The sequence below is a fragment of the Sarcophilus harrisii genome, chromosome 3 (assembly GCF_902635505.1).
Source record: "Sarcophilus harrisii chromosome 3, mSarHar1.11, whole genome shotgun sequence".
Classification (NCBI taxonomy): Eukaryota; Metazoa; Chordata; class Mammalia; order Dasyuromorphia; family Dasyuridae; genus Sarcophilus; species Sarcophilus harrisii.
In genome coordinates this window covers 394928115-395216472 of record NC_045428.1, presented here as the reverse complement: position 1 = coordinate 395216472, position 288358 = coordinate 394928115, and the positions used below count along the sequence as shown (strand labels likewise).

The following is a 288358-nucleotide window of genomic DNA, read 5'->3' as shown; positions in this document are numbered from 1 at the left end:
CTTCCTTTGCTTCTGTGGTGAGATGCTGACAAAAAGGTGTGGAGTGAAGAATATATTGTTAGATATTATCAGTGTGTTGTTTGATTTTGCTGAATTGTACTTTGTTGCAGAAGAGAATTATTTTTGGAGAAGGAATATAAAGAAGTGACAGCATTTTTAAAAGAAAAAGACATTTCTTTTAATTTATAGAAAAAACAAGGACTTTTCCTATAAGGGATGAAGCTAGAACCCTTACTTCTAATAAGGGGATCAGCCCAGGGAACAATTCTCTTTTTTACATACTATAAATTTTCACTTGAATTTGCTGACTCCTGAGTCTATTCATCAAGTACTTCTAGAGTCAGGCTAGGTTGATAAAGACAATTCCATGATTCTAGACCACACTGGGCAGTTTTTAGGAGTGGGGTGGAACCAGTCATGCAGGGCAGTAACTACATGATCAGCAGCATGATGATATGGGCAGTATCATTGTTATTGTGTCTCTGAGCCTAGACAGTTGGACACATTGACCTGAGCTATCTCCTACTCAGTGTTACCTCTTCCTCTTCACTATCCTCCTTGACACTAAGACCTTGTACCATCTCTGTGATATGGGTGAGAGTTTCTTAAAGTGTCTGAATGTCTGTCTTTCTATCTCTGTCTCTGTTTCTTTAGATATGTATATATATATTTCTCTTAAATTCTTAATTTAAATTTCTCTGCTGCTGCCTTATGCATTTGCTGAGATATATATCCTTAATTTTAGCCTCCTCAAAGACTATGTAGATGTCTGAAGACATTTGTTGATGCTTTCTACTCCATAACTCCTGAAAGTATCAAAATTTCAAGTTAATCTGATAGGTAAGTGGGACAAACACCCAATAATCCTTTGGAGATCTTGTGAGTATTTAGTTATATTGAAGCACAGATTAATCATGGGTGTGCTGCTTGCTACTTGACACTATCCAAAGACAGTTTCTTGGAAACACTCTAAAATAAGATAACTAAGAAAAATTTTAAACTGCTACAGATGGTATTTTCTAAGTTTATCTCAAATTCTAGAAAAAAAATCAAGCATATTTTTAGGCAGATATCATGATTTTGAGTACCTTATGATTTTATGGTATATGTGACTTGTTTGTTTTATTGAACCTATGATTTTATTGGTTGAGCGATCTCCTGGTAAGGTTCTTAGTACCTTTCATGTAACTTACGGTCTTTATAACACTTTAGATAATGCATAATAAGTAAGAGGGTGGGGAAATGAGCATCCAAGTAATTATTTGCAAAGCACTTCTTTTTTCATGATAAATATATATGCATATTTATATATCAGAGTTGCTTCAGTACCTTGATGTTTGAGTAGACATGGCATTATACAACTCTCCTTCAAGACCAATTTCATCATTTAAAAAGACTACCCATTTGGGAAAGCAAAGTGGGACCACAAGGAATTGAGTAATGGCATGAAATTCTGTTGTTATTGGAAAAGAAAAAGGAATCATTGTACCCCTTCAACCAGTTATCTTCATGGCAAAAGGTGAGATAAAGTAAGAACCTGCATGGTGCAGCTATTTTTTTCCCCCTAATCCTGAAGTTGGAGAATGAAAGATACCAATGGTTTTAACTTATGACCCAACCATCTTAGGGTGGAACACTGCTGCAAACTGACTTCATGTCAAGATCTGCCTAATCTCTTAAAGTGGATGTTGCCAACCTTCTCCTCAAAGAGTCAGATTTGTGGGGGAGGAAACACATCTTACTCTTTCCAAAAAAATTGAAGTGAGTCATCTGCAGTTTCTTTCTCTAATTTCCCCACCCTTACTAAGCCCATACATATCCCTGTTCTTGTTTTTTTTTTTTTTTTTCCCAAGAGGTAGAATCAAGTCCATCAGTAGTTTCATTGAAATGGTCTTCTAGAGGTGGCATTTCTATTGTCAGATAGAAATCTCCTGGATGGATTTATTTTATTTTTTACTCAGTTCATACAAGAGAACAAAATCTTCATCCAGCTTAGGAAAATTTCACTAGCTCAGTTCCGGGTCATGTAAAAATGGGAGTTACTTAGGTGATTTCCCCTGGGTTTCCATTTGTTTCCCATGTTCTATCTGAGGGAATCTTGTACATCCTCTGCACCATAGATAGTTTGTACTTAGAGACCGTGTACACAAAAACTTGTGTGCTAATTATTCTATCACAAGATCAGCAATATCTTCACATCTTTTAGAAGAAGGACTTAGTCCCTTCCCAGTTTTATCAGATGTTCAAAGGTGTCAGAGGTGAGGAAACTGGAAGCAAAATACTGTGAGATCTTGTAGAGGGCCATTTATGGGTTCTGTGAAAACCTGAGGAGACCACAAATACCCACTTGTAGGCAGGCAGATGTCACAACCCAGATGTGTATATTCACTTATGTACAAGCAGAGAGATACATGAAAGTAAGAAAGTACAGATCTATGTTCCATGTAGACACCAACATTTGCAAATACTTAAAAGATTTGTAATTTCGTCAATGGAAGGAACTCCTAGTATGGGAATCCTTTCTACCAATGCATATTGCAAACTATTTATGACAAAGTATGTAAGACCAACATATAAAGCGATAACTAAGTATAAAGACATGGGAACCAAAATCATGGTTATACTTTGTTTCTGTTGCTATTGTTACCCCCATGACACTAATATTCTCTCTGAAAAATGTTCTACAAGAATTCATCTTGGCCCAAAGCAAAATCACAAAACAGATAGGATGTCCCTTTGCCTTCTCTTTCTATTTCTTTTAGTAGTCTCTTTCTCATATGTACCTAGTATCACAGCAAAAAGTGTGTACCATTTTGATTGATTTAGTTATAAATAGCACTTTAAAGGTTGTAAAAAACTTTATATAAATTATTTCATTTGAAATTCAGCCCAAGACTGGGTGGTAGATACTATGAACATTATTTTCCCCATTTTATAGAAGAAACTTTGTCACATAGCTAGTATGTTTAAAAGTAAGATTTCAGTACAGGTCTTCATACTCCATTCCTGCATTCTAATCCCCATGCCCTGCCTCTTCTGTCCCAAAGGAAAGTAATTTGATAAATTCATACATTTAATTATATTAATTTAGATATTTAATAGGCTATATCTCTCGCAGTGGCATTTGCATTTAAAGATAATATTTCCCTAAGAATTGCTCTCTCACAATCTGGAATTATGCCCAAAAAGTTATCAAACTGTGCATACCCTTTGATCCAGCAGTGCTACTACTGGGCTTATACCCCAAAGAGATCATAAAGAAGGGAAAGGGACCAGTATGTGCCAAAATGTTTGTGGCAGCCCTGTTTGTAGTGGCTAGAAACTGGAAAATGAATGGATGCCCATCAATTGGAGAATGGTTGGGTAAATTGTGGTATATGAATGTTATGGAATATTATTGTTCTGTAAGAAATGACCAGCAAGATGAATACAGAGAGGACTGGAGAGACTTATATGAACTGATGCTAAGTGAAGTGAGCAGAACCAGGAGATCATTGTATACTTCAACAATGATACTGTATGAGGATGTATTCTGATGGAAGTGGATTTCTTCGACAAAGAGTAGATCTAACTCAGTTTCAATTGATCAATGATGGACAGAAGTAGCTCCACCCAAAGAAAGAACACTGGGAAATCAATGTAAACTGTTTGCATTTTTGTTTTTCTTCCCGGGTTATTTTTACCTTTTGAATCCAATTCTTCCTGTGCAACAAGAGAACTGTTCTATTCTGCACACATACATTGTATCTAGGATATACTGTGACATATTTAACATGTATAGGACTGCTTGCCATCTAGGGGAGGGGGTGGAGGGAGGGAGGGGAAAAATCGGAACAGAAGTGAGTGCAAGGGATAATATTGTAAAAAAATTACCCAGGCATGGGTTCTGTCAATAAAAAGTTATTAAAAAAATAAAAATAAATAAAAGCCACTCTAAAACCCATCAGAAGAATCAACCAAAAAAAAAAAAAAACCTGCTCTCTCTAAAGGAATAACTCTCTACTGGTAGAATTTCTTATTTTTTATTTTCCTGAAATCATAATAGAGTACAAAAGACAAAGGCTGCTTCATTTTGTCTCCCCAGCACCTTGTATATGTTAAATACTTAATACATTCAGAGCTAGAAGGTAACTTAGAAGTCACATAGTCCAGAGATGTAAAACTCAAATAAAAATTGGCACCACTTAACCACAAAAATCCCTGAGGGCTATGTATTGGCTTAGTTTTAAAATTGAACATTATTTATATTTTCTTGTTTTTTATTTTTAATTTTATTTTGTTAAATATTTCCCAATCACATTTTAACCTAATTTAAGTTGGATTTGACAATGTGGGCTGTGGGGTTTGACACCTTTGATCTATTTCACAGATGAGGAAACTGAGGCCCAAGGAAGAAAAATGATTTGTCTAAGGCAGTAATTTTTAAACTTTTTCCCTGAAGACCTCTTGAAACTCTTAAAAATGATTAAGGATCTTTAATTCATGTAGGTTATATCTAATCAATGTTTAATGTATTAGGAATTTTAAGAAATCTTAGTATTATTCTGAAAATAGTTTTGACCTCATGATCACCCAATAGAGTCTTAGAAGTCTAGAAGTCTATAAATCACACTTTGAGAAGCACTGATCAAAAGTTACATAAGAAATAAATGTCAGAGCCAGGATTTGAATACAGCTCAGCTACGCCCCACTGACAATACTTTCCTGGTATTGCTTCAATAACGCTAGTTTTTGTCAACTTGTAAACCCAATTCAGATGCCAGCTCCAACTTTTTTGAGTGACTTGGCTCCCTACTTTCCTCCCCTTTCTCCCAGTGGCCACTTCCATCATTTTAAAAGATACACAGAAGTGATTACAGATGACCTCCACCTAGTGGTAGGTATTGATTTTTGCAGCCATGAAGCTCCATTTTCCCAACAGAAAAGGTTTCTTTCAAGATAGGCTTCCTTGAAAGATAAAGCAAGCAGAGGAAATGATGAGTTGGTGGATTTAGAAAAATATGGAAGGACTTGAGTCTAAGGATAATAAGCATAGTACAATATTACATAGATATATATGAATGTATATGTATATATACATACATATGTATGATTATAGGCATCTATGTGTATATGTATATATATAAATGTGTGTGTATATATATATATATATATACACACACACACACACATACATACATAAATATATCTATGCTTAACTGTAGCCAGCTTGAGGGACATGGAGGAGAGGAAAGGGAAAAAAAGAATAAAGTAATATTACATAGCAGAGAACAAAAGAAAATCTCACAAAGTAAGGAAAAGATAGCTATGAATACAATATACTCATTATTATTATGTATACTTTATTGAAATGGAAATGTGTGGTTCAGACAGCATTTAATAAAAAAAAGCTGGAGAGATCTCTAGAAGCAAAGCAAAATTTATTATACGATCTCATGAGAATCGGGCGTCCCACACGTCGAGCAGACAATCGAAGGGAGGAAGCACCATAGGGGACAGGGTCAGCACTTTTTATCCCTAACGCAAATACCCCCTCCCACCACTGACCCTCATCCTTATTGGCTGAGGATCTTACATTCTAAACGCGAGAACTACCCAAGAAATTGAACTTGACCAACTATGTAGTTGCCCATATTTGACCTAAACAGAAAGACACTGATGTCATAGAAGGATAACAAGGGGACTTAAGTATGCCTTTAGGGGATAGCAGGAAGAGAACTCAAGTATGCCCTTGACTTGATGCTTAAACTCCTTCAGGCCTACTTAAACTTTGAAACAGATGAAGCCTTACTTGATTTTCACAACTGTCTTGAAAGATCTCACCTCATCTCGTTCAGAAATTTATTGTTAATATTTTGAATTCTCTTTTACATTCTGCTGTGCAAATGACAGTTTTTTCTTTTTCTATTTTTCTTTCCATTTTGTATTTGTTTTCAATAAATAAATACATTTTAAAAACCTCAATAATCTAGAAGCATTTGCATTAAGATCAAGGATGAAACAAAACTATTTTTTTTTTTGCAAATGATATGATGGTATATTTAAAGAATCCTAGAGAATCAATTAAAAACTACTAGAAACAATAACTTTAGAAAAGTTGTAAGATATAAAATAAATCACATAAATCACTGGTATTCCTATATGTTACCAATAAAATCCAAAAGCAAGAGATAGAAAGAGAAATTTTATTTAAAATAACTATAAATAATATAAAATATTTGGGAGTTTACCTGACAAAATAAAGCCAGGAACTATATGAACACAATTATAAAACACTTTTCACACAAATAAAGTTAGATGTAAACAACTGGAAGAATATCAAGTGCTTATGGGTAGGCTGAACAAATATAATAAAAATGGCAATTCTACCTAAATTAATCTATTTATTCAGTGCCATACAAGAAATTACTTTATAGAGCTAGAAAAAAATAATAACAAGATTCATTTGGAAGAACAAAAGGTCAAGAATTTCAAGGAAATCAAAAAAGCAAAGGAAGGTGGCCTAGCTGTACCAAACCTAAAACTCTATTACAAAACAGTGCTCATCAAAATCATTTGGTACTGGTTAAGAAATAGAGTAGTGGATCAGTAGAATAGTAAACCTAATCAATGGTTAGTGATTATAGTAATCTAGTGTTTGATAATCCCAAAGATTTCAGCTTCTGGGATAAGAACTCACTATTTGACAAAAATTGTCGGGAAAACTGGAAAATAATATGGCAGAAATTAGACACTGACCAAAATCTTACACCCTGTACCAAGATAAGGTTGAAATGGGTTCGTGACTTAGATGTAAAGGGTGATAGTATAAGCAAATTAAGAGAACAAGGGATAATATACCTCTCAGATCTGTAGAGAAGGGAATTATGTATGTCCAAAGACGAGCTAGAGAACATTATGAAATGCAAAATGGAAAATTTTAATTACATTAAATTAGAAAGGGGTTGCACAAACAAAACCAATGCAGCCAAGATTAGAAGGGAAGCAAAAATGGGGGGGGGGGGGGGGGAGGAATTCACAGCAAATGTTTCTGAAAGAGGGTCCATTCCTAAAATATATAGAGAACTGACTCAAATTTATAAGAATACAAGCCGTTATCCAATTGATAAATGGTCAAAGGATATGAACAGACAATTTTCAGATGAAGAAATTGAAGCCATTCCTAGTCATATGAAAAGATGCTCTAAATCACTATTGATTAGAGAAATGCAAATTAAGAAAATCCTGAGATATCATTTCACAAGTCTCAGATTGACTAATATGACAAGAAAAGATAATGATAAATGTTAGAGGGTGTTTAGAGGGGACACTAATGTATTATTGGTGAAGTTGTGAAATGATCCCCCTTTTGATCTGATTTTTCTTGCATAGCATGATGAATATGGAAACATGTTTAGAAGTGCACATGTTTAACTTATATAGAGTTACTTGCTCTCTAGAGGTGGAGAGAGAGAGAAACACAGAAAGAAAAATATGGAACACAAAATTTTGCAAAGGTGAATGTTCTAAACTATCTTTGTATGTATTTGAAAAAAATAAGATACTCTTTAAAAACCCACATAGATTTTTTTTAAAGATAAAGGAAAATTATTTGAAAGGACATTACTTTCCTTATTTTGAACTAAATATTCTCACTAAGAAAAATAGAATAACATACTACAGTAAATTCCTTCCAAGATTCAAGTAATCAGGGATGTACTGTCTTATAATCTGTATATGTTTTGATGAGTTTTAGACAGTCACTCAACCTTAATGGATTTTGAGGTGACTGGCTCTCAGCAACATTGTAAACAGGGTTAATCACTTATTGGCTTATGAAAAGTCATTTTAAAACTTCAGATTTCTCTCTGCCAAAGAATTCTATTTGTGTTGCCTATTAGCAAAATGCTAATTTGCTTAGTATCTATAAGCAATCTGGAAAATTTTAGTTCCACTTTGTGTAAACCACGACCAGGAAGAAACATGTATCTTTCAGAGGAGTAAAAGAAAACAGAAATTTCCCCAAAAATCTACTACAAAATGCTAGAGGTAAGGAATTACAAAGGTACCCAAGGTAATAGGTAAACAATAAAATGTCTAAACAAGCATTGCAGTGTAGTTTAGTGCTGAGTGTATTTCAAGAATTCTTTGAAGCCACCTTGGTGAAACACCACTGCATTTTCCCATAGAAACAATGTTGTGAAGATTAGGTTATCAAGTCAGCCCTTTCACAAGTTGATTTGACCCATTCCTGAGCTAAAATAGTTAGTCTGAATCCCCGAGACACTAGGTCTCTGGGTCTAGATTCCCCTAAATCCTTTGATAAGTCATACTCTGAGGCTGGGGGAGAAGTAGACTGAATAGGGGTTTGTGACTCAGCCAGAAGAAAGGAAAACAAGTGCAGACATCATTGACCAGTAATGCCTCAGAATGGAAAGGGAAGTGATATGCAGGGGCAGAGGCAATGAAAACAGTGGGTCAGAGGCTGTTAGGAAGGTCCTTCCTTCCTTTTTTTTTTTTTTTTTTTTTAAACAAATGTGTATAGTTAAGCAAAATAAATTCCCCACATAAGGTCATGCCCAAATAAAATAAGTTTCAATCTATACTCTGAGTTAGGGGCTTTTCCTAAATCAAATATTAATATGTCAAGATTTGCCTCTATTTAATTAAGCCTCATTAATTTAGATTTCATGAATAAAGGTTTGCAATGAAGATAAAATGAGATCATGCCTTAAGAGGACCTTATTTCTATAAAGTGCCATTTTGATATAAACTGTTATTATTGTTTGGTATTGAAGATATATTGAAACAGGGATAGGCATATTTTATGTTAAAAATTATTTATGGAGAAAATTCTGGGAAGAGGGCAGAGTAGATTAAAAAACAAACAAACAAATTTTTGGTTTTCCAAAATTCCTCCCTAGAAAAAGAAAAAAACATCACCTCAGAGGGAATGTAGAGTTGCAGAAATAAGTAAAAGTTAAGGTAAAGCAGTTGTTTTCCTAAGGTTACCTAAAAAGATCCCAGGAAAGACCTGACCTCAAGCGGCGAGGTTTGACCTGGAGTACAAACTTCTCTAGGACAAGCCTTAGGGGCAGCTGGGGTGGGAAGGTAGCCTCGGTCTCAGAAACTTTCATTTTATGGACAGTGTTGGGGTCTGACAGATAAGTAGGAGAAGACTGAAGGACCTTCTGCTATAAAGAGACTGCAAGCACAGTTTTGCTAACCAGACTCTTCCAGAGTTGCGCTGTCATTTCAGAGGAGGAGGAACTAACACACACCCTGCAAGTCAGAGTCCCTGTTTTCAGTCCCAAAGAAGAGAAGACAATTGTAGTTTGCAGACTTTGGAGGGACTACGGGGAATAACATCATTCTTGGGACAATGGGATGGGGGGCTTTAGCCATGGCATAGGAGTACAGAGGAGAGCCTTGGGACAGATCTCAGAAAATAACAATAAGAAGGACCTAAAGCTTGGGATATTTTCAGACTAGAAAGCTGCTACACTAATAGTTGCTAAAGAATAAAATAAAACAAAAAATAAAATAAAAATGAGCAAGCTAAGGAGAAAGAATCCAACTATAGACAGCTACTATAGGGATAGAGGAGTGTTCATAGTTAGAGGAAGGTAATAGAACTAAAAAAGCCAATCAGAAAGCATGAAGAGATTTCTTAGAAGAACTTTAAAAATGAATAAGAGAGATTAGGGGAAAATTAGGAGAAAAAATAAGAGCAATCCAAGAAAATCAAGAAAATTGTGAAAAGAAAGTCAAACAAATTGAAATAGAGCACCAAAAACTTAAGAAAATAATTCCTTGAAAGTTAGAATTGGGCAAAGAAATAATAAAACAAAAAGGATAAAAAAAAAGTAGAAGAGAATGTAAAATATCTGATCAGAAGAACAATTGATCTGGAAAACAAGTCAAAGAGAAATAATATAAGAATAGTCAGACTACCTGACAATTGTGATAAAAAGTTTCTTTTTACATTATTATAAGAAATTTAAAGGAAAATTTTCTGAAGTTCTAGAACAAGAAAGGAAAGCAGAAATAGAAAAAAAAAAATCCACTGATCATTACCTGAAAGAGATCTCAGGAGGAAAATTTCCAGACATATCATAGCCAAGTTTCAAAGTGCTTAGGTTAAGGAGAAAATATTGGAAGCAACAAGAAAAAAAAAAAAAACAATTTCAATATTATAGCGCTACATACAATAAGGATTATATAAGACCTAGCAGGTACTATGTTGAAGGGCCATAGGTCTTGGAATAATATATTTTGTAGAGCAAAAGAAGTAGGATTATGATCAAAGACAATTTATCCAGCAAAGTTAAGTGAAATCCTGAATAGAAAAAAAAAAAAAAAAAAAGGATATTTAACAAACTGAAAACTTTCAGATGTGACAGAAACAATAGAACTTAAAGAGAAATTCATCATATCACATCCAGGAGAAATGTAGGGTAAACATTAAGGATCAATTATTAGAGATTCAATTAGGTCAAATGGTTTACTTCTTATATACAAGAAGATTGCCATTTTTATTAAGGTAGTTTGAAGGAAAGGTTTGGGCTGAGTATGATGGGGTGATTAAAAAAATATAAAACTATATAAAGGGAGAAATAAATAGGAGCAATTATTTCACAAAAATAAGGCAAAAAAGGGAAAATAGATGCAAAAGAAGCTAGTATGGGGAAGGCAGATAGTACTGAAATCTAACTTTCATGAGGTGTAGGAGATATGAATGTATGTATATGTGTATGTATGAAAGTCTAAATTCAGAAAGAAATAAGAAGGCAAGGGGATAAGGTGTGTGTGTGTGAGGAAACAATAAGGGAAAGATTCTTGGAGAGGTGGATAAGTTAAGGAATAGAAGGCAAGGTAGTGGATAGAAGTAAAGCAGAGGAGTGAGGAGGTATAGATAGGAATAGGGTAAAAAAAAAATAGAAAGGGAAAAAAGGAAGGAGGAAAATATACAAGTAATTATAGTTTAGAATAAGAATGAAATGAGTTTACATATAAAATGATGATAGCAAATTAAAAATTTGAATTCAATAGTATGTTGGCTTAATGAAATGCTATAAGAATGAGAGATACACACAAACATAAAATAGAATTTTATTAGTAAAATTTATTATATATTAAAAAATCAGGGGTAGCAATCGTGATTATAGACAAAGCTAAAGCTTTTTAAAATAGATTTACTCAAAAGAGAAAAAACTGGGGAAAATATATTATGTGTCAACCATATTATTTAATATTGTTTTAGACCATTTATAATAATAATGTAATATAATAACTAGACATCATAAAATACCTGAGAGTATACCTGCCAAAACAGATATAGAAACTATAAGAATATAAACATAAATTTCTTTTTATACAAATAAAGTTAGATCTAAATAGTTGGAACAATATTTATTGTAAATAAAAAATTGGTAAGGCCAACATAATTTTACCTAAGTAATCTATTTATCTAATGCCATCCCAATTAAATTACTAAAAATCATCTTTTTTGAATTAGAAAAAAAAAATTCATTTAGAAGAACAAAAGGTCAGGAACTTCAAAGAAAGCAGGATAGGAAAGATATAAAGGAAGCAGATTCAGTGGTATCAGAGCTTAAATCATATAAGGTGAAAGCATTGTTAAAGTATAAAGTATAATTTTGATTTAAATTAAAATTTTCTTATATAAGTAAAATCTATGCATCCAAGAATAGAAGGAATGCAGAAAAAAGTTTCATAGACAATCTCTTAGACAATGTGTTTGGGGTGGAATATTGCTATGGTCTAGGAAATGATAAGCTAGTTGATTTTGAAAAACATGAAAAGACTTGGACTTAAGAAAGAAGATGCCATTCACTTCCAGAGAAATAGATGACAAGTGGAAATAAGCATAGTCTGGTCTCTTCATATATGTGTATATATGCATTTTATAGATATCAATGTATGTGTATATATATATATATATATATATATATATATGTATGTGTGTACATATACATAAACATATACATGTATTCATGCCTAACTGTAGTCTTCATTGGGGCAGTGGGGAAGAAAGGGGAAAAAAATAAAAAGCACACAGCAGAGAACAAAAGAAAATCTATAAGGAAGCAAAGATAAGTTGGACAGCTTTGAAAATAATGTGTAATATCTATTATATTGATTTTTTTGAAATGAAAATTCATTGCTTTATATCAAATCCTCTCATCTTCCATGTTGTATGTGGCAATTTTTTCTTTTCTTATTTTGTACTTGTTCAAAATAAATTTAAAAACAAAAAAGCACAGAATAAAATAAAATGAATTATTATAAACAAAGGTACTAAGTCTCATAGTTATCATATATTCCCTATAGTGCCTAACATGGTACTAAAATAAATGCTAACATTGATTAAAGCAAATTTATAATATAAACAAGTCTATGGAGGCATTCTATTGAACTTACTTAGGAGGTAGAACACTTTTAAAATATCCACTTTCATATATGGATAATCTTCTGGATATATCTACCCCAAACCTACTCGCAAGCTGGATCCAGAGAGGGGAAGTTGCTCTTGTCAGGATCCTAGGAGTAATTTTGATGTTGGCTACCTCCTAACTTTGTGGCTTGTAAATTCCCACAAGGATGCTTCCCTTAACATTAAGTAAGTATAGTTAAATGCATAGTCAGAACAGTAGATACAAAGGATATTCCCCCAAACCTGGGGTATATTCTCCCATAGCTAACCATAGAATCTATGGAAGGAAGGATAGTCATAAATTTATGCATAATAGTAGTGATCTCATATGGGCAGCTAGGTGGCACAGGGGGTAAGTGCCAGGACTGAAATCAGGAAGACCTGAGTTCAAGTCCAACCTTAGACACTTATTAGCTATGTGACTATGGGCAAGTCATTTAACCCTGTCTGCCTCCGTTTCTTCATCTGTCAAATGAGTTAGAAAAGGAAATGACAAATTATTCCAGTATCTGCCAAGAAAATTGAAAATGGGATCATGAAGAGTCAGTCACAATGGAACAATAGCAATAAAATGAGATTTACATTTAAGGAACACACATAGACAAGTTTCATAACTCCAGAAATCTATGTAATGCCAAAGGTCACTTTTAATGGGGTGACCAGTTCCTCCATTTGTCCTATTTCGTATTCTTCCTTAAGGTTATGACCGTCCCCTCTTAATGGTTGAGATAAAGGTGTTATAGATATTCCTTAATGTCATTATAATATCAGTAACCTTCCTCTATTCCCCATCTAGGTCTCTCCATTCTGTCATTGTTCTTCTATTCCATAAAAGGCTTGCTGTCCTGATACTCGGGGCTAGACTCTTTGAGATGACAGTCTCATCTAGCCCTGGGATCCATTGGTCCCAGTATTTCTCTCCATTTAATAAACTATTGAATTGGTCTTGCTCTGTCTTGCTCAGTTTCTTTTGGCATTACATCCAAAGCCTTCAAATCCTTTCTTTTTCTAGAAGATCTTCACAAAGTTCACTGTCAGGTGTGGTACTGGTGGTGGATGAATCCCTCTACTGTAAAGGGATGCTGGATCCTCCCCTGAGACAGTTCCTAGAAGGGCCTGGATGTCTCAGCTGGATAGGTCAATCTTTTACAAGGCAAAATCAAGCAAATCTCCTAGGTACAGATCTGGCTCTTCACCAGGCTCACCCGACTGGCTGGTACAGGTAGATTTATAAGTGATTTTGTGCAATTGCCTCCGGGCTGGGCTAAGCTTGGCAGATTGCTTTCCCACTGGGCTGCAGCTGCCCAGACTGATTGCTGAAATAGTAAACTAGTCGCAGGACATAGTATCTCTGCTGGATGAACTCCCAGGAATTTCCTCAATGGTCAGCTACAGACTTCTACAACTTGTCTTGACTCAGCTCTTTTCAGGAAGAACAATGATTATTAATTAACCCAATGTTTACAGAAGTCTTTTCCCTTTGACTCTCTCAGAGCTTCATTCCCAAAGCTTGTCTCCTTTAGGAAAGGAAGTAGGTGGGGGGTCTAGCCTCTTCAATTTGACAGTTCTTCCTTATTCTGAGCAAATTTCCTCAGCAGAGACCCTTCCCAGATTCTGCTAGGAATTTACTACTTCTAAGATGTGGAATATTTCCTCTATCCCTGAAAGGGCTTCTATCTTTATATTTGAATGCCTCCATTTTTGGCCTTCAGAATTTCAATCTTATCTAAATGGGATGCTTCAATCCATAATGTTACCTATTGGGTTCTCCCTCCTTCACTGAATATGGCAGCCTATTCATATCTCATTCTTTACAATCCATGTTCTTTTGTAGATTTTTTCACAGACCATCAACCCAAAGTGTTGGACTTCTTCTAGGCCTTTTAACATTTTGTGGGCTTCAACACACCCAAACCATAAACTATTATGACTAATTTGTCTTCTTTTCCTGGAATATATTTCAATCAGTCAACATATCTAAACCCAATTTATCTTTATCTTTTCCCATAAGCTCTACCTCTTCCAAACTTCACAATTTCAGTGGAACACACCACCATTCCCCCATTCTCCAGTGTTTATAATGTTAGTTTTATTTTGTAGTCCTCACTTCCTTTTACCTCAGATATGCAATCAGTTACTGAATCTTATCATTTTTACCTTTATTTCTCTCAAATTCTCTCAAATCTGACCCTTTTTCCCTCCACCCAAACAGCTATCATCTTAGTTCAGTCCCTCATCACCTCCTACTTAGAAGAATAAAACAACTTACTACTTGGTCTCTCTCTTTCAAGTCTTTTCCCATTATCCATCTTACCCTACAGCCATAGTCATTTCCTGAATTGCTGATCTGGCCATGTGACTTCAGTGGTTTCCTATATAAAATATAAACTTTTCTTTTAAAATCCTATACAATGTGGTCCCAATCTGTCTTGCCCACCTCTTTGGCCATTCTTTCCCTCTCCCACACTGCAAATTAGTCAAACTGGCTTTCTCTCTTCCTTATGAATACCTCTCCAGCTTTTGCTATGCTTTTGGCAGGGCCATCCCACCTGCCTAGAATGCAATTCCTTCTTATCTCTGCCTTTAAGAGTCTCTCCTCCCTTAAGGTGAAGTTCAAGTGCCAAATAACTCCTCTCTTGACCTTCTCAGCTGCTAATGACCTTCCTCCCAAACTACCTTGGAGTACATTGTATAATAATCATAATCTTAAACATAATAACTGCTATATAGTTGTTCAAAGCATACAATGTGCCTTGCAAATATTTTCTCATTACAACAGTTCTGCCAAGTAGATGCTATCAACACCCCCATTTTATAGATGAGATTGCCCACGGTCACACAGTTAGTGTTTGAGGTCATATTTGAACTCCTAACTCCATTTTTAACATGCTATCCACTGTTCCAACTCGGTACTGTATTTATATTTGTTAATTTTATATTTATGTTGCATATATTTTAAAATGTAATTGTGTATTCATTAGAATGTAAGCTTCTTGAGAATAGGAATTGTTTTATTCTTTGTGCTTATATTCCCAACACCTAGCACAATGTTTGGGATTCATTTTAAGTAGTTACTGAGTTATTGAATAATTTTTAAATACCTATTTTGTGTAAGGCACTGAAGATTCAAAGAAAATCTTTAGCCTGCAGGAACTTGCCTTCTATTAAAGAAGACTGCATGTAAATACATAAGTCTACACAAAATTAAAACGAGGCAATTTTAGAGTGAGGAGAGCTATTAACTTCTGGGGAGATTAGAAAAGGTTTCATGGAGAATCTGGTCCTTGAGTTGAGTTTAGTAGAAAACTATTGACTTTAAAAGGTGGAGGTGAAGAAGAAAGAAAACAAGTATTTATTAAACTCCTCAAGGCTAAAGAGGTCTACTTACCCAACTAGGTGGGGTTGGCAGAGAAAGCCAGAAGTACTGATAAGATTATAAGACACTCTGAGGCAAAAAGAAAGCACTGATTGGGATCAGTTTAGTCTTACAGTCTCACCCTTGTGGAGGTCTTAGGAAACCCCAGCTTACTGTATCCAATCTGAAAGCCATGTTACATGTCAAATCCCCAGGTTAAATTTTCCCTTATAAATTTGCCCATGGTTTATGCCATCTTTGATGAATTGGGGTTAGCCCACCTCTGCATTCTGCCTAGTGGTATCTTTCTCCTCACCCCCATCCCATGCCTTGTAATGTCTTTCTCCTTGTTATAGCTAGCTAGCTCTTTTAGGGTGCTAAACTTCTTTATGGATTTGACTTAGCCTGCCACTTACTCTCACCTTATAGCAGATTCCCTTTCTCCTGGTTAATTATGAGTTCCATTGAGGAATTTGTCTTTTCCCTTGTTAATTGTTAAAATTCCTTTCCTTGCTAATTATATGTTCTCCAGATATAATTTCATATTTACCACTTTTGATGTCTAAATTATCTTTTCATGTTGTCCATAACCTTTTTTCATAAAGAAAGATACCTTTTGGTAACGAGAATGTCATTGTGAATTCTTCACATCAGCCTTGTGCCTTATATTCTAAGTAGGAATTGCTACTCCAACCTCATTATTTGATGCCAAACCTCATCAAGGCACCATGGTAAGTATTTTACAAAAATTATCTCAACAACTCTGGGAAGATAGATACTATTATTAGTCCTATTTTACAATTGAAGAAACTGAGGCAGAAAAAGTGACTTGTCAGGGTCCTAAAACTTGTAAAGATCTGAATATAAATTTGAACTCAGGTCTTCCTAACTCCAGGTTTAGTATTCAATTTATTATACCATCTAGTTCTTTCTCAAAAAATATATTTTAGGTTCGGGAAATATTTCTTGGATAATAGCTTTTATACTACTTCTTTCATGAAGATCATCCCTGAAAACAGGTTTAGCCTTACTTGTAGCCATAATATATATATATATATATATATATATATATATATATATACTACTCATTATCCTTTTGGACACAATTGTGATTCTTTAAGATGGTGATGTTTTAGAATTTCCTTTAAAACTCAACTCAACTTCCTCCATTGAGAAAAAGAGTTTTCATATAATTAACAATAAATTTATTAATTAGGCTAGCTAAAAATCAATACATTGATGTTTAGTGGTTTCTCTCCTTAACCAAAGACACAGAAGGAGACTCTGAAAATCTTTAAATCCCTTTCGAAAGGGAACTCCCTGAAAATGAAAACTCAACCTTGATTGGTGAACATTTAATGAGGATATAGACTAAGTCTTTAGTTCTTCCTGCTGAAAATATGTCTTGATCATGAGACTCAGCAGTTTAAGGCATCTGGGCAGGGGAATCCATTTTCATCTAGACCTTCTCTAGCTAGTTTTGTCCTTCATGACCTGGGTTCTCCTAAATTCTAATGGAGGGGGATCAAGGACAGGGGGTTCCTATGCCAAGCAAAGGCTTGTTCAGATTAGATTCTATTTATACGCTAAATAGAAATTAGGTTCCCCATCAATTCAATTTGTTAAGGAGCAAGTGCTTTGGGGGATAGGAGTAATTTCATCACTCAGTCATGCCCTTCCTTAACTAACTGTTTTAGGAGTAGGGCCTTAAGTGAAGTAGGAGGGAAAGGGTGGGTCCCAAATTAATAATTAGTTGTTAATATAATAATATAATATTAATTTCTCTTACTTAACCCCCCCTTACTTAAGTAAGATGATTCTTTAAGATAAATTAGATAGCTATTTGGGGACTATAGGAAGATTATATTAGGACTATTGGCTTCCTACATAACAAAAAAGATTGATTTCTTGAATTTTAAATCAAGATAAAGATTAATCATTGACTCCTAGAATATTCTGATTTGAGACAATAAAAAATAGGGGAAACCAAAGAGAAATTTTGAGAAACTACAGAAAGATCTATAAGAATAAGCAGGAGGGCAAGGTGAACTCATGAGAAGTCACAAGGAACTAGGAATAGAAAATAGCAGGCAGAGAAATTGATTCCAGTTGAGACAGCTGAATCTCCAGATGCTTTTTGGGGAGCCTTCTGATTGGAAAAGAGACATCACTTTGCTGATTGGAAGAGATACATTACTCTTTTGATTGGCTGGACAAAGCTGGGAGGAGCTTAAAGAATAATCTAGCTGTTCTGTTAATTGGAGGAGAGCTAAATCCTTCTACTGAACACAGATTTATCAAATTTACTGCTTGCTCTCTGTTGCTATCTGTTGGTCAAGAGAGAGAATTTTCCAAGATATCTTCTACTGCTTTTAATGATTTGAGGAGAAACAAGAATGTCCCATTCATGAAAGCTAGTTTTAATCCTATGAGACCTGCCAATTTGGTGGAATAAAGGTAGGAACTCCCTGTGCTCTTCCCCCGAATGCCCCAAATTCCTTTAAATAATGACTCCAAACAAATTTTAGAGTATCAGAACATATAAAAAAGAATAGAACAAATTTCCAGCTGAAGAAACTTAGAAGGTCCCCAGGAAAGGGCTGTGGCACCAGGATGGGAGTCTTTCCTTAAACCATCATCCATATCCCTATATCTTTCTCCCATGCCCTCTACTTATCTCAGATGACCAGTCTGCTGGCTTACTAAGAGATCCTTCAGTTCCCCCTCCTTCTTTATTTAAAACTTCTGTGATCTCTCCCTCCCTTCCTCCTTCCCTCCATCCTTCCGTCATTCTCTCCCTCTCTCTTCCCCTCACAAAGACTCAGATACAGTTAAATAACATCTCAATTCTCCCTCTTCCAAACCATTCTTCACAATGCTACTAGTGTCCTATGCACAGTGATTTCTTGGCTCACAAATCTTCAACGACTCTCTAGTACTTGCCAAATTAAAATTCTTTCTTGATATGTTAGGGGCTCCATAATCTGGCACCATACTAGCTTTTTAACCTCATATTATTATATCCTTTAGTTCGCTCTCTATTCTAGCCCAAATGGATTACTATGACCATAGGCCAATCATCTAATCTCTTCAAGCTTCATTTGTAATGTGAGTGGCTTGGACTAGACCGCCTGTTAGGTGATTTCTAACTCTAATCTAGCATCCTGTAATTTACCTTCTGAACTCCAAGGACTCCTTATATTTTCTTTCCCTTCTTTGTGACTTTGCTCATATTGTCCTCTCTCCTATTTATTGAATTCCTAGAAATCTTAAAAAACAAACACAAATCTCAAATGTCAACTCCTCCATCAATCCCATCTAGATCTTCTCCTTATCCCATTTTATTAATCACCTTTCCCATTCAGATCTCCCATAGCATTTAATTTTGTACCTTTTTAATATAATTATCTCATATTACATTTGTGTGTGTGTTTGTGTATGTGTATTTTCATCTTATTTTGGAGAACAGGTACTTTGTTTATGAGAATTAGTACCCTGCCTGTCTCTAAACTATGTATTTTTCCCAGTGTCTAACCTAGCATATTTTTCTATACATCGAAAGTATTTAAAAAATGCTCCCTGAATTGAATTGGATGGGATCTTAGATATTATCTAATCTTACTGTCTCATTTTACAGATGAGAGAACAGAAAGAAATGGTGATTTGCAAAAATTCACAGACCTCTTTATTTGAGGATCCTATACTAAGAACCAAGTGTGCTTTTCTAATGGTCTTTCTATTACACCATGATGTTTTAAAATGTTGCCAAACTTATATTATTTCAACAGTCTAATCTCTTGTAAGCAAGATCTAAATTCTTTCAATTCCTGCGTCTATGGATCTATGTTAATTTGAATAGTTGGCTAAGAGATAACATATATGTATATGTAGGTATATATGTATATATACAGGTATATATAATATGTAGGTATATGTATATATTTGATGAGGTCTTCAGGGATAGGTGTGGTTAGTAGAGGAATTGATCTCTGGGGGAAGCCGGAAGCAGGCAGACGGTTTAGATAGAGATCAGTTTAGCTCCATGGTCCCACCCTTTGGGGAGCTGGTCCAGTCTGAAATCAAGTTATGTCAAATTCCTAAGACCCACCCTCGGTAGAACTCTCAAGCAGTCTCACCTTGTCATGCCCTGTTAGGAATCCCAATTATGTCCCTGAGGTTAAATTTTCCCTATAAAATCTACTTATGGGCAATCCCATGGCTGCTGACCTTCTTTGGGTCATCCTGCCATATCATTCTGTCTTATGGCTTCTTTCTCCTTGCACTTCCCTTCCCATGCCATATGGTATCTTTCCTAACTCCACTATGCTTCTCCTTACAGCTAATTCTTTTGGGGTGCTGAGTCCCTTTCAGGATTTAGCCTGCTCAGCTGAGAGCATGTCCCAATTTCATGGGGTACTCCCTTTCTACTGGATAATTGAAAGTTACACTGAGGAACTTGTCTTTCATATGCTCTCTCCTTCTATTTCATATTTATCATTCCTGATGTCTGTTGTATCCCTTCATTCTGTCTATAACGTCTTCCCTAAATAAATCTACCTTTTGCCAAAGAGAATGGCCATTGTGAATTCTTCACATGATGGAATCCCAACTTTAGTTGCCTACATCATTTGGTTTCAAATCACACATCATGGATCATATAATCTATATGTATATATACTACATATAGTACCTAAACATATACTAATATATACTATATTAGCTTTTATATATGTGTGTGTATATATATATATACACACACATATATATACATGTACACTTAATATCACCTGGGAAATTATAAAAGACATCCATTTGAATTGTACTTGTTTTTAATGTGCCCATTCAAATTCTAATCTAATAAAAAAATTAATAACCTATTTGGTGAAATCATGTCCTGAAAAAATAAGTGCAATAAAATGAAAGTATTTTAATAGATATTTAAACTGTACAGTCATTAGTGATTTAGTTTTCAATTATAGAGAGATAATTACACCTCATTCAACTTTCTGTGAGAAAATGCTGCAGTGTTGTAAGAAGCTGGTATTTTCAGGAAATGACTTATCACCACTCTTTGTTAGTGAGAATCTGAATTACTTTACTTAAAGCAGTTTAGGGTGTATGCTTGGAATATGCTGATGAAAAACATTTTTCTTTTTTGACCTTTTACACAAAAGCAATTGTCTAGAAACTGTGCCAGAAATTCCTATAAAAGTTGCATCAAACCATTTAAACAAACATTATTAATGTATGTGTAGAACACTGTTCTAAAAGCTGGGAGGGGAAAATCCCCCAGTGAGGGGGGGGGGCACAATTCTTGTTATTAAAAGCTTAAATTCTACTGGGAGGATACAATTTGATCAAGTAAGTTTAAAATAATAGAAATTAATTTCAACAAGGAGATAATACCAGAAACTGGGAGAAAAAGGGTAGGGTAGGATTAGGAACGACTAAGGTGCTGTTCCTCACCCCACTCCAACAAGGAATTAGGCAGTTAGAATTAGAAGTGGTCCTATATATCATCTAGAGTAATCTTTCAATTTAACAAAGGAAGAAACTGAAGCCCAGAGAAGTTGTTAGTCCGTCAACAAGCATTGTGATTTGCCTGAGTTAGTTAATGGCAAAGTTAGTGATGCGGAAAAGATTCCAATCTTTGATTCCCAACCCCCCTAGCTAATGTAAATTACCCTTTGACTCACAAATCCTGGTCCCTTTGAATTCCAATAGAAGGTCCGGACCTGTCCCAGCCCCACCCGGATCTGAGCCAACTCTGGGGCTACACCCCAAAGCCCCTCGAGCTAAGTCTCCGACTTAAAAGGACCACACTGGGAACCTCTCTTTGCAGAGATTCCAAACATGGTTGCCATGTGAGGACCCTCTGTCCACTGGACCCTCTGTCCACTGGACCCTCTGTCCACTGGACCCTCTGTCCACTGGACCCTCTGTCCACTGGACCCTCTGTCCACTGGACCCTTTGTCCAGTGCCCTCCTTATCTCTACCTTCACCTATCTCCTACTTCTAAACTCAATAATAAACCTCTTTTATTAATCTAGCTCTCTGGGCCAATAAATGCTTTTATTGGGAATCCGTGCGCTTCTAGACCTCATATACCCGTATCCTTGCACGAATCTAAGGGGTTGCAGGGGAACTCTGTTTGACTCCCTGTACCCCAAACCTGCCACTAGACCTTAACTAAACCCTAATTTCATTTAGGTACCCCAAATGTAGACCTCAACATGTGGTCTACATCTCAACATTCGGTTCCTAACCTCAACATTAGGACCATAATTTAGATCTGATTCTCACTACAGTTATTCTCCACTCTTCTCATTAGAGATCAGAAGATTCTTTGTGAAAATAAAATAAGAGCAAAAGATTTGTACTTTCTTGAGAAATTTCCTTCAAGGTAGGATAATCTTATGAATTGCCATGTTAGGAATATTTCTCTCTAGCTAATTGATACCCATTCTTAGAGTGAGATCATTCTCTTTCTTTGGCAAATCTAAAGAGACATTGAGAAAGACTATTCCTTTTCTCTTTCTCTTTTGATTCCATTATCAAAACCACCACTTTTCTGATGCTAATAATATCTCATTACAGACATTAATTATGCTAATTTTATCTCCCTATGAGGAGTTTAATCCCCTAATATTCTGATGATTTATTTGGGAGATTCTTTGATCTTAACTGGATTTGGGAGATTTCCTACCATCCTCAAAGGCACATTTACAAATCTTTAAGGTAACTTAACTGTAACTATCTAATCTCTTTTTATGTTGATTCTTATTAGTTGAAGCACACTTTCACATTTTCTAATCTTGTCCCCCAATTCTGGAAATGAATCTTCTTGTGATGTAGGATATCCCTTATGGTCAGACTACATATCTGTCAGTACCAGACTGCCTCAAGGAGTCACTGAATACTGGTAATGCAGTGTACTATTTTCAAAGTTCTGATCGAGATCTTAGAGGTTCTATAGCTATAACTCTGACTAACTGAAAGATGTAGCTGATAGACTGACTATGCAAACAGCTCATCACAAGGCAACATGTTGGCAGCCCTTTTTCTTTCTCTCTCTCTTTTTTGTAAATACAAAACTTTTTATTTAAAGGCTTATTTTTATCCGTATTTTTTTAACTGAGGCAATTGGGGTTAAGTGAATTGCCCAGGGTCACACAGCTAGGAAATGTTATGTGTCTGAGACCAGATTTGAACTTGGGTCCTCCTGACTTTAGGGCTGGTGTTCTATCTACTTTCCCCCTGTCTCTTTTCTTTTTACATCATCTTTGCTTCCTATTCTATTACTCTCCAATTTCTTTTTAGTGAACCATTCAAAGTAACAAAGATTAAAAAAAAAGAAAGAGAAAAAAAAGCAGCTAAGTAAAACTAACACATCAGCCCTTTCTTTAAATATATGTAATATTCCACACATATAGACCTCTGCAAGTATTTTCTGTGGCCACTTAATTATGTAATTACATTACATATTATTAAGCCAATTAATTACATAGCATTCAGTTTCTTTCTTTTTCTCTTCTTTCCATTTATTTAGTTATAATAATGGTATATATCCCTTATGAGGGCTATCTCATTTTCTGTTAGTTCAAGTAATTCTCCAAAATCTTTATATGTGGCCTCTTTCTTAAAAGAGAAGCTAAACAGAATGATTTTAATTGGATGCAAAGTGAATCAAAGTTAGGGGGCTCAACGATAGAATGTTGGGCCTTCAGTCAGGAAAATCAGACTCCAGCCCCAAATCTGGCCTCTAATACTTAATAATCATGTGACCCTGGACAAGTCACTTAACTTGTTTGCCTTAATCCATTAAAGAAAGAAATGGTAAGCCATTCCAGTGTCTTTGCCAAGAAAATTCCATAGACAATATTGGAGTGCCATGGTCCACAGGGTTACAAAGAGTTGGACAGGACTGAACAACAATAAGGTTGATTAAACATAACAGAATAAAAGGAGAGTCAACCAATTACAATGAAAGTTGAAGCTTTGTAGGAATTTCAAGAAAGAACTACAAACCAAAAATTTCCTTATTGTGTTGCAATTATTACTTTTACTTGATTTTTTTTTATCTTTTTTACAAGATAAGCATATATTTTTTTCTTTTTTAAAAGTAAATGAAAACAAGCTATAATTGTTTGAGTAGTTTAATGTCTTAGGGCTCCGCCTGAATTTAAAAAAAAAGCTAAGGTAGTTTCAAGTTCAAAAGTTTTTGAAATGGTATCATTGGGAAGGTGGACTTTGCAAAGTGGCTTAACCTACTTAAAGGAGATAATGTTGCAACAGACAGTTGGTGCCAAGGACACTCCCTTTAATCTGAGCTGGTTTATTCTGGATTTAAACTATGACCTCAAAAAGCCTAGACTTCAATTCCCCTGTGATATTTTATTAGGTGAAAGTACAGAGGGGAGTGTGCAGTCTATAACTCCCATAATCTGGTATGACAACAAAAGCAAACAACAAAAACTGATAGATGAAAGAAAGTTATGCTTTACTTGATGGTGAAAGCCTCTATCTAAGTGGACTTTAAGAATGCTAGGTCTTTTTAGCAACTGTCTTGTGGATTTGATTTTAATCATTGTCAAATTTAATACCTGGTCAAAAGGAAAACACAAGATCAAAGCACCAAAACTCAAAGAAACAGTAATTAATTATTACATTGTTCTTCAAAGTAAGAAGAATTTTAAAAGAGCTACCGAAAATTGGTTTATATAAACCACTTAGAACTTTTATGATCTGGGAAAGTCATTAAATGTCTCTGCATCTCAGTTTCCTTGCCTGTAAAATAAGAATGTTGGACTGCATGACCTCCAAGACCTCTTCCTTCTCTAACTCTATGAACTTATAATTCTATGAGGAAAAAGAAATAGAAACTCTCTTTTCCCCACGCCTACTGGCCATGACAATCAATTAGGAGATATTTATCCAACTGTTCAAAATTTCTTAAGTTCAAGTGAATTCAAGACACAATTGAAGAAGCAGAAATCTGCCTCAGATAAATGTATGTATAAAAGCAATAATTTAAGAAAAGAAGTAGTTTTGAGAAATAAGATCCTTGGCAGCAGAGAAAAGAGTTGGCTATGGACTCAAAAGAGTGCTACCTTGGCAACTATAGAGTTGATAGAAAGGAAGAATTCTTGGGTAAGCAGGTGAGCAACCTACTCATCAAAAATACTGCATGAAAAGGGGAACTGTGTAAGAACACAATGAAAACAGAATACATTTTTAAGTTTTGTAATAACAGGATATGTGAATTATATTTGTCACACATGTATCCTTTAGATGTTCCTCATTACTATTATACTCTGACTACATTTTTCCTATGCTAGGTGTATTTGTGGGAAAGTACATCTCAGCTTTATGGGGGGAATGTTTTGTTGCCAACTGTTTATATTATCTTATCTTAGGAAGAGACTTTGCTAAGAGCTAAATTGTGCCTATTGTTTACCAGCTGATGGTTCACAAGAACTGTATTGTGGAGGATTTTAATAAAATTTCAATTCCCCAGAGTTCCTTATAAAATCTGAGATAGCAGCTTTCTTCTGGGGCTCCAAACCTCCTAGTGCAGGAGTTCTTAACCTTTTCATGTGTCATAGACCCCTTTGGCATTCTGGTGAAGCCGATGGACTTATTTCTTTGAATAATGTTTTTAAATGCATAAAATAAAATACATTAAGATTACAAAGGAAATCTAGAGTAAATTACAGGATCAAGGTCAGTATGCTATAGGATAGCGGTATCAATCAGTGCAATGAATCAGGAAAAATATAATTGTGAATTGATCATTTAATTCATTTTTACATTTTTTCAATAGTATTTTATTTTTTCAAATACATGGAAAGATAGTTTTCACCATTTATTTTTGTAAGACTTTGTGGTTTAAATTTTTCTCCCTTCCTCCCTTACCTCCCTCCTCCCCAAGACAGCAAGTAATCTGATATAATCTGATATATATGTGTAATCTGTTAAACATATTTCCATATTTGTCATGTAGTACAAAAAAATTAGACCAAAAGAGAAAAGAACTATAAGAAAGAAAGAAAGAAAGAAAGAAAGAAAGAAAGAAAGAAAGAAAGAGAAAGAAAGAAGAAAATAAAAAAGAAGAAAGAAAAAAGAAAAAGAAGGAAAGAAAGAAAAAGAAAGAAAGAAAGAAAGAAAGAAGCAAACAAAAATTGAAAATACTATGCTTTGATCCATAGTTCTCTTTCTGGATATGGATGGCATTTTCCATCTCAAGTCTATTGGAATTTCCTTGAATCACCACATAGTTGAGAAGAGCCAAGTCCATCACAATTGATCATAACATAATCTTATTTCTGTGTATAATGTTCTCTTGTTTCTGTTCATTTCATTCAGCTTGCTCATTAATTTATAAAGTTATGAAATGGAGGAAGGTACATCTGGTTCTTTGAATACTTTCTTGGAAAATCCACAATTGGCAGCAGAAAATGGGGAAGTTATAATGTCTTAATAATAAAGGGTATAAAGGCAAACAGCACAAGAAAATACAGAAACAAGCAGTAAAAAAGTGGGAAGGCATACAGAGATAAGTGGTGTGGGAATGGGGAATGGCATGGTAAAGAGAGGAAGAGAATGGAGAAGGGACAAAGCACTTAAATAACTGTGAGCATTTGAGCATCATGAACCTGATGGAAATGGAGGAATGCTGAGCACTTTGAGATCTCATTTTTAATATTTATCTGGGGGGGGGGGAACAGACTAGATCTGTGCCATTTGGGGGTTATTTCATTAACATATCCAAATCATCTCAAAGTTAGCTATAAAATATCAAAGTAGTCATCTCAAGATTATCTTTTTGCTATTCTGTTGATCTAGAGCTGTGAGGATCTGGATTTTATTTGGAATTTACCTATTATAGGACTAGAACCCTAACAGCTGTATGTATCAACTTTCTGCTGATTCTTCACATATTACTTGTAAGGGAATTGCTTACATGATATAACTTGTAAATTAGACTCCTTTGATCTTTGGGACAGTTTGTAGATGACTTCCAGATTTCCCTTTGCAATCTTATTTTCTGCTATTGCCCCTTTATACTGGCTATTTATAAATTTATTATGCTAATTATAAGGAGAGGGTGGTCAAGGGGACTAGAACAAGATATAATTTCAGCATGATTTGAAAAAATATTTAACAAAATAAAAATACAATAAAAAGCAGATAATGTTAAAATGTGGTGTCCTAAGTCAACTTGTGGCTTTCAGGGATCCTTATGTATGGTTTAGTAGACTTTTGTTTCTATTTCAGTTTGGCTAGAATACTTCTCAATGAAAATGTCTCTGGAGAACAAATTGAAGATCACCCAAAGGACAATGGAGAGGTACATGATAGTTGTGAGTAGTCTCAGGAATTCCTCAGGAAAAGACCATAAAAGGATGTCATCAGAAAAATCTATGCTTGAAAAAATGGGTCAGTTTCTTGGAAAGAAAAAGAGAAAACTCTTGTACTTCCTTGGTATCCATACAATGTCAAGAAAACTTAAAGAAGGCCCCCAGTATGTTGGGTAGACCCTCTATAACAGATTTACAGTACATGAAAAAAGGTACACAAACTGGCTAGGTATATATAATATCTGCTGAAAACTGAAGATTGTGGATGATTAGATTCCAGAGATATAGGCTTGCTCCAAGTCATTGGTCATGATCATTCTCTCTTTAGTTTTTATTGTTACTTATCCCAATACTTCAATGTTTCATGATCTATCAGTGGGGGCTCTCTCCAATGGTGCAGGTTATGACATGCACATTTTCCCATCCTCCCTGATTTTTGTCCACATCTTCTCATTCTTGTCTATATCTATGGAGAGTAAACACGATGTACCAATGGCCTCTGAAGAAACATTACAGTAGCCAGTGTGTCCATCTGATTCCTCACTTGTACTGCATAAGCAACCTAATTCCTTTTTATGTTACATAGTTCCTGAATATTTTTATGCTATTTCTTTCCTGCAAATCATCAAACTTATTACCAAGAGAAAGAATTTCAGTGATATAGAGTGGAAGCATCTGTTATTCTCTATAGTTTAAAAGTAAGAATTTTCATCCCAGTTTTTTACAGTATCAAGATTTCTTTATATATGATATTTAGAGATAAGAGAGGCACTTTCCTCCCATGGTAATCCACCTTAGAATAAAGATATTTTCCTGGGAGAAAAAAAAACAACCATCCAGGTGCAGAGAGAAATAAAACATGGGAAAATACTTATTCATTTGATACAATAGAATTGTTCCCAAAAATGAGTCAAAGCTTTAGAATGGGAAAGAATCTGTTTTGTAAATTCAAACAAAGTTTTGAATAATTATTTTAACTCCTGTATCAACATATACACCTGGGGTTGAATTTGGGCAAAATTATTATATCACTTAAATTTTGATTAAGACTTAATCCATTTCAAAATACCTGTATTTTTAAGAAGAAAAAAGACATTCATACATTATGGAGCCATAAATTCTTTACCAAATATACTAATGAATCTATGACAGAGAACATTGGCAAATACTTCGGGCTTGCTCCAACAGGAAAAGAGAGGCCTGACAGGACTTGCAAAGATGGAAAAATATGATTATGTCTCACTTGCCTTAGGTTTCACAGAAGCTGATCAATTCTTGAAGTCTTTTGGCATAGTAGAATAACCTAACATACACATGTCTGTTCAGAAGTGGGAGGGATTTGAGCCATGTGCCTGAATAACACCACAATTTAACAGTTTAAAGGGTGTGTTCACTCATTCCCTTTATGGGATAAATGTTTGATTAATTCTGGAGCTAAGCCAAGGCAAGTCTCACAAGTAAGCGGCTACCTGCATGGTAGAATTTAATTGTATCACATGAAGCAACAGCTCTCGTGTGGACCCCAGAAGTGCTACCCCCAAGTTAAAGAAACTCTTTTGGTTAATATACTCACACAAACCTTAGCTCCCAAGCCCCTACCAATCAGACAGAAAATATACATATGAAAGGTATTGAATACGATAGCATAGCAAATAACATGACAATAAAAGAATCCCCTGCAAGCACATATGGAGCGTACCCTCCTTCAGGTTATTATAGTCTAACTGGGGAAGAAACATGTACAGAAAACATATATGAGAGTGGAGGGCATACAGATAGGGAAAATATGTGACCACGGTACAGATACAGAGAGGCAAATTCAAATACATGGAAGGCACACATACTGCTCATATACCTGGTGAGGTTATGTCCTGCAAGATTCCTTAAGCCCTTGGTGATACCATCATGCTGTTCTTTGCTGGGTACCCCATCTCCATAGTCTACTGTGTACCTAACATCATCTTGGTGGTACAGGGACAGTGAGAAAAGTATATACATATATAAATGTAACAATACCTGATGAAGAGAAGAGACCTGTACATATGTTGGTCATGTACCACACATACATATGTACCAAAAAAGGATGTACCAAAGGTGAGGGGAGAGCACCATGAACTGGGAGGAATCAGGAAAGGCTTCATGAAGAAAGGGACACAAGCTGAACCTTGAAGGAAATTAGGGATTATAAGTGGTAGAGGTAAGACGTGCATTGTAGGCATGGGGGATGCAGAGTCATATGTGAAGAACAGAAAAGAGTTTGCTATGTTTGGATCATAGTGTGAATGTAGGGTACTGTGTAATAAAGCTGGATAGGTAGTCTGGAGGCAAACTGGAAAGGGCTTTAAGTGCCAAAAGAGGCATTTTATTTGATTCTAAAATTAATAGGAAGCCAGTAGAATTTATTAAATAGGGTAGTGTCGTGTTAAACTTGCATTTAAAGAAAATTATTTTGGCAACTGTCTGGAGGATTGGAGCTGGAAAAGACTTGAAAAAAGAACAGCTAGGAGACTATTATAATGGTCCAGTAAAAGCCTAAATTGGGGTGATAAAGATATGAGGGAAGAAGAAATAATGTTCCTGATAATGAACAATAATTAGCAATCTGAGTTCATTTCATGAATACTTACAGGTTCCATGAGCCAATGCATTCTGCTAAGGACAATTAGAGGATTGTCTATTCTTTTGACTACTTATGTCTGTTGCCCCAAATAATTTTGAGATTTAGGATTTAAAAATTACTTGTAGCTTCTATTTAATGCTCAATAAGATTCCTCTACTTGCTCAAGCAAAAATATTTTGGGATCTCTGCTCCTCCTAAACCCCTGTTTTGAAAGGAAAATGAGACTGTTGTTGAGAAGACCAGCTCATTCTCCCTGGATTGGCAGACAAATGAATATAAACAAAAACAATAGTTTAGCAAAGAAGGCAAGGTTATTTTCTTTTACTACATTAGTCCATGTATATTATGTCTACCTGCCAGTAATTGACTGTTGGTCTGTAGTTTGACAGATGCAAATTTCAATATTTCCTTATGTAAGAGATTTTAGGAAGACTACTCCCCTGCAATGTGCAAAATGTCTCCTCTCTAAAATTTCAACACTGATGATTCATTCTTTTGAGTCCTTTCCCACAATAAAGGACCCAAAGAGAGCTCAAGAGAACTCTAGAGAACCTTGTTAAACTGAAATTTTCTTGTGGTGGGAGGTGAGGTAATACTATAGTAAACACATTAGGATGTAGACGAAAATAAAAAGATGCCCCTGTGTCAGGAACCTCCTGGTGTCCTATCTCCCCACCCTGCTTCCTTGCTTCTCTTTCTGTGTTGTTTCATCCTTAAAACTAAACACCTTGAGGGCAGGGACCCTCTTTCTTTCTGTTAATTGTATCCTTAGCATTTAGCAGAGTACTTAAAAATGTTTCTTGGACCAGGATTTCGAATACCCAGCTGATGTCCCAGCTTTATCCCCTATCTGAGTGTTTTGACTATGGAAAAATAATCTCTGGAGTTGTGCAATGCCTCTCTGAGGTTAAGCATTTTTATTCATAAATCAATCAAGCTTTTATTAAGAAAAAGGAAAAGATTTAATCAATCATTCTATTTCTTTGTTTTGGTGTGTCCAAATCTCTTTGTTTCTTTCTTTCCCTATATCCCTGTCTCTTTGACTTACTTCTCTTTCTCCTTTTCTCTCTTCTCTCTTTTTCCTTTTCTCTCTTCTCTCTTTTTCCTTTTTATCCTTCCTTCCTATTTTCCTCCTCCTCCTTCTCCTTCTCCTTCTCCTTCTCCTTCTCCTTCTCCTTCTCCTTCTCCTTCTCCTTCTCCTTCTCCTTCTCCTTCTCCTTCTCCTTCTCCTTCTCCTTCTCCTTCTCCTTCTCCTTCTCCTTCTCCTTCTCCTTCTCCTTCTCCTTCTCCTTCTCCTCCTCCTCCTCCTCCTCCTCCTCCTTCTTCTTCTTCTTCTTCTCTCTCCTCCTCCTCCTCCTCTGGAGGATTTGGTTCCTCTGGAATTGGTTCCAAATGAGCATCGCCCCCTAGTAAAATACTTTATATATATATATACAGACACACACACACACACACACACACATATATATATATCACACATACATACACAGAGCAATTAATTCAACTAAGGAAAAGTTGGGGATTTTAAAATGAATTTATAATTAAGAAACTCTAAAAATCAAAGAGCAAAAGTCTAAAGAAACAAAAGGAGAATAATTTAGAAAGGAAAGATTTTTGTAGCCAAATTTCTTTACAATCCAGCTTTAAATTACACTGGATGATACTGCTTATGAGATACCCTAACCCCTGACTCTTTTTGTTCATCTTAGTCTTGTCTAGGGAAAGGCTAGACTTAAAGGTTTAAATAGGATTACAGTTAGGAGGGACAATATTTAGCCATTCTTGTTAGGAAAAAAAATAAACTCTTATATTGACTAAAAAAGCTATATTTTATAGGCAAAACAATATTCCTATACCAAGGGTCTTCCTCTTTGGTTCTAATAAAGAATAATTCTCTCATATACCCTAAAAATAAATAATTGTTTAGTAAATGTCTTCAAAACCTAGACCAAGGCTCTTGCTGTGGGAATGGGCACAAACCCTGGGGGGAAGGCAGGGGAAAATGGCAAGAGAATTAAAAGATAGTGCAAAGGTGTGTCCAAAACAAAGTTCATATAGTGCAAAATTTTGCCAAAGCCTATCCCTGAGATTGACATTTCATATTTACCATTTTAATCAACAACTTGGAAAAAGCTACAGATTGCATGGTTCTCCAATCTCCAGATAACATGAAGCTGGGAAGGAAAGCTAATACATGGAATGATTAATTTGGTGTTTAAACGATCTCTGAATAGACACAGAGGTTCATAACCTTTTTTTATTATTTTTTTTTTTTTTTTGTATTGTGGATTCCTTTGTCAGTCTGGTAAAACCTATGGACTCCTCAGAAATGTGTAAAATGAAATATATAGTTAGAAAATAATTGTAATGAAATAAAGATATAGTTTTTTTTTTCCTATTCAAGTTCAAAGACTCCTTAAAATCTATTCTCAGAGTGTTTAAATCTCAGTTTGATGCAGAGGAAGTGAATGGGAGAACCCTGGTCAAAATGGGAAAGGTTGAAGTGTGAAGTATTTGTTGAAGATAGCTCTCTATTCAAAATTCTGATTGGCCAATTGATTCCAAATTGAGGATGGTTGATTAAGTCATGGAATTTGGAAATGGTTGAGTCTGGTTAGTTGTACACCTGGACCACGTGTTTAAGGTTGACCTATGAAAGGGAAAGTAGACACATATCTGAAGAGACCTAGAGCTGAGACAGGTGAAAAGAAGCCAAGCTAAATGCACACAGACTCTGGTTTTCTATAAGAAAACCTGAAGGTTCCTTCAAGTAACCACATGATCCAAGAAGGAAGGTGCCTTGTGGACCTGGAGATGGCAATAACCAATGGCAACGACAGAAGAGTTGTGAGAATTCTTGGACCAAATCTCTCCAGAAGAGGAAGAGATATTGGAAAATGCCAAATTCCTGGGTCCAAGCTTCCAAAAAAGAAGATGTTGTGGATAATGCTTCATTCCCAGAGCAAGTGGAGAAGTTCCAGGTAAAAATAGAAGTTGGAATTGAGGAGCAGCAAGAGATGGAGCCATGATGTGATGGAACAAATTCAGATCTTGAGTTCCTCTAGTATTGTGAGTTATGCCAACTGTGTAAGAGAAAGCATTGACTCTCTAGCAACCCCAAATGTTCTTCTTGTCAGGGAAATCTTTATTTATTTATTTAATAGCCTTTTATTTACAGGATATATACATGGGTAACTTTACAGCATTAACAACTGCCAAACCTCTTGTTCCAATTTTTCACCCCTTACCCCCCCACCCCCTCCCCTAGATGGCAGGATGACCAGTAGATGTTAAATATATTAAAATATAAATTAGATACACAATAAGTATACATGACTAAAACATTATTTTGCTGTACAAAAAGAATCAGACTCTGAAATATTGTACAATTAGCTTGTGAAGGAAATCAAAAATGCAGGTGGGCATAAATATAGGGATTGGGAATTCAATGTAATGGTTTTAGTCATCTCCCAGAGTTCTTTTTCTGGGCATAGCTAGTTCAGTTCATTACTGCTCCATTAGAAATGATTTGGTTGATCTCGTTGCTGAGGATGGCCTGGTCCATCAGAACTGGTCATCATATAGTATTGTTGTTGAAGTATATAATGATCTCCTGGTCCTGCTCATTTCACTCAGCATCAGTTGTGTAAGTCTCTCCAGGCCTTTCTGAAATCATCCTGTTGGTCATTTCTTACAGAACAGTAATATTCCATAATATTCATATACCACAATTTATTCAGCCATTCTCCAACTGATGGACATCCATTCAGTTTCCAGTTTCTAGCCACTCAAAGAGGGCTGCCACAAACATTTGTGCACATACAGGTCCCTTTCCTTCTTTATAATCTCTTTGGGATATAATCCCAGTAGTAACACTGCTGGATCAAAGGATATGCACAGTTTGATAACTTTTGAGCATAGTTCCAAACTACTCTCCAAAATGGTTGGATTCGTTCACAACTCCACCAACAATGCATCAATGTCCCAGTTTTCCCGCATCCCCTCCAACAATCATCATTATTTTTTCCTGTCATCTTAGCCAATCTTGTCAGGGAAATCTTAATCAAAAGGTTGTATTATAAGTCTGGAGTATAGGTTTCTGGAAAAAGTGAGACCCATCAAAAAGGAACTAAAAGTTGTTTTTTATCTGTTTATGGGTTTGAGTGTGAGTCCCTTGTGCTTTGAATTATTTTTGTCAGGTTAAATAAAGTCTGCCTTATTTTTGATATTTTGTCAGTCTTGTATGGGACCTGAGCTTTTTCTTTAGAAACCCAGACAAGACCTAGATTTTGTTGTTCCTAAGGCAAAAGTTAATTGAAGGGAAAATGAACCAAATTCCAGTATTTCCTGGGGAAATCTTAATTTGGGTATGAATGAAAAAGACTGATTTGGAAGAATTACCCCAAGATTGAAGTTAATCCGTGTAAATCCAGAGTTTCAGTTTGGGGTCATGGGTTACATCTACAAAGTAGAATGATGGGCCAAAACTAATAAATAAAATAAAATGTAAATAAAAAATAAAATAAAATTTAACAAAGATAAATATAAAGTTCAAACAGGTTTAAAAAAGTCAATTGCACAAGTACAAGTTGAGGGAGAACTGGCTTAACAAAAGTTCCTTGGGGAGGGGGAAGGTGGGGGAGAGGGTGAGGGGGTAGTTGGAATCTAGTTGAATATAATCTCAGTATGGGTCAACATTATGTTGTAGCTACCTGAAAATTTAAATTAGTCTTAGGCTAAAACAATAGAAGTTTCATGTCCAAAACATAAGAGAGATTAGTTGCATTGTGTTTTGTGCTGCTCAGACCATGTCTGGAGCATTGTGATCAAATCTGAGTAAGACATGTGAAGGATAATAGAGACATTACAGTATAATGGGAAATACAGTGGACTTAGAATAAGTTAAGATCTGGTCTAAATTACACTTCTGATATTTGCTAACTGCATGACCATAGGCTAGTCAATTTTTGGAAAGATGCCAAAGCTTTTTGGCTAGGGGAAAATGTTCTTTAAGATTCTTGCTCAATAGTTGTCAGAGGTCTTTCACATGTTTGTTTTTTTTTAAATTTATACACATTTTTAATTTTTTGTTTATCTGTTAAATTTGTCTAAAATTAAAAGAGGCATTGTAAAAATAACCTACCATTATCTTATATCTTATAATTTGGCTAGTTTTTCCTTTAAGTATTTAGTAGATATACATGTGACATTTACATTCTTTCATTTTCTGTGGTACTTTTAATTATAAAGTAGTTTCCTAACTTGTTTCTTTTGACTATATTAATTATTATTATTATTGTGTCTGGGATTAAAATTGCCATTCTTGCTTTTTATTTTATTTATTTATTTAGCCCATTTAAACCATTCCTGATGTGAGTAGGTTTTTCAAAACTACAAGCCCTCCTTCCCTTTGTGTCTATTTTTTAAATAAATTTTTATAAATCTTTCTTTTGAACTACCCAATTCCTGATGTCAATACATTTCCATGTTAAAAAAAAATAAACAATTTGTCCATGTTGAGTTCCTCAAAATTAATCTTGGACATTGACTCTTATATGTTAATTTTCTATGGAGTTCTGGTTTGGTTGATAGAAAGTTCTAAAAAATCTGCAAGTTCGTTGAATGTCCATTTTTTTTCATTAAACATTATAGATAGTTTTGCTGAATGTAATATTTTTTTAGCTGTAGTCCTAGGTCTTTGATTGCTGGCATACATGATTCCAGGATCTGCGATCTTTTATTATAGCTGCTGTTAAATCCTGTATAATTCTAACTAGCATATTTGAATTGCTATTTTTCTTGTTCTTGCAATTTTTTCTCTTTGATCTGGGGGTTTCAAAATTTGACAATAATATTCCTATATATTTTTCACAAAGAATCTCTTTGAGGTAATGGTTGGTGGATTTTTTCCCCTTATTTTTCTTTTTCCCTCATGATCTATCACTCCAGGGCAAATTTCTTGGATTATTTCTTGCATTATTATGTCAAGGTTCTTTTTTTTGGTCACAGCTTTCAGGTAGTCCAATTATTCTTATATTTTCTCTTCTTGATCTGTTCTCCAGACCTGTAGTTTTTCTTAAAGTTCACATTGTGTTTTTTTCACTTTTGTTATTTCTTGGTCTTTTATAGCTTCACTGACTTCCTCTTGCTCAATTCTAGTTTCCAAAGAGTTAGTTTTGTCTTTAAGATTCTGTATCTCCATTTCTAGTTGGATAACTTTTTTTTTTTCATAATCTTGTTTTTCTTAGATGGTTTTTATTTATTTTTTATTTTTTCCTCAATATCTCTCATTTGATTTTTAAATTTTCTTTTGAGTTCTTTTATAAATTCTCTTTGGTTAGGATCCTGTTTCCCATTACTTTTTGGAGTAGAAAAAGCTCTTTTTACTTTGGTATTCTCCTCTGAAGATGAACCCCAGTCTTCCCTATTCCCATAGTAAGTTTCTATAGTTAGGTTCTTTATTCTTAGCCAATTCATTTTTTTAATGAGGAATATTAGTGTAAGCACTTCTAATCATGGGGTGGAAACATGGTGCCTCTGCCTTCACTTCAGCTTCCCCTCTGATCTGGAACCCCAAACCAAGAGGTCCATCCTTCAGCAAGTACCCTCTAACATCATCCCTGCCCCACTGCTTCTGCACTCACAGTGTACTGGTTCCCCTTTACAGCACAGCTGGGTCTGGCATTCCTAATCAGCAGAGGTTCACTTAGTGTTCCTGAATTTAGACCCTTGACTCCTAAAGCAGTTCAGAAAGTGAAAGTTTCTGTGGTTCCTGCTGAGGCTCCAGCCAAACGTAGCTAGCCTCACTTGGTGTTTCTGCAGAGCTAACCTGGAAGTATTTGTATATCACATGGGTTAAGCCCAGACTGAAGTCTCTCTTCCTATCTTCTTGAGTTGTACCAGGAAGACCTTGTTTTGTCTCAAGTCTTTTTGATCTTTCATTAGTCTATGTTTGCCCTGAGGCATAAATTTGTTCTGTTTGTGGGGGATATCTGGAGAGTTTTAATTTACCAACCTATTCTGTCATCTTCCCAGAATTCTCCCCCATTCTTGCTTTAAAAAAAAAAAAAATTCAGATCAAATCTACTCAGTTATAGTCCCACTACTCATTCTAACTTTGTATGGATATTTATGCTATGTGCAAATGCATCCAGTTAATTCGTTATTATTATTGGTTTTTCCCTCCATAAAGTCTTGGGATGATATATTTTTTTCCCTTTCCTAAGTATCTTCTCTGCTACTCTCATATTTAAAAGATTTTTCCCACCTCTTTCCCCTAGACAGAGAAAAAGTAGTCAAACAAGTAGGAGGGAACCAGGAGAGACTGGTGTTCAGAAAAGCTAGGAGAAGACAGTGATTGACAATGTCAAGGCTTCAGAGAGGTCAAAAGGGATGAGGAACCAAACCAGTTATAGAATATCTGCAAATGCTCAAAATTGGAGATTCATTACATGGCAACTCACCTTCCTGGAGGCAGACTTTCTAGTTTCTTCCAATCAAGCTAGAAGCTGGCAGAGTGTGTTGGGTATGCGCTTAGGATGGAGTTCCCATTGACTAGACCCTATTACATCCACATGAAGTTTATCAATTCTTGTGGGCAACTAGATGACACAGTAGATAGAGTACTGAGCCTGGAGTCAGGAAGACTCATCTTCATGAGTTCAAATCTAGTCTCAGATATTTACTAACTGTGTGATGCTGGGCAAGTCACTTAACTCTGCCTCAGTTTCCTCATCTATAAAATGAGCTGGAGAAGGAAATGATGAACCAGGCTAGTGTCTTTACCAAGAAAATCCTAAATGGGATCACAATGAGTTGGACACAACTGAAAAACTACTAAAAATAAATAAATTCCCATCTCTGGATTATTTCACTGGGAAATTTTCATGTCTGGAATGTTATCTCCCTCTTCACTTCATGCGCCACCTTATATGTGAAGCCTTTCCTGATCACTCCAAATGTTGGTGTCATCCCCCCAACCATATTTGTTTGGATTTATTCTCCTCATATTTATTTTGCATTTACTTATATAGGTACATGTTGTCTCTTCTGATATAATATATGCTTCCTGAGGAAGGGATTGTTTTATTCTTTATATTTGTATTCCAGTGTCTATCAAAGTACCTGGTACAAGTTAGATACTCAATAAGTAGAAATGTGGCTTGTTTTTCTTATTCCTTTATTAACTTTTTTAGTTTATTTTAAACATTTTGTTTTTTGAAATGCGTATTCCCTCTTTGGTTTGTAAGCCTGGTGCAAAATGAGCTTGGATTATTTTAGGCTTTCCAACTAAAAGGAGGAAGAGATTTGAGCCAGATATATTTCTCATCCAGTAAAAGCCACAGTGAACCCAGGAGTGCACGTGAGTCCAATTCTGAGTAAAATTTGTGGTACCCTATTAAGATCTACACTCTGAACTTTCAACAAAACAAAGGAAAAAATATATCTTGGGGTCATTTCACCAAATGTTTGACTTCAAATATAAAAGGAGAATAGTATTCAGGAAAGATGTTACTGGAGATACAAATTACAATATTTCTAATGTAGATACAAGACTATTTGTTCATAGTCATTGTTTAAGTTTAGATGTATTGGTTTGTTTATATTCACTCTTTTCAAGCAGCTATACCAAAAAGGTGCTTACTATAGATGTTAAGAGCCAAACCCCAGATGAAAAGATTTTAAGGATTCTTGGAAGTCCTGACTTCTTGAGATCCTATTGTCCTACAATTTTTATATTCTCCTTAGCAGCAGCTTTTAATGGAAGCTTGACATAGTATCTAGACTGCTGAATTTTGATTCAGGAAGACCAGGGTTCAAATAATACCTTAGACACTATCTGCTTTTCAGGGCTAGTTATTTAACTCTCTCCCCATCTCAGTTTCTTCATCTGTGAAAAAAAAATGATGATAATAATAGTACCTGCTTCACAGGATTGTTGTGAGGATCAATGAGAAAAAAAAAACAAATCAATAGATATATAAAACCCTTTGCAGACCTTAAAATGTATATGTTATATTTTTATTATAATTTTACTCTTCAATAAAAAGATTTAACGGACTCCTAAGGTGAGGAAGGCCTATGATGGACTTTTTTTTATATCATGTCTATTCCCTTTTTCTTGAAATATTACTATGATGATAGATCATGTTTTAAACAAAAATAAAAACCTTCTTACTAATTCCCAAGCTGGGATTAAAGATCAGAAAAAGGGATATTAGCATTAGAATGCATTCCCAGAGCTTTATTCAGTATTAAAATGTCAATATATATTGATATTATAAATCTTGTGCAACAGAAAGAACAGAGGACCTGGGTTCAAATATAGGGGCAAGTTCAATTTAATTCAGTGCAATAAGTATTTATAAAGTCCCTACTAAGTAAGAGCTAAGTACTGTCCAAAGCATTAGGGATATCAAAAGAGATAAAAGACAGTTTCTGCCCTCAAGGAACTTTTTAAAATAAAATTTTGTGTCCTGAATTTTCTCCCTCCTTCCCTATGCTCTCCTTTCCCTAAGACAGTAAGCAATATGATCTGAGTTATATATGGTCACTTTTGTAAAACCTAGTTCCATATTAGTCATGTTGTGAAAGAAGAAAAGATTTGCAAAACAATTACAGTTTGCAAAAGGAAAAACCATGGAAAAATAAATTAAGTGAAAAGAATATGCTTCACTCTGCACACAGACTCTATCAATTCTTTCTCTGGGTGTATATAGCATTTTCGATCATAAGTCGTGGAACTGTCACAGGAATTTACAAAACAATGGTCAGTTAAATTCCCCAAATTTTAGCTTCTTAATCTGAAAAATAAAAAATTTGGACCGGATGTTCTCTGAGGTCTCTTCCAGCCCTAGATCTAAGAAGCTCTGACCATCACAATGTTAATAGAATGTCAATCACCCTTGGAGTCTTTAGAACAGTCAGAAGGCCCATGTAATTATGCAGATGAATATGCTTTATCTGGAACTGTCTGAAATAGGAATCACTCAGCATGTTTCTATAAAACACCATTTAGTACAACTCATGTTATATTCTGTCAATAGTTTGTCTGTGACAAACTGTCAGAGTTTAGTTGCCTGTTCACCCCTGTCTCTATAGCATTGATTCTTTCTTACTTCATGCATCCAATATGTTCAGTTGAAATTGCGTGAGAATAAAAATGTGCTGACCATTGTAGCTGAGGAAGAACCACACCCTCAAGAGGTGTCCATTTGCCCAAATTGTTAGGGTTAAAGTGTGCAGAGCTATCAAGACTGTTTTTCTCCCTGTTCCACATTTTTCTTTCATCTATGCTGCCACCTAATGAGAAGTTTGAACATAGCAAAGATGGGAGCTACAAGATGCGGTGAAAATAATATTTAAACTGTATTTTTATTTATAGAAAAAAATAGAAGCAGGAAGAAACATTGGTGAAAATTGCTATTTTTCTCCTTTCCCACAATTAAAGAGGGCTAAATAGGTTCATGAGTCTATATATCAAAAAGTGTAAGTATATTACCCCAGAGATCCCTGAGAACCTAGTTAGTAGATTTAAGCATGAACATCCTTGTACCAGAGAGGAATGGATACAGAGATCATCTGGAAGCCAAGAAAATTTGTGTTCAGATCCTGCTTCTGAGATATAATGACAGTATCAATATTGGTATCATAGGCAACTCTCAAATTTAAGACTATATAACGCAGAAAGTGTTCTGATCTGTTTTTGATGGAGGGACTTTCCTTAGCTGATAGTCCAATATATCAATGAAATCACAGATTTATTTCCTATCTTTAATCATGAATCATGCCAAACAAATCATATTTTTTTAATTCAGGAAAATAATTGGAATTAAAGTTCACCATAAGAATCTCAAATTAGTCCAGAAAATTATTATACGATAATAAGTCTTAGAACTGGAGGGAACTTTAGTTAGAGATCTAGTCTAGTCACCTCAGTTAACAGATGAAGAAATGTCCTGAGAGGGTACAAAATTTGACCACAGTCACACAAGTCATATTCCCAGTTCTACAGAACCTAAGGATAAAAAAGGATGTCTCTTCAATGAAAATCAACAAATGAAAAGAAATACTTTGAGAAATGAAAACTTCCCTCTAAAATAAGTTTGTCAAAGAATATAAACATTTTTCAAATGAAAAAATTCGAGCAATTGCTGGCCAATGAAACAATGTTCCAAATTGCTAATAATAAGAAAAATGAAAATTAAAACTCTGAGGGTTCATCTCATACACATTGGATTGGAAAAAAAGAAACAAAAATAGCATTTGTTGGAGGGTCTATAGGAAGACAGGCACCCTAATGCATTATTCATAAAGCTCTGAATTGGTTCAATCTTATTTTTAAAAATATACTTATAGTCTAGAAATCACTAAATTGTACATACCTTTTAATACAAGTATAGTAGAATTAAGTATATATATCCCCAAAGATGTCAAAGACAGAGGGAAAGGACCTATATTTACAAAACTATTCATAGTAGTACTTTTCAGTCTAACAAAGAACTAGGGAGAAAAAAAGAAAGTGTCCATCAATTAGAAAATGACTAAATAAATTATGGTTGGAATATTATGCCATAAGAAATGACATATATGAAGGAGTCAGAAAAAAGCATGAAATATGCATGAACTGATACAGAATGAAATAAACAGAACCAAAGAAGCAATTTACACAATTATTACAATTATGAGAAGGAAAACAATTTTGGAAGACTTTAGTCAGCCAATAATTTAGGGCCATCTCCAGTTGTCCTGATCTATATCTGGCCACTGGATTCAGATGGCTCAGGAGGAGAAACTGAGGCAAGACAGCCCTTTTCAAGAACAAAGGACAAAATAACAACAACAACAAGTACTTACTAAATATCTACTATCTTCCAGGCACTGTCCCAGGAACTGAGAATGGCAAGACAAGGAAAAGGAAGGAGACTTTTAAGGTGGTATGTGATATCAGAAAAAGTTTCTGAGTTAGAAGTTTCTTATTCAGTTGTTTTTTATTATTATAAAAGATAGTCAATCTTGATACAAGAATGGGAAATTACTGTGATGTAAAGACAAAAGGCATCAAGAAAACATATTTGCAAATAAATAAAGTCTAAGTTGTTTTTTTTTTAAGAAGTCCTTTGAAATCAGAGGGAAGAAGGGAACTAAGATATATGAAGTATCCCTCTATCTCATACTCTTCTTTTTAATGAATGGATTATTTTGTCTGTTACTCTGATTTGATTAATTATATAGGAATTTAAGTGAGTTTTTCTGGCAGGTATATTTTGGATATTTATTATGATATGACTGAGGGAACTTGAAGATCAATTGTCACTTGAGAGGACAAAAGAAAGACAAAGAATTCAGCTATAACTAAATTAGCTCTACTTTTCTAAGCTGTATTGAAAATAATCAAGTGTGTTCATTTTGAAGAATAAATTTCAGATGAACAGATACCACCATTTAATCACTTCCTATTTCTTTTTTTCTTTTCTGAAAAAAAAATCAATTTTATTTATTTTTCAATTCCAAATTTTCTCCTTTCTCCTGTTTCTCCCACATCCACTGAAAAGGAATGAAAAATAAAATCCATAACAAATATGTATAGCCATTCAAAGTAAGTTCCTTTAGTAGCCTTTCCTTCAAAGAAAGAAAAAAAAGAAACAAAGATATGCATCAATCTGTACTCTGAGTCCATCTACTCTCTGTCTAGAGATGGACAGCATGTTTCATTACGAGCTCTTTGGAATTGCGATTGTTCATTGTGTTGATCAATCACTAATTCTTTCAAAATTGATTATATATTTTTTCCCTTATAGTTCATTTATCTTTTTTTTAACATACATTGCTTTGTGAATCATTTTGGGAGAGGAAAAATCAGAGTAAAAGGGAAAAACCTTAGGAGAGATAAAAAAAAAAAACAGAAAAAAGAAGTGAATACAGCATGTGTTGATTTACATTCAGTCTTCTTCATTCTTTTTCTGGATGCAGAATCCAAAATCTATTGGATTGCTTTGAAAAAAATTATCTTTACAGCATTGTTATTGTATTATTTGTTCTCCTGGTTCTGCTAACTTCACTTTTTAGTCTTCACAAGTTTTCCTGAAATTCTTTTCATTATTTCTTATAGCACAATAATATTCTATCACATTAATATACCATAACTTGTCTAGTCATTCCTCAATTGATTGGTATGCCATAAATTTCTAATTCTTTGTCACTAGGGAAAAAAAAACTACCATAAATATATATTTATATATAAAATAAACATTTTTGCATATATGGGTCCTTTCAATTGTCTTTGAGGGTACAGATCTAATGCAGCATCTCTGGGTTAAAGGATATGTATGGTTAAATAGCTTTGTGGGGTAGAGTTTCATATTGCTTTCAAGAATTGGACTACACAATTCCACCAAAAGTACATTAGTGTATCTGTTTTCCCATAGCCTCTCTAGTATTTGTTAATTTCCTCATTTGTCAACCTAGCCCACTTTGAGCATATCTTAGAATACTCTCTCTAGGTCAGAAGTTTTTCAACCATTTTAGGTGATCTCATCTGCTTCTATATATTCAATTATCATCTCAATACAGATGACTCAAATCTAATTAGGTACTGATATTTATGTTAGTATCTAAATAGATTATAGCCCTGATCTCTGTTCTGAACTGGTGTTTCCATGGAAGAGAGATCCCACAGGAATTTCAAACTCTACCTGTCCAAAATAGACATCATACTTTCATCTAAATTCATCCTTACTCTAAGTTTCCACCACCTTTTCAGTTTTTCAGGTTTACAACCTGAGTCATTGGTTTTTCAGTCTTTTTCACCCTACCATATCCAATCAGTTGCCAGTTCTCATTAATTCTACTCCCATAACATGTCTCTCACTGATCACTTTATTTCCTTTCAGATGACTATGATTCTAGTTCATTTCCTTGACTCTCTTTCTCTAGATATAGAGAGAGCTTCCATTTCTTCTCTTTCTAATACATTCTCCACACAGCTGCCAAATTAATATTCTTAAAATATGGGTCTATGCATGTCACTCTATTGCTCAAAAATCTTTAATTGCTTATTGTTACCTGTAGGATGAATATAACTCCTCTTGGCATTTAGAGTCCTACTACCACTACTCTGGCTCTCACTGGTCTTTCAAGACTTAGTTCATATTATTCCCCTTTATATGCCCTCTATTCCAGTTTACCTGGCATGCTAGATGGCTCATCAAGATATTCTATCTTTCATCTCTGTGCCTTTGCACAGATTGTTCCCCATGTCTAGAATGTGCCTGCCATTTGAATCTACCTCTTGAAAGTGTCTTTTCTATTGAGCAGGTAGATGGGACAGTGGATAGAGCATGAATCCTAGAATCAGGAGGACTTGAGTTAAGATACTGACTCTTAACTAGCTGTGTTATCCGACACAAACCATTTACTCCTGATTGTCTCAGGGGACAGGGAAATCACAGCTCAGGTATGACCCCTCAAGATGAAGACTTTCCCAATCCCCTAATCCTTAGTGATCCCTCTTTCTTAAAATTATTTTGCCCTTGGACTCATCATTTTACCTGCTATATCCTCTCAATAAAATATAATTTCCTTAAAGACAGGAACTGTTTTATTTTGTCTCTATGGAACTTAGACTTATGTGGCACCTAACAGGGTGACTTGCACATAGGAGGCATTTAACAAGTGTTTGTTCAATTGAATTGACAAGAATCAGAGAAATTATAGATTAGACTGGATTAGTCATTGTAACAAGTTAACAAAATCTTTTTTCATGTATCTCCCTACTGTTGCAAGCAAAAGCTTGCAATTACAGGACAAATAATTTGCTATAATGGTGTTTATTGTAATGGAATTCTACTTTAAAAATATAAATTCTTTTTGTATTAAAGCTTTTTATTTTTCAAAACATATGCATGGACAATTCTTCAACATTAGCCCTTGCAAAACCTTGTGTTTCAAATTTCCCTCCCCTTCCTCCCATCCCTTCCCCTAGATGGCAAGTAATCCAATACATGTTAAGCATGGTAGAAATATATATGTTAAATCCAATAGATGCATAAATATTTATACAATTATCTTGATGCACAAGAAAAATCAAATCAAACAGGAAAAAATGAGAAAGAAAATAAATACAAGCAAACAACAACAAAAAGAGTGAAAATACTATGTTGTGAACCATAGTCAGTTCCTGCACTCCTCTCTCTGGGTACAGATGGCTCTCTTCATCACAGAATCATTGGAACTGGTCTGAATCATCTCATTGTTGAAGAGAGCCATGTCCATCACAGTTGATCATTAGTTGATCATTGTATAATATTGATGTTGCTGCGTACAATGATCTGGTTCTGCTCACTTCCCTTAGCATCAGTTCATGTAAATCTCTCCAAGCTTCTTTGAAATCATCCTGCTGATTGTTTCATATAGAACTATAAGATTCCATAACATTCATATGCCATAAGTTATTCAGCCATTCTCCAACTGATGGGCATCCATGTTATGCCAAAGTCCCAATTGTCCTATTTCATAATTCTGCCTTAGGTTATGACCGTCCCCTCTTAATGGTTGAGATAAAGGTTTTATAGACATTCCTTAAAGTCATTAGAATATCAGTAACCTCCCTCCATTAGATATCCCCACCTAGGTCCCTCCATTGTTCTTGTTATTCCATAAAAGGCTCGCTGCCCCAATTTGGGGCTAGACTCTTTGAGATGATAGTCTCCTCTAGCCCTGGGATCAACTGGTCCCAGTATTTCTCTCCATTTAATAAACTATTGAATTGGTCTCTAATCTCTGTCTTGTTCAGTTTCTTCGGCATTACATCCACTCAGTTTCCAGTTTTTTGCCACTACAAAAAGGGCTGCCACAAACAAAAAATGTAAATTCTTAATAAAATGTTACCACTCTGTGCCTAAAAAAGATAGTAGAAGATCTTTTCCCTGCCACACAACTCCATTGCAGGGATGAGAGATCCACAAGAGTGGAACATTCCATAGATTTTTCAGATTCTTGCAATATATTCATTGGCCTTGTTGCTTTTCCTCCCTCCCCCCCCCCCCCCTTTTTTTTTTTAAAAGAATCTTTGTTGTAAGGGATATCTTTCTGGAAGATGGAGAAGACAAACATAAGTTGGAGTGGGGACAGAGAATATAAGCAATATAAAACAAATGAAAAAAGAAAAGAAATCAAAATTTTATTTTAAAAATATCAATGAAAGTGAAAAAAAAAATCCTTGATAGCTCCAGAGACAAATATCCTTGCCTGGACAATCCACCTAAATGGCATTATGGTACATTATGGTAGATATGAAAGAATTCTGGATATGGGAGTAAAAATACCTACATTCAATTCCTGTCTCTGACACTGGCTATATGATCATGAATAACCTCCCAATCTCAGTCTTCTCATATATAAAATGGGTTAAAAAAAGGTGTTCTTACTTAGCTGAAATAGTTGTTCTGAGGAAGGTACTCTATAAATGTGAACTCTTATTTTTACCCTTTCAGTATTATCCAGGACATTTTCCAGTGGAATATCAGCTTTGCCACATCCTTCCAAGCTGGAAATATTTTGGATGTGGGCTCAGTGACCTGGAGGATTGTGTCATTCAAAATCAGTTTTTGAGAGTTCCTTGATATGGTTTTTGGTAGCTCAGGAAACCAACTACTAAAGTATGGATGAATTTCAGTCTACCGTAATAGAGGTAATACAGTCTAATAAAATCTTTTGGACTATTGTTACTATTGGTTGAGTGACCTTGGACAAGTCATAATTCTTTTAAATCTGTCTTCTCATATGTGAAATTGGAAGCTGAATTGGTAGACAGGATATACCTGTCCAGGTCTATTATTATGAGATTTTCAATACTATTGCTTGTTTTCTAGTCTAGAGGATTTTTTGCTCTTTAAAGCTAGAGCTAAAACATTACAAAGCATAAAACACTATGTAACTATTAGTTGTTCTCCTCATCATTATTAGGTTTTTGGATACCATATCATCATAATAGGAATAGACTGATCTCAGAAAATGAACCTAAGCATTCCCTGTTTTTTATGATCTAAAACATCAGCCATGTAATTGAAATTGGATAGCTAATCATGTTTGAGAGACCTAGGGCTGGGAGAGAGCAAGGAAAATCTTTATATCATCAAGTTCAGTCCCTTGTTTCTTATAGGACCAGTGCTTTTGGCCAGCAGGGGGTACTGTAGTACCAAGGAGTTGTGATCATATTCCGATCCTGGGACTGGGTAATTTTCTTGGTTGTGAGTTCACTTTCTGAGTTTTGCTCAATGAATGAATAAAAAAAAAATGTCTTTACTAAATAAAATTCAGTTTATAAATATCAAATGGGTTTTATATACATTTCTGACTTGTTGTCAAAAGAAAGATTTTATGGTTGTTTTAAAGTAGTTTGTTTTTCTTGAGTTGCTTGAAAACAGTTTGTTGATCATCAGACATTTCTTTAAAAATGGCTCATAGAATCTCAGAAGTGAAATGAACTTCAGAGGTCATTCAGTCCAATTTATACTTAAGCAAGAATCCCTGCTATAGTAATGCTTATTGGTATTTATTCAGCCCCCTGATTGAAGACTCACAATGACAGGGAACTCATGAAGCAGTCTAATAAATTTTTGAACATTTTTATTAAGGTACTTTGACTTATACTTATACATATATATACATACATATACATCATTTCCCCATTAATGTAATTTCATTACAAGCAAAAAGCATACTTCATCTTAATAATAATAATTTCAGAATCCCTGAAAATGTTGGAATCAAGGACCTAGTTATATGGATTAAAGATAGTGTTGTGATTTTGAGGCTCAATAACCAGGCATATTAGGGATTCAGGCAATTCTTAGGGTTTTAAAGTGAGGCATCCATAAGAATAGGAAGGAAATCTGGAGAGATACCTAGCATCATCTCCAAGGTCCACCATAGTATCTGTCACATAGTATGTGCCTAATAAATATTTCTTGATTGATTGACTGTCTCCATTGGACTAGGGCAGAAGTTCTTTTTTTAGCATATTTTTTTTATTATAGTAACTTTTTAATGACAGAATCCATGCCAGGGTAATTTTTTTACAACATTATCCCTTGCACTCACTTCTGTTCCGATTTTTCCCTCCCACCCTCCACCCCCTCCCCTAGATGGCAAGCAGTCCTATATATGTTGAATATGTCCTAGTATATCCTAGATACAATGTATGTGTGCAGAACCAAACAGTTTTCTTGTTGTACAGGGAGAATTGGATTCAGAAGGTAGAAATAACCCGGGAAGAAAAACAAAAAGGGCAGAGGTTCTTAATCTGGACTCTATAAATTATATGTCTATATATTACTCTATTTCAAATTGTTTTGCTTTGTAATCGTATTTTGTTTTATTCATTTTAAATCATTACTCTGAGAAGTGGTCCATAGGTTTCATCAAAGTCTAAAGGGGATCTATGACCCTCCCCCCTCCAAAAAAAAAAAAAGATTAAGAACCGTAATAAGGGAAAATGAAATTCTTGCCAGGACATGGGGTAAAGGGGAAAAGTCTTTGTTCCCATTAAAACTGCCATTAGAGAGACCTTATGACTACTCTCCAGTTGAAGTGAGCATATAAGACTCTCAGAAATGGTATTTAGCTTATTCTTTTAGTCTCCTTGACATTCTGGAACATTTCCTTTTAGTTCCTTCTCCAAAATTTGAGTTCCTTTCTTCCCTTTTACTTCTCTCTTTTCAGGGACCCCATATCTCAGGACTACTGAACCTCTAATGAACCTCTAAAAATTTTCCACACCTCTCAAAGAATTGCTTTAAAAACACTCCCTCCTAGGAATGCCCTCCAAAGCCCTCACCTTGTTCCTACAGACATTGAGTTTAAAGCCTCACCAAAATACTCTTGGAGACATCTCCCCACTAAATTTCCCACTTCTCCACTTCAGAATCCTTGGGAGTTGCCTAGATCCTCAATGGTCACCAGGCACCAAGTTCAAACATAGTGTCTAGAGCCCAGGTTACATGACTGTACCCTTGGACCCAAGGTTCTAAGGTTTTTTCCCCCCTCTTCCATACTAGTAATAAATGCTTATTGATTTACTGATTCATGAGAAGAGGGAAAGAAACAACATTTATTAAATACCTATCATGTACCAGGCACTGTATTAAGCACTTTACAAATATTACTTCATTTGATCCTCAAAACATCCCTGAAAGGTAGGTGCTATTGGTATCTCCATTTTTCAACTGGGGAAACTGAGGCAAACAGATTAAATAACTTGTCCTAAAATAACACAGCTAATAAGTATCTGAGGAGAGATTTGAACTCGGATACTCCTGATTCCAGGGTGAGCACTCTATCTACTGCACCTGCTAGCTGCAGACTTTTATACCTTTTAAGTTTTGCCTAAAATTTTTCTACTATACAAATAAATCTAAATCAATGGTAGCTTCATGGATATAATGCAATAGGCTTAGGCCACCCTTTATGGGTAGCTGTAGATGTCCATAGAGAAGAGGCAAGGGAGTAGCTCTTTAGTATGACTAATATAGACAGTCTTATAATGAAGTATGGGACTTTTGTCAAGGGACATGAACTTTAAAAAGAGACAAGGGGGAATATGGAAAGGGGATGTTCGTTCATAAGCATCTATGAGAAAGGAGGTACTTTGGGGAGGAAGCAAAGAAAAGTAACATTCTAGAGACATGGAATCAGAGACAGTGGGAAATTAGTTTCCTCTGGAAGCTTTCTATCTTATCTATTACCTTGGGAGGTCCTGGCATATAGTAGGTATTTTATAAATGATTGGTTGATTGTATAGAAGATTTTACCACATTAGTATAATGGAAGACCAAGAATGATTTAACTATTTACTTTCTTCTTGTTATTTAAATTGCTTTTATGGCTCAAATGCTTGGTGATCTGGTAATAGAGAATATTATCTTGATGAGAGCTCAGGCTGTGATTTGCAAAACTGTTACATCCAAAATAGTTAAACTGAATCTGGAAAAATGAGGATGCTACTTGGTAGAACTATAATTCTCAGAACTTTTGGAGCCTAGTTGTTAGTGTGGTACTTCTTGCTTCAAATCCTTTATTTTACAAGCACTGAAAAAAAAAATTGGGGGGGGCGGGGGTAAATTGGGGTTAAGTGACTTGCCCAGGGTCACACAGCTAGTAAGTATCTGAAATTGGGATTTAAGCTTCTACCTCCTGACTCTAAGGCCAATGCTTTATCCACTGGGCACCAAGCACTGACAATTTATGTGCCCATCTTCCATATACAACTTGGAGTGAAGGGAATGCATAAAAGAGATAAGAGCAGAGAAAATAGCAGGACATATACATACTACAGTTAGGCCAAATTTGTGAATTCTTCAAAATAGTTGCATGAATTTGGATTCACACAAAATTATAATTATGTGAAATATGGTAATTAGTTCCAGCCCAATGGAGATTGACATGATCAACACAAATAATGCTACCACTTCAGGGGATTTAATTAATACCATTAATTGAAATCTATTTCTTGTCACTCATCTCCTATACTTTATTATTGAATCTTTCTCTCAGGTTAGTATTTGCTGTAGACCAAATTATAAGTGAAGACAGTGTCTCAGGGAAATTGTAAAACTTTATGCTCCGGGATGAAATTCAATTAAATACTGGATAGGGAGGGAGGAAAGCAAACTATTGACAGGTATAGACAACTGCTTCCAGCTGGGCTTAAAATGGTAGAAGAGAATTTGGCTGAATACTTCATGGAGCTAGAAAAACCATGGAGAAATAATATTCCCTCTATAAATAGATAATCAACTTTTTCCTTTATGTAAATTTTATTAAAATTATTATGTTTTATTAATATTATGTTATATATTTAATATATGATTAATATAAATATTATATAAAGACAAGTTTCTGAAATAATATTAATAAAGCATTCGATTCTCCAACAAGCCTACTATGTGTAGTCTATTTAATTTCTTCTTATTATTTAAATTGTTTTTATGGCTTAAATGCTTTTCTAAATAGACAAAAACAAAACAGCCCTTTCACATAAAGAATGTATATATTATTGCAAAAAATAATGTATGTACAGATAAATCACTACTAAATATGTGCAAAGTAAATGCAAAGTAATTTGGGGAGTGGAGAGGAAATACTAACTATGGAGGAAATCAGGAAAAGCCTCTTTGAAGTGACGTAAGAGTGAGCTTAGAAGGGAGTTAGGGATCACAAATATTAGAAGTGAAGAAATAGGGCCTTCTAGGTATAAGGAAATATCTTTTTTATTGAAGATTTTTATTTTCAAAACATATGCAAGGATATTTTTTCAACACTGAAATCTTGTGTTCCAATTCCGCCCCCCCCTCCTCCTTCCCTAAATGGCAAGTAATCCAATATATGTTAAACATGGTAAAAAATATATGTAAATCAAATATAGGCACTCATATTTATACAATTAACTTGCTATACAAGAAAAATCTGAACAAAAAGAAAGAAAAATAAGAAAGAAAATAAAATTCAAGCAAAAAAACAAGCCACAAAAGAAGCAAAAATTTTATGTTGTGATCCATATTCAGTTCCCACAGTCCTCTATCTGGGTGTAGATGGCTCTCTTCATCACAAAACCATTGGAACTGGCCTGAATCATCTCATTGTTGAGGAGAGCCATATCCATCAGAAGTGATCAATCACATAATCTTCATGTTGCCACATACCATGATCTCCTGGTTCTGCTCATTTCACTCAGCATCAGTTCATGTCAGTCTCTCTGAGCCTCTCTGAAATCATCCTGCCCATTGTTTCCTACAGAACAATAATATTCCATAACACTCATATACCATAATTTATTCAGCCATTCCCCAACTGATGGGCATCTACTCAGTTTCCAGTTTCTGGCCACTACAAAAAGGGCTGCTACCATAGGGAAATATCTTTCAAAGATATGGAAGAAGGAGATGGAATTTTATGTTTGGAAAACCACAAATAGGGCATGTTGGCTACAACATAAACTCTACAAGAAAGAATAGTATGGGATCATCTGAAAAGAAAATGAAGGGCTCTTTAAGTTAACAGAGGAGTTTTCATTTTATCCCAGAAGCAAAGTCAATGAAACTTCTTGAGTGAGGGAATGTGGTCTGGCCAGATGTCATTGAAACCCCTTGAACAAGGGAATGTGGTCTGGCCAGATCTGTGTTTTAGGAAGATCAAGGTTGGAGAATGGAGCGATAGATGAGGAAAATGGATTAAGAAGCTACTGAAACAATGCAGTCAAGAGGTGAATGAAGGCAGTAAATAATATGATCATGACTGTGGTTTGTTGTTTTTCAGTCATTTTTCAGTTGTGTGAACTCTTCATAAACTCATGTGGGTTTTTTTTTTTGGTCAAAGATACTGAAGGGGTTTACCATTTTCTTCTCCAGCTCATTTTACAGATGAGGAAATTGAGGCAAACAGGGTTAAGTGATTTGCCCAGAATCACAGATAATACATGTCTGAGGCCAAATTTGAAGTTAAGAAAATAGAGCTTCCAAATTCCAGGACAGATTGTGGTTTAGCAGTTCTATGTAAATATGCTCAGAGGGATGACTCCAACCAATCAAATGTCCATTTGATTTAAAAATAGGGCCAAAAATGGTAGAATTAAATGCTATTGTGGTTGTCAGAACCAGGAATTGTTATATTTGGTTTTGGGTAATGGGTTGGCATTGTAATGTTATGCCACAGTTCTCTTTTATTGTCCTGACTCCATTTCCCTAATTATCCTGACTCAGTTTCCTTAATTGTTCTGCTTCAGTTTATAATTGTCTGTCCTGTGGAAATCACCCCTCCCTCTTAATCAGAATATTTGATAAGGATAAAAGTTCTTATGTTTTAGAATATCAGAATGCCTCTCCCCATCCCAAGATATCAGAATAGCAGATACCTTCTTATCAAGATGCCTCTCCCCATGTCCAGGGTGTCTCTCCTATTATGTGATCCCCTTCTCCCGAGGCTCACCCCATCCTGTCAGAGTCCTGTTCCTGCTCTCAGCACCCTGACTCTGCCCCTGCCTCAGTCTATCCTCTGTGTCTGAGCCATGTGTATATAGATCATTGAGAACTCACATTGTTTTCTGGATTCTTTGAGATGATAATCTCATTCAGTCCTGGGACCAAACCATGGATCCATTTAGTCCCAGTAAATCTCTCCCTTTTAAATAAATTTTTAAATACTCTCTAATCTCTATCTTGCCTCAGTTTCTCTGGAATTATAGTACAATAAGGATTATACAACTATTCACACTCTTTGACATAGAAATGCCACACCTTGGATAATACCCTAAGGATTTTATTAATGGGGAAAGAAAAGAACTATCTAAACAAACCAACCAACCAACCAAACAAACAAAATAAAACCCAAGGATATATTATTTGTAATAAGTAAAAACCTAGAAAAATTCATTTATCTAAGGATTGAATCAGGTAGATGGTAGTACAGTGGAGAGCGTGCTCAACTTAGTTCCAAGAAGATCTGAGTTCAAATTCTATTCTTAAAAATTAAGTCACTTAACATCTCTCAGTCTCAGTTTTTTTAACTGTAAAATGGAAATAATAATAGCATCTCCTCCAAAGAGCTGTTGTAAGGATCAAATATAATTGCATTTGTAAAATGTTCTGTGAACTTTAAAGAGCTATGACTGGGAACTGATTGAACAAACTATAGTACATAAATGAGATGGAATACTTGTGAACCATAAGAAGTGACAAATATAAAAAATACAAAGAAATACATAGTATGTAAATATAAAAGGATGTAATATTATATAAATACATATTTATATTATAATATATTACATTTTAATATATCACAATTATTATATTATATAAATATAAAAATACAAAATATATATGAAATAATATTCATATATATGATATATGAAGTACAGGTATGGGGTGGGGTGGACCCAAAACTCTCTCCAATTTTGATCCTAAGTGATATAAACTGAAAAAAGGCAGAAATTAAATAGCAATATGTATACAAATTAGACATGAAACATTTTTGCAAAGCATTTTAAGTGCCTATTGTATTCATGAGATAGAATGACATGGTTATAGAGGGATAGGCCCTGGAAGGCTTTGGCTTTTTAAATGCTCTGACACATTACAATCATTCTCTAAGTCTTTATGTTACAGAAGAACACCCTTTCCTTGGAAAAAAAAAAAGTTTTGAGAAATTCCCTCTAGGAAGGAGTTTCCAAAACCAAAGAAATCACAGACCTAGTCCCTATTCCCTATTCTTCAGACCTAATGTGATGTTGCTGCTGGTGATGGACCAATGACCTACTGTGTATAATATCACTGAAGGAAAATGCAAAGTTTAAGTATTACCCTTTTATTCTTATAGAGGAATAAGAAATCAACAGAGATAGCTATAATATCTCTTAAGTGCATTGGAGGCAGCTAGACAACACTATAGTGCATAGAGTACTGGGTTTGGAATCAGGAAGACCCATTTTCATGAGTTCAAATTTAGCTTCAGATACTAGCCATATGATTCTGGGCAACCTACTTTATCCTGTTTGCCTCAGTTTATTCATTTGTAAAATGAGCAGAAAACATTACAGTATCTTTGCCAAGAAAATCCCAAATGGGGCCACATAGTCAGACATGAAGAACAAAAAGTGCATTAGAGAGTTGAATGTGAAGTCTGAGACAAATAGTCACTACTTATCAGTAATTTTAGGAAAGGATTCCTGAAGGAAGCACATTGGAATTTGATTTCTAAAATCAAGAATTCAGTGGATAAAATTGGGGAGAAGAAAGATGCTAAGCAAAAGCAAAGAGAGCAATAAAATGTTTTAAATGACAGAGAGGTCCAGTTTGGTTAATGTAAAAAATGTATAGAGGAGAAAAATAAGAAAAAGCTGAAATAAGCAGGAGTACACAAGATTGTCTATTCTTTTCAATGCCATGCAGACAAGTTTTAATGTTTTTCTTTAAGAAATAAGGAACCCGGAGTGTAATATTTTTTTTTTGGGGGGGGGAGGGTTTTCCTTTTTGTCTTTCTTTTTTCATAATAAGACAAATGAGAAAACATATTTTGGAAACATGAATGCAGAATATCAGATTGCTTGCTATCTTAAAGATGTGAGAGGTGGGAGAGGGAGAAAAAATGGGAACTTAAAAATCTTATAAAAATGAATATCAAAACTATCTTTACATATAATTGGAAAAAATAAGATGCTTTTTAAAAAGCATATGGGTAAATCTGTCTTAAGGAGGGTGGAGGGAAAAATTTGTAATTCAAATCTCTCAAAAACTGAATGTTGAAAATTGTTTTTACATGTAATTTGAAAAAATTAAAAATAAAATACTATTAAATAAAGAAAAAATAAACCACGAACCCCTGAAGATATGTGAGCAAGACAAGACATAATCAGCTCTATGTATAATATGGATTACTCTGATAATCCTCTAAGAGGAACATCCAAGAAGATTACTAAAGAGATTTTAAAATAATCTGGGCAGGCAGTGAGGAAGGTCTACAGTAGGGTTATGGTAATAAAAATAAGAAGGGAATGGATGCAAGAGATACAGTAGTAATGGAATCACTAACACTTTTTGATTCACCGGCAAAGGGAAGATAAATTAAAGAAAACTCTGAGGTAATTAACATGAAAAGCTCTATAAATGGTGGTGCCATTGACAGAAATAGTAAAGTCAAAAGAAAGAACAGATTTATAAGGAAAGACAAGAGAATAAGTTTTAGGTAGGTTGAATTTAAGGTACCAGTTGATACCCAGGTATCCAACAGAAAGATAATTGGGAACAAGTCTGGAACTCCAAAGACAAATCAGGGCTAAAGAATCTGCCAAGATACAGTAATATGCCTTTCTCCAACAATAAAGTCAGCTTTGAAGCCAGATTTATTTGTTACATTTTATAATTAAGAAGAGATGTTTAATTCAACCATATCTGAAAGAAGTGTCTTCAAATTACAGATTAATAATTATTACAAATTGTAAATACAAGTATTTATATGGCACTTTATTTTATACTCACAATAACCTTGGGAGGTTGGTGCTACTTGTATCCCCATTTTTCATATGAGAAAACTGACAAGAGTTTGTGTAGCTGACAGAGTTTGTAACTTGTCCAGGGTCATACAACTAATGTTTGAAGCCACATCCAGTACTCTGTGCCACCTGGCTTTCAACATGCTAGGAACCCATGTTAGATCCTATGATCTCTAACCATAGTTAGGTAGAGGACAGAAATTCTTAAAAAGACATCCTATAAAAAGTAGGATTTGAACTAAATTTTTTTTCATTTTTCAATTTTATTTTTTGATGAATGGAAATCTAGCTTCTCTCCTTTCTACCCCCCTCTCTCACATTACAAAAGAAATAAAAACCAAACTCTTTTCAGCAAATAGGTATAGTTAAGCAAAACAAATTCCCATATTAATCATGCCTAAAAATAGATAAATAGATAGATGAGCAAATAAATATAGAATGGATTTATCTTTCTTGATATGTATATATGTATACTTGTATACATATATGTATATGTGTGTATATATATATATATATATATATACACACACACACACATGCATATGTGTATATTAGTATGTATTTGGGGGTTATCTACCCCCCACATATATACATGCACATGCACCTTGAGTAGGATAACAAGTTTCATCATGAGTCCTTTGGAATCATGGTTGATCATTTCATTGATTAGGGTTCTTAAGCCTTTCAGAGTTAATTGTCTTTACAATATTGTTATTATATAGGTGGTTCTCCTGGTTCTGCTTACTTAACTCAGCGTCATTTTATACAGATCTTCCCAGGTTTCTCTGAAATTATCCTTTCATCATTTCTTAGAGCACAATAATATTCAACACATTTATGTATCATTTGTTCAGCCATTCTTAATTAATGAATACCATTGCCTCCCTCAACTTAGTTTCCAGTTCTTTTTGAGTTTGACTTAAAGGAAACCAAACAGGCAGAGGTGAGGGAACATTCTAGGAACAAAAACACTTTTCTTGACATCCTTGTTTTTCCTCCTTCCAACACACAGTTAAATCAGTGCAGTACACAGTCCAAACAAAGCTCAGAGATCTGGGCCCTCCCTGCTTTTACATATTGCCTATATGGAAACTCAAAATAGGAGAAAGGTTGAAATCTTTATTAGGAGCAATGGCACAGCTCTCTCACTCTATCTTGTCTCATTAAATTTGTAACAATACAATTGTATAAGTGAATATGAATCGATTAGTCACATTATCAATACTCTCATGTCCTAACATTGGTTTACCACTTCCCAACAATTTGATCTGTTTCAAAATGGTTTGTATTCTCATGGTCTCCATAATGATTTTGATCTGGTCTTTCATAAAAGCTGACCTTTTTTTACTGCTGAAAATTCCTCCCTTAATTTGTTCTTTGTAAAATCCTGCAGAAAAATAAATCATAAAATATTCATTTAATAAGCATTTACTAAATATTCACCATGTGCCAATTACCGTTCTTGGTTCTGGGAATAGAAAAACACCAAGAAACAATCATTGTCTTAAAGAATCTTATATTCTCCTTACCTTCTAAATTTTATTGCATATTCTTTGGCAGATAGATACTTTCTGATTTCTTGTTTGAAAAATATGACCATTGCATCCATAGTTTACACTAATTCTAGTATCAGGGTCTCAGTTCTTTGGTAACTATTTAGCCAGGATGGTTGCCACCATTTTCACTGTCCTCCTTGTCACAAAAATTACCTTTTAGTTCTTCCATTTCACAACTACAATTTGACCCCAGTTTTTCCCAAATCTCTATACACACAGATAAGTCCATAAAATGTGAACGGGGTAAGTACAAAATGATTTGGCAAACAGTAGAAATTACATGATCAAGAGAGACCTAGTATAGGAAGTAGCACTTGAATTAACTCTTGAATCTAGAGATTCTAAGAATCAGAGGTGAGGACAAAATGTACTCCAAGCATGAAAAAGGTACTTTGCAAAAACAAAAATACATATAAGAGAATGGAATGAAGTATCAGATACAAGGAGGAGCAAAGAAGCCTACTTGGTTGGAATGTAGGATGTGTGAAGGAACATAATGTGTAATAAAGGTAGACTGCAGCCAAATTATAAAGAACTTTTAATGCCAAATATAGGATGCTAAATGCCAAATATATTTTAAATTTTGTCTTAGAAACAACAGGCTGACACTGGAGCTTTTTGATCAGGGGAATAGTGTGTCCAGATGTATAAAGTTGGCAGTTGTGTAATCTGGAGAGGAAAGAGACAGAATGTGGGCAGATCAGTTTGGAAGATTCTGTAATAGGCTAGTTAAAGATAATAGGGGCTTGAACTAAGGTCGTGTCTGAGTGGAGAAAAAGGGATGGCTCTGAAAGAGTTGTGAGAGAAGAATTGATAAGAGACTCATCAACTTATATACAGAACATATGGGAAAGAGAATTGCTGCATGATGATCCTGAGATTACAAACTTGGATAACTGGCAGGAAGGAGATGCCTCCAAAAGAAAAATGAAGAGAAAAAGATTTTGAAGAGAAGGGAAATTAGTTCACTTTAAATATAGAATAATAGTTTTATATATTAGAGCTGGAAAAATCTGAAAGGCGTTTTATAGATGAGAACATTCAGTTCCAGAAAAGTTAAGCCACTTTCCCAAGATCATATAAGTAGTAATAGGAAGAGCATTTGAACTGAGGCCCTCTAACTTCAAAGTCAAACACTTTGCATTGTACCAGGCTGCCTCTCCTATCAAGTTTGAGATGCCTCTGGATGATAATTAGGGACTGAAGCTCATCAGAAAGAAAGGAGGGATCTAGGGAAGGGAATAAGCATCTATTATCTCATTACTATTCCACAAGAAAATCAAAATACAGTTCATAATTAAATGAAACTTTGGCCTGCTGTGACCCTCAAGTCATCTCAGTATTAGAGTAAGATGGAGCAGGAAGTGACTGGGCTGGCCAAACTAGCCAATGGTTTCAGGTTCTACAAGGAAGGAGAGGATGACTAACTACCACAACAATTTGTTAGCCTTGCAGGGAAAGTTGCAGGGGTTGGAAGAACTGACCATCTAGCACATCAGCACACACTTACATTAGCAGTAATCAAGGGGAGGGGAGGGGATGGTAATCTGAGGAAGACAACTCCCAACTGACGTGGGACAGTTAGCACTGGGTTAACTCCAGGTGAAGAGTGGATCTGTACTGTTGAAGCCCAGGTATTTTGTTGCCTTATAGGGGCTTATCAGCAGCCACAAAGATCCTGCCATTAGAGCCAGGCTTTTCTTTTCTTTTTTTTTCAATTACATGTAAAAACAAATTTTAACCTACAATTTTTAATGTTTTGAGTTCCAAATTCTCTCCCTCCATTTTACCTCTCCCCCTTCCTGAGATAGCAAGCAATTTGATGTAGCTTATAAATGTGTAATCACACAAAATATATTTCCATATTCGTCTTGTAGAGAACCCCCCCCCCGAAAAAAAAAACCCTCAAAATAAAGAAAGTGAAAAATAATATGCTTCAATCTGCATTCAGACCCCATCAGTGCTTTCTCTGGAAGTAAATAGTAGTTTTCATTATGACTCCTTTGGAATTGTCTTAGATCATAGTACTGATAAGAATGGTTAAGTCATTAAAATTGATTATCCTACAATATCGCTATTATTGTGTACAATGCTCCACTTATTCTCCTCACTTCACTTTGCACCAGTTTTTCCAGTTTTTTTCTGAAAACACCTTTCTCATCATTTCTTATAGCACAATAGTATTATTTCATTACATCCCACAACTTGTTCAAACATTTCTCTATTGATGGGCATCCCCTCAATTTCCAATTCTTTGTCACCACAAAAAATTATTATAAATATTTGTGTACATATAGGTCCTTTTTCCTTTTAAAAAAATTTGGGGGGGATATGGACCTAGTAGTGGTATTACTGGATCAAAGGGTAATATACAGTTTTATAGCCCTTGGGTATAGGTCCAAATTGCTCTCCAGATTGGTTGGATTAGCTCACAACTTCACCACCAGTGCATTAGTGTCTCAGTTTTTTCACATCCCCTCCCACATTTACCATTTTCCTCTTCTGTCATATTAGTCAAGCTGATAGATGTAAGATGGTATTTCAGAGTTGTTTTGATTCGCATTTCTCTAATCAATCATTTGAGTATTTTTATATGACTATTGATAGTTTTGATTATCTGAAAACTGCTTATTCATATCCTTTGACTATTTATCAATTGGGGAATGACTTATATTCTTATAAATTTGACTATATATTTAAGAAATAAAGCCTTTACCAGAGACACTTGATGTAAAATAAATTTTTCCCCAATTTCCTACTTCCCTTTTAATCTTGGTTAATCTTTGTGCAAAACCTTTTAAATTCAGTATAATCAAAAGAATCCATTTTTCATCTTGCAATGTTCTCTCTCTCTCTCTCTCTCTCTCTCTCTTTCATGCTCTTCCCTTATCCATCTATTTGAAAAGCACACTATTTCATGACTTTCTAATTTTCCTATAATATCACTATGCATAAATTATGTACTCATTTTGACCTTATCTTGATATATAGAGTGTGAGATATTGATACCAAACTCTTTTCCAAGCAGTTTTTGTCAGACAGTGAGTCCCAAAACTTGGATCTTTGGGTTTATCAAACACTATCTTCATTTACTACAGTATATTGTATACCTCTCTATTCCACAAAACCACAGCTCTATTTCTTAGTGACTACCAGATTGTTTTGATGATTACTTCTTTATAATATAGTTTGAGATCCAGTAATGCTAGGCTACTTTCCTTCAAATTTTAAAAAATCAATTTCTTTGATATTCTTGATCTTTTGTCCTTCCAAAGGAAATTTATGAATTTTCTGGCTCTATAATTGTTTGGTAGTTTACTTAGTATGGCATTAACTAAGTAAATTAATCTGGGTACAATTGATATTTTTATATTACCTTGGCCTACCATAAGCAATTAATATTTTTCCAATTATTTAGAATTTATTTTATTTGTCTGAAAAGTGTTTTGTAATTGTGTTAATATAGTTCCTAAATCTTGGTAGATAGACTCCCCAATATTTTATATTGTCTACAGTTATTTTAAAGGGAATTTCTCTTTTTCTCTCTTACTGCTGAACTTTGTTGGTAATATATAGAAAAGCTGATGATTTATGTGAGTTTATTTTATATCCTGCAACTTTGCTGAAGTTGTTTATTATTTCAACTAGTTTTTTAGTTGATTTTCTAGGATTCTCTATGTATATCATTATTTCATCAGCAAACATAGTTTTATTTACTCATAGCCTATTCTAGTTTCTTCAAATTATTTTTCTTTTGTTGCAATAGCTAGCATTTTTAGTACAATAGGACTAATATTACAATAGGATGATAAGTTAGCATTGTTGCTTTGTCCCTAGCCTTTTTGGGCAGGCTTCTAACTTACCCCTGTGACAGATAATACTTGCTGATGGTTTTAAATGAAATATTTATCATTTTAAGGAAAGTCCCACTTATTGGTATGTTTTCTAGTGCTTTTTCTAGTAATGAATGTTGTGTTTTGGCAAAAGCTTATTTGCATCTATTAAGAAAATCATGTGATTTCTGTTAATTTTGTTATTGATATGGCTAATTATGCTGATAGTTTTCCTAATATTGAACCAGCCCTGCATTTCTGCTATAAATCCCACCTGGTCTTAGCATAGAATCCTTGTGATATATTGCTGTAATCTCCTTGTTAGTATTTCTTTTAAAATTTTGGCATCTAAATTTATTAGGAAAATTGGGTTATAGTTTTTTTCCCCTTTGTATTACCTCTTCTTGATTTAGGTATCAATATCATTTTTTTGTCCAAAAAAAAAAAAAAAAGAATTTGGTAGGACTCTTTTAACTATTTACCCAAATAGATTACATAGTATTGGAATTCATTACTCTTTAACTGTTTGGTAGAATTAACCATCAGGCCCTGGGAAATCTTTTCTTGATTAATGACTTGTTCAATTTTTTTTCCTAAATGGGACTATTTAAGTATTCTATTATTTTCTTCTGTCAGTCTGGGAAATATTCATCCACTTCACTGAAATTGTCAAATTTATTGGCATACAGTTAGGCAAAATAGCTCCTAATTATTGATTTAATTTCCTCTTTATTTTTGGTGAATTTACCCTTTTCATTTTTGATACTAGTAATTTGGTTTTCTTTCATTTAAAAATCAAATTAACTAATAGTTTATTTATTTTATTCTTTTCCCCCATAAAAACAACTTCTTGTTTTATTTATTAATTCAATAGTTTTCTTACTTTCAGTTTTATTACTCTTTCTTTTAATTTTCAAAATTCCGAATTTGGTGTTTAATTAGGTTTTTAAAATTTGTTCTTTTTCCTCTAAGTACTCTTTGCCTGCATTCCATAAATTTGACATGTTGTCTTGTGATTCTCCTTAATGAAATTGATTGTTTCTATGGTTTCTCCTTTGACCCACAAATACTTTAAGATTTGATTGTCTAGTTTTCAATTAATTTCTCTCCTTACTCCATCTCTCCTTACTGATTTATTGCATGTTTTTTTTAGTATGACCTGAAAAAAGATGCATTTAACATTTCTGCTTTTATACATTTGGTTGTGAAATTTTTATGGTCTAATACAAGGTCAATTATTGTGTAGGTGCCATCTGCCACTGAGAAAAAACCATATGTCTTTCTATTCCCATTCAATTTTCTCTAGAAGTCTATCATATCTAACTTTTCTAAAATTCTTTTCACTTCCTTAACTTCTCTCTTGTTTATTTATTTATTTATTTATTGGTTAGATTTATCTAGTTTTGAGAGGGGAAAGTTGAAGTCCTCCATTTGGTATAGTTTTACTGCCTATTTCCTCCTGTAACATTTAATTTCTTTAAAAATCTGGTAGCTTTACTATTTGGTGCATATGTGTTTAATATTGATATTACTTCATTGTCTAAGGTACCTTTTGGCAAGATATAGTTTCCTTCCTTATCTCTTTTCATCAGATCCATTTTTATTTTTGTTTCATCTGAGATCATGATTGCTCCCCTTGCTTTTAATTTTTTTTTTTTACTTTAACTGAAGCATATCAAATTCTGCTTCAGCCTCTTACTTTTACTCTCTGTGTGTCTCTCTGCTTCAAATGTTTCTTTTTTTTTTTTTTTTTAGTTTCCTACTTTTATTTATACAAATACCAAATATGTTTCTTGTAACTATTGTAGAATTCTGGTTTTTAATCCATTCTATTATACATTTCCGTTTTATGGGTGAGTTCATCCTATTCACATTTATAGTTGAGTAACTATTTCCCTCCATCCTCTTTTTACCTTGTTTATCCTCTGTCTTGTCTTTTTTTCACACTGTCTTTCCTCAAAAGTATTTTGCTTCTGACTGCTGCTTCCCTCAATCTGCCCTCCCTTCTATTAATCCCCTTCCTGTTTTCTTTTCCCCTTCCCCTCTTACTTTGCTATAAGGTAAGGTAGATTTCTATATCCAACTGTGTGTGTATGTTATTCCCTCTTTGAGTCAATTTCACTGAACATAAAGTTCAAGCATCATCTGTTTCCCTCCCACAATTGTAACAGCTCTTTTGTGCCTCTTTTATGTGAAAGAATTTACCCCATTCCACTTCTTACTTCCCCTTCTCTCAGTGCATTCCTCTTTCTCACCTCTTTTTTTTTTTTTTTTTGGATATCATCACATCATTATCAACTTATACCTGCACTCTCTCTTTATGCATACTCCTTTTAACTGCCCCAGTGACAAAGTTCTTAAGTATCATTTTCCCTAAGTAGGAATACAAACAATTAAATCATCTTGAATCCCTTATGTTTTTTCTTTCCTGTTTATCTTTTTATGCTTCTCTTGAATCTTGTATTTGAAAACCAAATGTTCTATTCTTGTCCTTTTTTTCCCCAGAAATGTTGAAAGTTCTTTATTCCATTAAATATCCACATTTTCTCTTTTTAAAAATTTATTATTATTATTATTATTATTTTTAACAGCCTTTTATTTATAGGTTATATGTATGGGTAACTTTACAGCATTGACAATTGCCAAACCTCTCGTTCCAATTCTTCCCCTCCTTCCCCTCACCCCGTCCCTCAGATGGCAGGATGACCAGTAGATGTTAAATATATTAAAGTACAAATTAGATACACAATAAGTATACATGACCAAACTGTTATTTTGCTGTACAAAAAGAATCGGACTCTGAAATGTTGTACAATTAGCCTGTGAAGGAAATCAAAAATGCAGGTGGGCAAAAATATTGGGATTGGGAATTCAATGTAATGGTTCTTAGTCATCTCCCAGAGTTCTTTTGCTGGGCGTTGCTGGTTCAGTTCATTACTGCTCCATTGGAACTGATCTGGTTCATCTCATTGCTGAAGATGGCCAGGTCCATCAGAATTGGTCATCATATAGTATTGTTGTTGAAGTATATAATGATCTCCTGGCCCTGCTCGTTTCATTCAGCATCAGTTCGTGTAAGTCTCTCCAGGCCTTTCTGAAATCATCCTGTTGGTCATTTCTTACAGAACAATAATATTCCATAATATTCATATACCACAATTTATTCAGCCATTCTCCAATTGATGGGCATCCACTCAATTTCCAGTTTCTGGCCACTACAAAGAGGGCTGCCACAAACATTCGTGCACATACAGATTCCTTTCCCTTCTTTATGGTCTCTTTGGGATATAAGCCCAGTAGTAACACTGCTGGATCAAAAGATATACACAGTTTGATAACTTTTTGAGCATAGTTCCAAATTGCTCTCCAGAATGGTTGGATGTATTCACAATTCCACAACAATCTATTAGTGTCCCTGTTTTCCCACATCCCCTCCAACATTCTGTATTATCTTTCCCTGTCATTCTAGTCAGTCTGACAGGTGTGTAGTGGTATCTCAGAGTTGTCTTAATATGCATTTCTCTGATTAATAATGACTTGGAGCATCTTTTCATATGGCTAGAAATAGTTTCAATTTCTTCATCTGAAAATTGTCTGTTTATATCCGTCCTTTGACCACTTATCAATTGGAGAATGGCTTGATTTCTTATAAATTAGAGTCAATTCTCTATATATTTTGGAAATGAGTCCTTTTTCAGAACCCAGTTTATTGCTTCCCTTCTAATCTTGTCTGCATTAGTTTTGTGTGTACAAAAACTTTTCAGTTTGATATAATCAACATTTTCTATTTTATGATCAGTAATGATCTTTAGTTCTTCTTTGGTCATAAATTCCTTCCTCTTCCACAGGTCTGAGAGGTAAACTATCCTGTGTTCCTCTAATTTATTTATAATCTCATTCTTTATGCCTAGGTCATGAACCCATTTTGACCTTATCTTGGTGTACGGTGTTAAGTGTGGGTTGATGCCTAGTTTCTGCCATAGTAGTTTCCAATTTTCCCAACAATTTTTGTCAAACAGTAAGTTCTTATCCCAAAAGCTGGGGTCTTTAGATTTGTCAAACACTAGGTTGCTGTAGTTATTGACCGTTTTGTCCTTTGAACCTAACCTATTCCACTGATCAACTAATTTATTCCTTAGCCAATACCAAATAGTTTTGGTAACTGCTGCTCTATAATATAATTTTAGATCTGGTACAGCTAAGCCACCTTCTAAATATCCATATTTTCCCCTGTGGGCTTCTTGTTTTCTTGGTAGGTAATTCTTGGTTGTAAACCAAGCTCCTTTGACCTCTGAAATGTCATAGTCTAAGCCTTTAATTTGGAAGCTGCTAAATCCTGCATAATCCTGACTATGGCTTCATGATATTTTAATTGTTTCTTTCTAGATGCATGCAGTATTTTTTCTTTGACAAAGGAGCTCTGAAATTTGGCTATAATATGCCTAGGAATTTTCTTTTGGGGATCTTTTTCAGGAGATGATATATGGATTCATTTAATGACTATTTTACCCTCTGGTTTTAGAATTGCTGCAGTTTTTCTTGATAATTTCTTGAAAGATTGTGTTTAGGCTCTTTTTCTGATCATGGATTTCAGCTAGTCCAATAATTCTGGAATTGATCTACCTTCCCAGTCAGTTACTTTTCCAATGAGATATTTCACATTTTCTTATTTTTTTTTATTCTTTTGATTTTGTTTTATTGTTTCTTGGTTCCTCATGGAGATTTTATTTACCCAATTTTAATTCTAAGGAATTATTGTTTCAGGAGCTTTTGTACATCCTTTTCCATTTGCCAATTCTATTTTTAAAGGCGTTTTCTTCAGTGAATTTTCATGCTTCTCCCCTCATTGTCTTGGCTTCCTTCAGTAAGCTGTTCATGCCTTTTTTCATGATTCTCTTGCATCCTCTCATTTCATTTCCCGATTTTTCTTCTACCTCTGTTATTTGATCTTTAAAATTCTTTTTGAGCTCTTCCAGATCAATTCACATTTTTCTTTGACATGTAGACTTTTTACAATGTTGTCCTCTTCCAAGTTCATGTTTTGATCTTCTCTGTCACCATAGTAACTTTCTGTGGTCAGATTCTTTTCTGTTCTTTTTAATTCATTTTCCAACCTATTTCTTGACTTTTAACTTTACATTATGTAGTGGGTCACAGTCAGTGGGGAAACTCTGGATAAGGTATAAGACCTTTCAGCCCAGAGGGAACCTGCTAACAATATCTGGTTCAGCCCCCATCTCTCCTAAGAGCTTTCTGTCTTCCTGAGAAGTCTGGGCGAGGTGACAAACTGTGTTGAGATTGAAGCAGTGGGATAGCAAGTGGCAAACTATGTACAATAGCAAGTTGTTTATGTGGTTCCATGTGCTCAGTGTTGTTTTTGTTACATTATATAAAAGGGATAGTCCTTGAAATAAACGGACTCCATTTTTCCACCCTCCTCAGGAGTCCTGCCTCATCACTTCTCCACTAGGAAGAAAAATTTAATCACCTCAGTGTGGGGGCTCTAGGAAGCAGGAAACAACATTTGGTCCCCAAACTTGGGGCTCTAGGTGAGGTCCTATACAAATCAGCTCGATTGACGGAATTGGCTGAGTTCAGTGGAGAAGTTTCCGTGACCCAGAAGGGTAAATATAGAAATAGCGAAGCAGGAAGAATCAGTAAGGGCTAGTCTAGTCACTTTTGTTTTTCAACTGAAATGAGGCAAATATTAAGAAAAGAGCCCTCCTCCCAAGGGAAATAAGAAGCAGGCTTAATTAGGAAAGATTTTTAACTTGGGCAGCCAGACAAGGAAGTATGAGGAGAAAAACAAGCAGAGTGTTAGTGCCTGTAGCCCCAGAAGGTACAGCACCTGGAACAGAGTTAAGGAAGCTTTTTTTTTTTTTTTTTTTTTTTTTTAACATTTTACTGATTTATTTTGCTTGTTACTACTCTAGGAGATCTGCAGGGCATCACCATTTGGGAGAAAAGAGAGTTAAGTATCTTAAGTACTATTGCCTGTTGGGCACAAAGGGAATTAAGTACCTTAAGTACCTTGCTGAGAAGCTGACTTTTCACCTTCAAAGCTCATTTTCAATTCTGCCTACACCTGAGCATACTCCTCCAGCCTCAATTCCACCTTCATGGGAGAGAGAGCAGCTGAACTTGGTGCTGCACTGTTGGGGTGCAAATTTGGGGATGGAGCAGGGGATTTTGCTCCTTTTTTAGTGTATTAAAAAAAAAGGTTCCCCATCAATCTATGGGGAAGAGACATTTTACAACAGTTGGGAAACAATTTAAGTACTTCAGCTTTTTAGGGAGGGCTGCTGTAGAAGGCCTGCCAGCATTCTTACCTGCTCCCAATCAATAGAAAATTAATACACTGTGTGGGTGGAACAGGGTTCCTTAATCGAGTGAAAAAATTCAAACCTACTGATACACACTCTTGAAATGCAATTTGGTGATATTTATTCAGATTTTGACTCCCAACAATGGAATCCAGAATCAAGACGCTCCTCCAAAAATAAAAGAGAGGGGGAGCCACAGATAATCCTAGAGAACTTCTAAATTTAACTTTATGTATTAAATTTTTTTTTGATTTTTGATGAATCTGTACTGGCTCCGGCAGACAGGTTTTATAACCTGTTGGAAGCATAGTGTTCAGTGAAAGCAACTCCACAATTAGATAATTGCCAGGTGATGTGGAGAGATGCAGAAAGTGGTGAGTGGAAGGGACCAGAAAGGTTAACTGCTTGGGGGAGAGAGTCTGCTTGTATCTCAACAGATGTAGAAGGAACCCAATGTTTGCCTTGACTATCAGAGAGAGACAGAAAGGGAAAGGACCCTCAGGGTGAAGGAGAGGACCTGGGAGGCATTGGACGGTTCCATTGCTGACTGTGCCTACCACTGAAAGAGCCTGACATTTATTTAGTGTACTCATGAACATCAAAAATAATTCTCAATAAGACTGATGCAGGACTTCAACTTCAAAACCTGCAGGAATCATTGGATTCCCTGACATTTGAAGTGATGGACAATAGATTGGTTTTGGACTATCTCTTGGCTGCTGAAGGAGGTGTATGTGATTGTGAATTGATAGTTATTTTTAACACCTTCCTTCTGGAACTCTTGGAAATCTTTATAGTATTTTGTTTATTCATATTGTTTGTTATGTTACTACTTGCTTGTATGGAATTACAGCTTGCCTGTGTGATTCCTTCCATAGTAACGGATTTAACCACTGGTATATATCTGCTTCAATTAAAACAGGCTCTCGGCCTTCCTGAGAAGTCAGGGGGTGGTGACAACCTGTGTTTAATGGAAGCAGAGTGATACCAGGTGGAAGAATGATACCAGGTAGCAAACTACATATAATACCAAGTTGTTTATGTGGTCCCACATGCACAGTGTTGTTTTTGTTACATTATATAAAGGGGAAAGCCCTTGAAATAAACGGACTCCATTTTTCCACCGTCCTTGGGAATCCCACCTCATCATTTCTCCACTAGGAAGGTATATTTAATCATCCCAGTGTGGGGGCTCTAGAAAGCAAGGGTACATTTTGTCACCCCAACTTGGGGATTCTAGAATGCAGGACACAACAACATTGAAGTTGGGTTCTGCCCCAGGGTGAAGGCACTGTCTCAAACTTCAGTTTTTTTCATGCTGCTGTTTTCAGAAATAATTCTGGGGACCTGCAGCTTTTCAGTTCTTACAAGGTAGTAAAAGTTAAGGAAAGATGTGGTTATTGCTATCCTGGCTTATGTTTTGATCTGTGAGTAATCACAAGCCTTTTTTTTTCCTGTTCCCCTGAGACCATATGCTCTAGTATGCTAGTGCTTTTCCTCACTCTGGAACTGTGATCTGGGTCTGTCACTTGGATCCTCATTTGGGCAATGCAACAGAGTCCTGTATCCAATGCCAGAAAAATATCTCATGAAATCTCCTTCTAACCAGTTGTATAATCCCCTTAACATCTGTAGGCTGAGGGCTCTGGAAGTTATTGCTGCTGATTGAGTTGCCCCCAAAGCCTGCATTGGTTTATTGGGACAGGGCTTGCTTCTGGTTCAGAGTATGAGACTGGGTTACATGCACTATGCATGGCTTACTACTTACATTCCTCACTACTAACTCATGCCAGGGATGAGGCCTCACTGCCAGCTTCAGTAGGTGTTTAAGGCTTCGTTTTTATCTTATTGGGGCAAAGCCCGCTGTTGGCTTGCTTGAGCTTCCTATGCTGGACTGCTTTAGTTCCATGTCAATAAGAGATCTCCTGTCAATCTTCTAAGTTGTCTTTGGCTAGAAAATTATTTCACTTCAGCCTTTTGTTGGTCCTGCTGCTCCAAAATTCATTTTAGGGTGTTATTTTAAAGTTGTTTGGAGGAGAATTTGGGAAAGCATAGGCAAGTCCTTGCTATACTCTACCATCTTGGCTCTGCCTTACTCACAGGTGACTTTATTCAGATAATGTTAGTGTTCCTTCCAGGCTCTTTATTGTTAGTGATGGGAGCCCAAACCATTAATTTAAGGCTTGTTCCCTGTTCTGGGACCTCAAAGATTCTCAATCTAAGCCTTTTGTTTTAAAGATGAGGACAACTAAATTTGGTTATTAAATGTCTTCTATGTGCTAGGTCCTGTACTAGTACTGTGTTTAAAAATACAATTGTGAGACAGATTGTATCCACAAGGAACTCATATTTTGATAGGAGGTGACAATATATTAAAAAAGAATGTCAATGACTTTCCCTATTTTATGCAATAAAACAGTGGCTAAGCCAGAATGGGAGCTCACAAATTAGTTTAGTTTTTCAAAATTTATTGCTCACTATGCAAATACAGGAACAAACAAGAGATTAAATGAAATAGGAAAATATAAAAAGGTCAAGTTATTCCCACATATCTCTATTTTAAGTGGACTGCAAATTGAGCTACTTTCTGTTGTCATTTGGAATTTGCTTATAGCTTTTATACTTGAGCTCTTTATACCTTCCTTTCTGAGCTAAAGTGCCCATGTCAAACTCTGAGATATTCCTCAGATCATCTCTTCTAAAGGCTTTTGAATTCTGATCTTTGGAAGTCAAATTTAATCTTGCCATGGTTCCTTCTTTAAGCATATTTGATCTAGTCATCTCTTCAGCTTCAGTTTTCCCCCTGCTCTCTTAAAAATAAAAAAAAAAAAAGTATTTTTCCTGTATCTCCCCTTAATCCTTCTTTGATTTCAGGCTTTCTTTTTAGTATATTCATTGCCTTGCTCCTTTCCTTGACATGTTTTTATAGCTCCTAGCTTTTAGAAATCATATTGCCCCTACTGAGTGGACCCTTTTTGGTCCTAACAATGACTCTGTTTTCTATCTTGTATGTCTTACCTCTATCCTGATACTTGCTTTTTGGGATGTTCATTAGTTTATTGTTAAAGCTAGTCTATTCTTAGGTGAAGTAATAATTGATCCTATATCTTTAGGATGAGTATAGGACAATCCTAATTTGTTTTTCTTTTTTTTTTCTTCTTGATAAGCAATTGAGTTTAAGTGACTTGCCCAAGTCACACAGCTAATAAGTGTCTGAGGCCAGAATTTGTATTCAGGTCAGAATAGAGCACCGGTGCTCTATCTACTGCATCATTTATTTGCTCCTACTGCTTTAATTTCAAAAGAAAGAAGGGAGAGAGGGAGGGAGGGAAAAAGAGAGAAAGGGGAAGGAAGAAGGGAAGGAAGAAAGGAAAAAAGGAATAGAAGAAGCAAAGGAGGGAAGAAAGGAAGAAAGGAAGGAAGGGAGAAATGGAGAGAGGAAGGAAGGAAGGAAGGAAGGAAGGAAGGAAGGAAGGAAGGAAGGAAGGAAGGAAGGAAGGAAGGAAGGAAGGAAGGAAGGAAGGAAGGAAGGAAAAAGAAAAGGAAGGAGAAATGGAGGTAGGAAAGGAAGAAAGGAAGGAAGAAAGGAGGAAATATTAAAGCTTTAGAAAAGGCTTTATTTTGTTTTGTGGTGAAACTTTCTGTACTTTTTCCTACTAATGCACTATCTTGGCTCCATCTCAAGGAATATCCTTCTATACTAGCATCTAGGCCTCATTTCTTTGGGTGGTTATATGATCAGGATGAATGCTATCATCTTCACTGTCTTCTATGTTGCAAAGGTGACCTTTTAGTATTCCCATTTCAAATCTACAATTCAACATCAGTTGCAATTCTCCAGATCTACAAAATCACTTTTTTGATTTTGAAATTATGATCTATACCTAATGAATGCAAATCATGATAATCTTTTTAGCTCTACACTTTCTCAAGCTTCCTCACCTCTTTTGTCTTTCCCAGTGACCTTTGTACAACATTAAGAGAGGGGGGCAAGTGAAGAAATTGGAGAAGATCCAATGCCTCATCATTCACTACTATATAAAAGAAATCCTTAGGTTTAAGAGAAAAGTGGTTTCAAGGCTGTAATTTCAATGAAGAGCCCTATATTTCTATTCCTTTTAGGAATAAAACTTGTTCATGAAGAGGACACAACAGAAAGCACCATGGGATAGCTTTCCTATGCTCCACATGGCTACTGGGCAAACACTTTAGTTCCTGGGCTTCGCCAAAGTCCAGCAAGAACTGTTGTTTCCCAGACAGGGTGGTGTGTGACTGGGAGGAAAAGGATTCATTACATTCAGAACATTTAAAAGGGGCCAGAGACAAGAACAGATCTTTGTGAAACAAGATATTCTTGGTGTTCTGTACCAGAAGGAATAAAGCAGATTTCTATGTTTTCTTTTTTTTTTTCTGTAGACATCAAATCATTCTGGATTTTTGTTGAATTCCCTATCTTTCACATTCCTAAATACCACCCACCCCAAATCAGGCCTAGAGCCAGACCTGGGCCCCAACAGGCAGCCCTTCTTTTAGTATAATAAACATGCAGGAATTCGAATATGATTTGGCTTGCTGGACCATACGCTTCTTTCGCAGGATTTCATGCCTAATTGTGAGTAAGGTAGGTGTGAGTGTCCTCAATGGCATTCCTTCCCCTTGTGCATGCCCTTGTTAATGCCCACACTGCCTGCCAGTCTCTCCTAATTCTGAGGCCCTCAGAGAAACCTCCAGTCACTGTCTTTTGCGGTGCTTAAACCAGTTTTCCCAAGCTTGCCTCTGTCTGAGGTCTTCCAAGATCTCTGGCCACCATTTCATAGAATAATGGTTTAAATGCACGATAGAGCCCTTGAGAATAGCCATGTGCAAGCTGAAGGTCTTTTATTCACATGTCCACATCCTGCCCTTAGCTGACCTCCAGCTGACTCCTAGTGAAACTCCTGATGAACTTCCAGTCAAAGAGAGCTACTTCCTCGTCCCCACAGCTTAAATAGGGTCTAGGAGGTCACACGCACAGCCAATCAGAGAAGGAGACGCCTCCCGTTATAGATGTGGATCTCAAGGTGACCAGAGTTCCCGCCCACAAGGCTATCCCTGCTGGTTCATGGAAAACTGCTTCTGGGGTCTCAAGCAAAGCCTCTTTACTTCCTGTTGCACTGTACATGACTCCTCCCCTGACCCTTACAGGTAGGCAGGAAAAGAAGGGGCCAATGTCCTCAGCCTGGCAGAAAGAAGAAGGAAAGTCAAAGCAAAGAGAAACTGATACAAACAGCAGATACATTTCTCGGCTCTTCCAAAAATAGGAAGACTACTAAGGAGTAGTCTAAAGAATACTAAACATGATGTAAAAGGACTTCCATGTGAAATTCCACCTGAAGCTCTTTTTCTTTGAAACCAAGGATTTTAAAAAGAATAGTTGCTCACTTTTTTTGTTTTATTGCCACTATTATCATCCCCTTTTTACAGTTGTGAAAATTGTTTCAGAGAGGTAAAATAATTAAACCAGCATAGGAAGGGTTACTTCAAGGTTCTGGTGGTTTTAGGGTCTCAGCACAGATCCTGCAATTTTCCTGGAATATGAGAACTATACTTAGGAATGGAGTGGATTGTGAATAGGGGGAAGAGTGGGTAAAATGGGAATAGCCTATTCTATACATACAGAAAGTCTCGCAGGGGTCTTCAAATTACGGCCGTGGGCCAGATGCAGCAGCTGAGGACGATTATCCCCCTCACCCAGGGCTATGAAGTTTCTTTATTTAAAGGCCCACAAAATAAAGTTTTTGTTTTTACTATAGTCCGGCCCTCCAACAGTCTGAGGGACAGTGAACTGGCCCCCTATTTAAAAATTTTGAGGACCCCTGTGACCTAGGTAATCCTAATTGTAGCTCCTCAGTATTTAAATTGTTTCTTTCTGGCTGCTTGCAATATCTTTTCCTTAGTGTGATAGTTCTAAAATTTAGCCACAATATTCCTTGGGCATTTAGTTTTGGGATGTCTTTCAGGAGGTGATTAGTGAATGTTTTCAATGGCTATTTTACCTTCCAATTCTAAAACATCAGGACAGTTTTCCTTTATGATTTCCTGTAAGATAATGTCTAGGTTCTTTTTTGCATCATGGCTTTTAGGAAGTCCAATAATCCTTAAAAATTGTCTCTCCTAGATCTATTTTCCAGATCAGTTGTTTTTCCTAGGAAGTATTTCATATTTTCTTCTTTTTTTTTTTCATTTTTTTGTTTTTGTTTGACTGATTCTTGAAGTCTTATAGAATCATTAACTTCCATTTGTTCAATTCTAATTTTTAGTGTATTATTTTCTTCAGTTACCCTTTTTAGCTCCTTTTGTATTTGGCCAATTGAATTGTTTTGTTCATTGCATTTTTCCATTTTATAAAGTTTGTTTTTCAATGAATAGGTATCTTTTTCATATCTATTTTGTAGGACATTATAGGCTTTTTTTTATCCCTTTTTGCAATGATCTCATTTCCTTTCCCCATTTTTCTTCTAATTCTCTTTTAAAAGCCTTTATGCAATCTTCCAAAAAAGCCTTGTGAAATGGGGACCAGTTTATATCTCCCTTTGGGGCTTCATCTGGAGCTGCTTTGCCTTTAGGAACCTTAAGGTTTAAGGTCTGTTCTCTCTCTCCATAAAAGCTCTCTATGGTGAGAGTTCTTTTTATTTTATTGGTCATCATTTTTTTAAGGCTTAAGATCTGCTCAATACAAAGAAATAACAGCTGATTTAGTTTGCCCTGGAACAGTTTTGCTGATTGACTTTTGGTGCTGAGTAATAGGTCCCACATTTTTCTGGGGCTCAGTGGTTTATAATTTGCCTTTTGTAGCAAATCTGCCAAACCACCTGCTTGCAACTAGGACAGAGTAGCCTAAAAGGCTCACAGAAGATTCCCAGGTACATGGAAGCTGCAAAGCTCTGACTCCCCGTCCCAGCTTCTTACCCTAGTTTCCCTGTGCTGTGGTCTGGGCTTGGCAGACTGTCCCCCTGCCTGTATGAAACAGGCCTGTTCTGAAATTCTTCTAAGGTATCTTCTTCTGGGAATATTTGTGGGTTCTTTGACTCCAAAATCAGTTTAGAGGCTTAATTTTCTGTTGGTTGAGAGAAGGTCAGAGTAGGTCACAGAAAGTGTTGTCTGCTCTCCAGCATTTTGGCTCAGCGTCCCTCTTGATTCTAATTTTTAAGAAATGATTTTCTACAGTGAATGTTTGTACCTCTTTTTCCATTTGATCCTTTCTCCTTTTTAAGGTATTCTTTTCCTTATTGGCTTTTTGTACCTCTTTTTTCATTTGGCCTACTCTGTTTTTTAAGATGTTATTTTCTGAACACTGGGAAATGAATGTAAACTGTTTGCATTTTTGTTTTTCTTCCCGGGTTATTTTTACCTTCTGAATCTAATTCTCTCTGTGCAACAAGAAAACTGTTTGCTTCTGCACACATATATTGTACCTAGGATATACTGCGACATATTCAACATATATAGGACTGCTTGGCCATCTAGGGGAGGGGGGTGGAGGGAGAAAGGGGAAAAATCAGAACAGAAATGAGTGCAAGGGATAATGTTGTAAAAAATTACCCTGGCATGGGTTCTGTCAATAAAAAGTTATTATAATAAAAAAAAATCTTAAAAAAAAGGGGTCAATGATAAAAAAAAAAAGATGTTATTTTCTTCACTATTTTTTAATCTCCTTTAAAAAGCTTTTGACTTGTTTTTCATTATTTTCTAGCATCACTGTCATTTCTCTCCCCAATTTTTTCTCTATTTCTCTTTCTTGATTTTCAAAATCCTTTTTGAGCTCTTCCATAAACTGAGAGCAATACATATTTTTCTTGAAGGCTTTGGATGTAGAAGCTTTGACTTTGTTATCTTCTTCTGAGTGTGTGTTTTCATCTTCCTCATCACCATAATAACTTTCTAAGGTCAGAATTTTTTCCCTACTATTCCTTCACTTTTAACTCTTTGTTAAAGTAGGGATTGCTTTCAGGGTAAAGGGAGCATCGTCCCAAGCTTCAAGGGTTTTGTATAGCTGCTTTCAGAGATACTTCTAGAATCCTGCAAATTTTCAGTTCTTCCAAAGTGGTTGATCTAAGGAAAGGTATATATACTACTATCCTGGCCTGTACTCTGGTCTGTGAATAACCACAGTATTCTTTTTTGCCCTGGGACTGTGATGAGAGTCCCCACTCCACTGCAGCTTCAAGTTTTGAAGTGTTAGTGCTTCTCCTTACCCAGTTACCCAGGCCAGTGACTTGGTTCTGAGTATAAACAAAGCAATACAGTCATGCCTTAGTGCTAGCAAAGAGATCTCTGTAATCTTCTGACCAGATGTTTCATCTCCTTACCATCTGAAGCTAAAAGCTTCAGACACAGTAGCTGCTGTATTAATTCAGTAGGTCCCAACTCCTGGTTTGTTGGCTCTGGGTCTGTGCTGGCATGGCCTCCACAGGACTGTGCTCTACTCTCACCTAGGTGTGACAGACCTTTCCTGCTGACCTAAATTGTCTTAGCTGGAAAATTCTCTCACCCCAATCCTTTTGTTGGTTCCACTACTCCAGGAATTGTTTTATGGCATTATTTAAAGGTTTTTTGGGGGGATAACTAAAGTAAATCTCTGCCTTTTCTCTGCCATCTTGGCTCTGTTCTCCTTTTTGCCCATTGTTCTTAAGGAGAGAGTAATCCTTAGTTTACACTTGACAGTGTAGTCCTTTTCACCAAAACACTATATATTCAAAAGACAATCATAAACAATGAACAATGAGTAAATCCATTTGTTCAAGAAAAGCAAGAAAGAGAAATTTTGAGTTCATTATATTAAGATATATCAGAGAGAATATGACAGAGTAATAAGAAGCAGAGCGAGCTCCCTCAACCAAACAACAAACAGAACCATGCAAAACTCTACCAGAGAAATCTAGAAAATATACTAGATCAAATCCTAATCAGGATATCCAAGAAACAATCCCAGTAATTTTTTCAGCCCAAGTTAGTATAGAGACATACAAGAGAAGTCTGTGGACACTGGAAACAAAGTGTAGCCAGGAACACAATATTCAAAATGTTTTAGCTCGGGGAGAGTCTGTGCCCCAGAAGAAGAAGAAACCCTAGATACAGCATTGAGGATCATAAACTTATACATGGTATAGAAACAGATCCCAACTGGCAGTTCTGTCACTTATTACCTATTTTTTAGGTAAAAGATATTGAGTAGACCAAAGAAAGGACATATTTCTATGGGTAGCATTCCAAGGTAAAAGTTAGTTGTGGGTTCTAGACTGTTTACTAAGCAAGAAGCAAATTCAGAAGCAAGCAAATGCTGTGTTGTTTAGATAACTATAAGTGGAGAAGGATCTCAGTTCTAGCCTCCAACACTGTCTGAAGTCTACAGAGGAATAATCAAAAAAGAGTCTCAGACCAAAGTGAAAGCTACAATTTGGTCACTCTGAAACTTTAAAGCTTGAGTGCAGCATCACTCTACTAAAACTTCAAATGGGCAAGCCCCAAAGACATGTTGCTCAGATGCAAGCCAATGTCAGGAATTTTAAGAATTTATATTGAGAAAAGTGATCAGACTTTGCCCTAGATCAGATTGCTTTAGAAGGATTAAAAGCTTGCAGCTCCCTAGCCTGAGTTGTTCTTGAAACCCTGAAACAACATAATACTTAAAACCCATGAAACTAATAGAAGGATCACCTCAGGCAGTTCTCTTCACAAGTGCAGAGAGCATGGTCCTAAGATAAACTCTGAAGTCAGGATATAATTTGAAAGAATGAGCAACCAAAAAAGAATCCCACCATAAAAAGCCATTATGATGACAGGGATGCTCAAACCCAGGTACAACCCAGAAGGAAGGAATGACTCTAAAACATTTAGAAGCATAGCTTCATAGTATTTTCATCTTTTTTTTTTTTTTTTTTTGCTTGTTTGTTTTTTTCTTTCCCTTGATTTTTCTCCTTTTGGTCTGATTTTTTCTTGCACAACCTGCCAAATAGGAGTATATGTTTAAAAGGATTACACATATTTAACCTATATAAGATAGGGGAGGGAGAAGAAATTTTGGAACAGAAAGTCTCACAAAAATGAAAGTTGGACTTCTGGCCAAGATGGTGGAAAGGATACATGCATCTATCTAAGCTCTTCCTTGCCCTCAGAATTATTTTTTTCATGATATGGCCTCAGAATTAGTGCTTGACTGAAAAAAACCACAAATACATTACCAACAGAAGATATCCTTGAAATTCACCAGAAACGGTCTGTTTTTGCTCACAGGCAGGGACAGTTAGACTAGGTGCAGACTGCAGGCGAGCAGCAAGAGCACAGAAGGCACCTCACACAGAGCACACTGGAGGGGGCGAGGTGTAATCACAGCCATCCAAAAACTTGAGGGGAAAACTTGACCCAGTGTGAACTTCTTTGCCCTGGTAGCAAGCTAGTAGATCAGCAGAGAAGCTACAAACACAGGGGGGTAAAGACTTCAATCCCAAAACACTGGGGTCTCTCAGGACCTGACCACACCCACCCAGCACCCAGAGTGACTCAGTACACTTTCAAAGTCTCAGAGAGTAACCGCTGTGCAGGCAGCATAGCCATTGCTGTTCCACTGCTGCCTCACTGCTACCTCCTGTAGTTTGTAGAGGAAGCTTGGTAACACCACACTGCCCAAAAAGCAGGCTGCATTTGCTTTTTTTGTTTGTTTTCTTTGATTCTTTTTTGTCAAAATGAGCAAAAAATTAAAGCGCACACTAACTACGCTAACTATAGATAGATTCTATACCAATAGAGAGCAGACTTCAAACCCTAAGGAGATTAAAAACATATTGTCTCCAGATGAATCCAGATGAATGCCCACCACACAAGACTCTCGTAAAAGAAATTTAAAAGGCTCTTACAGGAAAGCTAGAAGAAAAATGGGGAAAGGGAAGGGAAGCTTGGCAAGAGGGTCTGGATAAGTCATCCCACTCATTTAAAGATAAAGTGGATAAAGAAATCAAATCCCTGAAAAACAGAATTAGTGAATGGGAAAAGGTAAACAATTTCAATGAAGACAGAATTAGTGAATTGGAAAAAGAAAATAGCTCTCTAAAAAATAAAATTGGTGAAATGGAAAAAAATTCCATAGAACAAAATAACCCACTTAAAGACTCAATTGGACAATTACAAAAAGAAATAAAAAATTAAGTGAAGAAAATAATTCATTAAAAATCAGAATTGAACAAATGGAAATAAATGACTTGAGGAGACACCAAGAATCAGTCAAGCAAAACCAAAAAAATGAAACAATGGAAAAAAATGTTAAATACCTACTTGGGAAAACAACAGACCTAGAAAATAGATCTAGGAGAGATAATCTGAGAATTATTGGACTTTCTAAAAATTATCATGAAAAAAAAGAGCCTAGACACTATTTTCCAGGAAATCATCAAAGAAAACTGCCGAGATGTTATAAAAACAGAGAGTAAAATAGACAGTGAAAAAATTCATTGATCACCTACTGAAAGAGACCCCAAAATCAAAACTCCAAGAAATATTGTGGCTAAATTCCAGAATTATCAGACCAAGGAAAAAATACTACAAGAAGCTAGAAAAAAACAATTCAAATATAGAAGAGCCACAATAAGGATTACTCAGGATCTAGCAACATTTACATTAAAGGATTAAAGAGCTTGGAATCTGACATTCTGAAAGGCTAAGGAATTTGGTATGTAGCCAAGAATAATTTACCCAGCCAAAATGAGCATTTTTTTTCCCAGGGAAGAAGATGGACATTCAATGAAATAGGTGAATTTCATCTATTTCTGACAAAAAAATCAGAACTAAACAAAAAGTTTGATCTCTAAATATAGGACTCAAGAGAAACATAAAAAGGTAAAAAGAAATCTTGGAAACTATATTTCTACATAAAGAACACATGTATAATTTGGTTTTACAGTTATAATATAAAAAAAGAAATTAGAGGTGGAAAGGAAATTGTACCAGAAAAAACGTAAAGTGGAGGTACTACATCTCATGAAGAGGGAAAGGAAACCTATTATACCTGAGGGAAAGAAGGGAGGGGGATGAACACAATGTGTATCTTACTCTCATCAGAATTGGCTTAAAGAGAAAAATATTAGACATATTAGATTTACAGAGAAACTTCTCCCACCTCATTGAAAAGTGGGAGGGGAAAAGTGAAAAGAGAAGGAGTAAGCTAAGTGGAAGGGAATACAGAAATTGTGAGGGAAAGGGGAGGAATTCTAAGGTGGGGGGAAAGATCCTAAAAAAGGGAGGGCTGTGAGAGGCAAGTGGTGCTCACAAGTTTAATAATGGGAAAGGGGGATAAAGGAAAAGGACAGGAGAAAAGCATAAGCAGGGGTTAACAAGATGACAAGAAATACAGAATTAGTAATTTTAACCATAAATGTGAATGGGATAAACTCCCCCATAAAGAGGAAGTGATTAGCAGACTGGATTAAAAGCCAGAATCCTACAATGTGTTGTTTACAGGAAACATACTTGAAGCAGGGCGATACACACAGAGTAAAGGTAAAAGACTGGAGCAGAATCTACTATGCTTCAAGTGAAGTAAAAAGAAGCAGGAGTAGCCATCCTGATCTCAGATTAAGCAAAAACAAAAATTGATCTAATTAAAAGAGATAAGGAAGGGCACTATATCTTACTAACAGGTAGCATAGATAATGAAGCAATATCAGTATTAAACATATATGCAACTGTTTGTGGCAGCCCTGTTGGTAGTGGCTAGAAACTGGAAAATGAATGGATGCCCATCAATTGGAGAATGGTTGGGTAAATTGTAGTATATGAATGGTTATGGAATATTATTTTTCTGTAAGAAATGACCAACAGGATGAATACGGAGAGGCTTGGAGAAACCTACATGAACTGATGCTAAGTGAAATGAGCAGAACCAGAAGATCATTATATACTTCAAGAATGATACTGTATGAGGATGTATTCTGATGGGAGGGGATTTCTTTGACAAAGAGTAGATCTAACTTAGTTTCAATTGATCAGTGATGGACAGAAGCAGCTCCACCCAAAGAAAGAACACTGGAAAATCAATGTAAACTGTTTGCATTTTTGTTTTTCTTCCCGGGTTATTTTTACCTTCTGAATCCTATTCTACCTGTGCAACAAGAAAACTGTTCAGTTCTGCACCCATATATTGTATGTAGGATATACTGTGACATATTTAACATGTATAGGACTGCTTGCCACCTGGGGGAGGAGGTGGAGGTTGGGAGGGGAAAAGTCAGAACAGGAGTGAGTGCAAGGGATAATGTTGTAAAAAATTACCCAGGCATGGGTTCTGTCAATAAAAAGTTATAATTATTAAAAAAAAGGAAGAAAAAAACCATATATGCACCAAGTGGTATAGCATTAAATTCTTAAAAGAGAAATTAAGAGAGCTGCAAGAATATAGTGGGAGATCTCAACCTTGCACTTAAATCAAACCACAAAATAAATAAGAAAAAAGTCAGAGGTAAATAGAATACTAGAAAAGTTAGGTATGATAGATATTTGGAGAAAACTAAATGGAGACAGAAAGGAGTACACTTTCTTCTCAGCAGTTCATGGAACCTATACAAAAATTGACCAATATATTAGGACATAAAAACCTCAAATTCAATTGGAGAAAGATAGAAATAGTAAATCCATCCTTTTCAGATCACGATGCAATGAAAATGACATTCAATAAAAAGCCAGGGGAAAATAAACCAAAAAATAATTGGAAACTAAATAATCTCATCCTAAAGAATGATTGGGTGAAATAGCAAATCATAGACATAATTAACAATTTCACCCAAGAAAATGACAATGATGAGACATCATACCAAAATGTGTGGGATGCAGCCAAAGCAGTAATAAGGGGAAATTCTATATCTGTAGAGGCCTACTTGCATAAAATAGAGAAAGAGAAGGTCAATGAATTGAGCTTGCAACTAAAAAAGCTAGAAAAGGAACAAATTAAAAATCCCCAGTCAAAGACTAAACTTGACATTCTAAAAATAAAAGGAGAGATTAATAAAATAGAAAGTAAAAAATCTATTGAATTAATAATAAAACTAAGTGTTGGTTCTATGAAAAAACCAACAAAATAGATAAACCCTTAGTAAATCTGATTTTAAAAAAAAGGAAAGAGGAAAATCAAATTGTTAGTCTTAAAAATGAAAAGGGAGAACTCGCCACTAATGAAGAGGAAATTAGAGCCATAATTAGGAGTTACTTTGCCCAACTTTATGCCAATAACTTCGATAACTTAAATGAAATGGAAGAATACCTTCAAAAATATAGCTTGCCCAGATTAACAGAAGAAGAAGTAAATTGATTAAACAGTCACATTTTAGAAAAAGAAATAGGACAAGCTATTAATCAACTCCTTAAGAAAAAATCCCCAGGACCCGATGGATTTACATGTGAATTCTACCAAACATTTAAAGGACAATTAACTCCAATGCTATATAAACTATTTGAAAATAATAGGGATTAAAGGAGTCCTACCAAATTCCTTTTAAGACACAGACATGGTACTGATACCTGTTAGGATTTCTTATAAGGTACTAAGTCAGTGGAATTGATAGAGACAATAATTATCTAATTTAGCATGGTTCAGTATGATTGATCTGATCCTACAAGGAAATGTTATGGGCCAGACTTGAAACAAGGGGAATTGAAGAGACAATGGTTAAATCTAGTTTAGCATTGATTTAATCCTACAACAAATAATGGTTTCCTAGTGATATAATGATTGGTGTATACTCACTGTGGGATATATAAGGAGGAGGTCTCAGGGCCAGGAAGGACGAGCCCCAGGAAGGAGACAAGACTTTGAAGGAGACAATAAAGGATTTGGACTTTAATCCCGCCTGCACTTGTGATTACTGAACTGGAAGGAAGGCTTCTCCCAGAAACTTGCTCCCAGAGAACATTATATTTTAGTGACCTAAACAGATACCTAAACCAGGTAAGGTGAAAACAGAGAAAGAAAATTGTAGACCAATTTCCCTAATGAATATTGATACAAAAGTCTTAAATAAAATGTTAGCAAAAAGTTTACAGAAAATCATCCCCAGGATAATATACCATGAACAAGTAGGATTTATATCAGGAATGCAGGGCTGAGTCAATATTAGGAAAACTATTAGCCTAATTGACAATATCAATAACCAAGTTAACAAAAACCATATGATCATCTCAACAGATGTAGAAAAAGCATTTAATAAAATCCATTCCTAATAAGAACACTTGAGAATATAGGAATAAATGGACTTTTCCTTAAAATAGTCAGGAGCATCTATTTAAAACCATCAATGAGCATCATATGTAATGGGAATAAATTGGAACCATTCCCAATAAGATCAGGAGTGAAACAAGGTTGCCCACTATCACCATTACTATTCAATATTGTATTATAAACGCTAGCTTCGGCAATAAGAGTTGAGAAAGAGATTAAAGGAATTAGAGTAGTTAATGAGGAAACCAAATTATCACTCTTAGCAGATGATATGATGGTATACTTAGAGAACTCCAGAGATTCTACTAAAAAGCTATTAGAAATAATCCACAAATTTAGCAAAGTTGCAGGATACAAAATAAATCCACATAAATCCTCAGTATTTTTATACATCACCAACAAAATCCAACAGCAAGTGATACAAAGACAAATTTCATTAAAAATAACTGTCGATAGCATAAAATATTTGGGAATCTATATGTCGAAGGAAAGTCAGGAATTATATGAGCAAAACTACAAAACACTATTCATACAAATAAAGTCAGATTTAACCAATTGGAAAAATATTAAGTGCTCTTGGATAGGCTGAGTGACTATAATAAAGATGACAATACTACCTAAACTAATCTATTTATTTAGTGCAATACCAATTAGACTCCCAAGAAACTATTTTGATGACCTAGAAAAATAACAATAAAATTCATATGGAAGAACAAAATGTCAAGAATTTCAATGAAAAACAAAATCAAATGAAGGTAGCCTAGCTGTACCTGATCTAAAACTATATTATAAAGCAGCAGTCACCAAAACCATTTGGTTTTAGCTAAGAAACAGACTAGTTGATCAGTGGAATAGATTAGGTTCACAGGAAAAAATAGTCAATAACTATAGTAATATAGTGTTTGACAAACCCAAAGATCCCTTTTGGGATAAGAATTCAGTATTTGACAAAAACTGCTGGGAAAACTGGAAATTGGTAATGGCAGAAACTAGTCATTGACCCATACTTAACACTCTACACCAAGATAAGGTCAAAATGGGTTCATGATCTAGGTATAAAGAATGAGATTATAAATAAATTAGAACAGAAGAAAGTGGATATCTTTGACAAAGAGAAGATCTAATTCAGTTTCAATTGATCAATGATGGACAGAATCAGCTACACCCAGAGAAGGAACACTGGGAAATGAATGTGGACTACTTGCATTTTTGTTTTTCTTCCCAGGTTATTTTTAATTTCTGAATCCAATTTTTCTTGTGCAACAAGAGAAATGTACAGATCTGTACACATATATTGTATCTAAGGTATACTTTAACATGTTTAACATGTATGAGACTGCCTGCCATCTAGGGAAGGGGGTAGAGAGAGGGAAGGGGAAAGTTGGAACAGAAGTGAACTCCAATTGATAAATAGTCAAAGGATATGAACAGACAATTCTCAGATGAAGAAATTGAAACTATTTCTAGCCATATGAAAAGATGCTCCAAGTCATTATTAATCAGAGAAATGAAAATTAAGAAACTCTGAGATACTTCAACAACAATACTATGTGATGATCAATTCTGATGGATGTGGCCATCTCCAGCAATGAGATGACCCAAATCAGTTCCAATAAAGGAGTAATGAATTGAACTAGCTACATCTAGCAAAAGAACTCTGGGAGATGACTATGAACCTTTACATAGAATTCCCAATCCCTACATTTTTTCCACCTGCATTTTTTTATTTCTTTCACAGGCTAATAGTACACTATTTCAAAATCCTATTCTTTTTGTACAGCAAAATAACTGTTAGGACATGTATACTTATATTGTATTTAATTTATACTTAAACATATTTAACACGTTTTGGTCAACCTGCCATTGGAGGAGGGAATGGGGGGAAGGAGGGGAAAAATTGGAACAAAAGGTTTGGCAATTGTCAATGCTGTAAAATACCCATGCATATAACTTGTAAATAAAAAGCTATTTAAAAAATAAAATAAAATAAAATAAAATGTAATGTTCTCTGTTGAGGAAAAAAAAGAAATGAATGCAAGGTACAATGTTGTAAAAATTATCCATGCATATGCTCTGTCATAAAAAGCATAATAAAAAATGAATGTTAAAAAACTATCTTTACATGTATTTGGAAAAATAAAACACTATTGAAAGAGAAAAAAACATACCTTCAAAGAAAAACACAGCTTGGGTAAAATTCATCTAGAATTCCTTGAAGACATAAAGCAAAAGTTAAAAAAAAAAAGACTTAAAAATGGGTAGCTAAGTGGCACAATAGATAGAGCACCATCCCTGAAGTCAGGAGGACTCAAGTTCAAATCCAGGGGTCCTCAAATTGCAGCTCACAGGCCAGATGTGGCAGCTGAGGGCAATTATCCCCCTTACTCAGGGCTATGAAGTTTCTTTATTTAAAGGCCCACAAAACAAAGTTTTTGTTTTTACTACAGTCCGGCCCTCCAACAGTCTGAGGGACAGTGGGGGCCCCCTTTAAAATAGGGAGCCCCCTATTTTAAAAATTTGAGGACCCCAGTATTTGACCTCAGACACTTAACACTTCCAAGCTGTGTGACCCTGGGCAAGTCACTTAATCCCAATTGCTTCAGGGGGAAAAAAAAACTTTAAAAAGTTCTTATCAATGAAATTAGTTCACTAGAGGAAGAAATTAGAAAAGAATTGAGAACTATGGGAGAAAGAATTGGAAAGGGAATTAACAGCTTTCAATAGATATAAAACCTTGTCTAAATAATAAAATCCTTGAAATTTAGAATAGACCAAATAGAAGCTAATGACTTCCTAAAATAAAGTAAAACAGGAGAAAATATAAGGAATTTCATAGCGAAAACAACTGACCTGGAAAACAAATCTAGAAGAAATTTTAAAAGTATATATTGAAAGCCAAAAATAATGTTATATATCATATTATAAGAAATCACAAAAACAAGTAGTTCAGGCTGTAATGTTAAAGGTCACTTTTAATGGGGTGATCAGTTTCTCCATTTGTCCTATTTCCTATTCTGCCTTAAGGTTATGACCTTCCCCTCTTAATGGTTGAGATAAAGGTGTTATAGACATTCCTTAATGTCATTAGAATATCAGTAACTTCCATCTATGGGGCTATCCCCACCTAGGTCTCTGCATTATGTCATTGTTAATGTTATTCCATAAAAGGCTTGCTGTCCCTCGGGGCTAGACCCTTTGAGATGATAGTCTAGCCCTGGGATCCATTGGTCCCAGTATTTCTCTCCATTCAATAAACTATTGAATTGGTCTCTAATCTCTGTCTTGCTCAGTTTCTTTTAACATTACATTTGGAGATCCCCAGCAAGATGATTAGAAAATGAGCAGGATGAGAGATGAGACTTTCGCCTTGGGCCAGGGTGACTGCGAATCTGAACTCTTGGCCTGGAGAGGTCAGGCCCTCCTGGATTTCCTTCCACAGCCTCAGGGAAAGAGAGCAGTTTCCCAGCCACAATAGCCTGATAGTAGACAACCCCATTTCAGCCACAGGAGAGTAAGTTTGTCTGGGTACCTGTTGGGGTACCATGTGGTTTTGTTTGTTTGGTTTGGTTGATGAATAACCGGATTCACCGGGTTGCACGGTTGCACGGTTGTCACTTTTGGGGTGCCCTTTTCTTGGGGTAGCGGTTGGTTTGGTTGATTAGTGAATTACCGGATGCGGATGTCACTTTTGGGGTGCCCTTTTCTTGGGGTACCTGTTGGTTTGGTTGATTAGTGAATTACCGGACGCGGATGTCACTTGGGGTGCCCTTTTTGGGGGTGCCATTTGCTTGGTTGATGAGTGGCCTACTGGACGCAGGAGGTCGCTACTGGAGTGATGGAATTTTGGACAAGGTAAAAGACTTTTTCTTTCCTTATCTTGTGGTGTACACTGCAGTCATCAAGACTGCAGTCGTTGTTTGGAGCTCTTGGGAGCTCTGCCACAATTCTTTAGGAATTGTTGCAGCTCTATCTCTAAAAAGAGATACGAGGGAGGCTGCAAAGGTTGGGAAAACTAAGTTTTTACTTGTCTGCAATCTAGACACTCCGCCGCCTCAAAACTCTTTTCCTGGAGCAGATGCTTTGCTTGAGGAAACTCTTTCTGTCCCAACTCTTTGCCAGAGACAAAGGCCCGTCCTTTGCATTTCTAAGAGAGGTCCTCCCACTTCTTCCATCGAGTGGGAAGTATATACATTTGAAAATGGGACTCAGTTTCCCTGTTTGGGTCTTCCTGTGTTAGAGTAATGCCAGCCCCTCCCGCTTTTGCATGCTCAGGGGGCTATCTACAAAGTTTTTAAAAAAACGCCATTTGGTTTGGCTTTAATGTTAGTGTCCTACTGAATGTTGTAATTGTACGGTCTAAGTGTGATCAGTGTTCTGTATGTCTTGTATGTTATTGTGCAGTCTAAGTGTGATCAGTGCTCTGTATGTCTTGTATGTTATTGGGCAGTCTAGTTGTGCTCTGTGCTCTATGTGATTTTTGTGAAATTGTTTGTAATTTGTTTGTCTGTTTTGGTAACTTAAGAGCTCTGTTAAATTTAAGAACAATGATCAAATTTGGGAATTGGTTATTTCAATACTGAACTCCAGCTGGTGAAAACATTTGATTAGGAATTTAAAGATGATTCTATATTTGGGAAATGAATTGGTTTTCCTTAAGTATAAGATCTTAAAGGAACAATAGCTTGTTAAAGAAGTTCCATTAACGGGCCTGAAAGGGGTCATGTGCCTCTAATTTTACCTTAAGTATGTAACAAGGACTTTTCTGAAAGCTTCATCCCTGGCCAGGCTGGGCTTAGGAGAAGTCCATTGGGAATAATGGCCACATGGGGCCAGAAGGAGAGAAAGAAACTATATTGTCTTATTATTTGAAATGAGATAGAAATGGATTATATGCTTTAAATCCAGCTCTGCTGGACATGTAGGTTTTATGGGATTCCCCCACCCACCCACTGATTTTTGCTACTTTAAATGTTGGGTGGGGTAAGGATCTTTTGCAAAGATTTAAACTCGCCCCCCACTGCTGCTACTTCAGCTATAGGAGCCATTTAGTTAGCCTGGAGTGATTTCGTTCCCCACCCTTGTGGAGTTGGGGGAAGGGGAGTCACATGGAATTCTATTCTCCCCCCCTTCCTCTAAACTGTTCCAGATATTTTAAAAGCAGCAAACTGATAAGGTTATGGTACCTTGCTGTTTCCAATCTGGTTATGTGTAATCACTATATCCTGAATACTTGAGCAAATAAGTATTTAGTCTGGTAATCTATTGGTTACCAGATATTGTATCTGGATATTCAAGTTTTTTTTAAGGTTTTTAACTAATGAGAGGCCACATCTTGTAGCAGTCCTTGTGGACCAGTCTTTCTATCTCAGACCGTTCTAACTTTTCTTTGTTAGATTTGTTTTTATTTCTAGATTTGGTCAAATTGCAGATATATTGACTTGCTTCTGGGACCTCGATCAAACCTTTGTTTGTCAGCTAGCCACACTACAGACCCATCCCCCTCGCGGACTGAACATCATCCCTAGCATCGTCCCTGTCCAGCTTGAAGAAGCAAATGACAGCCATCGCCCACTTTTCCTGATGTAATTTGGACTGATGGGGGGGAGTGGAAAAGTGGTTGACTTGTTAGAATTTTTACTGTATTACTGTGCTGTGTTTAAGACTTGGAATGGAAATTGTTAAACTTGTGTAACTATTGCTATTATGTTTGAGGGACTTTTAGTCTGTTATGTATATGCATATGGGTATGATTTGTATGTGGGATGGTCATTTGATAATTCCTTTCCAAAAGAAAAAAAAAAGGGAGGAGAAGAAATAGGAAACTGGGAAAACTGGTATCTTGCTAGTTAAGATTTAACTGGAAGTCCTTTACTCCTTGCTTAAATTTACTAGACTACGATTTGCTGGTTGTGCTTTAACTTGGATAAATTTACTAGACTACGATTTGCTGGTTGTGCTTTAACTTGGAAATCCCTTATTCTGTTGGAATTGCCCTGGCAGACCCCAGTTTTGGGGGATTATTTTTTAGAAACAACCAGAAATTGGATACCTGTCTTGGAACTGGCAGTCTCTCTGAGCTGTTTCTCCACTCCTGTTACCCCAGATCCTTAATTAGTAGTTCAGCTTACTTAAAAGGACCTTGTTGATACCTACGCCTCTAAAAGTTTGGGGTTTGCCTGCCTTGGTCTAAGTGTGCATAATCTGCTCAGAAATCTGCATTCTAGTAGCAGCCCTGTTTGTTCCTCTGGGCGGGACAGGTGGAGCCGCTCCAAGCCTCACCCTTCTCTCCTGGAGCTGGCTGCCCCTCTGAATGAGCAACACAACTGCCTTGAGCCTGCTGCTCTCCTTAAGCAGAGGCCGAGTCATGCACAAATGACTTTGTGTATGTATAGCTGATTAATTCTGGGGTTATCAGGGAGAGACTTGCCCTTGCATTGGTCTAGCTTCATTTTGATTTTTATTGACTTCACATAGGGTTGTTCAAATTATAGTGCTAAGGCCTTCTAGAGGAAGGTAATTCAAAGATTTGAATAGTTCCAAGAGAAAAAGGAGGGAATGTAATGTTAAAGGTCACTTTTAATGGGGTGATCAGTTCCTCCATGTGTCCTATTTCCTATTCTGCCTTAAGGTTATGACCGTCCCCTCTTAATGGTTAAGATAAAGGTGTTATAGACATTCCTTAATGTCATTAGAATATCAGTAACTTCCATCTATGGGGCTATCCCCACCTAGGTCTCTGCATTATGTCATTGTTAATGTTATTCCATAAAAGGCTTGCTGTCCCTCTGGGCTAGACCCTTTGAGATGATAGTCTCGTCTAGCCCTGGGATCCATTGGTCCCAGTATTTCTCTCCATTTAATAAACTATTGAATTGGTCTCTAATCTCTTTCTTGCTCAGTTTCTTTTAACATTACATAGCCAATGTTAAAATATGTTTTGTTTCAAATATACATATATATTTGCAAGGAAGATTTTGGTTTTCTTTCTCAATTGGGTGAGAAAGGGAGAGAGTGAAAGGGAGATAAGGTAGATTTTTGCTAAATAAAGAAAATTAACCAAAAATGAATTTAAAAGAATATACCAAAGATTGAATACTAAATGAGCTCTTTGGCTGTGAGTCAAATAAATTCTAGGCTTAAAGCAGAGAGAAGAGGATGATCTCAGCCAGACATGAGCTTCTGACAACAGTCTAGAATTTTAGGACCTAGAGATCAGCAACATAATGGTATGAGCTCCCAAACATTTCCTTTTTCCACAGAGCTCTAATCCACCATTCGAAGTCTTTCTTTATCCACCATTTCTCAGGAGGTCCTTTTTCTTCCTGTTCCTAAAGAGTGTCTCTGGAACCAACTGAAGTAAGTCTCTAAAGGCAGGTCCACAATATCACACCTCACATTCTCTCAACTAATCATGAGTCACCTTTTTTTTTCAGTCCATAGTTCAAAAAACTGCTTCAGACTTGAATTGAAGTGGGTTTACCTAAGGCTATTATAAATACTTTATCTGTCTGTTTAGTTGACTAATCTTGGTTCAACAGAATAACAATAAGCTTGTTCCAAAAACCCTACCTCCTAGGTTACTCAAAAAAGTATCCATTCAGTCAGGGCAAACCAAAATTTCTAGGGCATATCATGGCAAAACAGTGAGATAGGATGAAATCCTCCTAGGCCAATAGTTTTACACTGGGACCTGCCACGTTAAAGAAGAACCTCCAGAAGATCCTGGGATGTGTACATTTAAGGTTATCAGATTTAGAGCCAGAAAAAAACCTTAGAGTTCATCTAGTCCAATCCCTTCATTTTCATATGAAGAAACTAAGGCCCAAGGATTTATATTGAATTTCTCTCTTACCATTTCCTTTATGGAAGTCTTAAAATCCCTTAAGAGAGTAGATAAAGGATATACACAAAATAAAGCGCAACAGGACTAACAACTGAGGAGGTTGTTGAAGGAGTTGGCATTTGAGCTGAGGGAACCAGGGGTATAAGAAGCAAAGGAGAGGGAAGAAAGCATTCCTTGCGAGGAGGATAATTTCTCCAAAAGCTAGAGGGAAATACATGGAGTAAAGCAAGTAGGCCCGTTCATTTAAGTATAAAGAACTTGTATGTGCAATGAAGAATAAGGTGCAATGAGCTTGAAAACATAGACTAGAGATATAGTGTATCCCCTAGGAGCATACCTCTCATTTCTTCCTTGGCCTAGATACCAAACAGAAGAGTTTATATTTTTCATAAGTCAATGGAGAACCCTTAAAATTTCTCAAACAGGGGTATGACATAGTCAGATTTTGTATTTAAGAGGATGTTTGCTATGTGTAGAATGAATTAGAAAAACAGAGGAAAGATCAACTATAGGAACACTGGAAAGGGAGAAGTCAAAAAGGTTGAGGATTGAGTAAAGATCCTTGGATTTAGCAATAGATTATTGGTTAACTTGAAGAAAGCAGTTTCCATTGAGCAATGGAGATGGAAGGAGATTGCAAAGAATTATGAATTGTGGGAGGTTAGATATAAATCCAAGTTTTTAAAGAAAAAATTTGGATGGGAAAAGGAAAAAGATATACGATAATAGTCTGAGGAAATGATGAATGTCAAGTGAAGATTTTTCCTCCCTAAAAATGGTGAGAAAGCTGAGCATGTTTGTAGGCAGCAGAGAAATAGCCAATGGAAAAGGAGATGTTGAAAATTAAGGGCAGATAGTTAAAGGGGTAAATTTTTGAAATACACAAGAGAGGATCAAGGGCACAAAGTGAGGGGTTTGTATTGGTAAGAAGTAGGATATTTCATAGCCTGAGACTGGAAAATGACAAAGGTGGGGGGGATGATTTAAAATGTGGATTGATGGAGGACAAATAATTGAATGGATGATCCCAGGTTTTTCAATGAACTATGAGGAAAGGTCCTCTGTTCATCAGAGGTCAGACGTAGTGGCATAGGTGACTTGAGGGATCTGGGATAAAATCTATCCACTTTTCTCAGAAGATTTTTTTTTTTCTGTTCCCCATGTAATCCATTTCTAAGAATCTACCTACCAGGTTGCTCAAAATCTTGCCCTGCTATTTTCACCTGATCATTCTATGAATGATCTGATATTCCTACATTTTTAAATACTGAATTATATTTCTCAGGGTATTCAGTTAATGTAAAAACAACTACTTTAGACTTCTAGAGAGATGGGAAGGAAAATCTGTCCAAATAGCTGCTACAGTTAGTATACATCCTCAATGGTTCGGCTGAGAATTGGATTTAAAAAAAAGATTTGTAGTGGACTCAGTAGGCCTTTGTGTCTTCTCCCAGCATTGTATCAGTAGAAGCAGAGAAAACAAACGATGAGAATAATTTAGGATTGGGATCTGGAAAAGGATTAGTAAAGAAAGGAATTGGAGATAAAATTCTCAAGATTGGAAGATGGTGTAAAATTAAGTTGGTTAACTGAAAGGTTTCAGCTTTGAAGGGAGGAAGTGGTATTAGAGTAGAGTGTAAGTAAGAAAGTGAGGACATTTGAAGTAAAAGAATGTTGAAGTGAGACAGGGAAATCCTAATTATCTGCCCTTCTTTTTGACTGGCCTTATCTCTAGGTACTACTTCTAGCATCTGACTTGCTTCCCTTTTACCCACTCCAGGCCACAATTCATTTTCTAGGAATTAGTCATGATTAAATATGTACAAAAAACTTCAGAAATGATACTCTCAGTTTAGATTTAAGAGAATGCAATGACATGAAATAATATTTAAACCTTAAAACCTGTATAATGTCATCAAGTTTTATTTTCAGGGAACCAGCATCCACTGATACTCTGCAAAACTTTTCATCACAAATCTCCCTGCTAGTATGAACATGCCCCTTCCCTGCCAGAGGCAACAAGAGAGCTTTGCCTTAGAGGTACAGCCCACAGCTTCCCTGGCATGATTCCCATATTAAAGGTAGTATGAGAAGGTAAGTCAACAGAGAGCAGGCCAAGTAAGTCCAATGACTTGGGCACTGATACTAGTTAGGCTGGAAAACCATATCCATAAATCTTCTCACTGCTCTTTCCTCATTTTGTCCTCAAATACAAACCTTTTGCAAACCCAGAGATTAGAACAGAACAATCAGTTTTGTCCAAGAAACAAACTGTATTCTCTCAGTACTTCTTTTCAGTTCTCTGGTTGCAACAGCCCTGGGAGGAAATGTCCATCAAACTATCTGGCTTTACCACAGCTGTTCTCAGTAGCCTCACAATGGAAACTTCTAAAGCCAAGAACAGTAGCTTCCAGCAGCCTCCTTTGCTTTGGTCTCCATACTACACTTCACAGAATGTCAGGGTCCAAACATAAAAAAGAATAGTTTGGGAAGAATAATTTTCATTTATAGCTAATCTATATGAAAAATCTCTCACTTGTAGTTGTAACAATTATTAACTAGTAATGTTAAACTGAAGCATACTTCCATTCTCTGTCTTACCTCTTCTTACAAGGAAAAAATAAACAAAAAAAACCTTATTTCTAGAAGTGGCAGTTCTTGGTGGCTTTAATTTTGGAAGACTGAAATAAATAACAAATGCAGCTTTTATTGACTGCTAATAATTTTTTATAGGTTATTTGCCAGGGAAATTGAAATTATTCTTTTAAAAATTTTATCGTCTTTCTGGATTTAGTGTTTTAACTTGATTTGAGTGGGGTGGGCATTTTCTCTGGCTGTCTCCCATGCATGGAACATTTTTCTGTTCAACACTTAATTGTATGAACCTAGAGGCCAAATACCAATCCCAAAGAGGATTAAAAAAGTCAAACACCTCCCATCCTTAGAAAAAAGCTTGGGAGTAGTTATGGATCAGAATGAAAAGCAGCATTCTCTCTCTTCTTCCTTTGTACCCCAAGTTCATTTTCTGCCATTTAACAGAGGGGTGGCAGACAAGGAAACTAGAGCCAGTTAGTTTTGTGGTGCCCTTCTTGAAACTGGGTTTTCATTCTTCCAGTCCATGAGGGGTGATTAGCATTTTAGGGTACAAAAATCACTATATTATCATTGCCAAGAAAACTTCAAATGGAGTCACCAATACCCTATTGGTATTGGACATGACCAAGCAACAAAACCCTAATATCAACAGTAATAACAGGAGGATGGGAGAAGTATGCTAAAAATCCTGTGTCTCTCTATCAAACTTAGAAGACAATCATCACCAAACAGAAGTCCTAGATAGGAGGTGGTTTATCAGACAGTAAAGACTGAGTAAAGACAGAGCCATATAGATATTATTATTCCCATTTTGTAGATAACTAAACTGAGATAATGTAAGTGAGATAATTTCAAGGGTCAGAGGAAAATCCTCCAGTCTCCCCATAATACCACTTCTACTTGATAATTATAGCTAAATTTTATATACTTAATGTGAATTAAGCACTTTGCAATTATTATCTCATCTGATATTCATGACAACCTAGGGATATATATACTATTGTTATCCCTGTTTTACAGATGAGGAAACTGAGGCAGAGAAAAGTTAAGCGATTTGCCCAGAATCATTCAACTAGTAAATGTCTGAAGCTGGATTTGAACTTCCTGACTTCAGGCCAAATGCTCCAAACACTGCACTACCTAAAAGCCTGACAGCTCTTCAAAAGGGAACAAAGCCATTTGTAATAGAGACTTGAAATGCAAATCCCCCTGGGAGAAGTATTTCTTTGACTTAAATTCACAATAACCTGTAAATAACAGATATAACAGCCCTTCTAGAGAATAGTTTTTTTTTTTTTTTTTTTTTTTTCCCCCAAAGAGAAGAACAAGGGGAGACACTGAGAAAGTCAGGACTCCATGTTGAAAGAAGAGAACAAGCAGAAAAAACAAAATTATCCAAAAATGGAAGGATTTGTCTTCTTAAGGAATGGTTAACCCCTTATTGGGTTTATGATGGTGAAAATTCCATCATATCTGAATTGTAGTGTTGACTAGTTAATGTCCCTCTCAACTCTCAGATTCTTTAATTCTAGGATGCTGTGAAAAGGCCCAATAAAAGATGAGCTCTATTTTACAGTTTTGCCAAGAGCCAGACTTGTATGGGCCTCTCAGGTTTAGGAGACAAACATCATAGATTCAGCTTGACAATCTTTCTGAGGATAAGGTTTCCATTCCTCTTAGAAAAGAATTTCTCAGCATTTCTCCAGCTTATTAGATGTCCTTTTGAGTTGCATCCTATTTTGGCCTACCCTTAAGTACTACCCAGAACTATTTTCTTCCTTCCTACTCCCTGCTTCTAGAGTCTGGAATAGCTTTTTGCTGATCTCATGATCTGTTTTACAATAGTCCTTTTTGCTTTTATTTTCAACCTATCAATGCAAAATGCCTACATGAGGACAAGACTTTCAGCATACAAAGATAGGCTTGTATTACTGAAAAAGAGGGCAAAAATGACTATAGAGCTCTTGGATTCTTTTCTCCCTCCCTCTGATCTGAAAGGCTTTGATTTCCTTTACATTAATGAGATAATTACCTATCCAACATCCCGATGGGCAGATTTATCATCTCACAAATTTGGGGTACAGTCAAGTATTTCATTAATTTCTGCCACCCCATTTCCCAATATTTCAGCTGAAAAAAGAGACTATTGTCAGATTTGATTGGAGTTTTTGTTTGTTTGTTTGTTTGTTTTAGCTGGAACCAGCTTAATCCACTTTCCATTCTTCTTGGGTAGCTCTCTTTGGCACACCATAGATGTTTCCTTCTAATTGACTTATCACAGTTTTTTCTTCTTAGGAAAGTAATCCCATGGTGCTAAATGGCTCAGCATTTAGGAACAATTCTTACTTCTCAGAATGTGAATGAAAGAAAGGTTGTTATTGACAGTTTACTTTGACTTTGTTACCTTTGTCCTTATGAAAATGAAGTAAAGGAAGAAACATAGCCTACATGAGATTGTCTTCATCAATGTTCTGCAAAAATCAGAAGCAGCACAGTGAAGTGGGGAAGGAACTAGTTTAGAAGCCAGAAAAGCCTGGGTTAAGATCTGCCTTTTACATTTTTATATCCAAGGGTTCTGATAAAGGCCTTATTTCTAAAATATGTAGAGAATTAACTCAAATTTATAAGAATTCAGGACATTCTCCAATTAATAAATGGTCAAGGATATGAACAGATAATTTTCAGATAAAGAAATGTGAGCTTTTTCTAGTCATATGAAAAGGTGCTCTAAAACACAATGGATCAGAGAAATGCAAATTAAGACAATTCTGAAGTACCATTACACAACTCTCAGATTGGCTAAGATGACAGGAAAAGACAATGACAAATATTGGAGGTGATGTAGAAAAACTGGGACACTAATACATTGTGGGTGGAATTGTGAATTGATTCAACCATTCTGGAGAATAATTTGGAACTCTGCCCTAAGGGCTATCAAACTATTCATTCCCTTTGACCCAGCAGTATTTCTACTGGGCTTGTATCCCAAAGAGACAGAAAGATCCACATGTACAAAAATTTTTGTGACAACCCTTTTTGTAGTGGAAGAAACTAGAAACTGAGTGGATGCCAATTAGTTGGAGAATGGCTGAATAAGTTATGGTATGTGAAGGTTGTGGAATATTATTGTTTTATAAGAAACCATCAGCAGGATTGTTTGGGACAAAAAGACCTACCCAATTTGACTACTACGGAGATCACTCATAGAAAGCAGAATTATTTATTAGAATCTTGAGAAGCGGACCCCATCCTGGTCTGTGAGCCAAATTTCATAGCGGAATATGGCCAGAACCTTGAAAATGCTTACAGCTTTTATACATTTCAGACAAAGAACCTCCAAAATCCCATCCTCTATATGTTGTGATTGGGCACATAAGCTTACTGTTCCCCTAGTTGGTCAATGTAGTAGACAAGGGGAATATACAGCTTCTTCGGCCACTCCCTTCGTTGAACAATGGAATGTAGTCCAGGCCTTAGCTAAAATCACGTGACATCGGAGAAGCCGACACTGAGGCCTATAGGCCTGATCTACTTTAGCTAACAGTCTCTGATCAATATGTGCTTAATCTGTAAGTTCTTCACCTTTTCCCACACAGTCCCCCCTGTTATTCATAAATATATTTGTATGTATATTTCCTCATGAAGAACTTACATTGTGGTCAAAATCAATTAATATCTCTACACATTGCTTGTTAATCTCCTCATCTGGATCATCACCAGTTTGTCTCCATTACCCTCTAATAAATGCTGGTGGACACAATTAAGCACTGACCTATCATTACAAACAATATTTAACTTGCTCCATCTGTTTCTATGCTCACCATAATCTATAATATCTACCCTTTCTGGTTGACGAGTAAAAGTCCATTCACACTTACTCTCTCCCATCCATTGCCCTGTACCTGTTTGATTTAGGCAATGCCCCAATAAGGTCCCCCAGATCAATACCACTATCAAAATCTCATATGCACAGTTCATCAATTCCTTTTCAATGTTTGTCTCAGCTTGTTCTCTGGATTCAGTTTGGAAGTCCATACCCTCGCAGTGTCCACCAGTCCTTTAATTCTGGTATGCACAGTCAACCCTCTTTCCTGTGTAGCACTGCTGTGTCTGATATCAAGAGGATCTAGAATGGTCCTTCCCAAGTTGAGGTCAGCTTGTCTTTCCATGTCCAAACCCAGGACCCCAGTCTCCAAGCTAGAACTTATGCACTGTGAATCCCTAAGGGAAGAGTCTGAGAAATAAGCCCTTTTAGTTGTAAAGTTTACAGTAAAGACATGACATTTCCTTTAAAAAAAAAAACCAAATCCTTGGTTTCAAATATTGGGTCCAAAGAAGAATTTTGAATCCCTTTTAGATAAGGGTGACCATACAATAATTCATAAAATGATAATCCCACATCCCTTTGAGGTTTTAGTCTATTCTTAATAAGGCAAGGGAAGGCACTTGGTCCAGGGCAATTGTGTCTCAGCCAATTTAGTCAATTGATGTTTAATTTCCTTATTCATCTTTTCCACTTTACCTGATGAGGGCGGATGCCATGGGGTGTGTAAGTCCCATGATATTTCTAGAGCTTGGGCCACAGATTGGAGGATTTTAGCTGTGAAACAGGTGCCTTGGTCCGAATCTACCTGCTCCACCAACCCATACCCTGGAATGATATATGATCAAGGAGTACTTGAGGAGTATATGAGATCAGATGGTCCACTATGAACAACAGGTATTTGAGACGCCCCACTGATGGCAGCTCGGTAAAGTCCACCTGAATGCTTTGGAAATGCCTGATACCAGAGGGCCTTCCTCCTTTTTGGACTTGTCATTGGGCCTCCCCATTCATGCTCTGACAAATAGGACACCCTCTTGTGATGACCGCGTTAGCACCCATAAATATATGTATATATAACATATATACATGTACATGTGAATTTATAGCTGTATAAAATTAAACATATATATATATATAAATGAATCTACATATATATGTATATGTTAATCAATATAAACATGTATATGAATATATCCATATGTATGAATATGTGCATATATTTGTATGTATATTTGCTTATATATTGAGGTTATCTCAATTTAATTGATAAGGGAAGCAAGAAGAAGCATCTCTATTATTTCTTCTTGCCATCCTTTTCTAAGGGAGACTTTAATTTCTGTCCAGAAAAGAATTGCTTCAGGAAGCTGAGGGCCAGAGGCTGACCCTCTACTTTCCTCTGAGAAAGGGTGTGAAAACCAAGTTAGCATCCTGGATACTTTAGAATCAGCCAGAGTCAGGATAAGCAAAGTCCTTGGTCTTTATTCTTTGTGGAAGTGAGAGCAATTGGCCCAGGAATCTCCACCTTTCTGCTCTTCCTCCCCAGGCCAGAAGTTGCTCTGGCTTGTCTTATTCCACCCTCTAATCCTGCCTACAATTCTCTGTATACACCAACAGATCAAGCCAGCATAGAATAGTGGGAAGGGCCATTTTCCAAGCATATGCTAATAAGTAATTAGCCTTAAGTGCTTAGCTGTCGAAGTGCATCTGCTCAGTTTCAGTCCATTACATAAGGGGGTACTGAGCTAGATTTATCTCTACCTCTTCTTTTACCTATAATTAGTCTAAGGGATATAATTTTAAGGCACAAGCAAATATTTGACAGCTGTTTCTTAATGGGGAAAGGGGGCTGAAAGCTTTTTTGTTCAAAGCTTGATTCCCTTCTCACCAAATATCAAATCCACAATGAACTCATACAGGAAATAGCAAAGAAACCCATTTGTCCATGTCAATACCAAAACAGAATGCAGAGGAAGTATATGAGAATATATATCAGACAATACAGATGGAAAGAGCTCCCACTGGGGAGTGAGGGACTCAGATCAATCATTAAGGAGAATCCTAAATCTCACTCAATGGGGAAAATTTCCCAAAGTCAGTAGTGAGCAAGCTAGGCATAGGGGTATGTTCTAGATCCAAGTCCTACAGGCTGGCTTCTTCTAAGAATCCTTCTATTTCCAGATTCAACAATCTGAAGAATAACCAAATAAACTCCTCAGTCTGACCCACAAGAATCTCTACAATTTGATCCCAATATACTTTCCTGCCTTCTTTTATATTACTTTATATTCATTACTTTTATCTATCAGTCAAACTAAATCAACCACTTTCTCTTATACATACTCCTTTTCCTCGAAATGCCTTCTTTACATCTTGCCAGTTGAAATCTGACTATTCTTCAAGTTCTGATTTAAATGCTGTCTCTTCCTTTTAGTTTTTTTTCTGATCTTCCCAGTCAGAAGAGATCCCTCCTTCCTCTAGAATGATATAGTGTTTTGCTAATATTTTTATGTACTTCCATACTTTCCCTTGTGTTTTGGGGGAGGGGGATCCATTAGTTGTGAATGACGTGTTGTGAGTCATTTACAGATGAGAAAAATAGGCAAATAGGCTTAAGTGACTTGCCAAGGGTCACACAGCTAATAAGGATCTGAGGTCACATTTGAACTCAGGTCTTTCTGACTTCAGCCCTGGCACTCTACTTACTGTGGCACCTAGCTACCTTTTTCCTTTGTATTATAAGAATCCATCTACATAGAATTATAGAATCATATAAACTTGAAAAGAGTCATCAAGTTCAACCCCCTCATATTATAGATGAAAGTTCTGAGGCCCACTGAGGTTAAGTGACTTTGCTAGAACATAGTAAAAATGCCCAAGGCAGACTTTGAACATGAGTCTTTCTTATTGATACCAAGTCCTATACTCTATCCACTATCCTATACTGTCTCATTATGTCTTGTTTTATCTTTTAACTATAGGTGGTCAATGATCTGTATTGGGAGAGGGAATTCCCATACCGACAAAATCACAGTATTTGATGGCATATCTTATTTTCTCTAATGAGATTGTCCTTTTGGACACATATTAGCTGTGTGAGCATGGACAAGTCTCTTAATAAGCTCTTTGTGTCTGGGGCAAATCTCTAATACTAAATTATGGGTGAATAACTTAACTGCATTTGTGGTGCTAAATTCTGAACATGGCGTTCCTTACCCTGATCAAATCATACTTTTAGACCAAGAATTATCCACTGTATTTAAGTTCCTGTGTCATTCATCTTTGTTATCTTCTTCAGTGTCTTACACATATTAGTTTTGCACAGAAATGAAAAGTCAGGAATTAAGACTTCTTAATCTGTTTATAGTAACTTTGTGCTAGTTATCATATAAGCTACTTTGTCATCATTTATGCATCACCCATGATGTGCTTACCTCCTCCATGCAGAATATGCCAAAGATAGAGAGCTGGTCATTAATATTCTAAGAAGGAAAATCCAATAAACACTGATCATTGTTTCTTTTTTTTCTGAGGAGAAAATAGCTAGGAAGAGCTATTATAAATATGTTGGTGAACTTGAGGAAGACAATGTTCCATTTATAAAGATGTCAAATCAACCTCCTTCTTGACTTGTTCTTAAGAATTTAATGGGATCATGATTTAAACATAAAGTATGATACTATAAGCAAATTAGGAGAACAAGGGATAGTCTACCTGTTAGATCTGTGGAGAAGGAAGGAATTTATGGCCAAAGAAGAAATAGAGAACATTATGAAATTCAAAATACAAAACCAATGCAGCCAAAATTTGAAGGAAAGTTAGTAAATGGGGGGAAAAATTTTACATTTAAGGAATTTGATAAAGGCCTCATTTCTAAAGCATATAGAGAACTGACATTTATAAGAATACAAGCCATTCTCCAATTGATAAATGGTCAAGGTATATGAACAGACAATTTTCAGATGAAGAAATTAAAGCCATTTAAAGTCATATTCAAAATGCTCTAAATTACTATTGATTAGAGAAACACAAATTAAGATAATTTTGAGAGACCACTACATACCCCTCAGATTGACCAAGAAGACAGGAAAAGATAAAGATAATGTTGGAGGGGATGGGGGAATACTGGGACACTAATATATTGCTCATGGAGTTGTGAAATTCTGGAGAGCAATTTGGAATTATACTCAAAGGACTCTCAAACTGTGCATACCCTTTGATCCAGCAATGGCTCTACTGGACTAAAGAGATCTCCAAAGAGATCTTAAAGAAGAAAAAGGGACCCACATGTGCAAAACTGTTTGTGGCGGCTTTTTTTGTAGTGGCAAGAAACTGGAAACTGAGTGGATACCCATCAGTTGGAAAATGGCTGAATAAGTTGTGGTATGTGAATGTTATGGAATATTATTGTTCTATAAGAAATGATCAACAGGATGATTTCAGAAGGGTCTGGAGAGACATACAAGAACTGATGTTGAGTGAAGTGAGCAGAACCAAAAGAACTTTGTACGCAACAACAAGAATATATGATAAACAACTATGATGGACTTGTGCAGCATGATAAATGTGAAAATAAATTTAGAAGAATTGTTCATGTTTAACCTATATTGAATACTTGCTGTCTATGGCAGGGCAGTAGGGAGAAGGGAGGGAGAAAAGGTTTTGCAAGGGTGAATGCTGAAAACTACCTTTGCATGTATTTTGAAAATTAAAAAAAACTATTAAAAAAAGAATTTGATAATTTGCTAATTATCCTTTCCTCCTTACTTTCTGAGGTGTTAGAAATTGTGCAGCTAAGCGGTACAATGGAGAGGCTATTGGGCTTCAAGACAGTTAGACCTAAGTTCAAATCTGGCCTCAGAGACATATTAGTTGTATGGCCTTGGGAAAGTCAAACCTCTATTTACCTCAGTTTCTCCAACTGTGAAATGGGGATAATATTCATGTATCTCTTCCAGAATTGTGAGGATCAAATAAGATAATATTTGTAAAGTGTTTAGCACAGTGCTTCCTACAAAGTCTTACTAATCTTAAAAAACAAACAAATCGACAGCCCATTCCCTTGACCTTGCCTCTTATTGTTTGTTGCTTCCCATTCGCTTCCAATACTTTAGTGTGCTATCTTTTTAAATTACTGCCTCCATAGCCTCACTACCCACTTCCTCCTCTGTTTTATTCAATTTATCTTTCCTTTTTGCTACTGGAATGAAATGGCATATTCCTAGATCATATGACCTTTTATTAATAATTCCACAGCTTCTTTTCTAACTTCAGCTTTCTTGACCTTTCAACATTTGACACTCTGGACCACCTCTACCTTCTCAATATTGTTTTCTCAATATTGTTGGCATCTTGGACAATTTATTCTCATGGTTCTATCTGACTATATTTTAGAGGGGAAATAGGTCTTAGAGTTCATTTAGCCTAATCATGCCCTCATTTTACAGATGAGGAAACTGAGGTCCAGAGATATTAATTTCCTTGACCCAAGAGATAGTTATCCAGTGGTAGAGCAGGGATTTAAATCTAAGGCCTCTGACTCCAACTAACAACTCCTTCCATTTCCCTGCACACTGCAACTTTTAACTGATCCTTCTGTTGTCTCCACTGCAGTTCACTGTAGTTAACCTCCTTCCATTCCTTGTCTTTGATTCTCTTTTCTATTTTATCTAACTTCCCTCACTTGATAATCAGTTCAAGCTCCATCTTTTTCTACATGAATCTTCTCCTGATCCTCCCTGCTGCTACTATATTCCTCCAAATATAACTTCTAACTATTATCAGTAGGCCTATTTTGTATATGTCTATATATACCTTTGATAAATGCAGAGATTACAGATAATAGGAGACAAAGAGGACTCAATAAATGCTTTAGAACAATTCTCAAAGTACAGGGATTTGTGATGTCAATATGATTTTCATGAAAATAGTAAGATGTTATTTGCCTATTAAATGACTCTTTTCTTTTCCAACTATATATTTTTGTGAAGTTGGCATCACAATAGATTGAATGAGAAGCAGATATGAACATCTGTCTTTTATTAAGACAGGAATTAAAAAGATTTACCAAAATATATGCAACATCTAGCCTATCTTCCTGAATATTTTTTGAAAATAGAGGGCATCTTATTTTTATAAAATATTCTATTTATGTTAAAATACAATGCATTTATTATTATTTTAAAGCAAATATTTATTTCAAACGTTTATCAATTTTAATTTCTAATATAGTAAATATTGATAGATGTGGCCCATATAAACAAAGGCTCATTGTGGTCCTCCGTAACTTTTATGAGACCAGAAGCCAAAAAGTTTGAGAACCAACCTCTCTGGTTTAAACAAAAACTAAAACTGTAGAGATCAAATGGAAGGCAAAAATTTTATATATGGGAAGAAAATAATTCAAAACTTCATAGAAAATTTGATTTGCAAAAGGAATAGTGATGAGTTAAAAAAATTCTGGAGTTTCTTCTTTGAGAAGTTGACTATACAGGCAATTTGTTCACTTAACAATAATCAATATTCAGTATATCAATAATCAGTCAACAAGTACCTACTATTTTCTAAAGAGCTAGGGATACAAAGATAAAACCAAAAGAAATGCTGTCTTCAAGGGGCTTCTATTCTATCTGGTGCCCAAGAAAACAATTAATATTGTACTTTAAATTTTAAGCACTTCTGCCAGAAATAATTTTATATCATTTATCTTCATTCTGTCTCTAAATACATCTAAAATATCTAAATTGGTATGGTCTTTTCATGACATTGATCATCTCTCTACTCCAAGATGATCTGAGGTAATTTTTATAGGAATATTGAACAAGGAAAAGATAAAAATATATAAATAGAGTTTGGGGTTAACATCACTTCACTACTCATTTTTCCTCCAGGAACAATGCCCCCAAAGATAGAAAAGGGCTTCTTTCCATAATCAATATCTTATCTTGAATGCCTTTAGGTGGCCCAATTACTTTCAGAGAGAGGAGGAGGAGGCCAGGAATTTAATTAAATAAGAGTTAAATTCCATTACCAACAAGAAAATCCTTAGTTGTTATTTTACTTACTTTCTTAAAGAGAGAAGTCTGGAAAGGGACTGGAGCAAATATTATTTCTGAATATTTTTATTGAACTAAAAAGCATGTTTTCAATATGCTTTTACATGGAGGAATGAAACCCAGGTCTAACACTGAGTCCATTGTTTTTTCCACATCCTACATGGCCTCTCTCTCCATAATGACTCTTCTTATGTCTGGAGAGAACAGTTGTGACTCCCCACCCCCACCTCCCACACAATCTTCTCTTCTTTGTATTGTACTAAATATCCCCAGTTTCCTTAATGCAGGGGTGTGTTGGAGTCAACTCTAAGGAGCTTGCTATAATGATTGCTTAAATTTTTTATGTGAGCATTTTATTTTAGTATCGAGATGTTTTAAGTGTGCCTGACTCTTCATGTCCTCAATTTGGGCAAAAAAAATTTGGACTAGAGTCATTTCCCCATTTATACTTCAGAAATCAGCTATTGCTAGGATTTAATTTATTTTTTTATTGATTGTCTAGACTTAAGAAAGTGATAATAATGAAGATTAAAAGTGAATACATACATTTCCAACTCCAGATATTCTGTTAAACATTTACCAATATACTTTTATGTATTGTTCTGTAAATATTGTTTGAATTCAGCAGAAGTGCAGTAGAAGACTCAGGCAATGAAATCATCATTAGACTGGAGCCCTGATGACTGAAGGCTAATAATAATAATAATTGGCATTTTAAGTTTATATCTATTATCTCTTTCAAGTGTCATCTCTTATCTCTGATTTAATTCACCTATATGGATTTGTTTCAAGTCCCTTTGATGGGATATGGAGATACAAGAGTGCTAAATCCTGAAATATATTGGGATTCCAGGACTCTCCCTGTATACAATGCTAAATGTGGAGCTGTGGGTTTGAATTAAAAAATATATTGAGGTTTTAGGCTGGTGTACTCACAAGATACCTCAAAAGAGTTTGTAGGCTTAGGCAATCTCCAAATAAAGAGGAAAAGATTTTATTATTATGCCATTGACTGGTGGGTTAAGTTCCAAAAGACAGCTTTTAACTATTAACAAGGGGAAAGACTGGGACTAAGTTCTCTGTGGAACTCATCATTATCAAAGGAGAAGATGCCATTAAGGCAGGTTAAGTTTCTAAAGAACTAACCATTGTGACCTTTAGTAAAGACTAATCCTAAAAAGAGTTAGCAATCCTGAAAGACATTTAGCAGAGAAGTGGAGTATCCATAGGTTATTTTATAGGAGAAAAATAACTTCAGGATTGACATTATAATTTGACCTTCTGATTGGATACAGAAACTGTGGGGTCAGGATGATTTTGTGAGTACAAAGAATTTGACAAGGAATTCAGTAAGGACCTATGGAAATTCATTTAAGGATAACAAAAGGGACCCATTTAATCCTATTAATACCTCTCCCTGATTTCCCTTTTAATAATTTAGCCTCTCAGTTATTCAGTTCCTCTCCTATTAATACTCCTCCCTATGACCTATCCAGCTCTCAAAGATCTGAGATCTTATTCATCGCATCACTTTCATTATCCTACTTGCCTTTTTTCTAAACCGGCTCAAAATTGTCAGCATGCTCCTTAAAATGTGACTCCCACAGAAATGATCATATTATTCTTTAGCTATGATCTGACCAAGGCAAGTAGAATAGTAGGTCCTCACTGTGGACATTAATTTTTTTTTTTTTTTTAGGAATAAGCATAACATGTATTCATCAAAGGCAAAAATTGAAATAATCACAACATTTACTCAAATCAGGAATAATTAAAGGTCCTTCGTCCACCCATAACCTATTTGTGGAGAGTAGACCTACCCTTATAAGAAGCTAGCAGAAAAGCAAATTAGTGCTTATTCTCTCAAGACTCTGGATTTGATAGTTTTGGTCCCTTTGGGAATAATTTGTAACACAGGAAACCTCTTCTCTGCTAGCTACTCCCAATCAGTCCTTATCACCCTTCTGCAGGGCAAAAGCCTTTTTTTTTTTTTTATTTTTTTTTTTGATGCTGAACTAGTGAAGGGGCAACAAACTAACAACCTCCCTTTTAATGTATCTTCCAACTTCTGTGTTTGCATTTTCTTCATGTTTATATAACTCTGTCTTCTGGTTCATCATTTGTGTCTCTTAAGATAAAAGTTGTTCATTCTTTTTCCAATTCTTTCTTATATAACTCTCATTTCTTTTCCAATTTTTTCCTCCAGTACTCTCATTTTGTTGATAAACTTAAAAAAACAAAACAAGACAAAACTTTTTTTTTTTTTTTAATCTCTGCAAGACATTCTGGCTGATTTGTGCCCAAGCTATATTTTAGTTTGAGACTTTCTTTTTGGGGTTTTGAGTCATTCTCTTCTTCTGAGTTTGTGTCTTGAGCATCCCTTTCACCATAATTATAAGATTTGGGGGTTTTGCTCATTTTTCTACTCTCCTTCCTGAATTTAGACTTGATGCTAGGAACTATGCCCTGTGCACTTTTGGAGGGAGGGTCTGAAATGATCTTGTTATTTTCTTGGGATGGTGAATGTAAAAGGATCTCAATACAATTCAAGTTGGAGACCTGCAAGCTTTCAGTGCTCTCAAAGGGATCCAGGACAAAGTCTAATTGTTGACCCCTTATTCTAAGATCTGCCAATTCCTGATCTGAGTTGAATGTGCTACTGGATTTAGGCACTATTATCTAGATGAGAAACTGCTAATACAAAGAACAGAACTGCAATCTCTCTCTCTTTCTTTCTCTCTCTCTTTCTTTCTTTCTCTCTCTCTCTCTCTGGTCTAGGTCTATTGTCCTGGTTGTTCCTCTGCAAGTTTCAGAGTAGACTAGAAGCTGGAACTGAGATTCTGCTCTGCTCCTGGGGTCTTAGTCACATAACTATTACTTAGTTCTGAACCTGCTTGGGGGGAAAATAAGGGAAATGTGCATGAGATCATAGTCTCCTTGCAATGTCCTAGATCTGGGACCTGGAACTGTGCCCTGGATCTGCATCAACAGAATCAGTTTGCACTTGTCCCTGTTGTAGTGTCTCAGTATGGATTCACTTCCCCTGTGCACAGCTCTTTCTTCAACTAAATGTTCCATATGGTACTTCTTGCCATAGCCTCTTCATAGGGTCCATATCTGTCTGCATCTCTATGCTGATCAGGACTGGAAAAATGAATCAGTGTGACTTTTCATTGAATTTCACCATTATAATTTGGCTTAATATGTTCCTATATCTATTTGGAGGAATTTGGTGTGTGTGTGTGTAGAGGGGAGAGGGAATTCATTATATGGCTTCTTGCTATTCTACCATCTTGGCTCTGCCTCCTGGAAAACATTTATCCTTATTTATTCTTATTAACCTAACCTTTAAGGTATCATGGTATAATGAGTAAAGAGATGGCCTCAGGAAAAGGGAGATTTCTTTTTAAATCCTTCCTTCAATACAACAACTATATTACCCTGAAAAAAAAATCATTCAACCAGAATGTGTGGAGTCATTTTGAAGTCAAACAGGATCAGAACAAGGCAACAAGATTATTTGAGGATGAGACAGAAGATGGCACATGCCAGGCAAGTCAAACTATCAAAACTATCTCAACTACTATATCAAGTCTCTGTAAAGGTAGCTCTGGATGCTGTTTATACCATTGGTCCTGCTTCCAGTTTAGCCCCCATAATCATTATTGTTGAGAGCAATCACTGTGAGGAGATGCACCATCTTCCTCACCACCACCAATCCCAGGTGCTCACCATTTTCTACTGACAGGTAAGGCCAAGAGCTCTGGAGTTGTAGACAGTGGAAACCCTTGGCCCTGAAGCCTGGGCTTAATTAACAACCCTCTGAGGAAGCAGCTCCTGTGGAGAAGGGGACAGCCAACCTCATCAATTGCTGACTAATTATCATTTATGAAGCAAGCAAAGCACACTGAAACCACAAGGCACCCCAAGGGAGAGACCAGAGGTGGGTATATTCAAGCAAGTCAAACTAACAAAAGTATCTCACTCACCACCCCTCCCTCTTATCCCATGGAAATAGCCTAGAATTCTGACCCCAGGGCCTTGGGTGTTGCAGTGTCCTTCAGACCACCCCTCCCATGGAGATACAGACTGGCAAGTGCTTTCAATGGATGCTATAACCAGAGATAATGAAAACCCAAAAAAGAAAGTTATTGCCATGAAAGCCATAAGCAATGTCAAATACTCCCAACATAAAAAAATACTATGCTTTTATTACTGAACAATTACATTAAAGAAGAAGCATTACCATTTGCTTGGCCTCTGAACCTTGAAGACTGTGGGTCTTTCCATCTGATTTGCTAGTGAAATTTTTTGTTTGTTGTCTTGCATATGAGAATATGAACTTGAAAGCAGGGTTTATCTTACTTTTTCTTTGTATCATAAATTTACTACAATGCTTTGTACATAGTAAGAACTTAATTTTTAAAAAATTATTCAGTCAATTTACATTCAGTTCACTAAATGCCTTCAGGTGAATTATTATGAAAATATAAATCCTTACCTTGCACTTAATATTTAGTGGGATTTTTTAAGCACAGTAGTTTACACTTAACTTTATAGGACTATACAATATTAGCTCTAAAAGGAATGAGTAAAGCATTTGTTAAACACTTGCTATGTGTAAACCACGTGCTAATCACTGGGAATTCAAATAGGATAGTAAAGATAGTTTCTGCTCTCAATGAACTCACATTCTAATGGGAAAGACAATATATATACACAGAAGGTTTTAGCTCGAAGTCAGATGGTGAGGTCCAATAGTTCTCAGAGAGCAGCAACAAAGTTAGTGACTCTTTTCTAATATAATTTCCACTGACAGAATTAGTGGATGATAGAAACATATTGAACCTCAAAATGATGCTGAACCATTTGATGATGCCAAGAAGTTTGCTGCCAAGGAACTTCTCGACTTACAACTTTAACATCCATAGACTGCATCTCCACAGAGCTTGCTTTCTAGGATGGTAGCTGTGAGCAGTAGTGATCTGCAAGTATTATCATTCCCGAGGCTCTATGGCCCAGGGCCTGGGCTATCTTCATCAAGATCTAAGGAATAGAAGGAAGAGAAATAGTTCAAAATATCTTTTGTAAGAGGCCTAACTTTTTTTTTTTTTTTTTCTTGAAGATTACTAGGACTCTAGGCACATAACTCTTTTCTGGAAAGTTACATACCTCATGTAAGTAAAGCCAAGGCTTTGCCATACAATTCTGTTTTATTTCTGCTTGGCAGTGATTCTCAAACTTTTGTTCTCAGTATCTTCATGTTGTTAAAAAGAGTTTTTGTTCACATGGGATATATTTATAGCTATTTACTATATTAGAAATAAAAAATAATTTTGAATTTGTAGACCCTCTGAAAGGGTTTCAGAGACCCCAAAAATTCTTTGGACTACACTTTGAGGACCACTGCATTAGGATGTACTAGCATAAGACCAAAGGCAGGCTAGGTGGTACCATGGATAAGAGTGCTGGGCTTAGAGTTAAAAAAACTCATGTTCCTGAGTTTACATCTGGCTTCCAGAAATTTACTATCCATGTGACTGAGCAAGTCACTTAACCATATCTGATTCAGTTTCTTTTTTTTATTAAAGCTTATTAATTTTCAACATATATGCATGGATAATTTTTCAACACTGACCCTTAAAAAAACTTGTTGCAATTTCTCTCCCTCCTTCCCATCCCCTCCCCTAGATGGCATGTAATCCAATATATGTTAAACATGGTAAAAATATACACTAAATCCAAAATAGTTATATATATTTATATAATTATCTTGCTATAAAAATTAGATCAAAAAGTTTTTTAAAAATGAGAAAAAATAAAATTCAAGCAAACAACAATGAAAAGAGTGAAAATGCTATGTTGTGATCCACCCTCAGTTCCCACAGTCCTCTGTCTGGGTGTATATGGCTCTCATTATCACAAGATCATTGGAATTGGTCTGATTCATCTCATTGTTGAAGAGAGCCACATCCATCAGAAATGATCATTGTATAATCTTGTTGTTACCATGTACAATGATCTCCTTGTTATGCTCATTTCACTTAGCATTAGTTCATGTAGATCTCTCGAAGTCTCTCTGAAATCAACCTGCTGGTTGTTTCTTACAGAAAAATAGTATTCCATAACATTCATATGTTATGGAACCCCTAAATTGATGGGCATCCACTCATTTTCCAGTTTCTTGTCACTACAAAAAGAGCTGCGCACAAACATTTTTGTACATGTAGGTCCCTTTGCCTCCTTTATGATCTCTATAGGATACAAGCCCAGTAGAGCAACTGCTAGATCAAAGTTGATTGTCCTTTGAGCATTGTTTCCAAATGTTCTCCAGAATAGTTGGAAATTCATTCACAGTTCCACCAATAATGTATCAGTTTCCCAGTTTTCCCACATCCCCTCCAACATTCATCATTATGTTTTCCTGTCATTTTAGCCAATCTGAGAGGTGTGAAATGGTACCTCAGAGTTGTCTTAAATTTGCATTTCTCTGATCAGTAGTTGTTAGGGTTCTTACAAGGTGCCAAGTCAGTGGAATTGATGAGATAATGATTCTCTAATTTACATGTATTTAGTACTTACTATAATTCCACAAGATTCATACCTTTAAGAGAGCATATATAAGGAGGAGTTCTCAGGGCCAAAAAACCGAAACCCACTAAAAACTCTTGGAGCCTCAGCCAGGATTCAGTCGAGGAGATTCATAAGCCAAAGAAGGCAACTTAAGCTCTTGGAACCAAGTAAAGAGATAGGCCTCTAAGAAAGCTAACCGGGCCCAAGGAAGGAGACAAAACTTTGAAGAAGACCATAAAGGATTTGGACTTTAATCCCTGGCTGCATTTGGGGTGATTATACTGAGCTGAAACGAAGGCTGCTCCCAGAAGCCCTCCAAGAAATCTGTTCCCAGAGAATATTACATTTTAAAGAGAAGAACGTTACAAATAGTAACTTAGTATATTCTTTTCATATGACTAGAAATGGTTTTAATTTCTTCATCTGAAAAATGTCTGTTCCTATCCTTTGACCATTTATCAATTGGATAATGGCTTGAATTCTTATAAATTTTAGTCAATTCTCTATATATTTTAGAAAGGGGGCCTTTATCAGAACCCTTGAATGTAAAAATGTTTTCCAAGTTTATTGCTTCCCTTTTAATCCTGTCTGCATTGCTGTTGTTTGTACAAAAACTTTTTAACTTAATATAATCAAAATTATCTATTTTGTGTTCAATAATGAACGCCAGTTCTTCTTTGGCCACTGCTTCAGTTTCTTTAGCAATAAAATGCACTAAAGAAGGAAATGGCAAACCACTCCAGTGTCTTTGCCAAGAAATCTCCAAATGGGGTCACAAAGAATCTGACATGATGGAAAAATGATTCAACAAAAAAAAAGAAACGTCAAGACCATGCTCCACTCTTCTCTGTGCAACTCATGATATACAACTTTAAATGTATACCTTTTTTGGCCCTTACATAAAAGTGTCAAAGTGCTTGCCACCATGGAGCTGTGTCTCTTCATTGGCTTGAAGGAATAAATATGTGTTGTCCTGATTATTTCTTTCCTTTGTTTTCCTATGGCCATATTTCATAGTCCTGTGTCTCCATAAGCTTTCTTTTCTATAAGTGAAAACATGCTTTAATAGAAGCTTCTTACTTAAAGCATTAATTGGTCTATTTCTTTTATGAAAACTCCTTTTAAGTTCCATAACTGCTATTAATCCTATGATAGGGAGAATACATTTTGTTCTGTAGTGTATCACTGAAAAAAAAAATCCCAGTGAATTATTCTGACAGGGAAAAGAACTTATTCATCTTTAATTAGTACAATCTCATACGTTCTGTTAACATCAAAATAGGATACTCATAGAAATGATCAGTACATTGGAGCTATTAAGAACATTGGACAGAGAGGAAATAATGATTGATAGTGACTATTAGGCACAGAGTGAATGATCATACACATCAAACTCCATTTAAGAGATTTAATTTATTATATTACATGGATTGTAATAATGAATGATTAAATTTCTCTTTTACCAATGAGTAAAATGATTATAAAACCCATTTTGTTCATAGCAGCCATTATCTTATAGTTAAAGAATGTAAGGATGTCATTTATATTTTCCTTTCCCATAATATTGCATCTAACATGAATTACCATGATTCACCAATTTTCAAACTTACCTCAGGAAATATTTTTCTGTAATTATGGGATTTATATACTAATTCATGGCTGGACAAACATAAATTGTTAAAAGTCACAGAATAGTTAATTTGGTAAAGGCACCAGAGATAACAATGACAAAACCAACAACAATAATAATAAAAAAAAATTTATCCTCAAAAAGATGTTACTGTTATTCAATTCTGTCTGATTCTTCATGACTCCATTTGGGGTTTTCTCAGCAAGGATATTAGCATGGTTTGCCATTTCCTTCTTCAACTTTTTTTTTTTTTTTTAAACAGATGAGGAAACTGTAGCCAATAAGATAAAGTGTCTTGCTTAGACTCATACAACTTTTAAGTGTCTGAGGTCAGCTTTGAACTCATGAAGATGAATCTTACTGACTCCAAAACTGGCACTCTATCCACTTTGTCACCTATCTGCCCTGTATAGATTACAGATAAGTAAATACAAAATAGAAATGTTGATTAAGGGAGCACCTGATCAATTTGATGAGTTCCCCATGGCATGACTTTAAAATAAAAGGAAAGGAACTGTTATTACTTTTGTGGTGATCCTTTTTCCCCTTAGAATCATGTTGCTGAAAAAATTTCTTTCTCTAGAATAGGGGTACTTAATTTTTTGTGTGTAATGGATCTCTTGAGTAATCTAGTAAAATCTAGAGACCCCTTCTCCAAGTAAAAGTTTTTAAATTAGAATACAACAGTTAAACAATTATACAGAAATAGTTATAAATATATGGAAAAAAGAACTTTACAGACTTCTTCCCCCCAGGTTATGATTCTCATGTTCATTATACAGAAACTATTAGATTTAGGCTCTCTCTCTCTCTTTTTAAATTTTTTTAATTTCCCCAGTTACATGTAAAATAATTTTTTTTGGTTACAAATGTACATTCTTTTTTGTTGTTGTTTATTTTTGGCTGAGGCAATTGGATGACTTGCCCAAGGTCACACAGCTAGGATATGTTAAGTGTCTGAGGCCAAATTTGAACTCAGGTTCTCCTGACTTTAGGGCTGGTGCTCTATCCACTGCACCAACTAGCTGCCCCTCATTTTTTTTTTTTTTTTATGAATTTCCATATGAATCATGTTGGGAAAGAAAAATCAGAACAAAAGGGAAAAACCATAAGAAAAAAAAATAGAAGGAAAAAAGTGAACATAGAATGTGTTGATTTACATTCAGTCTTCATAGTTTTCTCTTTGGATGCTGATAGTATTTTCCATCTAAAGTTTATTGGGATTGTCTTAGATCACCGAACCACTGAAAACAACCAAGTCTATCATAGTTGATCATCACACAATGTTATTATTGTTGTGTACAATGTTTTTCTGATTCTGCTTGTTTCACTCAGCATTAGTTCATGTGGATCTTTCCAGGCTTTTCTAAAAAATCAGTCTATTCATCATTTTTGGAATAAGAATATTCCATTACTTTCATTTACCATAACTTATTCAACTATTCTCTAATTGATGGGCATCTACTCGTTTTCCAATTCTTTGTCACACAAAAAGAGCTGCTACAAACATTTTTGTACATGTGAGTCCTTTTCCCTCTTTTATGATTTTTTTGAAGATACAGACCCAGTAGTGGCATTGTTGGATCAAAAAGTATGCACAGTTTTTTAGCCCTTTGGGCATAAACTTAGGTCATTCTTTAAAAAAATTTCTTACTGAAAAGGAAACAGAAATGTAGAAGGTAGCCAGAAACTGGACATTCTAGAACTTTCCCTTTAATATTATCATGTGCTCCCCTTGAAAGTCATAATTATTGCTCCTTGATGTGGGAAGGGAAGGAAAAATTCCCTCAATTCATGGCCCCACTCCTCACGCTTTTGCTCTCTTTTGGAGTTCAAGGGGGCTGCTTAGAAAAGAAAGGAGATGAAATGTCACAGTCTATAAGAAAAAGATGGTTCCTCCTGAAACAGTCTATTTCCTCTTTATTTTCAGTTGTCAGGTTTCTTTAATGCTTCTGCAATCACTGGGAACCAATTAGAGGAATTCCCAATATCTTCTGAGCAAGGAGAACCAGATAACCTCCAAGATGCCTTCCAGCTAAGCCTATGATCTTATGCCAAATCACAAATCCAGCTTCCTGGGAAGTGTTCTTTATATAAAGGACTATGGTCTATCATCTCTTCAAAATGTACCAAGGGCTTTCCATTTAGACTCCCCCGCATATATATAAAAGAAATACAAAATGATTTTCAGGAAGAAGGGTACTAGCATCTGGGGAAGGGGTACAGACCACAAGTTGGTTGTGTCACTTCAACTGAACTTTGAAGGAAGCAAGAGATTCTAAAAGTTAAAAGAGAGGAAGGTATACATTCCAGAGACAAGAGATAGCTTATGCAAAGGCCCATATGGAGGTGAGTGATAGAATGTCATAATATGTAAAATGCAGGAATAGCCAATGAAGAATAATTTTAGAAACCTGTTGAATCTACTTTTAGGAGTACATACCGGAAATGGAGAGACCTGGTTCCTGTTTGTGTCTTTTTTCCCTTTTAATGAGAGTTCTAAAAGTTGAAGAATTATTAAATGTCTAGCAACTGAGCCCATAAAGGAGCCAGCCTAGAGGAACTCTCTGCTTGACCTAAGCCAGTAGTGAACCTGGGCTGGAAGCAAGATACTGTCCTGTAAGCGAGAAAGTGACTTTGCCAACTAAGACATATTTAAAAGTTAATTTGGTGGGAGGAATGATTTGTAGCAATGTTTTAAGTTTGAGCCCATTGTCCCCACAGACTGAGATGATAGAGAAGAGTTTGTACTATCAATTTGAAGGTGTCTGTTTTGTACTTCTCTTCTTGTTATATCTTTTCAATGAATATCCCTTTGTAAAAGCTAATTGATAATAACTGACCAAATTGATAGTGGAGGATAATCACTGATATCAGTGATATTGAAGAGATATTAATTAGCACTGGTGATAGACAGTGGAAAAACTCTGAAAAGGGGGATAAAACCAATAGCTTTGGAAGAACCACATCATCCCTTAAGGGCACTCTTAGCATAGTGAGGGGAATTTGCAGCTAGTCAATCTTCTAGGGACTTGATTCACCAGTTTGACCACTGCTTTAAGACCTGCAATAAGCAAGGAGTTTCTACTACCTGGTGCAACACATTATATTTTAGCCTGGTTCTAACTGTGGGGAAATATTTTCTTTCATCAAATCTAAACATGACTCTTCACAACTTCTATCCATTGCTCCTATTTATACTGGGATTAAATAGAATAATTTGAATCCCTCTTACCCATGACAGCCTTTCATAAACTTAAAGATAGTGATAATATCCTTCACAAATTTGACTAAACATGCCTAGATATTCACATTTCTTCATAACTCTTATATGGCTCTGCAGTGTTCTGAATTCTTAAATGTAATAGGGAACCACTGGAGTTTATTAAATAAGGAGGTGAGCATGGTCAAATCTGAACTTTAGGAAATCACTTTAGTGGTTGTCTAGAATTTGGATAATAAATCCTTGACCTGTTAAAATAGTAATTGCATCTTTTAAAAGGTTGAGGAATCAATAAAAGGGAATTATATTCTGGATTTCATTTTAACCAAAAGGGAGGAACTAGCTGATAAGGTAAAATTGATGGTTGTTTGTCCTTTATTCTCAAAGAAGATCAAAATGACACCATGATATTGGGATAAAGTTGGAGTCAACTGTAATTAATCAGACCAATATTGAAGTGGGTTGGGGTCCTTTTAAGAAACTGTATTTCCTATTGTTCTGTGTGATTCCTTTCAGATTTTTAGCCTCTTCTGGCTAAAGCATATCCTCCCCAGACAAATTGTTTTTCCAGGATGCCAGAGCCTTTGATTCAATTACAAATCCTGGTCAAAAAGCATCCATTTGAATTCCAATAGGAGATCCGGGCTCTCCCAGCCCCTATTTTGACTTGCTTAGGCCGCCTAGCCCCCACTGGTTCTGATCTGCTCAGGCTTCCCAACCCCCACTAAGATACCCAATATAATGAGCTTCCATCAACTAAAGTCTTTGCAGATGGACCTTGGTGGCTCACTCAACTGCCGGGACTTTCTGTCCACTGAGAACTGCATTCTCAGTGCAAAACTCCATTTTCCATAGATCTGCCACTATGGAAGTCAGTCTCTGGGTAAACTGATTTCGATCTAATAATAAACTTTCATTTTGCAACTAATATTTGGGAATGAGTAAATTCTTTCACTCCTAAGACCTGCAGCTAATTTAATGGGGATTCTTACTAACTCTCTTATAGCCACTAACCTCTAGACCACCATAAATCTAGACCACTCTAAATCTTATCAATATGAGCTCAGAAAGTTCTACCAAAAGTTGGGCTCAAATAATCCATATGAACATTTGGAATAGAGTTGTCTTAATTTGCATATTTTCCATCTGAGTTATTGCAATTTTGCTTTGCTCACAGAGTATAACACCTTTGGTGTAGGTATGCTATCCTGGGTGATCCTGTGCCAGTGTCTCTCATGTCTCACAATCAATTCCAAAGCTCTTCAGAGAGACCTTGAGATTGTTCTTGTACTGCTTCTTCTGATCTTCATGTGACTGATAGCCTCGTGTGAATTTTCTGTAAAATAGCTGTTTAGGCAAACATATAGCATTCAGACAAGCTGATCAACACATTGGCTGTACTCTCAGGAGTTTAAATAACTGTCAGTTCAGATGCCTCAATGTTCTTTACTTTATCTTGCCAGTGATCTTCAGGTAAAAATGATGACAATCTTGGAAAGGAAGCTCTCTACTTATCAATGTCTTTTCAAGTGCACTTAGAACTGAATACAATACTTTAGATGGTTAGATTACAAAGGATTGTTACAACTCATTCATTTCTTTCTTCCTGAAATCTCTATCTTTTTAAATGTGGTCCAACATAGGCTATTATTACATTTTCAATCTTTTAAACTCCCATGTGTTATTTCGAAATAAACTTCAAAAAATTGCTATCTGTGACAGCTAGTTGGTTCAGTGGATGGAGCACTGGCTCTAAAGTCAAGAGGACCTGAGTTCAAATGTGAGTCATGTGACCCTGGGCAAGTCACTTAACCCCAATTGCCTCAGCAAAAACAAAACAAAACAAACAAACAAAAAAAAAAACCTGCTGTCTGACATGGCTTCCCATCTGGTACTTATGAAATTGAATTCTTCAACCCAAGTATAAGGCTTTAAATATGTACCTATTGAATTTCATCTTATTAAATTTAGCCCTATTTTCTAGTCAATAAAGATTTTTTGGGGGAGAAGGGTTATTATGACTTTGTCATCCAATGCACTAACTGTATTCTAATTAAATTCAATATGAGGATCATGTATATGTTCCCATCCTTTATCCAAATTACTTGTAAGAACTAAATAGCACAAGGCAGAGCATAAATCCCCAAGGCTCTACTGAAACTTCCTTCCAAAGTGACATAGAACCATAATAATATTCATAGCTAACATTTACATAAGGCTTACTATGTTCCAAATGCTTTATAATTATTATCTAGGTTGATCTGCACAACAATCCTAGAAGGTAGATGTTATCATTATCCCTTTTTTTATAGATGAGGAAAATGAATCAAACAGAAATGGCCAGGGTAACATAGCTACCAAGTATCTAAAATTAGATTTTGAACTCAGGTCTTCCTGATTCCAAACCCAATGCTCTATTTACCCAGGCAACCACCTACACCATATGCCAAGCCAGTATTGACTGGCTTTGGGCCTGGACTTTCAACCAATTTCAAACCCACCTAACTGTCTCCATAAGAATAACATGAGTGACTTTATTAAATAGTTTGCTAAAATATTTCATCTTGTTAGTCTTTAAGTAATGAGTAATTCTTTGTAATACTATGGACCACAGCATGACAGGCCCTTCTGTCCTTCACCGTTACTCAAAGTCTATCCATGCTCATGTTCACTGTTTTCATGACACTATCTCATTCTCTGCTGTTCCCTTTTCCTTTTGCTTTCAATCTTTCTCTAAATCAGGGTCTTTTCCAGTGAGTCCTATCTTATTATGTGACCAAAATATTGAACCTTCAGCTTCAATATTTGACCTTCCAGTGAATAATCTGAATTAATTTAGGTATTGATTGATCTGATTGCTCTCCAAAGGACTCTCATTCTCCAGTGCCTCAATTTGAAAGTATCAATTCTATGGTGCTCTATTAGAAAAAAAACATACTTTTGATTATACTGACCCTTGTTGGCAAAGTGATTTCTCTTAAATCTAGCTCAACCCTATCTACCACATTGTCTAGATGTACCAACGTGGTATCTTTTAAGCAAAAGGAAATGAAGTTAACCAACTTTGTTTGGCATGACCTTATCTTGATGAAGCCTTAGGTTTTTTATGATCAATACTTTCTTTTCTGGATGTTCATCAGCTACTTCTAGATTTTTTTCTAGGAATTAAACTCAAGCTCTCTGACTTTTAGTTTGTAGTTTTTTGTTTGTTTTGTTCTTTGTTTGTAGCTTTAATTTTATCTTTTCTTTCCTTTTTTGAAAACAAGCACTTCTCCAGTGTGGGGGAACTTCTCTTATTCTTCACAATTTTTCAAGCATCATTGACAGATTTTAATAATCATATCCCCCAAGCAATAAACTGGGAAAACATTTTTGAAGCCAAAGGTTCTGATAAAGGCTTCATATCCAAAATATATAAAGAATTGACTCTAATTTATAAAAAATCAAGCCATTCTCCAATTGATAAATGGTCAAAGGATGGATATGAACAGACAATTCTCAGATGAAGAAATTGAAACTATATCTAGCTATATGAAAAGATGCTCCAAGTCATTATTAACCAGAGAAATGCAAATTAAGACAACTCTGAGATACCACTGCACACCTGTCAAACTGGCTAGAATGACAGGGAAAAATAATGCAGAATGTTGGAGGGGATGTGGGAAAACAGGACACTAATACATTGTTGGTGGAATTGTGAATACATCCAACCATTCTGGAGAGCAATTTGGAACTATGCTCAAAAAGTTATCAAACTGTGCATACCCTTTGACCCAGCAGTGTTACTAGTGGGCTTATATCCCAAAGAGAACTTAAAGAAGGGAAAGGGACCTGTATGTGTAAGAATGTTTGTGGCAGCCCTCTTTGTAGTGGCCAGAAACTGGAAACTGAGTAGATGCCCATCAATTGGAGAATGGCTGAATAAATTGTGGTATATGAATAATATGGAATATTATTGTTTGGTAAGAAATGACCAACAGGATGATTTCAGAAAGGCCTGGAGAGACTTACACAAACTGATGCTGAGTGAAATGAGAAAGATCAAGAGATCATTATATACTTAAACAACAATACTATATGATGATCAATTCTGATGGACCTGGCCATCTTCAGCAATGAGATGAACCAAATCAATTCTAATGGAGCAGTAATGAACTGAACCAGCTATACCCAGCGAAAGAACTCTGGGAGATGACAAAGAACCATTACATTGAATTCCCAATCTCTATATTTTTGCCTGCGTGCATTTTTGATTTCCTTCACAGGCTAACTGTACAATATTTCAGAGTCTGATTCTTTTTGTACAGCAAAATAATGGTTTGGACATGTATACTTATTGTATTTAATTTATCCTCTAACATATTTAACATGTATCGGTCACCCTGCCATCTAGGGGAGGGGGTGGGGGAAGGAAGGGAAAAATTAGAACAAAAGGTTTGGCAATTGTCAATGCTGTAAAATTACCCATGCATAATAGCTTGTAAATAAAAAGATATTAAAATTAAAAAAAATAAAGCCAAAAAAAAATTACATCCCCCAATTCTTTTAGTATTTAAAAATATAGTTCATTTAGGCCAAGTAATTTGAATTTACTAAGGACTGCTAAGTCTTCTTTTGTTATGACCTTACTTATTTTGGGTATCAGTTCCTATTAGCTATTTTTGTTTTGTTCTTTACAATCCAAAAATCATTCTTCTTAGCAGAGAAATAAAAAACAAAATAGCTCAACCTTCTATTTATAGTCATCCCTTCCAGTTCTGAATCTACTAATATAGGGATCTAATGATCACTGTGTCTTCCACACTGATTAGCAGTTCTTGGCTTCTTTGAGTCTTCCCCTTTCCAGTATATACCTATATATTCCTATGAAGCTAAAATCAAAACCCCCCCAAAATAACATCCTTTTTTTGTTTTTATTGTTCTTAACTTTTCATATAAGGTTTAATTAATATTGAGTTATAGCCCTCCTGACACTCTTAATAAGAATTGTACTATGATCTTGTATTTGTTCATCACCTGCCCTTGTTTTCATCATCTGCATGTATTTTTTTTCTAAAATTTAAGTTTGCTGCTGATTTTGAGGCAGCCAGGAGACTCAGTGGGTAGAGGTAGGCCCTGGAGCCTGGAAGATTGCATTCCAATTTTATTTGGATATATGACCCTAGCTAGGTAAGTCACATCTCCTCTATTGCAGCAGTTTCCTCAACTATAACCTGGGGGAAATGACAGCAGCATCCCACAAGGTTGCTTTGAAAATCAAATAAGATAGTATCTGTAAAGTACTTGGCATATAGCAGGAATTGACTAACTGCTGAGTTCCTTCCTTCCTTTGATTCTACATGGATCTTTCCAATTAACTCAGTTTTTCTCATTGTTGAAATTATCTCCCTAGCTTAAGAATTCCTTTCTTGGATCAGCAGGATGATTTCAGAGAGACCTGGAGAGACTTACATGAACTGATGCTAAGTGAAATGAGCAGAACCAGGAAATCATTGAACACAGCAACAAGAAAGATCCAACAATGAGATGATTCAGAGCAGTTCCAATAATTTTGTGATGATGAGAGCCACCTACACCCAGAGAGAGAAGACTGTGGGAACTGAAGGTAGATCACAGCATAGCATTTTCACTCTTTTTGTTGTGGTTTGCTTGAATTTTATTTTTTTCTCATTTTTTTCCTTTTTGATTTGATTTTTCTTGTGCAACAAGATAACTGTATAAATATGTATTGGATTTAACATATAGTTTAACATGTTTAACATATATTGAATTACTAGCATTTTCACTCTTTTTGTTGTGGTTTGCTTGAATTTCATTTTTTCTCATTTTTTTTCCTTTTTGATTTGATTTTTCTTGTGCAGCAAGATAACTGTATAAATATGTATGCATATATTGGATTTAACATATAGTTTAACATGTTTAACATATATTGGTTTACTTCCTATCTTGAGGAGGGGGTCGGGGAAGAGGGAAAATTGGAACACAAGGTTTTTCAAGGGTCAATGTTGAAAAATTATCCATGTATATATTTTGAAAATTCAAAAACTTTAATAAAAAAATTCCTTTCTTGGGAGTTTATGGACCCTCCTCAGCTATCTTCCACAGCATAATTTTAGTCCGTGGGAATTGGCCAGTCAATCTTCTGACCTGCTTGAAAGATGCTTTCTCAAGATCTGGGCAGCCTGTCAGGACAAGTCTAGCTGTCCTCTCTTCTATTGTTCCCTCTAGGAGGGAATAGTCATTTCCTTTCAACTCTACAATAGCCCCCTGCTCCTCCCTTATGGTAAATATGAAATATAAAATAGAATTATATTTTTAATGCTTCAGCCATCAAAAAATGAAATTTTCATTATACAATAACTAGACTTCTAACCATATTTCATCTTAGTGAATCAGTATAGGTAAGTTTTTACTAATTAGACAGCATGAGCCTAGCATGGAGTTCTAAAGCCGAGTAGCTTAATTTCTTCAGAACATGGTCTCTGAAGCATCATTTCAGAGAAAACAATGGTAGATGTTGCTGTGCAGAAACAAAACCAGACCCTTCCCTTCACTGATCCTGCAAGTTATACAGAATGTGCAGATTTGAGAAAGGAATAATTCAGATTGGGTCTCATATTCCATGATTGTACTATAAATTTAGAAAAGTACATAGGTCCCTGAGAGATAGATAATTTCACCTCAGGAGAGAGAAGTAGAATTGTCTTAATTGTATATGAACTTGGACTTGAATGTATCAATGTATCTATCTATCTATCTATCTATCTATACATGTGTGTGTTCTTTTTTTGATTAGGATAAGCTTTTAACTTTTACCATCTAGTATTTACACATTTACTTAGGAGACTTGACCTTTTTGAAATGAGAGGCTATTAGCTTATATGTATCCATAAAGTCAGTAATTTATATTCTTATCAGCATGTGATGAATCACAAAAATGGGCCATGAAGGAATAACTCTAAGAACACTAGACATAATAAGTCAGCTGGCATTTATTAATCATTGGTGTCAGGTGATTTCTATATATCAATCAATCTGATAAGGTTTAGATAGAATGCTTTTCAACCATTTGAGAACTGTGGGTTCACTTTTAAAATTTCTTAAGGCTACCAATATATATATATATGGAGTAGATAACCCCATCAAACATACATGGAACTAGAAACAATAGGCTACTTATAGGAGAACATCATGAGAAATACCTTGAAGGTATAATTTACAAAATGTGGAACTTAGCTAGGTGACAGTAAGGTACTATAGTGGGTACAATGCTAGACATGCAATCAGGAAGATCCTAATTAAGTTCAAATTCTATCTCAGATACTTATTTAGCTATGTGACCCTGGCAAGTCACTTATCCTCTGTATGTCTCTGTTTCTTCAGTTGTAAAATAAGAATGATAAAAGCAAGTATCTCAAAGGGTTGATATGAAAATCAAATGAAATAACATACATAATGCACTTTACAACTCTCAAAGCACCTTTCTAGCTATGTGGGGTAACTGAGTGTAAGATACTGAAGGTGATATTGAAGTTGAAAAGTGGGGTGATTGGGAAGATGCTGATGTCCTTGGCAGTAATAGGAAAATCTGAAAGGGAAGGGTTTGAGGGAAAAGAAAACAAGTTCTACCTTGGATATGTTGAATTTCAGATATTGGTGAGACATCTTGTTTGAAATGTCCAGTAAGCAGCTGGTAATATGAGACTGAAGCTGAGAAGAGAGATTAAGAATGGATATATAAATACAGGAATCATTTACATAGAAATGATATTTCAAAACATGGAAGTTGATGTCTATATCAAGGGAGAAAGTACAGAGGGAAAAAAAGTTCAGGACAGAACCTTGGGATTTACCTACATTTAGAGGGTGTGATTTAAAAAAAATCCATAAACACAAGAAAATAATATGCTGACTAGGAAGCAAGAAGAGTGTGCCAAAAAGCCTAAGAGTGCAAAAAGTAACTTGTTATTGATTCAGTGATTATTGAATTAATTGCTTGAAAGTATCATAACATTTATGCTGCCTTCATTGATTTACCATTAAACCTCTGATTTAGTTTTAGAATTATGGCTTTGTTTATACTGTGAATATGTAAATAGATACAAGCATAGCAAGAATACTAAAGTATTTACTATCCATATAAAAAATATTCTACATTTAAAACAATCTCAATATAATAATGTCAAGAACAATTTGTAACAAACATAATGTCTTTAAGAAAATAATTTTAAGACTAACATGATTGTGTTTAGCATCAAAAACTCTCAGTATCAATCCTGAATAAAACGGAATATGGCTTTGAAATCAGAGGCCTAATTATACAAAAATTTCATATTAATCAATTGATATACATGGATGACCTCAAGTTATATGGCTTCACCAAAAACCATACTAAACAGCTATTTTATCTTGTGAAATTCTTCTTCAAAGATATTAATATGTCCTTTGCATTTAAATATAAAATTCTTATGCATCAAGGAAGAATAAAAATTGAAGGTTCTGAACTTGAATCTAGTGGTAAAATTGCATCAAAAGACAAATGCAATACTTACAAAAAGTTTCTTCTTGTTCAGGCAAAACACATTGACCATAAGGCTATTATGGAGAAAGCTTTGTCTGTTAAGAAAGTAACTGGCATTCTACACTCAAAACTCAAGAGGAAAAACACAATTAGAGTAATTAATAGCTATTTACTACCAAACTTAATGTATACTTTCAGCCCAAGAAAATGTAGTCAAGAGATCAAGGTGTCTAAACATAAATTCACATAACCTTAGTGAAACACAAGGCATATCATTCCAAGATAGCTTTAGAGAGAAAGGGGATTGAGTGTAGATGTTTTAAAAGCACACAGTAAGTAGGTTAAACATTCATAAAAATATTTTACAAACATGTCTTACTTCACAAACAATAGTAAAGGCTGAAAAGATGTTTATGTTATTAGGTTTGGCTTAATATCATGGAAATTGGCTTATCTTTGGACAGAGCCTATGAAATAATTAAGATCCAAGAATAGAATTTTTAAAAAATAATGATATATATTTTAGCATATTTAACATGTATTGTACTACCTGCCATCTAGGGGAGGAAATGGAGGGGAAAGAGAGGAATATTTTGAACAGAAGAGCTTGAAAGGGCCAGTGTTGAAAAATTACCTATGCATATATTTTGTAAATAAAAAGCTATAATAATAATAAAAAACAAAACAAAACAAAATAATGATAGCTAACATTTATATTACACCTAATATATGTCAGGTACTATGCTAAGCACTTTACAAACTTTATTTCATTTAACTCTCACAACAACCTTAGAAATAGGTGCTATCACTATTTCCATTTTACAGTTCAGGAATCTGCAGCAAACAGAATGACCTGCCCAAGATCACATTGTAAGTTTCTGAGGCATAATTTGAACTCAGCTTTTCCTGACTCCCGGCCAAGGGTTCTCTCCACTGCACCACCTAGCTGTACTCCATGGGCAACATCCACATGAATCATTGTAAATTAATATGGACAGATGACCGAACGAATAACCAAATATTCATATAAATGGAGAACTTTTTGATAGGAATTATTAATGAGCAGATTATTATCTGATTACCTCTGGAAATTATAGAAAGGTCATTCATATGGATCCCAGACTTATTGAATGATGATTATGTAACAAAAGAGTAGAAACTGTATAACATCAGTACAAATTATAAATATGTAGCCTCCACCAGATACATAGAAAGGCATCATCAGATGGTTAGAATTATATACCTAAAGATGTGGTCTTTATTATAAACTAACAGATGACAAATCTCCATACTATAAGTACATACCCCAAAATATCATTGACAAACTGAAGAAACAAACTCTACTAGAATTCTGTATGAAAATGAATTCATACCTCAAAACTTATACAACAAGTTCATAAAATATTAAATATAAATAGCAAGATAGCAATTTGTCTTCGGAGCATTTCTGTCCAAACTCCCTAAAAACATGAAATTAAGATGACAATAATAATAATTTTTGGATCAGGTCAGTGATTTTATTGGTACAAAGAGCTCTTGGTGAGGAATTCCCTCTCCCAAAGCAGATAAGCACCTTCTTGGAAATTCTTAGAGAGTTGCCTGGGGGTCCATTGATGCTAAGTAACTTGTCCAGTGTCATACAGTCAATGTTTTTGAGACATGACTTGAACTCAGGTTTCCTGACTTTAAGGAGAACTCTCAACCCATCAATTCATGCTGCTTAATATGAATAATCATAATCATAATAATAACTGACATTTGTATCACAGTTAAAGTTTAAAAAGTCCTTTACATATATTATCTCAATTGATCCTTGTAGCAATCTTATTCAGAGAGTTCCAGAGGTAGTCTGGAAAGCAACTAGACTAAAATCTTGCAAATATATGGAAGAGCTGGAATTAGAATTTAGCTAAGTGTGACAATGATGCTTTCCTCACACTCTAAGTTCAGTATAATTGTGATGTGTCATTGCAGTATATTTTTTGTAACAATATGGGATCAGTTGAGCCACAACTGTTAAGCAATTTGACATTTTTATATTCATTTAGAAAGCTTATTTATGAACGCCTTCCTGTCATTAACAGCCCTCAATGGGAATTTTGAAATCATTGGGAAAATTATATTTAATTTTATCCACACTGATGCATAAAAATGGTTTTTAAGTCCTATATATTTGCTTTGCTCAGACTCTTTTTCCCTTAATAAGAAAGAAATTTTTAAGAATAATCTCTCTCCAAGTTATCCTTTACAAGACTGCCAAATTTTTACTACTAAAGCATAGATCTGACTACTTCACTGTCCTTCTAAAGAAATTTTAATGGCTTTAAGGTCTAGGGTCCTAGAGTGGGAGGAGGGGGAACATAAGAATTCTTCCTTTTGTCCTTTAAAGCTTTTCATTATCTGACTCAGACTTGCTCACTAGCCCTAGAAAAGGTTCTCTTTCAAGCAAACCGGCTTATACATCTCTTTGCCTCTTCATAAGATGCCATTCATTCCTTTTAACTCCTATACTCTGGGATCCCTACCTCTATTCCAGGTCCTGCTCAAGAGGTTATACAATCTCCGCCCCCCCCCCCTTTTAAATTAATTATAGCTTTTTATTGACAGAACATATGCATGGGTAATTTTTACAACATTGCCCCTTGCACTCACTTCTGTTCCAACTTTTCCCTTCCCTCCCTCCATCCTCTCCCCTAGATGGCAGGCAGTCTCATACATGTTAAACATGTTAAAGTATATCTTAGATACAATATATGTGTGCAGATCCATACAGTTCTCTTGTTGCACAAGAAAAATTGGATTCAGAAAGTAAAAATAACCTAGAAAGAAAAACAAAGATGCAAGTAGTCCACATTCATTTCCCAGTGTTCCTTCCCTGGGTGTAGCTGATTCTGTCCATCATTGATCAATTGGAACTAAATTGGATCTTCTCTTTGTCAAAGATATCCACTTCCATCAGAATACATCCTCATACAATATTGAAGTTGTTGAAGTGTATAATGATCTCCTAGTTCTGCTCATTTCACTTAGCATCACTTCATATAAGTCTCTCCAAGCCTTTCTATAATCATCCTGCTGGTCAATTCTTAGAGAACAATAATATTCCATAACATTCATCTACCACAATTTACCCAACTATTCTCCAATTCATGGGCATCCATTCAATTTCCAGTTTATAGCCACTACAAAAAGGGTTACCACAAACATTTTGGCACATACAGGTCCTTTCCTTGTTTAATATCTCATTGGGATATAAGCCTAATAGTAACACTGCTGGATCAAAGGGTATGGACAGTTTGATAATTTTTGAGCATAATTCCAAATGCTCTCCAGAATGTTGGATCCATTCACAACTCCACCAACAATGTATCAGTGTCCCAGTTTTCCTGCATCCCCTCCAACATTCGTCATTATCTTTTCCTGTCATCTTACTCAATCTGACAGGTGTGTAGTGGTATCTCAGAGTTGTCTTAATTTACATTTCTCTGATTAATAGTGATTTGGAACACTCATATGAGTAGAAATAGTTTCATTTTATCATCTGAAAATTTTCTGTTCATATCCTTTGATTATTTATCAATTGGAGAATGGCTTGATTTCTTATAAATTAGAGTCAATTTTCTATATATTTTGGAAATGAGGCCTTTAACAGAACTTTTAACTGTAAAAATGTTTTCCTAGTTTATTGCTTCCCTTCTAATCTTGTTTGCACTAGTTTTGTTTGTTTAAAAGCTTTTTGATTTGATATAACCAAAATTTTCTATTTTGTCATCAATAATGATCTCTAGTTTTTCTTTGGTCACAAATTCCTTCCTCCTCCACAGGTCTGAGAGGTAAAGTAACCTATGTTCTTCTAATTTATTTATAATCTCATTCTTTATGCCTAGATCATGAATCCATTTTGACCTTATCTTGGTGTATGGTGTTAAGTGAGGGTCAATGATTAATTTCTGCCATACTAATTTCCAGTTTTCCCAGCAGTTTTTGTCAAATAGTGAATTCTTATCCCCAAAGTTTGAATCTTTGGGTGTGTCAAACACAAAATTGCTATAGTTATTGACTATTTTGTCCTGTGAACCTAACCTATGCCACTGATCAACTAATCAATTTCTTAGCCAATACCAAATGATTTTGGTGACTGTTGCTTTATAATATAGTTTTAGATCAGGATTCATCTGGAGACAATCTGTTTTTAGTCTCCTCAGGTACAGCTAGGCCCTTGAAATTCTTGACCTTTTGTTCTTCCATATGATTTTGTTGTTATTTTTTCTAGGTCATTAAAATTGTTTCTTGCGAGTCTGATTGGTATAGCACTAAATACATATATTAGTTTAGGTAGTATTGTCACCTTTATTATATTACTAACCAAGAGCACTTAATATTTTCCCAATTGGTTAAATCTGACTATATTTATGTGGAAAGTGTTTTGTAGTTTTGCTCATATAATTCCTGACTTTCCTTTGGCAGATAGATTCCCAAATATTTTATGCTATCGACAGTTATTTTGAATGGAATTTCTCTTTGTATCTCTTGCTGTTGGATTTTGTTGGTGATGTATAAAAATGCTGAGGATTTATGTGGATTTATTTTGTATTCTGCAATTTTGCTAAAGTTGTCAATTATTTCTAATAGTTTTTCGTAGAATTTCTGGCGTTCTCTAAGTATACCATCATATCATCTGCAAATGATAATTTGGTTTCCTCATTAGCTACTCTAATTACTTTAATCTCTTTCTCAACTCTTATTGCTGATGCAAACATTTCTAATACAATATTGAATAGTAATGGAGATAATGGGCAAGCTTGTTTAACTCCTGATCTTATTGGGAATGGTTCCAGTTTATCCCCATTACAATTATGCTAATAGTTTTCCTAATATTGAACCAGCCCTGCATTCATGGTATAAATCCTACTTGGTCATGGTATATTATCCTGGGGATGATTTTCTGTAATCTTTTTGCTAATATTTTATTTAAGGTTTTTTGCATCAATATTCATTAGGGAGATTGGTTTATAATTTTCTTTCTCTGTTTTCAACCTACCTGGTTTAGGTATCAGTACCATGTCTGTGTCATAAAAGGAATTTGGTAGGACCCCTTCAATCCCTATTTTTTCAAATAGTTTATATAGCATTGGAGTTAATTGTTCTTTAAATGTTTGGTAGAATTCACATGTAAATCCATCTAGTTCTGGGGATTTTTTCTTAGGGAGTTGATTAATAGCTTGTTCTATTTCTTTTTCTAAAATGAGACTGTTTAACCAATTTACTTCTTCTGTTAATCTGGGCAAGCTATATTTTTGAAGGTATTCTTCCATTTCATTTAAGTTATCGAAGTTATTGGCATAAAGTTGGGCAAAGTAACTCCTAATTATGGCTCTAATTTCCTCTTCATTAGTGGCAAGTTCTCCCTTTTCATTTTTAAGACTAACAATTTGATTTTCCTCTTTCCTTTTTTTAAAATCAGATTTACTAAGAGTTTATTTTGTTGTTTTTTTCATAGAACCAACTCTTAGTTTTATTTATTAACTCAATTTTTTTTTACTTTCAATTTTATGAATCTCTCCTTTTATTTTTAGAATTTCAAGTTTAGTGTTTGGGGGGGTTTTAATTTGTTCCTTTTCTAGCTTTTTTAGTTGCAAGCCCAATTCATTGACCTTCTCTTTCTCTCTTTTATGCAAGTAGGCCTCTAGAGATATAGAATTTCCTCTTATTACCGCTTTGGCTGCATCCCACACATTTTGGTATGACATCTCTTTATTGTCATTTTCTTGGGTGAAATTGTTAATTATGTCTATGATTTTCTGTTTCACCCAATCATTCTTTAGGATGAGATTATTTAGTTTCCAATTATTTTTTGGTCTATTTGCCCCTGGCTTTTTATTGAATGTAATTTTCATTGCATCAATGATCTGAAAAGGATGCATTTACTATTTCTTCCTTTCTTCATTTGAATTTGAAGTTTTTATGTCCTAATATATGGCCAATTTTTCTATAGATTCCATGAACTGCTGAGAAGAAAGTGTACTCCTTTCTGTTTCCATTTAGTTTTCTCCAAAGATCTATCATACCTAACTTTTCTAGTATTCTATTTACCTCTTTGACTTCTTTCTTATTTATTTTGTGGTTTGATTTATCTAATTCTGAGAGTACACGGTTGAAATCTCGCACTATTATAGTTTTGTTGTCTATTTCTCCTTGCAGCTCTCTCAATTTCTCTTTTAAAAATTTAGATGCTTTCCCTAACATATAATAGCTTTCCTTTGCCTTTTCGTGAGATGTTATACCCCCCACTTTTCCCTTTTTCTGGTACAATTTCCTTTCCACCTCTAATTTCTTTTTTTATATTATAACTGTAAAACCAAATTATATATGTGTTCTTTATGTAGAAATATAGTTCCCAAGATTTCTTTTTACATTTTTATGTTTCTCTTGAGTCCTATATTTAGAGATCAAACTTTTTGTTTAGTTCTGATTTTTTTTTTATCACAAATAGATGAAATTCACCTATTTTATTGAATGTCCATCTTCTTCCCTGGGAAAAAAATGCTCATTTTGGCTGGGTAAATTATTCTTGGCTACATACTAAATTCCTTAGCCTTTCAGAATATCAGATTCCAAGCCCTTTGATCCTTTAATGTAGATGCTGCTAGATCCTGAGTAATCCTTTATTGTGGCTCCTCTATATTTGAATTATTTTTTTCTAGCTGCTTGTAGTATTTTTTCCTTAGTCTGATAATTCTGGAATTTAGCCACAATATTTCTTGGAGTTTTGATTTTGGGGTCTCTTTCAGTAGGTGATTGATGAATTCTTTCAATGTCTATTTTGCCCTCCATTTCTATAACATTTGGGCAGTTCTCTTTGATGATTTCCTGGAAAATAGTGTCTAGGCTCTTTTTTTTCATCATAATTTTTAGGAAGTCCAATAATTCTCATATTATCTCTCCTAGATCTATTTTCCAGGTCTGTTGTTTTCCCAAGTAGGTATTTAACATTTTTCCCATTGTTTCATTTTTTTGTTTTTGCTTGACTGATTCTTGGTGTCTCAAGTCATTTATTTCCATTTGTTCAATTCTGAGTTTTAATGAATTATTTTCTTCACTTACTTTTTTATTTCCAATTGAGTTTTTAAGTGAGTTGTTTTGTTCTATGGAATTTTTTTCCATTTTGCCAATTTTATTTTTTAGAGAGTTATTTTCTTTTTCCAATTCACTAATTCTGGTTTTCAGGGATTTGATTTCTTTATCCACTTTATCTTTAAATGAATGGGATAACTTATCCAGACCCTCTTGCCAAGCTTCTGTTTCCTTTCCACATTTTTCTTCTACCTCTCTTGTAAGAGCCTTTTTAATTTCTTCTATGAGAGCCTTGTGTGATGGAGACCAGATCATATCCCCCTTTGGGATTCATCTGGAGACAATCTGTTTTTAGTCTCCTCAGGGTTTGAATTCTGCTCTCTATCCATATAGAAACTATCTATATAAAGAGTGTGCTTTAATTTTTTACTCATTTTGATAAAAAAGAATCAAAGAAAACAAACAAAAAAGCAAATGCGGTCTGCTTTTTGGGCAGTGTGGTGTCACCAAGCTTCCTCTACAGACCACTGGAGGTAGCAATGAAGCAACAGTGGAACAGCAATGTCTGCCCTACCTGCACAGCGGTCACTGTCTGAGACTCTGAGAGCATGCTGAGTCACTCTGGGTGCTGGGTAGGTGTGCTCAGGTCCTAAGAGACCCCAGTGTTTCAGGATTGAAGTCTTCCCCATGTGTTTATAGCTTCTCTGCTGATCTACTGACTTGCTGCCGGGGCAAAGAAGTTCACTTTCTCCCCACAAATTGTCCAACAGCTGCAACTACACTTTGCCCCCTACAGTCTGCTCAGCTTTAGCTGCCTTCCATGCTCTCACTACCTGCCTGTAGTCTGCGCCTGGTCTAACCATCCTCATCCATGAGCAAAAACAGACCTTTTGTGCTGAATTTCGAGGATATCTTCTGTTAGTAATGTATATGTGGGTTTTTTCAGTCAAGCACTAATTCTGAGTCCGTATCATGAAAAAAAGTATTCTGAGGGCAAGAAAGAGCTTAGATAGATGTGTGTATCCTCTCTGCCATCTTGGCTGGAAGTTGTATGTACAATCCCTTTTTAAAAAATTCAATTTTATTTTCAATTATTCTCAATTCCACCTTCCCCACCCTCACTGAAAAAGCAAGAAAAACCTGCCTCAAACATGTATGTTTTTCAAACAAGATGAATTTCTGCATTGGCTTTGCTTAAAAAAAAAAAAAGCCTCTCTCTCTAGAGGTAAGAAGACTGATTTTGGCTGGGCCTTTCTTGAGTCCCTGGTTTTTCTCTTACTGCTCCCAAATTATCTTTCAGTTCCTTGTTATATACTTTGTATTTGTTTATGTAATACCCCTTGTCACATATGGGTCCTCAGAAAAGTTACTGTGGGGTAAGTACTTACATCAAACCATAACTCATGAGCCCTTACCAATGTATTAATTGTTATGAGCGAATCAGAGAACATCTTAATTCAATTAAAAGATTAAGCAAGCACCTATGTGTTTTGTACTGAGATATTTTGCTATGTACTAAGAATAAAAATGCAAAAAAAATACAAAAAACAAAAAAAAACAAAAAAAAAAACTTAACAGCCCTGAAGAAGCTTATCTTCTATTGAAGGGAAGCAAAATATTCATGGGTAATTAAATATAACCAAAGCAAATGGAGAGCAATTATTTTTTTTTTTGCCTGGAGGAGCAATAACAATAGGATATCAACAAGGCCTTGCATAGATTGTGACATTTGAGCAGGGCCTTAAAGGGACTTAGGAATTTCAAGCAGTGAAGGAAAGGAAGGAGAGCATTAAAGGTAAATATTCCATGCCTGTACAAAGTTAGAAAAGCAGATGGCCATTACAAAACCTTAATGTATCCCTATACTTCATTATACACATGCTGTATCTTTTCAGTAGAATATAAACTTTTGGAAGAGAGGGACGGTTTTATTTTTATATACTTAGCTCCAAACAAAATGCGTTGTATAATTTTTGGCTTCAGAGCACTGATTTCACCAATACCAGCAATTTCCAATGTAGCAACTACTTCCACTAAGGTAAATCGACAATTTGTTTCTAACTTATAGTCTGAAGATGCTGTCCAGGCCACTGAAAGGTCAAGGCCCTTGTCCAAAGTACTGAGTAGTATTATCAGAAACAGGATTTGTATCCAGGTCTTCATGAATCCAAGACCAGACCGCTAGTCTATTAAGCCATAATGCCTTTCATTTTATACAAGGTAAGTACTTAATAAATGTTTATTGAATGTAATGTTAGAGATATTACAAAAAGGACTGGAGTAGTCTTTTAAGGACTGGAATGTTATGTTTTATAGACATAGCATATCAAATGTACTAAATAAATGCTTGTTGATTGATTCTATGACTCCGCTACTCAAATTATGAATGACTACTAGGAAGAGCACTGAACTTGGAGTTAGAAAGACCTGAGTCCAAATCTGGCCTCAGACATTACTAGCTGTGTGACCCTGGTCAAATCATTTAATTGTTGTTTGTCTCAATTTCCTCATCTGTAAAATGGAGATAATAATACTACCTTTCTTTCAGATTATTGTTAAGATTGAATGAGATGACATATATAAAATCTTTGCAAGCTAATGTCCTAGCTGTATGAGATTAGGCAAGTCACTTATCTTGTTTGCCTTAAATGGCAAACCTCTAGCATCTTTGCCAAGAAAAACCCATGGACAGTATTAGCAGGCCATGGCCCATAAGATCATGGAATATTAGATACAATTGAAACATAAATTATGATTATATTATTGGATTTAAACTATTCTATCTAGCTTTCAGTGTTTTCTAATTGCTCTCTACCAATCAAGACCTTATATAATCTATTTCTTAATGTTCCCCCAATACAAACCTGTTTCTCTATTCAGGCCAGGCTCCATACTATCCTCCTCAGATGCATAGTAATATCAAGAAAGAAAGTTGAATTTGGTTTCAGAGAATAACTCGAATACTGGTTCTGCCATCTACTACCCATATAACCTTAGGCAATCCATTCAACCTCTGGATAATAGTTTCTTCACATGTTAAATGAGGTAATTGGATTAGCTTATCTCTAAGATGATTTCTAACTTGAATTTAGCTTTGCCTTTGTTCATGCTGTTCCCACTTTGTTCATGATTTGCTCACACTTGGCTGCAGTCCTTTGGACTGGATTCCATCATACCCCCAGGAATCTCATCACCAGAAAACTCATTATCCTGCATCAGATTTGTTATTCATGTCTCCTCAGTACCCTCAGTAACCTCTATCCCTATGATTGGAGGGCTTTGGGCTGGAGTAAAGAATTCCTCCCTTGGGACTATACTTCTTGGGCCTCTCCTTCCACTTCTTCCCCCATAGTTGTATCCCTAGCACTTAGCATAATGCCTGGCACATAGTAGGCATTTAATAAATGTTTATTGACTAATTGTTTCAATATACTTTTGTTCCAGTATTGTCTGTACCATAGTAGAGACTGTACTTGAAGTTCACTTAGTCAGCTTTAAAGAGCCTGTGAAATAATGCCTTGTACTAAGAAACAAGTGAAAAAAAAATAACATTGCTTCACTAGTCCCTCGGGCCTTGGCAGGGTCCTCTTCTGTATTATCTAGTTTTTGTGGGTATATTTTGTGCTTAAATGTTAGGAACTATGTGTAGAAAGGGGAAAAAATGCTTACTTATCTTGGAATGTTAGGGGGACTTGTGAAAGGAATGTCGTTCCTTTTCAGGGCTAATGGAGTTTTGTGTTTGGACATGATGTTTTAGGACTTTGTGACTAATTATGTTCTTAAAGAATGGCCTTCCTTGACTCGATGGACTATAATGTGCTGTTGTGCAGATGAACCTTTCCGAACTTAGCTAGACTTGAGGGGGGGGGGGGGTGGGGGGGAAATCTGAAACTGTCCTCCTTGACTTTTGGGAGGAAGCAATGGGGGTGAACTCTGAAACTCTCCTTTCACAGAGACCCACCCTTCAGGGCAGTTAATTAGTTTCATTTTGTTGGAAATCTTGGTGGGGACTAGCTGCACCCTTTATTGAGTTGAAGATTAGGCCAGGACCACTCCCAGTAGCTTGAAACTTAAGAGGTCTCATTCAGGTGGAGATCTGGGCCCAATATACCTACTGAGTGGCTTGAAACTCCAAGATAAGTACTCTCTTTTCAACTGGAAATGTAGGCCTGGCAGCATTGAATAGAAGCCCCAGTCTCAGACTTCTACAATAAGATTATAATAAGATTATGCTTTACCAAGGGACTTCTCTTCTTGGCACGGCTGCCTGCCAGGACTCTTGCCCTTTGTAAAGATACCCTCTTCTCAGTGATAACCTTTATTTCCCTAACAGGATCTCTTGCCACTAATAAGTCTATCTTCCTAGTAAAGCTGGATTCTCAAATGCCAATAAAAATTCCTTTTGCCATTCAGACTTTTCGGGTTTGCAAATTCTTTCACATTGGACCTGTGTGCTGACCAGAGGGGAATTGAGGTATGAGAATCCCCTGTGGTCAGCACACAGGGCTTTTTTTCTCCTCCTCAGGATACTGATTCTAACTTCTGTCCTCTGGGAAAAGCAGCAGATTCTCAGAGAGAGACAGACAGACTGCAGAAAAACTTCACCATTACTCTGAGGACCACACCCAGCCTTTTGAACAGTTCAAGGCCAATGCCCTCCTTGATCTGTCCTGGGGAGATGTTAATGTTAAACAATCTGCCCCAGATATATGGAGGAAGCTGCAAAAGCCAGATTTGGTCCCTCACATTTCTACCTTAAAAACAGCTGTTGGAGTCTTTAATGACAGGAATCAGGCTGCAGCCAAGGAGAGAGGTCATAGAATTAAAGTGAGATTTGGAGAAAAGTCCCTACTCTTGGCTGCTATTTCAGGGAATCACTAAATTCCTTGCCTTAAACTCCCTAATCCTTGTCCTGAGTTTGAGCAGGAGGAGCACTGGAGGAGGGGCTGCCAACAGGGGGTGACTTGCCCTCCCAATGCCCTGCCCTCCAGCAGGAGTTTGGGGCTTGGTCAAGCTCACCCTCTCTCCAACTTGACATAGACATTGGAACCCTGGCTATCCCTGGATGTGGCATGTAGGACCATTGGATTGTTTTTTGCTATGGGAGGGGCTTCTCCTTCACTCTCGCTCTAGCACTTTGGTCTCTCTTACTTCACCCCCCCATAGAGTGGAGATTTCAGGGGAATTTAAAAACTGCCTTGAGACTTCTCCCCCCCTGTCTTGACAGTTTGGTGACCTGTCATTTAAATGCTTGTTTGTTTTTATTCCCTCCTATCCTGCTCCCTTATTGGGGCATGATTTAATGGTGAAATTGGAGACAAAATTTTCTCTTCTCAGACCGCCAGAGAAATTTTTTAAGCATGAACCTTTAGTTAGTTAAGAGATTTTGAGAAACTTAACTGCAGTCTTATCTTCATCAGAGCCACATCCTGGGGGATCCCAGACCAATTGTCTATTCTCTAGCTTCAAGAGGCTACAGAGTCTCCTTACCCAAATCCCACATTGCCTGCCTGCCAGTCAGTCAAATATTTGGGCCACAATCTCACCCCCACTTCTCTCTCTCTAACCAAGAGAGAAAATAGACCATTCTAGGCCTTCCAGACTCTGCCTCAAAGAAACAGCTGTGCACTTTCCTGGGCACAGATGCCTGGAGCTTCCTTGAAAATGGGGAAAGACAATATTTTGTGGTGTCCCAATAGCACTCTAGAGGCTAAACCAGTGCCTGTTGGGACTTCTGCCCAAAAAAGCTGAATTCATTGCCCTAACCAGGGCTTTGGAACTAGAGAAGGAAATGGGAGTGAACAATAATACTGATTCCAAATATGCTTTTCTCTGTAAAGTAAGTTCTCCATTCCACTTCAATGTTTCTAAGGTTCCAGTTAAGAGGAATGCTTCTGATTGGGACCCTCCTCTACCCGTAATTCTCTCCACCTGGTGCCTAATCCCGTTCAAGCACAATGGGTCTTTCACTCTAGATTTACTGAAGTGCTCCTTTCACTGTATACAATGCTAGCACCTCAAACAAATCCCCCACCTCTTCAAGGAGACAAAAGCAGGGATTTGGAGGAAATGTTCTTTGGTACTTAAAGCACAGCAATGCTAGTCCCTTGGGTGGGATACTTAGAACATGAAAACATCCTTTCCAACCTTACTGCCACAATCAACCAGCTGGCCAATGAAACTGCTTTTGCAATTTTACTAATTGGGTAGAAGTTTTTCCCTGCAGGACTGAGAAGGCTCTGAAGGTATCAAGGCACTTGCTAAACCTGCCTAAGTTCCTTGTAGAGAGACAAATATTACAGCTTTTTAATCCTCATGTATTTGAGTACTCCTGTGAGCACTCAGAGAAAAACCTAACTTTTTCTCACTCCAAGGATGAGAACTTTTTGTTTCTAGCATTTTCTCTCCTAATTTTCTTGTCATTCTAAGGCCCCTGCCAGCAATTAACTCCTTAGCATTCTAAGGCCCCTGCCAGCAATTAACTCCTTAGCATCCTATGACCCCTGCCAATGGTTAACTCCTCAGCCTTTCATCAAGGGAGCTCTGTGGACAGTGAGGGTGTTCAGCATTGTTGGGTGGGCTATCAGCATCCTTAAGGCAAGCTACAAATGGGACCTGATGGATTTTTTATTTTTGTATAAGTCCCCATTCCCAAATGTCATCATCTCAACCCTAGATGACACCCCACTTTTAATCTGCTCCTGAGATTTGTTTCCTCTAGGCTTTAAGTTGTGAATTTTCAACTGCTCCTTCATCCTGGAGATCATGGGATAACTGGGACATACAATACCCCTTAAGATGTCACTGCTGCTGTCTTCAGATTTCATACTTCTCCTCCTGGCATGAACCCCCATTGAACTTAGGGATATCAGCTCGAAGCAATTACAGAAGAATGAAATCTTTGCTCCTTTACCCCAAATGAATTTGAGGGTGACTACTTGAGGGAGGAAATGATGGGGGTGAACCCTGAAATTGTTCCCCTTGATTTTTGGGAGGAAGCAACGAGGGTGAATTCTGAAACTCTCCTCTACAGAGACCCACTCTTCAGGGCAGTTAAGTGGTTTCATTCTATTGGAAATCTTAGAGGGGACTAGCTGTACCCTCTATTGAGTTGAAGATTAGCCCAGGACCACTCCCAGTAACTGCAACTTAAGTGGTCTCATTCAGTTGGAGATCTGGGCCTGATATTCCTATTGAGTGGCTTGAAATTCCAAGATAAATACTTGTGATGACTGCGTTAGCACCCCAAATACTTTAAAATCAGCCAGAGTCAGGATAAGTGAAAGTCCTTGATTTTTATTCTTTATTGAAGGGAGAGGAGAGCTCCTGGACACAAGAATCTGCTCTTTCTTCTCCTGCTCTGAGCATCCTCGCTGGTCCTACTCCACCCTCTACAACCTCCACCCAATCTCTCTATACAACAGATCAAGCCTGCACAGAGTAGTGAGCAGAGCCATTCTTTCTCCAAGCATATGCTAATATTGTCCAATTGGTAATTAGCCTTAAGTGTTCGGACCTCAGTGTATCAACTCAGTTTCAGCCCATTACAAATACTCTCTCTTCAACTGCATATCTAGGTCTGGGGGCACTGAATAGAAGCCCCAGCCTCAGACTTCTTATAAAAAGATAATTTTGAACTCCAAATCTCTGCAGAAGTAGGATTATAATTTGCCAAGGGACCTCTCTTCTTGGCACAGCTACCTGCCAGGATTCTTGCCCACTGTGAAGATACCCTCTTCTTAGTGATAACCTTTATTTCCCTAACAGGACCTCTGGCTACTAAGAAGTCTGTCTTCCTAGCAAAGCTGGCTTCTCAGTGCCAATTAAAATTCCTTTTGCCATTCATATTCTTCAGGTTCACAAATTCTTGCTCATTGGACCTGAGCTGACCAGAAGGGATTCTCACACCTCAGTCCTCTACCACTAAAACTGCATCAGACTGATAGTAAAAATAAAACAGACATTAATATATGGTTTGCAAAACTTTTTTCTCAAGATAACCTTATAGAGGAGGGGGATCAATATGGTTTTTCATTGTCTATATGAAGAGGATGAGGTATGGTGAAGTTAAGAGATGAGTGAAAGAGAATTCCAGTCATGGAAGACTGGTCCAAGATCATACTAAGCATCAAAATGTGGATTTAAGCCAAGATTTTTTTATTCTAAACCATAGTACAATGGTATATTAAACAAATTCAATTCAGCAACCATTTATTAGACACCGGAGATACAAATACAATGGAGAAAAATTCACTTGTTCTCTAGGAGGGAGGAATGGAGTCAACTTTGAGAAACTCTTGTAAAAATGAGGTTAATGTATCTGTTGTGCTTTTACTGGTGTTAACACATGTATCTGTTGTAATTTTTTAAAATGAAAAAAGATCAGGGTGTTCTTTTCCAGAATGTGAGAGGCAAAATGGTGAAACCTAGTGCAACCAAATATGGCCAAAGAATGAATTTGTGCTTGTCTTCTACCCATCTGTCACAATAGAGGTGGTGTGAAAGAGGGAAAGGTCATCATTTGTTTCTACAGGTCTGAATGTCAACTTTGAACTTTTGTTTGCCTCTACACTGGTTAGAAGCTGAAGGACACAGGACAGGTGAGTGTGTAGAGAAAAAAGTTAAACCCTAGCCTGAGGGTTTAGCTTTCCTAAAGGTCAGGATTTCCTGAATTAGTGGGGTCAGTGTTTCTATAAGAATAAATCTCTTAGGATAAAACTTTTCCCCTTTCTAATTTCTTAATATTCCCATGGAGGGGACCACAATCTTTCTACTAGTCACCATGACTGGATGTATCTTCTTCAATTTCTCACTTTCTTTTAACACTCTCCACCCCCACCCATCCAGTCTGTTGCTAAATCTTGTAGGGTATACTTTCATAACATTTCTTTGTAGGTTCCCTTCTCTCCTCTGATATTGCCAAAGCTCTAGGGCATGTCTTCAGCAATCTCACACTAGACTATTGCAATTAGCTGTTGCTTGGTCTTCCTGACTTAAGCCTCTCTTGCCCCAAAGTCAATCTCCACTCAGCTGCCAAATTGTTCTTCCTAAAGTGCAAGTTTGACTATGTGGTCCCTCTATTCAATTGACTCTAGTATTTCCTTATTACTCCCAGATTAAATATTAAATCCTCTGTTTGGCTTTTAAAGCCCTTTATAACCTGGTCCCTTCTTAGCTTGCCAGTCTTTTAACACCTTATATTCCTTATATTTGTGATCCAGTGATACTGGTCTCTTTGCTGTTCCTCAACCACATGTCCCTCTGTCTCTCAACTGGACGTTTTCTATCACTGAAACATTCTTCCTCTTTATCTCCATCTCCTGGCTTCTCTGGTTCCATTCATATCTCAACTAAAGTCCTACTATCTATAAGAAGCCTAATTCCCTCTTCATGATAATGCCTTTATTCTGATGATTATTTCTAATTTGTTTGGTACTTATGCTGTTTGGACAGAGTTGTTTTCATAGTCTGCTATTAGATTGTAAACTTTTTGAGGGCAGAGGCTGTCTTTTCCTTTTCTTTGTATTCCTGGCACTCAGCACAATGTCTGGAACATAGTAAGTATTTAATAAATGCTTGTTTCTTTATTGACTCATGATATTCAGTCAGTTTAGTGGGAATTATGTCCCTTTCAGGACTTGGGACTTTCCATGAAGAGTTGACGTTGTTTTCTTGTTTGTCTCTTTAAGTCAAGCCCCTAGCACACTGATGTTTAATAAATGCTTGTTGTTGCCACACACAATTAGCTTGTGGGATCCTATGTTCATTCTGTGTGCTCCTGCTGTAGCAGGAATAATAAAAAATACCATCACCCTATCCTCTACCTCATCCTCACTATATACATAATACTCATTTTTCTGAATTCAAATTTGCCTCAGACACTTAACAGCTGTGTGATCCTGAGCAAGTCACTTAACCCTGTTTACCTCAGTTTCCTCATCTGTAAAACTACCTGAAGGAATGGGCAAGTCTCTCTAATATCTTTGCTAAGAAAATCCCAAGTGGGGCCAAAAGAGTTGGACACAACTGAAATGACTAAACTTAAACTGAGCTGCAAAATATTTTTTTTAGTATAAAGTATAAAAGGGTCCCTATTGAGAAACTGTATATAGAATGATGGTGTTAATATTTTTTTTCTTGGTGTTGTTAGGCCAAAATTAGCACAGAGAATTGATCCATACTTTGTTGCATTTCTGCTTCAGAGACTGCAATGAGTGCACAATCAACTACAAACAAAAAGTCATACATCAACACTCCCTCCACTTTAGTTTTGGTTTGTAGCCTTTTCAAGAATTTACCATTAGCGCATTAGCAGACTTTGATTTCATGTTTGTCCTTATTGAAGGCATGTGACAACAGGATTCAAAACATCATGCTTAAAAAGCACGGGAGCTAGCACACAGCTTTGTTTCACTCCATTGATGACTTGGAAATCTTGAGAGCATTGTCCATTGTTCAGAACCTGGGCAGGCATGCCATCATGAAATTGATGTTGATTGTATGACATGGGAGACACTGGCATGAGACAGCCCAGCATGGCGTGCCTCATCAGAGAAGGTGCTGTGTTCTATGAGCAAAACAGAATTGAATTAGCCCAAAGGAAACGCTAGATGCACAAAATTAGAGAAATTACCCCAAATGTTCATATGGATTATTTGTGTCTGGTCTGTGGTAGAGCATTCTGAACTTGTCTTGGTCTGATCAGTCACAGTCAGACACATTATAACTTGACTCTAACATAGTGATGTCATTGTAGTCCTCTTCGAGAATGTAGAATAACAACCAAACAATTTTTTTTCTTTTTTATTAAAGCTTTTTATTTTCAAAACATATGCATGGATAATTTTTCAACACTGACCCTTGCAAAACCTTGTGTTCCAAATTTTCCTCCTTTCTCCCCACTCCATTCCCTAGACAGGAAGTAATCCAATTTATGTTAAACATGTTAAAAATATATGTTAAATCAAATATATGTATACATATTTATATAATTATCTTGCTGCGTAAGAAAAATCACATCAAAAAGGAAAAAATGAGAAAGAAAACAAAATGCAAGCAAATAACAAAAAGAGTGAAAATGTTATATTGCTATCCACACTCAGTTTCCTTAAAATCCACTATTCCTATTGCTAGATTTGGGCGCTCAGGCATGCTTGTAACAAATTTCTCATCCATTTAGTCTCTTAAGGTCCTCCAAGGGGCCTCCCACAGGTTATACTACAGAGGTGGAAGCTTTCTATATTAGCCTTTGGGAAATTCTTTGCTTCAATTGCTACCTGTCCTTAATCACTGAATAGGTGCAACCTCAGTCAAACTGAGACCTGTTGAAGGCCTCCACTTAAAAAGGCCAAGGTCTCCTATTACATCCAGGGCCATCTCCAGCTGTCTTGATCTATATCTGGCCTAGATCTGGAGGGAAAAGCAAGGCAGCTCATCTTGCACAGCTCTCCCTCACTTAAATTCAACTCACTTGCATGTCATGGCATCACTTTCCTTGTGTCATGATCTCTTCAAGAAGAAAGGACAAAACACAACAACAATAGATAAGGTAATGATTGGGTATGACTTTTAATTGTGAAATTATTTATGTGCCTATTATGTGCAAGGCCTTGCTTATAATAGGATATTGACACACAAATGCCAGAGCTAGCTCAGTGTTTGGGAGGCTCCAAACAAAAGTGTGGGAAAGAAGAGGTAGGCTGCCTACCAAACTGAAGGTCTACAGAGCCCATTGTGCTGACGTCATTGCTGTATGCCTGTGAAACTGACAATATACTAGCACCATGCCAGGATAAGATACCAGACACTGAGGTTGTTTCTTAAACTCAACTGCCAGACATTCCGATTTTTCTGCAGAGAGCACAACTCCATTGGACTGACCACACTGTTCAAATGCTAAATGTATGCTTACCAAAAAGATTTATCTTTTGGACAAATCACACAAAACAAATGCTCACAAGGTGGTCATAAAAAGCAATACAAGGATATTTTCAAGGTCTCTCTTAAGAATTTTAGAATTGATTGTATGACATGGAAGACACTGGCACAGGACAGCCAGCATGGCGTGCCTCATCAGAGAAGGTGCTGTGCTCTATGAGCACTATGGATGTTCTCTATGAGAACTGGATTAGCTCAGAAGAAATGCAAGATGCACAAAGGTAGAGTCTACCCCAAATGTTCATAGAGACTATTTATCTCCAAACTGTGGAAGAGCACTCCAAGGTCATATTGGTCAGATGGACACTATAACTCAGCTCTAACATAGTTATGTCATTTTAATCCTCTTTGAGACCGAAGGAAAAAACAACTAATTAGAGGTTAGAGAAATAAGAAAAATAATACATCGTCCTTGCTCTTATCTATCTGTAACATGTAAACCTAACTATATAATACTTAAAATATAAATTAGAACATAATGAGATCAAAAAAAGAACCATTTGTAGTCCCAAATAGTTAAGCTCATTTTCCATTGTGGGGATCAGATAACAGTTTGTGAAAGAGATGGCATCTGAATTGGGCCTTAAAGAACACATGAATAATATGTATATGTATGTATATACACACCCATACATATATATTCATATATACACATACATATATATGGATAGCTTGTCCCAGACTCAGGAAGATGCACCTTCTTGAGTTCAGATCTGATTTCAGACATTTAAGTAGCTGTGTGACCTGGGAAATTCACTTAACCCTTTTTGCCTCAGTTTCCTTATCTATAAAACTAGAAGGAAATAGCCAATAATTCCAGAATCTTTGCCAAGAAAATGCTAAATGGGGTCACAACTGAAAATAAAGCTTAGAGAGGCAGTTTAGCTTGGGTTTCTAGGATTTGAGTTCACTGAATCAACTTCAGATAGGAAGACGTGGATTTAAGTACTACCAATGACAAATAATGGCTTTCAGTGATCTAGGTAATTTTTTAAGACTACAAACTGCAAAAAAGGTCTCTACTTGCTTGTAGTAGTGGACATTTCCTCACCAAGTATTCTTCATACCAAGGAAATTAGGGAGGCAACTTGTGCTCTTCCAACTTTGCCTCTCCCTTGCTCCCCAATATAAAAAATTTAAGAGTATTTTAGTTATGAAGAAGAACAATTGGAGGAAATACCTAAAGAACCTTTATTAGGAGTTTGTATTTGATACAAGAAGCAATTAGGAGTTACTAAAAGTTTCTAAGCTGGAATGGAGTCAATACGAAGTTTAAGGAAGACAATTCAGATTGGGAAGGGTAGAGGTAACTGGCATCAATAGACTTTGTAAAAATAAGAAGGAAAAGGCATACACAGAGCAGATATAGCACTCAACTTAATATGCAGGTTATGTTCCAAAAATCAGTTCATATTCATTCAATTCATTCAAACAGCAAATTTGTTGACTCCAAAGCACAATCTTACATTACAGTTATTTGTGTACTGCACTCCTGCTACTAAATATGGACTCCAGGAGGTAGAGACTATTTCTTACCTAACCTAATATCTCTTTGTTAATAGTACAATATGGTCATACCTTAGGTACCTAATAAATGTGAATTGAATAAAAAGGATGAAAATGCCATTTTCTATTCACTAAAGTATGATATGAACAAGAATAAATACATACAAAATACATGTATAGGCTAGATGCTTGAATCCTTCGAAAGCAGGAAGATCTGCAGCTATTAGGGAGGCTTTTTCCTTTGTTTTCCCCTTTGTTCCTCCACACTGCCCCCTAAACAATTCCTAGAGGCTATGAGAATTCCTTCCCATTAGGATAGTTCTCACTTCTGCACTAGGACTGAACCACTGCTTTTAAGGTTTGGTTGGGATGAGATGGGGCACCACAACTCTAGTCCTCCTGAAAAGAACAAAGACCACCAGTTTACTGACTTTCCCCAGAGCTATTATCTAAATTACTTATATCCTGTAAGGACCCAGGAACCTTACCATCAGCCCCATAACTTGGTACTTTGGGATTTCAAGGCCTTTTCATTTGTCTCTATAATTGAACTTTTTATGTCATCTCCCAAGGTTACAGATTGTGAACAGGAACTTGCCTTATTTTTCTTTTTTGAATCCCCAGCTTGTATCCCAGTAGTAATGGTGCACAGTAAGTCCTTAATAAATCCTTTTCCTCGATTCATTATGATAGTATAGTTAAAATTTTGAATCCCAAACATGTTTAGCAAACAAGAAGATGCTGCTTTAAAAAATCTTTGATTGAAGAAGGGAGGTAATACTTCCAATATATCCTGGCCTAAACAGACCATACACCTGGAGAACTGTGTTTATATCTGGGCACCCCATTTTAGAATGAGCATTCGTAAGTGGGAGAATTTTAAAAGTATTATTTATTGGAATGGTAAAATGTCTTTGAGTTCATGCTACATGAAGGTTGGCAGAAGTGATGGGGAATGTTTAGCTTGGAGAAAAGACTCAGAGGAATCAAGATAGCTATTTTTAAACATATTAAGGGCTGTTCTGTTTAGTTTCCCAAGGAGAAGTCATGAATAATGGATGGAAATTACATGGAGGCAGATTTATATTTGATTTAAGCAAAAAACTTATAAAAAATAACTTTTTAATTTTTTGTACAAACAAAACTAATGCAGACAAGATTAGAAGAGAAGCAATAAACTGGGAAAAAATTTTTATATTCAAGGATTCTGATAAAGACATCACTTCTAAAATATACAGAGAACTGACTCAAATTTATAAGAATTCAAGCCACTCTCCAACTGGTAAATGGTCAAATTTATCTAGTCATTTGAAAAGGTGCTCTCCATTACTCAGAGAAATGCAAATTAAGACAATTCTGAGGTACCACTATATACCTCTCAGATTGGCTAAGATGACAGGAAAAGATAATGACAAATGTTGGAGGGGATGTGGGAAAATGGGACACTATACATTGTTAGTGGAGTTGCGAACTGATTCAACCATTCTGAAGGGCAATTTGACACTATGCCCAAAGGGCTATCAAATAGTACATACCTTTGATCCAGTAGTGTTACTACTGGGCTTGTATCCCAAAGAGGTCATAAAGGAAGGAAGGGGACCCACATGTGCAAAAATGTTTGTGACAACACTTTTGTAGTGGCAAGAAACTGGAACTGAGTGGATGCTCACCAGGTGGAGAATGGTTGAATAAGTTATGGTATATGAATGTTATGGAATATTATTGTTCTATAAGAAATGATCAGGAGGATGATTTTAGAGAGGCCCGAGAGACTTACATGAACTGATGATGCTAAGTGAAGTGAGCAGAACCAGGAGATTATTGTACATAGCAACGGCAAGATTATACTATGATCAATTCTGATGAACATGGCTCTTTTCAACAATGAGATGATTCAGGCCAGTTCTAATGGTTTTGTGATGAAAGCCATCTGCACCCAGAGAGAGGGCTGTGGGAACTGAGGATGGATCACAATATAGTATTTTCACCCTTTTTGTTGTTATTTGCTTGCATTTTGTTTTCTTTCTCATTTTTCCCCTTTTTGATTTGATTTTTCTTGTGCAGCATAGTTGTGGAACTCTTACAGAAGAATTGCACATGTTTAAGATATATTGATTGGATTACTTGCCATCTAAAGAAAGAAGTGGAGAGAGGGAAAGGAAAAAATATGGAACACAAGGTCTTGCAAGGGTGAATGTTGAAAATTATCTGCATACATTTTGAAAATAAAACTTTAATAAAAAATAACTTTTTAATAACTAGCAGCTGAAAAGTTGAGTTGGTGCTCTGAGCTCTGAATACCAATTTTTGGTCTTTAGCTGGCCATGACATTCCTAATTGAATTTTTTAAAGCCAGAACTATATGACCTACCATGAAGAAATTTCGATTTATTAGCAAGGTATAACTTTATGGAATAGGTTGATGAATACGATGTGCCCACTGAGAACTGCAATGCCAGGTAGGGTGTGATGGGAGCAAAGGAGAGACCTCCAGTTAGCTTTGGCTATATATTAGTTTTTTGTTTGTTTGTTTTATTCTGCTTTATTCTGAAAGGAATCTATTAAAACTTTCATCTTTAAATCTTTTACCATTTCTTCTCAAATGAAAGATATCTTACCTACACACGCGCCCAACTACTGTTAATGGAACAAAGGCTAGTGTTGTTTCATCAATATAGTATATGGAAGTTCCTTTAAAAACATCTTCAACATATGGAGTTTGTGGGTTTTCTCAATGCTCTTTGCTAACCACTCTTTTCTCCTCTGAAGACTTAGAAAATGCAGGGTAAAAGATGCTTATGGCAAAAGGTAGGGGAATGTCAGGCGGGTGGTAGGACAAAGTATGTACCTATGAAAACCTGGAAAACTCTCTCATGAGTATTCTACAGCATGAAGTAGAATCCTAAAAGTTTGCAAATCATCTGTGAGAGGTATTTAAAACAAAGTGAAAAAATTAAAATATTTAGAAATTATATACCTAAAAACAACTAGCAAAACCAATTAAATATATGATGATATAATAAAATTGTAAACTCCCTTAACTTGAGGCAAGTATTTTAACAGGAACATTAGTTAACAAGCAAATGTGTTTACTCCAGGTTCATTTCTGACTCAATCTGAAGATAAGGGACTGTCTGCAGTAGTAGCCTTTGCTTTCTTTTTTTTTTCCCCCCCATCTAATTGTGCTCAAGGTGTTAGTCAATCAGCATTTATTAATCAATTAATAAATGTTTATCAAGAGCTTAATATTAGGCAGGCATCAAATTAAGACAACTCTAAGATACCACTACACACCTGTCAGATTGGCTAAGATGACAGGAAAAAATAATGATGATTGTTGGAGGGGATGTGGGAAAATTGGGACATTGATGCATTGTTGGTGGAGTTGTGAACGAATCCAACCATTTTGGAGAGTAGTTTGGAACTATGCTCAAAAAGTTATCAAACTGTGCATACCCTTTGATCCAGCAGTGTTACTACTGGGATTATATCCCAAAGAGATTATAAAGAAGGGAAAGGGACCTGTATGTGCACGAATGTTTGTGGCAGCCCTTTTTGTAGTGGCTAGAAACTGGAAACTGAATGGTGTCCATCAGTTGGAGAATGGCTGAATAAATTGTGGTATATGAAAATTATGGAATATTACTGTTCTGTAAGAAATGACCAACAGGATGATTTTGATTTCAGAAAGGCCTGGAGAGACTTACACGAACTGATGCTGAGTGAAATGAGCAGGACCAGGAGATCATTATATACTTCAACAACAATACTATATGATGACCAGTTCTGATGGACCAGGCCATCCTCAGCAATGAGATCAACCAAATCATTTCCAATGGAGCAGTAATGAACTGAACTAGCTATGCCCAGAGAAAGAACTCTGGGAGATGACTAAAACCATTACATTGAATTCCAATCCCTATATTTATGCCCACCTGCATTTTTGATTTCCTTCACAGGCTAATTGTACAATATTTCAGAGTCTGATTCTTTCTGTACAGCAAAATAACGCTTTTGGTCATGCATACTTATTTGTATCTAAGTTATATTTTAATATATTTAACATCTACTGGTCATCCTGCCATTGGGAGGGGTGGGGTAAGAGGTGAAAAATGGAACAAGAGGTTTGGCAACTTGTTAATGCTGTAAAGTTACCCATGTATATATCCTGTAAATAAAAGGCTATTAAATTAAAAAAAAAAAAAAAAGAAAAAAAAATATTAGGCAGGCATCGTGCGATACAAAAAGAGGTCAAAGGCAGCCCCTGCCCGTAAGGAGCGTACAATCCATGAGATTGTGCACAGAGGAGGCAATTCACAAACACACACGGCGCTAATGTAAAACACTTACACGAAGAAAGGCACCAGCAGCCCCTTCCCTCCGGGACCTCCCATTCTCGCAGGGAAGGGAAAACACGAAAATGACTGGGAGATCTCCAACGACTGAAACACTTCCATCGGATTTAGCAGCGTCACGGTCGCAGAGGCAAACGCCAACGGGGACGGTCCACCTGTTACCCATCCCTGGCAAAGGCGGCACGTGGGAGGGCGTCGCCATCCCCCAGCTCCCGCCCCCGCCTGCGCGTGCGCGCGACACACCTGCCTCCAGGCGCGAGGGGGGCGGGGCAGCCGCTGCCCCAGACGCCGCGGTGGCTGCTGGGATGCGCCACAGCGAATGACCTTTCACCTGCGCCCAGCAGCCTCGGGCTGCACAAGGCGGAAGCCATGGCGGAGGCAGCGGCGTCGGCGGCTGCCGATGGGGCGGGCTGCGGCTCGGGCTCATCCCTGGAGCGAGAGCGGGAGAGGGTCTGCGCCGGGAGAAGGCTCCGGGTCCTCTCGGGCCATCTGCAGGGCCGTGCCCCGGCGGCGGCTCTCGTTCTCAACGAGTGCAGAGGCCGGGCCCCGGCGGCAGCACCGGCGGCGCCTCCGCCCGCGGCTCCCGAGTCCAGCAGCATCCCCAAGAAGCGGTATGTAGCGGCGAGGGGGGCGGGGGAAGGGCCGCGCAGAGGGACCAGCCCGTGCGGTGACGAGGGCGACGCCGGGGAGCCCGGGGCCGCCGGGCCGGGCCGGGTCGCGCGTACGGGCAGCCGGACCCCGGACTGCGCAGCCCAGCCTCCGGCTTGGGGGTCTGGCCACATTGGGGCTGAGAGCGAGGGGACACCCCGGGCTGGCTCTCCGGCTGCGTCCGGCGGGGACCTGACCTGGGCCGCCTTAGGCTTGGCTGAGAGTCCGAGACTTAGGAACAACTTGGGCTTCGTTAGGGCTGGGTTGGTGGTGGCGGTGCATGCAGGGCCGGCTACATAGAGCAGTGGCTAAAGCCCTGGATCATGAAGGCAGGAAGATCTGAGTTCCAGTTCGCCCCCAGACCTTGAGGCAAAGTCCTGGTCAAGGCATCGGACTTGTCTGCCTCGGTTTCCTCAGCTGTATAATGGACAAAACGATAGTATCTCTCTCTCAGGGTTGTGAAGATCACTTGTAAAGAGCTTAGTGCAATGCCCGGCAAATGGTAACCATTTAGTAAAGCTCATCCCCTTCCCATTTCCTTCCTTCCTCTGTGTTGGGGCAGGGGACCAGTTGTGGAGGGATTCCTAGCCAGAATCTTTCTGAGAACTGGCTCTGGGGGGGTGATTGGGGGGTACCGTGGGTTCTGGATTGACTAGCTCCCAGAGTTTACCATGCGAAATGTCCAAAGGATGTTTACCGATTAGAGATCTCTGGTGGTGAGAGGAACCCTACCTTCTTCTTTTTTTTTTTTTTTTTTTAAAGAGTAACAGACCTTTATCTAGTAGGTAATGACTTGGGAAAGGATTGTACTTAGACTCTTTTGATGACTGACAGTGAGACTTGTGGAGAAAAACATTGGATTCTGCCCCATGAATTGTTCCCTTCATTTTAATGGGGATTTTGATTTGAATTGAACCCATACAAGCAGAAGTAGTGATCTGGGGCTTCTAGTTTCTATTGGAAGAGATGGCTGCAGGGAACTTTGAAATCTGTGTGATGGTTTTGTGGAAGATAGAACCTGGAAATCTCCTGTGAAACTATGAATGGAGAATAGATGTAGGCAACTTTTGGTGTCTTCAATTTTCTCAAGCAGTGGAGCTAGGGCTACCATGGGGAATCCTGATAGGAGCATCGGCTAGGGTGGCTATATTCAGGTCTTTCAGGCTTTGGTGTATTTGTAGTCTTGCCCTTTCAGAATGTTTTCACATAGTTGTCTCATTTGTTCCCAACAAAATCTGTTAGGTTGCACAGGTCAATAATGTCCTTATGATTAGATATTGTTTGATCCAGAGTTGGGAAGTAGAAAAACTCTGGATTTTGATTAGGAGATTTTGTAGCTGGTAGGAACGATGGATTCAAGTTTCAAAGTGGAGATGTTATCTTTAGTTAAAAGGCTTTTATTAAATCTGTAGTGACCTGGTTGACTTGTCATAGATTTTTTTTCCTTCATTCGGATTCCCATAACTTTTTTACTTCACTTCCTTCCCTGTTAGCCATAGGGGAGTGTCTTCTTATTCCCTGGTAATTTATATTACTTGCCTAGTGGTAAAAAATCAATTACATAAAAGTTTTGTGAGGTTTGACTCATAGTTAGTGATGATTCATATATAATCAACTTTTCTAACCAGTGTCTGTGACTAGGGACACTAGATGCTGAGCCCATCAGGTGTCTGGCCTGTCATTAAGTATTGCATAGTAGAAAGTATTCCCAGATTTTGGTGTCAAGAGCCTTTTGCCACTGGTTCAAATTCTGACTCTTGACATTTACCAGATTTATGACCATGGACTAGTCACTTAACCTATCAGAGTCTCAATTTCTTCATCAATAAAATAGAGATAATACGTCCACTATCTGTCTTGGGGGCATTGGAAATTTTAAAATTAAAAATTTTTAAATAGAATATAAGCTATGTAAATGTGAATTATTATTGTTCCGTGTGAGCTAATTTTGTAGATTATTTGTGGTGAATCAAGGCCTTACTTCCATCATCCACTTCCCTGCTAGGTCCTAACATATTAACTAGTAGAACCAAGCCAGAGGAGGATCAGGGCTGATGAAGGAACAAGACAGAGTGAACCGTGTGTCAGAATATGATTGTGTTTTATTTCCAAAATCAAATTATCTTGAGGTTTATTCATTGTTTTGTGTTAACTGAAACTTTTCTCCTTTCTGTTGGCACAGATAATCAAGTTGAATCCTTGTGTTCTTATTGATTTATCAGATTACTAGCCATGGTTAAATATATTTTAAGACTAGGAATGATGGTCTCTTCTGTGAATCCTCATCTCTTGTTTTTTTGTATTTTGCTCATAATAGCATATCATCAGAATGACCCGAACATTTTGGAAAAAGCAGCACTGTGTGGTGGATGGACTTGGATTCAGAAGCTGGGAAGTTGGGTTCTAATCTTGGCATTCTTTCTACTTGTATGATTCAAAGCAAGCAATTTTATTTCTCTTGGTCTCAATTTGCTCATCTGTAAAATGAGGGAATTGAATTCTGCCTGAAGTCTCTGATAACCCCCATCTATATCTGCAAACTTAATTGAACAATTCCAGTTTGTTTGCATTTTTTCAATAGTGACTTAATGTAATGATCTGATCACTTCTGCCACTCAGATCTGATAATTTTGAACTTGGTTGTGACAGTGGGTAGAGTTTCTAGATTGTCAGTCTGCTTTTAGTCCTTTGGTACTTTACCTTTTCTAAAAGCACGTTGTGCTCTTTGATAAAGGGAATTCTTTTTACTTAGTCTTACCTAGCTTTGATTTTCAGCTCTTAGGAAGTAGTGTAATAGTCCAGGAGTCAGAAAACCCATGTTCATGTCCCTGGTCTATGTGTAACTTATTAGTTGTTTAATTACAGCCTATCTCTTCATTCCTTTGAACTTCCTTTTCTTGATTGCTTACATTTAAGTGCTTTATATATATTATCTAGTATTCTCAGTGAAGTGAGGTATTGGCTATTCTTATTCTTTTTTGGCATGATGAAATAGACATTAAGTGACTTTATCCACAGGTTGAATATATAGTGGTTGAGGCAAGATTTGAACCCTGGTTTTTAGTGTGCTAAAATCACTCATTGGTATGATTGAACAGGACTCCATTTAATCTTAGCCTTCTAAGTGAGGCCTTTCCTTAGTTCTTCTCTGACCGTGTGATCATCAGTGTCCTGGTCAATCAAATCATCATATAGTAGTACTTTCTTAAGATTCTGTTTGTACACTGATCTATGGGCATATTATTTCTCCTTACAGAGTATAATATGCTTCTTGAGGACAGGGACTATTCCCTAGCACCTAGCATCCTACAGGTCATCTAATAAGGGTTTAATATATGCTTTTTGATTGATGCTTGATCTGTAAGGACCCTTCCACACATCACAATTTATCATTCTATGAAACTTTGTATTCCTCCCAAAGCAAAAGAGTGCTAGCACTTTTTGGGTACTTAATAAATGTTGTGCTCATGGTGTTACCAGGAATCATATTTTTCTGTAGCAACTTGTTTTGTATTTGAATTATTTCAAATAGCTTCTTTCTAAAGATTGTATCCTTATGGACTAGAGAGAATTCCTTCTTTTCATTTTTTCCCCATTTATTGATAACATATTACCTGACTCCCAACTTTTGTTCTAGCTGCAGTTTGTATTGTACCGATCATAGAAATCCTGTTCCAATCTTAAGTTTGTCTCCTTGATTCAAAATCAAATTAACAGCAATGTGAAAATAGTTTCATTTATGCATAATGCTTGTACAGATATTTATTATACATATATAGTTTTTAGCATGTTACTGAGACTGGTGAAAGATAAATTTTTGTTTTAAAAAATCGAATTCGTTAAGAAATTAAATATATTTTTATTAATAATTTTTCCATCGTTCAGATTTTCCCCAGTCTTTTACCCCTCCTTTCCTAGAAAACTATCCTGCATAACAAAAAAAAAATTGTTTTTTAAGAAAAAGAGGAAAAGAAACATTAAGCAAGATGGTCAATATGTTGAGAAAAATCTGATGTTGTATGGAAAGCTTCATATTGGTAAGCCTTCTCCATTTCCCTACTGCACTACTTTTGTGTAGAGTGCTGGGCCTGGAGTCAAAAAGACCAGAATGCAAATATGACTTCAAACAGCAGTTGTGTGACCTTAGGCAAATCATTTAAATCTCTGTTTTGACTCAATTTCTTTCAACTGTAAAATGAAGATAATAATAGCACTTACTGCCTGCAGTTGTTTTAAGGATCAAATGAAATTTTTGTAAAGCACTTAGCATAATTCCTGGCACTTAGTAAATGTCTAATAAATGCTTATTTCTTTCCTTCATTCTCCAAAAGAGTTGAGAAAGACATTTCCTCATATTTCTTCTTTGGAGTCAAACCTGTTCTTTGTGTTTTTTTAGCCTTCATTGTCAATTGTTTTATGGTAGTTATTCTTTCCATTTACATTGTTGTGGGCAGTTTGTATATTATTTACTTGGCTCTGATTACTTCAGTTTGCATCAGTTCACTTAAACTTTTGCATGATTGTGTTCATCATGTTCATTGTTTCTTATAGCACAGTAATGTTCTGTTAGAGTCATGTGCCATAATTTTTTCAGTCAGTCTTTAATCTATAGGCATGTACTTTATTGATAATAATTTATTATTACAAAAAACTGCTATAAATATTTTGATATATACGTAGTTTTTCTTTTTGTCAAATCCTCTTTGAGGTTCTGAATTTCTCTTAAGTCAAGGGTTATGGACATTTTAACCACTTTATAATTCCAGGTTGCTTTTTAATTCACTGCTTGAGCAGCAATTCATTAAGGAAAGCTATAGAATTCTACTTATATTTTTGCCCTTATTTTCTAGAAAGCTGAAAATTTTCAGACATCATAATACATAATTTTAGCCTATAAAAGCAGAAGCATTCCATAAGGATTTTCTTTTGCAAAATTACATTCCCTTTGAAATAATCTTAACTATATCTTGGAACAGGAATACTTTATAGGGGTTTCTTTTTTAAACGTCGAGATCTTAATTTGAAGCCTCCTTTTGCTATAGAGTTTAATTTAATTCAACTGTGTTTATTAAATGCCTACCATGTGCGGAACCCTGTGCAAAATACTAGGTGTGATATAAAGTTTAATTTAGATACTGTCTCTCCTCTCATGAAGTTGGTAGTCTAATAGTTCTTCATGTGGAGAATGTGCTTACTTTACACGTATTTATTTCCTTTCCTTTCTTCAGAACTTTAGAATCCAACAGATGCAAAGAAGCTCAGTAATTATCTGGTCCATCTCATGCCTTAAAGAAGCCTAATATATAGATTATCTTATTTCTCTTTGATTACTTCAGATGGAGAACTCCTGCTTTTGGGACAGATTATTTTGCTTTTGAATCTCTCTAATTGTTAAATATTTCTATTAATCTGAGCACTGGCGCTTTGTAACTTAAAGTAATTGGTCTTAGTTTTGCCCTTTGTGGCCCAACAAAGCAAGTGTAGTTTCTTTTTAAACTAACAATCCTTCAGATATTTGAAGATAGTTCATCATTTTCTTATTAAATGTCTTCTCTGTGCTTAATATTCTTAATTCATAGTAACATTCCTTTAGAGCTGGAAGAGATAGTAAAGGTTATGTTATATAAACTTCATCTTACAGATGATGAAATTGAGGACCAGCGATGTGCTTAGCTAAGATTACATTTGTGTCAGCCATGATATAAACAATTGCATCTTTTGACTCCAAAGACTGAACTCTTTCTACTGTATCGTTCTGCTTTAGAAATATAACTTGTTCTCAAATCTCCTTAACATTTTGTTTTCTCATTCTTGGATAAAACCAAGCTTGCTGATGTTATTGCCAAAATGTGGTACTTAGAACTTAGAACTAAGCACAATATTCCAGGTGTGGCCTGAACAGGTTAAAGTAGAGTAAAATTGAAAAGCTACGACCCTGACTAATATGTACTCACTAATATAACCCAGGATTGAGTTGCCTTTTTTTTTCTTTTCTTCTTTCTTTCTTTCTTTCTTTCTTTCTTTCTTTCTTTCTTTCTTTCTTTCTTTCTTTCTTTCTTTCTTTCTTTCTTTCTTTCTTTCTTTCTCTCTCTCTCTCTCTCTCTCTCTCTCTCTCTCTCTCTCTCTCTCTCTCTCTCTTTCTTTCTTTTCTTTTTTTCTTTTTTTATGGCTGTTGTTCCTAGTTTAGAATATCTTTTGTTGGCTGATTAAGCTTATAGTCATTTAGAAAATCCCCTGTCCTTAACACGGACTGTTGTCTATTTTCCCTCAAATCATGTATTCATACAGTTTATTAGTTTTATCCAAGTTTAGATTTCATATTTATTCCTGTTACATTTCATCATATTAGGCATAATTTACAAATGAGGAAATTTCTATAATTAAGTGGAATCACCATCAAATTCATAGTTACTTTATATTGTTCTTTTCAACCCTGTGCATATGTTTGTGTGCAAAAATATTGCAGGGTCCTTTTTGCCAGTTTAGAGTTTGTAGTCATAAGAAATAAGATGAAGAATGAATTTTGAAGATAGCTTACTCACAAAAAGAATTTTTTTAAACTAACCTAATTGGCAGAAAAGAACAATGTGGGGGAGAAGTAGTTTCAGGGGGGAATGGGGGAAAGTAGAACAAAGAAAGTGAGAGAATTTCTTAATTTCCTTCTAGTTATAAATCATATAGTTATATGATCAAATCAAACTGTAAGTCTTTTAAAACTCACTTCTTTGCAAACCCACTTTCTTCTCTGCTTCTCTATTTCTGTCAGCTTAATCACCAATCTCATGGGCTTTGATGTCTGATTTCCTTCTCCTCTATTTGTCAGGCATTAAATACTGTTTATTTCTCTTCAACACTCTTTCTCAGATCCTGCATAGATGCAAGGTCTATCCAAAAAACCTTGCATTTGGAGCTTGAGAATCTGGGTTTAAGTATTATACCTTTGCTACTTGTGACCTTGGGAAACCCCTTACAATTTCTCTCCCACAGTTTCTTCATCTGTAAATGAAGACGTTGGGTTAGGTGATCTCTAAAAATCATCCCTGGTCTAATATTCCTTGATTGATTCCAGTTTACAAGAGTATCACCTTAATGCAGGACCTTTCATTTCATGGTATTAGTCCCTTTTGGGTAATCTTGTTTGTAGAATCTTCTTCTTTAGTCTCTTTCAGAGGTTGGTGTTCCTAAAACAGACTTTGTCAGAATTATATTTTAGTCAGGTATCTGAAGAATGCCTTACTTGATGCCCTTTGTGTCCTCAGCATTTAGAGGCTTTCATAAACGCCCAAAAGGGGACAGAGCCAAAGCTAAAAAATGAGGACTTTTTGGTAGTAAAAAATTTTTCAGCAAGTAAACATTGCTGAGAACAGATACTGTTCTTTAGACACATAATTAAGGTACATTGTCCTAAAACATTGCTTTGCATATTTTTGGTTTTTGCTCTTAAGTATTCCTTGATTACCAAATAAGTCTATACTTTTTATTCCTGGCATTAAAGGCTCTCTATGATTCACTCCTTCAATAATTCATAATGCTCTACATAGTTTCCTAACTTCACCTCATCAACTGTCTATACTATTCAATTTGAATGTGGAAATTATTGTGCAATGTACAATTGTAGATAATTTCTTCATCACTTTTTGGGTGACACTCAACTTTTTATTTTTTGAAGGGTAATCCATGATTTGCAGGCACATATTTTCATTAGAAGAATGTTGTTGTTCACAAAGTAAATGTTTTGGGGAGAAGCTCTTACTCCTTGAAAGTATTGAATAATTTTCCAAAGACTGTCCAATCCCTTTATCCTCTTTTTCCATTTTATGTCCAATTCATTGCTTGTATTCACTGTGTGTGTGTGTGCGTGCGTGTGTGTGTGTGTGTGTGAGAGAGAGAGAGAGAGAGAGAGAGACAGACCATGACCAATGAGAAATACTCGCACATGTTTTGATAAATGAAATAATAATGGATAAGTTGACTGCATATTATAGGCTGAACAAGAGTGATTGCTTTTTCTTGAGTATGGTATTTTGTATTATTATTTTTCCTGTGTTTTAGCATCCTGACTAGATTGTAAACTTGTTGAAAGTAGGGACTATTTTATTGTCTCCTTACCATACTCAGTATCTGGTAGTAGTAGTAAATTCTCAGTAAGTATTAATGAAGAATTTGAGAGTGATATATACATATATATATATATATATATATACACACACACACACACACGCACATGATATATACAAAATCAGGGACATATTTGATTCCTATTTTGTTTTTTAAAAATAAATTTGCTTTTACATGCATTACCACACCCATCCCCTACCCTTAAAATTAACCAAAAAAGCCCAATAAGAAATGAAAATCCAAACCCCCATCATAAACATTTAACAAAACTTTCCCATATTATTCATCCCTGAAAATATATGTTTCTCTGCATTTTTAATACAAAGAGATGCACCTTTCCTTTTTCTCTCTGGCAGGAGGTAAATGTCATATCTCATCTTAATTGTTTTGGACTTATGGTTTATCATTGCATTGATCAGTCTTCTGAAGTCTTTCAAAGTTGTTTTTCTCTTTAATATCATTGTGTAAATTATTTTCTTAGATCTGCCCACTTTGTTTTCCATGGTTTATAAAGAAGTCTTCCCAGTTTCCTTTGAAACATTTGATTTCATTTTTCCTTATATCATCATAATATTTCATTACATTTATGTAACCACAGTTTACTTAGCCATTCCCTAGGAAGAGGGGCAGTCTCTTAATTTCTCATTTTTGACTTCTATAAAAAGAGCTGTTGCATATTATTATTGTACTTATAAACTCTGGATTGAAAGTTATATATATATAGTTTGTTAGCTTTTGGGCATAGGTTTTTCTTATTGAACCAAAATCTGTATTTTATTACTGCACCCATTTGTTCTAGTTCTGCCTTTTGTGGCAGTGTGGCAGAAGTTTAAACTCTTGTCAACATGGTATCATTTCAGAAAAACGCAATGATGTATCCTCTCTTAAGTTTTGTCTTCTTCATGCTAAACAAACTAATTTCTGTCAGTTAGTTTCTCTCACCATTCTAGTTGAACAATAACATTTCGTCATCCAGAAGTGAACACAATGCTCAGATATGTTCTGACCTGGACATAGTATGAGGATTTATTATCACTTCTCTTAATGTTAATGTAGCTTCTAATTGCATTCACTCTTTTAGCTGCCTTATCAAATTCTTGACACATCCTTATTGACCATTAAGATTCTGAGGTCTTTTTCATATAAGCAACTTTTCCCTTAAAATTGTATTTTTCCCAGAACCAGTTAATGACATTAGACAGAGTACATGCATATGTGTATATAGGTAGTATCATGAAAGGGATATGATTCAATTATGTGGCACAGATACGACTCTTAAAAAAGGAATTAGTTTGGATCTAAATGAAAACCAAGCATATTAGTAAAATAAAAAAATAGATAAAATTATTTCAATTAACAGTACTGTTACTTTATTAACCACCACCATAATGCTCTTAAATTTAACTTTTTTCAATGAGCAAAAATTAATCTCCCTCCCAGCACTCCTCCATTATGTGTAGGGGGGAAAAGGAGGGATAATGAGGGTGAAAAAGAAAAACAAACACTTATAGCACATGCAAAATAAATTACACAAAATTAGAAGTGGTCTGAATTGACAGAATTTTAGAGCTTGAGGCAAACCTATTTGTTTAATTCTTATTTTTGCTTGTACCATTACATCAATTGGTGAAGGGAGTTTCTAGGGACGAATTTCTATCTAACACATTTCTACTTTTTCTGCAGTTGAGTTGCCTGGGGCACTGAGAAGTGCTCTGGATCCATAACCAAGATTTTTCAGGAGACTGGAACTCCTATCTCCTGACTTCCAGTAAAGTTTTTTTCCCCTAGTATACCACAATCTTCTTTCAACCATCTTATTTTAGAGGTAATGGAATTCTTGCAGGTCTAAGGTAAAAATTCCAGGTTTCCAGGTTAGATTTAGATATGGAGCAAATCAGAATTGAGTTTTAATGGGTAAACCTAAAGCATAAGTCTAAGGAGATAATAATAATAGTAGCTGACATTTATATTATGCTTTAAGATATGCAAAGTTCTTTACTTTGAGTCATGCAACAATTTTTTGAACTGGTTTTGTAAGTATTATCCTTAATTTATAGGTGAGGAAATTGCTTCAAATGTCAGTTAATTAACAAACACTTAGTGTTTACTTAATGCTAGATAACATGCTAGGCGTTGGAAATAAAAAGACCAAGAGAAACATTAACCCTCAAGGAATCTGCATTTATTTGGAGGATATAATATGTACATACATGGATAAATTCAAAGTGATCTTGATGGGGAACATAGTGGCAGCTGGGGGTTGTGGTGGGGTGGAGATTGGGGAAATAGATTTCAAAGATGTCATATAAACAAAATCTGGAAGGAAATCACAGAATATAAGAGGAAGAGATGAGGCAGTGCATCCCTCATGGTATCCTTTCAGATACGTGCAGACAATGATTGCCTCCTCTCTAAGTTTTTGTCTTCTCCATGCTAAACAGACTAATTTATGTCAGTTAATTTCTCTCACTATTCTAGATGAACTTCAACTTTACAGTATCCTTTCTGAAATGCCAGTGAAATGAAGTGAAGGCAATGCTCTGATATGGGGGAATTAATCAGTAGGAAAGGGGGTTAATCAGTAAGAAGGCACCAACTTGGGAAATGGAATGATTCTGTGAGAAGACTAGTTTAATTGCATTGTAGAGTATATGAAAGGTAGTAAAGTATAAAGCACAAAAGGTAAGTTGGGCCAAGTTATGATGCTCTTTAAATGGCTAATACAAATTTATGTTTGTTCCTGAGCTAATAGAGAATCACTGGAATCTGTTGAGTAGGTTCACACAACTGTTAGATATTAGAAGTTTTATTTGAACTTAAGTGTACCTGACTCCAAGTCTAGCATTCTATTTACTATTCCATGCTCCTTTTTAAAAGAAATTGAAAAGTTATATTTGAGTAAGGATCATACTGTAGTGATAAATGTGAGTCATTTGGCCCTGAAAACACTCCTGTGGGCACAGTCATTTTTAAATACCTTTGCTTCTGACCTTATTAAGTAGAACAATTCTCTTCAAAGTTACTAGTTGCTATATTCAGTCTTTGTCCTTTTATATCTTTCTGCAGCCTTTGACACTGTCATTCACTCTTCTTGAAAACTCTTTTTCTTTTTAGGTTTTTATGATACTTCTCTGTTTGGGTTCTCCTCCTACCTGTTTAATTTCTTCTTAGTCTTCCTGTCTGGATCTCCCTGTTCGATCGTGTCTGATAATCAACTATGAGCTTTCTGCTTTTTCCTTGGTGATCTCATCAGTTCCCGTGGTTTCATTTATCATCTTCATACAGATTTATTCAGATCTACTTGTCTAGCCCTAACATCTCGCTTGGTTTCTAGCTTGGACTCTCTGTTGGATGTCATGAACTATATGTCTCATAGATATATGAAGTTCAGTATGTCTAAAACTAAACTCATCTTTCCCCGCAAACCTTTTTCTTTTCCCAGTTATAATGGAAGACACCACTATCTTCTTAGTCATTCTGGCTCCCATTCTATATGTCATCCTCACCACCTTTATTCTTACTTCTCATAAAATCAGTTGCCAAGTCCTGTTGTTTTTGGTGGCTCTGTTTCTCCCAGGAGAAAATATAAATTCCCTGGCTTTCAAAGCCCTCCATAACCCATTCCTCTTATCTTTGCAATCTTTTGATTCATTGACACTGACCTCTGTGCTGTTCTTTGTACAATTCTTTGCTGCATTTCAGCTCTTGATAGTGTTACTGACTTTCTTATACCAGGAATTCCCTCCCTCTTCATCTCTTGTCTTCCCTGGCTCTCCTCACATTTCACTTAGTTTCACCTTTTGCGAGAAGATTTTCTTGGTCAGCCTTAATTTTAGTATCTTCTCTCTGCTGTGTTGTTCTAATTTAACCTTTACATATCTTGTTTGTGCGTAATTTTCTATATATTGTCTCCTCTTTTAGATTGTGAGTTCCTTGAAGAGCAGAGATTATTTGTTCATAATTATTAACCTGACTTTTCCTTCTGAATCTCAGAATTACTATCAGTTTAAACCCCACTGAACTGGTTTATTTCAATGTCTTTTTGTTCTTCCACTTCATTAAAATAATTTAGGTTTGTAATAATCAATAAACATCATTTTGTCTTATAGTACCTCCTAATCACCAGTCTCTTTTAGCTGTCTTTTTATAGTCTCAGGCCATGGAATGAGACTTATTTCTTGAAAGCTTAAGAAATGGAATATGCTAATCCTTAAAAGACTTTTTCTTAAGGTTGCAATCATTTGCATTTATTTCATTAACCAGTTGTTCCTTACTTGCTTGAATGTAAGTTCAGAATTAACTACTCTGCCTTCTGAAAAGTTGGGGGTTGCCCTTCATTCTTGGAGAGCATCGCAATGACATCACTACGTTAAAGAGTTGAGTTACACTGTGTCCATTTGTCTGATCAGACCAATATGAGCTTGGAGTGTTTTGCCACAGGTTGTACACAGATAATCTCTATGAACATTTGAGATCATTTCTCTAATTTTGAGCATCTTGTATTTCCTCTGAGCTAATTCAGTTCAGTTTGCTAATAGAGCACAGCACCTTCTCTAATGAGGGTATGCCTTGCTGAGCTGTTCTGTGCCAGTGTCTTCTGTATCGTACAATCAATTTTAAAGTGCTTAAGAGAGGTCTTGTGAGTATCCTTTCTGACCACCTTGTGATCACTTGTTTTGGGTGATTTGTCCAAAAAATAATCTTTTTGGCAAGCATACATTTGGCATTTGAACAATGTGGCCAGCCTAATGGAGTTGTGCTCTCTGCTGTATGGTTGGAATGCTTGGCAGTTGAGTTTGAGAAAGGACCTCAGTATTTGGTATTTTATTCTGTCAGGTAATCTTCAGAATCTTCCTTAAGACATTTCAAATGGAAGTGATTCAGTTTCCTGTTATGATACTAGTATATTGTTGGAGTTTCAAAGGCATACAGCAGTGAGGATGGGACAGTTTCAGTTTGTTAGTCCAATACCTCTTCTCTCTCACACTTTGATTCATTGACATATGTTTCTGAAAGGTAGAAAAATAGAGTAAGTAAGCAAATTTTAAAAATTGATGGCTTTTTAACAAAAATAGAATTGGTTGCCTTGGATGGTAGAAAGGTCTTCCTTTACTTGATGCTTTCAAGCAGAAGCTGGATGACCACTTGTCAGCAATATTTAAAATTTAATTCTTGGTCAGGAAGGAGTTACACTCTACACTCAATGACCTTTTGTGAACTCAGTGGCCTTTTGGGGGCCCTTTTAACTCTTCAGTTGCTTGATATCATATTTTATGTGTCATCCATCTATTCTTTCATATATCACCTAGTCTCTTTTCATTTTTTCTTTGCAGTTTCTTGTGGGTCTTTTCAATTCCATTGCCACTACACTAGTTTAGGTCCATGTTATTATATCTGTGGCCCTCACCCCTTTCATTCACCTTTTCCCCCATTCCCCCAGTGCTTTCCCTCTGAGATTATCTCCTAGTTACACTACATTATTCTTGTATGTACATATTTGTTTCTTCGTACTTGCACAACTGTTAGAATGTGGTGAGCTCCATGAGGGCAGGAATCATGTTTTAGCTTTCTTTGTATCCTCTGGGTTTAATATAGTGCCTGGTACATAGCAAGCTCTTAATACATCTTGACTTAAACCTACCTCCATGTCTTTCTTCCCCTTCACTTTAGGTAAATTTTTATTTAACAGAATTTTTCTTCTGAGATGATGGATTGGTATGGCCACTGCCAGGGGCTTCTATATCTGTCTACTTGTTCATGACAGCTGGTTAACAAGTTGATGATGATGGTGGTGATGAGGAAGGTGAGCTCCCTTGCCACAAGGATTTCTCACTTTACTATTGGCTGTCATTCAAATAGCTTTCATTATTCAACTAAGCAAGTATCTTTAAAAATTATTTAGTATTTTATTTTCCCCTAATTTCATATAAAAACAATTTTTAACATTCTTTTAAAAAATTGAGTTCCAAATTTTCTTCCTCCCTCTTTTTCCCCACTCATTGAAAAGATAAGCAATTTGATATAGGTTGTTATGCATATGGTCATTAAGAGAGCAAAACTCTACTAGACAATGGGTGAGATGCAAAGTTTAGATGAAACAGCCATTGCCTTCATGGAACTTACCATTTGTCTTGAGGATATGACAATACACAAGTAATTTTGGGTGTTGTTTTTTGTTTTTTGTTTTTTTTTTTTTAACTAATTTTAATAGAAAATAATATTTGTGTACTCCTAAGTATACTGTGTGGTCCTTGCATCAGGATAGGAGGCAGATCAGCCATAGTAGAGAAAGCTTAGATCAAATTTATTGGTGAACAATAGTATTTGAGATGGCCTTTAAAAAATTTGAGTGGGAACATAAATAGCAAAAGGTGTAAGCCTTTGTGGAGGGGAGGGTATTCTAAGGAATGAATGAGCAAAAATGGAAAGGTAATAGGAAAGATATAGGTTATATTCTGTGAAATACCATAATTGTTTTGCTCCATTCTTCCTTCACAGTTGGATTAATGAACAACATATCCTTTGTTATAACTTAGAGAGAAACTTTGTGTCTCTGTCCTTCCCAGAATCTCTTCTGAAACCATAGAATTTAACAGAGCATTTGTTCAAGAAGGGATGTTAGAGACCATCTGTTGCAGGTTCTTGGAACCTTTTTGTGTCCCAGACCCTTTTCAGGAAAAATAAAGCCCATGAACTCTTCACAAATGACATTTTTAAAGGCATAAAATAAATTATGTAGGATTACAAAGCAATTGGTTGCTCTTTTAGAAAGAGCCAGTTTTTGTTTTTTTTTAAAGCTGTTAAAGGAGCTGTTTTAAAATGTTACCTGCATGATTATGTGACATAGTAGATAAAGAGCTGTCCTCAGTCAAAACCAGGAAAACATGGGTTCATATCCTATTTCTCCCACATATTGAGTGTGTTATCCATGGCTAGTCAGTCAACATCTCAGGACAACTCTAGAATGTATGTGCTGTATGTTGCAGAGAAGGATATGAATAGGAAAATTTCTACTTCATATGGGAGATATCATTAAAGGTTCAGTCCTCCTTGTTCTACTTAATAAGAGTGGGGTTTGGGGATAGAAGACAGTGTACACTTAGGGGTTCCTGTTGAATATGAGCAATATGGCTTTTCTTTTTATATTGTCTTCCCTGGCTATAGTACTTCAAAGAGTATCCTAGCATGTCAACATCTGTGCATTACATTGCAATGTTGCAAATTAGTATGAAGATGGGCAATTTATTTGTTCCTCTTTTTTCCTCCAATGTCTTCCAAAATAAGTTGTGAAGTACTTCCCTTTTTGCCCTGGCCCCTGTGCCTGCCCATCTGCCCAATACCAGATAAGCCCTGATATAACTACCTAGAGTAATAGCCATGATGAACTCTTCTTCTCTAGTCTTTCTTGTCAGTGCTCCTTTTCCTCCCTCCCTCCTGATTGGATGATGACCCCCTGGCACATTCACTAGTTTCCCCATCTTTTTTGCCAGGATGAGATGGCTACTCACAGTAATGTGATTTACAACTAACTAATCACCAACTATGTGGGACCCCTCCCACTACACCTTAAGGTTCACAAAGTTTTGCTATATGCTCTGTTATTACATTCTCCAGGATCTGCTACTGTACTGTTTTTATATGTGTGTGTGTGTGTGTGTATATATATATATATATATATATATATATATATATATATATAGTTGTGTATACATACACACACACAGTCTACCATATTATACTCCCCTATCCTACCCTCTATGCATAACCATCTCACCTGTCAATAATTGTTCTAAGTGGATCTTGTCATTCACTTTGCTGTTGCACCCTTGGGATCTCAAAGCTTTTTTATTTGCTCTGTAGTTGAATTCTTCTCTAAGTGTTGTCTTGCAAGGTAGACTGTGAACTACCTGAGACCAAGGACAAGCATTTATTAAGCCTCTCCTTTGTGTCAGGCACTGCTCAGCACTAAGGATATAAACAAAGGCAACAAATATCTGTTCTCAAGGAGTCCAAAAGGTACAACATGCAAACAACTATGCACAAATAAATTACTTAAATATGTATATTTATATTTATATATACGAAAGAAGGCCTAGAAATTAAGGAGAATTGGGAAAGACCAAAATTCTAGTTCGACTTATTTAAACAAGTTATTAGTGGAAAGGATGGGAATAGATGGATGTAATAACATTGACACTGGTCATCCCATTTCATGCACAGATTTAATTAATGTAAATCACTTACCATAATAAGGAAATCAAAAGTTAAGTAGCAATATACCCCAAGAGAAAGAACAGAGGTAGCATGTGCTAGGCAAGTCAAATCATCACCACCTTTGATCACCATCTTCTCATATAGCCCAGATCCCTGAACTCAGGAGCCTTGAGAATAGCAGTATTCTCTACTAATGAAACCTTTCTGAAACCATCCGAATTGCGTCTAGCTCCATAGCCATAATTGAAGGAAGAAATAGTGGAGGGTGTCTAATCACTATGAGCAACAACTGTTGACCAGCTGTTACAACACAAAGATTGGCAAAGAATTGATAGTAGTGCCTTCTGGTCATCCATCCTTCCTGCTTCTGACCCAGAGTTTGCAGCTATCATTCAGGAAAGCAATTTCTGTGTAGAAAAGGCCAGTATCCCTACCAACTCCCAAGTAACTGCCACACCCAGGGCAGAAGAGCTAACCTAGTTAAAAGAGTAAGGCACCCTGAAAGTGAGAGAAGAGGCAATATTTGCCAGACAAGTCAGACCACTACCATCACTACCATCACCATCACAACAGCAACAATTTCCCTATAGACCTAGATGGTGAAAGCTCAAGACCCTGAACCCAAGAATTATAAGAAGAGTGGTATCAAATAATGACATTATAGAGAGAAATTAACATCTTTGTCATAGTCCTGAAAACCTTGATGCTTTTTCATCTGAATTGCAGGTGAAATTTTGCATGTGTGTTGTCTCCTCCATTAGAATGTGAGCTTCTAGAGAGCAAGGACTGCCCTATTTTTAGACTTAGCATTTAGTAAGTACTTCATGAATTCATTCAAAATAGTTGAGAGGAAAAAAAAATATTTGATAAGCTTCTTGAGAACAAAGGTTATTTTTGCCTTTTTTGGCATCTCTTGAATCAGCCCAGTACCAGACACATGGCAAGTATTTAAATAATGCTTGTTGACTGACTTGCTTAATGGAGAGTTGGCGGCCAAAGACAACAAATAAATATAAGCTTATTTGTAAAATCTTGTGAATAAGGGTAGATGAAGATTATGATTAGTATTCTTAAAGCAGTGAGAGGTGGAAAAAAATTTAAAGAAAGTTTGATGAGAAATCCAAGAAATGAAAATCTGATGCTTTTTTCTGGAACTTTCAGAATATAATTGAAAACTTTTGTGGCATTATAATATGTTAATTTTAGAAATGTAAAATTTTATAAGCTTTTAAAGCATTTGCAAAAACCTCACATTTTTTAGATTTCTAATAATTACATTTATATGGTGCTTTAAAGTTTACAAAATGCTTCATATGTTTATAAAAATATTAATTTTTAAGTTAGAAAAGATAAAATGCTTTTGGTATAGAAGAAACCATTAATTTAAAAAAAGTTTTATACAAAAATTTTTTTAAAATATTATACAAAAAATAATTGACCCAGAAATTAATAACTTTTTCTGAGATCACTAAACTCAACCGCTACTTTAGCGGGCCTATGGCAGATTAATGGGAGGACATGAGTAAAAAGTTGAGTGGATGAGTATTTGTGGATGGGCTCTGAGTATATTATTGGAGCAACTACCCACCTTGATAAGATCATAGATGCTTTTGAGTTTACAAAAGTTGTCATACATTAAGCATTTTAGATAGTGCTTATAGTCATTAATTTTCATAAGGAAAGCTAATTATTTTGCTAAGGTATACATGGTTTTGATGGGATCAAACAGGTCATAGACAAACTTACTGTACTGGCTAGGACTTAACAACAATTATTTGATAGCAAAATGTGAAACTGTAATTGTGGGATTTTTATGTTGAATTGCATTCATAAAATTTTTTTTAGACAATTTGAGGTGCCGCATTGAATTTCTCCCTCAGACACAATTGTTGATCTTTCCCCTCTTTACATGAACATATGCAATATCTGACTTGGTTGAATCATAAAATTATGTTTATTAAAATGTAGACTCCTTCAGATTCAAGATTTTTTCTTAATTTTTCCCCCACTCTATATTACTGTAACCTAGCACAATATCTGGCATAGTAGAAGTAGAATGCTTGTTCACTGATTGATTTGACATATTTCATTTTAAATTTAAAATTGTAGACAGTAGCACACATTTTTTTGTATCCATGAGTGGCTGGTTTTTATAATGTTTTCAATATCTTTAAAAAGTGCATTTCAGTATCCAGATATTGCAAACACCTAATACCAATGCCATTATGCAATTAATTCTGTCTTGACTTTTAAATAAGATGTATGAAACTGCAATAATCAAATAATAATAATAACAATAATGCCAGCAGGAACAATAACAATATCACAAATTTGAATAGCACTTTCTTTAAAAATTATTTTGCTATGTAGCTGTGAGTTGCTAAACTTTAAAAAAAAAGTTTAACTTTTCCAGTTTATGAGAATCGAGCAAAATCTTAAAAGAAGAAACTATTAACATTTTAAAAAATTATCTTAACAGCATATTATTTTTCCAATTATATACATCATTCAGATGTTTTTTCAGCTTTCATTTTTGTAATGTTTTGAGTTCCAAATTTTTTTTTTCTCCTTCCCTCCTTATTTTCCCTCTCTTCATGCTAGCAAGCAATCTGATATAGTTTACATTTATATATTCATTTTAAACATTTCTATGAGTCATGATAAGAAAAAGAAATCAGAACAAAAGGGGAAAACCATAAGAAAGAAAAAGGCAAGCTCAAAGAAATGAAAAGTAAAAATAGTATATACTTCAATCCTCATTTAGAATCCATAGTTATCTCTGGGTTGGATGGCTTTTTCCACCCAAAATTTAGTGGAATTGCTTTGAATTACTGAATTGTTGAGAAGAGCTAAGTCTATCATAGTTGATTATCACACCCTCTTGCTATTATTGGCTGTATACAAATTTAATAAAACAAGTTTTTTTTTTTTTAAATTTCTATTTTTGGTGTTCTGTATTTACATAGAAGCACTTCTTTTTAGGAAATCTCTATAAAAAAGAAACCTCCTGAATTCTGCCATATGAAACTATTCTCTTATCAGTACTATGGAAACTACATTTATATAATTTTCATAAACTTATTATAATTGAAAATTATATGTCCAGATTAAGACAAGACAAATAACATGGAAAAAAGGCATAAATGTCTTTTTGAGTTTACATTTTTCTGAACACAAATAGTTTACAAACTATTGCTAAAGAAAGAGGCTAAAATAGGAATGGAACAAGAGGGATCAGAGGCAGAACACACCAAAGTATTCTTCTTCCAATCACATGAAAATTGGCAACATTCAATTACCTTTCAAAATCTAGTTTTAACTGTATTATAATCTAATAAAATGCAACAGTTTGGAATTTAGTTACTCTGTATTTTTGTCTTTGAATCTTTGGGATTCAAAGGTCATTGACAAAACTATTGGTATTTTATTGAAATCTTTGCCATTTTCTTTTGTACTACTTAATTCACTTATATTGTCAGAAACTTATTTTCTTTAATAAAGATGAAGTGACATATACAAATTGTTTATCTTGATTTTTTTTTTTTTTTTTTTTAAGAAAAAACATGCTTTTAGAGCTATATTATTATTTGGGCAATAAGGTTTTATTATGTATCTTTGAAAGATCATCTGATTTAACCTTCAAATTTTATTAATGGATAGATGGGGTAGTTATTGATTTTGGTCCTCCTGATTGCAGGGCTTGTACTCTATTCACTGTGCCGTCTAGCTGCCTCTAGGTATTGATGATGAACAGATTTAGGATATCTACCATCAGGAAAATTTGTGTATATATGTGTATTCTTGCATTTTAATTAGCTTATCTTTATGTCCAAGTAGATAGGGAAGTAACAAATGAATAATTACCTTGGTGTAGTTGAAAACAATCTTCAATTTACTTTTTTTCCAGAATAAACCAATTTATTTGACTCATTTCCCCCGTATTCTCTTTTAAGTAGCTCAAGTTTTTTAAGTCATAAAGCCCTTTCCTGATATGAAAGGTTTGAGTTTGATATACTATATAGTATATTGACTTGACTTAGTTTAAATTGCTACTGAATGTTTAGAGAGAATTAGAACTAGATTCCAAGGGCTTAAGTTTAACTTTATATATATTTTTTGCAAATAAAGAACAATATTCACATGTAATTTTCAGTGTTACTGTTCATTTATGAAAGAAATTATTAAGCATTTATTAGAGCTGGAGAAGTACAAATTGAAATGACTTTGTTTTGAATTTGAAATTATTGGAAATTCTCAGACTATTTTTAAAAATTTGATTTTGAATAGCTGTGACAATATAATTAATTTTCCCTCTTTTTTTGATGCAGTGGATTCTTTTCTTTTTTTAAAATAATAGTTTTTTATTTTCAAAATACATGCAAAGATAGTTTTCAACATTCACCCTTACAAAACCTTGTATTCCAAATTTTTCTCCTTCCTTTCTCCCTCCCCACCCCCCACCCCGTTTCCCCTAGACAGCAAGCAATCCAATATAGATTAAAACACAAGCAATTCTTCTAAATATTTTAACATTTATCATGCTGCATAAGAAAAAAAGATCAAAATGGGGGGAAAAATGAGAAAGAAAAAAAAGCAAGCAAAAAAACAAGAAAAAAGTGAAAATACTATCTTGTGATCCACATTCAGCCACCATAGTCCTCTTTCTGTGGATGCAGATGGCTCTCTCATCACAAGTCTATTGGTATTGGCCTGAATCACCTCATTGTTGAAAAGAGCCAAGTCCTAGATGGGCTCTTTAAAAATCTTCATTTAATTTCTCCAACTTTATTATATATATAAAATTAATCTTAATTTCTTAATTAAAATAATCATTATTTACTCAACGGACTAAATTTATTTCAGTTTAACATGGCGTAAAGGTGAAATCTTTTAAATCTTTTTTCCCCTTTTGATTTAGTAAAATTAACCAAATTCATTAATAATTATTATTACTTAGATTTATGTGGAATAGCTAGATGGCGTAGTGGATAGAGTGTTGTGCTTCCAGACAGGAAGAGCTGAGTTCAAATTTGGCCTTAGGCATAACTGTGTGACCCTGGGCAAAGCACTTAATCCTGTTTACCTCAGTTTCCTCATTTGTAAAATGAGCTGGAAAAGTAAATGACAAACCACTCCAGTATTTTTGCCAAGAAAACCCCAAAAGGAGTCGGAGTCATGAAGAATTGAACATACCTAGAAACTATTAAACAAAAAAAAATATATAGTTCTTCATAACAACTAGTGAGCTGTCTAGCACTTTATTCTTTGGAACTATTGATGCTAGATTAAAATATCTCTTATCCAGAGACCAACAAAGTAAATAGGAAGTATAAATAATGTGAGAAATATTCTATGGATAAACCAATTAACAGAGCCACTATGATAATAAAGAAACATTTATAATAAGAGGGGAAAAGACATGAATATCATGTGTTCTTAACACAGTAACCTCTGTTAAAATTTTAAATAATGAATTGTTTACCATTGGCTAAAGAAATGAAGACTATAATTGGTATTATATTATGGTGGGAGAATACTGCCACCTTGTGTTCATGTATTGCCATTTATTGTCACCATTTTCTTTTGTTGCATTTGAAAACAGGCATGGCTCTGTTGCTTTGATCTATACCTTGCCACTACACCCAAATGGCCCTGGAGGGGAAAGTGAGACAGGGGACTTTGTACAGTTGTTCCTCCCTCAAATCCAGTTTACCTGTATGTCATAGCATTACCTCCTGATGTCATAGTCCTCTTCAAGTTCAAAGGACTGAAAAGGCAACAGAAGTTGTATAAGTATTATTGGTTTATTTTCTGATCTACCATGTTTAAATAGCTTGTTTTCCTCTTTGACATTTTCTTCTGAAAGTCAAGTATAGAAGATCAAATGAGATGACAGATATTAAAGTGCTTTGAACTATTTTAATTTTTTTTTAAAAGGAGGTATTATGATTTAATTGAGGGTTTTAGTTGATCATACTAGAATCAGATTCCCTTTAGATTAGCAGCCTGGTGTTAAAAGGAAGGACATTGCATAACTGGCTGGCAGACTTACTCTCACTACCATTTAACAGCATGACATTCAACAAATCGGCTTCTGGGCCTCAGTTTCCTCATTGGTAAAATGAAAGGGTTGAAATTTCTAAAGCAGGTAGGGAATTATGATTTCTTTTAAAATGACTAAATTATGTATCATTGACCTAAAGATTAGACTGTTAGACATATACTCTACAGAGATACAAATATATCTATTACAATACTTTTTTCTTCCATGGTAGCAAAGAGAAGCATTGGGGAGTGATAGGCAAATTGTAGTATACAAATGTATAGAAATATTACTGTAAGAACACATTCATTGAAGAATTCAGGGAGTGTGCTAAGACTATTTAAATTAATGCAGAGAGAAATAAGCAGAAGCAGGAAAACATAGTTGTAATGCAAAAATTAAGTTAAAAAAATAACTTGAATAATGTATAATAATAATAATGATCAGGATAGCTCCTGAATAGAGATAAGAATATATACTTCCCTATTTTTTTATCTAAAGGGTGCAAGAGGAGACTATAAAGCATATACTGTTGAACTTTTCTATTTATTTGTAATTTCAATAATATTTTATTTTCCAATTATATATAAAAATAGTTTTCAACATTAATTTTTGTGAGATTTTCTTTCTTCCCCTCTTTCTTCCTCCCTTCCCAAGACAAGAAGTCTGATATAGCTTATATATATATATATATATATATATATATATATATATATATATATATATATATATATATATACATACATACATACACAATCATTTATATATATACAATCATATTAGTCATGTTGTAAAAGAAAAATCAGAAAGGGAAAAACCATAAGGAAAAAAGCAAACAGACACAAAAAGTGAAAACCGAATGCTTTGTTCTGCATTCAGTCTTTATAGTTCTCTGGAAGTGGATAGTATTTTCTAAACCAAGTCTATTGGAATTGCCTTGAATCACTATATTGCTAAGAAGACTTAAGTCTATCATAGTTGATCATCACACAATCTTGCTGTTATTGGATATAATGTTCTGCTTCTGCTCACTTGATAGCATCAGTTCATTTAAGTTTTTCCTAGTTTTTTCAGCCTATTCATCATTTCTTAAAAATAATATTCTATTTTCATTCATATATCATACTTTATTCAGCCATTCCCCAACTAATGGGTAGGCACTCAATTTCCAGTTCCTTGCCACTACAGAAAGTGCTGCAAGAAACATTTTTGTACTTGTGGGTCCTTTCCCTTCTTTTATAATCCCTTTGGGATACAGATCCTATACTGTCAAACTTAGTCAAAAAGTGATGGTTGATTTTGCTGAGCTACTTTTTTTCCTTTTCTACAAAGGATGCTTTGCTAGCAGTAAGAGAAGGGATGGATGTATTTGGAAATTAAGATAATGTAACAGCAAAATACACATAAAATTTTTTAAAAAGAAAAAGTTGGGTCAGATGATTCCTAAGGCCCTTCTATCTATAGGATATTTCCTTTTTTATAAAAACATGGTAATTAACTATATTGCTTTTTGGTACTAAAAGAATCTTTCTAATGTGTACCGAAGACTGTATTCTTTTACATTTCATTTGACTGAAACTTTTATGGTATGTATTAAAAAAGAAAAAACATCAGAAATCTTAAGAATTTGGTCTTGGTTTTTGGTTTAAATGCATACTTCCTTTCCCTTACTCCACTTGATATGTCTGGTAGTCACTAATAAAACAAATTGTTGATTATTGTTTTTTATTTTTGATTCATGGGTTTCTATGGCCAAAGAATCCTTCACTTAGTAACCACCCTGCTGCTGCTAAACCTTTATATTTAATGAGAACCAGGGATAACAGTGTACTCTTCTTTTTATCTCCCCGATATCTTCATATTTTCTTTCTCTTTTCCTTGAGCTTCACCCCTTAGAGCTACCAAAATTTAAATATGACTGTTCTTCCTCAACTCAATAAACTCTAGTACCTCCCTAGTACTTCTAAATCAAATTGCTGTTTATCACATCTGACTTTTAGTGACTCTATTTGGGGTTTTCTTGGCAAAAAATGCTGGAGTGGTTTGTCATTTTCTCATCCAGTTCATTTTATAGGGAAAGGAACTGAGGCAAAAAGGGTTAAGTGACTTGCTTAGGGACACACAGTAGAAAGCCTTCCTGATTCCAAACTTGATACTCTCTCTGCTGTTCCACCTTGCTGCCCCTCTAGACAAAATATAAATTCTTAATTGTTAAGTAAAGTCCTATGCATGCTGGCTGAAGCTGTTTTTGAGATGTAGCATTTCATACTTTTGCGCTTGCTCTCCCCAATACCTAAAATGTTTTCTTTTTGCCCCTCTTAGGATCTCTCCTGTGATCTCCAGTTTAATTTAAGGTTCATTTCAAACATCTTTCTGCATGAAACTTCCTGATTTCCTATCTCCTACTCCCAACATGTGGTGCTTTTCATTAAAATTATCAGAATATCTATTTTTTATGCCTATATATATACCTGCTGGCTTTCATTTGGGTTATAAGCTTTCAAAAGGTGCAAGAACTTTAATTTTTGTTTTTGTTTTCTAAGGGCCTAGCTTAGAGAGTCAGCTATATTAGGCACTTAAAAATACTTTTTGAATAATTGAATAAAGAGAATTTGAAGATTTTTAGTACTCAGTGTAAATTGCTGTGCCTTTTAAATAGAATATTAATATTATTCCATCATTTGAGTACATATTGAGTTTTGGGATCTTGGGCACATTAGTTTATTGTCCTAGGCTTCAAGTTCTTTATCAGTAAAAGGAGGCGGTTAGACAAGGTCAAGGCCAGTGAAAACAAACAATGCTTGATTTGTATTTGGTATAATAGTTTACCTGTCTTTGGACTAGATGGTCTCTAAAAATCTCCTTTTAGCTATAAATCCTATAATCAGGTCAGAGTGCCATTCAGTATATATTGTTATGATTGAATTTTAACAAAAGGATAAAATTTATTAACAGGGGCATGTTATATGTCAATAAGTAGGTAAATGGCTTGCCTCCATTGTTGTCATGACCTTGATTATGAGAACAATTCCTTGTTTATAGATTTTGGTTAATATGGAACATACACACACACACACACAAACGGGGAAGGTGACATCATGGAATTGAGCAATTTGTTTACAGAGATGATTGCTAACAAAGATAAAATATAGCAAAAAAAGATGATTGATTAGAAGGTTGGTAGTGGAGACTACTAGAAAATGTTCTTTGAATCCAGATATGAAATAGTGACCTAGACTTTTGGACAACAAAGCAGACATCCTTGAAGGATAGCTTAGGGGCATAAAAATAATTTCATTTATATTTGCACATATTCTCTAAGGTCAGTTAAATTCCTTGAGGCAAAAATGGTAGACTTTTAATCTTATTCCATTACAGGTCACCTATACTCTGAACTAAGTTCAGAGACAAAGAAATATGACTTAAGCAGTTACATGACAACCAATTACTTGTAAATAGGATCAATAAGAAAAGAACATAGTCATTCTTAATCTCAATTTGAAATAAATTATGAAGGATAAAATAATTTATAAATACTACTAATAAGACATTTTCTATATATATTTCATTTTATCTAAACTAACATTTTAAAAAATATTTTTTATTTTATTAAGTATGATCCAGTTACATGTAAAAACATTAATATTTATTTAAAAAAAATTTAAGTTCCATATTCTCTTACTTCCACCTCTCCTTTACTCTTTGAAAAGAAAAGCAGTTTGATTATCCATGTGAAGTCATACAAATTAATTATACATGGTGAAGTCATATAAATCATATTTCCATATTAGCCACATTGCAAAGGAAAGCACACACAAAAAAAGCCCCAAGAAAAATAAAGCAAAAAACAATATGCTTCAAACTCAAGTACAGAGTTTATCCATTCTCTCTCTGGGAATAGATAGCATTTTTCACTATGGGTTTTTTGGAACTCTCTTGAATCATTGTCTTGATCAGAGTAGTTGTCTTTTACAGATGATTATTGTTGCTATATTGTTGTAACTGTGTATAATATTCTGGTTCTGCTCACTTCAATTTAATCAGTTCACATAGATCTTTCCACTAAACTAATGTTTTTCTTGTAACTGAGACTATAAAGACTCCTCGTTGAACTGTTCAGTTCTGCACACATATATTGTATCCAAGATCTACTGTAACCTATTTAACATGTATAGGACTGCTTGCCATCCGGAGGAGGGGGTGGAGAGAGAGAGGGGAAAAATTGGAACAGAAGTGAGTGCAAGGGATAATGTTGTAAAAAATTACTCTGGTATGGGTTCTGTCAATAAAAAGTTATTAAAAAAAAGACTCCTCTTTTTATATATTTATGAAAAATATTGTAACTTTTGTTCTCATTGGGGCTATTTAACTGAGATTTTATTTACATATTTTCCTTTTTCATTTAGGCAAGAACTGATGAAGTGGAATGGATGGGGATATAATGATTCCAAGTTCATCATTAATAAGAAGGGCCAAATTGAATTTACTGGGAAAAGGTAAGATCCATTTTTTTATTAAAGAGTATATTGGATATTATGTACTGGATATTATGAATGTTGGTAGCCTAAATAATATTTATATGTATTTTGAAAAGCAATAATTATTCAATTTCAAAGGATTTATTAACTATTTGCAATGTACAAGGCAGTATTAGACCCTACAGATACAAAGACAAAAATGAAAAAAGCTCTCAAGGAGCTTATATTTTACTGGAAAATTATTAAGAAAGGTAAGTCTGAAGATTTAGCCATAGGCTAATTCATAACATTTGGTTTTCAAAGGTTTCTAAAGTGATAGGAATTTGTTTCCCTAAAAGAGAGCAAAGTTGATCTTGGGATCTGATTGTTCTCTGCTTCCTTTGACACAATTTTCTAGTCATGTAAAAAGCATAAAAAAATCTCATCTATGTGGTAGATGGGGGCCCTGACTTGAATTACCATTTGACCTGTTGATTTTCTGGGTTTCCGTATGGAGGTGGGGAGACTTCATCCAGAGCAGCTGAATTCATTGTAGTATCTTTGCTTTGTGTAAAGGCAAAGTAAAATTCCTTTCATTGACTGTTGTAAGACTTGTGGGTCCCTCATTTAGTCCTAACTATAAGCATGAAACTAAGAGAGTATTGGTGTTACTCTTGCCTCCAAAATAAGGTGTACAGATTTTTTGTGAAAAATTCCAGATGATTGTATTTTATTGTAACTTAATGAGACACTAAAAATCAGAGTAATTTTTCAACAACAACAAAAAATTGAGATTTCATAATCAGGAAAAATCTGATGCATGCTTACAGAAAAATTGATCTACCCCAAAGTGATGTATAATGAGAAGTTACAGGGAGAAAAAGATCCAGCCCAGCTAAAATACATATATGCTGATGTGAAAAATTGTAGAAGTTGAAAAAAAATGTCATGCGATAACTGGAAAACTTTGTTGTAAATGAGGCATCTTAGAAACATGGTGGAAAAGTACTCAGGGGGATAATTATATTGACAGGGTATAAACTCCATAAGGTTAGGCAATGAAAATGAATTTCCCACTGTGTGTGAAGCATAAACATATATTCACTTTTGATAGGTGGAGAAACTGAGGCAAACAAGGTTTAGTGACTTGCTCAAGCAGCTAATAAGTGTCTGAAGCCAGGTTTGAATGGAAGAAGAGGAATTTTCCTTACTCTCTTATGTCACAGTTCTCTTTTATTGTCTTGACTTGGTTTTCCTATTTGTCCTGACACAGTCCTACCTTGGTTTCCCTGATTGTTCTGCCCAACCACCCTTCCTTCCCAATCATGATGATCCAGATAAGGAGAAAGACCTTCTATCTTAGGCATCATCAGAATGTTGGGTGTCTCTCCCCACTCTGTAATCCCAATTATCAGATATCCTCCATGCCTCCCCTCACCCTGTCAGAACTGGATTGTCAGAGTCCCATTCCCTCTCTCAGCACCCTGACTCCGCCCCTGCCTCACTCTACCTCTGAGTCTGAGCCATGTGAATATACATCATTGAGAACTCATGTCGTTTGCTGGGTTCTTGGAGACGATAGTCTCATTCAGCCCTGGGAGCAAACCATGGATCCATTTGGTCACAGTATCTCTTTCCCTTTTAAATAAATTATTAAATACTCTCTAATTTCTATCTTGCCTCACTTTCTTCAGCATTACAACTCCAGGCTCAGCACTCTATCCAGTGCACCACCTAGCTGCCTCAACATCTATCCATAGTATTATAGTAATGTCTTAGGGACCAATGAAATATGTGTGACTGGGTGAAATTTAACATTTGTGTAGCTAAATAGCTCGTATGATCTCATCAACTCTGTATTGGTGTAGATCCAGCTTAGGTATAGATCCAACTTACCTATGCTTCCTTATCCTATATAATTTTTGTATAGGTATTTACATAAGTCATCTCTAGGATTGACTCAGCATTCTGAAGTTCTTCCTTTAGTTCTTTTAATTTTTTGTGGCTATAGCCCTTGTATAGTTTCTTTCTCTTTTCTCACACATTCAATAAGCTCCTGATGTATGCCAGGCAAAATGCTAAATACTATAATAATATCTCATTTAATGTTAGGAGGTTAGTGCAGTTATTCTCATTTTATAGTTGAGGAAACTCGGACAAGTAGCTAAAGGGACTTGATACTGCTATTAAGTTTCTGAGACCAAATTTGAATTCAGGTCTTATTGCCTCCAAGCTCAGTTATTTCTGTTAACTCTTCTTGCTATATGATTAGCCTGCCTCCATTTTTATTCATCTTATTAATACTTTTATAGACTATTTCTATAATGGAACATGTCTCCACTTGCACAGTTTGACATATAGAACAATGCCACATCCCCTGGTTTAATTATTTGTTTTACAAATAAAACATTTAACTAAGTAGAGCAAACTGCAGCTTCAAAGGCTCTTGTCTCTCATTAGGCATTTCTCATGAATATGTTAAGATTAAACAACATTTGGATAATTTTATTCAACAATTCTCTTGTTAATCTTAAGTAATGCATAAATCAAGGAGACATGCTTGCAAAAGATAATCACTTCTATCAAGGAGAATGTTAGTCACTCATTTAATGTCTGCATTTTATTTATATTAAGTTCTATTATATGCCAAGCACTGTACTAAGTGTTGGAGACAGAAATAAGAAAAAAAAAATTGAGGGTCCCTTCCCTCAAGGATGTTATGCTCTAATGGGGAAAGACAGCACACAAAGAAAGCTGAAAAGTGGGGAGGGTAGGGGTAGGGAGACAAGATACTTTCTTGGAACAAGGCATGAATGGAGTCTACTCCAAGAAGTGAACTTGGTGAGAAATGTCTGATCTGTTAAATTTCTTTAAAATGGAGGCTTTGGGAGGAGTTTGTACCATCCTCCAATCAGGGGGGCAGGGGGTATCCAGGAGCCTTAAGAAGTATAAACATCAAAGCCTTTGCACTCTCACAGGATGATGAAGTTAGTGGGGAAGATGTTTCCTTAGAGTCTAAGATGGTAGAATCCAATATCAAGAAGTACAGCTGGCAGGAAATTATGGGTATGCCCTTTGTAATGTCCAAAAGAGAGGAAATTTCATATATGATCAATAGCAGGAATCTGTGATAGTTCAAGGACTGGCAAGAACTAACCTTTGCTTTTCCTTAATTCTAGTTATTTCTAGTGAAGGTATATGTCTTGTGTTTACTGGTTACTAAGAGTATTAATTGGTTGGGTGTTAGATCTATACTTACCTCATAGATAAAGATGATTAGCTTCAAGTCACAGAGTAGAAGACATGATGTGAGAAACTGACTTAGAACTGACTGTGGAAATCTCTGTGATCTTCTTTTAGGTCATGATCTACTGGCTAGGAAAACCCCTGTTCTAGATCACCCATTAGGATAATCAGAATTGTCCTGGCAGTTTTAAATAGTACATGGAAAGCTCCATTTTAAATATCACCTCTTTCCTCCCCTCCAGATTCTAGCCCTGGAACACTTCTTTCTTTGAAAGGCAGCTCAGTAATGTAGTGGGCTTGGAGGCAGGATTGACCGGAGTTCAAATTTTAGCTCAAATACTTATTAACTATGTTACCCTGGGTAAATCACTTAATCTGTCTATCTCAGTTTCCTTATTTGTAAAAATGGGAATAATAATACTGTTTATCTTCCAGGATTCTTGTCAAGATCATGTCAAATTATTTTTTTCTATATGCATACACAGAATTTTTGCTTTATGTAGATTCATGTTATGCAAATTCAATTTCATATAAATAGTTTTGAAAGAAATCCACATTGTAAACACCTCCCCCCACATACATACTACGTTGTTTACTGTGCAGAAGTGTACTTTTTTCTATATTCCTGCCCCTTGGCTTCTATGGCTTCTGAACTTCATCTTCCCCCCCAAAAAACAAACAAACAAATAAACAAACAAAAACCTTACAACCTAAAAAAACCAAACCCTCCAAGTGAAAGTAGAAGAATAGATGAAATGGAAAGACTACCACCACTGCTGGCAGATAGAGGTTTGGCTTGAGACTTGTGGCACCGAGAGAGGCACTCAGCCCATGCTTCTGTCTTCACATCTCTGTCTTCCATATGTCTGCTTTTGCTTCTCTGCTACCTGTTCTTGAACTGTATGTTGTCTTCTTTATATCTGTTTCCCTCTCTTCCCCATATCCAGGGGTAAATTTGCATTATGTAAAAATTGCATTGCAGAAAGGTCTATGGAATGGTTCACTTGACATAACGTGTTTGTGTGTTTCTCTATGTATAGATACACATACATATATGTGTGTGCACACAAAGTGCTTTTAAGCTTTAAAATGCTAGCTATTATTGATCATTATATATAGTATAGTTTATATAATGAAATATAATAGTATAGCATAATATACACTACAATAACACATTGTAATCTATCATAATATTTTATTATGCAAGTGTAAACTATTATTATTATTATTATTTTCTTTGGCTTTAACTTGCTTGGTTTCAGGCCTGCACAGCACTTCATGGATATTTTCAGCTATATTGTCTATATTTGAGCCATAGCATCTTGTCTTTTTCTACTAGAAAATTAGACTTCACCCTTGCAACAATTCTGGGGTTTAATAGACCTATTTTGGTCTTAGCTACCACAGCACTTGCTAGACAGCACCAGTCATGCCATCTTTTCCCCTACTCCCTCTCCTTTATGTGTTGTCTTCTCCCAATGGAATGTAAACTTCTTATTTGTATTCCTTAGTGTTTAACACAGTGTCCAAGACAGAGTAAACATTTAATAAATAATAATTTAATAAGGAAATATAAGTGAATTTTCTAGATACTTGAAGGTTACCCTTTAAATAGCAATTCTTTTACTTTCTTTGTACTCTTTGAAGTGAAAATTTTTTCAAAAACTTAGAATCTCTCTCCTCTTGCTCCCTATCTCTCTAACCCTATTTTCTCCTTAATCTCTTCTTACTTTTATTCATTCTCATAGCTTAAGTTATTCTATTTGCAGATCATTTATTAAATCTATTTGTGTAGTTCCTATTCTTTCCCTTGAGTTACAGCCCCATATTTTCATCTGCTTGCTGGATGTCTCTCTGCCTGGATATTTCAGCACCTCAAACTCAGTGTTGATTAAGGACAAAATCTTGCTCTTCTTTCCAGTTTGATGGTATCACAACTTTTCCCATTACCTTAGCTTTTAAATCTTGGAGTCTTCTTTTACTATTCCTCTCCCTCTTTCACATAAGAATAAAGCTAGGACTGACCATAGGCCACTGAATCCAGCTTCCTTCTTTTATAGAAGAGAAAATTGAGACTGAAAGGTTGACTATGGTCACACAGCTAGTAAGCATCTGAGGCAGGATTTGGGTCCAGATTTTCCTGACGCCAGGCCTGAAGTTAAAGTCACCAGACTACCATAGAGCCTTGTCAATTCTCCCTTTATAACAAGTTCATTCTCTCTTCCCCAATCACACTATATCCTCCCTAGTTCAGGTCCTTAATATGGTCTAGGAAGTTAACTACCCAGTGTCTCTTCTTGCCTTCAGTGTCCTTTGTTCTTCAGTTTGCCCTTCAGTCTTCTGTCAAAATGAGCTTTCAGATAAATGGATGCTTCATCAGGAGCCTTAAATTTTTTATTGCTTCTATTAAATCAGTGTAGTATTTAATGCTTTCACAATTATTCATCATACTTTTCCAATACTATTTCCTACTCTCTTCATGTACTCTTATGTTTCCAACCAAATTTGACTATGAATTGATGGCCCAGTTCCATTTGGCATTCTTATTTTTTCTTCCATTCAAGCATTCTTAGAAGGTACTTTTTTTCTGATCTTTGATTATTGAAATCATTCTTTTTTTTCTAGGCCTAAAATTTTAAGACCCTCTTCCCTTCCACTCCAACTGAAAAAGTTCTCTTCTTTCTCAATTTAGATATTTATGTACTTTTCTAGTTAGCCTTAGAACAAGGATGCATTGGCATAATGGTGTCAAGAATACATGGGTTCACATTCTAACATTTTTATATTCTGATTGTAAACTAGGCAAATCATAATCTAATCTCTCAGTGCCACTGGAAACTCTCTAAAGTTGTAAGTTTCAGAACTATTGCTGCTCTTCATTGGTAGAGAGTTCATAAAAAAACACAGGTTCCAGTAATGTTGATTTTCATATCCTATTTATTTGGCACTCGTTTTTGTTTTTAAAGGAAGCTATTTTGTTGAAGTATGTTAAAATCTTTCTAAAAGATGTTAAGAATGCAATTTTGCCTCTCCTTTATTTCAGGTACCCTCTTAGTGGCATGGTTTTGCCAACATTTAGAGAATGGTTACAAAATGTTCTTGGATTAAATTTGGACCAGAGAACTACCTCTAAAGTAAGTAAATAATCAGTGAGTATGATTTTTTTTTTCATTCACTATCTTTTAAAGAAATTTCATGGTTATTTAAATAGTCTTAGTATTTTTTTTAAATCCATTAAGAAAATGTTGGTTATGTTAGACTAACTGTAGAGTCATAGAATGTTATAGCTGGAAGGTAATTTAGAGATGATCTAATCCAGCTCCTTCGTTTTTCAGATGAGGAGGCTGAGTCCCAGAGGGACTGAGTAACACACAGCTAGATAGTAAGTGGTGGAGCTGGGGGGGGGGACGTCAGAGGTTTGGAATTCTAGTCCAGGGTTCTTTCTACTATACCTTCTTGCTAGATTGTGGTCTATTGGGTAGACCATAATCTAGGTTAATTTGAAATGATTAGCATTAAATATAGCATTCTCTTTTACTTTAAGAATTCATTTTGTGGCCACCATCTATTCTACTATTACTAACTACCAGTGCTTTAGGTGTAACTACAATTTGATGTTGTGAGAACCCTGAACTCTGAAGCTCTCTGACCAGTTTTTCCTCCTACCACCTTTTCTATTCCCTTACTCTTTTTGAATGTATTTTCTCTTCCCAATCCCAGAATAATGAATGATTCCAAAGAAAGTAAAAAAATTAATAAGTCAAAATTTATTTATAAGCACCTACTATGTTCAGATTATATAAATTAATGATATATGTAAAGTTCTATGTAAAAGTTAGCTACTATGACTTCTCTTCCTACCATCCCTGGTGCTGCTAAACTTGTATTATGTACTATCCTAGGGAAACAGCCAAAAAAGAGACAGTCTTTTTTAAGGAGATTATATTTTGTTGAAGAAAACAATGAACAGGATATATACATATATAGAATAAGTATAAAATAAATAGAAGATAGTTTAAGAAATAAAAGTACTAGCAGTTGTTGGAGGGGAATCAGGAAAATCTGAATATAGAAGGTGATGCTTGAATTGAGTCTGGAGGAAGTAATGCATTCTTTAAAGTGGAGGCAGAGAGAATGGCCACTTCAAAGGCTTAAGATGGGAGGAAACAGGAGTTAGAGATGGTTCCTGACATAGGGGACAGGAGGGAGTCCAATGTCAGTAGATTAAAGAGTATATAACATAAGGTGTAAGAAGATTAGAAAGATGTGAAAGTAATCAGATTATAAAGCACTTTGAAAGGCAGTTAAAGATTTTTTTTATTTGGTCTTGGAGGTGATGGGGAAGCCATTGGAGTTTATTGAATGAAGGAAGGGCTGCTATGGTCAGATCTGTTTTTGGAAAATCAATTTAACAGCAGGGTAGGAGATGGATTGTAATGAGGAGAGTTGTAGTGGAGGAGACGTGACATGTTTTTGTGATGTAGTGACATGCAATAATGGGGAAATTGTTTCTTTGAGCAAGGATTTATTTATTGACAGAGACACCTCCCCCCTCACACCCCAAGAAGAAGCTGCAGGAAAAGAAGGGATAGTTGGAAAGCCATCCTATTGGCTGCTGCTGAGAAAGTGGGTGACTTTCAGGGCTGATCATACCTTCTCTGATAATTAAGGAATGCTAATTGTTAAACAGCTTTATGAGATTCATTTGCCTCCTGTAATCTTGACTAGGAGACTAGAACCCTACATTTTGATCTCTTCCAAGGAGGGAATCAAATCTCTTAATTTGCCAAGGTGAAACAAAGGCCAAAGAATTGTCTTTTTGCAGAGACTTCTGCCTATACTTAAACTGGTTGTTTGGGGAAAACAAACCAAGGTCCCTATTTAAAATGATTAGCAAGTAGATGCCCCAGGAGCTAGTTGTTGGAATGATAACATCATCATCCTCTTTCAAAAATATCTTTAAGCCAATTCCTAGTGAGAGAGACACCTTATTTTGAGAGGTTAAATTCTGGCAGCTGGAAACTTATAAAAGTCAATACACCATAAAATCAATTATATTGCAAAATCAAATACACTAGAAATCAGAGGAAATTTTTTTAAATCTTTTCATACTATCAAGATAAAATCTATAAGCCTTCACAACAGATTATGGAGGGGAGATTTTGAAAGAGTGAAGAGTGATATTGAGATTGTGAACCTTAGTGACCATGATTTTGATGATGATGGTATTCTGGACATAATAATAGAGAGTTTGGGGAGTGGGAGTGCAAAGATAAGGAGTTGAATTTTGGACATGTTGAGATGTTTACAGAACATCAAATAGACATTTGGTGAGATGAGACTGGAAGTTGGGAAAGAGATTTGGACTGGACAAATAGATCAGAGGATCATCAACATTACCATATTAATTGAATCCATGAGACCTAATGAGATCAGCAAATTAAATAATATAAAGGAAGAAAAGAATGCTGAGAATAGATCCCTGTGGGACATTCATGGTTAGAAGACATGATCTTGTTGAGAATCTAGCTGAGAAAGAGCAGTCATATAGTAGGAAGAGAACCAGGAGAGAGCCATTCCCTGAAAACCTAGAGAAAGAGAAGAAGGTGATCAACAGAGTGAAAGGCTTTGAGAGGTGGAGGAGAATAAGGATTGAGAAAAAGCTGTAGCATTTGGCAGTTAAAGTCAAAGCTGAGACAATGGCTTTACAAGTACTGGTGGCTGGAGGCACTGGAAATTAGAATGAAGAGGTTAGGTTGAAGGAGAGATAGAAAAATATGGGTTTTGATTAAACTTAGGAATGTCATAGTTTTTGAAGATTGTGTATGTTGTTTTCCTGGTTGTATTTAGATCATTTTCTTCCCATGCTTCTCTGAATTCTTTTCTTCCATTTTGTTATTCCCACAGCGTAATATTATTATTTAAATAAAACGATTTGTTTATTCATTTCCCTGACAGTGAGAACCTGATTTATTTTTCTATTTTTATCCCTACCACAAAAAGTCCTGTGCTATTATGAATATTTTGATGTACCTTTCCATTCTTGACTTTTTTGGAATATGTGCTTAGCAGCACTCGTCTCTGAGTCAAAGAGTGTGAACATTTTAATTACTTTTAGCATCATTCAAAATTGTTTTCAAAAATATTTGAACTATTTCAGAGCTCTAGTAATGGTGTATTCATATTCCTGTCTTTCTACAGCTTAATTTCTGATATTAACATCTGTTGTCTTTTGTCACCTTTACCAATTATCTGGCTACGTTTATAATTCCTTTTTGAAGTAATATTTGTTTGTAGCCTTTTTATTCCTTATGAAAGAATTGTGTAAATTCCATGTACATCTTGGATATTTATGCCTTGTCAGACATATTGGCTACAAATATATTCTTTCTCTTTTTAGAAGTTAATGGTTTTTCTTCTTATCCTTTTGATTATTGTTCATTTGTGTTCAACTCTTCTTGACTCCATTTTGGCAAGGATCCAGTAGTGGTTCAGCCATTTGTTCTTCCAGCTCATGGGGGCTGGAAGGCCTCCATAATGGGGCCTGGGAGGCAGTAAGTACTTAATAGGTATTTATTGATTGAGTGATAATTTATATTTAATGCCCATTGTTGAGATTCTGTTGGTGCTCTCTTTATTGATAGAAGTATATGTGAAATACATCCATAATTTTTGAGCAGTGAACATTCTTTTGGAGTGATTTTGAAATGTGTTCTATCATACAGGATGTAAGAGAAGCACTTTTGCATGTATGTCCACAACCAATGTAGAACATGCAAATTGTTTAACTGAATTATGAATATTTTAGCAAGGTAACATTGCTTAGAAGAAATAAAATGATGTAAGAATAGGAGATATTAAGAATGACATAGTGTCCAAAAAGTAGGCAGTAATTTTTCTTTCATTCTTTGTTTTTAGCCAGGTTCTTTTATTAGCTTTAAAATAAAGGAAAAATTAAAGAGAATTTAAAGGAAAAAGAAAATTAAAAGAATCTCTTACTTTGTAAATCTTTTTTTTTTCTGAGTTGAAGACTGAAAATCAATTTTGTTTATCTAGTCTATGTAACTTTTAAAGATAATATAATAATATGCAGAAGAGTGGGATTTGTCAGGGAGTAGAAAGTAAAAATAAAAATTTAGACAAGTTTTATTTTTAATTTTTAATTTATTTTAATTTAATTCTTCTTTCCTTAAGGTCTTTGCATTATGGCTTCTGACCTCATCATTCAACTAAAACTACTCCTAATAATAATAAAGTTATAATAACTTTTTAATTATCAAATTTCATGGCATTTTCTTAATCCTTATACTTCTGGATTTCTTTGCAGCCTTAGACACTGTGAATCACCTTGATATGACTTTTCTATTTTCTTTTCTCTAAAGAACATCTCCTTAACATTCTCTTCTAAGATGTTTTGCGTGATTTGGGACAGATTCTTCTCTTACATTCGGATTGCTCCTTTTCAATCTTCTTTGTGGGATCTTCATGTAGGTCACTGAAGACACTGTCCTGGCTCTCCTCTCCCTCTTTATTTAATTTTCACTGCTAATCTCATTAGCTATCATCATCTCATCCTGTTTGTGCTTACGATTCTCAGATCAATCTGTCTCTCAATCTTCTAGTCTCCTATGTCCAGTTGGCTATTAGACATCTTGAACTAGATGTCTTTTAAACATCTTAACTCAGCACATTTAAAACTGAACTCCTTTTCTTTCCCCTTAAACTCTCCCATCTTTCTAACTTCCCTGTTTTGTTGAGGACACTGCTATCTTCCAGTTCCTGAGGCTCACAATCTAAGTGTCTTAGATTTCCCACTATCTCTTCCCTTTCCTCCCACAGAGTGTTCATTGTGTTGTGAAGACTTATCAGTTTTACCATTATAATATGTCACCTTTTCTTTGAGACTGCTGTCACCCTGGTGCAGGCCCTCATCACCTCATATTTGGACTGTTGCAATAGTGTGACTCAAGGCTCTTCCCATTACAGCCCATCTTCTACTCAGTTGTTAAATTGGTTTTCCATTAGAACAGATCTGACCATTCCACTCTTCTTTTCAGTATTATTTTCTACAGGATCAAATATAAAATCTTCTACTTCTTCATAATGTGTCTCCTTTCTACCTTTCCAGTTTTACTTTATATCCTTATCATTAAACACTCCCCATTCCTCATACATTGAGGAATGTATTCTGCCATTCATTGACCCTGACCTTGTTCTTCACATATGACCTTTCACCTCCCAACTCAACATTTTCACTGCCTTTCCTTATGCCTGGAATGCTCTTCCTCTTCATTCTCCTAGTTTCCTTGGCGTTTTTTGCTATCCTCAGACAGCCCCACCCTCTGTTAGAAATCTTTCCTAGCCTTACTTGATTTTAGTGCCTTCTTTGTTTGGAATTACTTGTTTGCATGTTGTTTCCCCCATAGACTGTGACCTCTTTGAAGAGAGGGATTGCTTTTTGCCTTTCTTTGTACCCTGTTGCTTAGCACAGTGTCTGGCATATAGTAGGTGCTTAATAAATGCTTATTGACTTGACTTGACTTACTAACTTAGGTGAGAATTCAGAAAATCTCTTCACTTCTCACCAACATAATTTAACTTTCTAATACTTATTTTTCTAATGATAAAACTAACTTAATAGAATTGATATTAGCTCTCCATCCCTAAGAAGAAAGAAGGGAGGCAGTGCAGTGCATTGTTTTTTATATATTACTGTAGTCTAATGAATAATTGGAAGCTATAAAACAACTGTACTTAGGATTTTGATGTTTTTCTGTTTTGAGATTTTTCTGTTAGGTTTTTCTGGACTTTGTAAGATCAAAGAACCTAATAGCATAAAAAACATATAGCACTGGATTTGGAGTCAGGAAAACCCAAGTTCAAAATCTGCCATCACATACTTGCTTATAAAATTGTGGTCAAGTCATTTAAGCTCCATCTGCTTCAATTTCAACATCTGCAAATGGGGAATAATAATACCTACCTTCCATAGTTATTGTCAAGATAAAATAAGATATTTATAAAGTGCATTCTTAACCTTAAAGCATTTATATGCTGATGATGTTCAATTTATTGAGGTTTTTTTTCTTCCCAATTGTGTCTTAATTCTTTTGTCACTTCATTTGGAGTTTTGGACAAGGATACTGAAGTGGTTTGTCATGTCCTTTTCCAATTCATTTTAAAGATGAAGAAATTGAGGTAAACAGGGTTAAGTGACTTACTCAGATATCTGGTGTCTGGAGCTGGATTTGAACATAGGAATATGAGTTTTTCAGACTCCATGCCCTGTGCTCCATCCATTGTGCCACTTAATTGTCCCAAAGCACTGTATAAATTCTAGCTATTGCTATTGTTGTTGTTGTTATTAAAATATTATACTTCAGCTTTTTTAGAAAAAGAGTACTATAAGTAGAAGTAACTTATTTTGTTTTCTAGGCATCTTTAAATGCTAGTGATGTACCTCCTTCTGTTGTAAAAGAAGATTTTCTTGATGACCTTAAAGAAACTAGCATTTCATATTCACAAGAAGCAGATGATAGGGTATTCAGAGCTCATGGTAAGATCCCTGAGCATGAAATCTTATTTTCAAATTCTTGCTTAAAATTCTTTTTACTTAAGGGCTTTTTTATTTGTTTGTTTTATTTTAAACCAGGTCATTGTCTACATGAGATATATTTGCTCAGGGAAGGAATTTTTCAACGAATTCCTGATATAGTATTATGGCCAAGTAAGTTTTTGGGTTTTTTTGTTTGTTTGTTTTTTGGTGTGTGTGTAGCATGTGAGTTTGTATTTGTATATAGTCCTACGTAATGGTTATTTTTTTGGAGTTTGGTTTGATACTATTAGAACTTAAGTAAATTTAGAACTGAGAAAAACATGCTATTGTTTCATAGCATAGGTCATAGAAAATTAAGATAATGTCGTTTATCTCCTGGAGAATCTATGGGGAAATAATCATTTAAAACACAAACATATTTCATAAACGTAATCAAAATACTTTTATGGAAGGTGCTGAACTTGGAGGCAGAATACCTGAGTTTTACTTCCCAGTTCATAAACTCCTTGATGATATTGTTTTCTCATAAAATTACTTATTTCACAGGGTCCTTTTGTAAACCATTAAGTGTTATAGAAATGGTTTTTCCCCTATGAAATTAGTTTTTGTTGTTGCAGAGGTAGCTTGTTAAAGCTTCCTATTTTGCCAAATGGAACAGAAAAATTTAAGAGTTCCTTAGTTACTTTACAATATTATTTCATGTAACTTATACTCACATCAAAATTTTACAAACAATATTATTAAAGTCATAAGATAATTTGACAGGAAGATATCCCCCAAATTATGAAAAATACTGAAATACAAATATGCTGTTTTACTCAAACTTCAGATATAATACTAATCAGCAAGTGTTTGTTTAGTATTTACTAAGTGTTTAGTAATAGTCTAGGTACTTTGGGAGATGAGAAAATGAATCACTAAATGTAGAAACTATTGTCTTTTGCATCTAACTTTTTCTTTCCACTATCATCTCCATAATCCTAGGTTGGGACCTAATCGCTTGGACAGTAATTGTCCCTTAAGCGGTCTTCTTTTCTCTAATGTTTTGCTTTCCAATATGTCCTGCAGTTATAATCTTAAATTAACAATTTCATCAAGAATCTACATTGGTGTGTTGTTAGCTATGAGGTCAAGTTAAGTTTTCTGTCTTTAAAGATGGAACCTTTTCTTTTGTTTGTCCACTTTTGCCATTATGTTCTTAACTATTTAAAATATATTAGATAACTTCACAAATGCCTTGTTAATGGGAGATGGGGATTGGGAGGAAGGGAGAGAGTCTGGAATTCAAAATTTTAAAAACAAATGTAAAAAATTGATTTATATGTAACTGGGGAAAATAAAAAAATATAAAACAATTAATATGATATTTACATATATTAGTTTCTTTAAGTTCCAAAAATTGTAAATATGGTAGAATTTTACTAGAGTGGAAGGCAATGCATATATCATGGTGCCTTTTGGATTATAGATACCAAATAAATATTTGTGGGGAATAAATAAATTCTAGACAACTAAAACGTTATTGAAATTGGTAACTCATTAGTTTTCTCTTTATTCTTTAATAGAGTGTCATGATGATGTAGTTAAGATTGTGGATTTGGCCTGCAAATATAATCTTTGTATCATCCCATTTGGTGGTAGGTATTATGCCTTTTTAGCCTTCACATAAAATTGATTCAAAAAAAATTTTAAATTTAAAATGTTCATTTCTTTGTTTTTGTTCCTCAACACTGAAAATTCATGTGGTTGTTGTGTCACAGTAATAATGAAAATAGTTCAAAAGATTAAATTTAGAAGATTAGTAAATGACACAATGTATACTTTTTATTGGTAATATTAGGCACATTTGATATGTTACATTTTTTACTACTTTCTGTTTCACCAAGTTGTTATTAATTTGTTGGCATTCTTGGAAAGAAAGAATATTTTCATGTGATTGCAAAATTGGTGGAAAAAGTTTTAGGAAAAGATAGGGCACCATTGATGTAGTAGGGACTAGAAAATTAATGCAGGAGCTGATGTATTGAAGGAATACATAAACTATTCTTCAAGGCAGAAGAGTAAATTTTCTTGTAAATTTCAAGAAAAATTCACTGTCAATTGAAACCATGTCTTCCATTCTTTTTTGTGTTCCCCAGATATTCTTCTGTAAGTATAAATATTCTTTCTTTGGTAGTGTTGGCCAAAGTTAAGCCTTTTGTGAAGGCTAGTAACAATTGATAAAGTATGCATAAACTATGAGCCAAAGAAGGTTAAGTGCACATCTTGCCCTCACAAGCTTTCAGCTTTGAGTCATTCCCATCATCTCTGTGGGAACTTTTGCTCCCACACATGTGCTGCTGAGCTAAGGTAGAGAAAAATGCAGCAGTCCTGAATCTGCTACAAATTTATGTTAAGTAACCTCAAGTGGGTCCTCAATATTGCTAGGCCACTATCCCATTCATCATAGTACCTCTTAAAAAGCTTTTTGATCCCTTTCAAACTTGCTGTGGTTCTTCCTTCCCCTCCTCTTGTATTTGAGAACTTTGCATTATATTTTGCTGAAAAAATTGAGGCCATTCACTAAAAGGTCACTTTTCAATTCATCATGTACTTTCTGCCCTTACCTCCTTCACCTGTTTCCCATGATGAGTTGTAGTGTCTCTTCTTACCAAGACCAACTCTTCTACATACACATTCTATTCTTTTTCATCTCTTCCAACAGACTGCCTCTTCTCTCATTTGTACTTTTCCTTTATCTTCAGTTTCTCCTGGTCTGCTAATTGCTTTCCTACTGCTTCCTAATGTGTTTATTGTCTTCCCCATCCACAAACAAACAAACCCTTTTTTGATCTTTTCATTCCCACCAGCAGTCATCCCACATCTCTTCTTACTTTTGTGGTTAAACTTGAGAAAGCTGTCTATAATAGGCTGCTCTACTTGATCCTTTTCATTTTCTTAATTCTACAATTTGGCTTCCTATTTTATTATTCAATTGAAACTTCAAAGTTACTGGTCATCTCTCAATCCCCAAATCCAATTTTTTTTTTTTTGGTTCTCATCCTTCCTGACTTTTCTAGCTCTTAACACTGATGCTCATCCTTTTCTTTGATAACCTCTATATTCTCTTCTCCCTAGTTTTTGGGACTCTTATTTTTTTCTTGTCTTTCTTCTGCCTGTCTGATCTTTTCAGTGTCCTTTGCTGGATCTTCATTTAGGTCATGCCTAATTATCTGAATGCTCCAAAGTTCTAGCCGAGATCCTCCTCTCCTTCCACATTATTTTGCTTGATGATCTCTTTAGTTTTCATAGATTCAGTTATCAGATCTACTTGTCCAGCTCTTACTTTTTGCCTGGACTCTTGTCTCATATTACAAGCTGCCTATTAAGCATCTTTAATGGGATTTCCTGTAAATATCTTCAAATTGGCATATCCAAAACTGAACTCTCTTTCTCTCCAAATCCTTTCTCCTTCAGAACTTCCCGTATTATTGTTGAAGTCATCACCATCTTTCAAGTTTCCCAGACTCAAAACCTAAGTGTTATCTTCACTTCCTCAATGTCTCTTAAACCTCCTGATCCCTTCACTCCTCCCTGTTCCTACCAAAGCCTATGGATCTTACCTTCATAATATCTCTTCTTCTCTTCGTTGCTATTATCACTGCTCAGGTACAGGATGTCATCTCTTCACATCTAGACTATTGCGATAGTCTGTTAGTTGATCTGCTTACCACAGATCTCTCTCCATTCCAGTCTGCCTTTCACTTAATTGCCAAAGTTATTTGTCTGAAAGATCATATTTACAATTCTCTGTCACTTAAAGTCTTTTATAACTCCTTTACCTACTTTTCTAGTATTCTTACATTTTACTGTTCTTCAACTCCCCTCCCTGACATGCAGATACTCTTTGATCCAGTGACATTGACCTCCTTGCTATTATTTGAACAAGATACTTCTGACTGGCCATTTTTGTCTACTATCTCATGCCTAGAATGTTCTTTCTTGTGAGCTCCTCAAGGGCTAGGATTGAAATTTTACCTTTCTTTGTATCCCCAGTGCTTAGCATAATGCCTGGCACATAGCAGGTACTTAATACGTGTCTATGGACCGATTTTCACTGACAGGTGAAATGTTTCGCCAATTCAAAAAGATACAAAATTTGCCCCTTCTTATTGTGAAATTTATCAGAGACTCCAAATGGTTATGAGAAAAGGAAGGCCTAAATTAGTTATAGAAGGCATATTTTTCTTGCATGACATTTCATACATTTGGTACAAATTAAATTGGTCATATTTTTTGAAAAGTTAAAAGATGGTAGAAAATCACAGATGTGTTAGTTTTTTCTCTCATTTTGACTCTCAGTGACTCATTTGGTTTTAGATTTAAAGAAGTAGCCTGGAAGATAGATTAATTACAGCTGAGGAGCTGATGTTTTATTTGATTAGTATTAAGAAGATTTTTTTTTTACACTGTGACATGCTTATTCTTTTAGATAATTGCTTAGTAGTAACTGCTGTTTAAATGTTTACTTTGTGATAAACCGTATATGTACATTTAAAATGCTGTATGTATTTATTTGTAAATATGAATTTCATCAAGCTTTTTTGTTAGAGAAATGTAAAAACGATTTTTGCCTTTATTAAAACAATGGATCTTATGAAATAGGACAGAGAAGGAAAAAAATGTGGAATACAATTCTAAATACTTGTCTCCTCATAATGATCAATAAATAGGTTACAAGTTTTTAACCATATTAAGGATTTTTTAAACTTCAGCTTCTTAAAAACAGTTGGTCACAACCCCATATGGGGTCTCATAACTGAATGTAGGGGTCATGATATTATTAATTATTATCAATAAATGTTTGAATTGTATACCTATTTTATATATCTATCTATTTGGGATTATGTAAAAATTTCTGACAAAAAGGGCTCATGAGTGGAAAAAGTTTAAGAAGTCCTGTACCACTGGGGACTCCAGTTTGGATGTGTACCTGTAGAGGGAGGTAGATGAAAGTTTTATTCTGTTTCTGGGTTTTTTTTTCCTTTGATGTATACTAGTTCTTCATAACTGTAAGCAACTTAATCAAGAATAATAAGTAGTGACCTGTTTCCTAGCAGGCATATCTGTGTGTTATATCTCAAGGAATGGCTTTGTTATATATAGATAACAAGAGTTATAGTCAAATATTTAAATATCTTAATTTATATTTCCTGTTTTGACAGGAGGAACAAGTGTTTCATCTGGACTGTCATGTCCTGTAGATGAGAAAAGAACAATTGTTTCATTGGACACTTCACAAATGGTATGCGAGTTTTAGAAAAATATTATAGGATATAACATTTATAGACAGCTTACAATTGTTTTAAAATGCCCTTTTTTCTCCCCTTTATTTCCTCTTCTTTCAAGAGTAAGAAAAAAAATTTATGTATATATTAAATTACATAATTTATTCTTTTTTCCTATAAGAAATGTTTATTTACTTGAATTTTCTTTTCCCTTTATTTTCTCCTTCCCATCCTTTTTCCTATCTTTTGTTCTCTCATTTTATTTTTCCCATACTGTTTTTTATTGTCCTTTGCCTTTTTTTCTCATTTTAGAAAAGTAAATATATTTTTAAAGACCTATTCCTATCTTTTTTCATGTAACTATCATCTGTAATTTTACACCAAATTATGATACAAATATATCATAGGATTAAAAAGATTACAAAACCGTGGTATATATAAGTAGAGGTTTGTATTTATAAAGTATAGTATTTGCAGTGTTTTATTTAAAAATCATAGCTCTACATGGTTTTATAAAAAATAAATGCCAGAATATTCAGAACGATTATAGTATTCAGATTTCCTGAATGAAATTATCTTAATTAAATTCTCTCATGAAACATCTCCTCCTCATCTTATACTTTTGGCTAAGCTATCACAGTTGGGCATGTACAAACATATAGAACACTTAAAGTAATATACCATGTTTTTTAAACTTCTATAAAGTACATAGAACCTTGCTGTATCTGATAAAAGGGGACAAAATCAAGTTAAAGTAACCCTCAGTGTGCCCAAAAAGGAGTTCATTATTCTTTTGGAACCCATGACTCTTGAGAAATTTCCTCTTTCTTTAGAGAGTACCACTCTGCTTCCAGCTGTCTTCCACCTTAGAGCTCTTTTTAGCTCTTCACACTCACACTTTTATATATAGTTGGTTGCCAAGACTTTGTTTATTCTGTCTCTAAAGCATTTCTCATTTCCGTTTTGCAAGAGGTAACCTAGTGGACTGGAGATCAATCACATTTGTGAATGTGGAAGCAAAAAAAAAGGCCTTGATTTAAATCCTATCTCTGAAAATAGCATTGTGACCCTGGACAAGGCACTTCACTTTGGTTTACTCATCTTTTAAAAATGATAAAGTTGGTCTTGATCAATGGCTTCTGAAGTCCCTTCCATCACTAACATCTATGATCTCTTCTTTCTACCCACATAGTTATCAAAATAGGCAAGACCTTCTTTATTGCTTGCTGAGACTATTGAAATGCCTTCGCAATTTGGATCCTTGACTTGAAGCTCTGTTTTCCCTACACTGTCCTCTAAATAGCTGCTGGAATTATATTCATGAAATATCTATGTCCTTCCCTTGCCTAATAAATGAACTCTAGTGGTCCTCTGTTAATTCTAGGATCAAACACAAAGTCCTCTGTTTGACATTTACAGCCCTTTTTAACTTGCCTTTTTCTTTTTAGCATGTTTAAACATTTCTTCCCTTTCTGCTCAGTGTCAGCTGGCCAAACACATCTTCCTGTTCTTTCCACCCAAAACGATCTCCTTTACTTCCATGCTTTTGTATATGTTATCTATTCTTGGAATGAATTCAGTCCTTGCTTTCTTTTGAAAGTTCTATCCTGAATTCCATTTTCTCCATGGAACCTTTATTGATTCCCCTTTAGTACATTGTCTCCCACCTTCATTATATTGTGTGTGTACACACCCACCCACAGTCTATCTCCCTTTATTTCTTCCTTCTCTTCCTTCTTCCCTTCCTTTTTACTTCTCTCCCTTGCCCATGGTCACACAACTAGGAAGTGTTATGTGTCTGAGGATGGATTTTAATCCAGATCCTCCTAACTCTAGGGCTTTTGCTCTATCTACTACCCTAGTAGATTCTTTCAGTGACAATTTTACCCTCTGGTTCTAGGATATTAGTGCAGTTTTCCTTCCTAAATTCTTGAACGATGTTGTCTAGGCTCTTTTTTTCATCATGGCTTTCACATAATCTAGTAATTCTGGAATTATCTCTTCTGGAACTCTTTTCTAAATCAGCTGTTTTTGCAATGAGGTATTTTACATTTTTCTCCATTTTTTTTTATTCTTTTGATTTTGTTTGACTTATTGTTGATATTGCAGAAAGTCATTAAACTTCTGTTTTCTCAATTCTAATTTTCAAGGGATTATTTTCTTCATTTAGCATTATTTTCTTCATTTCCATTTGGCCAGTTCTTTTAAAGAAGTTTCTTCAGTAAATTCCTACTCCCTAATTTGGCCAATTGTATTTTTTAAGTTGTTTCTTTGGTTATTTTTTGTCCTTTATGTTACAAGCTGTTAACTATGTCTTGCATAACTATTATTTCTTTTCCCAATTTTTTTTCTCTCTCATTTGATTTTTTTTTTTTTTTTTTTTTAATCTTTTTTGAGCTTGAGACCAATTCATTTTACCCTTTTGAGACTTTTACCCTTTTAGGCCTATTGACATTGCTGCCCTATTCTGAGTTTCTGTTTTGATTTTCCCTGTTGCCATAATAACTTTCCATAATACGGTCTCTCTTCTGATTTTTTTTCTTTTAAAATTCACTTTTTATTTTATGTCATGATTTTTAAAGTTGAGCTCTACTCCTGTGGCACAGGAGTGCTGTCCCAAGTTTCTTGTACTGGGAGTCTGGGCTGTACCAGAGCCTCTGGGGCTCATGGCTTGCCTAATGGTAGCCCCAGTATCTCCCCGCCTGTTGTGCTGAGGTTCCAAGACTGGCATTTTACCTTATGCTCTAGGACTGCAGGTCTTCTTCCAGTTGGCCTTGGCTGTTGATCTCTACTTTGAATCTCCCACTGCATTGCTCACACCACATCTGAAGTGGATTGTGCTCCCCTTTTACTCAAGTGAGACAGATCTTTCCTGAAATTCTTAACTTATCTTAAGCTGAAAAACTGTTTTGCTCTTTTTGTAGCTTCTGTCACTCTAGACATATTTAAAGGCTTGATTTAGCATTGTTTCTGAGGGAAACTGGGAAGAGCTCGGGCAACTTTCTGGCTTTTCTCTGCCATCTTGGCTGTATTATTATTTTAAGTAAAAATCATTTTCAAAGAAGTAGGATTAAGTTTTACACAAATTAGTGAATTGTAATCAAAGTTTTAATTATAGAACTTTAGAACATTTGTCTTAATCTTTAGAATATTAAGTTGGCTTGTATTCAAGCATTAAATTGATTTGTTTTTAAGCTTTGAAACGTTGTAGTATTAGTTGTGTGTGTGTGTATACTTAATTTAAGTTCATATGAATAGATATCAAAGACTTGTAATTTTATCTTTAATCAGGATTGAGCATTTTCAATCTAACAAGTGCAATTGTAAGCTGTTCCTATTATACTTTTATTATATTATTATCAAGACTTTTTTTTTTTTTTTTTTTTTTTTTTTTGGTTAATTTGTTTTTCTTGGAGCCAGAATTTTAGAGTTACTACTAGAGTACTAGAGTTACTAACTAGAGTTACTCCAGTTAAGATGTCCAGAATTAGTTAGAAATGGTAAGCTAGAGTTCATGGGAGAGACTGGAACTAGAGATAAATTTGGGAGTCATTTGTTGAGAGGTGATAGTTGAAATTACAGGAAGTGCAGATGAAATTGCTAAGCAATAGTATAGAAAGAACAAATCTGTAGAGAAAACCTTGGGAGGAGATACTGCCACTTATAGGGGAGGAATAACTATTACCAAAGAAGGGGTAAGTATCTGAAAGGAAGAGAAGTATCATGGAAAAGTAGGAAAGAAAAATATCAAGAAGGGGTATTATTTTCAAGTATGATAAAAAGATTACAGAGAATAAGAATGGGGGGGAGCTTTAGAATTTGAGAACAATTTGAGTATAGTGAGAGGATGAAAAATGTTTTGAAATAAATTGTGAATTGGTGAAAAAATAAGCAACAGGAAGTATATATTGCTCTTTTACCTTTAATAGTAAAGATAAGGTCAGAGTATAGCAGAATAGAAAAGATGAGGATGGATAACCAGGTCAAGGAATGTAATTTTTGATATGTTTTTGTTTTACGATGAAGGGATTTAAGCATGTTTATATGTATGGGGAAAAGAACCAGTGTTAATTTTGATAGGTAGGACTCTATCCTCTGAGATAAGAAGGAAGGTGTGAATGGAAAAGAAAATATAGAATTTATATAGTGTGTTAGGGAGATAAGAGATAATTTGACTGAATGAATGAAAGAATGAAAAAGCAATTATTAAACATTTACTATTTGCTAAGCCTTGTCTTAACTATTTTATTCAAATCTAAAAAGGCATATAGTTCTTGAGTTCAGTGTGTTTATGCTATAACACATAAAAGAAAGTTCACCTTCTGAACTGATAGAAGTCCTAAGGGTCCTGTAGGATTGATGGCAAAGCCTAGACGATATTTGATCAACAGATCTGATGGTAAGTTTTCAGGATCTAGATAGATGTAGAGAAAAGATGACTGTCAAAGCCTAGAGGATTTTCAAAGGCAGTGGCAGGAAAGATGGTTAAAAATGTAATGGGCATCCAACTCATTGCAAAAAATAGTGTCTCTTCTCATCCAGATTTGTTCTGGTTGGCCCTGGCTTGAGAAGAAAGGGAACAAATGTCCATTCACATCCTCTCTCTTTTCTTGCAGGTATTCCTGCTTAAGATAGCCTCATTTAAATTTTTTTTTTGGTTACTTTTAAAATTTGAAACTTTCTCTCTGCTTTTCTCTCCACCATGCACTAGAGGCCACCATTTGAAAAATAGAGTGAGATAGAGATATTTCTAGATACATAGATATCTCTGCCTCTCTCTATATATATTTAGATTGTTGAAATATCTCTATATGTAAAACCGTACTATGCATACTTCTATTTATTACTTCTTTCTCTGGAACTTTGTGGATGGTTTAAATATTTATAATACTTAGAATAGTTCAATTATTCAGTCCTTTTTCCCCCTTCATTTTAATGGTATTTTATTTTTCCAATTACATGTAAAAATAGTTTTCAGTATTGTTTTTTTTAGTAATAGTTTTTTTTTTTCAAAATACATGCAAAGTTAGTTTTCAGCATTCTCCCTTCCAGTATCTTGCATTTCAAATTTTTCTCTTTTCTCCACCTCTGCCATTAGATAGCAAGTAACTCAGTAAGTGTTAAACATGTGCATTTCTTCTATACATATTTCCACACTTATCATGCTGCACAAGAAAAATCAGATCAAAGAGGAAAAAAATGAAAAAGGGAAAAAAAGGCAAGCAAAGAACAAGAAAAAAGGGGAAAAACTATCTTGTGATCCATATTCAGTCTCCACAGTCCTTTCTCTGGTTGCAGGTGACTTAGTTCATTATGTCTATTGGAATTTGCCTGAATCACTTTATTGTTAAAAAGAACCACGTCCATTAGAGTTGATTATCACATAATCTTGCTGCTGCTGTGTAAAATCTTCTCTTGGTTTTACTCATTGCACTTAGTATCAGTTCATTAACATTCATTTTTGTAAGATTTTGAGTTCCAAAATTTTTTCTCCTTCCCTCCTCAAGACAGTAAACAATCTGATATAGGTTATGCAAGTATGAACATCATTAACAACATATTTCTATATTAATCACATTTAGAAAGAAAAATCAGAACATGAGAAACAAAAAAAGAAAACAAGCTGAAACTAGAGTATTTTGGTCTACATTCAGCCCCTGTAGTTCTTTCTTTGGATACAGGTGGCAATTTCCATCCCTGGTCTATTGGAATTATCTTGGATTACTATATTACTGAGAAGAGCTAAGTCTGTCATAGTTGATTATCACATAGTCTTGCTGTTATTATATATAAAATGTTCTGATTCTCACTTCATTTAATATCAGTTCATTGAAGCTTTTCCAGGCTTTTTTGAAGTCAAGCCTGCTCATCATTTCTTGTAGAACAATAATATTCCATTACTTTCATATACCATAACTTACTCGGCCATTCCCCAGTTGATGTCCATCCATTCAATTTCCAATTCTTTGTCATCACAAAAAGAGGTACTACATACATTTTTACACTTTTCTCCCCTCCTTTATGTTCTCTTTGGGATATTGTCCCAGTATTGGCACCACTGGATCAAAGAGTGAGCACAGTTTTATAGGCCTTTGGGCATTGTTCCAAATTACTCTCCAGAATGGCTGGATTAGTTCACAGTTCCATCAAGAGTGCATTAGTGTCCCAATTTTCCCACATCCTCTCCAATATTCATCATTATTTTTCTCATCTTAGCCAATCTGATAGTTGTGAGGTGGTACCTCAGAGTTGTTTTAATTTGCAATTTTGTAATCAGTAGTGATTTAGAGCATTTTTTCATATGACTATATGGATTTAATTTTTTTTTTAATGAATAATAGCTTTTTATTTTTCAAAATACATGTAAAGACAGTTTTCAACATTTACCCTTACAAAACCTTGTGTTCCATATTTTTCTCCTTCTCTTCTTCCCTCCCCCTTCTTTTAGATAGCAAACAATCCAGTATAGGTTAAACATGTACAATTCTTTTAAACATATTTCCACATTTATCATGCACAAGAAAAATCAGATCAAAAAGGAGAGAAAAAAAGCAAGCAAACAACAACAAAAAAGGTGAAAATACTATAGTGTGATCCACATCAGTCCCTATAGTTCTCTCTCTGGATGCAAATGACTTTCTCCATCACAAGTTTATTGGAATTGGCCTGAATCTCCTCATTGTTCAAAAGAGCCAGCTCCATCAGAATTGTTCATCATATAATCTTGTTGTTGCTGGATACGATGTTTTTTTGGTTCTACGCACTTCACTTAGCATCAGTTCATGCAGTCTCTCCAAAACTCTCTGAGATTATCTTGCTGATCATTTCTTATAGAACCAATAATATTCCATTACCTTCATATATCATAACTTGTTCAACCATTTCCCAAGTGATGGGCATCCACTCAGTTTCCAGTTCCTTGCTACTACAAAAAGTGCTGCTACAAACATTTTTGCACATGTGGGTCCTTTTTCCTTTTTTATTGGTCTCTGGGATACAAACCCAGTAGAGACACTAATGGATTAAAGGGCATGCACAGTTTGATAGCCCTTTGAACATAGCTCCAAATTGGTCTCCAGAATGATTGGATCAGCTCATAATTCTACCAACAATGTATCAGTGTCCCAGTCTTTTCACATTCCCTTTCAGCATTTATCCTGTCATCTTAGCCAATCTGAGAGTTTTGAAGTAGTACCTCAGAGGTGTCTTAATTTGCATTTCTCTTATCAATAATGATTTGGAATATTTTTTCATATGAATAGAAATGGCTTTAGTTTAATTTCTTCATCTGACAATTGTTCATATTTGACTATTTATTGGAGAAAGGCTTATATACTTACAAATTTGAGTCAATTTTCTATTTATTTAGAAATGATATATGGCTTTAATTTTTTCATCTGAAAATTGAATATTCATATTTATCATTTTATCAATTGGGAAAAGATTTGTATTCTTATAAATTTAACTAAATTCTCTGTGTAATTTAGAAATAAGACCTTTATCGGTAGCATTCAGGTGTTTTTCAAAAATATTGTTACTATATCCAACTAGTGGTTCTGCTTATTATATCCTTCATTATTTTATGCTAATCTCTCCATGTTGTTTCTAAAATCAACTAATCAATTTTATATATAGGTCATCTTTTTTTATAACATAGTAGAATTTCATCTCAATCATATACCACAAGTTGTTTAGCAGTTCCCCAGTTGATGGACAAATTCCTAATTTCCAGGGTTTTTTTGCCAACACAAAGGGAGCTCCTATAAATATTTTGGAACATATAGATTCTTTTCCTTTTTTCCCTGATCACCTTGGGCAACATTTCATACCTAGGAGTGGCATTGCTGGGTCAAAGGTTATAAAGAGTTTTCTAATTCTTTGGGCATAATTTCATTTTGCTTTCCAAAACAGATCAATTTACAGTTCCACCAACAGTAAATTGATGTCCTAATTTTTCCATATTCTTTTCAGTGTTGGCATTTTCCCCTTCTATCATTTTATCCGTCTGATAGGTGTGAGTTGATATCTTGTTTTAATTTGTATTTCTCTGATCAGTAATGATTTAGAGAATTTTTTTATATGACTTTTATGGAGTTTTGATTTCTTCCTACCAAAATTGCTTTTTTATGTCCTTTGGCCATTTATCAATTGGGAAATGACTTATGTTCATGCATATATTCTCCTCCTCTTCGTAAGTCTGATAGATAATATGTTTATGTCCTTCTAATTTGCTTCTGATCTCTTTCTTTATGTCTAGGTCATATATCCATTTTGACTTCATCTTAGTGAATTTTATAAGATAATTGGTCTGTAACTAGTTTCTACCATACTGCTTTCCAGGTTTCCCAACTTTTTTTTTTTAAAACCAAATAGTGACTTCTTATCCTAGATACTTAAATCTTTACATTTATCAAACACAAGATTACTATACTAATTTATTACTCTGTGTTGTATGTCTACTATGTTCCACTGATCTACTTTTATTTCTTAGGCAGTACCAGATAGTTTTGATAATTATTATCTCATAATGCAGTTTAAGATCTGGTACTGCTAGATTTCTTTACAATTTTGTCATTAATTCCTTTGATATTTTTGACTTCTTGTTTTTCCAAATGAAATTTGTTAATATTTTTTTCTAACTCAATAAAATGACTTTTTGCTAATTTAATTGGGATGGGATTGACTAAGTAGATCAGTTTAGGTAAATTATCATTTTTATTACACATTGGCTCTTGTCCACCAAAGAACAGTTAATGTTTTTCCATTTATTTAAATCTGACTTTATTTGCATAAAAACTGCTAGCACTTTTATAATTATGTTCATATAGTTCCTGGATTTGTATTGACATATATTCTCCTGGGTATTTTCAGTAGTCTACAATTCTTTTAAATGGGTATCGCTTACTATTGCTAGCAGTTTTAATACAGTATTGAATAATATTGGTGATAATGGACATTGTTGGTTTTTTTTCCCTGATTTTATTGGGAAGGTTTCTAATTTATCCCCCAAATAATGTTTGCTAATGGTTTTAAATAGATGTTTCTTATGATTTTTTAGAAAAAAATTCCTTTAAACCTATGTTTTCAGATTTTTTTTTTTAAACAGGAACGAGTGCTGTATTTTGTCAAAAGTTTTTTCTGCATTTATTGATATGCTCAAATGATTTTTCTTACTTTTGTTTTGATATAATCAATTTTGTCAATACTTTTCCTCTTATTAAATCATCCATACATTACTAGTATAAATTCCAGTTTTCACAATGAATAATCTTTATGATATCCTACTGTAGTCTCCTAGTTAGAATTTTTTTTTGTCTCAGTATTTTATCAAGATTTTTGTTTCAGTATTCATTAAATGGAATTAGTTTCTATTTTCCTCTCTTTTTGCTCTTACTGGCTTAGGTATCAGCATCATATTTATTTCATAAAATGAGTTTGGTGTAGGACCCCTTCTTTGCTTATTCCAAGTAATTTGTTTCATATTTGAATTAGTTGGTCTTTGAATGCTTGATAGAATTTATATGTAAATCCATTTGGTCTGATGCTTTTTTTTTTTTTTTTTTTGGAAAGCTCATTTATGGCCAGTATTTATTTCCAAAAAATAGTTTTATTTAGAGATTTTGTTTCCTATTCTGTTAATCTAGGCAATTTATAATTTTGTAAATATTCTCCTATTCCACTTTAATTGTTAAATTTATTGGCATATAAAATGAACTTATTTTCTTCAGTAATATAAGTTTTATTAATTTTATGTATAAGGTTATTTTCCATATGTTGGGGAGGGGTTAGAATAATTATTATGAGTCAAGATTAGATGAATAAAAAGATTTAGAAGGACACATTTAGATAATTTTGTGTACTCATTTAACCTGGTATTTTACCTGAGGTACGGCCAAGTGAGGGAAAAAGCTGAACTGGAGATAGGACTTAGATAGTTTTAGTGGATTGATGCCTTTTCATTTTATGATAAAATCAAAGACTTATATTTGAATTGTAGAATTGTTTCAGCTAACTTTAATCTTGTGGAAGGTAGTATTACAGCTAACAACTTTTAACTTTGGCACAGAGCAACAGTGTAGCTGTGGTAATTCTTAAGGACTCTGCTTGTAAGAAAGAAGTTTTGGCAGCTTCTATCAAGCTGGCAAGGTTTTGAATATGGTTCATATAAGGATTAACTTAAGTTTTGGAGTGTGCCAAAATTTAATAATATAATATTGTCTTTCAGGAAGATTTAATAGTTGTGAGCAAGTAGAGCCTTTCAAGTCCAGAAAGAAACTAAGGAAAATATAATAATTATAATATTTGGTCACTTATCTTAAGAAATTACATTTCTGTAGAACGAGGTAAATAATTTCATAGATATGGAAATCCAATCAATCTTTCTTTTCTTTTTTCTTTTTTTTGTCCTTTTCTTTCTTTCTTAATTTATTTTTTTTTTTAATAAACAGAATCGAATCCTCTGGGTTGATGAACACAATCTGACGGCCCATGTAGAAGCTGGTATAACAGGACAGGAGCTGGAGAGACAGGTATGTTATCTTTTTTTAATATCACTTTTTTCCCCAACCAGCAAAAATCTGTTCTTCCTCCAGTTGAGAATGAAAGAAAAATAGAACTTCTGTTACAAACTGTGTGTAGTTAAGCAAAACGATATGTTTTGACAGTTTCTAAAAGAAATGTACATATATATCTCATTTTACTATCTGAGTTTTTAACCTTTCTTAAAGGAGGTAAAAAGCATTTTCTTCATTAATCCTTTGGAATCATGGTTCTTCAGTTATGCTGATCATAGTTTCTAAGTCTTTCAAAATTATTTTTCTTTCCAGCATTGTAGTCTGTATAGATTGTTCTTTTGGTTCTGTTTGTTTCACTTTGCCTTAGTTCAATAAAGTTTCTCCAGGTCCGTTTGAAACCATTTCCTTCATTATTTCCTGTAATATATAGTATTCTTTCACACTTATAGCCATAATCTATTTATCCATTCCCCAGTTGAAGGACACTTCTTCATATTCTTAGTTTTTGAAGGCCGCTTCAAAAAAAGCTACAAGTATTTTGTTGTATAGACTTCCTTTTTCTTAAGACTAATCCTTTCCCAAGTCCCTCTTTTTTTACCCTCCCCCCCTTTTTTCTGTTTTCCTGTGGAGTGAAATATATTTCTGTATTCAACTAGTTGATGATAGTGAGGTTGAAGTGTCAGCTGCTTGTCCTTGTTTTTATAGATATTTCCTTATGCATCCTTATTATATGAGGTAATTTTTTTTAACTTTACTTTCTCTTCCCTACCTCTTTACCTTCCTTTCCACTCTGTTTATGATCAAGATATAACAGAATCGGTCTTAGGTTTTATGTCTGATTACATTTCTTTTATGATCTTGATGATGGTGGAATTCAAGGGGGATATGTATATCATATCCTCTTATTAAAATGTAAGTAATTTATCTTTGATCCATTATTTTTCATTCTTTCATTCCCTCCTCTCTCTTCTCCCCCCCCAATTCCTCATAATACTTTTTCTTTGGCATGGAAGCTTGAGATTTTGACTTTAATGTTGCTGTGGTTATTCATCTGGCGATTTCTTTCAGGAAATGACCAGTGAATTCTATTTTTATTTTGCCCTCTAGTTCTAAGATACCTGGGAACTTTTCTTTTAAAAATTTCTTGTAATATGATGTCTAAACTCTTATTTTGGCCATGATTTTCTGGTAGTCCAGTGATTCTTCGATGATTTCTCTTTGATTTGTTTTCCAAGTCAGTTGTTTTTCCTGTGAGATACTTTGTTTTCTTCAGTTTTTCAGCCTTTTGGCTTTGTTTTAATATTTCTTGTTGCTTCATGGAATCATTGGCTTTTCTTATCTTCAGGAAATTTGTTCCTTGGGCAAATTCTTGCACTTGATTTTAGTCTAGTTTTTGCTGTGAGGCTTTAATTATAGGTGTTTTTTACTTATATCTGTCTTAAGTTGCCCTGTTACCTTAATAGCTTTTTATGGTCCAATTCTTTTTTTATTTGTTCATTCTTCCAGCTTCCTTTTTGACTTCAGACTTTATATTGGGGCCAAGCTCTGGGCACTTCAGCAGGGAAAGTTCAAGCAGGTTTTAATGTTGCTTTCTTTGGGGTAATAAGTATTGTGTTATTCTAGGTTCTCAGGGAATGCACAGGCCCAGGTTGATAATAAATACCTCTTTATTCAGTAGTTTGCCTACGTCTAATGAATTTTTCATCTATAAAATATGAATAGTAAGAGCATATTTCCTCATAAGAGTTGTTGTGATGATCAAATGAGATAACACATTCAGCATTTTGTAAACCTTAAAATATAACATTAATTCTAGACATTATTATTATTATTAATACCCATTATAGTGAATTACTAGAGGTTTAGCAAAACACTATTTATACTTAAAAACTTATGGAACAAATATACAAATAAAACAGTTGTACAAGAGTATATTTATGTTCTGATATTTTAATTAATACTTTTAATATTTCTTTATCTTCATACAAAGAAAAGAAAGAGATGAAAAATATTTCAAAGAACCTTGATTCTACTGATTTAGCTAAATGTTATGAATGTTTTATACTTTGCTGCTTTCATAAGTATTTTTAATTTAATAATTTTTATCTGTATGAGGATAGTAAAGATACCTATCAAGCTACTATTTGACTTTTGCTCTTTAATAGTGTTTTCTAGGGAAATTTATTTTTCATATTTCTTTTTATTTATGAGTGTATCTTTATTTTAACAGTTACCATTGTGATAGTTGTTTGGGCCCATTTGTAGTTAATAATGTGAACTTTGTAAAGAGAAACATTGAAAGAATTGTTTACTTTAAACAAATACATTTGTTTTTGAACATTTCTTATTTAACATACTTGAGAATGGAACTAGAATAAAGATGCGTAAAAACAAAACTCTTATAACAAAATTCTTTAAAAAAAAAAAATTAAGGATTTTAAACATGCTCCACTGATACATTACCCCACATACATAGCAATTTTTGAAAACAAAAAATGGTCTTTCATGTCCTTGATTTTATCTTTTTTATATTATTTGGCATAGTATTTTAACCTTTCCCAGTTTTCATTTTTTTTAAAAGGTTAAAATTAAAATTCAAAGAACATATTTCCAGGAGTCTTAAATAACATTTTCCTAAACTAGAAATTTGAGCTATTTTATCTATTAGCTTATTTTCTTAAATGCCAATGTAGAACTTTCTTTTTCTTCTTAGAAGACCATAATCTCTCTTGTGTAACAACTTTTGATTTTAGTTGATGTGCTACATTAGATTTTGGTGGTTTTTACTTTCAATTTCAAGTTTCACCCTTTAACTCTTAGGAGCTTCACCTAAATTTTCAGGAAAGTTATTTCTTCTACAAAATTTTAAATGGCAGAAGAACAATAGTTAGGTAATACTAATTTAAATTTGTCATATAAAGTTTCATGTATACAATCCATTTGCTTTTGATATATAGGAATATAGTGCTTCACATTATAAGTTATGTTTTAGGGATGAGGTTAAAAATTTTCTGTATTTAAAAATTTCATTGAAGTGGGCTATTTAATAGTAATAATGGTTGACATTTATGTGATGGTTTAAGGTGTACAAAGCAACATGTGTGTGTGTGTGTGTGTGTATGTATGTACGTATGTGTATGTTATGTCATTTGATTATCACAACCCTTAGTAGTACTGTTTTTATCCCCATTTTACAGATTAAGTGACTGCAACTAGAGAAGCTTAGTGACTTGCTCAGTGTCACAAAGCCAGCAAGTGTCTGGAATTTAAGCACAGGTCTTCCTGATGCCAAGTCCAGTGCTTCTAAGAAACTCCTGTACTCACCTAGCCCAATTAATGTTGTCAATATGTCCCAGGAAGAATTTCACTGTTAAGGTCACATAATTTTCCTTTGTTTATTTATAAATCCACCTATTCAATATAATATTCTCCCACACTATTGTAAATCTAATATGTATATATTAGTATGTCATCTATATTTTTATTAGGGATTATTACCTTGTGACTGGATTATTACAACCACTTCCCCTGGTTGATCTCCTTGCTGCAAATCTTTCAGCGTTCCAGTCTGATGTTAGCACTGCTTCTGAATCATTTTTCTTTAAGCACATATCAGACTATGTCATTCTCTGTTCTACTCCATTGATTTCCCATCTGTTGCTTCTAGGATGAAGGATAAAATAATCTCTTCAGCTTTTAAAGACCATTACAATCTGGCCCCAACCTGGTCTCTCTAGTTTTATAGGACAGACACTCTTGAAAATAATAAGCTGTCAGTGAGTTCAAACCTGCCTAAGTGTAAATGGTTCCAAACCAGAAGTTCTCCACACAGAATAGAAAGAGAATCTAAGCACAGCATAAATTTAATTTAATCTTTCCTTTATTCTAGTATATATACCCAGTTATCTGGTGATAACATTCTCTTTTTGAAATGAGAATTTGATTAGCTTAAAAAAATAAATTATTTGACATTTATTAAGCACCTATTATGTTCTAGGCATTGTGCTAAGAGCCAGGACACATATAAAGAAGGAGGCAGTCTCTACTCTCAAGGAGCTTGCATTCTGATGGGGAAGAGCAATACAACTTGAAATAAATATAGAATAAATATTGCTATTGAGTCGATTAGTTGTATCCAACTCTTGTTGATCTGATTTGGGATTTGGTGGCAGATATGGCAGTGGTTTGCCATTTTCTTCTCCAATTCATTTTACAGATGAGGAAATTGAGGCAAACAGGCTTATGTGACTTGTCTTATATCACACAGCTAGTAAGTATCTGAGACTGGATTTGAACTCAGGTCCCCTTAGCTCCAAGGCCAGCACTCTCTCTATTGGCCATACCAAATAGTTGCTTTCAAAGAAGAATTTAAACATAAATAAATACAAAGTAACTAAATACATAATTAGGTAAAAGTACTCAAGTAGTTAAGAGATCTGGAAAAGCATTATGTAAAAGGTGCTTCATCTGCTTTTTGTTGTTCATGATTTTTGTTCCTTCTTGATCTGTTTTCTAAGTCAGTTATTTTTTATTACTTTGAAATACTTATCTTTTCCTTCTTTTTTTTTTTAACCCTTTGACTTGGTTTTCTTATTTATTATCTCATAGAGTCATTGATTTATACTTCATTCTAATTTTCGGGAAATGTGTTTGTGGGATAAAGCTTTGTCCCTCTTGTGCCAAATTGTTAATTCTCTTTCTATTTCTTTATCTTGTAAATCCCATTTCTTTCCCAATTTTTCCATAAGCACCCTCATTTCACTTATAAATACATTTTTAAACTCTTACTTTATCTCTTCCAGCAATTTTAGTTGAATCTCTGCTCTGCCCAACCTAAGATTTTCTGTGAATCTTTGTTTATTGATATTTCTCTTCTTAGGTATTTGTTTTGAACTTCTCTGTCACCATATGATGGGGTTATTATTTTTTCTTTGCTCATTCTTCCAGCCTGCTTCTTGATTTAGGACTTCATGTTAGTGCTGGGCTCTGCTATCCTTTTGGAGGGAAGTCTGAGCTGGTCCTGTTGTTGTTTTCTTGGAGTATTGAGTGTTGTTTATTCTGGGACCTTGAATCTGCTTATACTGTGGTCCAAGACAAGGACTGATAGCTGCTTCCATGGTCTAAGCTCTGTCAGTTTTTCCAGTGACCTGGTACCTAATGTCAACAAACCTCTCTGTCTTACAATGATCTATCTGGTCCAGGTAAAGGACTCACTTTGACTTTTTCTTAATTTTCTTGTTAGGTTTCAGTTTGATACAGTTTTCTAGATCTGTTTGGAGGATTATGGATTGGAGTGCAGCTGCATTGCTTCCTGCTTCTCCACATTTTTGAACCTTCCTCCCTCCTTCTCCTTCCTTTCCTGTCCCTACCATACTTCCTCTCTCTATCCTAACTTCCTTCCATCTCTTCCTTTTTCCCCTCCCTCCATGGGAGTGTCTCAGGTATTCTAGGTCATAAAATTTTGTTCATCCCCATTCTCAGTTTTCCAGGAATTTATTTTGAGCTTTGAGTATATAGTGTACTACCCTATCTTCTGCTTCTGGCATCCAGTTAATAAGGATCATAATATGTTGTGATATTGGTTTTATGAACAAATAGAAAATTGCGTTGCATAGAAAACAAATACAGAGTTATATGAGAAAAAACTAAAATTATGTTTATGGATTGCCTCTACTATTTGCCAAGTCAGATATCTATTTAAGGCACTTATACATGTGGATGGTGATAAGTCCTATATAAATTCTAAGGATTGCCTGGTTAACAAAGAATTGTATGTAGCAAGTGATATCTTTTCCAGCTGGTTTTTTTCCCCCTTTAAACAGAATTGGAAAAGAAAAATTATTTGCATTGCTGCATTGTGAAATCTAATAAATTTTATTTAATCTAAATGATTCTTTATGTTTTAGAGTATGCCATGTATTGAATGCTTAAATTCATGTCTGCAGACATAGATGACACATTATACATCTCTGCATGACTTACTTGAAAAATAGAAACACTTACTTAACTGGACTATTATCAAATTGATCAAAACAGATTGATGGTCTTGAGTGTAGTAGATAGTGGATACTGCAGATGGTGGTGTCTGTACCATTTGACATGGGACTACTGAGACTCTAAAATTATTTCAGTGGGATTGCTTTGGTTTTGCTGCAGTTTAAGGGCATTCATTCAACCTCAGGTGTGGTGCAGATGGCAAAGCCAAGCTAATATAGAAAAATGAGAAACAAGTGACTATTTAATGTACAGGAATGCATGATCTGCATCACAAGTAGATGATATTACATACAGGAAACCTGGCCAGATGGCTGTACATTAAAACACATCACTCCTTGAGAGAATTAAGTACAGGCAATTTGCTCAAATTTTCTGCAGACTTGCTGCATATCACATTAAGGTAGAGAGAATGAGAGATTAGATACTTTATTTATTGGAAGCATTTAGGTGAAGTTGGCAGTTATTTAAACATAATCTTCTTTCCATATGTGTTTAAATTGTACCTTTACAAACAAAAGGAGTCTTGGATTTAAAATGAAAGGGAGGAAGGATTAGAGAAAGGAAGGAAGATTTTGTAGACACAATAGAAACTGAAAATTTTTCAGCATTGTATTTTTCTTCAGATTTGTACTCATGTTTCCCTATAAGGCATTTATTTAATATGATTAGGATGGTAAAATACTGTGTTCTTTTGTCTTTCTTATTCTTAAGTACCAAAGAAATAATGAGATGCAATATTTTTAAATGGGCAACATAAATGTCTTCAGTATAACATAAAATTAGTCAGTTTTCACCATTGTAGCCTTACTTTTGTGTTCTTCAGCTTAAAGAAAGTGGTTATTGTACGGGTCATGAACCAGATTCCCAGGAATTCAGCACCGTGGGAGGATGGGTATCAACTCGAGCATCAGGCATGAAAAAAAACATCTATGGCAATATTGAAGACTTGGTAATTTTTTTTATTATTATTATTACATAGGTTTCATTAACATATGAGAGAGTCTTAAAAAACAAAATTTTGGAATTGGTTAGTGAGGAGGGAACAACATAGCTTTGTAAAATAGCTTTGGGCTTTAAAATCAGCTTTGGTTTTGGATTAGATTGTGTTTCTTTCAGGGATTATTTGTTGGGGTTCATTTGTATTACTAAAAAGAAATTGCCATAAGAGAATTTTGATTTTGGAATATTTGATTATTTAAAATAATTTTAAAGCTGATTATGAAAACTCAATCTCCAAGTCTAAAAGGATTTTCTTTTCAGCTGTTTAGAATTGTTTTTTAATTTTGTTAACTTTTTCAGATTGAATTTAACTAATTATAATTACATTGTGATAATATCAAACTAACTTGGACACTTCCATATTTTTACTTTATTGATTTTAACTTTCGAAAGTATTTTTATAGAGCTTTTAATTTCTAAGATTATGAAGGTGGTGTCTTTCACAACTATGTCTCTACCTGACTTTGCAATCCTTAAGTTCCAAAGTTTTGAGCAGTTAATTTATTTCCTGTGAGTAGCACATAGTTTTAATTAGCTTATTTGATTTCTTTTTCTCTAAATCTTTATATTGTAGACTTATGATTATATTTTCAGTAAACATTTTAAATAAGTTAACTATTATAATGCTTTTTTTAAAGAAATTTGTCAAATCCCCTCCCTGTTTTGGAGTTGAACCAAACACAAAACGTTCCATTTTTACAAAAAGGCCAGATTATTTTTGTTGCTGTATCTAGGCTGTTTCTTACTTTAGAACTAACCAATTTTGAGAAGCATGCTTTACTAGTATTCAGATCTAAAGCAGATAATTTGTTTTTATCACTTGATATTTTGAAAGACTTGAGGGTTATAAATGATGCTGAACATTTTAATGTAGTGTTAGTGTATGGTATAATTGCTAAATTTTATTATTAACTTTAAAAATGCATTTTCTTAGCGTCATTTGCCTTGGAAAGTATCAGACATTAAATATAGGTGTGTATTTTTATTTCTTTTCTGTAATGGTATCCTTGGCTTGTCCTTTGTGAAGACAATTGAACACAAGAAAAACAGTTTATTTTCTTTGTGTTTCAGTACATAACTCCAGAAAATCATTTAATCAAAGTGCATGCTTTGAATTCCCCAGCTGGACATTTCCAGTTACATATAGTGTCTCAAATTTAATATGTTCGAGATAATATTTTATCTTTAGACCTTCCAAACTCTCTTTTATTCCTGTTTAGGGCAACATTATTGTCATCCAAGTTTATAACTTTAGCTTTATCCTTGATCTTTCTTTCTCCCCTACCCTACCCCCTATAACCAACCACTTGAAAAGTCTTGTTGATTCTCCTGGTATATAACTATCTTATCTATCCCTGTAATAAAGACTCGGGGATTTCAGGGAATATGGATAAAATCTCAAAAATCTGATTAACTAATCTTTGTAACACTATTGATAGTGTTACAAAGCATGAATGGAACTCTTGTAGGAAAAAAAAAAAAGAATAAAAGATGTGTTCATTTTCTGTTTCACTGCCATCCTGAGTCTCTTTGACCTAGTTTGGGGAAGAAAGCCTCATACATGTGCAGTTAAACTACAAATAATTCCATGCAACCAGCTGATTCTGAATAGCCTGAAAAATGTTAGGGACATTTGGGGCATTCTACTGAGGTACTCCAATAAAAGAACCCCAGGCACATTTGGAGGCCCCTATTAAGAACTGAGATAAGCTTATTTATACACAAGAATTGGTAAAAATCCATTTGGAATCAATGTCTGCATTCCTGGATATTTGTCAGTCACTCTAGCTTTCCTTATCTGCATATCCTTCTCTTTTTAGGTGAAGGGGCTAAACTTTCTCTAGTTCTGCCCCTTATTCTTACCTGAGTGAATGCAGTAGTTTTCTAATGGGCTTTTCCTCCTTTGCCTTCTGCCTCGAATCCATGTAAAACATAGCTAACACAATGATTGTTCTAAAGCATAAGTGTAACCATCTTCTGTTGCCTCTAGAACAAAATTCAAATTCTTAGCCTGGCACAAAAATCTGCTGTAGTGTATCTGTAATTAATTCATTCAAGATAGAAATAAATGGATTCTCTGATTTTAGAATTTTGTCTATTGCTTCAAAACATTTATACAAAAGAGTTCATGACTGAGAACTTCCCTCTTATCCCCCAAAATACACACACACACACACTCTTTCTCTCTCTCGCTCCCTTTTTCCCTCTCTTCCCTCTGTCCTTCCCCCTCCCCTCTCTCTTTTTTTTTCTCCCTCCCTCCCCCTTCCTCTCTCTTGCTTTCCTTTTCTCTCCTTCTCCTTCCCCTTCCTTTCCCTCGATCTCCCTTTCTCTCTTCCTCACCCCCTTCTCTCCCTCTCCTTATTTTCTCTCTGGGTTCTATTTAGATGTCATCTCATCTTGAAAGACCTCTTAGTTGTTATTGTTTCCTCCCTCTTTAACTTTCCCCAGTCATATGTAATCTCCTTGAGGTAGGGACAATTTCTCATTTTCTTTGTATTTTATCATTTAGTACATTGCCTTGCTTTGTAATAGGCACTAAATATTTCTTTGAATTGAATCATTGACTACCTGAATTTGTTAGTTTGTGAAAAACTGATTTAATCAGCTTTTAAAAAGTTGTTTAATCATGATTTTGAGTATTTTAATAGTTGTGAAGTAATCTTATGGTCTTTAGAAGACTCTTAGATACACAATAATAGTTTAAAAAGATATGTTTTACAGTGGATAGAGTGGGTAGAGTAACTGGGGTTAGATGATCTTGTGGTCAGATCTTGTCACATATTAGCCATGTGATCCTGGGCTATTCATTTAATATCTGCCTCAGTTCCTTTATCTGTGAAATGGGATAAGTGTCTATTTCCCATTTTGTTAAGACACAATGAGATATTTTAAAAACACTCTGAAAATCTTAGAATGCTGTATTAAGTCTAATTATTATGGTAATGATCTAGTTAGTTGTTTCATTTTAACTTTTTAAAAAATTTTGAACCTAAAACACCAAAAATCCATCATTTACACACACACACACACACACACATACATACACACATGCGTGTGCGTGCGCAATTCTATATGAAATTGTATTTCTCTATTTCTTTTTTTAAGAAATATATAATAAATTTTACACATTAGTTAAAAATCATTTGCTTTTCTTTGTTCCTTTCTAGACTTCTTTCTGGTAATTTAAAACAGTGTTACTGTGGCCCTCTTGGATTCATTGCTTGAGAACCCTCTCCCCAAAAAAGTTATTGAGAGAAAGAAAAACAAAATTCCTTGTAACAAATAAGTATACTTGAAAAATGAATCCAAAGTGAAAATGTATCTCTTTCTATATACTTTGTGTATGTAATTTCTTCAGCAAGAGTCTGTTAGAGAGACTTTCTATATTATACTTCATTCTAGGTCTGCTGGAGATGTGGTAGATCAGTATTCTAAGAGGACTTTTAAAATTTTTTTTTTTTTTAAATGTTACGGTCCTTGCAGTAATTGTTCTTCTGTGTCTAAATACTTTACTCTGCCTGAGTTCATGCTTTCCAGAGTTCTCTGAAATCTACCTTGTCATTTATGGCACAATGATATTGTTTTATAATAATATGATAATTTTTCAACTATTGCTTGGTTGTCTGAAAGACAACCTGTAACGACCGTGCTAGCACCCAGGATATCCCAGAATCAGCCGAAGTCAGGATAAGCAAAAGTCCTCAATCTTTATTCTTGGTCCCCAGACTCAGGATTGAACAGGATGGAAACAATCTCTGCAACCACCTTCCCTCCTCTACCGCCGAGAGTGTGTCCCTGGCTAGCTTTTCTCCACCTCCTCTTCCCTCCTTCAATCCTCTATACACCAATCATTGAGCCAGCATGGATAGTGGAAAGGACCATTTTCCAAGCATATGCCCATAGAGTACTGTCCAATCAGAAGTTAGCTTCAAGTGCTCAGCAGTCCTGACCTCAGTGCATTGATTCCATAGTTTCAGGCCTCTACAACAACCTATTTAGATAATCATTCTTTTCTTTTCCTTCTTTCCTTATCCATGTGGGGCTTTTGGGATGAAGTGATCAGGAGTCTTGCCCTGGGCAGCCTTCTGGGGCTTTTGAATTCTTTGAATTTTGGTGTTTTAGGTTCAAAATTTCTGGTTCTTTGAATTCTCAGTTCTGGATCTTGACATTTCAATTGTAGATCTTCAGGGTTTTTTCTGGCAACTCAGAACTGAGGTTAGGCACTTAGAGCCTTGCTCCCTAATTCATCTCTAATTTCTCTTAGAAGCATTCTGCCATAACACTGGTTTTACTGGTGACTCACCTTTCCTATTACCCATGATTTCCTGGATGCCTGTAAAGTTCTGAGATGGAAGAAGTCACTGCAGTATCTCAGTGGCTTTCTTGATCATTATTTAGTCAAATAATGCAAACATCCGGGTATTTCTGGAGTAGGTGCTTGTTCTTAAAGCTGTGATGCAGCTGCTTTCAGAAATTTTATTCTTTGTAATTAACCTTTTTTGAATTTTTTTTAAGATAAGGAAAAGATAAGTTATTGCCAAGCAATACGTGTACTGATATATTTAAGTTCTACTTTAAATTATTATATTTACTATTATATCCCTTCAAACCACCACTGAAGAGCTAAAGGGTACAATCATATTGTAATCACTTAGATACTGTTGAGTAGCACATTTTATAAGGCATTAGAATGAGGAAGACCTGGGTTCAAGTTCTGTCTCCATCAAATGCTGGCTGTGTTACTCTTGGCAAGTTCGTTAACTTTTTAGTGCTTTAGGCAACTCTCAAAGAATATATGTTTCAGATAGAGTGCTGACTTGTATTGCTAGAGGGGATTTCCTCATCCTTCCTTATATTAATAAAATCCCTACCTATGTTCCAATTATTGATGTTAAAATGTCCTTATTAGACTTACTAGTCACCTATGAAGCATTTTATTTGAACAGAATAAAAAGATGCTTCTATAAGACACCATAGCAAAGTTTGTTTCATACTTGCATAAAAGAAACTGAAAAAGCAAATGTAAAGAAAATACTTGTAAGACCTTAGATGCCTTTGTTGGTAAAGTGCATAAAGTTATATGCAGTGATTAAAATGTAAACCTCTTTATATCTATCAAGAAAGCCATTCTAAATATTTTCTATGTATTTCCTATATATTTCCAGTTCTTGCTAAGCTGAGAAATTATTCACACTACATATTTTAGAATGGTCCTTCTCTTTTTCTCTTCTCTTACAGTTTTGAAACATAGTACTATTGCAGAGTTATTACTTTCCTCACTAAGCATTTTTACCTGGTCCAATTCACTCCCCTTTGCCATTCTTGATTCTCTGTTATCTGTGAAGGCAGGTGGTTAGAATAAAGCCTGGCAATGAGATGGGTAATTCTATTCTACACATTTCAAAAGCACATATTTATAGCCAATATTTATGACAATATTTTGTAAAAAATCATGTGTTATTTTATTGCTACATTAATTTATATGTATTTTTAAATAATTGTATAAAATTGACATTATGTAATATGCTAAAACAGGTGGTTCATATAAAAATGGTAACCCCAAAAGGCGTAATAGAAAAAAGCTGTCAAGTACCTCGCATGTCAACAGGCCCCGATATCCATCACTTCATTCTGGGATCTGAAGGTAAATAATAAAATAAGCATATTATACAGAGACCTAGATTTTCTTGAATCTAGATTTTGTATTATAATATTAGAGCACTTAGGAAAAAAGGCACTGTATTTTATTTAAAAAAAAATAAAAATTTACCAAATGACATATATTATAATTTTAATTTTGATATGAAATTTTTGGCTGAAAACATCTAATTAAGTTTCTTAGAAATTTTAGAAATTTTGCCTCATTTCAAATGACAAAAAAAAAAACCCTCTTTTTTTGCTTTTATTTGATTTGCAATTTTAGAGAAAGGTGTGTTTTAGATTAAAATTGTTGATTTAAGTATTGAATATTCTTTTTAATACTTAAAATTGACAAAAGAATTGAGGTGTACCCTAAAGTTATTCCATTAAAAAAAGGAAAAAGTTCATTTTATGAGAGTACATATCCTCAAGCACTTGTGTAGCATTCAGACTTATAAAATGAGTATGCTTTTGTAGACCATCATCTGTATTCAAGTATCATTTTTCCCCTTTCTTTTAACATTTATTTTTATTTGTTACTATTTTGTTGTGATCAAATACTATTCTTTAGTTAGTGAACTTAATGCTAGTGTGAGTTGAACATTGTCCTTTACTTTATCAGAACACTTTTGGTCTTCCAAAGTAATGTGGAAGGTTTCAACTGCAAGTCATATCAAAGGGTCCCGTGTGCAGGGACAAAGCAGATGGCAGTACCCTTTTTAAAAATTCCTTTTTGACTGATAAAAATCCTATCAGTTTCTGATGTTAAGCCAGTCCCTGTAGGATTATTTCATAGGTTGCTGCTTTACAGGGACTGCTTCTAGGATGAGGGTTGTGGGCACTGGGTGGAAGCAGGGCTCTTCCCATCTCTTTGGTTCAGAGTCCTGGGCTTTCTCCATCAGGGTCTGAAGGGAAGATGGTGGTCATAGTGGTGTTGTAATGTTTTGACTTGTCTAGCACATGTTGCCTTCAGTATCTCTCAGACATGGAGACTTGTTATCAGAAGAGAATAATGTAATGAAGGAGAAGAGGTCAGTCCTAATAAAGGGATCCTTGTTTCTAGTTTGTGTATTTTCTGTTCCTCCTTTGTCTGTTTCATGCTTGGTGTTTTTTTTCCCCCAGTGCCCCAGATATGCTGAATTTTGATCTAGATGGCTTTTCTGTCACAATTTAATTTATTAATATTTTGTATTTTGTTTCCTTTTTCTTGCCACTTGCTTTAAATGTACTTGATAAATGTTCTATATGTTTTAGTGGGAAATACTAAATAGTCATGATCTGGAATAGCCCATCTGGTTAGCACTGGAATATTGATCAATTCTTTCATTTTAATATCCCGTTCATGGACTTTACGGTTATTCTTGAACACCTTTAAGTAGTCGAGAAGAAATAATTATTAAAGAATGACAACAATTGTCATTGTGTGCACTAAGGTATATTTACCTTTCAAAACAAGTGAAGCCCAAACTGTTGTAATTTTCCTTATAGTTCTTTAATCAACATGGAAGTATTGCAGTTGCTTATATTTAATTGTAGATACGTATTCAGGAAAGTGCTTAGTTTTATCCTCCGAAGACCAAAAGCTCTTAAATTCTTTTTTTTTTTTTAAATTTATTTATTATAGCTTTTTATTTACAGGTTATATGCATGGATGATTTTACAGCATTGACAATTGCCAAACCTTTTGTTCCAATTTTTCCCCTCCTTCCCCCGACCCCCTCCCCCAGATGACAGGTTAACCAATACATGTCAAATATGTTAAAGTATAAATTAAATACAATATTAGTATACATGTCCAAACAGTCATTTTGCTGTTCAAAAAGAATTGGACTTTGAAATAGTGCATCATTAAGCCTGTAAAGGAAATCAAAAATGCAGGCAGACAAAGGTAGAGGGATTAGGAATTCTATGTAGTTGTTCATAGTCATCTCCCAGAGTTCTTTCCCTGGGTGTAGCTGGTTCAGTTCATTACTGCTCTATTGGAGCTGATTTGGTTCATCTCATTGTTGAAGAAGGCCAGGCCCATCAGAATTGATCATCATATAAGATTGTTGTTGAAGTATATAATGATCTCCTGGCCCTGCTCGTTTAACTCAGCATCAGTTCATGTAAGCCTCTCCAGGCCTTTCTGAAATCATCCTGTTAGGCATTTCTTACAGAACAATAATATTCTATAATATTCATATACCACAATTTATTCAGCCATTCTCCAATTGATGGGCATCCACTCAGTTTCCTGTTTCTGGCCACTACAAAGAAGGCTGCCACAAACATTCTTGCACATACAGGTCCCTTTCCCTTCTTTAAAATCTCTTTGGGATATAAGCCCAGTAGTAACACTGTTAGATCAAAGGATATGCACAGTTTGATAACTTTCTGAGAATAGTTCCAAATTGCTGTCCAGAGGGGTTGGATGTATTCACAATTCCACCAACAATGTATCAGTGTCCCTTCCCACATCCCCTCTACCATTGAGCATTATCTTTCTCTGTCATTCTAGCCAATCTGAGAGGTGTGTAGTGGTCTGAGTTGTCTTAATTTGCATTTCTCTGCATCTTTTCATATGGCTAGAAATAGTTTCAATTTCTTTGTCTGAGAATTGTCTGTTCATATCCTTTGACCACTTATCAATTGGAGAATGGCTTGATTTCTGATAAGTTAGAGTCAATTCTCTATATATTTTGGAAATGAGGTCTTTATCAGAACCTTTGATTGTAAAGATGTTTTCCCAGTTTATAAGTTCTTAAATTCTTATCCCAGTTATGTATCATATTTTTGGAGCTAGGGAAATTGCTATCATGGTGGCTAAAAGAAATTTTAGGATAAATTAATTTCTGATTTCTGGTATTTTGAAAACTCATTTACCTAACATGTTTATCATAGTCCAAAGCCTCTCTAGAATTAAAGAAGAATTAAAGTTGTCTTCTGAAAATCTAGGTAATCTGATCAAGAAAGAAAAATAAACTGGCATATTGTGAATTCCTATTAGCTTTTCTCCTTAACATTTATTGAGTACCTACTGTTTGTATGATCCTGAGCATGATAAAATAAACAACTTTCTTTTTAAATTATTATTATAGCTTTTTATTGACAAAACACATGCATGGGTAATTTTTCAACATTGACCCTTGCAAAAACTTCGGTTCCATCTTTTCCCCTTCCTCCCTCCACCTCCTCCCCTAGATGGCAGGCAGTCCCACACATGTTAAACATGTTAAAGTATATGTTAAATACAATATATGTATATATATTTATACAGTTATCTTATTGCACAAGAAAAATTGGATTTAGAAAGAAGGTAAAAATAATCTGGGAAGAAAAGCAAAAATGCAAGCAAAAAACAACAGAAAGAGTGCAGATGCTATATTGTGGTCCACACTCATTTCCCAGTGTTCTTTCGCTGGATGTAGCTGGTTCTGTTCATCACTGATCAATTGGAATTGATTTGCATCCTCTCATTGGGGAAGATAGCCACTTCCCTCAGAATTGATCCTCATATAGCATTGTTGTTGAAGTGTATAATGATCTCCTGGTTCTGCTCATGTCACTTAGCATCGGTTCATGTAAGTCTCTCCAAGCTTCTCTGTATTCATCCTGCTGGTCATTTCTTACAGAACAATAATATTCCATAACATTCATATACCACAATTTACTCAGCCATTCTCCAATTGATGGGCATCCATTCAATTTCCAGTTTCTAGCCATTACGAAAAGGGCTGCCAAAAACATTTTTGCACATATAGGCCCCTTTCCCTTCTTATATCTCTTTGGGATATAAGCCCAGTAGTAACACTTCTGGATCAAAGGGCATGCATAGTAAAACAATTTTCTTTAAAGAATTTATATTCTTCTGGAATTATTCAGTATGGAGACAGATAAATAAATCCAGTTATATACAAAGGAATAATATAAACTAAAGAGTAGTTTCAAGAGAGAAAGAACACTAAAAATCAGGAAGATCAGGAAAGGAATTATATAAGTTGTCCCATTTACTCTGTGTATCACTTGCATAAAGTCATAGTGGCAAAGAAGTTCAAGTACAGGGGAAAACTTGTAGTTGAGTTTGACTGAAAAGGAGTATATGAAATTTGGTTCAATAGAATTAGGACCCATTTGTAGAACTCTGAATGCTAGGCTTATTGTAATCCTAAAAGACAAAAAGGAAACTGAAGATTTTTGATTCAGAAAAATGAAAAGGGTAGACATCTTTGGAAGATTAATTTGATAGCTCTGTGAAGGGATGGACTGGAAAAGGAGGGAAGTAGAAATAATGAAACTAATTAGATTCTTTTTGGAAATACTAGAAAGATGGTTGTGACTCCAAGAAGCTGTAGCATGCATAGTGGCCACATCCCAGGAAAAGTGTCTCAACAGATAGGTTAAACTAGGCTGAGAGCAACTAATAGACTCCACATCAATCTAAGAGTTAGGGGGAATGTCTACCCAAATATTTGATGACTTTCCCTGGTGAATTAGGTGGATGAGAATAGTTTCTTCCCCCAGCCAAAAAAGCAGCTGAAGCAGTCTTTGTGGAGCTCTTAGAGTATGGTCAGTCATTGAAGATGCTACAGTTGTCTACTGTATCTTAAGCCATCTTTAATTATCCTGAATGACTGGAAGAGAGAGAGAGGCTAATGACTTTGCACAATTCTGCCTCAGTTCAATCCAATTCACATGCAAGTTAAGACATCACCCTGTGATGCCATTGGTCCTCTTTGAAAAAGCATGAACTACTTTTTAAACTACATTGCTAGAGTTAGTGGCAAGATTAAATGAAGGTTTGTTAGCTATGGGGAAGATACGAATATTTTTATTGAAGGCAAAGAAGAAAGCAGTAGGTTGAAGGAGATTAAAATTAAAAGAGTAATACATTAAGAAGAAATTTGAAGAAATAGCAACATATATATTGAAATTCCCAACTATTAGAGCAGTGTTTTAGATGGAGAGATGCCTTAAGCCAGATATTGAAGTACTTGGGGCGGGGGGGCAGGGGGGGGAGGAAGGAAGGAAGGAAGTAGAAGAGTAACCTGGGATTGACTGCAGCAAGGATTTGGAATTTGTGGAGAAATCATGAAGATAGACAGACTGTTAGATAATGATGACAAAGGTATAAACTGGAAATGAGAATTAGGAACAGAAATATACTATTTTTCCCTTTGTGGACTAACTCTGTAGAACACATAAATGAAGTAGATCTGAGATTCATTATCTTCTGGAAAGAACCAACTTTTTTGTGAGAGCAAGAAGATAAAACAAAAGGGAAGTAAAGAGATAAGAAACAAGACTTGTTAATGTAGTAGGGGATGTCCAGAGAAAAGGGAGCACAAAAGATTTTGAATTTGAAAGAGTTGGACTAGGCCAGAGAAGAATGAAAATATAGGGAGAAGTAGTATTTTTTTCTCCTCTGGACATTGAGTCAAAGAACCAGGGGAACAAAAGCTAGAAAACTGTGTTTTATAACATGGAAATTCATTTATTTAATAGCATTTGTTAAGACCCTCTTCTATGTCAGACATTAAAGACAAAAGTAAAATATTGTTTGCTCTCAAAGAACTTTCATTCTGTCAGGGGAGATACAGAGATAGTGTTTAGGTGTGTATTTAAATGTATGTACAAAACAGAATGATGACAGTATGTATTAGCAGCTGTGGGGAACAGGAAAGGCTTAACATAGAAGTTGATACTTAAGCTAAAACCTTAAGGAAATTAGGGATTCTGAGAGTCCTGGAAGTAAATTTATGAGAATCCATTCTTAACAATACTTTATGCAAAGGTACAGAGACAGAAGGAATAGTGTAAAGGTCAGATCACCTAGACTTAGAGTACATAAAAGGGAGCAATGTGTAATAAAGTTAAAAATATAGATTGTGGACAAATTGTGAAACGATTTAAATTACAGAGTGCTTTAATTTTACTCTTAGAATTACTAGAGAGTTTGCTGTGTACAGTGGAGACATAGTCAGAACTGTACTTTAGGAAAATTACGTTTTCTGGAAAAAAAATGAATGAGAAAACATTTAAAGATGACAGACCAATAGGAAGCTATTGCACTTATCCAGATAAGAAATGATGAGAGCTTGAGCTAAGTTAGTGATTGTATGAATAGAGAGAAGAACATGGATGTTAAACATGCTATTGTGTTAGAAATAAAAAGATTTGTTAATTGATTGGTATATATGGAGTGTTATAGACATTCTGAGTTTGAGATGCCTTTGGGACATCTGTTTAAGGAGTTCAGGAGAAAGACTGTGTCTAGATAATTTAAATCCATGAGACTAATGAAATCACCAACTAGACATGTATGAAAAAAGAAGGAAGAGGGACATAGGAAAGAGTCCTGTGGTATATACATCAGGGGATGTGATATAGATGATGATTCTGCAAAAAGAAAGTTTAGGAGTGTCCACATAGATAGGTAAGATACCTCACATCAATAGAAAGCAGTATCATTGAATTCAAGATCAAAGAGTGTTTAGAAGGCAGTAGTCAAAATTATCAAATGCTTCAGAGAGGCTAAGGTGATTGAGGACTAAGAGTAAGATTTAGATAGTGAGATCATTGAATGTTGTGGAGAAGAGTAGCTTTAGTTGAATGATGAAACTATTAAAAGTTATATTACAGTTTTAGGAAGGGAGTGCAAGATAGATTGGCTTGCTGCATTAAAGGCCTAATTGGAATTGGATAACAGATGTACAATTAGTCCACTGTTCAGTAGAAAGAGAGAGTAGGAGAATAATTGTACAATGTTCCTAGGGGTAAGAGGAAGCCACTGGAGTTTGTATAGGATATTCTTTGGCTTTTCTGTGTATGAATAATCAGGTAAAGGGTAAATAGAAGTATTCTCTACAAATTTTGCTTTTAGTTTTTTCACTCCCACAAACCTCTGCATTATAACTTCACTCATTTTGTGTGTGTGTGTGTGTGTGTGTGTGTGTGTGTGTGTGTATTTCTGCTCATCTCTCATAAATATAGTAATCTGTAGCTTCTTTAAAAAAAAGTTTATAAAACTCTCTCCTAATTTCTTCTTAGCTTTTATGCTTCATAATATTAGAATCTTTTTCCCCCTGAGGCTATTGGGGTTAAGTGACTAGCCCAGGGTCACACAGTTCAGGACATGTTAAGTGTCTGAGGTCACATTTGAACTCAGGTTCTCCTCACTTCAGGGCTGATACGCTATCCACTGTGGCACCTAGCTGCTCCTATGATGTTATAATCTTAATGAATTTCATATGCATAAAGCATTTTGATATTTTGATGTAAGCTTCAAGTTAGAGACTTGAGTGCAAGTCTTAACTTTCACACATAATAGCTTTGTGATTACCAGCAAGTTACTTAATCCCTGGTATAGAAAATCCTCTGAGACTGTATATTACTGATAAGTTGCTGATTTATATTAAGACTCTCCTATACCCATCACTTAATAGAAGAAAATGTGATTCAGTTATTCTGAATGTTATGGTGAAAGTGTTTTAAAATACATAATGCATACTTAAACACTACATACATATATATGTATAGAATATATACATATAAGCATGATGATATTGCTAAAAGGTATAGAAAATTATGGGAACTACTTGAGTATTTTAAATATTTTATATGTTTACTTAGGTATTCCTTTCTCCTGTTAAAAAGATTTTTTTAATGGTATAAAAATTACATGACAAATTAATCAAATCCTACTTTTACTTCTTATAGGAACTCTTGGTGTGGTTACAGAAGCTACAATAAAAATCAGACCAGTCCCTGAATACCAAAAGTATGGCTCAGTAGCCTTCCCTAATTTTGAACGAGGAGTAGCCTGCTTAAGAGAAATTGCAAAACAGGTAAAATATCCTTCCTCAATTCTATTACATAATATAAAATTTGGGGATTGAAAATTATAAATTACTTTTACATTTTGAAACAATATGATATTTTAATAAAATTTTTACTTTGTATTATATTTTTGTGTGATCTTTTTAAGTTCATCTCAAGAATATTTTTCCCCAAATCTCATATTGTTTAGTTAACTCTTTTTTGTAATTGTGACTCATTTCTTAAGTTAAAGAGTGCTGCATTATTTTAAGTCAGAGTAAGATTAACAATCTTTTATCTTTAATTGGTTTTATTTGGATATTTTTATGTTCTTTTAAGAGTAACTATTGATGGTCTTAGTTTTTACATTGCCAGGATTTCTATTTATCCTTTTTCTTCCTCAAGAGCCATCTCTTATGATGAAGAATTTTTAAAAAAGAAAATGAGAAAAAAATTCAACAAAACCAATCAGCTAATTGAAAAAAATTTGATATATCAGTTGTTCTTCACTTTGTGCAAAAGAGGTCAAGCTCATTTTTAAAATATCATAACATTTAACTTCTGTCTTCTATATTATATTCATTGTATATATTACTGTTCTAAACTTGCTTTATATCAAATCTTTGTGCTTCTTTGTATTCATTATGCTTGCTTATTATAGTAACTTTCCATTACATTCATATTGCACAATTTATTTAGCCCTTTGCAAATTGGTGGACATCTACATGTTTCCATTTCTTTGTTGCCACAGGAAGTAATGCTATAAGTATTTGGGTATATATGGAACCTTTCTTTTTTTGCGGGGCGGGGGGAGAGTAACTTGTGTATATACCTAGCAGGTGGAGTCTGTTGGTCAAAGAATATGAATTTTTATTAGCCAATTTATTTATGTAATACTAAATTGCCTTCCAGAATAGTTGAAGCAATTTGCAGCTCAACTAACAATGCATGCTTATTTTCCCAAAATTCCTCTAACACTGTCTCTATAGTTTGTTCGTTTGCTGGCTAAGGTGAAACCTCAGAATTGTTATTTGCATTTTTCTCCTTATGAATGATTTAGAACATTTTTTCCCATGTAGTTATTAATAGTTTGCAGTTCTCTTTTTGAGAACACTTGTTTCTGTTCACTGACTTTTGGTCTTAGATATTTCAGTAAGTTATTTGTATTCTTCCCCTCCCCTCCATATGAAACCTTTATCAGAGATATTTGATAATAAGATCACCCTTTTCTCCTTTATCCCCAGAGATTCATTTGTTTTTTCTCAAACAAGATATTTGTTTAACCACCCAAACAAAAATATTCTGGTTTTGGTAATCTAACAAAAATGGATAAATGAAAGATTTAGAAATCTTTATAAAGATGGCATTTTTTTCATAGCATCATGTTAAACGAAGACAGCTTTTAAGACTAAAAAACACATTTTCAGTTCTGATTTTTAATTTAAGTTTATTTTAAGTTAATTTAATTGAATGTATTCTAAGACAAAATTCAATAAATTCTTGTTAATTAACAAGTAGAAACAAAATGAAAATGGGTTGATCTAGAGTTGTTTGAGAAGAGGAATGAATTTGCTCTGGTACTTGAAAAAATCCAAAATTATAAGGGAATATTTAGCCTTTTAATTTTATTAAAACAGTATTGAGAAGTTCACCAATTATAAGAGAGATGTCTTGAGATAATAAATAGCACTGAATATTAAGGAGTTTCTACACAAAATGTTAAAGTGAGAGTTTTGCTGAATACTCCAGTGATTATGAATTTGGACAAAAACTGAAACACAAAAATTAAATTATAATAAAATCTGCTCCCTCAGAATATAATAGAAGTATATACTTAAGTATAAAAGATCACATTATTAGAAAACATTAAGTTCCTTTTATTGTCAGGTACTTTACTGAATGTAGGTAAAACATAAAAAAGTTAAAAGATTCTCCCTGCTTTCAAAGGAGCTCAAAGTCAAATGGAAGAGAGAAAATCTTAGCAACTATGTAAAAACAAAGTATATACAGGATAAATTGGAGATGATTAACAAAGAGAAGGTGGGATGTTGGCTGAAACTTCACAGAAGCCAAGAGTTGGAGTTAAGGAGAGAGAACATTCCAAACATCGTGGAAAAGCGCTATTGAAAAGAAACTGTAGTAGAACTTGATCTTTTGATAGGGAAATACTTAACAATTAGAAGAACATTAAATGATATTTACATTCTAGAAAGTTTATACATTATTTTAGTCTCTTTTTTTATAAAGATGAATACAGATGAATTTAAGATTTTGGAGATCTGAGTAATTATATTTTTGTATATAAATATGAAACATTTCTCCCAAAATGGATTTGAATCATTCCTGTTAGTTGACAGAGTTCAGATGGAAGATCACCTCAATCCTCTGCTTGGCTCTAGTATCTTCTTTCTCCAATCCATAATTCATTTAGCTGGTGAAGTGATTTTCTTAAAGTACAGATCAACCCACATTTTCCATCTTCTTAATAAATTCCATTGGCTCTCCATCACTTCCAGACTCAAATATAAAATCCTCCATTTGGTGTTCAAAGCCCTTTATGATATAGCCCCTTCCTACCTTTCTAATCTTATGTTACACTTTACTCCCTGGCATATATTCTTCAATCTAGTGAGTTTTACAAACAAACACCCTCCATTTCTAGACTGTGCATTTTAGCTTGGTTGTCTTCCATCTTTGGAATTTTCTCCTTTCTTTTCTCTGTCTCCTGGCTTCCCTCGAGTCCTAACTAAAACCTTGCTTTCTACAGGAAACCTTTTCTAGTTCCTCTTAATTCTACAGTTTTTTTTTTTTTTTTTCATATAATCCTGTTAATTATTTTCCATTTCTTTTCTACATAGCTTGTCTGTGCTTACTTATTTGCATGTTGTCTCCTCTATTATATTGTGAACTCCTTGAGAGCAGGAACTTTTGCCTGAATTTATATCCCCTATGCTTAGCACAGTGCCTGGAAGGTAGTACATACTTTTTAACAAATGTTTATTGAGTGATTGAATTGGCAAAGTTTTCATAGTTGGAATTTTGCTGATTGCATCAAATTATTGTATTGATTACTTCTTCAATGAAATGTACAATTTTTAAAAAGCTCTCACCTATTATCTAGCCAGAAAAAACAAGTGGGTGAAGAAATCTGCTAATCCAATGTAAATCCAGCATATTAAATTGATCTCATTATACAGATAATGTAGATAGAAAATGAACTAGGTCCAAAATTGAATGGAAGAAAGCCTGTAAGTTAACTTTTTTTCAGTGGCACAACAGTTTTAAAGATTTCATATTTCTTCTTGACATTTTGACATCAGTGTTTTTCCATTGATACTATATCACTGAAAAACTATTTCTGATGCATCAAAATTGTCACCCAAAAAATCAATGAGATAGTACATTATGAGCAAATAAGTTGGTTGAGATACCAACAGCTAACTCTTACATACAAAAAGTGGTGTAAAACATATAATAAAAAAGATATATGACTTGAAGAGGATTACAGATAGATCTTATGATGTAGTTATCTATGTACTGCCAAGGAAACCTAGAGAAAGATCCCAAGAATGTCCAGTGGATTGCATTTCCTTAAAAATAACACTACCTAATTTGTTATGTCATTATTCTTCTCTCAGAATATGCAAACTATTATTGGGTGTATATTTTACTTATGGGCCACAAGAGAAAAGACCTCATTTTCAATTCAGACATATTTCAACTGACTGTAAGTTTCATGTTCAGACATATTTAAAAGACATCTTTCGTATGTACATGTAATTGTAAATGTACATTTGTTCATTAATTTCCAAGATATATATATATATATATATAGACCTTTCCTCTTGTATTATAACTCAAAATTAGAAATCATCCTTAGTATAAGTACTCTTAGATAGAAAAACAATAAATTATAAGGTTTTAAACCTTAATCATTCAATCTAGGATTTAGAATTTCAATTGGATAGCAAAAGAATTAAGATCAATTAAAATAGATGGCACATGGTTTATAATTGTGCCAAATTCCTGATTGAATAATGAGTTGGCTGCTTGTAATCCTTCACTGTCATGTCTTAACACTTCCATTTTATGATACTTTTCACACTCAAGTTGCATTGGAAATGGCAACCTATATTTTGGATGAGTATCTCTGGGCAAGAAGAATTCATTTTTTACAAATAGCAAAGTATATATCTTCATCACTAAAGGAATTTTACTAAGAAACTCTTTGCTGACTGCAGAAGAATTCTACTAAATTCTTTCTTCTCTGCATGAGGAAATAGTCTCTTTCAATACCCTACTGCCTATGAGGAGGTAGAAAGGAAGATACAGTAGAAGATTAATGTGATTATATCTGATAAATGGCAGTCCAGTACAGTGACCAACTTTGTTCAAGTAGATTGGTAAGTGATTGATTCTTAAGGCTTTTCTTTCTTAGGAAACGCCTATATCCTCTACCTTCTCTGTCCTCCTCCCACTTCCCATGCCAAAGTAATTATGACAGTTCTTTAGATATTCATCAACTAATCCTTTTGCCAGGCATAATGTTTTGTACCATTCAGATTCTGTTGACTTTTGTGGTGGTGGTAGAGATGTGCCTTTTGGAGTTTTTTGTTCGTTTCTTTTTGTTTTTTAGGGAAAATGATAAAAAATATTTAATTGAGTAGAGAAGGTTTAATTTTTTTAAACTAATAAACAAAACTAGCAGACTGTGCCATGCATTATTAAATGAGGCACTTCATTTCAATAAAATATAAAGTACCCTTGTGCTATATATTATTGTTTGTATTCTCTTTTGAAAATTATTGAGATTCTAATACATATATGTGTAAAACTAAATTTTATATAAAAAATTTTTTCTACATAAAACTAAATTATATATAAAATTAAATAAACTAAATTACTAAAAATATAAAACTAAGTTAATAGAAATCATTGTTAGAATAAAAATTATAAGAATATATAAAATTAAATTATTAGAACCATTATTAGAATAATGTTATTAGAATATATAAAACCAAATCATTAGAACCATTAACCTCTAAAGGAGCTTTTGCTAACTTGGGGCTTCTTAGTACCTACTGTGAACTTCACAGTGTAGAATTTTTTAGTTAATTAAGTTTTTCATTTAGTAAGCATGCATTACCCTTGGAGTCAGGGTAGCCTGGGTTCAAGTCTTACCTCTGGCACACACTAACTTTGTTGACCATGAACAAGTCATTGATCCTCTTAGTGCTGTTGGAAACTGAATGGAAGTTACAAAGGAATTGCAAATCTGCAGTACAGAGAGAATCTCCCTATCAAGAGTGCAAAATATTTTTATATGTATGGATTTCCTAAACTTCCCCTTCTGCTGTCCTGCCACAAATAAAACAGAAAATCTTAAAACAAAACAACAACAAAAATTCATGGAGCTTTACGTTGGAATTCAATTAAATGTAGAAGAATATGAAGTCATTGATTTCCTCCTTCCCTCCACCTCCCTCCTTCTCCCCCTTCTCTTCTTCCTTTCCTCCCTTCCTCCTTTCTGTGTCTCTGTTCTGTCTCTGTGCTTCTGCCTCTGGATCTGTCTGCTCTCTGTCTCTAGAGAGTGTTGCCAATGTCCCTACTGGAGAAAAATTAAAAATGAAATCCTGTTAGGATATTTAATTCTGTATCAGACAAAGTATGAAATTTTGAAAGCAGCTGACTTTTTTTACAGGGAATAAATTTAAAGTCATTGTAGCTATATGTTCCATTGCTATATTAGTATTGTATTTCCTAAATATTCTATGACTCTTATTTTTATGAGCCCCATCTAACAACATGGATTAACCTTAAAGCCAATCCTTTGATTAAGAGGGGCTTATTTATGCGTCTTTAGTTTATAAGAGCTTATCAACTCTTATCTGTCTGTCTACCTGCCTACCTATCATGCCATTTTTCTTTTAATAAGGAGGAAAATATTTTAATTATTTCCTTTCCATTTTAGATTATTTTAGTCACATACATCTTTTTGTGAAAATAGAATTTCTTTTTCAAACTGTTCAGGGGCAAGTAGGGAACTCAGCCATTAAAAGAAGACTTCTGGGTTTTTCTTATTGTTCTTGTGCAAATATAAGGTAAGATAACACTTGCAAATGAATTGAAAATACTTAGATATAGAATAGCCTTAGATACATCATAGTATTTATTATCATGAATCTAGATTTTAGCTTTAAAAGTCTGTGGCAACAACAACAGTTTATTAGCAAGAAAAACTCATTGTCACTACATATTCATTTTATTCCATCAGAAAATTCAGATATCTCTTATCATTGAGTAATAAAAATACTCTTACATTGATTTTAGAAGATATAGTTAAGGATATTCATAATTGAATTATTTAAAAACCCAGCATTATTTGGCAGAATATCATTGATTCTATGCAAGTTAAAGGAAGATGGTTCCTGCCCTCTAGCAGATTGTAATTTAAATTATTTATTACCATTAATTTGTTGTAAGCATATGCTTAGATTTAGGTTACTTGAGTAACCTAACTGATAAATATTTTTACATGTTTTTCTTTACATTGCACATACATTCCCCTCTTCTACCTCATGTTCTAGCATTCCACCCTGAGTAGCAATCTCTCATTCATGTTCAGTTGAGAACAGTTTATATCATCTAGTATTGATTCTCTTTTAAACAATTGAGGAGCAAAAATATATGGTTTAGAGTTGAAGCTGATTGAGTTTTGTAATCTGTTTTATGACTATCTTCTGATGTTTAACAATAAAGTATGTATTTGTTGAAAAAATTTTTGAATGATTTTTTTTTGTTTGACCCACAACTTTATTTTTTTTTAAACAATATTAATTCTGAGTCTTAAACAGAAATAATAATAAATGATTATCTGTATTTTTCTAATACTTTAGTCAAGTCAGTCTTTTAGCTTTGGTATCTTGAAAAGGGTTATAAGAAGACACAAGCAGTTTTGTATGAATATAATAATGTTCAAGCTTTAGAGAGCTAACAAATCTATTCTTTTACTTAGAAGAAAAATAGTTACTAACATTTTGATATTTAGTGTTACCATATTTTTCTGTAATTTTCTTACTGATCATTTAAATACAGAGTGCAAATTGGTAATGGTGAAGTGACTATGAAGATCTCATTTCTGTTAAACAAGAAAAAAATTGCTGTCATCATTTAGTGCAAAAATTGGGCATAAGCTTTTAAGGTGGTTCTGCACACCTACCAGCAGAGGTCACTTAAAGCAAATAACTGATTTTTTTTCATTTTCATCTCTGTATATTTCTGTTCTTGCTTGAGTAATGAATGTGAGATTGCATTTAGAGCACCACTTGTTAGCATTTTTGCTACTCTTAATTTTGAAAAAATATTTACTGGGGTTTGTGTCAAGGTAATCAAAAATTACCTTATCTATAAACTTAATATCAAAACTCAAACCTCTAAGTGGAGGGGGAATAAAATCCTATATGATAAAAAAAAGTTTGTAAAGTTACGTGCTAAACAAATTGTGATAAAGTGTTTTCCTTGAATTTTCTCATCTTTGGAGTCATATTTGTTTCCAGTTTGGGATATATCAAAATGATTTAAAAAAAAAAAAAAAAAAAAAAAAAGCCTGAGCAGACTGAGCAGAGCAATTTATCATGTTTTGTTTTTAAATCAGAAATAATTTTAATATCATTGAAATCATTGTATATATTGGGTTTTGACTATTATACATTACTTTCTTTTTAAATTATGAATGAGTTTTTAAGTACTGAGAAGGCATTTACATAACTAGATGTAGAGATAAATTCCTTTGGTGTTTGGAAAACCAGTCTAAGTATTACTTTATTCCTCTTGAAGTATATAATATATCTTGCTATTTTAGGAATTGTAGCTTGGAATGAACACAAAAATTTGAATCCCAAGTCTCCTAACTTAAAGTCTTGGATTATATATTTTATAATCATATGCCATTAGGCATATGATCATACTCTGTTCTAATTCCTTTATTTTCTTATCTATAAAAATAATTAATAATAACTTTTACAACACCTACTTGAAAATAACCTTAGGAACAGCAGTGCTCGCCAGACCACTAGTCCTGCTCCCAGCCTGGCCCCCAGAACTATCACCCTGAGCAGCAAATGTTATGATAGAAGGTACCATATGCTAGTCCTCTACTACCACTGTGACCATCATGCTCCTGGAATTCTGGTGGTGAAAGCCTTGGGCATCAAGCTCAAGAAATGTGGGAATTGAATAACTCTGCTATTAGCAGAGTTCATAGTTGTTATCTAGGGAATTAACCCAGTAAAGATGTTATCTGGTAACTGTTTTTTCAGATACTATAGCCACTGCCTCATCTGCAACCACAGCTATGGTAGACCCAGAAAGGAAATTCTTAGCACCAAAGTCTTGGGCACTCTCAAATGGTTGAATTTCAGAAACAGATATGTTTTTTGCAATTTAAGTGATATTGAAATAGATGCCTGGTCGTGTGCTTTACATTTGTATCATAAGGACCACTAGGTCTTTGTATCTGACTTGTAGCTGAAAGGGTTTATTACCTTTTCTAAGAGCAGAAACTGTTTTGCTTTTAATAAATACTTTTCAGTCATTTATTAGAGGGTTACTGTAGAAAATATACTCAATGTACTTTTAAGTAATATATCAAAATGATCTATTATTTTCATCATCAGTAATAGAGTTAAACAAAAATTTTTCTTATCCATTTATATAGAAGCAGCATAGTAAATGAATAGAATATTAAAGTTGAAGCCAGGAAGACCAAGTTTCAAATTCCTCTGGCATTTAACAATAGAAAGACTGGTATTTAATAATACCTTGAAGAATCAAATTGTGCCAATTGTTAATAATAACTTATATTTTATCCACAAGGCAAAAAACATAGAGTTAGTAAGATGAAAATTTTTATTTTAAAGTAAAATTTAATGACTGTAATTACATTGAAATTATATTTACAAAGATAAATTATGGTAAATTATCCAAAAAAATTATGTATCAACGGATACAAGTGTGATCCTGGATAAATCATTCAACATCTGTGCTTCTGGCAGTTTACTAGGACTTCTTTCAAGTCATAGAATGGTGGTGATTTTAATGGAGGCTTTTCCTACCCTAAGATTTTCCTCACTTTGAGAAAATTATAATTCCTTAGATATTTGCATATCTGCCAATATAGTTCAACTTGATTGCTTAAAAATGTTAAAATATCAGATTTGTTATTTTTCATTTTAAAGCATTACTCATAACTATTGCACGTGCTATATATAACAAATTCTTTATAACTTTACTTTTAGATATTTATTATGCATATAAAAGCAACATGCTTCACTAGTAAGAGAACCAAATTACAATAGGAAAACCTGCTTAGTTCTCAGATCTTATACTATGTGAGTGGGCCATTTAACTCTTTCTGAGCCACTATTCCTTGATGGATAAAGTAGGTATGATGATGCCCATTTTGCTTACTTAATATAGTTGTCTTGTAGATTTAAAAGAATCAAGTGTTATGTGATTAAAAAGTATTATTATGATTTTATAAATGGATCACCAAATGCTCTTTCTGTAGATCCATTGTGGACTTCCTTGTAATGAATGAAATTTGGCACTTAGTATGAAAACTGAAGAATTAAACTCTTTAACATGTAAAATAACAATAAACTTTGTCATTTTAATTTTAAAGGCTTAAAAGTAATTTCTGTAATACATGTATTCCTTAGTATTACTAATGACAAAATTTTCCTGTTTTCTTTTTCATGTTGAATAGTTAGTTAATGAATTTAAAAAAAAAAAAAAACTATTAAGCCTAAGAAGAGTGATTGGCAAATGACCCTGTTTTAAATTATAAAAATGTATAATTATTTAATGTTAATTTATTGTGACTTTTAAAATAATAGAAATTTGTTCACTTCAAAATTTTATGCAAAAGCTAAAAATTTCATTTGTAATATAGTTAATTTCATTTTAGTGTAGAGAAATTAGCTAATTTACTTCTTGTTGACTTGAACAACATGTTGAGTTTTTTAAAAGCATGACAAAATTGAATAGCTGCTTACCTGTTTTTCTCTAATACAAGGAAATAATATATCATGTTAATATGTAGCAGATTTTTAGTTTATTTCATTGAATATGTGCTTTATTTTTGTTTGAGAAAATTAATATATACTTTGATGCCTCTTGTAACCCAGTTAAAGGATTTTGAAATTCTAGAAACTTTATATGTGGTTTCCGTTTTTTAAATGAACAAAAAAAGTCCAAAAGGGAATTAATAAGTCATGTAATTTCACATTATTAATTTAAAATGTGTAGAGCATGATATTTTATAATGGTATTTGTTGCAGATAAGTTCAAATGAATTAAAATGTTCTGCTTCACAAAACCTTCTAGCAGTTTTGCTCATGTGTGCCAATATTTTAGGAATAGTGTGTACCAGATGACAAATTCAGTAATGATTAAAAGTAATAATACTCTAGAAAACTTATTCAATTTTTATTAAATTTCCTACTTATCTCATGGTTTAGTTTTATAGTAAAGTCCTTGAGGATTTTGCCCTGTGAATTATTACTATTTTATCTTTATAGCATTGGGGCACCCTTTTTATTTAAAAAGAAACAACAAAAATGAGCCTGCACACCTTCCCTGTTGATCCAGTTTTTTTTTTTTCTTTCATTTTATCTTTTCACTTTATTGTATGTATTTTCATCATGCTTTATTTGATTTTGTACAAATTACTATAAAACTTCTATTTTATTAATGAAATTCTTGTTTACTTGACATAATACATTTGGACAAATAAGTTTCTTCTCAACAAATAGTCTTTTTGGATAATGGATATTTTAAAATCCATTTTTGATCTTTCTTTTTGAACAGAGATGTGCACCTGCATCAATTCGTCTCATGGACAATATGCAGTTTCAGTTTGGTAAGTTAAGGAATGCTACTTTGTAAAGTTGTTTATCAGCTTAATTCATTCTTATAATTCATCTATCCCCTTCTTTGTTTAAAAATGTTAACAAAATTTCAGCCACTGACTTTCTGTTTTTTGTTGTTTCTATGGTATTTATATACAAATGTTTAATTTAACTTATTAGATCACGCATTCTTTATAACTCCTCTAAAGCCAGGGTTCTTAACCTGATAATAATTTTCTGTGAGTTTATGAAATTGAATCGGGGTGGGGAGGGGAGGGAGGGAATTCAACAATTCTTTCAATTAGAAAGGCAGGCAGCAAAATATTCCAGAAAGGATTCAGAGGATTCACCAGACTGACAAATGGATTCATAGTACAAAAAAGATTAGGAACTCTTATCCTAAAACAAATACATACCCAAATATGTCCCAATTTCATGGGGTGCTCCCTTTCTACGAGTAATTATGAGTTCCACTGAAGGAAGTTGTCTTTCATATGCTCTCCCACTGTTATTTCATATTTACCACTCTCGGTATCTATTGTATCCTTTCATTTTGTCTGTAACCTATTCCCCTAGAAAAATCTACCTTTTGTGGGCCACCTCCACCAAAGCTTTCCCTTCCAAAAAAGAAGAAAAAATAAGCCAAACAGTGAAAGACAGGATAAATCAATTCTTTGTGTTTCTATGGAGGTATATTTGGGTGACTTTGTTGGGAGAACATTCATAGGTGTACAGAACTGTAGCTATTTGGATCCAATGTTATATATTAAAAGTTTCAAAAAATTCTTTTAGCTACATACAAATGGCCATTTCTTTGACTTACTTAATGAATAATTTAGTATCTAAAAAAGATTTAATTCCATTTCACTTATCTGCATTTCATTTTTTAATGCATTTGTCTCATTTTATCTGGATAGTATTTAATAGGACCTTTTAAGTTGTGTACTCCAGTTATCAGTATGAGTTTTGTCAGGTTAGGTACTGATTTTGTAAATAGAATCTCTATCATAATATCAGTTATTAGATTTGTTGGTGAAAATGGTGTTTGTGTGTGTGAGAGAGAGAGACAGAAGAGAAGAGAGAATTAATTCAAAATAAAAGTTTTAAATTAAATTGGGCAGAAGATATCTTCTTATCCCAGTGAATCTTGAAGTAAAATGGCATTGAGAAATTATTGAAGAGTAGTCACTAATTCCTGTATATTTTAATTATTTTTGAGAGTAAATAGACTTGCCACTTTTATAAAGTATGATTTCTTCTATCAATTATCTTGTTGCATTTATAAATTTATTTTATTCACTACCATTTAAAGGGACTTTCTAAATAGATTTTCTTTTCAGAAATAAACCTTTCTTAGTATTCTGAATGTTTAGATAAAAACAAAACTTTTTTTAAAAATTGTGCCTGTGATTTTGTCAACGCAGGGAGATTACAATGCTCTGCAACAGTGTTCTTAAAACGTTGTCTAGAGCACTAAGAACCTAGCAAACTTGCCCATGTTTGCACAATTAATATCCAGAGCCAGCTTTCAATCTGTTAAACTGTATTCCTTTCCTTTGGATATGGTTTTGTTTGGAATTTGTTAGTAAGTACTTGTTTTGTCAGAACAGAATTATAAACAAATCTAGCTAGATAAAGCTTGGTGCTGAGTGTTTCCATTTTTTTCTCTACCCAGCATTCCTTTTAAATTATGTGGGAGCAACAACTTCCATTTCCCTCTTTTGTAAGATCATTTTTACCTTTAATAACAAAATTATAAAGTCCAAAAAAGGTCAATGAACCAACTTTGGGAGTACAAAGTAGCAATGACACACCCAGTTTTTGTGGGACTACCTAGGAGGACTTTTCAAACTTTTAGAACTATACCTGAGAACTTGTTGGGATTCATCTTAGGAACACTCATTTGGCCATTTTCTAATCTATTCATCCTCCAGGCATGTCACATATGTGTATGATTGCATACATAAGTGGATTTATTTTGCCATATTTTTGTTTACATTGGAGTTTTTACCTTCTGTCTTTCACCTCAATTTATAGGAAAAATGAGAGGAAAATGTAGATAGCTTTCAATGCAGGCCTGAGCTAAAAATGTAGGTATTCAAACAAATTAAAATGTTGCAACTAATATACTCTGATAAATACAGTTTACACACTAAAATACCAATTAACAAAAATTAATTTGTCCCAAATTATAGGTGTAATTCTTCTAACATTGTTAATTATCCTTTTGGAGTAGATACTAGAGACAGGAAATGTTTCCAAATCAAAGTTCCAATTTAATTCTATGTAGGTCTTTTAATTCAGTCTCTATGTTTTGATGACTCTCAGGACGTATACCGGGAAAAAAATTAAGGTAATTTATTTTAAAGAAATATCAATGCAAACAATTTACTAAATGGAATTTCCCCTTATAATGCTATAATATACTTATAAAATATCTAAGAAATAGACACCTTTCTGTGCTTTCTTATTGTGGCCTTGTGGTAACTCTCAGGGTTATGGTAGTGGAGCACAAACTCTGGCAGACCCAGTAAAGTTTGAAAGACTTTGTAAAAGTTGTTTAAGAATTAGACAGAAAGATTCATCACCAGACTGATTGAAGGATGATAGATTTTTTTTTTTTTTGGTTGCATCAACTTTTAAAGACCAGCTACTAACTAATAGAAGGGTTATAGTCTATGTTGCTTAGTGGGATTATCTAAAATGGTGAAGTCACAAGCCTTGATATATTGAAGTACAAAAATTTACTTATTTTATCACATAATGTCATTATGTTGATCTTTAGGTTTCAAAAGATTTCTTATTGAAAATCAGCAAAAATATGTTAGATAAAGGGATATCATGGATTCAAAATTCAGATGACCAAGAGTAAAACTAATTTGATGTCAATGTAAAAATATTGTGAATAAAAAGATTTTAACTTCATTGCTGCAAAGCACTTTTTGTAGTTGGGTAGAATGCTGCTGCTTGTTTTCATTTCAGATTTTAAGGATTTAAGCTTTTAAAGTAGTTTTAATAGGATTTTAAAACACCATGTTCTTAACCTTTTTATGAATTGGGCTCATAGCATGAAGGCCAGATGTATGGTCCTTAAAATGGAGCAGTCATGGGAGGTTTTAGAAGTTGCTGCTAACAGAAAACAATGGAAAAACAGTAAAAGGCTTTCATCTAATTAAGCTCAGTCCTGAGGCAATGATGTTAATTTAACAGACACTGAAACACCATTTATGCTATTCTGGCAATTTTAATTCTCCGCGTGTAATTAAAGAAGCAATGACTAGTTTTATGCCAAGAATTCTGCATGAGTGGCATAACCATTAAGAAATAACCAAAACTAAACTAAACTTGATATTGACTTCATGTTAGGTGATTGATCTGAATGATTTCTGAATAATTAAAAAAAAATACAAATGAAACCAGTTACTGGTTGGCTGCTCATTATGAAATAAAAATGAATGAAATGGCTTTTATTATGTACGTAGCATGTTACTGAAAGATAATCTAACTTAGATTGAGTATTAATTACATTTAATTATTTTTTGTTGTTTTTTAATCTGAAAAGGGATTTTAGAAATAGGATTATTCTTGTCTTTTGATTAGTGTTAAATCCATTGGGAATTTTTTAGATTAGAAGTTCAAAATTGTTTTAAAAAATTGTCAGTAGATTTAAAAAATGATACTTAATATTTTTGCTGCTTGAAAATCACAATTTTTGCTTTAAAGTGTTCAATTCTTTTTCCCTACTTTAGGTCTTGCTCTTAAACCTCAGGTTTCCTCTATTTTTACATCATTTTTGGATGGATTGAAAAAATTTTACATCACAAAGGTACTCATTTTTGTGAATTTTTAAGTATTAATGCCATATATTTTGTCCCATAGAATCACTTTGAAAGCTTATAGAAAATTGCTTATACTGTACAAGGTAAAATTTTATATTATTAAGCACAGATCTGCATTTTTTTTTCAGAGCAAATACATTTGCCTTGTTGTAAATTTTTATGTTCTTTATTAATATACTTTTCATTTTGAGATTGGGAGTGGTGAAGGTAGTCTAATATTGCCTTTGGTGGGTGCACTTTTCCAGGTTAGAAATAAATAAGCTTCCAAAAGAGCACTTCCTTTGCACAGTATTATTTAGATGAGTGGAGCTTAAAATTTATGTTGATCACCTGACTATAAATTTCTTCTTGCTGAAAAACATTTAAGCTCAGATATTGTAAGGAATTAGTGTATACTTATGTCTGGTGTTTGTCTTAGACTAAGACAAGATAAACTGGGCAAATAGCATAAGGGAAATAACTGTGGTAATTCCAGTTTCATTTTGCTTCTTAGCCAATATCATTTTATCTAGGACAGTGATAATTTTGCATACTTGTGACTCATCCAAATTCCATATCCCTTCTTGATTACTGAAACTGAGTCAAAACATTTTTTTTAAAGTCTAGACAGCAAATGTGAATTCTCTCTGTTTAATTTAGATAAAACTTTTTTAAATTATAATTTTTTTGCCTCTGTTTTGTTGTATTGTTAGTATGACATTAGTTGAAACATGCATTTTCATTTTTGCTGCTGTTATTAACATTTAAGTTTATCAGAAGATTAAAAATTTTAAATTTTCAATGGGACATGAATATGAAAGAATTTTTATTCTGTGCCACCCTTTCTTGAAATTGTAGCTTACTGGGGCAGCTAAATGGCACAATTGATAGAGTACCAGCCCTGAAGTCAGGAGGACCTAAGTTCAAATCTGGCTTCAGTTCACGTAATACTTCCTAGCTGTGTGACCCTGGGCAAGTCACTTAACCCCAATTACCTCAGCAAAAAAAGAAAAAAAAAAGAAATTGTAGTTTACTTAGGTAGTTGTCAAGATCTGTCTTTCATAGGCCTTTTGATTTTTCATTGTAGTATTGCCTACTATCTAACTAGTATCTTATAAGAGGCTTCTTAGTTTCAGCAGAGACTGTCAAACAGGAAATTACCATCATTATTGCTTATTATGCACACTTTGCTGTTTGAAGACTATTAGTGAAATAGAATTGTAATCAGACTTGAATCTTGAAGAACTGTTGAAGACACAAGAATTCCCTCCTCTCAGTAGAAAGGTGATGGATTGTGGGGACAGAATGGTATAAAGTCACCATAGAGTTTCTTTGTCCATTGGCTATGTTTAATTTTTTTTTCTTTATTATAATAGAAAATTCTGTATGGTGGACAGGATAGGAGTTACATTAGGTAATAACTTCTGTAAAGATAAAAGACATAACTAAATTTTTTTTTATTTTAGAAATAGAATTGTTATGTACTTTAGGTTTAGTCTGATATGAAACTTTTCCATCTCTTTTTCATTGCTATTTTGCTAGATATCTTACATGAACTCACCATTAGGAAATCTTTTATTGTTTATGACAAAAATTTTTTAAGTTACAGTGCTAGTGTTTTGTTGTTATTGATCACATCACAACTAATTGTTGACATTTCTTTGTTGATGTTTGACATTACTAAAAACAGTCTAATTAAATATAATCCATAATATCACCCCGAACCCCTTTTTTGTTGTTGTTTTTAATTCCTTCTTGACAGTAGATTAGATTTCATTCCAAGCAGAACATAGTCTTTTGATTATCAAGATTTTCACTTTTGAAGCTTCTGAGGAACCAAGACATTTTATTTTCATAGACTATCAAGTCAAAATATGGTATTATACTGATTGTTTAATACTACTTCAATTTAAGAAAGGATCTTTTCTGTATGAACTTGTCTGCATTTTGGAGATTCATCCTATGCATTTTCTGGAAGGTATTACTAATCTCATACTATTTGGAATTTTAGTGTCAGTGTATTTTGGTCATACACCCCTACAGCCATTCAAGACTTTTAGTGAAAGATCCCTGTGATAGTTCCAAGATTTGTAATATCTGTAGGAATACTTTTTCTTGCAATGTAGATCATAAATTTCCTCCATCTTGTAGTAGAATGTATAGTGAGTTTTTGTGACTGAAAAGATTCATTACTGGCAGCCATTCCTTTCTTGTGATTAGCTTCTTCAGGATCATCCAGATTGGTCCTTGATTAATAAACACATAGCCCATTGCCTTCATCTATTCAAAGCCTTTCCAGCTTTGCAGGAATTGTAAGGGCTTATTACTCTGGCATAATCCTTTACCTAAAGCATTAAAGTGGGATTTTAATGGGGGGGGCATTATTAATACATCTCCAGATTATAGCTACCTTGTTATGGTTCTGTTGATAATTTTAGTTTTTAAGGATGTCAAGACTTGTTTCACCTTTGATATTTTTCCATATGAATCACAGTTAGCAACCTTTTAAATTTCTCAGGAACTTAAGTTTTATTTCTCTGTAGCTTCTTGAGACTCCAGAGGTTCTTTTTCAGTCATTAAGATTTTGTTTTTTATACAAGCTGTTCTTACAACTAACATTGAAATAAGGTTTATTTTTATTCTTCAGAGTAATGGTACTACTGAAACTTTTTAAAAAAATAATTACTACCACTGCTGCTACTACTACTAACCGATATATATATATATATATATATATATATATATATATGCTAGCTGGCTAGCCAGGATATTTATTAAGCTTGCTGGACTGTCCTTGTCTTCAAGAAGCTTTTATTCAAATGGAGAAAGACAATGCATAATAGAGAGGAAGATTATTGTTGTTCTTCTTTGTTCTTGAAGAGTACTGTGGCCTTACAGAAATGAGGCCATAACATCCAAGTGAATTGTATTGAAGTGAGGAAAGGCTGTGCTTGCCTAGGGCACCTGCCTTGCTTTTCCCTTCTAGAGCCCTCTGGGTCCTGTGGCTAGATATAGATCTGGATGCTTGGAGATGGCCCTAGATACAATGGGAAACCCTCGCCTTTAGAAGCTAAGGTCTTCAACAGGTCTGTTTCACTAAGGCCACACCTATTCAGTCATCATGATTAGGTAGCAATTGAGACAAAGAATGTAGAGAAGAAACTATCTGGTACCGAAAAAGACCAAAACTATCTTATTAAAGCCCAGGCTGGTCGAAAAGATGAAGACTAGTTTACTAGTGGGGAAAGAGTTAAAGTGGCCTGAGGGGACACTCCAGAGCTATTTGACCCTCTAAACCAGGACTTCTTAAACTTTTTCCACTCATCACCCCATTCTACCTGAGAAAATTTTACATAACTTTGAACGCATAGATATATAAATTAGGTATCCATATCAAACATTTATTAATAATAGTTCATAATTCTATAATCCCCATATTCAGTTACAAGACCCTGTATAGGATTGTAATCTGCAGTTTAGATTTGCAATCTAAACCTTGTGACATAAGCAGATCAGGTATTGTTATGCCCATTTTTATAAATTGAAGAAATTGAGATTAAAAGAAGTTGTTTCCAGCCCATATACCACATAGTATATGGCAGAGCAGGGTCTTAAACTACTGCCTTATGACTAAACCCAGTAGTATTTATTTGATTGTTGCCATTCAGTTATTTTCAGTCATTTTCATCACTCCATTTTGGGTTTTCTTGACTAAGATATTGGTTTGCCATTTTCTTTTCCAGCTCATTTTATAGATGACAAAGCTGAGGCAAATGATTAAGTGACTTGCCCAGGTCACGCAGCTAGTAAATATTTGAGGACATATTTGAAGTCAGGAAGATGAGTCTACCCACTCTATCCATTATGCCACCAATTGCCCCTTTACTGAATTACATTATCACTTCTTCTCCCAGGCTTATTTAGTCATTCTTTTCCAGATTTTTGTTCTACTGTGAGTATTTTTATATATCTCTTTTTTGCTAGCTTTAACTTTTAGTTTTCTTCTAGTTACTCTATTACCAAAAGGATGAAATATGGAAATGTTCATCTTTCCAGCAAAATTTTACTGACTACATTCAATTAATTCTTTATTGTTAGTTGACATATTTTATTCACCTTTTCTTGGCAATTGTGGAGAAACATACAAATTCCTGTCTTGCTTAGCTCTACTTTAGACATGTCAATGGATTGAAGCTATAGTAAAAGAACTTTGGAAATAGTCTTTGTGCTTGAGGAGCAGAGCAACTTGTTGACAGAAACAGAAGTCTTCTACAGAGAATGTCCCAAAGGCAAAACAGAATGAAGGAACAAGTGTTTTATAGAGAATCTTATGCATCATATGCATTTCTACACAGTGGCTATATAATTTATGAACTTTTTTGTTAGACATTTACTCACTACACTGAGCAATATACATTAATGACACAAATAATAAAATTAAAAACTATGAATTTACTAAATCTTATATGGCTTTAGCTTCAAAAAAAATGTTGTTGAGCATATCACAGATGCTTTGAAAAGGTCTTCATATGTAAACTGTATGGTTTAAAACTTAAAAGTTGGTGTCTTTAGGGTGAGGCAAAGAGGAGGAAGAGTACAATATCCTTTGGTTCTTTATTTTTAACTGTAAAATTTGTTCTAATAAGAATATTTTCTTTTCAGTTTAAAGGATTTGATCCCAACCAGCTAAGTGTAGCTACATTACTCTTTGAGGGGGATCGAGAAAAAGTTCTTCAACATGAAAAACAAGTGTATGATATAGCCGCCAAATTTGGGTATGACTTTTTAAAAATGTCTATAATTCTTAGAGAAAAATGTATTGATGCAAAACAGAAGCTAATGTTGAAATTAGTCTCTCTAACATACATAAATGGTTTTATTTTATCTTGTTTGTGTTATTATATTTGTAGTTTTACATTAATGTATTTTGAATGACAATATTTAACTGTTGCTTTTTAGTTGCTTCATAAGCTTTACCAGTTTTATAGAAAGTTCTATTGTTTTTCTGTCAGTTATTTGACCAGACATAGCATTTTAAATGTTTTTCTTTAAGTCTTTGAATTAGTTTTTGTTTTTAATAATCCATGTGTATCTAAAAATAGCAATGTAGTATGCTATACAGAAGGAGAGGTCCATATCACTAGGTTAATATTTGGTGGACAGTATTGACAATAACATATGAATAAAGCAATCTATTAATATGTTTTTAAAAGGAAATTATGTTTAATCGAAGCCATTTGATAAATTATCTATAACCCACCCCCTGTCACTGATTGTTTTATGTTGCTACAAAACATTTCACTTCTGTAACAGGCTGAGTAATGATAGGGTGGTTTCTGTCTGTCTGGTTTGATGGATTACAAGACTGATCAATGAAAACCATAGTGAAAATGTCATTTGTCCCAGCAACATTTTTTTCCTGTCCTACTTGAAAACATAAACCGACAGTTTCCCAGAAACTATTGTTTACTGTTGAATATACATTGAGATTGCTTGTATTTGTAATCCATTTTCCAGTAAATTCTTATGTACTTTTATATTACTAAAACTTAATCTTTAGAAATATACACTGTACTTTTTATTCAGTTTGAAATTATCTTTGTAAATATTTATTGTCCTCTGTATTTATGTCACAGGAAGCACATTAATATTTGTTATGGAAATAAAGATCTTAGAATACTCTGTTTTATGTACTTTTTAATATACATTGTGAATGAACTTTTACTTTTTATTGCTAGGATTAAGGGGATTGAGTGGTAAAAGTGTGATGTTCTTGAGGAAGTGATCTAATTAATCTTAACAAAGACCAAGTTTTTAGAGTAGTGTTTATTATTGTACGGACTTTACATGTTGCAAATTAATTTTCTTTGTTCTATTTTAAAATTAGCAAGAATAATTTTTATCAGTAGGAAAAAATAAGGTTCAGTGTTTAATTTTTCTTCCTTCTCCCCCACTTTTCTCCCCTTCTTTCCTTCCTCTCTTTTTTCCCTTTTTTCCTTCCTTTGCTTCTTTCTTTCCTTTTCTTTCCATTTCCTCACCAGAAAAAGTCACTGGAGTTTTAGTTAAATTGGCTAAAAAGATAATTGCTCTAGAAAGGAAAGTTTAGTGACTAAATGGTGGGATTGGGTTTCAATCATGCTTGCAATTTTTTGCTTAGATTTGATGTGACCATTGGCAATGTATTTAATTATTCTGAGTTCATTTCCTTATCTTTAAAAAACTTTTGTTTTATGTTTATTATTTTGGCTTTAAGTCAATCATTTCATACTTAATGACTGAGAGACAAAAATGAAATTCTAGTTTTATTTAGCATACAACTAATTTACTTAAAATATTGAGATTTCAAAACTTTTACAAATTGAATATCCTTTTAAAACATTCAAGTTAGAATTTATGCAGCTGAAACCTTTAAAATCTGTTATGAATTCAAGAATATATTAACTGTGATATTGAAGTCAGTATATATAGAATTGAATTGTTTTACCAGTGCTAAAGGACCAGAGTATTGTTGCTCTGTGATTTGAGTGCGGTTTAGTTACCACCTTATGATGGTATTTCCTTATATTGTGACCTAAAACTGTTCATTTTGCTTCTGCAATATGGTTTGGCAGTGCTAATTATAAATATTTCAAGCACATGACAGGGCATGATTTATTTATTTATTTATCCATTTACTCATTAATTTATTTTTTTTTGCTGAGGCAATTGGGGTTAAGTGACTTGCCTAGGGTCACACAGCTAGGAAGGATTAAGTGTCTGAGCTCAGATTTTTCTCAGATTTGAACTTGGGGCCTTCTGACTTCAGGGTTGGTATTCTATCCACTGTACCACCTAGCTTCCCCCAGCATGATTTATTTTTGTTCAAATATTACCATATAGCTAGCTTACTGTGATTGATACTTATCTTTTTCCATCCCTTCCCCTAGGTTTGGGATGGAAACAGGAAGAGTTAAGATCTAACTTTTTAGGCCTCTAAGAAAGGAAGGAATAGGGTCAGCCATAAGCAGGAGCTCTATGTTCTCTTACCCATGACAGAATAAATTCTCAATGCTAAGTTTAGGAAAACAGTCCAACAAACTTCTTTGGGTAACCTGGACTTCCAATTAATCAAGGAGTTAATTATGGATATTTGTGGAATAATTATGGTTTTCCTGTGGAATCTTTATACTTTTCTACCTTTTTCCAGTTCTAGAATTACAATTAAATCAATATCTTCATTGCTATTTAAAAGTGTTTGTCAGTCAGCTCCCTTGTAGTCCCACTCACAATTCCTTTGATCTCCCAAACTACAATAGTTCTCCTGAGCCACACTCCTGGATATGTTGTCTCTTTTCTGATTAGAATGTGAACATCTTGAGGGTAGAAATATCTTTTATAGTAGTATTTCCTGTGTTTAGTCTGATGTTTGGTACATTGTTGAAAAATGATTTTTCATTTCTCTTTCACATAGATTTCCATTATAGAATGAAATGAAGTTTGACAATGTCTTTTTTTTTTTTTTTTTGATTCTCCTGATCCCCAAATACAAGTAGTATATTGTGTTTTGTGAGTGTTTTTCCTAAGAGCTTTAAGAAACTACAGGAGAATATATAGGCTTAAAAATGGTAAACATTGGCAAATTACATTGTTACAAAAAAGCCCCCCAAATCTAATAATAGTTGCTCTTGATAATTTTCAAAATGTGAATAGTGGTATTAAAAGGAAAATTATTTGGGCTTTCACCCTGATTTTAATGAAGTAAAACTCAGAGCTAAGAATTAAAAGCAGTTTATTTTACTATATCAAGATAGCAACATGTTGATGGGATGATCACGGGAGATCAGCAAGGAATTCATGATGAACCTAGATTTTATTGATAACTATCATAATGATATGAAGAAAGTTTAGGTGGTTTCACAGAAGCAAAGAGGGATGGGTCATTGTACCTGAGTACCTCCCCAGTTGCCCACAGGAGAAGGTATGGGATAACTTGAGGGTAATACAAAGGCTGCAGACTAGGTGGTGCCTCTCCAGCAGAGCTTCACCCAATACTAATAAGCAGGTCACTGAGTTAGCATAATTTTTAATAGCCATCAGTCAAATCTTAATTTCTAGTCTTGCCCTTCCTGTAATTTTGGGATGCAGGCTCACCCAGTTCTTCCTGTATCTTTCTTATTTTTATATTTAGGTTGTCTTTTGTTGTCTTCTCTTTTCCTAGTAGAAGAATAAAAAATAATGGGTACTAATGCTGATTATTTAGCCTCTCCGAGATTCAAATGAAATTACTTGACATTCAGAGCTAAGTCCATACTTCTGCTTTAATTCAATTTAATGAAGTTTTCTTAAACATTATACATGACTCTGTGCTAGAATTAAGATGAAAAAAAATAGCCTCTGCCATCAAAGCTCTTATAACCTTTACACAATCAAATCATCAGGTTAAGTCAGAGAAGGTTACAGACAAAAGTTTGCTAAAAAAGAAAGATGTCACAGGAAAGCAGATCATTTGATGCATTGGTACCCTAGAATGACAGGTAAAACCTCTCACAAAATAAAAAAGCAAGAGAAATGGGAATACATAGCTTTTGTCTGTGACCTTCTCTGATCCTTCCCACAATTAATAGTAATTCTCTAGCAACTTCCCCCTTCACCCCCAAATTACCTTCTATTTGTTTTTTGTGTTTTGTCCGTTACCTAAATATATGCTTATCTCTTATTAGAATCTAACTTCTTTGAAAATAGGGATGTTTCACATTTTCACATTTGTCTCTATCCCTGTACTTAATAGTGTCTAATCCCTGACACTTATTAAATGTTTGTCATTTATGATGAGCACATCATAGCTTAGTTGTTTTATCTTATTTGTCTATCCCCAGGTTTGGAAACTGAGTCAGTATAGATATTGGAATTCTGGGGTTGGTTTGAGGCAGTACAAAAATAATTTCCATTGTTCATAATCTGGTGAGGAACCCATAAAAATGAAAAATTCTGCTCTCCTTCCTATATTCACATTTTTTTTCACCAAATGATTCCAGAAATGATTGATTGAGCTATGTAAAAAAATAGAAATTATTTTATGTCTTACTATTTATAACTAATTGCCATGCAAACCAGTAATAATTCTTTTTCCCCCGATAGTATTTTATTTTTCCAAATACATGTAAAGATAGTTCTCAATATTAATTTTTACAAAACTGTTCTAAATTTTTCACCTTTCCTTCTTTATCTTCCCCCTCCCCAAAACAGCAGTCTGATATAGGTTAAATATGTGCAATCTTTTTAAGTTTATTTCCATATTTGTCATGTTGTGCAAGAAAAATAATGTCAAAGGGGGAGGGGAACATGGAGGGGGGAAAAAAAGGTGAAAATACTATGCTTCAATCCAAATTCAGTCTCTGTAATTCTCTCTCTAGATGTGATTGGCATTTTCCATCCCAAGGCTGTTGGAATTGCCTCGAATCACTATATTGTTGAGAAGAGTCAAGTCTAGTGCTATTGATCATCACATAATATTATTGTTACTATGTACAATATTCTCTTGGTTCTGCTCACTTCACTCAGCATCAGTTTATATAGGTCTTTCTCAGGCTTTTCTGAAATCAGCCTCCCCCTCACCTTCATGTACCATAATAGTCATTCCCTCACTGATGGGCATTCATTCAGCTTGCAGTTCCTTATCACTACAAAAAGGGCTGCTACAAACATTTTTGCACATGTTGGATCCATTTCCTTTTTATTATCTTTTTGAGATACAAGCTAAGTAGCCAGCCCTGCTGGCTCAAAGGGTATGCATAGTTTTGGGCATGGTTCCAACTTGCTCTCCAAAATGATTGGATCATTTAACAACTCTACCAACAATGTATTAGTGTTCCAGTTTTCCCATATCTCCTCCAACATCTATCTTTATCTTTTCCTGTCATCTTAGCCAATCTGAGAGATGTGAGGTGTAAATCAGTAATGATTCTACATATTACTCAATGCATGTGACATTGTTTTAAGTTTAAATTTCAGCACTAGAAGTTGTTCCCATGTGCAGAGTTTACACACACACACACACACACACAGACACACACGCCATCCTCATTTATAATGACATTCAAAGTCATCTTTTGGCATTACATTTATAATAGTAGGATCTCACCTATGTGTTGCCTTTGTATTTGTCTTTCATTGCTTTGCAGGCTTTTATGCAATATTTAAAAACGTACATGTTTGCCTTCTTATTAAAGACTGTGAACTATTTATACATAGGGGAAGAATTTTTGCTTCTTTTTTACTGTCTAAAGTTCCTAGTGCCCTCTATATAAGTGGTCAGTGAATACCTGATGAATGAATAAATGTCTGTGATGTCCTAATTAGTATTTGTTTATGGATAAGTTGATTATGGAAAATAAGAGATTAGGTAGACTTCTTGTACTACATTCATTTTTTCCTTTTGCTAACCTTTAAAATAAAAATCTGTTTCTAAAAGTAGGATTGGATAAAGGAATTAATAAGCTTAAAGGAATTTGTTTAGCATTACTGTGTTTCTAAATTTGTTATTTATAAGAATGGAAAGGAGGTTGAAATTAATGACTAAAAATAAGATCTAAACATTTACCAATAAACTTCAATTAATCATATTCAATTCCTCTGACCCACTCACTACTAGATTAGAAGTTGTAGAGGAGGTGCAGATTTGCATTGAGAAAGCAAATTTTCTCACTGGAGTTCCTTGCGTTAATACAATAATAGATCGGGTCATAAATATATAAATACAATTGTGTGTATTCATTTTTAAAATGTATATGAATAATTTACTCTTGCAGTGGTTTGGCAGCTGGAGAAGACAATGGACAGAGAGGTTATTTGCTGACATATGTCATTGCATATCTTCGGGTAAGTCTCCTTTCATTGATCCATTGCTTGTCTCAAAGCCCACCTCTCCCCAATCCCCCAATTCTTCATTGTAATTTATGCAATAATGCCACTGAAATAGCAGAATATATCCCTTTCCCCCAACATTTTCCTCTATTCTTGTTTTTCATATTGATTATCTGGACTTCAATTTTAAACAAAAAGTTCTGTAGATCATTGTTTAATTTTTTCTATTTTATTTTATTCTAGTTAAGCTAAAAGGTATCTTAAGGATATTAAATACTATTTTAGAATTATCCATTAAAATAGATATTAGCATGTTTCAGGTTAAAAATTGAAATCAATATTTATAACTAACTTAACAGTATTAGAAACATTGATAAAAAGTTTGTAAATGAAAATGACCAATGGAAGGCATAATTTTTAGTGAATATCTGAATGGATGACGGTGTCTTCCTTTCTTAGTGATGCACTATTAATGTATTAAACTTTTTTCTTAAGAATCAGTTTATTTTATATTTCTCATGTTATTTATGCAAACAAAAAATTGGATACCTCATGATGAGGGTAATATTTTGTCATAAATTTAACCTGATTCATAGTACTGGGAGATGCATCATTCTAAACTTGGAGTGCAGTTAGTGTTTAAGATAGCTGTTTCAACGACAGTTTTCTAGTTGATTTATCCTTTTAGTGATTGCTGACCATGCATGTGATTAATAATGCTTAAATGTGAATAAAGACATATCATTTATTCCATTTTTTTAAAGATTGCATGCTTCCCTCCTGCTCTTTTTTTTTTTTTTTGGTCTTGTCTTTTGTATGGTAGCTTCTGTGAATTATTTGTAATGTTCTAAACTCTAATGATTTCTTTTCTAATATTGATTTCTTTTGAACTTGTGGTCAAGATATTGTCCCTGATCCCTGTTTCTATGTTGCAGTCATTCTCTTTCTAATCTGTTTTTCTTTAGAAAGATACTTGTAGAAAAAAGACTTTCTCTTCCTTTCCTAAATTGCTGTAAAAGCAATTTTGATTATATTTTGTTCTTTTTCTGTTAGTAACACTCTAGGGATTTGTTTTTCAGTGTGACACCTTAGATTTTTTTTTTTTTTTTTTATGTTAGGGAAGTAGTATTGCTTTTTTGTTGTTTTGTGACTTAAAACTAAGAAATATAACCATTCCCTTCAAGTAACTGTTTCTCACCTATCATTTCTTTTTATTAGCATCTTTCTAAAATGATAGATTTTGCTATAGGACTTTTTGTCATGAAGTTGTGCTTTTCCTAATTTTTCTATATTTTCTATATTGTTTTTTAGGAATTTCTGTTTCCTCAATATTTCATTAATCCTGTAAACCTGGACTCTCTTGTAACTTATTTATATAAGTGCTAGCTTAGGGCCCAGGGTTAGGGTCCAGCATGTCGTCTATCTAAATTATAGATGATTAATATTCTCTCTCTCTCTCTCTCTCTCTCTCTCTCTCTTTTTTAAAATGTGTATGTTAACAGGACCTGGGCTTGGAACACTATGTATTAGGAGAATCCTTTGAGACATCTGCACCTTGGGATAGGTAAAATATTAAAATGCCTTAAAAGTAAATTGTGCATTCAACTACATTTATAAAGCTGCTGTTGTTGAGGATTATGTATATTACCCATAAGCCTTCAGAATTTTTGTTTCCTTATTAAGAAAATTAGTTTTTTTTAAAAAACCCTTTTCTATAGAGATTGAAAAGGCATGAAGAGTCCAAGAAGTGAGAAATTTTTAATTCTTTCATAAACATCAAGATTTGGGGAGTTAATCAGTGATTAGGCAAAACTTAGAAAATCTGATCTGTAGATGTAATTTTTGCATGTAGTTTTTTTGTTTCTGATATCAATTTTTAAAAAGTGATGTTAGCCTCAAAATAAGATCTTTCAAATAATTTACGCAACTTAAATAATTTAGGGTCTCTAGAAGATCATTTATGAGACAGCTAGTTATCTCAGTGGATAGAGCTACAGGCCTAGAGTCAGAAAGAATAGAGATCAAATCTGGCCAGAAATAGTAGCTGTGTGATCTTGGGCAAGTCATTTAACTTGTTTGCCACAGTCTACTGGAGAAGAAAAAAGCAAACCAAGAAAACCCTATGGACAACATTGTTCTGTCCTAATGGAGTTACAGAGGTGGACATGACTGAATGCCTGAACAAGAGCAGGAGCAGCAAAAGAAAGCTTAATGCATCTTATTTGTTAACTTTATTTAAGTGGAGGGAGACTTAACTTTGCAATAGATACAAAAAGTTCATTTATCAAATTCTGGAATTTTTGTCTAGAATTCACTTTATGACCTATGAGTAAGACTTGCTCTCTGGGCCTTAATTTTCTAATTTACATTTTGTTCTTCTCTATGTTATGTTTGCTAGTATTCCCTGTCCCTTCTGTCTCCACATAATTTTTATTCTAGCTCTAATTCTACAATAATATTTCAAGATTTCTAGTAGTCTAGCTTTATTATATATATAAGGGAGTTGTATGAAATAAAAATAAAATGTTAATTGTAGTCAGATTTTTGTAGAGTTTTAATAGTCAAAATGTATAGGAATATATTTTTCAACCTTTATTTTGATAGCATAACCAGTAGAATTTCTTTTTTTAAACTATTATTTCAGTTTAGATACTACTTTTGGAAAGTCATTTTGCTTCTCTGTATCTATTTCCTTGCCTGTACGATATGTTATTATGAGGATAAAGAATTATCCTTTTGAAATATGCAAGTGTCTTCAAAACATGAATTAAGAACTGGTTGGGAGCATTGTATTGCGGTGAAAAGAATTCTTATTCTGCTTGGCAATAGAATGAAGATCAAGCTTGGAACCTCAGTCAGCCTTGCCCCTTCCCTCTTAGATAACTTGGGGCAAGTTATATCATCTCTACAGGCCTATATATATCAACTATGTAAAAACAAGAGTATTAAATTATATGATCTCTTAAGATGTTTAGTTCCAAGTCTATGAACAGGTAGTCCAGTGATTTTGTGATTCAAAATAAAAACCCAGCATCATACTTAAAACAACGTTAGTGGAAAACTGATATGAATATTTAAAAAAGCAAAAGTAAGCATACATCTTTATCACAAATTGAAAGGAAGATTTCCCCAAAGATTAGGAAAAAATTCATTCTTGACAAGCAGTTAGGATAGATGGCACTCTTGTATATTAGATATTATGGGGCTCCTTTTTAGTGACTTTAAATTTTTTTTTCTCTTTAAAAAAATTAATGTATTTACTTATTTAAAATCTTAAACACAAAATAGAAAAAATTCATATGCACAGCAAAACATAGAGAGGATATATAACAATAAATTTCCATTTCAAAAAAGCATATATGAAAATAGAAGACATTGTGCTCAGAACTGTCCATCTTTGCTTCCTTAATTCGTTTTCTTTTGTTCTCTGCTATGCACTTTATTCTTTTTACCCCTCCACCTTCCCCAAGCAGGCTACAGTTAAGCACAGATATATACATATGATGTAGGTAATGTAGACAACAAATGATGGTAGGCACCAAAAGTTGGGGTTCTATCATGTGAAGAATCCACAATTGCCATTCTCTTTGGCAAAAGATAGATTTTTTTTTTTTTTTAGGGAAGAGCTTACAGACAAAATGAAAGGGTACAGTAGGCACCAGAAATGGCAAACATGAAATAGAGTAGGAAAGCATATGAAAGACAAGTTCCTCAGTGAAACTCACAATTAGCTAGTGGAAAGAAAGCACCACCCCCAAATTAAAAACTACCTAATGCCGTAACAATCACTGGAGATGCCACGATATGAGGCCAAAGAGCATTGTTACCATCACAAATGCCTCTATGAAAAGCATGGTTAAGCTGAATTAGGAACGAATGGGCCTGAAGTAGCAACCAGTAGCCAGTCAGAGGAAGTAAGGTTCATCCACAGGTTATGGGCTTGCTCTGAAGGATTGTGTATCTTCAGATGGTGGGTTGCTGATCTCTCATGAGTGGAGGATAAAGGTATTCCTAAGGGTAATAATCTGCTAGAGGAATTAGCTTTGTTGATCTTTATTCATGGATGTAATGTCTATGTACGCCAACATGTTATGTCATGAGGTTGGAGCATGCCCTTAACTGGCAGGCCAAATCCTGAGAAGGACTTAGCACCCTAAAAGAATTAGTTGTAAGGAGGAGAAGTGGGGTTGGGAAGCATAGTGGAGTTAGGAAAGATACCATAGGGCCTGAAGGAAGAGGAAGGAGAAAGATACCAAGACGCAGAGTGCTGTGGTGGTGGTGGAGTGACCCAAAGGAAGGCAGTAGCCATGGAAGGTCCATAAGTAGATTTAAAAGGGAAAATTTAACCTCAGGAACATCACTGGGATTTCTGATAGGGCATCACTTCTCATCAATTCCTCTGCTAAAACACCCAACATTGAAGACCACATCACTTGCATTCATGCATGTGTACACTTGCATAGTTACCTATAATCATACGTAAATATACATATATACATTCATATTTTTACTATGCTTGTTGAGTCTGTTTTTCTGAAGGTGGGATAACATTATCCTTTTTAGTTCCAAGTCTTTCCATATTTTTCTAACTTTACGAAATCATCATTTCCTATGCCAAAGCAATATTCTGAACTATCTCTAGTTGTTTTGAATAGTCTGAAACAATAAGGCTACATATAATGTAGTTTCCCTAATTTTTTTCTCTTTTGATTGAATCTATTTTAACTTTAACTTTGTCTGAGACCAATGATTAGTATCCTTCCTTTTTTTTCCCTAATTAATTCTGTTCCTGATCACTATTAATGCTTTTGTGTGTATCTTTTTTTTCCATCCCTGCTAATTCTTCTACTTCTACTAGTTTGCCTTGCTATGAACCTCCTACCCCCACTCCCTACTTCCTTTCTAATCCTCTCCCTTCTTTTCCCTCCCTTCTTATTAATCTACACATCCTTCTTTCTATACGCCACCTTATTCTCTTCTCTTTATTTCTTTATAAATTTTGAAGAGTTTTATACTCTTCAAGATACTGTTCCCTTTTTAACCCATTCCTAATGTAGTAGGGTTTCAGAATTACCAGCCCTCCTCCCCCATCTAATTCCTCTATGTCAGTCCTTGCTCTTGAACCTCATTTGTATAGCATAAGTACTATTTTTACCTTTTCTACAGTTCTGCTTTTTAGACACATCATACTCAACTCTACCCCAATCTTTCTTTTGGACTACCCAGTTACTAATGATAGTTTTAGATATATGGGTGACATTTCCACATATAAAACATATACAGTTTATCCTTGTTGAGTTTCTTGAAATTAGTCTTTGATGTTTACCTTATTTTATTTTTTTATATATCAAATTTTCTTTCAAGTATAGGAGTTTTTTGCAACCAAATCCTGAAAATCTGGCAATTCATTAAGTGCCACCTCCCTTTTTGGGGAGGGGGGTGTGTTCAGAATTAAAGTTAATTTTGCTGGACATATTTTTCACTGCAACTCGGTTTTTGTTTTTTTTGTTTGTTTGTTTTAATCTTAAAAATATAGTATTCTAAGACCTGCGGGCTTTTATTGTAGTCACTGGTAAGTCTTGCGTGATTCTAATTGTGACTCCAGGATATTTGAATTGTTGTTAATGTTGTTGTTTTGTTGTTGCTTGTGGGTTTCAGAATTTAGCATTAATGTTCTTCTAGGTTTTCCCTATAGGATATCTTTCAGGTGATGATTGGTGGACTCTTTTCTATTTCTACTTTCCCCTTCTGTCCTAACACTTCAGGACAATTTTGTTTAATTATTTCTTGTATTAGATCAAGATCCATTTTTGATTGTGGCTTTTGGGTAGTCTAATTATTCTTAGATTTTCTCTTCTTGATATGTTTTCCAGATACATTGTTTTTCTTAAGTTGTTTCACATTTTCTACTATTTTTTATTCTTTATATCATTTTTATATCACTTTTATCATTTCTTGATCTTTTATGGTTTTAGCGGCTTTCCCTTGCCCAATTTTAATTTTCTTCTTTTAAGATTCTGGGTTTCCTTTTCTAATTGGTTGACTTTCTTTTCATAATCTTCTTATTTTTTTCTTACACACCTGGCACATATTCTCAGTTTCTCTTATTAGATTTTTAAAGTCTTTTTTTAGTTCTATGAATTCTTTTGGGGCAGTGACCATTTGAAGTTATCCTTTGGGGTAGGAGAGACTTTTTTTTTTTTTTTTTTTAATTCAATAGCCTCCTCTGAAGATGAATTCCAGTCTTCCCCATTCCTATAGTAATTCTCTATAGTTGGGTTCTTTTTTCCTTTGTCTTTTTTTTTTTTTTTTTTTAATGAAAAGTTTTAGCATTTGCCTTTAGGGTTTATTACAATGTTAATTTTACATATATCTTAGGAAGGTTATTTTGGTAGCTGTATGCAGAATTAATTGGAGAATGACTCAATGTATAGATCAATTAGAAAGGCTATTGCATATCTAAGTGGAGAAAATCAGACAGATGTGAGAGATGTTGATGAGATCAGAATTGAGCAAGACTTGGCAACTAATAGGAGGGAGATTGAAGAGCCAAAAGATGGTTTAGGATTGCAAATGTAGGTATCTTGAATAGTAGTGCCCTCAATAGAGATAGCAAAATTAGAAGAGGAAGATTTGGGAAGGGGTTAAAGAGTGTGAGATGGGAGGTTTGAGGAGGGACGAAAAGATTTGGAAGAACTACTATGGAGCATGTACTAAAGAATTAGTAAGGAAGCTATGGAGGAAATGGGTAGCTGTAGTGAGGGCCCAATTGAGATTGTATAACATAAATTTGTACTGAAACCCACTGAGAGAGTAGTCAATACAGGGAAAATTATCTGGAAAATATTTGAAGGAGTTAAAGAGTTTACTGTTATGATGGAGATGAACAGTAGGGTTTTGTAAAAGAAAAGCCAATAGATTATAGTTGGATAAGGGAATTTTGGAGGTAGTATTGAGTGATAGTAAGATCAAGGGTATACAAACAGAATAGTAGTATTTTCTGTGAGAATTAGTGAGAGGGAGATTATTTTAATTAGTACTCAGAATGCAAAATTATATTTTATATAAAAATATGTTTTTATTTAAACAGTATTCTCACAAGTTTCTCATGTTAGGAAAGCTTGCATAGAAATGAATATGGTACACATTACAAAATTATATGAATACTTTGTGCTTGTAGTTGTCAGAGAATGACGTCTTCTTGACAGTAAGCATTTATTATAGTACCTGGTATGTTTCAGGCACTTTGCTCAGTATTGAGATTACAGATATTTTTGCTCTCTAAGAGACCAGAATCTAATGGAGAAGACATACAAAAAGCCCACACCCCTCAATAGAGAAAGCCAAGTAAAAAATGAACAGGGGAAAGTATAATGGGGGAAGAAGGGAAAGAGAGAGAGAGCAAGAAAAAAAGAGGAGGAAGTAAAGTAGTCCAATAGTAAGAATGACAAATAACCAAAATCTAGATTTTCCCTTTTCCAAAGAAGCAGATTTATAGGCGTACAGAATTACACAAGATGGTGGTTTGAAATCTATTGAAGGAGTTATTTACATTGACATAATCAGATCCATCAAGAATAATATAATACAATGCTTAACAAAATTGTGTTGAATGTAATTTTTTTTTTCCTTGATGATTTAGAAAGCCTTTCAGGAAGTTACAGTATCCTAGAGACATCATGGCACAGAGTTCTGCTAAAGAAACTTTCAATTGAAAGACTGCCAGTTTAATCAGTCTTTATATGAAATTTCTGTAATTCATTAGAAAATATTTTCTATAATTTTGCTTCTTTTCAGGGTTATAGATCTCTGTAGAAATGTAAAGGAAAGAATAGCAAAAGAGTGCAAAGAGAAAGGTGTCCAGTTTTCACCTCTTTCTACTTGCAGGTAAGTTTTTCTTATTCTTTGATTCTTTGTTCTAGGCAGTCATTGCAATATTTTATTTCCAATGTAAGGGAAGCATAATTTGCCTCTATGTGTAGAGTCCTCAGTGTCAGTTTTCTTGGCATGCTTTCCTACTTTAGCTACTACTTATTCAGTTTAGGAACAGGATATCTCATTCAACCCTAAATTTTGACCCTAAACTTCCTGGACAGGAGAATGGAACTGTAGACCAGGTTAGTAATGTTTTTTCTTTGCAGATATTCACCTGCTAACCATTTACATTTGTTGATTAAATGAATGGGGGGTAAGGGATGGCATATGGGAAGAATATTGCAGACAAAAATTAATTAGTGAACTTGCCTTTTTGGTTCAACTAAGTTGCAAAAATGGCATTGAAAAGTAATTTTGTCAGTGGTAGAGAAAAACTACTATTGTACTCACTTAGTCTTCTGACATTTATTTTCTGTGTTACCCACCAGGCAACCAAGTAAAACAAGATTGATTTGAGCATTTGACCTCTCTAAAAAGTCATAGCATTGATTGGCATGGAGAGTGAATGGAAAGCAGGTCAGACTTTGAGAAAAGGATCTTATGATAAATGAAATGGTAGTACTTTAACACTTAAAACCCCATTGAAACATCCTGCATGTGTAACTTCTAGTGTATTTCATTTAATCATTCTTTTTATTCATTTGAGGTGAAAAGGCCACATAATAGCAAAATGATCTTCAAATTATTGTTTAGCTTCATATCTTCAGTCCAGTGCTAATAAATCATTAAAACATTGATTCTCAATGATTTTTTTCCTAGTGGTGAATACTAGATATACAAGGGAAAAAATACCCATTTGTAAGGACTTGCTAGGTTTTTTGTGTTGTTTTGTGATATAATTTTGCATGTATTTGCAATGTAGTGTTAAATTTGTTATTTCTGAAAGTAATTTTACTATTTTTATGATTTTTATTTTTTGCCTCTATCACGTTCTTTTCCTGTTTATTTCTGTTTACAGGATAATTACTTGTTACTATAATACAAATTTATGCATTGATTTTTATGTATACATATATATTCATACATGATTTTGTATGGATGTCAGTACATTATATGTTTATATATAGTAATATGTGAAATGAGAGGATGGAGAGCTGGCTTCTGTGACAGGAAGGATTCAAGTCCTAAGTGCATAAATTGTGTGTTTCTAGATAGATAATTTGACCAGAGTGCACCAGCTAGTTTTCTAAGGCTTTTAGAAGGAGGAACAGTTACTATTTTGTATCAGTGATAGGTGCTTCTTTACCCAGGAGTTCCCTATATCATTGAAATCATGTGTAGGGAGCAGCTAGATGTTGCAGTGAATAGATAGAATACCAGCCCTGAAGTCAAGAGGAACTGTGTTCCAATCTAGCCTCAAACACTTGACACTAGCTATGTGACTCTGGGCAAGTCGCTTAACCTTAATTGCTTTGGGAGAAAAAAAGCAAGCTATAGAGCAAAAGTGATAATGAAGAGAGGGACCAGATTGATGTGGAGGTTTGAATAGGCATTTATTCTGGGTGCAATTAAGTGCCATTTAAAGGGTTTCGAGTAGGAAAATAACCTAATAGCTGTGGTTTCAGAAAACTGATCTGGTGAAATTGTGTAGGCTGACTAGATGGGGACAGAGATGAGATGCAAGGCCACTAGGAAGAATTCTATTGCACTCAAGCAAGGATAAAGTAGTGATGATCTGGACTGACTGGCAGTGGGAATGAGAGAGGGAAGAGAAGGACATAGGAGATATTTAAAGAACATAGGATCTTGTTCCAAAGAATAAAGGAAAGAGAAGAGCCATAGAGGAGCTCTGAATTATTTGAATCCAAGTCATTGGGAGAATGATGATAATTATCGATGGCTAGAGAAGGTTTGATAGAGGGGCAAAAAGAATGTACTTCACTTTAATAAGTATTTATTGAACATTTATTGTGTCATTTGTTATATAAAAAATATTCTCGATGACTTCTGAAAGATAGCTTTTGACAAATTATTTTTTCTAATTTTGAGTTAAATGCAAAACTAAACATTTTTCCCTGCTATAATTTCACTTGTAAAAATAGCAATTGAGGCACTGACAAAATGATCATGTGAGTAGAATAATATCCATGCTTCTTGTGGTTTTTTTAAAAGTGACTCTTTTATCCTTAATATGTGTTTAAAGTTCTGGGAGTTCTGCTTAAATTTTATTTCCACAAGGGACTTCACTAATAAATACTCTTCAAACTATAGGTTGTCCATATGGCTTTATTTTGATAGTGATAAAAAACCTTAGATATTAAGGTTCACCTATCATATCTACTCATCCAGATTTCTTATATCCTTGTTAAAAGTTTGTTAAAACCTTGTTAAAAAAAAAGAGATGAGCAGCTTTTATTTCAGAATTTATATATACATATACATACATACATAAATACATACATACGTAAAATTCTTTTTGCCCTTTGTTCCTCCAGAAGAACAGCTTGGATTTTTAATCTGGGAGGAAAAAAAATCCTTTTCCCTGTACTTCTCAAAAATTTAAAATAGGAAAAAAGGAAAATTACAGCAAGTTTTATTTTATTCAGAATGCCAAGAAATGAAATGATTGAATCAATTACATATCTAGTTAATATAGTAAAATATATTTGTTTAACACTGAAGAAAACAAATTAATTTAAATAAGTCAGAGAGTACTTTGGGATTTTTGCAATGCCTCTTTGGATCCAAGGTTTGGATGATTTTTTTGACTTTCTGATAACCATGGTTGGTTTATTTCATTGAATTTCATTGTAATGTAATTTTTAAAAAAATCCTCTATAATTATATATCCAAATGTAAATATCTATTGGGTGGGGGCGAACTTTTTAAAATTCAAAGAAAAAAATTACCATAAAAATCTCACCATAGAAGAAAGGGAATAACTTAATGTGGACTCTTTCCGATGTATAATAATTCATGTTTTATTCAGCATTTTATTATTTTTTGTTATTATTTGTATTTGAATACAAATTCCCACTCTAACCATGAACTTCTTTTCCCCTTAAAGTTCTAAAGTATAGAATTCTTGGTTAGCAAATACATTAATTCAAAACTTAGATATGTTGGAGGTCACAGATCATTTTGAAATTAAAGAATAGGCTTTGATTTTTGACAGCCGTTATGTCAACTCTTCCAGGTGATTTGGGGACATGTGATGACATCATCATGCTTTGAGGTGCTCATATGTGTTGGGAACTGAGTCAGCTGTTTAGATAAAACAAAAGTCAATTCTGAATTTTTGGTTATCAGGTCTTTTCTATTGTGTGTGAACATGCTCTTTGGCCACAGATGTTTTCAGAAGCTTGTTATACCTTTGTATAAAATTTCATTGCCTATCTATTGAAAATTGAATCCATGGTATTATATAAAACCCAAGTCCACTAGGCTTTGCAGCAAAGGCTGAATTTTTTAGATAATGAAAATATATTTCTTTTAATATCTTAATAACATGCTTCTAATAACATGTGTCTTTTATGTTAATATGTGTCAAATAGGGATCCTATCCATATCTTGGTTACTGTTTGTATGGTTTAAATAGGATTTTGAGTGACTTCTGATATAAATTAATATCTTTCCCTTCACTTTCCCTCTCAACACCTTTAAAAGAGCAGCCCAACTATATCTACCATTTTTCTTAAACTTTATACATTTTTATTTAAAAATTTATAAATTCAAAGGATTTTTTTGATGAGTAAATTAACATTAGAAAAAAGCACAGTTGGCAAATTGGCTGCAGCAGAAGAAATTAAGCATTGTTGAAGAGTTTATTTCTTCCTTTGCAAGGCACCTAACATTTGGCCTGAAAGACCATTAAAATTTTAGATTAGATTCTGTTTATATTTTGTAGTAAAAGGGGTATTTCCTCTGTATTTGTTACTTCTGCTAAATTGAATTCGTTGCGGGAACCTTGCTAATTGGGTTTGCAGATTTGAGTATGATTACCTTTGCTTTCATTTAAACTCTTCAGCTAATTGCATTTGCATAGCCTGGGTGACTTGTGCTTTATAAGAGATGGGAAGAGATTTGTTAGACAAATATTTAATTTCTTCTGAATCAAAAAGTCACTTGATATTTAAACAGTATCTATGTGTACTAAATCATGATGGAGTTAACATGTTCATTTCAAACTGCTCCACAGTCTATTTTAATAAAGTCAAAGCCTTTCTAAAGATGATTGAACTGAATAGATTCAATGGTATAGGTGTGGCATAGTCTGATAGATGGTTTTAATAATTTCTAACCATTAGACTGAAATAAAATTCATATTCTAAATTTCATACCTCATCTGGAGATTTGGGAAGTCACTACCACATCCTTTTTCTCTTTGACATGTTACTTATATAACATGATTGTTATGATCTGTCTCCATTCTCTTTTTCATCATGCATAGGTTCATTCAGTAGTAGCTACCTAACTAGTTGTATCTTTGCTCTCTCTCTATTTCAGGCTATCCTACATACTAATGCCAGATTAATTTCCCTGAGATATTATTTTCCTCATATCACTTGCTTATGTAAGAGTTTACAATGGCTCCTTTGTTACCTCTTTAATCTAGTCCAAACAACTCAGCTTGGAATTTAGAGTTTGCATTAATTGAGCCTATTTTACTTATCCAACCTTATTTTGTATTTAGTTTGTTTGGCCTTTGATGTTTTATGAAACAAACTCATGTCTACTAATGATCCTTCTCTGATGCTCTTTCTGATACTACTTTTCCTCTCTGCTGAGTCAGTACAATTCTAAGCTAACTTAAAGATCCAACTCAAAGCAATTTCTCCGTGGTCTTTTTCTGTCAGTTCACAACAGTCTTTTTCTTCTTTGAAATGTAGTTAATGCTGTAAAATCTCACCCTTCATTTTATATAATTTAGGAATATTAGGAAGCTAATAACTATTACTAGTTTATGTCCAGTTAAATTATGAATCCCTTAAAGTACAGGAGCAAGGTCTAAAAGACTCTTAGCTGTTACTTAATAAATACTTATTAACCCAGCCATTAAGCTAATTCAAACTCTTATCAAGAAGCATATGTTCTTCTTCCCTTGACCAATTAGTTCTTTTTCAGTATTTTGTCAAAAGGAAAAAGAAAAATCAGTGTTCTGTTTTTGTTCATTGCTTCTGAATAAAAACTCTTACTTATTTTCAGAAAAATTAGTTAAACTTCACAGTCCAATCTTTTCACAATTCTCTAAGAAATAAAAATACAGTAAAGTTTATAAAAACTTTATATTAGAAATTATGTCAACACTTTAAGAGTCTTGCAGCTCCTTTGTAATTCTTTCCCATGTTCTTCTAAGTTGGAGGCCTTATCTGGGTCTTTTAAAACTAGGGTTGGGGGGGGATGGATAATGCCATTTCAGAATGTAGGGTATCCATTATTCAACTGACAATCAAATTTTATTAAATATTTAATATGTGCTAGTAGCTGCCCTAAGTACTGGGATAAAATGAACAGAAACATTCAACATATGAACAAGTACATGCAAGATGAATATAAAGTAGATGGAAGGCAATCTTAGAAAGGCACTGTCTCCTGGAAATACCTAGACATGCCTTTTAGAGAAGGTAATCCTTGAGCTTAGTCGTAAAGGAAGCCTGGGGTTCTCAAAGATTGAAGTTGAGAAAGAGTGTTCCAAGCATAAGGAACATCCAGTACAAATATGGGAAGTAGAGTGTAATATATAAGGAATAACTAGTAGTTCAATATGGCTGAATTGTGAAGTTTGTGGAAATGAGTGGAATATAAGAAGGTTAGAAAAGTAAGAAGGGAACAGCTAGGTGTTGCGGTGGATGGAGCACCAGCCTTGAAGTCTGGAGGACCTGAGTTCAAATGTGGCCTCAGATACAACAGTTCTAGCTGTGTGAACCTGGACAAGTCACTTAACCACAATTGCCTCAGCAAGCAGAAAAAAAAAGTAGGAAGGGACAGGGTTTTACAGGGTTCAGAATGATACACAAAACACTTTGAATTTGATCCTTTAGGTTATAGTGAGTCACTGGAATTTTTTGAGTAGATAGGTGATATGGTCAGACCTATACTTAAAGAAAATCAACAGCTTGGAAATTAAATTGACAATGGATTGGATTGAGAGATTTTAGTCAGGGAAGATTAATTACAAGGCTATTGGAATAAATTACATAAGAGGAAATGAGAACCTGAAGGTAGACCCTGTTTGAGTTGAGAGAAAAAGATATATACAAAAGCTAGTGTAGAGAAAGAAATTAGAAAATTTGGCACTATATCACAAGTGTGGGGTGAATTATAGAAGGGGAGTTAAAACCAAGATTGTAAACTTGTATGATTGGAAAGATGTTGCTGTTGACAATAAGAGAGACTTGGGTTTGGAGGACAGGATGAGTTCTTTTCTGGATGTGTTGAGTTTGAGATGATTATTAGCTTTGAAATACTAAATAGGCACTATAGGGCTAGATAAGTAAATCTTGGAATCTTCTTCATAGAATCTTCTTCATTTTTAGTTGAGCGATGAAATCAGGAGCTAGATTGCAGAGGGTTTTGAAAAGAATGAGAAGAAAAGTTATGACTAAAGCAAAACAACTCTGATTTCATAATTATATATTACAATTATTTTTAGTTATTGTTAAAAATAAATAGGTTTTTTGTTTTTTTTTTATTTAGCATTGAGAATCAAACTCTCCTATTGGCATTTTTCCAGAGTATTTAATTTCCTTAATGCTGAAATATCTGAAAAAAACAGTATGTTCATAACTATATATATTTAAATGTTTATAGATTATCTATGAAGAATGGCAAAATTAGTAATTATATCTTGTTTTTAAAGCATGCCATTTCCCAAAGAACTCTAAGCACTTTATGTATTCTAAGTCTCCATAAATTTAGAAGGAAAACAACTTTGAAAAGCTTGGACCTGGCATAGACCTTTGTCAGTCATTGAGATTTTTTTCCATAGCCTCTGTGATGGTCTCTAATGGCACAGCCCAGTACATTACATTGTTTTTAGTTTTTCTATTTTTATTTAGGGTTTTTCCTGTATGGCTATATTTTCTTCCTAGCACTTATTATTTCTATAGAAGGAAAATTTATTATATGTCAGATCACTCATCATATAATTATTCATCATTGACAGTTATTTTCTTCCTTTGGCAGGAATGCCAGTATGATGTTTATCAAGTAAACAAGTTTTAATTTTTTTTTAATACCATTGTCATGAGAAAATAATTGCATATATTTAATTGAATGAAGAAGAAGAAATTGTAAATTGGACAGTGTTCCTTAGTTGTTGATATCTGTTACTTTTAGTTTGATATGTTTCTCTCAAATTATGTACACACTCTTCAGTTTCATGTCATCATTTTCATTGTAATTAAAAAAAAAAAAAAAAACTAACAAACCTGACTATATACCAAATGTATATTCACAGGTATACTTAATAGTTCATTCCTATTATTTCTGAATAAGATAGTAAAAACAATGCCACTGATGAAAATATATAAAGGAAGATTTTGTTTAATTTTTCAGTATAGTCTTTAGCAATATAAGATTAAACAGAAAATTGATGACTAAATTTGTGTTGGCTAATATTGACTAAAGTTACACTAAAAATAAGATCCTTTTCTCTTCCAATCCTTTTTTAGCTTACCAGTTTTTGGCACTAGCACTAAAGGGGGCTAATTGAGATTCCTTTTAGATGAAAAAGAACTCTGCAACAGGGAAGAAAATTGGATAAGGAATGAGAAAAATGGCCTAAACCAATCTTAAAAATTATCTTTAAAAATCTGGTAGTTTTATATGTTATGATCTTTATGTCATATAATACTAATTTTTTAAAAATTTGTTCTCTTGTCTTTTAGGGTAACACAGACATATGATGCAGGTGCATGTATCTACTTCTATTTTGCCTTTAACTACAGAGGAATTAGTGATCCTCTGACTGTCTTTGAAGAAACTGAGGTAATTGCAAATAAAGAACTTATTTTTCTTAATTATTTTTAGTCAAATTGTAATATTTTTGATGCTTAACTTGATAATCTTTGATCATAAATTATTATATCAGTTGCTAGTTCATAGAAGGACTGTGCACATTCATTCCCTTAGTGTTTTGGCTTGGTTGCAAAATAACAGTCCCATTCTTATCTATAGGTTGTAAATTCTTTAGTCTTGTTTTTAACATATAGCAGTTGGTACAAAAGAATTATACAAAAGGCTCAGGAGCCCCATGATATCACTTTGGCAGTAGAATGTATCCAGATGGTAACTGCTCTAGAGGTCAACCCCATAGCTGCAATAAATTTTTTTATATTTCCTGCTTTAGTGATAACAGGAATGTTTTCATGTTGAGGTTTTATATACAACCTTCCTATTTTATAAATGAGGAAACTGAGGTCCAAGAAGTCAGGGCATTTGTCTAAAGTCACAAAGGTCATTACAGATAGCCAGAATTCAAACTCGGGTATTCTGACTTCAAATCCAATCCCTCATTGTTTTTCTGCAGATTTTAATGTAGTTATTTTATTACTATTTACCTGTACTTCTTTTCCCCAAGAAAAATAGAATTGGCTTCTAATTATATATACTACTGCAGAATGGCAAACACAAATAATCCAGTATTGTACAGGATATCCTTAACAATTTCATGGGATAAGTTCTAGAGGTTCTTATATCTTGGACATTTTTTGCCAGCCATAGTAGGATGCTGTGCTCTGGGTCATCTTTTTTTCTTTTACTTCCTCCCAGTGCAAGAGGAGTGACAGATTGAATGACATGAACTGGGGAGGCTCAGCCAAACTTGGGTTAGACTAAGATTTGTGGTCTTTCACATTAGTTTGGATACCTTTTGTTGTTCTTTACTAAGCTCCATTATAAATACTAAATGTGTGGTAAGCTAAATAGATGGCTTTTGTGTCATATCTCTAAGCAGGAATAGGGTCTCACAGCATGGATATTCAGATCCTGAAATCTTGAATTGAAAATGAGGAAGAGTTTATCATTTAGGTTTAAATTGAAATACTACTTCATGTGTATGCACACCATGTGCGTGCACACCAGTCATAACTTGTACTTCGTACATTTTTGACATTTTCCTAACCTGAACTGAATTTTGGTGGCTTAGTATACGCTATGCCATGCTAAGAATTGGAGTATTTTGCATGGTGCCTAGTGCCTAGTAGTCACTTAATAAATTTTTTTTGACTGATCAAATTCCCAGGTACCAAGGATAATCTAATCATAAATAATTGAAAGATGACTGTGATCCCAATTTCTGCAACTTTAATTTTCTGATACTTCATTTATTCTAGTTGTTTATTTCTTACTGTTTATCTTTCAGGCTTTTAACACAAAGTAGGCATAGAATTTCAAAAAGTTTGGTTTGGTCCTCACATAGGAGGAGAATTATTTCAACATTACTGTTCAATATACTTTAAAAATAATAACAATTGTTAACATTTATAAAACTCTTTGAGTTTTTTGAAATGTTCTCTATTTTTATCTCTTTTGATCTTCACAACAGTCCTGTGAATGAGCATCATGTTTATTTTACAGGTGAAAAAGTTACTTGCCTAAAGTTACCATAGCTAGGTGTCTGAGGCAGGATTTGAAGCTAGGTTTTTCAGCATACTATCTGTTATCACACCTAGCTGCCTCTCCCATTTTGAGAAAATAATGTATTAAATCATATTTTAAAATTAGCACTATAGAGCTCTCTAAGCTTTATATATATGCAATTCTCAGATTAAATTGCAGAGGTGTCCAAATTGATCAAATTCCCTATCCCATTGATGTTCCATAGTCTTCTCAACTTACGTCTAAAACTTATCTTTTTTGTAGAACTTGCCTCTTTTTCAAACTTCCCCATTTCTGTCAAAAGTACCACCAGCTTTCTAAAGTCATTCAGTGTCAGATCAACATTATCTTAAGTTCCTCACACTTCTTTTTCTATATGTCTTACCAGTGCCAATTTTTCCTCTAAAGTATTTCTCACAGCTGTCAGACTAAGTCAAATCCGCAGAATTTAGAAAACTGCATGAGACTCCAGTTGGCCTCCCTACCTCAAGTTCTCCTCATGCCAATCTATCCTTGACATAGCTGCAAATTATTTTCCAAAAGCATGAGTCTTATCACTTGTAGAATAATTTCCTTTTTCTTCCTAAGATCAATTCTAAACTCCTTTGTTTGGCTTTTAAAGCCCTTTAGAATTTGACCCTAGGATACTTTTCCCGTCTTACTACATATCATTTCCCTTCCCTTATATTTTGGTCTTCCCATACAAACTGATCTTCTTTCTGTTCCTCAGTCTGATTTCTCTGAAACTTAGTGTACATCTTTCTCACCTTTGCTTAAGTACCACCTTCTAAATAAAACTTTTCCTGATTTCCTAACACCTGTTAATCCCACTCCCCATTACCTTGTATTTATTTTGTATATCTTTATTATATGTACATGTTGTCCACCCTGATAAGAATGTTAGTTCTTGGTAGCAAGACTACTTTACTTTTTATTTTTGTATTCTCAGTACCTGGCACATAAGTGCTTAATAAATGCTTGTTGATTGATTTAATGAAGCCTGAGGTCTGGCTAAAAAATAAATAAAATATCACTAATCACTCAAAGATTCTTTGACCTTTCAGAACAATTAAACTGATCAAACACATTAGCAAAACCCTTAGACATTTATGGTTAGTCTCTGATATTTTTGTGAATAATACTTCTTTGTGTGCAGGAATAATACTGACTAATGTAGAGTTAGTATCACCTTTTATTTCCTGTTATTTGCAGATAACTTGTCACAATCTGGAGCTAATAAATGAATTTTATTACCTTTTTGTCATTCTGTGTGTTCAAAACACTTGTAGAGATTATGGAGTTTAGTGAAGGAATACTTATAACAAATTGCTGTCATTTTGTATAGGCCAGTACTACTTGCATAATATTTCAAAGTTCCTGGTATAGTTCTAAGTTTTGAGGCTTACAGGAAATATGTGCTTTGGTTAAAACCTGCATCTTTCTTAACTTTGCAAAGTAAAGGTTAAGTAAAAATTATTTTACTGTTTTCAAATTCAGGCAGCTGCTAGAGAGGAAATCCTTGCCAATGGAGGAAGCCTGTCACATCATCATGGAGGTAATAATTTTGTTTAGGATTCATAAAATTCCCGATTTGTAAGTGCATTTAATAATTTATTGGAATTTCTTTAGAAATACTGAATTGGCATAGAGGATTTTTTGCTGGAGAAAAATTGTCGTCATCATCATTATTCTCATTTTTATAATGATCTTTACAAAAGAAATGCTGTTACAAAACTGCTGTTAGTTGTATAAGCCAGTTATTATGATCATCTCCATTTTACAGATGAGGAAACTGAGTCTCAGGAAGAAAGGGCAGTGGACCAAGTTATTTAATTTCAAATCCAGTGTTTGTTTTCTTTTTTTAAATTTGCTTCTATTGAAAGAACGGATTCAAGTATATAAATAAAAAAATATAGAAATGATCAAAACAGTAACTGAGATTGTAAACTTGTCTTTGTTTTTTTTTTAATTATCAGTTGTTTAACACCTTCAAATCATCTATTTGTTTTAAAAATAGTAATTCCCTCAAAATAATTTTGTTTCCATGATATTTTTGAAGATAATCTTTGTAATTACCATGAAATTGTTTTCATCTTTTTGTTTGTTGTTTTGTTTTGTTTTGCTGAGGCAATTGGAGGTAAGTAACTTTACCCAGGATCATACAGCTAGGAAGTGTTAAGTGTTTGAGTTCAGATTTGAACTCAGGTCCTCCTGACTTCAGGGCTGGTGCTCTATCCATTGCATCATCTTGCTGGCCCTGTTATCATTGTTTTTAATGACACAATTATAGTGAAAATATTCTTTTCGCTTTACTTTTTATTTTTCATCATTTCCTTTAAATCTCATTTCTTTGAGTTCATTCATAGTCATTATTTCTTTATTATACGGTGATATCCATAACACGCATATACCATAATTTGATCAGCTGTTCTCCAGTGGTCTGTTATGTTATTATTTTTCAGGATTTTAATATTAAAGATGGTGTAATGAGGGGAGTCTGGTCTCTATTAAATAACAAAGCTACTTTCAATTGAATTCATGTGACTTCTAGAAGATATGTGGTATTGAATCAAGAAAATCTATCCCAATTTATAATGAAAAGTTATTTTTTTCTATCTTTTTGCCTATTTGGGGGAATGTTCTCATACTGCCAATAAATAGGCTGGAGAGAAGAGTTCCATGATGCCACCAAAAATACAACAAAGAAGCTAAAAACACCTAATAAGATGCTCATTTGCAGATACTTTCTTATTTTTTCCATTAGAAATTTTTAAAAAAATATATCCTTTTTAATTTTATTCTTGGACAAATAGAATGCAGTATCTGTATTTTGATAATTGGAAATTTTTTTTTAGAATAGTATTTTAGTTATAGAAGGAAAAATGATTTTGTGAAGAAAAATGGTAGTATTAATTTATAAAATTTATCAATTTATCAAAGCTGATTACTTATTGTCTGCTTCTAGAAGTTTGGATAAAAAAATTATCCTCCAACTTCTGATATTTTACTCTATCCTCATTATCATATGTCTTTTAAAAGAACTGCTAACAAGTATCAAAGTGAACTCTTTATCCTCTCTCTTTCCTTTCTCTCTATCCAGAATTGAAGAGAAGAGAGGAGCCAGGGATATTAAATTCCTTTTAAAGTATAAAAACATCTATGTAATAAGCCAAGAGCCCAACCCTAATCTTGCTATTATATTGCAATTTTAGTCTTAAGCTTTCATAAAAATTGCATGCTACTCAATTTACAGATGTTTAGATTTTTTAACCACATAAATTATTTAAAATTTTTCTCAATGCTATATAATTGTTTAGAAAATCATTGCATTGACTGACTAAATTAAACAAAGAGGTAGTTTTTTGTTTTTATAATAGAGACTGTATCATGAAGTTTAACAATATTTTCATGACGTATATTTTATGTGTGTTTATGCCAAGGCTTTGCTGGGTATGTGTTAATCTCAATGACATTTATCTTCATGAGGATGGAAATAATAGATAATTTATTTACTGACGTAGCTACAAGTAAGCTATTCTTCATCTTCCAAGTGAAGATAAATGCCAAAGCGAAATTGTTTCATGCAGTAGCATAAACAATGTTATCTTGAAAACATTTCATGTCCTTTGAGCCAAGTTAAACAGTAGTTCAACCATGTTATATACATTGGATAAAATTTATTTAGTTGTCTAAAGATAAATGTAAATTGCTCCTCTTCATTCTATTCAAAATATTACCTAATAAGAATTATAAATGATATTTACATAATGATTTATTGTTTGTAAAATGTTTTAAATAGTCAACTCATTAAGAGTCTCCCAACAATCCTATTAGATAGCTATTACAGATTTTATTTTACAGATGAGAAAACTGAAATAAGATTCAAAAGAGAATGGCCTGCCCAGGTCCCCTCAGCTACAAGTATCCAAAGTGATAGGAATGAAGGGTTTTCTGAATTCTTTCTAACTCTACATTAGATCCATGAGTTCTGCAGTTTTTGTTTAATCTGGAATGCTGTTTTTTGACTTTAGGCATAAGATTACTATTATATAACCTCGGGTTTATATCAAAGGAACCTTGTCATAAAATACCCATTTTTGAAGTAGGTTATGAACAAATAAAGTGCTATATGAATGAATGTAGGCTAGTTCATTTTGGGGTTCATTCTAGTTCATTTTATTGTGTTACTCATACATACATCATATTTCCCTGTATCAGTTACCGATGTGAATGATCTTATTTTCTGGTTGTTTTGTACTGACAGGATCTTTTTGGTTTAGATTCATGTTTCTCAGAATTATTAATAAAATGACTGCAGGTCAGATCAGATTACAGTAAAATTTCCTGTGTAAAAAAACTATTTTCAGACCCCACTTGATGGCTTACCTTTTTGAACATTATGTGATACATTTAGGCATAATAAAATAATTTGATTTAGTTATACATTGGAGATTTCCTCCTTATATAACAATTTACCAAGAAAAGGTTTTTATTCCATTTGATACATTGAGTAGAAAACCTTTTTTGGGGGGATATTTAATATTGTTTAAATTATCTGAAATAATTTAGGTACCATCTGAAAGCATAGAATATCACATATGCTTAGATTATTGTTTCTATATCTTGTTTTTAAAAAAGTATTAACCAAATCTAATTATAAATCCATACTGAAATATACTTGGAAAAGTTTTTGTTTTTATTATCTATTTTGTTTTTATAATTTTGTGAAAGGTTTATTGCTTTTATATAAAATGAGAATTACTGACTTGGCTTTAATTTTGTACATGCCATGGAATTTTATCATAAAAGTGGGCTTTTCCTCAAATATATATATGAGAAAGTTGATATTGAATGTTTTTAAATGAAATTAACACTGGATAAGTAAAAAGAAGTAACATCTTTTTCCTCCACATCCTGAATACACCAGACATTTCAGTCTGTATTTTGATGCCCACATGATCTTCTATATACTTTGCTTTTAAAACAGAAATAGCCTTTGTATGTTTACCAGGTAATTCTATCCCAAATTGTTGGATTTGTAGTTTCTTAAACAAAATCTAAGAAGTATATCAATATAGACTGTATCTTACTCTAACTATTGATGAAATAGATTCAGTTTATTTGAAAATAATTGAAGCACTAGAGGGTAAGAGATTTTGTTGTCATCCATTAATACTTTTTTCTTAATCTATTACCAACAGTAATTCTCATTCAATACAAAGTGCTGTGTTTTTCTATGTAAGAAAAGCAGTGGATTTTTATTATATTGCTATAAATAAAATTACTTTTAGAAAACTAATTTTAATAAGCTATCATTCTTTAAAAACTATTAGTAATTTTGTAGTTAAAATTCTAAATTACTCTTCAGGATTGCTGCTTGTGTATTCATTTTAATATATGCAATATTGATCACTACAAAACAAAATGGTAAATAGAAAATATTCATATTAATATGAATTTTGTATGTATTTTAATTTTTGAATAGCAGGGACTGATAGTTATACAGATAAACTGTTGAATGGGACTCATCTGGAAGGAGAACTTTTTTTGATTATATGGCAAGATTTTGTATAATGTGTCAAAAAGTTGATACTCAGAATTAACCTCATAGTATCCTCTTTATTTACTGACCTTCATCCCCTGTCATGACATTCTAAGTACCACTTTTGAGAAGTAGGGTTGGGGGTTGGGAGAATATTGATGCAATTTCTCTTGTTGTGTTTGGCCTGTAATTGTGATTAATAACAGTTGCTTTCACTATCTGGAAACAGACAGGCTGGTTTGTCTGCCTACAATCATGCTGTGATAAATGGAGCTATTTTAACTCTGGTTTTGTGTATCAAAGAAAACAGATGTAGTCTGGGACTCGAGGCTATAGGAAATATAAAGCCTGCTTAACTTAATCTTCATAGAGCTTGTTTTTGTAAATGAAGAACTGGTCAGTTTAAACAACAAAGTTTACATTAGAAGCATATTTAATTTATGGCTAGGTTTTTAAAATTATTAGTCTTCTAAAACTAGGCATAAAATTACTGGTTGAGAATTAGAAATTTAAAAAAAAAAAAAAAAACATGAACCAAATAGTTGTGTTAAAAATGTTCTTTGCTCGCTTGTTTTTGAAAGCAAGTTCAAAAGTTTCATTTTAATAATACAGTGCATCAGTGATTATTCCCTGTTCCTAACTCAGAGTTCAGTAACTTAAGTTTCCTCATCTCCTTTGGAAATAGTTGTTGTTTTTTTCCCCCCAAATGTAATTGATGTATCAGAATCTTTCCTAGTAGCAGAGCGGAGAAAATTAGTAGAGGCAAACTTTCAACCCTTATTGATCCAAAGATAAAAAAAGCTTTAAAGTAAGAGAGAGTAATAAAGATAAGCAAATAACATCCATCACTTTGTGCAATTTCTTATAATCAAAGATAACAAAAAGTTTTGAAGCAAGAAGAGAGAGCATGAGTGATAAGTAAATGACAGCCATCACTTTTTTGTATTATTTCTTATAAATTGCTGTTGTTCTCCACATAAAAACTTACCATGTTTATTTCTTTGCTATTTCTGCTACTTTATACATTAAATAGGTTTTGGGAGGTTTGACCTGACCTGACCTGATCTGGGACCTGTGTATCCATTATGACAATTTTTCCTATGGAATGATGAAATCTGTATCTTGTAGCAATGAGAGTAAATGAGAGAGCACCATGAACATGCTATTTCTCTATTTTTGTTCCACTTTGCCAATCATAGTATCAGCTTCCTTAGGTGAAAAGCAGGAGATGGGACATCTGACCCTGTCACATCTGTAAAGAGGCCAGTACCCGAGGTGAATGGCAGAAAGCACTTTTCTCTCCAGAATGACAGAGGAAACCTGTCCTATTGTAAATAAGACTGACCATTAATATAAAGGATATTTGAACATTGAGTAATTACACTCTGAGAATTGCCTATCCTACATTACTATAAGGGTATTATAATTGACTTCTCATAATCTTTCATACAGTGATATAGTAGCTAGCAGATCATTTCTAACAGATGGTCTCTGACCTGTGAAAAGTCAGTTAGTGTGTCCTAATTATGGCCTAATGTGACCATCATCTCTAGTGTTCTCAAAAAAAGTTATGTAATCTCTATTATCATATGGTGTATTACAATTCTTTCAATTAGAAAAATGATGACTATCAGTAAATTTATAACAGCACTAGATTCAGTTCTTTTAATTAGTCACTAATTCTTGACATTTATCAGTATTCAACTGAAATTATCAGATATTTACCAATTTCCAAATGAGACTATTGTCCTAAAAGTGTTACTGGACTTCATGAAGCCTAAGCAAACTTGGGATCTGAAGAGTAACTTGGAAATCATAGCCTGGTCCAGTTAGTTGCCACTGGAGAGACATGTTGACACAATGGTGAGCTATTTTTTTTTCCCCAGGAGATTGAGCCTTCAAAACAGAGAAATCAAAGATTTTGAATATTTAAATGGAACTAGATATTGGAAGATCTCATCATTCCTTACTCATTCTTGTTATAGCAGTTGCATGACATTTCTTCTTCTTAACAGGAATTCTTTCATCACTGTATTTGGTATCTAGAAGACAGGTGTGACAGAGGTATGTGAGATAGACATGGGAAAGGGAGATTAAAAAAATTCAGGAAGGTAGAACCTTAGACTTTAGTTAATTGTTTCGACTATTCCCAGCTAATAGAAATATCACAGCGGTCGTTTTATTTCATCTATTAACTTTAGAAATGTCAAAATTCAGAAGTGAAGCATCAAAAAAGATTTATATAACCCCATTTAAAATATGTGTTATTACCCTGGCAATTTGGAGGGAAGAGTGACAGAAATATTTGTGCCTTTGCTCATAGCAAGTATTTATTGAACTTTTTTTGAATTGAATTTAAAGAAATTATAATGTTTTTAAAGAAGAGTTTCTCTTTCTGATCTGGCTTTATCTATTACAATATAATATTTGACATAGAAACAATGCAATACCTAAGGTAGGATATTAACTTCTATATTATTTCAATCATTTTAGTCATTTCTAACTTGTCATGACCTCATTTGAGATTTTCTTGGCAGAAATACTGAAGTGGTTTGCCATTTCCTTCCCCAGCTAATTTTATAGATGAGAAAACTGAGACAAAAGAGTAAAGTGACATCCAGAGTCACACAGCTAGTGAGTGTCTGAGGCCAGATTTGAATTCAGGAAAATAACTGTTCCTGATTCTACACCCAGTGCTCTATCTACTGCCTCATCTAACTACCCTTCTCCTTCTTTATTGTCTTCCAATTATGAAGAGTCAACATAGATTTTTAAAAAAAACATCTTTCTTCCATCCCCACCCTCCCCAATATAGTAATAAATACCTTCCATTTGTATAGCACTTTAAAATACACAAAATGCTTTATATATATTATCTCATTCTATCCTCAGGTGCTATAATTATTCTATTATACACATAAGAACTAAGTCCCAAAAATGTTAACTTGCCTGAGGTCATTCCACTGATGTTATTCCTAACTCTCAAGTCTAGGCCTTTATCTGCTATACATATAATGTTGTCCCTGTAAGTTAAAAAGAGGTAAACTCTGTATAAATGCTTCTTTTTTAAAAAAAAGAAAGAAAGAAAGAAAAGAAAAAAAGGCACAATTGAAATATGTTTATACCTTTTCCTCTACTCTTATTTAGCCTTCTATATCACTGTGATCCTAAAGGAATCATTATTGTTGATTGAGATTAGAAAGGAATTGCACTTTTAAGTTTATAGCAGTCGAATTTACCTCAGTAAATAGTATTACCTCATCCTTTCTCATTGTCCTTACTCCCTTAAAATCTTTTATTTACAGACTACAGAAGAAGCAAGAGTGGGATAGGATGGAAATAAAAACTAAAATGGTTTTCCCAGTGACTTTCTAAAAATTTTCATCCTTCTTCAAACTTGCCATGCATTCTCTTCCCACTACTCTCTTAGCTGAGAATCTTGCCTCATATTTTACTGGGGAGTGAGGGGGAGGAAATTGAGGCCATTCACCAGGATCTTCCTCTTCTCATCTCCTTACACTCAGATACTTTTTTGTCACTTTCTCTTCCTTCATCTCTGTGTCACATGATGGAGTGGCCTTCCCCCTTACCAAGTCTGATCCCTTCTACCTACTCAGAGGATCCCATTTCATCTCCTCTGCTCCAAACAGATTGCTGTCTCACTTATCTTTGATCTCTTCCTTCTCTGCTGCCTAAAAACATGGCCATGTTGCCTGTATCCTCAAAAAACTTTCACTTGAGCTTTGATCCCAACTGTTGTCCAATATCTCTTCTGCCCTTTATAATCATACGTCTTGAAAAGGCCATCAACAATAGTGTCCCCATCTTTTTCTCCTCACACTCACTCCTTATAGTCTGGTTTCTGGCCTTAGTCCTTCAGAACTGCTCTCTCCAAGAATATCAACAGATTAAGTCAAATGGCCAAAGTCAATGGACTCGTTCTCCTCAATCTCTCTGCAGTCTTTGACACTGTTGATCACTCTGTCCTCTTTGATACTCTTTTCTCAATTTCTTAGGATGACACTCTCCAGTTTGTTCCTTCTTAGTCTGCCAATGTCTCTTTCAAGTTACTTCACCTGGCCATAGTTGTCCCCAGAGTTCTGTCCTGGACTCTTTTCTTGCTTTATGCTTAATTTGATAATCTCACAATCTTCAGTGGATTTTAGCCTCATGATTTTGACTTATGTATCTTTTCTGTAACTTTCTTGATTTCCAGTCTTATAGTTCTGCCTTTTAGATATTTATCTTACAGCAGTAGACATCTTAAAACTCAGCATGACCAAAACTGAAGTCATTCTCTTTTCCCTTGAGCCCCTTTCTCTTCTGAATTTCCTTATCATCATCTAGGGCACCATCATCCTCCCAATCCCTCAGGCTCACAGTTTAGGTGTCATTCTTGACTCCTCCCTGCATCCCTTTTGCCTCATATTCAGTTTATTGCTGAGGGCTGTTTTTCACCTTTGCAGAATGTCTTCATTCTCCTGAGTAGTTGTTTCTTCTTTCCTCCTTTAATGAACTCATAATTACTTAGTTTTGCAACTGATTCATTTCTGCAATAGAATGGAAGCACATCTCAAGGTCAGGAAATGTTTTGATTTTGTCTTTGTCTCCCAAATAGCTAGTATAGTGCTTTACATATTGTGGGTTCTTAATAAACATTTGTCAAAACTTAGTTCAGTCTAATCATCAGTGAACCAGCAAAGCAGACTGAAACTTTAAAAAATTAAAAAAAAAATTAACTAATGAATAAAAGTGGGAGCTAATGTATTGGGAAAAAATAGATAAGCCATTGGTTAATTCGGTTTAAAAAAGAAAAAAACATTACTAATATCAAAAATGAAAAGGGCGAATGTACCACCAATGAAGTTGAAATAAAAGTAATTATTGGAAGCTCTTCTGCCAAATTATGTGCCTGCGAAATTGACAATTTAAGTGAAATGGATTAATGTTTTTAAAAATATATAAATTGCCTGGATTAATAGAAGAGAACATAAAATACTTAAATAACCTTATCTTAGAAAAAGGAATTGAACAAGCCACAAGTGAGCTTCCTAAGAAAAAATCCCTAGGGCCAGATGGATTCACAAGTGAATTCTACCAAACTTTTAAAGAACAATTAATTCCAATACTATATAAGCTATTTGGAAAAATAGGTAAAGAAGGAGTGCTATCAAATTCCTTTTCCTACAAAAATATGATTCATATATCTAAACCATGAAGAACAAAAACGGGGGAAAAAACCTACTAGTTTCCTTAATGAATGTTAATGCAAAAAATTTAAATTTTTTAAAAACAAACAGGGAGATTACAGCAATATGTCACAATGATTGTGTACTTGGACCAGGTGGGATATTTGCCAGGAATTCAGGCCTGCTTCAATATTAAGAAAACTTAATCTGATCAAATCAATAACAAAAAACCACATAATTATCCCAGTAAATGCAAAAAAAGGCTTTTAACAAAATAAGCACTCATTTCTATTAAAAAACATTAGAAAGCATAGGAATAAATACAGATTTCCTTAAAATGGTATAGATACTACTCATCATCAAGCATCAACAAGCATTATCTGGAGTGGAGATGGTCTAGAAGCCTTCCAAATAAGATCAAAGTTGAAACAAGAGTGCCCATTATCACCACTATTCCTTTTTTTTTTTTTTTTTTTTTTAACATGTACAATATATTAAACATTTCCATATTAATTTATCTGTATTCAGACACTATCACTTCTCTCTCTTTAGGGGATAATATGGTTCATCATTAGTCCTTTGTGATTGTCTTGGATTATTATATTGTTGAAAAGAGATGCCATTTATAGTTCTTAATACAATATTGTTGTTGTATGTATGTACATTGTTCTCATTCTACTCACTTGGCTTTACTTCAGTTCATATATGTCTTTCCAGGCTTTTCTGAAATCATCTTGCTTGTCATTTCTTAGAGTACCATAATATTCCATCACAATCATGTGACACAGCTTGTTTAGTCATTCCCCAATTAATGGGCAGCTTTTCAATTTCCAATTCTTAGCTACTACCAAAAAAACATGCTACAAATGATTCTTTTTCCTTTTTAATATCAATATTCTTCAATACTGTATTAGAAGTCCTAACGATAGCAATAAGAGAAGAAAAAAATTGAAGAAACCAGAATAGTTATAAAAAAACAACTCACTCTTTGCATATGGTATGATAGTATACTTAGAGAATCCTAGAGAATTAACTAAAACTTGTTGAAACTATTAACTTTAACAGTCCTGTAATCTGTGCTCTTGTGGAGATTGAGGCTAGTGAATTCCTTGAATTTGGGAGTTTTGATCTGCTTTAAAGCTAAAGTTAACTAGATATCTACCCCAAGGTTAGCACCAAAATGAGGGTTCCTCAAGGGCCACCAGACTGCTGCCTGAGAAGGGACAAGCCTGACTGACATTGGAAAAAAAGAAGCAATTTCCAACAATTTGAATTAAAATGAATGACTGCTGTGCTTTAAAAAACATGTTTTTAAAAAAATTAGTTTTCGTCATCTGGTCATTAATTGATCCTTGTTCCAGTCATTTATAATCAGTATGGCCATATGTATTGCCCAGAACATCATGAATTATTTAGTAACAAGAAGAAAAATATTATATGCAGTTTGTAGGCTAGAAAATTTATCCACAACTCTAAGACCTTCATTGACATTTTATGTTCTCAGTGCCACTGAATTGGTTGTCTTGATGAAATGAAAGCAAAGATTTCAGAAGGAGAAAAGAAGTTGAACAATTTAGTAAAAAGAAATCCAGTATAATTAAGCCCATTATCATCTTAACATCAAGTCTTAGTCATATTCTAATTTTTCTTAAACATTAACATTTTTCATTTGATGGATCTATTGGCTAATATCCAGCTTGTACTTCCAAGAAAAAACAGTGTTTTATGGTGTGAACAAATGTGTAGGTTAAAAACCCTCTGAGGGAATGTCAGATCTTCATATGGGTCAAGAAGCAGAAACTTCCCATCATTCTTTGCCTTGTATTGGGATCTGGCCAGTTCCAAAATACCAGAACCTAAAAATAAAGTCTTATTTGTTTGAGGCTTATAGTTCTTTGAAAAGATCTCTGGGTATCTGAATTGAATTGAATGGCTAATTACATAAGACAATTTTGAACCATTGGCTGTTTCATCCATTACAAGAAGTTCAATTACTACTATTGGTGGGGAGGGCAATATTTGAGATAGAATTGTATAGTCAGTGTAGAAGATAATAGAAGAATATTCAGGATAATAAAATCTCAAGTACTAAAAGAATTGGACTTTGTTTCACTTCTATTTCTCTGCTTTTTTTGAGTCTCATTCCCAGTTCAAGGACTCATTTCAGTCTTTGCTTTTCTATAAGTGAAGTCTGTAGGAAATTGTTTTAAAATATCTTTTCATCCAGCAAGTATTATTTATTGATTCAAAATATTTTAATGTGATTAGGCCACAATATTATCAAAAATGTAGACCCAGAGTAGTTGACTTATTCAAGGTCATATAATATAATCTACTCTTTCAGCTAACTATCTGGTTTTTAAAAACAACAAAGTGACAGGTATTGGTACTTGAATTAGCATATTTCTAAGTGCTATATCATGTAAACTCATATAGATATCAATATAACTATATGTGTATAATTTGAACATCAGTGAAATATAGATAAGGACTTCTCAAAGTCCATTCCCCCTGGTTTGTGGCCCTTGCATCTGCTACATTTTTAATCAGACTTACATGTTTTTTCTTTCTAGCACTATCTTTTACTCCCACCTAGCAGCAAAATCAAGCTCAAGAAAACCAGTTTCTGGTGATTTCTCAAAAGTTGTGTTCCTTACAAATAAGAAATTTCAATTTCATATTGTAACGATCTCATTAAAAGAATAGCATAAGATAGAATATCTAAACTTAGGTTATTTGTGTTTATTGCATCTCTTCATGTTTGAGCTTTAGCAGCTTTTTTCAAAAATCCTTTTCCACTTGGTATGTCATTGGGGGAGACAGATGATTCTCAATTCTAAATGCTTGAAATTTCATTCTTAGCTCCATATGTGTATACATATACTTAGTATCATTTCTGAATATAAATTCTTCCTGTCTTTCAGTAGATAACAATTTTCATATACAGAAAATATTTTGTAAAAATATTATTCAGAATCAGTTCAAGTGTTCAAGGATTTTAGAACATAATGAAATCTTCCCCACTTCAAAATATAGGCCTGCTTTGGTGACTTTTTTTTAAATTGCTTACCCATGTGACCAAACCTCAGAAAGACTTCCATGTCATTCTTCTGTCTTTTGATTTAGCATTTTATTTGTATTTTCCTTCCTACTTGCTCTTGTAGTTGCAAAGAATGTGCCCTACAACAATTTGAGCTTATAAACTAAACTAGATCCTTACCATGGATGTAAGCTGGGGATTTTTGATATCAGTTCAAGTTTTTCATGAATGACAGCAAAAGCTCACAGACCTCTGCTACCAAGGGGTTAAAATCTTCCATCACATATGTTTATGAAAGGCCAAGGCTTTGCCTGCTGTACAGCTTTTTTTAACTTTCTAGTTCACTAATCAAATGTATGTTAGATTGATTATTGTAAAAGTATAAACCATAGAAAATTTGACAAGATAGATGTGTAAATTATCCCTCTGACAGAACTAATGATGCACTCCAAGCACCTTCTGTTTTCCAGCACTTGGTGAGTGACTTCATTAAATATGCAATGGCTGTTGGGTGGCTTCTCAGACGTTAGTTCAGCTCCTCATGGAATTGCATTATTACTAGAGGTGTAAAACCAGGCAGACAAGCTAGCTGTTGGGCATCCTGCTGAGGTTCTAATGTGCTCCATCTTGTTGGAGCAGTTGTTTGCAGTCTTTTCAAGACAATTACATCCATAACCACAGGACACATTCAGTGAAACTATATTACAGATAATAGTTGAGAATGGCATTGACTGTTCTTCACCTCTCTGACTTGAGCAGCCTAAATGTGGGATAGATTATTAAAGGACTCCAAGTTGCCCCAACTCCTCAATAGCTAAAGATCTTGTTTGCAGCAATATAATTAAACTTATAAATGAATCTGGGGGGAATCTCCCAGAAACTTTGGAGTTGTTGAGAGAATTAGGGAGGGATCAGATATGTGTGCATGAGGAGAAATTTTTATAGGACCTAAATATTATATATTTGTAACATTAACTCAACACATTTGCCTTTTTAAAATTTTTCTTACTGAATCAAAGGTTTTTCTTCTATTGTGCATTTTTTCCGCTCAGCACCATTGATGCTCTTTATTCCTTAGAGGCATAAACAAAAATATTCAGCTTTCCAGCAGTGTCCCTGTCATTTATTATTCTGATGACAGTTTGATGGTTACCCTGAGAACTGGGCACAAAAGATGGTTTGAGTTTAGTTTCAAATGGTATTTAAGGTTTCCAAAAGGCAGATGCTACAGTATATCACTGCAGCCTGATAAATGGGATTGCATTTTAGGATGACAGGCTGAATACTATATTGTCTTTAATGAAAGAATGTTGGCCTTTTTGATTGACCTATTAAGTCACTCTTTATGACTTTAGTTAATTAATGAATATCTGTGGAAAATGACCATTTAAATGACCATTCTCATTTAAAATGACTTTTTAAGTATTTTGCTAACTCAGTAAACTCATTTATGAGATTTCTCTATTTCCTTATAAGATGTTTACAAAAGTACATATTTTTGGTAATTTTGTATTCATAGTTTATTGTGAGAGTGATTTTTTTTTTTTTTAAAGGATATACTCTCTTACATAGATCTCATTTGTAAATAATGGGGAGGGAGTCTTTTTCCCCTGCATAATTTATATTACTGAGCTTTTCTGTGTATTTGGAACTAATCAAGGTGGGAGGGGGGGCGGTTGAGGGAAGAGGGTGTGCTTTCAGAAATGGGCCTTTCAATTGATTACTTAGCATTTTTTAAACTTGGTATAATAAAACAAAAATGGGTGAAAATGTTATTTAAAACCATGGAAATGTCAAAAGTAATTTGGTAGTATATCCTATGTTGAGTCTAATTATTTTGTTAAAAATTATATTTAAGTTGGCCCCTAAAATCTTCTAGCTTTTGTGCTATCCTTTCTAAAACTATAGTTTTTTTTTGTTAGGGAACCCCCACCCCCTTAAATGAGGCTACCTAATTCATATGGAACATTTTATTTAAAGCATCTTTATCTTTAAAATTGCTTCCTTAAAATTTTTTAAATTTTTTTTTTTGTTTCTCAAATAGCTAAATTTGAAGGGACTGATTTCTTAAAGAAATACATAGACTTTCCATTTTTTATTTGTAAAAGGACCTTTAATCTCAGCCTAAGCTTCATCTCCATTTCATAGTTTGAAGAGGAAGGAGACAGTGTGGAACACAGGCTTCCTCTGGGAATATATTGAGCTTAATGAGCTTGATAGTCTGCTGGGCTCAATAAATCAAATAAAGCAAAACATTTCTCATTTTTGAATAAAAGCATTTATCACACAGTGTTTGTTCATTCGTGGTCACAAGATTGATTGGCTCCCAGCATCGTGGTGTATATTGAAGCATTTTTGATTTTGTTTTTCCAGTGGGCAAGTTGCGGAAGCAGTGGCTGAAGGAAACTATCTCCGATGTCGGCTTTGGAATGCTGAAGTCTGTCAAGGAATATGTGGACCCCAATAATATCTTTGGAAACAAGAACCTTTTATAAATTCATTATTCTCTGATATACTTAATTAAGAATCACACACAAATGCTTTTTTAGTCTACAAGTCTATGGTTATCCCAGTAATCAAATATATCATGGACTATATTTGGGGTGTATTTTGTTTATTGATTTATAAAAAAATCTTTTATTCTTGAGTTATGCTCTGTTTATACATCTGTGGATGGACAGGTGGCGTTCCTAAATCTCTCGCACTGTAAAGGGCATCAGTTTACAACCAACTTGGAGATGCAAGTCATTCCAAGTTTTAGTTAGGCAGCACAGAGCTTATGATTGTAATTTCAGTGGAAGATACAATCAGCTGTTTTGTGTTGAAGCTTCCTCTGCCTGGAGAACAAAGATTGGTATTGGTATTATTTAGTGAAACTGATTATCCAGCCTTCTTTTAGAAAAAAGTTTCTGGGAGGCAGATAACTAGGGAAGGATTCCACTGAGAGAACATTTCCATGTAAAAGGTTTTTCTTTCTTTTTTTCTTCTTCTATTTTAAAGGAAGCAGGCCTGAATGGGAGGAGTCATGGAGGAATAATTATTCTTGAATGAATAAAGATAGCCTAGCATTTTAAAGATGCACTGAATTTTGTAAAATGTTTTGGCCTGCATTTTCCTTTCTAATTATTTTAAAAATCAAAACCCTTGAATTGGCATAGAAATTATACTGTTACAGCACAATTTTTTTTCTTTGTATGTTTGTTTACACTGAAGTCTGAATTGTATTTGTATCATTGGGATAATCTATTGTAATATCCTGGTTCATTCATCATATGTTTTGTATAGAAAAAGATGACATCGCTCATATTGTATGTGAAGAGCAGGTTTACCATAAAATGAATGCCTTCATTCACGCTGTAGTCCTGATGTATCTGGTTTCACTTTCTTGTTGCTGAGATGCAGAAGAAAAAAAATCCCTCTCTATTTAACGTCTTTGGCAGAATGAGTGGTTTGGCTATTTAAACAAATACTGTCTTAAGCATTATTCAGCACTCTGTTTGAAAGTCTCAACAGTTTCGATGCTGAAATCTTTTTATCAATCTAAACTGGATGACAAATTTTCATCTAAAAGTGAAGTTTTCAATTTAGTTTTTAATAATGGTTTGATGTCTTTATGAATTACAGCTTTAACCTAAACAGTAACCACAATTGTAGTATATAAAGTGCATATACCATAATCAAAAGTTTGAAACTTCATATTTCTTAAATTGTAGGTCAAACATTAATCACATTTAGCAAACATTTTTACATTTAAACCTGTATCTTAAAAATAAGTGAATTGAAAACTTTGAATCATTGTCTTGTCAAGGTTCATGATTCACATTTTGAGATGGATTCTTTTCTTAATGCAATGCCTGACTTTTTGATAATTTTTTTTTTAATTAGTACTTGATCATATATAGCAACTCGATGTGCAGACTATCCTTTAAAAGGACATACTGTCTGTCTATGTAGCAGTGGCTCCAAAGTGTTTTTGGGCAGTTTGATACCTTTTATATCCGAAGTAGCCTTAACCAGTAAAGTAAAAATTTACAATTTGAGAATACGCTATTTTTACAATTTCAAAATAATTTTTAACTGTGAAAATTGGCCTAAAATAAATGAATATAAATCTCTAAGCAAATTAAAATCAAATACTTCTGTTATAGCAACAAAAATAGTAATGGCTTTATTAAAAACTGCCTGTCTTCATCAGCAATTTCTTTTTAAAAAATTGTAAACTTTCCATCAGAACTCTGTTCAAAACCAAAACCCTTGGTTTTTGAACCAGTTGGATATTTGCTGAATAAAATCACGTCTAAAACTATAGAATTTTATGAAATACATTTATTCATAAAAATAAGTTTAAAAGCATTCTCTGATGTGGGAATCTAAACATGAAATTAATATGGTATTAATAGCCTATAGGAAATGTACGTATGTATGTGTTTCCTAGTAAATTTTGTTTTTATAAAACTTCTAAATTCACAAGCAAATCCAGTCTCTTGCATTTGATTGGGGATTTCATATTTCAACAACCTCAGAAATCTGCACTTGACATTAGGGAACTCTTAATTTTTGAGGTTAAGTGCTCCTTATTCTGTATAAAACTTATGGAACACATGATTTATCTCTGTTTTTCCTTTTCATGTGTGCAAGGCTTCCCCACATTGCATTCTTTGATTGGGATGATTGCTTGTTATAGTTAGGAACCTGCCTGCAACATCAGTCTGAAATACACCTTTCTTTGTCAATCCTGTTTCAAACAGATATTTAGTCAATAAGAACCTTCCTCTCACACCTTTTGGTATGTGCCTCTGTACTTGGTATGCTCTAGAGGACTGAATTTACAAATTAATGCACAGAAAGCACTTACATTTTACCTGTTAACCCTGAAATAGCTGGATTTAATGGTAGCATGAGGACTAAAGCTGGGAAGAGATGGTTTTGTGGAACCGTTTAATTCCATTCTTCCATGAAGTTTATACAAAGTACACGTAAATTCTTTAACCTATATGATTTTTGGGGCTGCACAGTGCTGACCTTCTTTTCCTTTACTTACTCAATCTTTTCAAGGCATTGGCATACATTTATTAAATCACGTTTGGGTTAGGGTTTTCTTGGGGCAGGAATATAACTTGCTGCTAATGTGAAAAAATTTGCATCAGATGCAAAGAGCTTGATGTGAAAAGGTATAATTGATAAAGAAATTATTGCCTTAATGCTTTTTTGGCAGAGTTGTAAATACACTTAAAATTTCTACCTGTAAAAGGTTTGGGTGTAATTTACAATGTGTGCCTAAATTGAACCTTTGGTGACACATGAGAGAAATTTTAGGTTAAGTTTGGTAATCAGGGCATGACATCTGTCATTGAGGATTTATTGTGCTTAGCACTGTATTTAACAGGAGGAGGAAAAAGTCTTGAATGAATATCTGATTAAAGTCTTAAGAGAATAAAGTTTCTCCTTTAAAAATTCACCAGACTATACTCATTAATAGAGCTGTGTTAGAAGCACTTTTAATCTTCTATTGGATAAATTAACAAAGTGTTTTGACTGGTTCCTTAAGTGAGGGACCCTTCAGTGTCTTTGGGAAGTTTGCTGTCATAATTCTAATTATATCCCACGTTTTGCTCCATCTATGTCCCTCCATGTTTTCCTTTCTTATATGATTCTATTTACCACTGTTTAACTGTTGCTTGATTAGAGAAGCTACAGTTTCAAGTTAGAGTGTTGCTTAAGCTGTCCATATTGGGCTCTGACCTGTCTCAAGCTGCTGTCCTATATTAAAATAGAACAAAATACTTGTTTTTCTGTCTTAGGAAGCAAAAATTAAATGATACAGGGAAAAGGATATCGGCATTTAAAAATGTTTATTGATTTTTTTCATCCTTATGGAAATTTTGGAGGTGTGACTTCATTAAGGAAATTCTTCCCACTTTTGCATTTCCCATTCAATTTTCAAATATACCAGTTTTGATTGGGATCTAGTTCTTGAGAAAAGCAGAAAGAAATAGCAAGTACAAAGCTAGAATTGAGACTCCCAAAAGGGATATGTCATCCTTGGCATTGGAGATATTTGGGTCTTGGCTTTGCAACATATACAGATGTCTTTTGTTCTTCCACCATTGCTAACAGATGTCAAGTTAATTGATTCTTCTATGTTGTA

The 288358-nt window shown here is 34.6% G+C and overlaps 1 protein-coding gene across 2 annotated transcripts; it reads left to right on the top strand.

Moving 5' to 3' along the window:
- Positions 1-149193: 149193 nt before the first annotated feature.
- AGPS (alkylglycerone phosphate synthase) lies at positions 149194-287668 on the top strand. 2 transcript variants are annotated; one of them, XM_031960414.1, is made up of 20 exons: positions 149194-149509; positions 176328-176417; positions 182668-182758; positions 189060-189180; positions 189277-189351; positions 190746-190817; positions 194385-194464; positions 204896-204976; positions 211782-211907; positions 217493-217601; positions 225296-225423; positions 236264-236315; positions 240054-240130; positions 244785-244897; positions 250910-250979; positions 252467-252528; positions 258762-258851; positions 266729-266828; positions 269937-269994; positions 284584-287668. In XM_031960414.1, the coding sequence occupies exons 1-20, from the start codon at positions 149268-149270 to the stop codon at positions 284703-284705; spliced, it is 1959 nt and encodes a 652-aa protein (XP_031816274.1). In that variant the 5' UTR covers positions 149194-149267; the 3' UTR covers positions 284706-287668. The 2 variants fall into 2 exon arrangements, 1 of the variants encoding a protein (XP_031816274.1); XR_004233079.1 differs by lacking the exons at positions 269937-269994; positions 284584-287668 and adding an exon at positions 259328-259415 and having other exon boundaries at positions 149205-149509; positions 266729-266814.
- Positions 287669-288358: the final 690 nt, after the last annotated feature.

Excerpts from the sequence above, each read along its gene's own strand:
- AGPS (XM_031960414.1), top strand. The coding sequence starts at position 149,268 with ATGGCGGAGGCAGCGGCGTCGGCGGCTGCCGATGGGGCGGGCTGCGGC. Across the intron at positions 189,181-189,276 it reads TAGGGTATTCAGAGCTCATG|GTCATTGTCTACATGAGATA; the intron begins GTAAGATCCCTG and ends ATTTTAAACCAG. Across the intron at positions 225,424-236,263 it reads TAAGAGAAATTGCAAAACAG|AGATGTGCACCTGCATCAAT; the intron begins GTAAAATATCCT and ends CTTTTTGAACAG.